This window comes from Oratosquilla oratoria, chromosome 11 (genome assembly GCF_046742065.1).
Source record: "Oratosquilla oratoria isolate Oo_2021 chromosome 11, ASM4674206v1, whole genome shotgun sequence".
Classification (NCBI taxonomy): Eukaryota; Metazoa; Arthropoda; class Malacostraca; order Stomatopoda; family Squillidae; genus Oratosquilla; species Oratosquilla oratoria.
The window spans coordinates 28,933,865-29,222,222 of NC_134787.1; the positions used below are offsets into that span (position 1 = coordinate 28,933,865).

At 40.7% G+C, this 288,358-nt stretch overlaps 4 protein-coding genes and 1 pseudogene across 8 annotated transcripts; 4 read left to right on the top strand and 1 right to left on the bottom strand.

Annotated features, from left to right (window-relative positions):
- Nucleotides 1-19,777: 19,777 nt before the first annotated feature.
- Nucleotides 19,778-79,354, bottom strand: RfC4 (replication factor C subunit RfC4). Of its 3 annotated transcripts, none has more exons than XM_076192540.1 (9): nucleotides 79,267-79,354; nucleotides 79,060-79,174; nucleotides 68,718-68,829; nucleotides 63,283-63,491; nucleotides 60,434-60,590; nucleotides 44,660-44,827; nucleotides 42,448-42,528; nucleotides 32,179-32,292; nucleotides 19,778-20,335 (listed from the first exon to the last, which is right to left on the bottom strand). In XM_076192540.1, exons 1-9 carry the CDS (start codon nucleotides 79,337-79,339, stop codon nucleotides 20,222-20,224), a joined length of 1,143 nt encoding a protein of 380 aa, XP_076048655.1. In that variant the 5' UTR covers nucleotides 79,340-79,354; the 3' UTR covers nucleotides 19,778-20,221. The 3 variants fall into 3 exon arrangements, with proteins under 3 accessions (XP_076048655.1, XP_076048656.1, XP_076048658.1); XM_076192541.1 differs by having other exon boundaries at nucleotides 79,335-79,353; XM_076192543.1 differs by lacking the exon at nucleotides 79,267-79,354 and having other exon boundaries at nucleotides 79,055-79,164.
- Nucleotides 79,339-223,563, top strand: LOC143029698 (E3 ubiquitin-protein ligase TRIM23-like). Of its 3 annotated transcripts, none has more exons than XM_076192537.1 (12): nucleotides 79,339-79,532; nucleotides 101,109-101,268; nucleotides 101,387-101,505; nucleotides 102,154-102,295; nucleotides 123,060-123,193; nucleotides 123,377-123,485; nucleotides 130,002-130,249; nucleotides 149,707-149,880; nucleotides 174,409-174,534; nucleotides 206,863-207,030; nucleotides 207,233-207,430; nucleotides 222,947-223,563. In XM_076192537.1, exons 1-12 carry the CDS (start codon nucleotides 79,434-79,436, stop codon nucleotides 223,127-223,129), a joined length of 1,860 nt encoding a protein of 619 aa, XP_076048652.1. In that variant the 5' UTR covers nucleotides 79,339-79,433; the 3' UTR covers nucleotides 223,130-223,563. The 3 variants fall into 3 exon arrangements, with proteins under 3 accessions (XP_076048652.1, XP_076048654.1, XP_076048653.1); XM_076192538.1 differs by lacking the exon at nucleotides 79,339-79,532 and adding an exon at nucleotides 79,883-80,034; XM_076192539.1 differs by lacking the exon at nucleotides 174,409-174,534 and having other exon boundaries at nucleotides 79,342-79,532.
- Nucleotides 82,470-83,364, top strand: LOC143029472 (uncharacterized). Its single transcript, XM_076192120.1, has 2 exons — nucleotides 82,470-82,493; nucleotides 82,725-83,364. The coding sequence occupies exon 2, from the start codon at nucleotides 82,762-82,764 to the stop codon at nucleotides 83,269-83,271; it is 510 nt and encodes a 169-aa protein (XP_076048235.1). The 5' UTR covers nucleotides 82,470-82,493; nucleotides 82,725-82,761; the 3' UTR covers nucleotides 83,272-83,364.
- Nucleotides 223,564-253,192: 29,629 nt separating the features above from the next.
- On the top strand, nucleotides 253,193-253,839 carry LOC143029998 (uncharacterized; annotated as a pseudogene).
- Nucleotides 253,840-254,739: 900 nt separating this feature from the next.
- Nucleotides 254,740-255,405, top strand: LOC143029999 (uncharacterized). The gene has a single exon (XM_076193208.1). It carries the CDS (start codon nucleotides 254,740-254,742, stop codon nucleotides 255,403-255,405), a length of 666 nt encoding a protein of 221 aa, XP_076049323.1.
- The last annotated feature ends 32,953 nt before the right edge of the window (nucleotides 255,406-288,358 follow it).

Below are 288,358 nucleotides of genomic sequence, written 5' to 3' on the forward strand. Positions count from 1 at the left end.
TGTCATCTGCGTATGCTGTGATGATGGTGTCACTGCGCACCCCTTTTCCCACGTCTGCCAGTAGCAGAGTGAAGAGGAGAGGGGCCACAACAGAGCCTTGTGGGACCCCCATGTCAATTTTTGCTTGGGAGCTGAGTGTTCCTCTCCATCGTACCGCTATGGAACGGTCGGAGAGGAACGTTCTGGTGAAGTTGTAAGCCTCTGGAGAGACCCCGATGGCTTTTAGCTTGCAGAGCAGTTTCGTGTGCTAAACAGTGTCAAAAGCTTTGGCAATATAAAGAAAACATGTGTGTAGGACTCTTCTTTGTTTTTCGGCCCTGCGGACGTGCTCCGAGAGTGGCACGACATGATCGATGATGCTCCTTCTCTTCCTGAAGCCAGCTTGAAGCTTCGGTAGCTCTCCTCTGGTTTCAACATGGTGCTGGAGGCGACTTAGCACAATCCTCTCATATATCTTACCTATATGAGAGGTGAGGGACACGGGCCTATAGTTGGCAATCTGGTTCCTGCGCTTGCCTGCCTTGGGGATGGGGACCACAATAGCGTGCTTCCAGGCCTTCGGCACTACACCCTTCCTCCAGCACTTATTTTATATGGCAAGCAAGGCCTCTTGCAGGGGATGGGGAAGGTGTCTCAGGAGTGGGTAGGTGACGTTGTCGGCACCTGGGGACTTCCTGGTGGCTCTGGTTGCCCGTAGGGCCCAACGTAATTCGAAGAGGGTGAGGTCCGTTTTTCTCCCCGTAGGGGGGGATAGGTCTGCTTGGGCGTCTTGACCTTCGCGGAAGCGACGTTGTGCTTCTGGGAGGCTGGCTGTGGAGCTTGCACTAGCAAACTAGCGTAAGAAGCCCTCTGCTCTTTCTTCGGGGGTGCACAGAACCCTACCGTCAGGGGTAGTAAGGTCTCCGTCGGGGGGATTGTAACGGCTCTTCAGTTCCTTGAACCGCTTCCAGGCTGCAGTGAGATCTTGATGGTCGTCCTTGCTGTTGCTCCAGTAAGCAAGTTTGGCCCTGGCGATGGCCTTCTTGCACTGAGCCTTCGTCTCCTTCATGGCAATGTATGCTTCCTCGGAGTCGTCCGTCATGTAGCGTTGGTAGGCCCGCTTCTTTCTCTCCACGGCTACCTTGCAGTCGTCATTCCACCAGGGGTGACCTCGTCTTCCGCGTACTGCGCTGGTCACGGGGATGGCATGTCGAACTGCCTCGAGCAATGTTTGGGTGAGGAGTGTGTTTAGTTCTTCCACCGAGCTGGTAAGGTCAGGGCAGAAGTTCGTGTCTACTAGGAAGGTTTGATATGCAGTCCAATCTGCCCTTTCCAGTTTGAATTTACCCTGCGGTGGAGGAAGGTGGACAATGGGGGTGAGATGGACGGTGATCTTAATGGGGAGGTGATCAGATGACATTGGGTCATTCAGAGTTGACCAATCTGTGATCCCCGCTAGATTGGAGGACACGAAGGACAGGTCAATGGCGGACTTTCTGTGTACCGGGTTGTCAGGAATCCTGGTGTGACCGCCGTCGTTGAGGAGTACCATATCTGCTTTGTCTAGGTGGGAGACAATTTCTGGGGAGGAATGGGGATAACCATCTTCCCATAAGGCGTCGCGGCGATTGAAATCGCCTACCACTATCCAGTTGTCAGGAAGGGTTCCCAGCCACTCGAAGTGACGAGACGTTTCAGGGTTATAATAGTTCAGGACGTGCACGCTCCGGTCCTCCTCCACTGTGATGGAAGTGACCACATCGTGACCCTCGTCCAGGGAGAAGCCAGGTAGCGACCCGGACTTAGCAGCCAATCCTTGAGAAACATAAGTGGCGACGCGCACCATTCCTAAATCATCAGTCCCTACAAACGGAGGGTAGTGGTATCATGGCAGAGCCGGTAGAAGGTGGGGACGTTTCAGTAAGGACTGTAGTGCAATTATTTCGTATAAGTTGTTTTCGAGGTGTTGCACTAAAAGGTCCCAGGCGGTGTTGATCGCCCGGCAGTTCCACTGCATGATCCTAAGCGCAGCCATCATTTGCAATTTCCAAAATGGTACGCAGGATCACGAATATACCGTCTAATAACTTGAACGCTTGTGGGTTAGAATGGGCCATATTATCTTGCAGGGACTTGACGGTGGACCGAAGGCTCCCGATGGTGCTGGAGAGAGATGTATCTTTGGGTGTGGGGGGGGAGTGCTGAGTGTATTGAGGACTCGCCAACTCTGTGTGTGGAAACTGCTCCCATCTCAGCAGGGGGGACAGCGTCCTCAGGTGAGGTGGATTCAGTGGTGGCCGCTGGGGTGGTGGGTTTGACGCGCTTGGCCTTTCTTTTGCGGTTCTTCTTCCCCTCTGCTACGACAACACCGGGTGTGGCTGAGGAATCTTCTTTTGGTGGAGAGCGTACGTTGGCACTATAGCTCTTACCGACTTCGGGGGGAGATGCAACGTCCAAGGAGTCGGGGGTTGGGGTGGGAAGGCTTAGATTTGCCTCCTTTTTCGGGGGTTTTGGGTTCTTGGGGGGAGCAGCGAAGTCTCTCTCTTTCGCCCATTCATCCTTTAAGTAGGATTCCCAACGTTCCCTGGCGATGACCAGAGCCTCTGCGAAGGGGGTATAGCGCTGGTTTTTCACTTCATGCGCTATTTTCCGGATGGCTACCTCCGGACAGTTGGGGTACGCTGCGGAGTGTTTGCCACAGCAGTTGACGCAGAATAGTTGACTTTCCTTACAGTCTTGCGTGGCGTGACCCTTACCACATCGAACACACCAGGGAGCCTTGCGTCGACAATCCTTCCTGGTATGCCCCAGTATCTGGCACCTGGTGCATCTACGTACGGGGGCGACATAGGGAACCACTTGGTGAAGGGTGTACCCAATTTTCACTGTGGAGGGGAGGATGTTTATTTGGAAGGCTACTCTCACTGACCCGGTTGCAACGCCATCTCTTGTAGTGAGACGCTGGACTGTATCTACGGGTAGTTCCTGGGCCTCTAAGTCTGCCTTGAGAAGTTTCTCTGCATCGTCGTCTATGGGGACACCTTTCACAACTCCCACGACGATGGTTCTGGGTATTCTGGTCGTGATCTTCATGGGTGGGTGCCGGGCTGATTTCAGGGTCGCCGTCCGTAGGAGCTGGCCCTGCTGCTTCTCCGATGTACAGCTTATAAGCCATTCTCCGGATGGTGTTCGGCGGATGCCATCAGCAGGTCCTACTGCATCCTTTACAAGTTGTGCCTATCGCCAGGATCCCAGTTTGAGGAATTGGGAAGGGTCCTCAGTAGGCTTGATGAGGACCGGATATTTTGTGGGGCCCGAGTCGAGGCGGGGCTTCTGGGGACGTTGACGACGGTTGTTGACAACACGCCATTCTCCCTGTCCAGAGGAAGCAGTGATGGTCGCGTACGAATGACGAGCCGGTTCTCTTCCCTCTTCGTCGATGTTGCTGGTAGCGTCCGTAGCTGAGGGGAGGGTAGGGGGCTGGTCGGCTATTGGGCCGTCCGGCTGTGGGTGGTGTTCCATAGGTGGGGAGGATTCTTCTTCCATACTTTGCGGTAGATCCCAGTATGTTTGTGACCTTGCGTCAGAGGCAGCTCCTCGTAGGCGCTTACTGCGGTGGAGGGTGCCCTGGAGTCTGGGTTCTTTATCTTCTTCTTCGCTGGCGGAAAAAATGCTCTTTGTACTCGGGGGTTCTTCCATGGCCGCCATGATACACTCACGATGGCTCGTGGAGGATTTCCACGATGTGACATCCACCGAGAACGCTAAGAGCAAGACGAGTGTGCTGAGTTGAGATACACATGCTTGAGATTAAATAAGAGGAATGGAGGGAACGGGGAAAGAAAGAAGTAGAGGGGGGGAGGAGAGGAGGAGGAGGAGAAGGGGGATTGAATAATGGGAGAGGTTGAGAAGGCTGGCCCAAACGTCCAGGGGCAAATTGCTCACAAATGGTGGTTTACAATTTTGTTGGCCATGGGTATTGGAGGAATTATGTGGGGTGAGATGTTGAACATGCCCCTATTTTGTTCAATAGTGTTCGTTCCTTGAATGAGCGCTGCTTCCAAGCACTTCCTGCGGATCTTGTCGGGTTCTCATATCAGCAGCTCTGCATTCTTCCAGTCCATCAGATGGTTTTCCCTGTTCCTATGTGTCACACATGCATTGGTGGTGACATCATGCCTGACGTCGTAACGGTGTTCACGTATTCATGTATTCAGGTCGCGTGACGTTTCTCCGATGTAAGTTTTATCCATCTGATGGACTGGAAAAATGCAGAGCTGCTGATACGAGAACCCGACAAGATCCGCAGGAAGTGTTTGGAAGCAGCGGTCATTCAAGGAACGAACACTATTGAACAAAATAGGGGCATTTTCAACATCTCACCCCACATAATTCCTCTAAAACCCGTAGCCAACAAAATTTTAAACCACCTTTTGTGAGCAATTTCCCCGTGGACGTTTGGGCCAGCCTTCTCAACATCTCCCAGTATTCATTCCCCCTTCTCCTCCTCTTCCCCTCTCTACTTCTTTCTTTCCCCGTTCCCTCCATTCCTCTTATTTAATCTCAAGCATGTGTATCTCAACTTATATTGAAAAAACTGTAATAAGCGAAACGTCGTACAAATAAAGGCTCCGTCCTCATACGGTGTTTAACTCGTCAGTCTTGTCGACAACTGCTGCTTTCATGAAAAAACAAGTGGGTATACGAGGATGCTGGCATCTACATCTTGATTTTATTTTTAGCTGTAGCTGAATGACCCCCGAATTCTGTGAACTGGTTTGATCATGTTTTCTGTGTTTATTATTACTCAGAGTGAAAGAAAATGAGTAATACTGCAGTGACTTTATATTTCATAACACATGTAGTGTGATACATAGTACATTAGGCATCTCCACCATCAAACCCCACTATGATTTTTACTTGGCACTCCAAACTTTCCTGTTACTCCATCTATTGGCTCATCCCCTACTCTAGTATTGAGATCTCCCAACACTACTACATTAACATTCTTCCCAAGATTCTCTAAGCACTCATTCAAATATATCCAAAAAGCCTCCCTTTACTCTTCATTCTTCTCACCTTTTTGTTTCCAAAATTTTGTCATATTCCTACCCTATTTTACATCTGCTCTCCTCTTTGCCTCCCTTACCTTTTGTTTCCTCTTCGTTTTACTGTACCCTACATATGCTTCCTGACAGAGCTGGGCACCAGTCTGTTAAATGTTAATAAAGTTAAAAATTTCATTAATGGATAAACTTACAAGTTATATATACCAAAGGCTTTTCCCCCTTACAAGGGGGTAACCTAAAAACAAAGGCATAAAATCCACTCCCATCCATTACATCCCCAACATACTCTACTCCCATCCATCTCCTTCCCTCCCTCTTATCTTGGCATTTCCTGGATGATAGGTCATCCCTGCAACTTGCCCACTACCCTGGGTCAGAAGCAGTGTCACAAGACATAGCACATCCACAGCAAGGCCGGTTCATTAAATTGGCAACCCTCCCCCTCTCCATCCCCTCATGCAGAAACGGAGATGAGGAGAAATCCATTTGGGCTGCGTCAATTTATTTCTCACACGTAATCCCTCACCCTCATGTATCACAGCATCATCCATATACACACATTCTCCACTCACCCCTATCTTCTGTCCTCTCCAATACCTCCTAAACAGACATTCCCCTCTTTCCCAATGTCCCTTTTACCTCATCCATCCATCTCATCCTATGCAGTCCCCTCATGTTTACTCTTTCCACCTCTGCCCTCCACACCTCTTTTGTTAGTCTTTCTTCAGTCATTCTTTTCACGTGTCCAAACCATTCCAATGCTCTTTCATCAACCCTATCTCCCAACTCCCTCTTCACCACTGTTCTCCTCCTCACCTCCTCATTTCTCACACTATCCAGCCTAGTAACCCCTATCATATTTCTCAGACACCTCATCTCAAACACATTCAAACTCCTCCTCTCTTATGTTCCATGTTTCTGCCCCATACAGTGCTGTCGGCACAATCACTTCTTCACACAATCTCCTCTTAGCATCCATTCACAAATGTCTATTTCTCATTACACTTTTTAATCCTCCAGGGCATTTACTTGCTTCTCTCAATCTACGTTCTACCTCCACCTCCACTACTTTCCCACAATATTTGCACCCAAGTATCTAAAACTATCCACTTCCTCCAGTCTGCTGCCATTTTCTTCCCTTGTACATCTCATCACCTTACTTTTCCCCACATATATCTTCAACTTCCTTCTTTTGCACACCTTCCCAAACTCTGTCACTAACTTCCTCAATCCCTCCTCTGATCTTGCTACAAGTGCAGTGTCATCAGCAAACAACAACTAGCTTATCTCCCATTTTCTTTAACCATCTCCAATCCCTGACTCACTACCCTTGCATTTACCTCTCACACCACCCCATCCATGTATAAATTGAACAGCCAGGCCAACATAACACATCCCTGATGAAGTCCCACCTTTACCTCGAACTACTCACTCTCTCCATTTCTAATCAAACACAAGCTCTACTACTCTCATAAAAAAAATCTTGACTGCTCTTTAGCTTTCCTCCTATCCCATATGTCTGCAAAACCTCCCATAGTACCTTTCTGTCTACCCTGTCATAAGCCTTTTCCAGATCCATAAAAGCCCAAAATACATCCTTACCTTTTTCTATTGCTTTCTCGCATATCTGTCTTACCACAAAAATCTGAATTACGCAAACCCTATATCTCCTAAACCCACACTGTTCCTCACCAATTACTCCCTCTGTTCCTCTCCTAATCCTCTCAATAAAGACATTCCCATAAACCATCCAAACTACACTTAACAAGCTGATCCCTCTGAAACTACTACATTCACATTTGTTCCCCTTTCCCTTGTAAAGTGGAACTATACAGGCACTCATCCAGTCCTCTGGCACTCTACCCTCTTTTACACAAACATTAAATAACCTCACCAGCCAGTCCACCATCACTGTACCTCCTGTCTTCATACATTCTGCATAGCATCCATCCAACCCAGGTGCTTTACCTGCTCTCATCATCTTAACAACTGCCTTCACTTCATCTTTCCTTATTTCTCCTCCATTTTCTTCATTGCTGTCATTTACTTAGCACTTCCCACTGCAACTACCTTTCCCTCCCTGTCCTCCTTTATGTTTAGAAACTCCCTAAAATACTCTGCCCATTTTCCTCTTACTGCCTCCTCTTCCCTTATCAGCTCTCCATCTGCACCTTTTACCTTTTCTTCTCTACTTGATTTGGCTCCCACTCCTCTCTCAGCTTCTTGTACTCCTCCTTTTCTTTCTCATTTAAGCAGCTCACTCTAAGTACCTCCCTACCTTCTGCCCTTTTCCTCTTTCTCCATCTATCTTCCACTCTCAACTTACCTTCCACCAAAAAATTATCTGATATTCTCCCACTCTCCCCTTGGAATATGTACATCCTTAATTCTTCCTACTATACTCCCAGTTACCACTATATAGTCCATTAATGCTCTATCTACCACCCTTCCATCCACCACCCTCTCCCATGTGTACTTATGCTTGACTTTCTTCTGAAACACTTTATTTGCTATCATCACTTCTCTTTCATGACACATCTCCACCATCAACTCCCCATTACAATTTTTTCCTGGAACTCCACACTTCCCAACCACTCCGTCTATTGGTTTATTTCCTACCCTAGCATTAAGGTCTCTCAATATCACTACATTGACATTTCTCCCTAATCCCTCTATGCACTCATTTAAATCCATCCAAAAAGCCTCCCTTTCCTCTACACTCTTCTCACTACCAGGCCCATATGCACTTACAAAAACCCATATCTCCCTTCCCAGTTTCACCTTCATCCACATCAACCTTAAAGAAACTTCCTTCCGCTCTACTACATGCTTACCTATCTCTTCACTTACTAGTATAGTCACCCCTTCTCTCCCTCATCTTCTCTTCACTCCTGAGAACCTCCCAACTACACTCCCAAACTTATACTGTCCCCTCCCTCTCAACTTAGTTCCACTCAATGCCAACACATCCATCTTTCTTTTCACAAATGTACTGCCTATCTCTTCCCTTTTACTCTCATCTGTACCACATCCACATAGATTAAAAGACCCAAACCTCAGGGTAATAGTTGGAAAGCTTATAGATCCTCTTATGCCTTTAATTATTTTATAAATGTCCCCTTTTGGGCTACAGGGAGAAGGATGCCTAGTCCTAATCCCAGTCCCTTTATTTTCTTTTTTTTATTATTATTTTTTTTTCATTATTTTGCCTCGTATGACTCAAGTGGGAAGACTTGGTGGCAGTATTCTTTTCCCCTGCCACAGGGTTAGGAAATAAATAAATAAATAAATGAATATTCAGAGAAATGGTACAGGACAGTAACAAGGGGTGGGGGAACAGCATAATGGAGGGACAGTCACAGTATCATAATTTCTCTATCACAGACAAAATGATGTGTGGCTCTGGTCCGTAGGGGTGCCCCATATAGGCCCTAAAGTATCAGCTGCATGCTATTTAGCCACAATAACATGAAGCTAATACCCAAGACAAGGTAACTTTTAAGTTAACTTTGAAAATCATTAATGGACTAGTTAAATTCAGATAAATTGGCAATGTAGTAGTATTGGGTGACTTTAATGCTAGGGTAGGAAATAAACCAATAGACAGAGTGGTTGGGAAATGTGGAGTTCCAGGAAAGAATTGTAGTGGAGATTTGATGGTGGAGATGTGTCTAGAGAGTTGGTGATAGCAAATACAGTGTTTAGGAAGAAAGTCAAGCATAAGTACACATGGGGGAGGGTGGTGGATGGAAGAGTGGTAGAGCGTTAATGGACTATGTGGTGGTAGGTAGGAGTATAACAGGAAGAGTTAAGGATGTACATGTTCTAAGGGCAGAGAGTGGGGAATATCAGATCACTTCCTGGTGGAAGGTAAGTTGAGAGTGGAGGATAGATGGAGAAAGAGGAAAAGGAGAAAAGGTAGGGAGGTGCTTAGAGTGAACTGCTGAAATGAGAAAGAAAAGAAGGAGTACAAGAAGAAGCTGAGAGAGGAGTGGGATGGAGTGAAGGATAGAGATGAACTGGGAGTGGAGGAGGAATGGGGATGTTCAAGGAGGGAGTCACAAGGTGTGCAAAGATGGTTTGTAGAACAAGGAGGACAGGAGGAAATAGAGAGAAGGGTAGTGAGTGGTGGGATGAGGAAGCAAAGAGGGTTGTAGAAGAGAAGCAAGTTTTCATAGATTGGTTACAAAATAGGACGAGGGAATCATATGAGAGGTACAAAGAAATGAGAGAAGTAAAGCATAAGATAAAGGAGGCAAAGAGGAGAGCAGATGTGAAATGGGGTAAGAGTATGACAGAAAATTTTGAAAGTAATAAAAAGATGGTTTGGAAAGAAATTAAGAGAGGAAGAGGAGGCGAATCAAGTAGGGAAGAAAAGGTAAAAGGTGCAGATGGAGAGATGATAATGGAAGAGAAGGCAGTAAGAGGATGATGGGCAGAGTATTTTAGGGAGTTGCGAAATGTGGAGGAGGATAGGGTAGGAAAGGTAGTTGAAGTGGGAAGCGCTAAGAAAATTACAGTGATGAGTGAGGAAAATGGAGGAGAAATAAGGAGAGATGAGGTGAAGGCAGTTGTTAAGATGATGAGAGCAGGTAAGGCACCTGGGTTGGATGGGTGTCATAAAGAATGTCTAAAAAAGAGAGATACAGTCATGGTGGACTGGCTGGTGAGGTTATTTAATGTTTGTTTAAGAGGGTAGAGTGCTGAAGGACTAGATGAGTGCCAATATAGTTCCACTTTACAAGAGAAAAGGGGACAAGTGTAAGTGTAGTAGTTTCAGAGGGATCAGTTTGTTGAATGTAGTTGGGAAAGATTATGGGAGGGTCTTGATTGGGAGGATTAGGAGAGGAACAGAGGGAATAATTGGTGAGAAACAGTGTGGGCTTAGGACAGGTAGGGGTTGTGTGGATCAGATTTTTGTGTTATAACAGATATGTGAGAAAGCTTTAGGAAAAGGTAAAGATGTTTTTTGGGCTTTATGGATTTGGAAAAGGCTCATGATAGAGTAGACAGGAAGGCATTGTGGGAGGTATTGCAGGTATATGGGATAGGAGGAAAGCTTTTAAGGGCAGTCAAGAGTTTTTATGAGAGTAGTAGAGCTTGTGTTAGAATCAGAAATGGAAAGAGTGAGTGGTCTGAGGTAAAGGTGGGACTTCACCATGGATGTGTTATGTTACCTTGGCTGTTCAACTTATACATGAATGGGGTTGTGTGAGAGGTAAATGCAAAAGCAGTGGGTTGGGGATTGAAGATGGTTAAAGAAAATGGAGAAAAGTGGGAGATAAGCCAGTTGTTGTTTGCTGATGACACTGCAGTTGTACTCCTCCTTTTCTTTCTCGTTTAAGCAGTTCACTCTAAGCACCTCCCTACCTTCTGTTCTTTTCCTTTTCCTCCATCTATCTTTCACTTCCAAATTACCTTCCAACAAAAAATGATCTGATATTCCCCCACTCTCTCCCTTAGAACATGTAGATCCTTAACTCTTCCTATTATACTCCTGGTTACCACTATATAGTCCATTAACGCTCTATCTACAACCCTTCCATCCACCACCCTCTCCCAAAATAAATAATAATAATACATATACCAACAGTTTTTTCCTCTTATAAGGGAGGTAGCCAAAGTCAAAGGCATAAACCCACTCCCACCCAATTCATCCCCACATATTCCACTCCCATTCACTACCCCCTCCCTCCCCCTTTTCTTGGCTCCTGGATCATGGGTCATCCCTGCATCTAGCCCACTGCTCTAGGTCAGAAGCAATGTAGCAAGACACAGCACATCCGCAGCAAAGCCGCTTCATTTAAATGGCAACCCCCCTCTCCACCTCATCCACAAAAAGATGGGGAGAAATCCCTTCGGGCTGCATCAAAATATCATTCATACTCCTTCACCCCCCATAACCTTCCATGCATCCACACACAACCATTCTCCACTCACCTCTATCTTCTGTCTTCTCCCTTCCTTCCTCAACAGACATTCCAATCTTTCCCAGTGCCCCTTTTACACCATTCATCCATCTCATCCTTAGTCACCCCCTCATCTTCAACTCCTGCTCCACCACTGCCCTGTACACTTCTTTTACTAATCTCCTTCACTCATTCTTTCCATGTGTCCAAATCATCCCAGTACTCTTTCATCAACCCTACCTCCCAATTCCCTTTCCACCCCCACTTTCCTTGTTTCTCACTCTATCCAGCCTAGTAACCCCTACCTTACTTCCCAGGCATTTCATTTCAAACATATTTAAACTCTTCCTTTCTATGTTCCATGTTTCTGCCCCATACAGTGCTGTTGGCACAATCATCCCTTCATACACTCTCCTTTTAGCATCCATTCCCAAATGCTTATTTCTTGTTACACTTTTTAATCCCTGAAGGCATTTACTTGCTTCTCTCAATCTACATTCTTCCTTCACCTCCACTCCTCCCTTTCCTGCCACATTCGCACCCAAGTACCTAAAGCTATCCACTTCCACTGGTCTCTCTCCATTAACACTTCCAGTTTGCTGCCATCCTCTCCCCTTGTACATCAGCAAACAACAACTGGCTTATTTCACACTTTTCTCCATTTTCTCCATCTCCATTCCTCAGCCCATTACCCACCACCCCATCCATGTATAAATTGAACAGCCAAGGCAACATAACACATCCCTGGTGAAGTCTCACCCCCTACCCAAAACCACCACTCTCTCCATTTCTAATTCTAACACAGGTTCTACTACTCCCATAAAATTCTTGAGTGCTCAGTAGCATGAAGCTGATATTTTAGGGTCTATATGGGGTGCCCTTACGGACCAAAGCCACACATCATTTTGTCTGTGATAGAGGAAATCTCTATTCATAGAGAAATGATACTTTATTATACTGCAACTGTCCCTATGTTACGCTATCCCACCAGTCATGATGCTGTCCTCTACCATTTCTCTGAATATTCATTTCCTTTTTTTTGCTGAACCCTGTGATGGGAGATAACAACACAGCCACTGAGTGTTCCCACTTGATACATATAATGCAACAAAAATGGGACAGGGATAGGACTAGGCATCCTTCTCTCTGTAGACCCAACGGGGGCATTCATAAAAAAAAGCAGACATAAGAGGGTCTAGGAGGAACTTTCTGACCAGAACCTTGAGGTTTGGGTTGTTTAATGTGCATGGATGTGATACAGATGAGAGTAAAAGGGAAGAGATAGGCAATATGTTTATGAGAAGATGGATGTGTTGCCACTCAGAGAAACTAAGTTGAAAGAGAGGGGTGAGTTTGAGTTTGTAATTTGGAGGGTGTCAGTAGTGAAGACAGGACAAGGTAGAGAAGGGGTGGCTTTACTAATAAGTGAATAGATAGGTAAAGGTGAGCTGAAGTGGAAGGAGCTTTCTTCAAGGTTAATGTGGATGGTGAAAATGGGAAGGGAGATGCAGGTTTTTGTAAGTGCATATGGGCCTGGTAGTGAGAAGGGAGTAGAGGAAAGAGAGGCTTTCTGGATAGATGAGTACATAGAGGGTTTAGGGAGAAATGTCAATGTAGTGATGTTGGAAAGATCTTAATGCTAGGATAGGAAATGAACCAATAGATGGAGTGGTTGGGAAGTGTGGAGTTCCAGGAAAAATCGTAGTGGAGAGTAAATGGTGGAAAGGTGTTTACAGAGTTGATAATAGCAAATACAGTGTTTAGGAAGAAAGCCAAACCTAAGTACACATAGGAGAGGGTGGTGGATGGAAGGGTGGTAGATAGGGCTTTAATGACTATGTAGTGGTACCCAAGAGAAGAGTAGGAAGAGTTTTGGATGTATATGTTCCAAGGGGAGAGAGTGGGGATATCAGATATTTTTTTGGTGAAAGGATAGATGAAGAAAGAGAAAAAGAACAGAAGGTAGGGAGTTGCTTAGAGTAAACTGTTTAAATGAGAAAGAAAACGAGGAGTACAAGAAGAAGCTGAGTGAGGAATGGGAGGGAGTGAAGGATAGAGTAGAACTAGGTGTGGAGGAGGAATGGGGTTGGTTCAAGGAGGGAGTCATGAGGTGTACAAAGATGGTGTGTGGAACAAAGAGGACGGGAGGATATAAAAGGAATGGTAGGGAGTGGTGGGATGAGGAAGTAAAGAAGGTTATAGAAGAGAAAATACATGCATTCTCAGATTGGTTACAAAATAGGATGAGAAAATCATATAAGAGGTACAAAGAAAAGAGAAGTAAAGCATAAGATAAAGGAGGCAAAGAGGAGAGCAGATGTGAAATGGGGTAAGAGTAGGACAGAAAATTTTGAAAGTAATAAAAAGATGGTTTGGAAAGAAATTAAAAGAGAAAGAGGAGAATCAAGTAGAGAAGAAAAGGGAAAAGGTGCAGATGGGAGGATGATAATGGAAGAGATGGCAATAAGAGGAAGATGGGCAGAGTATTTTAGGGAGTTGCTAAATGTGAAGGGGGATAGGGAGGAAAAGGTAATTGCAATGGAAAGTGCTAAGAAAATGACAGTGTTGAGTGAAGAAAATGGAGGACAAATAAGGAAATCAGTTTTTAAAATAATGAGAGCAGGTAAGACACCTGGGTTGAATGAGTGTCACGTGGAGTGTCTAAAAAAGAGAGATACAGTGATGGTGGACTCGCTGGTGAGGTTGTTTAATGTTTGTTTAAAAGAGGGTAGAGTGCAGGACTGGAGAAGTGCCTGTATAGTTCCACTTTACAAAGGAAAAGGGGACAAGTGTGAGTGTAGTAGTTTCAGAGGGATCAGTGTGTTGAGTGTGCTTGAGATGGCTTATGGGAGGGTTTTGATAGAGGATTAGGAGAGGAACAGAGAGAGTAATTAGTGAGGAACAGTGTGGGTTTAGAACATGTAGGGGTTGCCTGGATCAGATTTTTGTAGTAAGACTGATATTTGAGAAAGTTTTAGGAAAATGTAAGGATGAATTTTGGGTCTTTATGGATTTGGAAAAGGCTTATGACAGGGTAGACAGGAAGGCATTGTGGGAGGTATTTCAGATATATGGGATAGGAGGAAAGCTGTTTAAAGCAGTTAAGAGTTTTTATGATAGTAGAGCTTGTGTTAGAATAAGAAATGGAGAGAGTGAGTGGTTTGAGGTAAAGGTGGGACTTTGTCAGAGATGTGTTATGTTGCCTTGGCTGTTCAGTTTATATAGGGTGGTGCGAGAGGTAAATGCAAGGGTAATGGGCCGAGAACTGGGGATGGTTCAAGAAAATGGAGAAAAGTGGAAGATAAGCCAGTTGTTTGCTGACACCACTGCACCTGCAGCAGAATCAGAGGAGGGATTAAGGAAGCTAGTGACAGTTTGGGCAGGTGTGTGAAAGAAGGAAATTGAAGATAAATGTGGGTAAAAGTAAGATGAGATGTACAAGGGGAGAATATAGCAATAAACTGGAAGTGAGTATTAAGGGAAAAAGACTGGAGGAAGTGGATAGTTTTAGATACTTGGGTGAGAATGTGGTGAGAAAGGGAGGAGTGGAGGTGGAATGTAGATGAAGAGAAGCAAAGCAAATAAATGCCTTGGGGGATTAAAAAGTGTAATGAGAAATAGACATTTGGGAATGGATGATAAGAGATTGTATGAAGAAGTGATTGTGTTGACAGCACTGTATGGGGCAGAAACATGAAACATAAGAGAGGAGTTTGAATGTATTTACCTTATTATATCTTACAGGAAGGGGAGCTATGCTCGTGGTGTTCCATCTTTGTATCTTGCAGTTTTTTCCATGTCTTCTTGTGTTTGTCTTGTCCCAATTTAATAATAAGTCCTCTCTATCAAGGACTTCCATTCCTTTCATGGTTCTGTTGGTGGTCAGTAGGTCACCTCTTTCTCTTCTTGTTCCAAAGTTGGTCATTTCAATTTAGCCCGTTTTTCCTCATATGACAAGTTTGCAAGTGCTGGGGCCATTTTCATGGTTGCTCTCTGAATTATTTCAATTTTCTTTATATTCTTTTTGGTACTGGGTGACCAGTGTCATAGCATACTCAGTCTAGGCCTTATTAGTGTGACTAATATTTTTTCAACCATTTGTCTAAATAGGTAAAAGCCATCTTTATTGATCTTTGCAAGTTGTAGGATTCTCCAACAATTTTGTTTGTTTATCAGAGGACAGGTCATTTGAGATAATTACTCCCAGGTCTTTTTCAATCCCACTTTCTTCACTTAACTTTGTTCCAATTGTATTTTCTCCTAATTTACTTTTTTTTTTTTTTTTTTTTCTGAACTCCATTATGCTACATTTCTTAATACTGAAGTCTGCTTCCCACTTCTGACTCTATTTCTAAACCTTGTTTAGGTCTCTCTGTAGTGATTCACAATCAGTTTGATTTTTACACTTTCCTGAACAATTTAGCATCATCTCCAAAGAAGATCATGTAACATTCCATGCCATTCACATAAATAGCAAATATTATTGGAGCCAATACTGATCCCTGTGGAACTCCACTTATTACTTCCTCCCAACTCGAACACTTTTTCTTCGAGCACTACTCTCATATTTCTACCATGCAGGAAATCCTCCATCCAATTTAGTAGGTTACCTTGTATCCCTCCTATGTTTTCCAGTTTTTTAAATAATTTTTGTGTGTGGTATTTTGTTGAAGGCTTTTTGTAAGTCTAGGAAAGCACAATCAGCCCGTCCATCCCTTTCTTGTATTTGAGATGAGGTGCCTGAGAAGTATGATGGGGGTTACTAGGCTGGAGAAAGTGAGAAATGAGGAGATGAGGACAGCAGGGGTGGAAAGAGAGCTGGGAGATGGGGATGATGAAAGAGTATTGGAATGGTTTGGACACATGGAAAGAATGAGTGAAGAAAGATTAGTAAGACAGGTGTGGAAGGCAGAGGTGGAAGGAGTGAACATGAGGGGGCAACCAAGAATGAGATGGATGGATGGGGTGAAAAGGGGCACTGGGAAAAAGGGGAATGTTTGTTGAGGAAAGGAGAAGACAGGTGATAGCAGTGGAGAATGGTGGTGTATGGATGATGTGATGCAGGGAAGGAAGTAAATGGGGGATGGGAGGGTGAGGGAGTATGTGTGAATATCTTGATGCATCCTGAAGGGAATTCTCCCTGTCCTCTTTTTCTGCATGAGGGGGAAGAGTAGGAGGATCACCAATTAAATGAAGCAGCCTTGCTGTAGATGTGCTGTGTCTTGCTGCACTGTGACTTAGGGTAGTGGGTGAGATGCAGGGATGACCTGTCATCCTGGAGGAGTCAAGATAATAGGGAGGGGGTGAATGGGAGTGGAGTATATGATAGAATGGGTGGGATTGGATTTAATGCCTTTGTTTTTTGAGCTACCTTCCTTGTAAGGGGGCAATAGCCATTGGTATATGTATGCTAAATGAGAAGGAGGACAGGGAGGGAAAGGTAGTTGTAGTGGGAAGTGCTATGAAAATGACAGTGATGAATGAGGAAAATGGAGGAGAAATAAGGAAAGATGAGAAAAAGCAGTTATTAAAATGATAAGAGCAGGTAAGGCTCCTAGGTTGGATGGGTGTAAGTGGAATGTCTAAAAAAGGGAGGTGGAGGACTGGAGGAGTACCTGTATATTTCCACCTTCCAAGGGAAGAGGGGACAAGCATGAGTGTAGTAGTTTCAGAGGGATTAGCTCATTAAGTGTAGTTGGGAAGGCTTATGGGAGGGTTTTGATAGAGGATTAGGAGAGGAACAGAGTAATTGGTGAGGAACAGTGTGGGTTTAGGATAGGTAGGGGTTGTATGGATCAGATTTTTGGAGTAAGGCAGATATGTGAGAAATCTTTAGGAAAAGGTAAGGATGTTTTTTTGGGCCTTTATGGATTTAGAAAAGGCTTATGACGGGTATACAGGAAGGCACTGTGGGAGGTATTCCAGATATATGTGATAGGAGGAAAGATGTTAAGAGCAGTCAAGAGTTATAATGAAAGTAGTAGAGCCTGTGTAAGAATAAGAAATGAGAGAGAGCGAGTGGTTTGAGGTAGGGGTGGGACTTCACCAGGTTGTGTTAAGTTGCCCTGGCTATTCAATTTATACATGGATGGGGTGGTGTGAGAGGTATGCAAGGGTAATGGGCTGGGGATTGGAGATGGTTAAAGAAAATGGAGAAAAGAGGGAGATATGGCAGGTTTTTTTGCTGACAACACTGCGCTTATTGCGGCATCAGAGGAGGGATTAAGGAAGTTAGTGACAGAGCTTGGGAAGGTATGCGAAAGAAGGAAGTTGAAGATAAATGTGGGTAATTGTGAGGTGTTGAGATGTAAAAGGGGAGAATATGACAGCAAATTGGAAGTGAGTATTAAGGAAGACTGGAGAGAGTGGATATCTTTAGATAACTGGGTGCAAATATGGCAGGAAAGGGAGGATTGGAGGTGGAGTTAGAATGTAGAATGAGAAGCAAGTTAATGGCTTGGGGGATTAAAAAGTGTAATGAGAAATAGACATTTGGGAATGGATGCTAAGAGGAGACTGTATGAAGGAGTGTTTGTGCTGACAGCACTATATGGGGCAGAAACATGGATTATAAGAGAAGAGTTTGAATATGTTTGAGATGAAATGCCTGAGGAGTATGGTTGGGGTTACTAGGTTGGATAGTGAGAAACAAGGAGGTGAGGAGGAGAGTGGGGCTGGAGAGGGGGTTGGGAGAAAGGGTTGATGAAAGAGTATTGGTATGGTTTGGACACATGGAAAGAATGATTAGTAAATGAGGTATGGAAGACAGAGGTAAGGAGTGAACATGAGGGGGCAACCAAGAATGAGATGGATGGATGGGGTAAAATGGGCAATAGGAAAGAGGTGAATGTCTGGGGAGGAAAGGTGAAACCAGAAGATAGGGTGAGTGGAGAATGGCTGTGTATGGATTATGTTGTGATGTATGGAAGGGAGTGGGCAGGGGATGGGGTTGAGTAAGTGTGAATGATATTTTGGCACAGCCCGATGGGATTTCTCCCAGTCTTCTCTTTTTCTGCATGAGGGAACAGAGGTGAGGGGGTTGCCGATTAAATGAAGCAGCTTTGCTTTGGATGTGCGATGTCTTTCTACATTGCTTCTGACCCAGGGCAGTGGATGAGATGCACAGATGACCCTTCATCCAGGAGGAGCCAAGATAAGAGGGAGGGAGGGGGGTGAATGGGATGGCTGGGAGTGTATTTTATGCCTTTTTTTTTTTGGCTACCTCCCTTGTATAGGGGAAAAAGCTGTTCGTATATGTATGTACCTCCTGTGATTGGTTAACCCCTTCCATACGGTGCCGCACACGTAGGCGTCATGGACTTAGATCTCGGTGGCAGCAGCCAATGCCAGCCGTGCGACGTGTCGTAATAATACTCGCATCATAAAATATAGTCACCGCTTATATCGATCGTTCTCTCTTCACCCGTGAATTTTGATAACCATAGAAAATGCGATTACAAAAGAATTAGAAAGAATGTCATTATGGAGGGGCGACTACAATAAATATAATCAAGACGCCGATATGGCAGCCTCGCGAATACACTCGCTCCCCATGACGCCTACGTGTGCAGCACCGTATGGAAGGGGTTAAGAGTTGAGACATCATACGGCAAAACATGTTAAGATAGAATCTGATTGGGCCTTGTTCTCGCACAAAACTACCTTCTGTTTTGAATCCATTGGCTGAGTTTTGTTTTGTAACTATGGGGTTTGAAACAGTGTTGTACTGTATATACATTTGGTCACCCCTAGTCTGACATTTTTTGTCATCTCAAGAATTTAAATTTGTTGAAAATGTCAGTGTTACTCAACCTCAACAACAAGAGGTTCAAAATCCAAGGACTACTTCTTTTTTGACTCAAGGAAGAGGATAAGTTGATTTTCAGCTGCAAAGTGTGCCTAACCCAAGTCTGCTTTAACTAAGGGTAACATGTAAAGTCTGAACGATCTCAAAGAGCATATGAAGAGAACCTACACTGCCAAGCTCATACAGTTTTTGGGGAGGGTGAAGGCAGAGTCTTTTCATGGGAAAGCTAGGCTTAGGCTTCCTAAGATTTGAGTAGCTGCACTTTGTCAAGCTCATTTTTACCATCATCTCCCAAGAAAGCATGCCAGCAAACCATTGGGGAGTCTTTCCATGGCTACTGCCAGTGGCATCATGTAACTTCTGTTACATTCTTCTTAAATTAATGGAGTAACGATTATCGAAGTTAACATTTTGATTAACGAATTAATGATGAACTAAGTTAACTTTTTGGTTATTGGTGCCCACCTCTGCTTCCTGAGCCCAACCTTGTAATTAACCCCTTCCATACGGTGCCGCACACGTAGGCGTCATGGGGAGCGAGTGTATTCGCGAGGCTGCCATATCGGCGTCTTGATTATATTTATTGTAGTCGCCCCTCTATAATGACATTCTTTCTAATTCTTTTGTAATCGCATTTTCTATGGTTTCAAAATTTCACGGGTGAAGAGAGAACGATCGATATAAGCGGTGACTATATTTTATGATGCGAGTATTATTACGACACGTCGTACGGCTGGCATTGGCTGCTGCCACCGAGATCTAAGTCCATGACGCCTACGTGTGCGGCACCGTATGGAAGGGGTTAATCCACATGTGCTTACTTCTCATCTAATACCACCTTCACCTCATCAACCTATCTTTCATTACCTTTCCTTCTATTCCCTGATACAGGGGAGTCAATATTCCAATCCATACAAACCCACAAAATCTTTTCAGTGAGTGCTCTGTGCTAAACTGGCAAAAGGAACCGATTAGTTATAGGGTAAAAAAGAAAGAAAGAAAAAAAATCAGTTATATTTTTTGCATGGTTATATTTACTAAATATAAAATGGACTAAAATAATTTTGAATTTTTACAACTGTTTAAATCCAATTGTACCTATCAATAACTTGAGAAAATATTTACTTTCTTTACAATTGAAAATATAAAATGAGCAAGTTCACTTGATATTACAATCCATACAAATATTTTCATAAAGTTACCTTATAATAACATTATGATCATGCAAGTGACTTATGCCTGACATACATATGGGTTTCCATGTCATACATCACATCTCATAATATAAATTCAGACTTATACAATTCAGTCACTCAGTGAAGCACAACATTGAAATATATAAGGTGTGCTGTTTGCCTACATTAACTGTATGCCATAACATAATATATCCAAATGAAGAACATTCTACTATAATGACTCAATGTTTAACTCTATTCAGGTACATCACATTTTATAATTTAAGAAAAAGTTGGCATTTCAAGTGATTTCGCACAAAGGCGTGCAAGAAGACCAGAAAGCTGAAGCAAAGAATTGTTACCCTTGACAAGTTCCAGATGAGTGTAGCCAATTTCCTGAAAAGAGTAATAACATGTTCAAAAATTCAACCTCCCACACTTTTAAATGCAGATTAACAGGAATATGCAACCAAATTTTGTAGTGAAGATACATACATATATACATATACCAAAGGCTTTTTCCCCCTACATGGGGGGTAGCCAAAAAGAAAAAGGCATAGAAACCACTCCCACCCATTCCATTTCCTATATATTCCACTTCCCTCCACCCTCCTTCTTATCTTGGCACCTCCTGGATGACGGGTCATCCCTGCATCCTGTCCACTGCCCTGGGTCAGAAGCAGTGTCGCAAGACACAGCACATCCACAGCAAGGCCGCTTCATTAATTCGGCGACCACCCCCTCTATGTCCCCTCATGCAGATAAAAAGATGGGGAGAAATCCTTTCGGGCTGCATCAATTTATTTCTCATACATACCCCCCACCCACTCCTCCTCATGCATCACAGCATCATCCATACACAACCCTTCTCCATTCACCCCTATCTTCTGTCCTCTCCCATCCTTCCTCAACAGACATTCCTCTCTTTAGTAATGCCCCTTTCACCCCATACATCCATCTCATCCTAGGGTGCCCCCTCATATTCACTCCTTCCACACTTCTTTTACTAATCTTTCTTCACTCATTCTTTTCATGTGTCCAAACCATCCTAATAATCTTTTATCAACCCTATCTCCCAGTTCCTTTTCCACCCTGTCACGTGGGTCACGTGACGAAGCTTGGAGGGCTGTCAGCGCGGACATTTCATCCCCCGCTGACCACGTGGTCTGGCCGAGATGGAGGCTTGCAGTCAGCCCAGTGCACCTGACCGGCCGAAGGAATGTGACCATGAGGTCATACGTCCACCAGTGCTACCAACTATACAGGGTCACTACTGCCGCTACGCGCATGCGCAGATTGCCACCACCCACTCTCCCTCACCCTCCCGGATGTATAAGAGGGAAGGACATGGAGATGAAGGAGATCACGAGGAGGAGATCGTCGGAGCAGGAGACCAAGGAGGACACAGGGGACTCAACGGGAGGAGATCGTCTGAAGAAGGAATCGACGCTCAAGGAGAATTCATCCTTGCGCCTGCACAGCTGAGGAGTGGTGTAGTACTCATTTTGTCTTTATATTTTTTGTACATATTGAATAGGCCGTGCTAGATATCACACAGGTGATATTTCTATTGTATGTGTTAGATAGGATAGTTGTGCTTTGTGTTATCCAATAAAAACACGTGTTGGTGTTGCCTTGGTGTTTTTTCTCTCACGTCCAAATTCTCAATAATACCGAGTGCATATACAAATAAATTTGTACCCCCCTGACACTGGCACCCGAACAGGGACTCGGTTGAGAAAAGGGATATAGAAACACAAGGTGCTGGTCCCCGCAGCTGTTGGATCCAACCCGAGCAGTCGGTAGAGTAGGCCGTAGCTAGCTGTGTGCAGGTCAGGCGTGACACAGGTCGCCCGTAGAGCAGTCAGTGTGTCGAGTTTTCAAGGTAGGGTGAATTGACCCTCTGTTTGTGTCCCGCAGAGCCGAGAAAGGAATTCCAGCCGGGGATCAGGTTGGCGGAACCAGAGAAGTTCCAGATAGGAGAGTGCCTAGTTCCAGCCTAGTGAAGCTGTAGAGTGTCTAGTTTCAGCTAGCGTGAGCTGTAGGCAGTCAGAGGTGTAGGAGTGTAGTTTCAGCTAGCGTGAACTGTAGGCAGCTAGAGCTGTAGAGAAGCGATTAGTTTTCCAGCTAGTAGAGCTGTAGAGAGTGTCTAGTTTCAGCTAGCGTGAGCTGTAGGCAGTCAGAGGTGTAGGAGTGTAGTTTCAGCTAGCGTGAGCTGTAGGCAGTTAGAGCTGTAGAGTGTCTAGTTTCAGCTAACGTGAGCTGTAGGCAGTCTTATTTTCCAGACTTGGAAATTTTTGTAGAACAATTATTGCTGTATTTTTTTGTCCCCAGATCCGGAGGAAGGAGACATTATTTTTTTATATACAGTACAATTACATACACACATGTACAGGCACATTCGACATTGTATGTCATGCCGTATTGGCCACAGTAGCCACAGCAACTCAATGTTGAAAAGGAGTTTTCCCTCAAGGAAAAAAAAAGATCCTGAGGTTTTTCGCTCATACCACAAGATTGAGGTAGCAAGGCTAAATAATTTAGGCACACTTTCAACTCGCAACCCGCGTCACGAGTTGTTTCCGTCATTGGAAGAATGTCACCTGGGTCACGTGACGAAGCTTGGAGGGCTGTCGGCGCAGACGTTTCGTCCCCCGCTGACCACGTGGTCTGGCCAAGATGGAGGCTTGCAGTCAGCCCAGCGCACCTGACCGGCCGAAGGAATGTGACCGTGAGGTCATACGTCCACCAGTGCTACCAACTATACGGGGTCACTACTGCCGCTACGCGCATGCACAGATCGCCACCACCCACTCTCCCTCACCCTCCCGGATGTATAAGAGGGAAGGACATAGAGATGAAGAAGAACACTTTACGGCTGCTCGCCATTAAGGGCAGACACCCCCCCCTCCCCTCCCAGTTCTGCAGAGGGAGGGCACCGCCTGAAGGAGATCATGAGGAGGAGATCGTCGGAGCAGGAGACCAAGGAGGAGACGTGCGCCCGTCCAAGGAAGACACAGGGGACTCATCGGGAGGAGATCATCTGAAGAAGGGATCGACGCTCGAGGAGAATTCATCCTTGCGCCTGCACAGCCGAGGAGTGGTGTAGTACTCATTTTGTATTTATATTTTCTGTACATATTGAGTAGGCCGTGCTAGATATCACACAGGTGATATTTCTATTGTATGTGTTAGATAGGATAGTTGTGCTTTGTGTTATCCAATAAAAACACATGTTGGTATTGCCTTGGTGTTTCTTTTCTCACGTCCAAATTCTCAATAATACCGAGTGCATATACAAATAAATTTGTACCCCCCTGTTCTCCTCCTCACCTCCTCATTTCTCACTCTAGCCTAGTAACCCCTATCATACTTCTCAGACATTTCATCTCAAACACATTCAAACTCCTTCTCTCTTCCTCTCTCATGTTCCATGTTTCTCCCCTGTACAATGCTGTTGGCACAATCACTCCTTTATATAACCTCCTCTTAGCATCCATTCCCAGATGTTGATTTCTCATCACACTTTTCAATCCACCAAGGCATTTACTCGCTTCTCTCAATCTACATTCTACCTCCACCCCCACTCCCTTTCCTGCCACATTTGCACCCAAGTATCTAAAACTATCCACTTCCTCCAGTCTTTCACCCTTAATGCTCACCTCCAGCATGCTGTCACTCTCTCCCCTTGTACATCTCATCACCTTACTTTTACCCACATTTATCTTCAGCTTCCTTCTTTCACACACCTCAAACTCTGTCACTAACTTCCTCATTCCCTCCTCTGATTCTGCTACAAGCGCAGTGTCGTCAGCAAACAACAGCTGGCTCACCTCCCATTTTTCTCCATTTCTTTAACCATCTCCAACCCCTGACCCACTACCCTTGCATTCACCTCTCGCACCACCCCATCCATGTAAAGATTGAACAGCCAGGACGACATAACACATCCCTGACGAAGTCCCACCTTTACCTCAAACCATTCACTCTCTCCATTTCTAATCCTAACACAAGCTCTACTACTCTCGTAAAAACTCTTGACTGCTCTAAACAGCTTTCCTCCTATCCCATATATCTGCAGTACCTCCCACAGTGCCTTCCTGTCTACCCTGTTGTAAGCCTTTTCCACATCCATAAAAGCCAAAAAAACATCCTTACCTTTTCCTATAGCTTTCTCACATATCTTACCACAAAGATCTGATCAACACAACCCCTACCTGTCCTAAACCCACACTGTTCCTCACCAATTACTCCCTCTCTTCCTCTCAATCAAGACTCTCCCATAAGCCTTCCCAACTACACTCAACAAGCTGATCCCTCTGAAACTACTACATTCTCACTTGTCCCCTTTTCCCTTGTAAAGCGGAACTATACGGGCACTCTACCCTCTCTCAAACAAACATTAAATAACCTCACCAGCCAGTCCACCATCACTGTACCTCCTTTCTTCAGACATTTTGCATGGCACCCATCCAACCAAGGTGCCTTACCTGCTCTCATCATCTTAACAGCTGCTTTCACGTCATCATCCTTCCCTATTTCTCCTCCATTTTCCTCACTCATCACTCTCATTTTCTTAGCGCTTCCCACTGCAACTACCTTTCCCTCCCTATCCTCCTTTACATTTAGCAACTCCCTAAAATACTTTGCCCACCTTCCTCTCACTGCCTTCTCTTCCATTATCATCTCTCCATCTGCACCTTTTACCTTTTCTTCTCTACTTGATTCGCCTCCTTTTTCTCTTTTAATTTCCTTCCAAAACATCTTTTTATTGCTTTCAAAATTTTCTGTCCTGCTCTTACCCCATTTCACATCTGCTCTCCTCTTTGCTTCTTTTATCTTATGCTTAGCTTCCCTTCTCTTTACTTTGTACCTCTCATACGATTCCCTCGTCCTAATTTGCAGCCAATCTATGAATGCCTGCTTCTTCTCTTCTACACATTTCTTTGCTTCCTCATCCCACCACTCACTACCCTTCCTTCTTTTTCCTCCCGCCCTCCTTGTTCCACACACCATCTTTGCACACCTTATGACTCCCTCCTTGAACCATCCCCATTCCTCCTCCACTCCTAGTTCTACTCTATCCTTTACTCCCTCCCACTCCTCTTTCAGTTTCTTCTTAAACTCACTCTTCTTTTTTTTCCTCATTTAAGCAGTTCACTCTAAGTACCTCCCTACCTTCTGCCCTTTTCCTCTTTCTCCACCTATTCTCCACTCTCAATTTACCTTCCACCAGAAAATGATGTGATATTCCCCCACTCTCTCCCCTTAGAACATGTACATCCTTAACTCTTCCTACCATACTCCTGGTCATCACTATATAGTCCATCAACGCTCTATCTGCCACCCTTCCATCCACCACCTTCTCCCATCTGTACTTATGCTTGACTTTCTTCTTAAACACTGTATTTGCTATCATCAACTCTCTTTCAAGACACATTTCCACCATCATTTCTCCACTACAATTTTTACCTGGAACTCCATACTTCCCAATCACTCCGTCTATTGGTTCATTTCCTACCCCAGCATTAAGGTCTCCCAATACAACTACATTGATATTTCTCCCTAATCCCTCTATGCACTCATTTTTTTGCATCCGACCTAGATATGGACCAAAAGGTCTCCTGTCGGCATGCTCCGCCTTTGTAATCCCTATCAAGAATTTCCATCCTTTTCATAATTATGTGGATGGGTAGCAAATCACCTCTTTCTCTTATTTGTTCCATACATATACCAAGGCCTTTTCCCCCTTACAAGGGAGGTAGCCAAAAAGGGAAAGGCATAAAATCATTTCCACCCATTCCATCCCTGAATACACTCCACACCCCTCCACCCTCCCTCTTATCTGAGCACCTCCTGGATGACGGGTCATCCCTGCACCTTGTCCACTGCCCTGGGTTAGGAGCAGTGTCGCAAGACACAGCAAATCCACAGCAAGGCCGCTTCATTAAATTGAAGACCCCCCCCTCTCCATCCCCCCCAGTGCATAAAAGGAGAGGATGGGGGAGAAATCCCTTCGGGCTGCGTCAAATTTTGCTCACACATACTACCTCACCCCCCACCCCCCGCCCATTCCACCTCATGCAATCACAACATCATCCATATACAACCATTCTCCATTCACCCCTGTCTTCTGTCCTCTCCCGTCCTTCCTCAACAGACATTCCCCTCTTCCCCAAAGCCCCCTTCACCCCATCCATCCACCTCATTCTAGGATGTCCCCTCATGTTCACTCCCTCCACATCTGCCTTCCATACCTCTTTTACTAGTTTTTCTTCACTCATTCTTTCCATGTGTCCAAACCATCCTAATACTCTTTCATCAACCCTATCTCCCAGCTCCTTTTCCACCCCTGTTCTCCTCCTCACCTCCTCATTTCTCACTCTATCTAGCCTAGTAACCCCCATCATACTTCTCAGACACCTCATCTCAAACACATTCAAACTCCTCTCTTCTTCTCTTATGTTCCATGTTTCTGCCCCATACAGTGCTGTTGGCACAATCACTCCTTCATACAGTCTCCTCTTAGCATCCATTCCCAAATGTCTATTCCTCATTACACTCTTTAATCCACCAAGGCATTTACTCGCTTCTCTCAATCTACATTTTACCTCCACCTTCACTCCACCTTTTCCTGCCACTTTGCACCCAAGTATCTAAAACTATCCACTTCCTCCAGTCGCTCTCCCTATCCCCTTCCATACGGTGCCGCATACGTAGGCGTCATGAGGAGCAAGTGGATACGCGAGGCTGTCATATCGGCGTCTTGATTATATTTATTGTAGTTGCCCCTCCATAATGACATTCTTTCTAAACTGTCTGTAATCACATTTTCTATGGTTATCAAAATTCACGGTTGAAAGAGAGAACGATCGGTGACTATATTTTATGATGCGAGTATTATTACGACACGTCGTACGGCTGGCATCGGCTGCTGCCCGTGAGATTTAAGGCCCGTACTGAAGAGGTTAATGCTCACTTTCAGTCTACTGCCACTTTCACCCCTTGTACATCTCATCACCTTACTTTTACCCACATTTATCTTTAGCTTTCTTCTATCACATACTCTCCCAAACTCTGTCACCAACTTCCTCAATCCCTCCTCCGATTCTGCCACAAGCACAGTGTCATCCGCAAACAACAGCTGGCTCACCTCCCACTTTTCTCCATTCTCTTTAACCATCTCCAATCCCTTGCCCACTACCCTTGCATTTACCTCTCTCACCACCCCATCCATGTAAAGTTGAACAGCCAGGGCGACATAACACATCCTTGACGAAGTCCCACCATTACCTCGAACCACTCACTCTCTCCATTTCCAATCCTGACACAAGCTCTACTACTCTCATAAAAACTCTTGAGAGCTCCCAGAAGCTTTCCTCCTATCCCGTATATCTGCATAACCTCCCACAGTGCCTTTCTGTCTACCCTATCATAGCCTTTTCCAGATCCATAAAAGCCCAAAAAACATCCTTCCCCTTTCCTATAGCTTTCTCACATATTTGTTCCAGGGTTGGCAAATTTAGTTTATCCCCTCTTTGTTAGCACATCAAATTGCAAAGTGTTGGTGCCATCTTACAAAGGATTACAAAGGCGGAGCATGCCGACAGGAGACCTTTTGATCCATATCTAGATCGGATGCGAAAAAAAAACTCATATTAATAATAAAATAATAAATAAAAACTATGATAATGTAAATAACAAATAAAATACATAAATAAATGCACAGGTATAGTTAAATAATAAACAAACAAGTAAATAGTAAATAATAATAAATTGACATATAACTAATAATAAATAAAAATCAGACAGACAAATGATAACAAAACAAAAACAAATAATATAAGATAAATTATAATCATTACAGCATCTTACTTAGGTATTTATCTAAATGATTCTTAAAGCTTTGAACTGAACTACATTGCACTACCTGTGCAGGAAGTTTATTCCATTCATTAACTACACGGTTGGCAAAGTTGTTTCTACCTACTTCCAAATTGAATCTATTTCCGGACAGTTTGAGACCATTGTTTCTTGTCTGATTCTCATTCAATGTAAAAATTTTGTCACTTTTGATGTTGTCAATTCCCTTTAGAATTTTAAAGACCTGTATCAAGTCACCTCTGAGTCTACGCTTTTTTAGGGAAAACAGATTCATATGTTTTAGTCGATTTTCGTTTGTCATTGCTCTTTGAATTCTTTCTAGTTTCTAGGTGTCCATAGTGATCCTACATATTCCAATTTTGGTCTTATCAGTGTAACTAGTATTTTCTTTACCATTCCTTCACCCATGTAGTCAAAGGCTTCTTTCATTGCTCTCAACAAGTTAAAAGTTTCTCTGACTAATTTGTTGACACGTTTGTCTGGTGTCATGTCATTTGAGATAGTTACTCCTAGGTCCCTTTCCAAGTTTACTATTTTACTTCCTACCATTTTATATTGACCCAATATTCTATTTTTGCTTTTTCCAAATTCCATTATACTACATTTCTCAATGTTCAAGTTCACTTCAATCTTCTGACTCCATTTCCAGACTTTGTCCAGGTCTTCTTAAAAAGATTTGCAGTCTTCTTTTATACTTACTCTAATAGTTTTGCATCATCTGCATACAAGTTGATATAACATTCCACACCTTCATATATATGATTTATATAATAGCAAACATTATTGGGGCCAATACAGAGTTCTTGTCTCTAAGTACCACCCTCATTTTTATTCCGTTCAAGAAATCTTTCATCCATTCCAATAATTTTCCTTGTATTCCACCTATTATTTCAATTTTTCTTAGTGGCTTTTTGTGTGGTACTTTGTCAAAAGCCTTTTGTAAGTCCAAGAGAGCACAATCTGCCCATCTGTCTCTTTCTTATATTGTTTCTATTAATCTTGAGTAAAAGCATATTAAGTTTGTAGTACATGATCTTCCACTTCTAAAACCAAATTGTTTTGGATTTAGTATTTTGTTCTCTTTCAAGTGTTTAATCCATTTATTTTTAATAATTTTTTCACATATCTTTGCTACTGTACTTGTAAGGGATACCGATCTATAGTTTTTCTTTGTCTCTTCCTTTGTATATTGGTATAATATTTGCATTTTTTCCGATCTTGTGGTACTTTTCCTTTGCCGATTTAATGAAGCGGCCTTGCTGTGGATGTGCTGTGTCTTGCAACACTGCTTCTGACCCAGGGCAGTGGACAAGATGCAGGGATGACCCATCATCCGGGAGGTGCTAAGATGAGAGGGAGGGTGGAGGGGTGTGGAGTGTATTCAGGGGTGGAATGGGTGGGAGTGATTTTATGCCTTTTCCTTTTTGGCTACCTCCCTTGTAAGGGAGAAAAAGCCTTGGTATATGTATATGTGGTACTTTTCCTTCTTTGAGCGAGAAGTCAATTATCTTGTGTATTTTTTCTGTTAATTCATCTATACATTCTTTCAACAGCCAGTTCGCAATTCCATTGGGCCTGTATGACTTTCTGACGTCAAGGTTCTTTATTTGGTCCCTTATTTCTTTCTGGGGTATTGGCTGCATGTTGTTATGGCAAAGTAGCATGCAGTTGATACTTTAGGGTCTATATGGGGCGCCCCTACGGACCAGAGCCACACATCATTTTGTCTATGATAGAGGAGGACTCTGCTCACAGAGAAATGATGAAACTTTTATTATACTGCTACTGTCCCTCCATTATGCTGTACCCCAACCCCTTGTTGCTGTCCTGTACCATTTCTCTGAATTTCGTTTCCTTGTTTCGCCTACCCTGTGGTGGGGGGAAAAGAATACTGCCATCAAGTATTTCCACATGGATTGTAAGAGGCGAGAAAAACGGGACCGAGATTGGGACCAGGCATCCTCCTCCCTGTAGCCCCACAGGGGACATTCTTAAAAAAAGTAAAGGCATAAGAGGGTTTAGGAGTTTTCCAACCAGCACCCTAAGGTTTGGGTTTTATAATGTGCGTGGATGTGGCACAGATGAGAGTAAAAGGGAAGAGATCGGTAGTATGTTTGTGAGAAGAAAGATGGATGTGTTGGCTTTGAGTGAAACTAAGTTGAGAGGGAAGGGCAAGTGTGAGTTTGGGAGAGTAATTGGGAGGTTCTCAGGAGTGACGAGAGGGCAAGAGAGAAGGGGTGGCTATACTAGTAAGTGAAGAGATAGGTAAACATTTAGTGGAGTGGAAGGAGGTTTCTTTAAGGATAATATGGATGAAGGTGAAACTGGGAAAGGAGATGTGGGTTTTTGTAAGTGCATATGGGCCTGGTAGAGAGAAGAGTGTAGAAGAAAGGGAGGCTTTTTGGATAGATTTAAACAAGTGCATAGAGGGATTAGGGAGGAACGTCAATGTAGTAGTATTGGGAGACCTTAATGCTAGGGTAGGAAATGAACCAATTGACGGAGTGGTTGGGAAATGTGGAGTTCCAGGAAAGAATTGTAGTGGAGAGTTGATGGTGGAGATGTGTATAGAGTTGATGATAGCAAATACAGTGTTTCGGAAGAAAGTCAAGCATAAGCACACATGGGAGAGGGTGGTGGATGGGAAATAGGTGAATCGCCTGTCTGGAGGCACCTGGCTGTGGCCAAACCTTTGTCCATTGTACTTAAGACTGTTAAGGCACATAACACTTATAACAGTTACTGCTGGGAATTGGAGAGAAGTGTGGATTTCAAACCTACAACTAAGTGTTTGCAAGACCAGTATATCACTTCAGTGCGAGTGAAATTCTCGCATGCAGCATCGACTGCCATATGTATGATTCATCACACTACTTACATTATAAAATATAAAGTCACTGCTGTATTACTGGTTCTTTTATTATTATTACTCTAAGTAATAATACATACATACATATACCAAAGGCTCTTTCCCCCTTACATGAGAGGTAGCCAAAAAACAATGGCATAAAAACCACTCCCACCCATTCCATCCCCATCACATTCCACCTCCTTCCACCCCATTCCTTCCCTCTTATCTTGGCACCTCCTGGATGATGGGTCATCCCTGCATCCTGTCCACTGCCCTGGGTCAGAAGCAGTGTTGCAAGACCCCGCACATCCACAGCAAGGCTGCTTCATCAAATCGGTGACCCCCCTCTCCGTCCCCTCATGCAGAATAGAAGACAAGGAAAAATCCTTATGTGCTGCATCAAAATTTTCTCCATTCACCCCTGTCTTCTGTCCTCTCCTCTCCTTCCTCAACAGACATTCCTCTCTTCCCCAAAGCCCCTTTTACCCCACCCATCCATCTCATCCTAGGTCACCCCCTCATGTTCACTCCTTCCATGCTGGTTCCACACTGGTTCGAAAAGTTCTCCTAGACCCTCTTATGCCTTTACTTTTTTTTTTTTTAGGAATGTCCCCTTTGGGTGCTACAAGGAAAAGGATGTCTAGTCTCCCTGTCCCATTTTTTGTTGCCTCATATGACTCAAATGGGAAGACTTGGTAGCAGTATTCTTCTCCCCCATCACAGGGTTAGGCAAAGTAAGTAAATGAATAACTAGAGAAATGGTACAAGACAGTAACAAGGGGTGGGGACACAGCATAATGGAAGGACAGTCACAGCATAATAAAGTATCATCATTTCTCTATGAACAGAGATTTCCTCTATTATAGACAAAATGATGTGTAGCTCTGGTCCATAGGGGTGCCCCATATAGACCCTAAAGTATCAGCTGTATGCTACTTGGCCACAATAACATGCAACCAATATCCCAGACGGGGTAATTTACTGACATAGACAAATAATGTGTTTCTCTATTAAGTAGGGGTACCTCTAAAGTCCCTAAAAGACTGGTTGCATGTTACTATTCTATTTCTTCTGCATGTTAGCATGCAGCCAATACCCCAGTAAGTGATATTTGTTGATACTCCCTTATTGCTGGGGTATCGCTTGTAGCCTTGACCCAGCCATGGGTGTTCACAAAGCAAAGGTTATTTTTATTTTGCATTTACTCCCACAGATATTGCCCAGCCATAGGCACCCACAAAACAGTGGGGCCAAAGCTGTTGGAGGAACCAGGATGTGTTCACATATCAGCAGGCCACAGTTACCTCTGGGGCTTCCCACTGTTCCACAATGCCTTTATGATTTGGTATGATGCCATTAAGCTCTCAATTTCCATATGTAGCCAAAGAGAGGCACTATAATGTCTGTGATGGAGAGGCAGTGCCAGCTTAAATCTAGAAGTCATACAAGCAAGAACTTAAAACTAATACTAACCAAAATAAGTGCTGATGATAAATTATCTTACCTTAATGAATTCCAGTTTCAAAAATTCTACTAAATTATGTCCTTTACATACACGGAAAATGTTGCTGACTATATCTTCTGAAGCATAGCCCAATTTCCATAGATGATACAGAATCTGAAAAATAAAATAAAAATTAATACATATCAAGTAAATACATACATATACCAAAGGCTTTTTCCCCCTTACAAGTGAGGTAGACAAAAAACAAAGGCATAAAGACCACTCCCACCCATTCCATCTCCAACATACTCCACTCCCATCCACACCCCTCCCTCCCTCTTATCTTGGCATCTCCTGGATGATGGGTCATCCTTGCAGGGATGACATACATATACCAAGGGCTTTTTCCCCTTTACATGGGAGGTAGCTAAAATCAAAAACATAAATCCACTCTCACCCATTTCATCCCCACATACTCCACTCCCATTCACCACCCCTCCCTCCCTCTTTTCTTGGCTCCTCCTGGATGACTGGTCATCCCTGCATCTTGCCCACTGCCCTGGGTCAGAAGCAATGCAGCAAGACACAGCACATCCACAGCAAGGCTGCTTCACTTAACTGGCAATCCCCCCTCTCTGTCCCCTCATGCAGAAAAGGAGATGGTGAAAAATCTCTTCAGGCTGCATCAAAATATCGTTCACACATACTCCCATCTGCCACCCACTCCCCTCCATACATCACAGCATCATCCATACACAACCACTCTCCACAGAATGCTGCACCAAGTATTCCCACTTGAATCATAAGAGGCGAGAAAAATGGGAAGGGGATTAGGACTAGGCATCCTTCTCCTTGTAGCCCCACAGGGGACATTCCTAAAAAAAAAAGTAAAGGGATAAGAGGGTCTAGGAGTTTTCCAGCCAGTACCCAAGGTTTGGGTCTTTTAATGTGCATGGATGTAGTACAGATGAGAGTAAAAGGGAAGAGATAGGTAGTATGTTTGTGAGAAGATAGAAATGTTGGCATTGAGTAAAACTAAGTTGAGAAGGAGGGGTAAGTGTGAGTTTGGGAGTGTAGTTGGGAGGTTCTCAGGAGTGAAGAGAGGACGAGGGAGAGAAGGGGTGGCTATACTTGTAAGTAAAGAGATAGGTAAACGTGTAGTGGATTGGAAGGAGGTTTCTTCAAGGTTAATGTGGATAAAGGTGAAACTGGGTAAGGAGATGTGGGTTTTTGTAAGTGCATATGGGCCTGGTGGTGAGAAGAGTGTAGCGAGAGGGACTTGGGAGTTCTGGTGAGTCCGGACCTTAAAACCAGGAAGCAGTGCATTAGTGCCAGAAATAAAGCTAACAGAGCATTAGGTTTCATTGCTAGGATGGTAATGAATAGAAGTGCAGAGGTAATTATTAAACTCTATCTAGCGATAGTTACACCCATCCTTGGTCTCTGTCCTACAGAATGGACATAAATTCACTAGAATCAGTACAGAGAATGGCTAAAATGATACATGAACTCAGAAAGTTGCCTTACGAAGAGAGGCTTAGGCACCTAAACTTACACTCTCTGGAAAGATGCAGACTGTGGGGTGATCTAATAGAAGTGTTCAAGTGGATCAAAGGTTACAACAAGGGTGATGCAAACAAGGTCATCAAATTAAAACAACAGGGCAGGACTTGCAGTAATGGGTATAAACTGGACAAATTTAGATTTAAAAAGGAAATAGGCAAGAATTGGTGGTCAATGAATGGAATAAACTTAGTAACCATGTAGCAAGTGCTGAAACTATCAGTTGTTTTAAAAAACAATTACACAACTTTATTTGTGGGGATGACAGGTGGTGATGGATACAGAGCTGCCTAGTGTAGGCCTTATGGTCTCTTGCAGTCTCCTTTATTCTTAATAAAGGCAGGCTTTTTGGATAGATTTAAATGAGTGCATAGAGCGATTAGGGAGAAACGTCAATGTAGTTGTACTGGGAGACCTTAATGCTAGGGTAGGAAATGAACTAATAGATGATGTGGTTGGGAAATGTGGAGTTCCAGGAAAGAATTGTAGTGGAGAGTTGATGGTGGAGATGTGTCTAGAAAGAGAGTTGATGATAGCAAATACAGTGTTTAGGAAGAAAGTCAAGAATAAGTACACATGGAAGAGGGTGGTGGATGGAAGGGTGGTAGATAGAGCATTAATGGACTATGTAGTGGTAGATAGGAGTATACAGACGCTCCTCAACTTACGTTTTAGTTACGTTCCGAACGGCTGAACGTAAGTTGTTACTGTACTATACATCCGTAAATTCTATTACCATATCTTATAAAACACATACATATACATGTATGTATAAAACACCCCTAAATAATTAATTATACACATAACATTGTAAAATAATAACATTAATTTCAAATAAATTAAATTCAAGCAACATAAATTGAGATGGTGGAGGAGGAGGGGGAGGAGGAGGAGGAGGAGGAGGCAAGGCACGTTCAGTCTGTTGTTTGTGCCATGTAAACAATGGATGCAGCGTCATGCGTAAGTATCGTTTGAACTACAGAGAGCGCGCTAAACTAAAAAATTCACTCAAAACAATTTTTTTTACCATTTTTTTTTACAGTCAGTTCAAACGTAAAATCGAAAAAATGTAAAACGAATGAACGTAAGTAGAGGAGCGTCTGTAATAGGAAGAGTTAACCACTTCACTACGGGCCAAAATCTTGCGGGCAGCATTAGCTGCCAGACGTACGACGTTGCGTCATAATACTCGCATCATAAAAAATAGTCAGCGCTTATATCGATCATTCTCTCTTTCACCCGTGAATTTTGATAACCATAGAAAATTTGATGAAGCCAGTTTAGAGAGTATGTCAGTTACGCAGGGACAACTACAATAAATATAATCAAGACGCCGATATGGCAGCCTCGCGTATCCACTTGCTCCTCATGCCGCCTACGTAGGCGGCACCGTATGGAAGAGGTTAAGGGAGTACATGTTCTAAGGGGAGAGAGTGGGGGAATATCACATCATTTCCTGGTGGAAGGTAAGTTGAGAGTGGGAGATAGATGGAGAAAGAGGAAAAGGACAAAAGGTAGGACGGTGCTTAGAGTGAACTGCTTAAATGAGAAAGAAAAGGAGAAGGAGTACAAGAAGAAGCTGAGAGAGGAGTGGGAGGGAGTGAAGGATAGAGTAGAACAAGGAGTGGAGGAGGAATAGGGATGGTTTAAGGAGTCACAAGGTGTGCAAAGATGATATGTGGAACAAGAAGGACAGGAGGAAATAGAAGGGCACTGAGCGGTGGGATGAGGAAACAAAGAAGGTTGTAGAGGAGAAGCGAGCTTTCACAGATTGGTTACAAAATTGGATGAGGGAGTCATATGAGAGGTACAAAGAAAAGAGAAGAGAAGTAAAGCATATGATAAAGGAGGCAAAGAGGAGAGCAGATGTGAAATGGGGTAAGAGTAGGACAGAAAATTTTGAAAGTAATAAAAAGATGTTTTGGAAAGAAATTAAAAGAGGAAGAGGAGGCAAATCAATTAGAAAAGAAAAGGTAAAAGGTGCAGATGGAGAGATGATAATGGAAGAGAGTAAGAGGATGATGGGCAGAGTATTTTTGGGAGTTGCTAAATGTGAAGGAGGATAGGGAGGGAAAGGTAGTTGAAGTGAGAAGTGGTAAGGAAATGACCGTGATGAGTGAGGAAAATGGAGGCGAAATAAGGAAAGATGAAGTGAAGGCAGTTGTTAAGATGATGAGAGCAGGTAGGGCATCTGGTCTGGATGGATGTCAAGCAGAATGTCTGAAAAAAGGAGATACAGTTATGGTGGACTGGCTGGTGAGGTTATTTAAGATTTGTTTCAGAGAGGGTGATTGGTGGACAACTGGAGGAGTGCCTGTATAGTTCCACTTTACAAGGGAAAAGGAGACAAATGTGAGTAGTAGTTTCGGAGGGATTAGCTTGTTGAGTGTAGTTGGGAAGGCTTATGGGAGGATCTTGACTGAGAGCATTAGGAGAGAGGAACAGAGGGAGTAATTGGTGATGAGCAGTGTGGGTCTAGGACAGGTAGAGGTTGTGGTGATCAGATTTTGAGAGCATTAGAAGAGAGGAACAGAGGGAGTAATTGGTGATGAGCAGTGTGGGTCTAGGACAGGTAGAGGTTGTGTTGATCAGATTTTTGTGGTAAGACAGACATGTGAGGAAGCTTTAGGAAAAGGTAAAGATGTTTTTTGAGCTTTTATACATACATACATATACCAAGGCTTTTTCCCCCTTACTAGGGAGGTAGCCAAAAAGGAAAAGGCATAAAATCATTCCCACCCATTCCATCCCTGAATACACTCCACACCCTCCCTCTCAACTTAGCACCTCCTGAATGACGGGTCATCCCTGCACCCTGTCCACTGCCCTGGGTCAGAAGCAGTGTCGCAAGACACAGCACATCCACAGCAAGGCCGCTTCATTGAATTGGCGAACCCCCCCACCCTCTCCGTCCCCCCATGAATAAAGGAGATGGGGAGAAATCCCTTCGGGCTGCGTCAAAATTTGCTCACAACATCATCCATATACAACCATTCTCCATTCACCCCTGTCTTCTGTCCTCTCCCGTCCTTCCTCAACAGACATTCCCCTCTTCCCCAAAGCCCCCTTCACCCCATCCATCCACCTCATCCTAGGACGTCTCTTCATGTTCACTCCCTCCACATCTGCCTTCCATACCTCTTTTACTAGTCTTTCTTCACTCATTCTTTCCATGTGTCCAAACCATCCTAATACTCTTTCATCAACCCTATCTCCCAACCCCCTTTCCATGTTCTACCTGCCCTCCAGTAACCCCACTCCCACCCACCCAACCACAGCCAGCATCCTTACCCACTCCCAATTTCCCTTTGCCCTTATCCCCGAACAGTACTCCCCTTCCTTTGTCCCCAATCTCTCCTTTCCCCCCCTCTAACCCAGATCTTATATCTTCCCCATTAACACCCCAACCTCAACCCCAAACGGCAACATACAACACATACAGAACACACAACATTAACATATTACAACACAACATTGACGGTATTAACACGAAAAAACATGAGCTCGAACACTTTCTTAAACAACACAACATACACATTGCAATTATACAAGAAACAAAACTAAGACACTCACACAAAGCACCATCATTTCATAATTACACCACCATCAGACAAGACAGGACCGACGGCAATGGCGGTGGACTCATCACCCTGATCCACCACTCCATCTGTTTTGTGGACACAAGTGCCACAACCAAAATTCTGCTCCCTACCACACATAACACTACAGAAATCCAATCCATTTGAATCCGCACAGGCAACAAATCAACACTGACAATAGTTAACATGTACATTCCCCCCCCAATCATCCCCCACAGTTCCAAACACCTTCAGACTTCAATTTAGCCAACTAGCCTCAATCCCCAACCTGATCATGGGTGGTGACTTCAACGCCAAGTCGTCTGCCTGGTATGTCGACAACCCTGACACAGAGGGCTTCATATACAGACTCAGTTTGACTCATTGACTATCATGAACAACACATAATCATACACATATCCCACACCAAGCCCTCTACACTCCCTCCTTTCCTGATATCACCTTCTGCTCCCCCTGCCTAACCCCAACAACATCATGGAGAGTGGTCGGAACCCTTGGTTCTGACCACCTTCCAATCATCATCATATATCTGCAGTACCTCCCACAGTGCCTTCCTGTCTACCCTGTCATAAGCCTTTTCCACATCCATTAAAGTCCAAAAATCATCCTTATCTTTTCCTATAGCTTTCTCACATATCTGTCTTACCACAAAGATCTGAACTACACATCTCCTACCTGTCCTAAAACCACACTGTTCCTCACCAATTACTCCCTCTCTTCCTCTCCTAATCCTCTCAATCAAGACCCTCCCATAAGCCTTCCCAACTACACTCAACAAGCTGATCCCTCTGAAACTACTACACTCACACTTGTCCCCCTTTCCTTTGTAAAGCGGAACTATACAGGCACTCCTCCAATCCTCCGGCACTCTACCCTCTTTTAAACAAACATTAAATAACCTCACCAGCCAGTCCACCATAACTGTACCTCCTTTCTTCAGACATTCTGCATGGCACCCATCCAACCAAGGTGCCTTACCTGCTCTCATCATCTTAACAGCTGCTTCCACTTCATCCTTTCCTATTTCTCCTCCATTTTCCTCACTCATCACTCTCATTTTCTTAGCGTTTCCCACTGCAACCACCTTTCCCTCCCTATCCTTCTTCACATTTAGCAACTCCCTAAAATACTCTGCCCACCTTCCTCTCACTGCCTTCTCTTCCATTATCATCTCTCCATCTGCACCTTTTACCTTTTCTTCTCTACTTGATTCGCCTCTTCCTCTTTTAATTTCCTTCCAAAACATCTTTTTATTACTCTCAAAATTTTCTGTCATACTCTTTCCTCATTTCACATCTGCTCTCCTCTTTGCTTCCTCATCCCACCACTCATTACCCTTCCTTCTATTTCCTCCTGCCCTCCTTGTTCCACACACCATCTTTGCACACCTTATGACTCCCTCCTTGAACCATCCCCATTCCTCCTCCACTCCTAGTTCTACTCTATCCTTTATTCTCTCCCACTCCTCTCTCAACTTCTTATACTCATTTTCCTTTTTTTCCTCATTTAAGCAGTTCACTCTAAGTACCTCCCTACCTTCTGCCCTTTTCCTCTTTCTCCACTCTCAATTTACCTTTCACCAGGAAATGATGTGATATTCCCCCACTCTCTCCCCTTAGAACATGTACATCCTTAACTCTTCCTACCATACTCCTGGTCACCACTATATAGTCCATTAACGCTCTATCTGCCACCCTTCCATCCACCAACCTCTCCCATGTGTACTTATGCTTGACTTTCTTCCAAAACACTGTATGTACAACTTCATAAACCAAACAAGCTCAGGCAGCCAAACCACCAATCAGTAGAGACGACAGACAATGTCACAAGCTTAATGGAACAAGTTAGCAGTGAACTGGTGCACTTGGATTCATGTACATGGTGGGTATTAACATAGCCTACATTGGCAGTGTTCAATCAAATGGCCTTCAAATCTGCAAAGTGATTCTGCCTACAAGTGTTGGAAAGAGATAAGCACATGGTGTAAGTTAATCTATATACCGAGGAAGCAACAAACATTAACTATTCACCTAGCCCTGGAAGGCAAAGCAAGGATTGTACCATCAGAGCTGGAAATGGAAACACTACAAGATGACAGGAATCAGGTTTTGCTACATAAATTCGATTTGTTCCTAGTGTACAAAGGACATCAGCAGTTTGTAGCATTCCTCGAGTTATACAACTTGAGAAGAACTGGTGACAAACGTATTATACATTTACAAAGGAGAGCACGAATTACTGAATTCTGTCATGGTGTTCATACTCTTGGCTTCCTGGACATTTTCTGATATTGAACAACAGCTGGTCATGTTGGCAACAACTGATGTAACCAATAAACATACAAATTCAGCCCCCTAAATAATCTATCTGCTGGTGAAATTATCAATCATGGCAAAATTTTAGTGTCAGTAGAGTGAAAAGCAAACCTGTCTTTAGGGGTGATGGATATGAGAATGAAGAAAGTGTTGGAAGAAGGCCACTTCATGTTAAAGGGTAAGAACAAACTTAGTCTTAGGGTGGGGCAAGATGTGGCTGAGATCAGCCACAGAATCAGCTTCAATATGATGGTAAAGCATCAAGATGCCTGATATGTGACACCTGTTTTTACTGGGCTTGTAATTGTCCAGATGCTTTTGAAAATATTGGAAGAAATGAGATGGAGACAGTGCAATTATTTCTATTCATGGGTTATACTGGTGATAAGAAAGATGGAGATAATTTACAGAGGCTATTGGATGAATCCACAAGATGTGTTGTTCTAGACACAGGGTATTCTAAAACAGTTTATGGGGTGGAATGGCTTAATGACTACATAAGTAAGATTATGTATTACAAACTTCAGACATATACATACATATACCAAAGGCTTTTTCCCCTTACAAGGGAAGTAGCCATAAAATCCACTCCCACACATTCCATCCCCATATACTCCATTACCATCCACCCCTTTATCTTGACTCCTCCTGGATGACAGGTCATCCTGGCATCTCGCCCACTGCCCTGGGTCAGAAGCAGTGTCGCAAGACACAGCACATCCACAGCAAGGCCGCTCCATTTAATCCGCAACCCCTTCTCTGTCCCCTCACGCAAAAAATGGAGATGGGGAGAAATCCCTTTGGGCTGAATCAATTTATTTTTTCACACATACTCCCTCACTGCCCATCCCCCACCCACTCCCCCTCATACATCACAGCATCATCTATACACAACCAGTCTCCATTCACCCCTATCTTCTGTCCTCTCCCATCCTTCCTCAACAGACATTCCCCCTTTTCCCAATGCCCCTTTTACCCAATCCATAAATCTCATCCTTGATCACCCCTCATGTTCACTCTTTCCACCTCTGCCTTCCACACCTCTTTTTTTAATCTTTCTTCACTCCCAACTCCCTTTCCAGCCCCATTCTCCTCCTCACCCCTTTGTTTCTCACTCTATCCATTCTAGTATCCCTATCATACTTCTCAGGCACCTCATCTCAAACACATTCAAACTCCTCCTCTCTTCTGTTCCTTGTTTCTGCCCCATACAGTGCTGTCTGCACAATCACTCCTTCATACAATCTCCTCTTAGCATCCAATCCCAAATGTCTATTTCTCATTACACTTTTAATCCCCCCAAGGCATTTATTGCTTCTCTCAATCTATATTCTATCTCCACCTCCACTCCTCCCTTTACCAGCACATTCACACCCAAGTATCTAAAATTATCCACTTCCTCCAGTCTCTCCCTTAATACTCACTTCCAGTCTGCTACCATGCTGTGGATGTGACATATCTTGCTCCATTGCTTCTGACCTGGGCAGTGGTCAGGAGACAGGGATGAACCTTCATCCACAAGGAGCTGAGAGGGAAACAATGGGTGGTAGATGGGAGTGGGTGCATGCCTTGACTGGCTACCTCCCTTATAAGGGGAAAAGAGGCCCTTGATATTGTCACATATATTCCCATATATGTAAGGCGGGAATAGTTTATTACTTGGATAACGGCGCCTCGCGATTATGTGAGGTGTCAGATTACAGGACGAGTACTGGAGGACGTGTGGGAAGAAAAACCTACTCAATGGAGTATTTGTTCTAGTTTTTGCGTAATACTCAGCCTAGAACGAAACAGAACGTTTTAGTTAATTGACCAATCAGGTTCAATCTCCATAGACGCAATTCCTATGGGCCAATCAGAGGATTTTTGTAGAAAGAACCAGAGCGCTGTGGGCATCAGAAGAGTCAGTTTAGGAGAAGTGTGTGTGCCATGTAGAGGTGTGTCCCCTCGGAAGGGTTTTCGGCTGAAGTAAGTCCTCTGTACTCCCCCTGTATTATTCTTAAGTCATTTTAACTCAGCTAGTGTTTCATGTAGTGTTGGAAATGTCTATGGTAGTGACTTAGACAGTGTTTTCGTTGGTATTAATTAATTAATTTTCTTTCACCCCCGTTAAAAGCTTGCGAACGGGAATCTTCTGTTTTGATACTTATTTACTCATTTGTTTGCCTTGATTGTAATCACTTATGTAAACCTATTAACTTTAATGAATAGTGTAAATGTTATCTGTGCGTTTAATTTTTCTTGATTTCTATGATAGTACAAAATCTAGTGGCAGCCTTGTAATTTCTATTGGAGTTATCCCAAAGACATGGGGTCTTGGGAACTCAGTCACCCATCACTCTTAATGTGTGTTACGAGTCGGAGAGCCTTCTAATTTCTATTTGAGTTATCCCAAAGACATGGGGTCTTGGGAACTCATTTCACATACTCTAAATCTATCGCAAGTCAGATATGTAAGCGAGATTCGTAACAATATACAGATGGAAAAATATATGTATACATCTGTATGTAAAAGTAATAACTCTACAGATTGCATAATGCATAGGAGTGCAGCAGGTACAAAACTGATTGGAGTGAGAGGGTAGTCATGGCCTCCTTTCCAGGCTTGTTGTCGAATTGCAAGATTATGTCACCTTAAAAATAGATGATTCAGCAGAGAGCTGAATTGTAGAGTTGGCTGAGGACTGGCAGACTTTAGTTGGACCCTCCCACACACACTGATAAAGAGAGATAGGGATTGACAAGGAGGAGGAGGGAGGGCAAGAGAGGATGGGAATAAGTGAGGAAATGGGAAGAAGGTACATGATAACTTATGCTCAATACCTACAGTTGGCACATTAAATAGCCCCTACCTTGTAAGCATCATCAAAATCACTCTTGGAGCAATGGTCAATCATTTCTTTTATGAGGAGAGGATGTGGTTCATCACAGACCTAGAAAAATGCATTAAGTAATGAATGTATGCTAGCATGTGGGTGATTCATTTTAAAATATCTGAATCTTATATCATCACATTACTTTTATTATCACTAATACATATATCAAAGGCTTTTTTTCCTCCTTACATTGGAGGTAGAAAAAAATATATATATATATATATAAAATTCTCCCACCCATTCCATCCCTCCCTCTTATCTTGGCTCCTCCTGGATGACGGATCATCCCTGCATCTTGACCACTGACCTAGGTCAGAAGCAGTGTTGCAATCCACAGCAAGGCTGCTTCATTAAATCAGTGATCCCCCTTTGTCCACTAATGCAGAAATGGAGAAGACAGGAAGAAATCCCTTTGGGATGCATCAATTTATTTTTCACACATACTCCCTCACTCCCCATCCGCCATCCACTCCCTTTCATGCATTACAGCATCATCTATACACAACCATTCTCCATTCATTCCTATCTTCTGTCTTCTCCCGTCCTTCAACATACATTCCCCTTTTACTCCATCCATCCATCTCATCCTTGGTCGCCCCCTCATGTTCACTCCTTCCTCTGCGTTCCACACCTCTTTTACTAATCTTTCTTCACTCATTCTTTCCATGTGTCCAAACCATCCTAATACTCTTTCATCAACCCTATCTCCCAACCCCCTTCTCCTCCTCACCTCCTCGTTTCTCACTCTAACCAGCCTAGCAACCCCTATCATACTTCTCAGGCACCTCATCTCAAACACATTCAAACTCCTCCTCTCTCATTTTCCATGTCAGCACAATCACTCCTTCATACAATATCCTCTTAGCATCCATTCCCAAAAGTCTATTTCTCATTACTTTTTTAATCCTCTAAGGCTTTACTTGCCTCTCTCAATTTACATTCTACCTCCACCTCCACTCCTCCCTTTCCCACCACATTCACACCCAAGTATCTAAAACTATCCACTTCCTCCAGTTTCTCTCCCTTAATACTCACTTCCCATCCCCCACCCACTCCCCCTCATGCATCACAGCATCATCTATACACAACCCCTCTCCATTCACCCCTATCTTCTGTCCTCTCCTGTCTTTCCTCCACAGACATTCCTCTCTTTTGTAATGCCCCTTTCACCCCATCCATCTCATCCTAGGACGCCCCCTCATATTCACTCCTTCCACCTCAGCAAACAACAACTGGCTTATCTCCCACTTTTCTCTATTTTCTTTAACCATCTCCAATCCTCAAACCATTTGCATTTACCTCTCATACCACCCCATCCATGTATAATTTGAACATCCAAGGCAACATAACATATCCCTGGCAAAGTCCCAGCTTTACCTCGTACCACTAACTTTCTCCATTTCTGATTCTAACACAGGCTCTACTACTCTCATAAAAACTCTTGACTGCTCTTAACCCCTTCCATACGGTGCCGCACACGTAGGCGTCATGGGGAGCGAGTGTATTCGCGAGGCTGCCATATCGGCGTCTTGATTATATTTATTGTAGTCGCCCCTCCATAATGACATTCTTTCTAATTCTTTTGTAATCACATTTTCTATGGTTATCAAAATTCACGGGTGAAGAGAGAATGATCGATATAAGCGGTGACTATATTTTATGATGCGAGTATTATTACGACACGTCGTACGGCTGGCATTGGCTGCTGCCACCGAGATCTAAGTCCATGACGCCTACGTGTGCGGCACCGTATGGAAGGGGTTAAAAGCTTTCCTCCTCTTCCATATATCTGTGCCTTCCTGTCTTCCGTCATAAGCCTTTTCCAAATCCATAAAGGCCCCCAAAAAATCATTACCTTTTCCTAAAGGTTTCTCACATATCTGTCTTACCACAAAAATCTGATCCATGCAACCCTAACCTGTCCTAAACCCACACTGTTCCTCTCCTAATCCTCTCAATCAAAACCCTCCCATAAGCCTTCACAACTACACTTAACAAACTGATCCCTCTGAAACTACTACACTCACACTTCTCCCCTTTTCTCTTGTAAACTGGAACTATACAGGCACTCCTCCAGTCATCTGGCACTCTACCCTCACCAGCCAGTCCATCATCAATGTATCTCCTTTTTTTTTTTAGACATTCTGTATGACATCCATCCAACCCAGGTGGCTTACACTAATACTACCTTAAATACATTCTCTGATGAAACATGGTTGAACCCATGAGCTGTAGACTGTAGATTATTGAGAGCTTGCCTCATGTCCCCTTGGGCTGTGAATACAATGGCTTCAAGTCCATCTTCAGTATGACTTAAATCTTCCTTTTCACACACTTCAATTACCTTGGCCAAAACCTGCAAATAAACAGCAATGAATGACACTGGTTCGACATCAAACCTACAGTAACATACTGGGAGTAAAAAATGTTTACTAAGGACTAGTAATATATATCACGGAGCCATTAAGAATCATTATAACACTAAACATAAAACTTCCCTTACCTGCCAAAACCTAGAAGGAACAACAATTAGGCCCCCCCGCCCTTTTTTTTTTATTGTTTTGCAGATCTGGCAGTTTTAGTTTTGGCAGATTTGATCCCTCCTCCCCCCCGACACTTAATTTTCACCCCACTCAGAAATTCATAAACCAGTGAAATAAATTCTCACCCAGATTCCAGCCATCTTTTCTACACATGTGCAGATTATAAACAACACAGTTGTGGTTACTAGTTAATAAAAACAAATCGCCAACATGTCCTCCAAAACAAACCTGAATGCCTGGGTTAGCCTTGCTCACATGCTGGGCAATGGCACTTTTTATATTGTGTGCAATTATTTTGTATGGAATATGCCATGGACTGGAATAATTGCCATGAAAGGTCCAAAAGGTTTTGTAGAACATTCATTGACATGTCAATGGAAGCATCTGTCAGAGATTTCTGAAAATATTTGCCATCCTTGGCATTCAATTCTTCTTCTGGGTCTGCCGCCACCACTGACTTTGAGTTTGATTCCATCCTGTCAGTACATTCATCAACTGGCATGATAGAGGACATAAATCAAGCCACCCTGACACAAATGGACATGAAAATGCTAATCAGTGCACTAGTATAATTTAGAAAAGTGCATTCTGATCCTAATCAGGGAAACATCAGATATACCCATGGTCACAGACAATAGCACTGGTGGTGTGGCATCCATTCTTGATGTGCTGATGTCTGCAAACTGAAAATATATCTATCTCCCAGAGGAAAAGTAAGTTTTATTGCCAAAACATATGGCAACAGTAAACCTTGCAACTTACCAAGGTTTTCATGTGCACCCACCCCCATTGCACGTGAAGAGATAGGTAAGCATGTAGTGGAGTGGAAAGAAGTTTCGTAAAGGTTAATGTGGATAAAAGTGAAGTGAAGCTGGTAAGGGAGATGTGGATTTTTGTAAGTGTGTATAGGCTTGGTAGTGAGAAGAGCGTAGAGGAAAGGTAGGCTTTTTGGACGAGTGCATAGAGGGATTAGGGAGAAATATCAATGTAGTTGTATTAGGAGACCTTAATGCTAGGGTAAGAAATGAACCAATAGATGGAGTGATTGGGAAGTATGGAGTTCCAGGAAGAAATGGTCGTGGAGAGTTGATGGTGATGTCTCTCAAGGGTTGATGATAGCAAATACATGTTTAGGAAGAAAGTCAAGCATAAGTACACATGGGAGAGGGTGGTGAATGGAAGGGTAGCAGATAGAGCATTAACAAACTACACAGTAAACCCTCTAAGTCGAAATGCTAGGCGCTGAGGCCTTTCTGACTTATGGAAATTTTTTACTTAAAGAATTCCCCCATCCCACCCCACAAAAAATAACTTACCTGTACCATGTTTTCAGGCAGGAATAAGGTGTAATCCAAGCATAAGGAGGGCCTTTTAGTAGGATACAGAGATGTTAGGGGATTCAAGAGCACTTCTGTTCAAAATGTTCTATCCATAATCATATGTACAGTATTCACAGATATTGTAACTTAAATCACTGTGCAGTACATTAAAATACACTTTATATACACCACTTTGTGTATACAGGCCTTAATCACTACTGTACAGCACTACTGAATTCCATATTACTCCATGTCCGAATCACTGCTGCTGGAAATTACTGCCGGCAGCTCTGAGGAAACACTGCTGAGGATGCCAGATTCACAACAGGTGGAAGGTTGGTGCTCCCTACCTGCCTGTTGAACTGCCCATGGCTTGAAAAAGTCACAGATTGTTTTCTGCTTTAGACTGGCATACTGCCTCTTTATTACAATTGATCTAACATCTCTTGGGATAAGTTTCAAATCCGTCATATGGATTAACTCCTCCACTGCCTCGTCAAGGTGAAAACGAATTTCTGATAACTTCATTTAGGCAGGAATGGCACAATCACCTTCACTTTCATTCTCCTCTGCAGCAGCTGAGGCTTCCTGTGTGGCAATGATGGCCATTTCTTCCTCACTCTGGTGGTGGTAGCCTTGGTCCTGAGAGTCACCCTCAAGCCATTCAATGATATTGTCCTCGGTGACGTCAGGCTCACCACCCTTGTGAGCAGTGTTCACAAAGTCCTCAGGGCCAAAACCAGTAAAATCAACCTCCACATCAGTCCCATGCAGGACTTTGTTCCAGGCATTGCTGAGGGTGGAGGGTTGAAGGCCATTCCAAGCATCAGCCCAGTTGAACACAGCATTGCACAAGTTGTATGCATTAAAATTTGCTAGTGATCTTGACCCCCTACTGTCATGTTCTTGGTCCTGTTCCTCCTCTACCACTACCAAGCACTTTCCTAGCTGCTTGTTGTGGTAGTGCCGCATGGTGGCCTCAGTTACAACCTGGTCCATGGGTTGAATCAGGAAGCTGGTGTTAGGTGGCATAAAAAGCACCTTGATTCTGTTCCCATGGCCTTCCAGCTCATCTTCACTGGGATGTGCTGGAGCATTGTCAAGGAGAAGGGCCTTCACATCTTCCCTGGGGATGCCCAGCTCAGTAACCTGAAAGTGAATGACCGCAGGCACAAAATATTTGTGGAACTACTCTAGGAACAGTTCCCTGGTAAACCAAGCAGTCTTGTTGGCCTTGTAGATAACTGGTAGCTTCTCCATGATGTTTTTGAGGGCACTGAGTTTTTGTGACTTGCCAATCACCTGTGTCTCCCATTGGCATTGGCACAGCACAAGATGGAAAGTCTATCTTTGGCAAGCTTCCTCCCTGCCAGCCTGGGTGTTACTGGGCATGGACTTCCAAAACAGCCCTGTTTCATCGGCATTGTATACCTGTGAGAGTAGCATGTCAGATGTGGTGATTATTCTCTCCAATTTCTTCCTGAATGGCTTCACAGCATCATGGTCAGCAGAAGCACTTTTTCCCACAACTCTTCGGTCAATCAGGCAGAGTTGGCTCCTAAACTTATTAAAGCCAACCATCACTTGCTTTAAAATCATCAATTTTCATGTGTTTGGCCAACCTCCCAGCAGCATTTTGCCGCAGAGGGTTTTTTCATCGTAGTGATTGACGTCACTAGGGGACCCATCGTGGTGGGCCACCTCTTGACGCCGTACACATAGGTTTTTCCCTCACGCTGAAGTGTTGTGTTTAGGTAGGCCGTCGCTGACTTTTTGTTGGCGGGGGAGGGATGTCGCATGAGTGAAAGCAACGTCGATATTGGCGTTACTATTTGTGTGAGCGTTCACGCTAGGTCACGTGCACTCATAGCGTCCCGCGATGGGTCAGCGTAGGTCACGTGCGCTCATAGCGTCCCGCGATGGGTCAGCGTAGGTCACGTGCGCTCATAGCGTCTCGCGATAGGTCAGCGTCGCTCGGACGCGACCTGGAGGTGACTATTTATGTGGCCACGCATGACACGTGACGCGGGTGCTAGCAGCTGATTGGCAGACGTGTTTGGCCGACCGCGTGATGCGCCTAGCCTCGTCTGACAAAGGAGAGATTCTCTCTGACAACGCTAGTAGATGGACGTGAGTCAAGCAGGTGGTGGTTACAGGACAAAGAGTAAGTGTGATATTCTATTTGTGCCGATAGTTCTCTCCCCCATTTGGCCTCCGTCACATTTCATTATCTGTGCTACATAATAAAAGAGCCAACACATTCTATGTGTTTTAGTCAATAGCCTAACCAGTCGGACCACATACCATATATCCACACCTCTAACAGGAACACCAGCAGAACGTTCCTGCTTGTACCACTTAAAAACAGCAGAGTCCAGTGCAATGTGCTTGGCTGGCCCTATTCTTTTCAGTTTTGATTTGGCAGATTTAGGATCCTCCAAGGTTAGGGCATGAGCCCGAATCTTTTCTTTGTTCTTCTTGATGTCGTAGAATGTGCAGGTCTTGACATCAAATTCTGCACATATTAAGCACATGGAGGCACCAGCATCAACCCTAGACAACAATTTCAGCTTATCTTCCAAGATCTGAGTCTTCAGTTTCATCCCCTTTTGTCATGTATGAATCTTGCCTCCACGAGCAGCCATACTTCTCATTTGTTGTTCACTTAACAATGTCTATAAAGTTGCTACACTATCACAAAACACAAGCATGTGAGATGTGAGTGTGGCGGTGACAATAACAACAGTGAAAGTGTCAAGGAGCAGTAGTGGGAACAAGACTGCCCACCAAATTATGATGCAACGCTTCCATACTGACTAGACATGACAATAAGTCAGAATGCTGTCGAGTAAAGGTAATTTTTTCAGACTTATTTCAAACTGATTATTCAAACTGAAATTTTGATTTTTTTTTTTCTCCCATTACAACTTAGAGCCATTAACGACTAAAAGAGTTCTGACTTAAAAGGATTTTACTGTATAGTGGTAACCAGAAGTATAGTAGGAAGAGTTTAGGATGTACATGTTCTAATGGGAGAGAGTGGGGGAATATCAGATCATTTTTTGGTGGAAGGTAAGTTGAGAGTGGAGAATAGGTGGAGAAAGAGGAAATGGGCAGAAGGTAGGGAGGTACTTAACCCCTTCCATACGGTGCCGGACACGTAGGCGTCATGGGGAGCGAGTGTATTCGCGAGGCTGCCATATCGGCGTCTTGATTATATTTATTGTAGTCGCCCCTGTGTTTTTACATTCTCTCAAATGTGCCCTGAATCCCATTCTCTGTGGTATTCAAAATTCGCGGGTGAAAGAGAACGATCGATATAAGCGGTGACTATATTTTATGATGCAAGTATTATTACGACACGTCGTACGGCTGGCATTGGCTGCTGCCACTGAGATCTAAGTCCATGACGCCTACGTGTGCGGCACCGTATGGAAGGGGTTAAAGAATGAACTGCTTAACCCCTTCCATACGGTGCCGCCTACGTAGGCGGCATGAGGAGCAAGTGGATAGGTGAGGCTGCCATATTGGCGTCTTGATTATATTTATTGTAGTTGCCCCTGCATAATGACATACTCTCTAAACTGTCTTCATCACATTTTCTATGGTTATCAAAATTCACGGGTGAAAGAGAGAACGATCGATATAAGCGGTGACTATTTTTTATGATGCGAGTATTATAATGAAACACCGTACGTCTGGCAGCTAATGCTGCCCGCGAAATTTTGGCCCGTAGTGAAGTGGATAAATGAGAAAGAAAAGGAGAAGGAGTATAAGAAAAGGCTAAGAGAGGAGTGGGAGGGAGTGAAGGAGGAATAGGGATGGTTCAAGGAGGGAGTCATAAGGTGTGCAAAGATGGTGTGTGGAACAAGGAGGAGATGAGGAAATAGAAGGAAGGGTAGTGAGTGGTGGGATGAGGAAGTGAAGAAGGGTGTAGAAGAGAAGAAGCAGACTTTCATAGATTGGTTACAAATCAGGACCAGTGAATTGTATGAGGTACAAAGTAAAGAGAAGAGAAGTAAAGCATAAGATAAAGGAAGCCAAGAGGAGAGCAGATGTGAAATGGGGTAAAAGTATGACAAAATTTTGAAAGTAATAAAAGTGTTTGGGAACGAGATTAAAAGAGGAAGAGGAGGCGAATCAAGTAGAGAAGGTAAAAGGTACAGATGGAGAGATGATAATGGAAGAGGCAGTGAGACGAAGGTGGGCAGAGTATTTTAGGGAATTGCTAAATGTGAAGGAGGATGGGGAGGGAAAGGTAGTTGAAATGTGAAGCGCTAAGAAAATGACCATGATGAGTGAGGAAAATGGAGAAGAAATAAGGAAAGATTAAGTGAAAGCATCTGTTAAGATGATGAGAGCAGGTAAGGCACCTAGGTTGGATGGATGCCATGCAGAATGTCTGAAAAAAAGGAGGTACAGTTATGGTGGACTGGCTGGTGAGGTTATTTAATGTTTGTTTAACCACTTCACTCCGGGCCAAAATCTCGCGGGCAGCATTAGCTGCCAGACGAACGATGTTGCGTCATAATACTCGCATCATAAAAAATAGTCACCGCTTATATCGATTGTTCTCTCTTTCACCCGTGAATTTTGATAACCATAGAAAATGTGATGAAGCCCGTTTAGAGAGTATGTCAGTTACGCAGGGACAACTACAATAAATATAATCAAGACGCCGATATGGCAGCCTCGCGTATCCACTTGCTCCTCATGGCGCCTACGTAGGACACCGTATGGAAGAGGTTAAAAGAGAGTAGTGCTGGAGGGCTGGAGGAGTGCCTGTATATTTCCACTTTACAAGGAAAATGGGGACAAGTGTGAGTGTAGTAGTTTCAGAGGGATTAGCTTGTTAAGTGTAGATGGGAAGGCATATGGTATGGTCTTGATTGAGAGGATTAGCAAAGTAATAGAGGTAGTAACTGGAGAGGAACATTGTGGGTTTAGGACAGGTAGGGGTTGTGTAGATCAGATTTTTGTGGTAAGACAGATGTGTGAGAAAGCTATAGCAAAAGGTAATGATTTTTGGGCTTTATGGATCTGGAAAAGGCTTCTGACAGGGTAGACAGGAAGGCATTGTGGGAGGTTTTGCAGATATATGGGATAGGAGGAAAGCTGTTAAGAGCAGTCAAGAGTTTTTACGAGAGCAGTAGAGCTTGTGTTAGGATTAGAAATAGAAAGAGTGGTTTGAGGTAAAGGTGGAACTTTGTTGGGGATGCGTTATGTTGCCGTGGCTGTTCAATTTATACATGGATGGAGTGGTGTGAGAGGTGAATGCTAGAGTAGTGGGTCAGGGATTGGAGATACATATACATATACCAAGGCTTTTTCCCCCTTACTAGGGAGGTAGCCAAAAAGGAAAAGGCATAAAATCATTCCCACCCATTCCATCCCCGAAAACACTCCACACCCCTCCACCCTCCCTCCCATCTTAGCACCTCCTAGGTGACAGGTCATCCCTGCATCCTGTCCACTGCCCTGGGTCAGAAGCAGTGTCGCAAGACACAACACATCCACAGCAAGGCCGCATCATTAAATCGGCGACCCCCCCCCCTCATAAAGGAGAGGACGGGGAGAAATCCCTTCGGGCTGCGTCAAAATTTTGCTCACACACACTACCTCACCCCCCATCCCCCCATCCATTCCACCTCATGCATCACAACATCTTCCCTATACAACCATTCTCCATTCACCCCTGTCTTCTGTCCTCTCCCGTCCTTCCTCAACAGACATTCCCCTCTTCCCCAAAGCCCCCTTCACCCCATCCATCCATCTCATCCTAGGACGTCCCCTCATGTTCACTCCCTCCACATCTGCCTTCCATACCTCTTTTACTAGTCTTTCTTCACTCATTCTTTCCATGTGTCCAAACCATCCAGTAAAGGCAAGGATTGGAGATGGTTAAAGAAAATGGAGAAAAGTGGGAGATGAGCCAGTTGTTGTTTGCTGATGACACTGTGCTTGTAGCAGGATCAGAGGAGGGATTGAGGAAGTTAGTGGCAGAGTTTGGGAAGGTGTGTGAAAGAAGGAAGTTGAAGATAAATGTAGGTAAAAGTAAGATGATGAGATGTACAAGGGGAGAGAGTGGCAGCAGGTTGGAAGTGAGTATCAAGGGAGACTGGAGGAAGTGGATAGTTTTAGAATACTTGGGTGCAAATGTGACAGGAAAGGGAGGAATGGGGGTGGAGGTAGTATGTAGATTTAGAGAAGTGAGTAAATGCATTGGGGGATTAAAGAGTGTAATGAGAAAGAGACATTTGGGAATGGATGCTAAGTGGCGATTGTATGAAGGTGTGGTTAAGCCAACAGCAATGTACGGGGCAGACACATGGAACATAAGTGAAGAAGAGAGAAGGAGTTTGAATGTGTTTGAGATGAAATGCCTGAGAAGTATGATAGGGGTTACTAGATTAGACAGAGTGAGAAATGAGGTGAGGCGGAGAACAGGGGTGGAAAGGGAGTTGGGAGATAGGGTTGATGAAAGAGTATTAGGATGGTTTGGACACATGGAAAGAATGAATGAAGAAAGATAAATAAAAGAGGTGTGGAAGGCAGAGGTGGAAGGAGTGAATATGAGGGGGTGACCTAGGATGAGATGGATGGATGGGTAAAAGGGGCATTGGGAAAGAGGGGAGTGTCTGTTGAGGAAGGATGGGAGAGGATAGAAGATAGGGGTGAATGGAGAAGGGTGGTGTATGGATGATGCTGTGATGTATGAGGGGGAGGGGGTGGGAGATGGGGGGGTTAGGGAGTATGCATGAGAAATAAATTGACATAGCCCGAAGGGATTTCTCCCAGTTTTTTCCTTTTCTGTATGAGGGGATGGAAGGGGGGGGGGGGTCGCCAAATTAATGAAGTGGCCTTGATTTGGATGTGCTGTGTCTTGCAACACTGCTTCTGACCCAGGGCAGTGGACAAGATGCAGGGATGACCCGTCATCCAGGAGGTGCCAAGATAAGAGGGAGGGTAGAGGGGAGTGGAGTATGTAGGGGATGGAATGGGTGGGAGTGGTTTCTATGCCTTTGTCTTTTGGCTACCTCCCATATAAGGGGGAAAAAAGCCTTTGGCATATGTATGTTTATGTTATATGTCTTGTGTTAAAGGGATTTGCAAAACAATAATAAAAGAATGGACTAATAGACAAAGTAAGAGACTCTTGCAGACTAGCATTCCTTGAAGCAATATAGAAAGAACTAAAGCCAACCATGAACATACACAGCACAGACCTGCAGATTCCCCTAAGCCAAATGCACATGTGACCTCCCCTAGTGATTCCTGATGGCCATAGAGCAGCCAGCCAGGAAGACCACATTCTACGACACCAACTATGCAAACAGAAACAAACCATTATACAGCAAGTCCTCCTTATTCGTTATCCGGTAAATTCAGTTATGGTAATTGGTAATTACTACCCTCGGTTCTATTTATGGTAAGAAAAATTCACAGATACAGTATCCGCTCATGTTTTGGAGGTAAAATTAGATATTTTGAAGAGGAAAGAGCAGGGAGAAGGTATATCTGCTATAAGTCAAAACTTGGGTTCGGTATACGGTAATTTCAATTTGCGGTAAGGTTTTCAGGAATGCATATGTACCATATAATGAGGATTCACTGTATAAACATCACACATATACATTCAAAACATTCAGCCAGAAGATGGTCTCCTGAGAAGACTGAAATGTTGCAACCACCTACAGACAGCTTCTCAACACACTAACAGTCCTACATAGTAAACTAGCAAGAAACAGAAGTTTTCAATAAAAAGTTAAACAATGCAGAAACAGCAATATCATTCAATCTTGTCTGTCTACAATATATACATACATATACCAAGGCTTTTTCCCCCTTACAAGGGGGGTAGCCAAAACGAAAAAGGCATAAAATTATTCCCACCCATTCCATCCCTGAATACACTCCACACCCCTCCACCCTCCCTCTTATCTTAGCACCTCCTGAATGACGGGTCATCCCTGCACCTTGTCCACTGCCCTGGGTCAGAAGCAGTGTCGCAAGACACTGCTTCTGACATACACACATTTATATATATATATATATATCAAAAGCTGCTAAGTAGCATGCAGCTGATACTTTAGGGCCTATATGGGGTGCCCCAATGGACCAGAGCCATGCATAATTTTTGTCTGTGGTAGAGGAAATCTCTATAGAGAAATGATGATACTATTATTATACTGCAACTGTCCCTCCATTATACAGTCCCCTCACTCTTGTTACTGTCCTGTACCATTTCTCTGAATATTAATTTTCTCATTTCACCTAACCCTGTAGTATGGGATAAGAATACTGCCACCAAGCCTTTCCACTTGAGTTGTATGAGGCAACAAAATAGGGATGGGGATAGCACTAGGCATCCTTCTCCCTGTAGCCCCAAAGGGGACATTCCTAAAAAAACTTAAAGGCATAAGAGGGTCTGGGACGAGTTTTCCAACCAGTACCCTAAGGTTTGGATCTTTTAATGTGTGTGGATGAAGTACAGATGAGTAAAAGGAAAGAGATACACAGTATGTTTGTGAGAACAAAGATGGACGTGTTGGCTTTGAGTGAAACTAAGCTGAAACGGAGGGGCAAGTGTGAGTTTGGGAATGTAGTTGGGAGGTCCTCAGGAGTGAAGGGGTGGCTATACTAGTAAGTGAAGAGATAGGTAAGTGTGTAGTGGAGTGGAAGGAGGATTCTTCAAGGTTAATGTGGATGAAATAGAAAATGGGAAGGGAGATGTGGGTTTTTGTAAGTGCATATGGGCCTGGTAGTGAAAAGAATGTAGAGGAAAGGGAGGCTTTCTGGATAGATTTAAATTAGTGCATAGAGGGAATAGGGAGAAATGTCTATGTAGTGGTATTGGGAGACCTTAATGCTAGGGTAGGGTAGGGTAGGAAATGAACCTATAGACGGAGTGGTTGGTAAGTGTGGTGTTCCAGGAAAAAATCATAGGAGAGTTGATGGTGGTGTGTCTGGAAAGAGAGTTGATGATAGCAAATACAGTGTTTAGGAAGAAAGTAGAGCATAAATACACATGGGAGAGGGTGGTGGTGGAAGGGTGGTAGACAGAGTTAATGGACTATATAGCAGTAACCAGGAGCATAGTAGGATGAGTTAAGGATGTACATGTTCTAAGGGGAGAGAGTGGGGGTATTGATAATTTTTTTATGGAAGGTAAGGTGAGAGTGGAGGATAGATGGAGAAAATGGAATGGAAAGAAGGAAGGGAGGTAATCAAAGTGAACTGCTTAAATGAGAAAGAAAAGGAGAAGTACAAGAAGCAGAGAGAGGAGTGGGGGGGGGAGTGAAGGATAGAGTAGAATTAGGAGTGGAGAAGAAATGGGGATGGTTCAAGGAGGGAGTCATAAGGCGTGCAAAGACAGTGTGTGGGATAAGGAGGATGGGAGGAAATAGAAGGAAGGGTAGTGAGTGGTGGGATGATGAAGCAAGGAAGTTTATAGAAGAGAAGTGAGCTTTCACAGATTGGTTACAAAATAAGACAAGAGAATCATATGAGAGATACAAAGAAAAGAGAAGTAAAGCATAAGATAAAGGAGGCAAAGAGGAGAGATGTGAAATGGAGTAAGAGTACAAAAAAAATTTGAAAGTAATAAAAAGATGTTTTGGAAAGAAATTAAGAGAGGAAGAGGACAATCAAGTAGAGAAGAAAAGGTAAAAGGTGCAGATGGAGAGATGATAATGGAAGAGAAGACATTAAAAGGATTATGGGCAGAGTATTTTATGAAGTTGCTAAATGTGAAGGAGGATAGGGAGGGAAAGGTAGGTGCAGTGGAAAACACTAAGAAAATGACTGTGATAGATGGAGGAAGAGGAAAAGGACAGAAGGTAGGGAGGTGCTTAGAGCAAACTGCTTAAATGAGAAAGAAGAGGAGTACAAGAGGAAGCTGAAAGAAGAGTGGGAGTGAAGGATGGAATAGAACTAGTAGAGGAAGAATGAGGAGTTTCAAGGAGGGAATCACAAGGTGTGCAAAGATGGTGTGTGGAACAAGGAGGATGAGAGGAAATAGAAGGAAAGTTAATGAGTGGTGGGATGATGAAGCAAAGAAGGTTGTAGAAGAGACAAAACAAGCATTCACAGATTGGTTACAAAATAGGATGACAGAATCATAGGAGAGGTTAAAAAAAAAAAAAAAAAAAGAGTAAAGCATAAGATAATGAAGGCAAAGAGGAGAGCTGATGTGAAATGGGGTAAAAGTATGCCAGAAAATTTGGGAGTAAGAAAAAGATGTTTTGGAAAGAAATTAAGAGAGTAAGAGGAAGTGAATCAAGTAGAAAAAGCAAAAAGTGCAGATGAAGAGATGATAATGCAAGTGGTGGCAGTAGGAGGAAGAGTATTTTAGGGAATTGCTAAATATGAGGGAGGATAAGGGGGAAAGGTAGTTGCAGTGGAAAGCACTAAGAAAATGACAAAGATGAGTGAGGAAAATGGAGGAGAAATAAGGAAAAATGAGGTGAAAGTAGTTATTAAAATGATGAGAGCAGGTAAGGCACCTGGGTTGGATGGGTGTCATGTGGAGATCTAAAACAGAGAGGTAGTGATGGTGAACTGGCTGCTCAATTTGTTTAATGTTTGTCTAAAAGAAGGTAGAGTGCCAGAGGAGTGCCTGTATAGTTCCACTTTACAAGGGAAAGGGGACAAGTGCGAGTGTAGAAGTTTCAGAGGGATCAATTTGTTGAGTGCAGTTGGGAAGGCTTATGGGAGAGTTTTGATTGACAGGATTAGGAGAGGAAAAGAGATTAATTGGTGAGGAACAGTGTGGGTTTAGGATAGATAGAGGTTGCATGGATCAGATTTTTGTGGTAAAGAAGATATGTGAGAAAGCTTTAGGAAAAGGTAAGGATTATTTTTTAGGCCTTTATGGATTTGGAAAAGGCTTATGGCAGGGTAGATAGGAAAGCACTGTGAGAGGTGTTACAAATATATGGGATAGGAGGAAAGTTGTTAAGAGCCGTCAATTATTTTTACGGGAGTAGTAGAGCCTGTGTTAGAAATGGAGAATTAGTGGTCTGAAGTAATAGTGGGACTTTGCAAGGGATGTGTTATGTTCCCTTGGCTGTTGAATTTATACAATTTATACATGGGTGGGGTGATGTGAGAGATAAACGAAAGGGTAATTGGCCAGGGATTGGAGATGATTAAAGAAAATGGGGGAAAATACATGATAAGCTACTTGTTGCTTGCTGACGACATTGCACTTGTAGCAGGATCAGAGGAGGGATTGAGGAAGTTAGTGACAGAGTTTGGGAAGGTGTGTGAAAGAAGGAAGTTCCAGATATAGGTAAAAGGTGATTCGATGTACAAGGGGAGATGACGGCAGCAAATTGGAAGTACTAAGGGAGACTGGAGGAAGTGGATAGTTTAAGATAATTGGGTGCCAATGTGGTAGGAAAGGGAGGAATGGAGGTGGAGGTAGAATGTAGATTGAGAGAATGGAGTAAATGTCTTGGGGGATTAAAATGTGTAATAAGAAATAGACATTTGGGAATGCATACTAAGAGGAGATTGTATGAAGGAGTGATTGTGCCTACAGCACTGTACATACATATACATATAACAAGGCTTTTTCCCCCTTACAAGGGAGGTAGCCAAAAAGAAAGACGTAAAACCATTCCCACCCATTCCATCCTTAAATACACTCCACTCCCCTCTACCCTCCCTCTTCTCTTAGCACCTCCTGGATGATGGGTCATCCCTGCACCTTGTCCACTGCCCTGGGTCAGAGGCAGTGTTGCAAGACACAGCACATCCACAGCAAGGCTGCCTCATTCAATTGGCGACCCCCCTCTCTGTCCCCCCATGCAGAAAAGGAGAAGAGGGGGAGAAATCCCTTTGGGCTGCATCAAATTTTTCTCACACATACTACCTCACCCCCCATCCCCCCACCCATTCCACCTCATGCATCACAACATCATCCATACACAACCATTCTCCATTCACCCATCTTCTGTCCTTCCTTAACAGACATTCCCCTCTTCCCCAAAGCCCCCTTCACCCCATCCATCCATCTCATCCTAGGATGGCCCCCTCATGTTCACTCCCTCCACATCTGCCTTCCATACCTCTTTTACTAGTCTTTCTTCACTCATTCTTTCCATGAGTCCTAACCATCCTAATACTCTTTCATCAACCCTATCTCCCAACTCCCTTACCATCCCTGTTCTCCTCCTCACCTCCTTATTTCTCACTCTATCTAGCCTAGTAACCCCCATCATACATCTCAGACACCTCATCTCAAACACATTCAAACTCCTTCTCTCTTCCTCTCTAATGTTCCATGTTTCTGCCTCATACAGTGCTGTTAGCACAATCACTTCTTCATACAGTCTCCTCTTAGCCTCCATTCCCAAATGTCTATTCCTCATTACACTTTTTAATCCACCAAGGCATTTACTTGCTTCTCTCAATCTACATTCTACCTCCACTCCACCTTAGATATAACCACCTCTGATATGACCGTCGGGGACGTCCAAGGATGAGGTGGATGGATGGGGTGAAGGGGGCTTTGGGGAAGAGGGGAATGTCTGTTGAGGAAGGATGGGAGAGGACAGAAGACGGGTGAATGGAGAATGGTTGTATATGGATGATGTTGTGATTGCATGAGGTGGAATGGGCAGGTGGATGGGAGGTGAGGTAGTATGTGTGAGCAAAATTTGACGCAGCCCGAAGGGATTTCTCCCCGTCCTCTTATTTTATGCAATGGGGGTACGGAGAGGGGGGTCGCCAATTTAATGAAGCGGCCTTGCTGTGGATGTGCTGTGTCTTGCGACACTGCTTCTGACCCAGGGCAGTGGACAAGGTGCAGGGATGACCCGTCATTCAGGAGGTGCTAAGATAAGAGGGAGGGTGGAGGGGTGTGGAGTGTATTCAGGGATGGAATGGGTGGGAATAATTTTATGCCTTTTTCGTTTTGGCTACCCCCCTTGTAAGGGGGAAAAAGCCTTGGTATATGTATGTATGTATGATATAACCACCCAAAAATATAGAGCACCATATTCTACTATGCCCTATACTCACCTTACTTAGACAATCAAATACTTTTGGCAGACTTAGTTAAATTTGACCAACAGAAATGCTCCTCGGTACACAGCAACAACCAACACATTGGCCCATAAATCACTCAAGGTAAAGCTAATGCTGTTGTCTGGAATATGCTGTTTCTGTATGGTCACCGAATCTCATTAAAGACATTGACAGATTGGAAAAAGTACAAAGGAGAGCCACAAAACTGATTCCAAATATAAAAAAAATAAACCATACAAAAATCGACTAAAACATATGAATCTGTTTTCCCTAAAAAAGTGTAGACTCAGAGGTGACTCGATACAGGTATTCAAGATTCTAAAGGGGATTGACAATATCAAAAGTGACAAAATTCTTACACTGAATGAGAATCCGACAAGAAATAATGGTTTCAAACTGTCAGGAAAAAAGATTTAATTTAGAAACAACTTCGCCAGCTGTGTAGTTAATGAATGGAATAAACTTTCTGCAGAGGCAGTGCAATGTAGTTCAGTTTGAAACTTTAAGATTCGTTTAGATAAACATTTAAGCAAGATGTTGTAATGACTGCCATTTATTTTATATTATTTGATTATTTGTTTGTTATTATTTGTCTGTTTATTAAGCTTGATTTCCATTTATCATTATTTATTTGTCAGTTTATTATTATTTACGGTTTACCTGTTTGTTTATCATTTAACTATACCAATGTATTATTTCTTTTATTTATCATTATTTATATTATGATTTTTATTTTATTTTATCTATAAAGCCCTCTGTGAGGGGCACTGTCCTAGCCTTCCGATAGGGGGGAGTTTGTGATGTTAAACCATATAATTTTCTTTATCATTTATATATATTTTTTTCCGCATCCGACCTAGTTATGGACCAAAAGGTCTCCTGTTGGCATGCTCCATCTTTGTAATCCTTTGTGTTCAATGTCTTCTGTGTAATGGTTGCATTGTTCCTTGAGTGATTTGCAGGCCAATATGGTGATGGTTGTTGTCACTATCCTTTGTAGGTGACAGCTATTTGGACAGTGTAGAATGGAATGGAAGTGGGATTGGTATTCCATTAATGGCATACCTGTGCATCTGAAAGTTTGGAGTATCGAAGCATTGCACACCTTGACTGTATTGGTTCAATAATCTTTTCTGATGTATTACATGCCAGTGCAAAGCGGGTTGTATTAGAATAAATTTCCATTGTTCTTCGAAGAGCTTGCTGAGCACCATCCGTCATACTGTAAAAATAATAATAATAAAATCAAATCACAGTAATTAAATTAACAAACTATTTGTGGCTCTCATCTGTTGCAGTGAGCACAGAGACTGCAAGGAGAGGATAGCACTGCTACAAAATGATAAAAGACTTATCAAAGCTTTGCTACTGACACCAAATGGTCACAAAAAACCAACATCCACAAGGAATGTGGCCCTAGGCCAGTATCTGGTCTACAGACCAGGCCAGAGACTAATTCATTTCTCTCTCCCACATACTCCCAACTATCTCCCTTCCCTCTATTCCTTATGTTTCACACAAGGTCAGTAACCCAGCACCTGCCCTCTCACTTCTCCTGCTACTAGCCAGCCACAAAGAAACTAACCCAGGCCCTTAAACTTGTCCCACATGCTCTAAACCCATAAACTATGCACATACATCCATCAAATGCAACACATGCCATTCTTGGTTCATCCTAACAGACAACACTTACCAAAACAGTGCTGGAGCTGTAATCAACATATAACAGCACTAACAAACATATCAAGACAAAAACACACCTGAAACATCTATCTATATCTATATACCAAGGGCCTCTTCCCCTTAATAAGGGAGGTACCCAGTTAAGGCATCCACAAAGTTTGTTTCCTCTCATATTAGCTCCTTGTGGATGAAGGGGCATCCCTGTCTCCTGCCTATTTTCCAGGTAAGAAGCAATGCAGCAAGACACAGCACATCCACAGATGGGCCACTTCACCTACACGGCAAACCTCCTTCCTTGTTCCCTCATGCAGAAAATAGAGGGGACAGGGTGAAATCCCTTTGGGCTACGTCAAAATATCATCCACACACAACCATTCTCCACTCAAACCTATCTCTTGCCTTCTCACAACAGCCAGGGGTATCAGGGGCCCCACCACCCCTTACCATGGTCTGTCTTCCCTGGAGTAAGTGCAGGTGTGGTTAACAACCTTTTCAGAGAAGTTACAAAATGCTAGAGCACATACAGTGTTTTAATAATTACATCTTTTCTACTAAAATGATACTATATTTCACTTGAATGTAATGTACCATGTACAGCATGTGTATGGATGATGCTGTGATGCATGAAAGGGAGTGGGTGGGGGATGGGGGGTGAGGAAGTATGCATGAATAATAATTTGATGCAGCCTGAAAGGATTTCTCCCCATCTTCTCTTTTTCTGCATGAGGGGGCAGAGATTTTCTATTTTATCTTATTTTTTTCTAATTAAACGAAGTGGCCTTGCTGTTTTCTTTTTTTGCTAATTAAATGAAGTGGCCTTGCTGTGGGTGTGCTGTGTCTTGCTACATTGCTTCTAACCCAGGGCAGTGGCGAGATGCAAGGATGATCCATCATCCAGAAGGAGCCAAGATATGGTGGGGGGTGAATGGGAGTGGAATATGTGAAGAGGGAATAGGTGGGAGTGGATTTTGTGCCTTTGTTTTTTGGTATATGTATGTTCAAAGCACATCCCTCCCATATCCAATCCTCCGTTATTCAATCCATCATTCATTAACACAATATTTATGTGTACTGTATAACTTTTATTCCTTCAGGAGAGAAAATTTAGCACTGATGTGGCAAAGTAGGGATGGGAGCAATTTTACCTTGCATATCTAAATACAGGTAAACGTCGACTTACGATGGCCGCGACTTACGATTGTTCGACTTTACGATGACGACGACGACGACGACGATATGATAATTTAACCCCTTCCATACGGTGCCGCACACGTAGGCGTCATGAGGAGCAAGTGGATTCGCGACGCTGCCATATCGGCGTCTTGATTATATTTGTTGTAGTCGCCCCTGTGTTTTTACATTCTCTCAAATGTGCCCTAAATCCCATTCTCTGTGGTTTTCAAAATTCGCGGGTGAAAGAGAGAACGATCGATATAAGCAGTGACTATATTTTATGATGCGAGTATTATTACGTCACGTCGTACGGCTGGCATTGGCTGCTGCCCGCGAGATTTAAGTCCCGTACTTAAAATACATATTATAGTGTTTGAATATGGTAAAAAGGATAAAAATGATTAAATAAACTACTGTACATGTTTAATAGGCTATATTCAGTATCTCTGGTGGTTAATATACAGGTAGGCTAGGTACAGTGACCACGGAACAGAGTGGGGATCGACTTACGATGAGATCGTCTTACGATGGCTCTATCGAAACCTAATGCCATCGTAAGTCGACGTTTACCTGTACAATGAATCCCCTATAAACGAAACTCTAACGTATGAAAATTCATTAAACGGAGAGGAAAAAGGGAGTACAATTTTCTGTATATGAGAGGCATATACTTTGATGGCACAAAAAGAAGTATGAAAATATGATGAAAATATTGTACAGAACCAAGTTTACCACACAAGCGACTATTGTGCCTGTCTCACTTCCAAATGCAAATTATTAACATACAAAAATGTTTAAATTTACATATCCCTATTATATATGGGGGATTTTCTGTACTTACCAAATCTGAACACCGTGGGTCAATTAGTTTAAATATGGGAGGGATTAATGTAAAGAATAATTTGTATTGAAAATCTACAGCTACAAATGAATTCCCTTTGCACATATAAAATTATATTTAAGAGAAGCTTTATAATCAAGTAGTTAAAAATATTTAGGGGGACAATCATTTTTGCATGTGGGTTACTACTAGTCTACTTGAATGGTGATTCACCAACCTGTCTGCTTCATCAAGAATGATAATCTTGTGACGTCCTTTGGGTAGAGTAACTTTCTGCTGGGCAAACATCTTGATTTTATTTCTTACTACATCAATTCCTCTTTCATTAGATGCATTCAATTCCAGCACAGCTTCTTTGAAACTGGGTCCTAACAATGACCGTGCAAGGCATAGAATGGTTGTAGTCTTTCCAACACCTGGGGGGCCCTGTTGAGAGATTTTTTTTTAATTATTTACCATTTCCTGCAAAGTAAGGTGATGGCCAAGTCACATAACACATACAATTCATACATACATATACCAAAGGCTTTTTCCCTCTTATAAGGGAGGTAGCCAAAGTCAAAGGCATAAATCCATTCCCACCCATTTCATCTCCACATACTCCACCCCCATTCACCATCCCTCCCTCCCTCTTTTCTTGGCTCCTCCTGGATAACGGGTCATCCCTGTATCTCAACCATTGCCCTGGGTCAGAAGCAATGCACCAAGACACAGCACATCCACAACAAGGCTGCTTCGTTTAATTGGCAACACCCCCTTCTCCATCCCCTCATGCAGAAAAAGAGAAGATGGGGAGAAATCACTTTGGGCTGCATCAAAATAGTTTTCACACATATTCCCTCACCCTCCCATCCCCCACCCACTCCCTTCCATGTATCACAGCATCATCCATACACAACCATTCTCCACTCACCTCTATCTTCTGTCTTCTCCCTTCCTTCCTCAACAGACATTCCCTGCTTTCCCAATGCCCCTTTTACCTCATCCATCCATCTCATCCTTTGTCACCCCCTCATGTTCACTTCTTCCACATCTGCCTTCCATACCTCATTTACCAATCTATCTTCAGTCATTCTTTCCATGTGTCCAAACCATCCTAATACTCTTTCATCAACCCCATCTCCCAACTCCTGTTCCATCCTCCTCATCTCTATTTCCCACTCTATCCAGCCTAGTGACCTCTACCATACTTCTCAGGTATTTCATCTCAAACACATTTAACCACTTCCATACGGTGACGCCTACGTGGGTGTCATGAGGAGCAAGTGGGTACGCAATGATACCGACGTCGGCGTCTTGATTATATTTATTGTAGTCGTACCTACATAACCTCCATTCCCTCTAAACTGGCTTCATCATATTTTCTATGTTTATCAAAATTCACGGGTGAAAGAGAACGAACGATTGAGCAGTGAATTTATTTTTTATAATGCAATATCGCACGTCGGGCAGCTAATGCTGCCAGACGTGCGATGTGCCCCGGAGTGGTTAATCTCTCCTTCTCTTATGTTCCATGTTTGTCCCATACAGTGCTGTTGCTACAATCACTCCTTCATATAATTTATTAGCATCCATTCCCAAATGTCTATTTCTCATTACGCTTTTTAATCTCCCAAGGCATTTACTTGCTTCTCTCAATCTATATTCTACCTCCACTTCTACTACTCCCTTTGCCACCACATTTGCACCCAAGTATCTAAAGATATCTACTTCCACCAGGCTCTCTCACTTAATACTCACTTCCAATTTGCTACCATCCTCTCTCCTTGTACATCTCATCACCTTAATTTTATCCACATTTATCTTCAACTTCTTTCACACACCTTCTCAAACTCTGTCACTAACTTCCTTAATCCCTCTGATCCTGCTACAAGCAGTGTTGTCATCAAACAACAACTGACTTATCTCCCAGTTTTCTTTATCTCCAATCCCTGACCCATTACCCTTGTGTTTACGTCTTGCGCTACCCCATCCATGTATAAAGTGAACAGCCAAGGCAACATAACACATCCCTGGTGAAGTCCCACCTTTACCTCCACTCTCTCCATTTCTAATTCTAACACAATTCTACATAATAAAAAACCCATTTAATACCATTCCTTTCTCAGCATCTCATGGATAAAAGGTCCATATGCACCTAAAGCTCCCTTCACCTCATCCATCTACCTCATTCTTGGTCTTTCTCCCTGTTCACTCCATCCACTCCTGTTTTCCACATTGTCTTTGTTAGTATCTCCTCATTCATTCTTTGAGGTGGGGTGGAAAATAAGGGTGGAAAGAGAGCAGTTAGATAGAGTACATCAAAGAGTGCTGGGGTAGTTTAACCACATGGAGAACTTGACATGGGAGAGAAAATCTTTACTGCATTCACTGCCTTTGCTTTGCTTTGGGAGATAGGGTTGATGAAAGAGTATTGGGATAGTTTGGACACATGGAAAGAATGAGTGAAGAAAGATTAATAAAAGAGGTGTGGAAGGGAGATGTAGGAGTGAACATGAGGGGGCAACCAAGGATGAGATGGATGGACGAGGTAAAAGGGGCATTGGGAAAGAGGGGAATATCTGCTGAGGAAGGACGGGAGAGGATAGAAGATAAGGGTGAATGGAGAATGGTTGTGTATGGATGATGCTATGATACATGGGAGTAGGTGGAGGATGGGGGGTGAGGGAGTATATGTGAAAAATAATTTGATGGAGCCCAAATGGAATTTCTCCCCATCTTCTCTTTTTCTGCATGAGGGGATGGAGAGGGGGGGTTGCTGATTAAACAAAGTGGCCTTGATGTGGATGTGCTGTGTCTTGCGACACTGCCTCTGACCCAGGGCAGTAGGCGAGATGCAGGGATGACCCATCATCTAGGAGCCAAGATAAGAGGGAGGGAGGGGGGTGAATGGGAGTGGAGTATGTGGGGATGGAATGGGTGGGAGTGGATTTTACGCCTCTGTTTTTTGGCTACCTCCCTTGTAAGGGGGATAAAGCCTTTGTTATATGTATGTATGCATTCACTGCCATCATCGATTAAGTGGAGCAGCCTTGCTGTGGATGTACTGTGTCTTGCTGCATTGCTTCTTACCCAGAGCAGTGGGCAGGACACAGAGATGACCCATCATCCATGAGGAGCTAAGATGAAGGAGAGGCAGGGGTGATGGATAGGAGTGGGATGGGTGGAGATGGGTGCATGCATTTTAACTTGGTTACCTCCCTTATAAGGGAAAGGAAGTCCTTGGTATATAGATAGATTGCCATCTTCTCTCAACTTAAACTATATTTCTAACACCTTCTCACACAGGCAGAGCTGATAACCAGCAACTGCAGGATGTAACACTTCACCCCATACCATACAACACATAATGGAAGACTGCATTATACACAATCATGCACGCAAACAACACAACATATGCTCTATAAAGGATTTGTGGGAAAACCCAGTTTCGGCTATGGCATTCCTTGGGGAGACGGGACTGCTCGGACAGACAGTCTAGGGAACGACGACAACAACAACAACAACCAGCAACTGCTCTCCTTTTACTCTCAGCCTGTGAAAAAGAAACAGCCTCAAACGAGTACAACACAGACAAGTGTCCAAAGTTTCTTCCCAGAGAGATTTATGGTAGGACCCAAGGACAACTGCCATCTGTAGGGCTGCAGGTTTCCTGATAGTGGAACTCATGGCAAAAATGACTATCACATCCATCCCCTTATAAGTCCGATAAATACAAATTCAACATATGCACTTGATGTGCCACAATTCCATGGTGGGGGACTCAAACATTTATTCTGAGTCATCAACTGCCTCTGAAATCTGTTGAATGGGGATCCATTAATCTCTTCCATATGATGATCCCTACGTGGGCGTCATGAGGCGCTAGTGGGTATACGAGGATGCAGGTGTTGGCGTCTTGATTGTATTTATTTTGTAGTGTGGCTGAGTAATCCCTGAATTCTGTGAACTGGCTTGATCACATTTTTTGTGTTTATTATTACTCAGTGAAAGAGAATGAGTAATACAGCAGTGACTACATTTTATCATACAAATATTGTAATGCCCCAATCATTGTACCTCAGGCATCCAATGCTGCATGCGAAAATTTGACTGTATTGAAGAGGCTAAACCTTGGGTTGTGTGTATTATTATTTCTATGTCACCCCCTGCAGTTTAGCTCATATAATATTCTGAACATGAATTTTTATAACTTTGTTCACCCCATAAATCCACCTTTCCCTAGGTCTACTCATTTCTCTCCTTCACACCACCACAAATTTGGGAATCCTTCAAGAGGATACATCACCAACCAGAAGAGGATGAATGGAAAAAATAACGCTCCACCATGGTGTAGTATATTGCAATGTGATATTCATTTGTTCATGTGTAACTTCATACCAGAGAGTGGTGTTTGTCAGGAGGATTGTTTCATATTAAATTTGTGAACATTTTGTTGGTGTTCACTGGCAAACTAAGCCAGGCATTTAGGTAACCATTATTTCTGATAATTCTATGGTAGTTTATTTAGAAGAACCTCTCTGATTACTTTATTTAATGCATTAGCTGTTGAGGAGGATATATTAATGTTATTAACTTTATTAAAAGCTTTATGTTGTGTTTAAGCAATGCTGAATGTATGCATTGTCTCCTTTTCAGGATGTCAAAGAATAAGTTCAATAAAATGTAACAACAAGGTCTCTGGTGACTTCAATTCACCTCACATGGAATCAAAGCTACCCTGTTGCAAGGCAATACGCTATCACTTCATACACAAGGAGGAATTAGCTCCCCTAAAAAATCACTCTATTCTCTTCCTACTAAGCTATCATCTCCACTTTTACTTCTGTTCCCCCACCCACAAAAGGAGGTGAGCACCCCACTGCCTGCCCTCCCATACCTTCTAGCTGGTGACATAAAAATCAAACCAGGACCACATATCCTATGTGCAGAAAGCCTAACAATACCTCACACAAATCTATCAAGTCCCACTGATGAAACATAAGGGTCCACATCACATGCACCACATTTACCAACACAAATCAATGCAAAAAGAGCTGGAGCTGTACGCAACAATCTAATTACATCCCTAAAAACACTAGGTATAATACTTCACATACACTTATAGAAACACTAAATAAGCACAGACTTGTCAGGAGCCTTACCTCTAAACCATGTGTCCATGTTTCTCCACACAATCTCTTCATAATATAACTACAACACTTTTTATGACATTGCTTATAAGCATATGGAGGAGTGGCAGGATGGCTTGAGGTAAGGTAAGGCAAGGTGAGGTAATTCAGGGGAACAGTTTAAACTGTGTCACTGTGTTAATTACCAAATACAATAAATAAAAGTATGGCCTAAGGCTGGGCCCTGGGGATAATCCCCAAATAATCCTCCTCCTTCCTCTCTACAGCCCTGAGAAGCACTGAAGGTGACCAGACGTGTGGAGATACAAGATAGAAAATTTTGCAATTATTAAGGCAGATGTTGGAGTCATGTGATTCATGGAAAAAATTGGGAGAGCCCTCTGTTCAGTAGTGGACTCCAACTGGTTCCATGATTCTCAGATTGATATAAAATTATACAAGTATTGGGTCATTAGCTCTTTCTGAGAACCTCTACTCCATGCACTAACCAATTTCAGAAATTCTTAATAAATATACTTACAGCAATAATGATATTCGGAAGATTGCCATTACGAGAAAACACTCCAAGACGTGCCACTGTTTCTTCATTGCCAACAATTTCCGAGAATGTTGAAGGTCTATACTTTTCAATCCTGATAAAGAAAATATTGTCAAGACTATCTGCCTAGATTACTATATTCATAAATCTTCAACAACTTTATGTAATGGTATATGTAAATACATTACCTCTGGGCTGGGGTCTATCAAGAAAGGTCCTAGGTGGTAGTGTGGTGGTGGTGATGATGATGATGATGATAATAAATATATATATATATATATATATATATATTATAAAAAAAAAGGGGGGGGGGTGGATGTGGCTGCTGCACAGAGGCAAACCCACATATCAGAGAAATGTTAAGGAGTGGGTGACGTGGTCTGGGATACATGGCAAATTTCTCTTTCAGTATTTGGCCAGATATTTATTAATCAATGCCCAAACAACCCTCATCCATGCTTTCTTCATGCAGGCACCACAATTCTATCCCACACAAGGTGACCAGCTTTGTCAGCCACGTAAAGTACCTCTTCTCAACACTTAGAGCAACAAATTGAAAGCTATGAAACAAATAGGTATTATTTTAGTTGCGCACACCTACACGACATATCATTAGAAAATGAAATATCAATTTTGTAAATTATTATACATGAACATAATATGCAATTTCCTTGGTGGAAATAAACAACAAAAAACCTTGCTACAAGCAAATCTATTGATGAACAAAGCTGCTAGGATACAGTCCAGATGCCATGTTGTTTGTCCAGTCCAGCCACTGTCAGTTAGACGATGGCTTTCATGCTGTGGACCAGGTGCTCTCCAACTCCAGGTGATGTTAATAAGCGCTGTTACGAAGAGAACAGGACTTCCTTGAACTTTTTGAAAGAACATGGGGTTCTGCTGTCATATTTTAATTATCCGAGGTACAATAATAATCAGGCCGTCAGCATCTGTGACGATGACAACCTGGATGACCCTTAGAATTTGAGGTACCAAATTACTAAATATAGGTTAGGTTACATAGATTAGGTTAGAACGGATGAATTTATCCTTTCATTTCTTCGACCTCAACATCTATCAAAACAAACATGGCATATCATTATACTGCCACAATTTTGTTAATTAATAAATCAATTTTAGTAACTTTTTTCTTATTAACTTCCACCAAGAAAATCGCATATTACATTGATGTATCATAATTTACAAAATTAATAATTAATTTTCTATTGCAATATCGCATAGGTGTGCACTTCTAAAAATTTATAAATATATAGATACATATTTATTCCCCTGGGAAACATTTTCAAAATTACCATATTAGGTTGGGCTAGATGCAGGTGTGCTACTTTTCATCACAGCCCCCCCCCCCCTTAAACACTTTGGTACAATGATGCCTACATTAACATAATGAGGCATGAGTACACAAGGTCCGAGGATGACATAGTCGGCATCTTGATTATATATTTTCGCACTTGTGAGTTACCCATGGATTCTATGAACTGGTTTGATCACATTTTCTGTTTATTACTCAGAGTAAAAGAAAATAAGTAATACAGCAGTGACTTTATATTTTAAGATATGAGTAGTGTGATGCATATTACATATGTAGGTACACGCAAATCTGCAGGTGATGCCACAATCGCAGATACAAGGTTTACACCACCATCTTTTGTGGTCCATTTGAATAGGCATGCCTCAGTTTGAATGCTTGCAGTGTTCAGTGTATGTGCAGGATTTTTAAATTGTCTTGCTGTTCTTCACACACAAAAAATGCAAATTTGGCTATTAGCCATGGCAAATTAGTTTTCAGTGGAAATCTAAAGATAAGGCACCTATATATGAATATTTTAATGTGATATCCATGTTTTTTTTTAGCCTATTTTCTCCCAGAAATGAACAACCTTAAGACTGCTGGTAATGCGACAGCTGTGCCTTAATGTGGAACATGTAGGCATATTCTCTGATAATTAGTTGTGTTTGCTTACACGACATATCGGAGATACTACTACTACCGGTAGTAGTCGTAGAGGGTGTTGTTCACAAATAATACTTACATTGTTATGGTATGAATTTTAAGATGTTGGACAGGCTATGCTATGCCTATCACATAGCCAGCTATGGCTATGATAGCAAGTATATGAAATAACTATTAATCATATGGTCAATATTCCATGTCATGGACCATGACAAGTCTCAAGACTAGTAGAGGTCGAGACAAGACTTAAATTTTCTTCTGGGTTTCATGATGATAAAAGACATGAGCTGTTGAAATAAGGTCTTAGGATAGTTGCAGTACTGACTGGTTAGTGTACCAAGAGGCAATCTATGGGTAAGGGCTATGGCATCTATATATGCACTTTTTAATGTGATAGTAAAGTTCTTTTAGCTGTGCATACATTACATTAATGGAACATGTTACATGATAAGTGCTAGTAAGAATAGTATAAAAGGAAGGTCCTACATTGTTTTTGACATGCTCAGATGATTTGTTGACCCATAAAAAAACCTTCACATCCCAAATTGCATGTCAATTGGGCCAGGGGTTTGGATTTTATTGATGATTATCTCTAAATTGACAATAGTTGCCATGGCAACATGATAGGTGATAGTAAGAATAGTATAAAAGGAAGGTCCTGCATTGTTTTTGACATGCTCAGATGGTATGTTGACCCATAAAACTTTCACATGCCAAGTTGCATGTCAATTGGTGAAGCAGTTTGGATTTTACTGATGATCATCTCTAAATTGACAACTAATAGTTGCCATGAAAAGGCAAATTTGGTATGATGGGGATGTTCAATTGTTTTTTAAATGTTCAGGTGATTTGTGGACCCATAAAAGCTAAGTATTCAAAATTTCAATAAAATTGGACCAGTAGTTTAGACTTTATGTATATTTCTTTACCAAAATCTTTACAAATTACCGCCCTTAATTCTCACACTTGGGGGTGCATGCGCAATACATAGACTTACATAGTAAGCTAAGCTTTAGGATTAAGTCATAGTCGTTATCGGGGCTGTGGAGTCGGAACACAAAACCTCCGACTCCTTTTCATGTAATTAACTGATTATGGCCTACATATCTTATAAAGCCTATACAACACACATACGCTCCAATCTTGAGTAGGCTTATATCATTATAACTGGTTTATATCAAAGAATAAAGATACAGTCAAACCTCGGTTATCGAACGCTTCTGTTCTCGACCAAATCGGTTTTCGACCAAAAATTTCGAGAATTTTACGTCTCAGAACTCGACCAAATTTCGGCTCTCGAACAAACCGAAAGAAGCCGAGCGTACCCGAACGCGGCTCACTCGCGAGCCGAGAGAACTCGAACGCTAAGGACGCTTCCTCCGTAGCGCATTTGCGATCAAAGTTCATTCCGAGCAGACGTGTTCGTTCTTATTTACGTAAATCTGACTTTTTTTCATCTTTGCATCGTGTATTAGCCCCTAATCATGGGTCCAAAGAAAGCAAGTTCAAGTGGTGAAGAAAAGAGGAAAGTAGTGCGCAAAACTATTGAATTTAAAAAAGAATTAATAGCGAAATATGAATCTGGCGTTCGTGTGTCTGCGTTGGCTAAGGAGTTTGGGATGGCGAAATCGACGATAAGCACCATCCTAAAAAATAAAGACCAGGTTAAAGCAAGTGATGTGGCTAAAAGATCAAGTGTTTTTAGCAAACAAAGGCCACAGGTATTGGAGGAAGTGGAAAAACTTTTGCTGATTTTCGTAAATGAGAAACAGTTAGCAGGTGATACTCTTAGTGAAGATGCAATTTGTGCCAAAGCAAGACAATTGTATGAAGATTTGATAAAAAAAGATCCTAGCATTATTCCGGAAGGGTTTGATAAGCAAGCAGAGGGTGGTTTGAAAAGTTTAAGAAAAGAAGTGGGATACACTTATTTATGGTAAACAGTATACAGTGCAGTTTATGGTGTAAAATAGTAAAAAAAAATTAGAAAAAGTTGTTTTTTAGACTTGGAACGGATTAAAATTATTTACATTGATTATAATGAGAAAAATTGTTTCGGTTTTCGAACAAATCGCTTTTCGAACAGCCTTCTAGAACGGATTATGTTCGAAAACCGAGGTTTGACTGTATATGTTATAGTATGGCTTTCCTATGTTTGACCTCTTCATTAATACTTTATCACTAAAGTAGATATTTTTTGAAAGGATATTGAAGAAAATCCAGTAAAATAAAGATTCTATAATGTACCTCTTGATTTAACTACATACTGGTACTGCTATGCGATTATTGCGATGGACATTACTCTGGTTCTGGAACCCAAGGTTAAAACGAATACTATAAGGTACGTTGAGCACCCCCCCTCCACGCACCTCCACCGTGATGTCATAGGAAATCCAGAGGGGGCGAGAGTGAGAGGTGAAAGAAAATGTAAACTTTAAAGAAAACCATCTGTATGGTAAACTTTAAAATTACACTATGATATTCACATAATACTGAAATTACTCAGTATCACTTTCTTATCCTCAAATTATCAGTATCTGAGATACAACTGCCAGAAAAGTTATAAAAATGTTTTCCATGCTTTCACATTAAGTGGATCATATTAATATGATGAGTTATTAGATGGGAAGACATGTCAATTTCTATGTTGATCAGGTAGATGAGGAAGATATTATACTGCTGATCCACACCAACTAGCTGAATATAAACCCAGTAGTGATGACACATAAAAGCATCATATGGTTTTTATCATATTACATTTTGGATTTATGTGGATTTCCATATCTCCTCAAGCGTGGATCTTATATGTAGACCTTTATCTCTACCAAGCTCAGTTATGTTTTAACCGGATTCTTTAGTCTATTTATTTACAATTGAATGAAAACTTCAGGAAATGTTGCTAATAAATAGTTACTTTCAAAATGACGGCTGCATACACATCCAGATGACCGAGTATTGTGTGTGCCACATAATTCAATCCTTTTTTTTCCAAGTTCTATATCTTTGGGTAGTGAAAAGAAATGTATATTCTTATCACCTTTCAGTCTAACAGAATTGCATTTCTGCACTATACATGTTATTTGTCTGCCTTAGCTGCCCCTTTAATCAGAAGATGGAGCTTCGCTCCACACACTGGTGTGTGAGTGACTGACAGCTCTCGACCCGCGGAACCTCTGCGCAGTGGAGAGGTTTTCTGGTTCTCCCTCACCCCCCTGCTAACTTACCTTATAATATTTGTTTTACCTTGCTGGAACCAATCTTATCGATACGAGTACAATACAAGATACAGCTGAACATGTTTGAAATGTGAAAAATTTTTTCAACTTTAAATATCCTTATTTCAATAATTCAATGTTAAAAAGTATAGAGGGGACAAAGAAGGGGAAAGGAGAGAAGAGATAGTACTATTGCGTTAGTCTACAGTTGAAATCATAATTATCCTACTGTTTGGCAACACAGCAGTGGGAGCAACCATCAAACTGATGGGGTGATGGAAACGACACATATGGAACTTGACAGGAATATTACAGCTCCCGTGACTGTGTCAACAGGTGTAAAATGGAGGTGTTTATCTAATTTATTGAAGTAATACTTTGGATGTTTATCGTTCTATGTATAAATTTGAAAGCCAGCGTTGCACAAGGAAGTTTTGGGGGTTTAGTGGAATGACCACGAAGATAAGACGATGAGATTTATTACATTTTATATATATTTTTTTTATATAATCTACTTATAAGGAGTGTGTACTGCATAACTACAGACTAAACGAAGGCCTTATAAAGTGTAAATTTAACTGGAGTCGGAGTTGGTATATTTTTACCGACTCCAGTGACACTGTAATTGCTTCCGACTCCGACTCCAGTGACTATAATTGCTTCCGACTCCGATTCCAACTCCACAGCCCTGGTTATGTCTACATAGCCTCTGCCTCCTAATTGTTGGCATACCACCTGTTTGTGGTACTACTGCTTCTACTGAGGGTGTCAACAACCGAGTTTCAGGCGTTATACCCTGAATCGGGAGCGTGGGTCTAACCAACCTGCATCCTTAAATAATTGGATTACTGAAACTGAGCCTCAAAAGGATGGATCCTTGGAAACAGGACTGGCACGAAATGGACAACTGATTTGGAAGAATGCTATTAAAATTGCAACACTGAATGTTCTTAGCATGTATAGAGTTGGAAGTGCTAAGGGCATAACAGATAAGCTAGAAAGGTACAGTGTGCAAATAGCAATGATACAGGAGAATAGATGGCCTCAACAAGGAGAAATTGGAATCGGGAAATACATCTTTTATAGTGGGAGACAGGATAACCTGCATGTTGGAGGAGTAGATTTCTGCATACATGAGAAAACTGGAGGAGCTGTCATGTCCTTTACCCCAATAAATGAAAGGATAACAAAGATAAAACTAAAAGGTAGATGATTCAATATTACAATTATTATGGTTCATGCTCCTATGGAAGACAAGGAGGATGAGAAGAAAGATTTATTATATTCTACTTTGCAAGAGGTATATGACAATCTGAGGACATGACATCAGAATGATAATTGGTGACATGAATACAAACTGTAGGCAAAGAATCAGAGACCTTCCATCCAGCGATAGGTAGACGAAGTCTACATACAAACAGCACCGGAAATGGAGCACGATTGGCCTCTTTTGCACTCTCAAATTATATGGTGATTGGTGGCACCCTATTCCAACATAATGATATACACAAACAAACATGGACATCCCCAGATGGAGCCACAAAGAACCAAATAGATCACATACTAATACAAAGGAAACATAAAAGTGCATTATAAGATACACGATCCTACAGGGCAGCAGACTGTGACAATGATTATAATTTGATATTAGGAAAAGTGAAGTCAAAATCATCAACAAAGAAAACCCAACAAAACAGAACAAAATGATACAATGTGAACAGGCTGAAGATACAAGAGGTGCAAGAGGGATATCAGATGGAAATATGAAACCATTTTGATGTGCTACATCTAATTGAAGGTGGGGAGGAAGAGGAAGAGGATATAGACCACACACTAAAGAAAATTGAAGAGGTTGTACAGCTACACAGAAAACTATCGTTAGTAGGGGTGTCGAAACATTCGCTAATGAACATGACCTTATGATACCGAAGGGTTGGTATTTCTGGGATTCGAATTGTTCGAATTCCTTCTGAATGAATATGAATCGAATAATAGTTCCGGAGTTCATATGGATTCACTATGACATGATAATCTTATTTCCGATGGAGACTTCAACTTGTCTCAAATAGTTTCGTTGTTTTGTGTCAAAATGATTAGCGTGATTTACTAACGATAGTTTTCTGTGCAGCTGTACATAAAGCTGCTGAGGAGCAGGTAGGATACATGACACCAGTTAAAAGAAACCATTGGTATGATGAAGAATGTAAGGAGGCATCAAAAGAATGCAGAAGAATTAGAGAAAACCTAATGCAAAAACCCATCAGACTAAAGACTAGCAGAAAGCTTACAAGAGAGTTGGAGGATTGCCAACAGATTATTTAATAATTTAAGACATAAGAAATGGGAGGATCTGGATAGAGAACTAGATGAAATAGAAAATAATAAAGGAGGGTAGAGAGAAAGAACACCATAAAAAGCTGAGAGCTGTAAAGAAAGGTTTTCAAGCTAGAAATTGGATGATTAAAGGACCAGGTGGAGATATGCTATATGGAGAAAATGAAGTCATGGAACAATGGCAGCAATACTTTTATGAGTTGCTAAACAGACCAGACCCGGCTCACCCAATCCAGGCTGCACAAGTAATAGATACAGATTCCATTGAAGAACCAACATTAGCTAAAATAAAGATGGTCATAAAGGAATTAAAAAACGGAAAAGCTCCCGGCTGTGATGAAATACCAGCAGCACTACTAAAAAGAAAATGGGGGGAAAGTGCTGGAAAGAGATTTATAAATTAATCAAAGAAATATGGAATAAGAAAAAATTACCAACAAAATGGCAAAAGGGGGTAATTATTCCAATTTATAAGAAAGGAAGCAAACTAGAGTGTGCCAATTATAGGGGAATAAACGTACTAGGTGTTATAAAGTATACACAAGAATTCTAATGAAGCGGCTTAAACATTACACATAACAGGAGTTGGGGGAATATCAGTGTGGATTTAGGCAAAACAGATTAACTATGGATCATATCTACACAGTCCGCCAACTAATGGAGAAATATTATGAATATGGTAAGACCCTATATCAGGTATTTGTAGATTTCAAACAAGTATATGATAAGTTGAAACACAAATGGCAAAAGCCGACAAGACTGTGAGAATAAACACCGTGTGAGATCGAAACCTTTATTGGTACAACGTTTCGCTTCTTACAGGTTTTTCAATTACAGACATGGCAAACACTCTGAGTATATATAGACCAACGTCGTACCAATAAAGGTTTCGATCTCACACGGTGTTTATTCTCAAAGTATATGATAGTGTGCACAGACCATCAATGTGGCACATAATGGCAGAACTAAATATTCCAGCTAAATTAATATCTCTCATTAAAATGTGCTACAAAGGAAGCAGATGTACAGTAAGTAAAAGTAATTCTTACACTTTGTTACGGTAAAGTCTAGCCAAAAATTCAGAATAGAATAGAGAAAGTTTCAATATACACAGTGGCCTTAGGCAGGGATGTATGCTGTCACCTTTACTACTTAACCTCTTCATTCTGGGGCACATTGCACGTTTGGCAGCATTAGCTGCCCGACGTGCAATGTTGCGTCATAATAATCGCATTATAAAAAATAAAGTCAGTGCTCAATCGTTCATTCTCTTTCACCCGTGTATTTTGATAACCATAGAAAATTGATGAAGCCAGTTTAGAGAGAATGGAAATTACATAAGTACGACTACAATAAATATAATCAAGATGCCGATGTCGGCATCATCGAGTATCCACTTGCTCCTCATGCCGCCTACGTAGGCATCACCATATGGAAGTGGTTAATCTTGCACTGGAGAAAGCAGTCAGGCAGATTACAAACCATCCAGGTGGAGCTAAGTTATCCAATGGTCAGATAAACCACCTCACTTACGCCAATGATATGGATGTGGTGGCCGAGACTGTGGAGGAAATTAACGAGATCTTTTCAGTATTCCAGAGAACAGCAGAATTGACAGGCCTAAAATGCAATGAGAAGAAAACGGAAATTGTGAAACCAAGTAGAAATGGCAATTATACACCAAGAGAAGAGCACATTGGATCACTACGTGTGAAGAAAGTGGATAAGTTCAAGTACCTGAGATCCAGTGCCAGTGAGAGAAATGAAATGGACATAGAAATAAATGAACAAATAGCTGTAGGAAACAGATGTTACTGTGCCCAGGCATCTGTAATGAAGAGTTTGACCATCAACAGAAGAACTAAGATAAGAACATAGAACATTGTAATAAAACCAACAGTCCTGTACAGATGAGAGACATGGACACTGACAAAAGAAAGAGAGAAAAGACTGGAAATTTTTAAAACAATATTCTAAGAATCCTCGGCCCAGTATATGATGAAGAAGAAGGGAAATGGAGACAAAGACATAAAGGAAATTAGAGATCAGACCGGACAGTAGTACATTAAAGATGAAATATGGGGAAGAGCAAGGTGGGCTCGACACTGCGTCCGAATGGAGGTAGACTACCAAGGAAGGTGATGGAAGGAGACCCAGGTACAGATGGATGGAGTAAAGAAGGACGTGGAGAGGGTGGCACCAAGAGAAGACTGGAAAGAATTGGCAGAGGATAGAACCACCTGGAGAGGCACAGTGAAAGCAGTGAAGGGTCGTCCGGCCTGACAACCAACAGAGTACGAGTAAGTAAGAGTTTTCACACTTTGTTACAGTAAAATCTAGCCAAAAATTCGGAATAGAAAAATATTTCAAAAAATCGTATCTCGCTTTTTTCCAAGCTTTTTAAATTTAAAAACTATTTTGTTTCTAATGAAATGGTCTTTCATATGCAATAAGAATTCAAGGGTTAAACCAAATTTGAAAACTTTGTGTTCGTACCTAACATGTCATATCATCATATGGCAGCCGATGCTGCACGCGAGAATTCGTCTACGATAAACAAAACTAAACAAATACTTAAAAATCGTTATTGACGTTACTATTGATTTGCGGGTTTCATTCATGGGGTTCAAAATATCCAGAATCATATGAACTATCCGATGATTTAGATAAGAATTGCATTTGGGAGACTCAAACTATTTGTATTTACCGCAAGAACCCTAACAGGCAAGATAATTAGGCGAGTGCCATAGCAGGCACTTTGTATAAAAAATAGTTTATGTAGGTGATGACCTAACCTTACCATGGTACATGTCCTGACTTGTGTCCCGATGACCCGGCCTGCGATGTCTTGGAGCCACTTGAAGTTTCAACTTCAGTTGTTTCCATGTTTGTAGGGTCCATACTCATGTTTACATCTATTTGGCGGGAAATGTAGGAATATGAAGTGCTTGATGCGTAATTGAAACAATTACAGTATGAATATTATTTAAAATTTTATCTTATCCACCTTTTTTTCTGATCAACTGAAATAAAAGGAAATAATTGCAATATGCAATTGGGAGCCATATGACGTACTGCATTGGCCGACCTTGGAGGCAAATGACGTAAACGTAAAATGTTTACAAAAATCAGCTGATGGTGTGGTGACGCTTCAACTTTTATAAAGCAATTGCAATGGCTGAAGAATCTTTAATGTCATCTGCCATGGCGAGATCACAGTCCTTTCATACATTTAGTTCTCCGCAACCCTCATGTAGTAAAAGAGGCAATAACGTAAGTTGCTTTAAGATGGCACTTTCGATAAAATAACATCACTGTAACTTTGGGGCCCAGTGTTGCATAAAATTTCGTGTTCTGATTTTTACTTCTTTGATGCCACAAATCAGTCGTGTAAAGTAAGAATTATTGCTTGTTTATAGTTCTGTAAAAAAAAAAAAAATTATCCCAGTAATCAAAGGAGATTTGAGGGCATGGTTCAATTTTTGTTTTCGGTGTCGCTTTCTCAATCAATCATCAATGAAGTAGCTAATTTCACCACAATAACCATTGCACACTATACTATTTTCACTCTGCACCTCTATTTTGGCAGAAAGAAGGCACGTAGTAATGTAGACAGTTAATCATGTCAGAGTTAAATGATATCCTCATTAAAAGAATGCAGTGTTGAGTATACCAGGCTGAGGACTGGAGAAGGGTGTCTCACCTGGATATCTCACCTGGATGACCTTTCCTCTGCAGTCGGGCAATAGGCATTATGCAGGGGAAGACTAGAATGGTTAGTACTACCAATGAGAGATTTTACTTACTTAGTTTACTTAGTGAAGTTCTGAGGTCGATCCTCACAGCCGTAGTGTGGAGATAAGTGACCCATTAAACTATTGGCCAGTAAGTCTTGCCAGTGTTGTGTATATTATTATGGAATCCATATTATTAATGAAGATCTCTAAAATTCAAGAATTATGAAAGCACCGATATTTAACATGAAACTCACATTGTCCCCAATAGCTCCTAACCTAATCTAACTTGACCTACTATAACCAATCTATAGAAAAAATGAGTAAATTTCTAGTAGTGCACATACATATATATACCAAGGCTTTTTCCCCCTTTGGGAAGTAGCCAGAAAGAAAAAGGCATAAAATCATTCCCACCCATACCATCCCTAAATATACTCCACTCCCCTCCACCCTCCCTCTTATCTTAGCACCTCCTGGATGATGGGTCATCCCTGCACCTTGCTCACTGCCCTGGGTCAGAGGTAGTGTCGCAAGACACAGCACATCCATAGCAAGGCCGCTTCTTTAAATTGACGACCTCCCCTCTCCGTCCTCCCATACATAAAAGGAGAAGATGGGGAGAAATCCCTTTGGGCTGCGTCAAATTTTGCTCACACATACAACCTCACCCCCCATTCCACCTCATGCATCACAACATCATCCATATACAACAATTCTCCATTCACCCCTGTCATCTGTCCTCTCCCATCCTTCCTCAACAGACATTCCCCTCTTTCCCAAAGCCACCTTCACCCCATCCATCCATCTCATCCTTGGATGTCCCCTCATGTTCACTCCCTCCACATCTGCCTTCCATACCTCTTTTACTAGTCTTTCTTCACTCATTCTTTCCATGTGTCCAAACCATCCTAATACTCTTTCATCAACCCTATCTCCCAACTTCCTTTCCATCGAAAATCCATGTGAACAAGTTGTATAGACACGGTAAAGGAAACATGGACTGGAGGTGAAGCTTTATTCCTGATGTTTCGTCTAACGACTTTCTCAAAGGAATGAGCATACTAGAAACATACAGAGATTATAAACCCGCCTTATGGCTCAAGGGGGTGTGCGAGCGTATAGCGCTGCGTCCTGATTGGCCCGCTGAGACAGCCAATCACAAAGCGCTATATTCGCTGAAGATTTGGCCCAGGTGAAGCTCCCAGCCTTATTGTTGATATTCGGACGAGTGGTGATGTACGCAGCTTCTATAGATTTTCTGATCTTCTTATCCATACCTTCGTGTAGAATCTCGGCTCGGTTCCATTGCGGGAGGTGCCCAGAATCGTCAACATGCACCACCATTGCGTTGGTGAGTCTATGGTGACGGAGGTCGGCCTTATGCTCCCTGATTCTAGTGTTAAGGCCCCTCTTAGTCTCTCCGTAGTATGCTTTATCGCATGATGTGCATGGGATCTTATATACGACGCTGTCTTCTCTCCCCCTCATCTTAGTCCCGCTTTTTATCATGTCACCAATCTTCGTTCCCGATGTTACGGCTGCTTTAACTTCCGTGCTCCTGAGCATTCTAATAATGTCTCCTACCTTCTCAGAGTTAGGAAGCGCCATGTATGATGTTTTTGTGGTGGCGTTGCCTTCTCTTAACCTGCTTGTGTGGATTATTTCTTCCGCTCTTCGTCTTAAGCTCAGGATTAAGCCCTTGGGATAGCCAAGCTTCAAGAAGGCCGCGATGATGTATTCGATTTCCTCCTCCAGGAATTCCTCGCTGCATATCCTGTAGGCACGCAGGAAGAAGCCCATGACTACCCCCTTTTTCGTCCTCTCATTGTGTGCCGACAGGTAGTGTATGAAGTCGTCACGGTTCGTAGGCTTTCTGTAAACCCTGAACAGGAGGCCCTCAGTTGTCTTTATTAATAGGGTATCCAGAAACGGAAGCTTTCCCTCTTCTTCTTCTTCTATAGTGAATTGGATCTGCGGATTCACTCTATTTAATTGACTCCTGACGTCATCCAGGTCTGTCCTGTTCGGAGCGATTATAAGAACATCGTCCACGTACCTGAGCCATATTGCCCTCCTTCCTATGATATGAGAGTAGTGGTCCTTCTCTTGGACCTCCATGAAGAGGCAAGCAGCCACGGCACTCAGAGGTGACCCCATTGCAAGGCCACTGTGTTGAAGAAACTCCTCTCCCTCGAAGGTGAATGAACCAAAGTTTACGCACATGGATACCAGCTTCATGAAGTCTCCCCTGGGCAGCGGCAACTCCTCCTCGTCCATGTTGATGACCACTCTCCACACTGCCTCCAGAGTGCCAACTGTGGGAACTTGTGTGAATAAGGATTTCACATCATAGCTGGCCATTTTCTTGTACCTCATGCTTGTCCCCTTTAATCTGCGTAGCAGGTCCTCTGAATTTCTTAAATGAGATCCACTTATGGATCCCATGGCTTTAGATAGGGGCTTGGCGAAGAGCGGAAGAAATAATCCACACAAGCAGGTTAAGAGCTGATGGCCAGGGGTAGATGCTGCTGTTTGGCCCCCAACTCTTGGGGTTGGGGGGTGGTCCCACGACGTAGACGTTGCATTATACACAATCATACACGCAAACAACACAACATACACTCTATAAAGGATTTGTGGGAAAACCCAGTTTCGGCTGTGGCCTTCCTTGGGGAGACGGGACTGCTCGGACAGACAGTCTAGGGAACGACAACAACAACAACAGCAGGTTAAGAGAAGGCAACGCCACCACAAAAACATCATACATGGCGCTTCCTAACTCTGAGAAGGTAGGAGACATTATTAGAATGCTCAGGAGCACGGAAGTTAAAGCAGCCGTAACATCGGGAACGAAGATTGGTGACATGATAAAAAGCGGGACTAAGATGAGGGGGAGAGAAGACAGCGTCGTATATAAGATCCCATGCACATCATGCAATAAAGCATACTACGGAGAGACTAAGAGGGGCCTTAACACTAGAATCAGGGAGCGTAAGGCCGACCTCCGTCACCATAGACTCACCAACGCAATGGTGGTGCATGTTGACGATTCTGGGCACCTCCCGCAATGGAACCGAGCCGAGATTCTACACGAAGGTATGGATAAGAAGATCAGAAAATCTATAGAAGCTGCGTACATCACTACTTGTCCGAATATCAACAATAAGGCTGGGAGCTTCACCTGGGCCAAATCTTCAGCGAATATAGCGCTTCGTGATTGGCTGTCTCAGCAGGCCAATCAGGACGCAGCGCTATACGCTCGCACACCCCCTTGAGCCATAAGGCGGGTTTATAATCTCTGTATGTTTCTAGTATGCTCATTCCTTTGAGAAAGTCGTTAGACGAAACGTCAGGAATAAAGCTTCACCTCCAGTCCATGTTTCCTTTACCGTGTCTATACAACTTCCTTTCCATCCCTGTTCTTCTCCTCTCCTCCTCATTTCTCACTCTATCCAGCCTAGTAACCCCCATCATACTTCTCAGATACCTCATCTCAAACACATTAAAACTCCTCTCTTCCTCTCTTATGTTCCATGTTTCTGCCCCATACAGTGCTGTTGGCACAATCACTCCTTCATATAGTCTCCTCTTAGCATCCATTCCCAAATGTGTATTCCTCATTACACTTTTTAATCCACCAAGGCATTTACTCGCTTCTCTCAATCTACATTCTACCTCCACCTTCACTCCACCTTTTCCTGCCACATTTGCACCCGAGTATCTAAAATTATCCACTTCCTCCAGTCGCTTTCCCTTAATGCTCACTTCCAGACTACTGCCACTTTCACCCCTTGTGCATAAGAACATAAGAACATAAGAAATAAAGGAGACTGCAAAAGACCATAAGGCCTACACTAGGCAGCTCCGTATCCATCACCACCTGTCATCCCCATCCATAAAGTTGTCTAATCATTTTTTAAAACAACTGATAGTATCAGCGCTTACTACGTGGTTACTAAGTTTATTCCATTCATCGACCACCCTATTTGTAAACCAATTCTTGCCTATTTCCTTCTTAAATCTAAATTTGTCCAGTTTATACCCATTACTGCGAGTCCTGCCCTGTTGTTTTATTATGATGACCTTGTTTGCATCACCCTTGTTATAGCCTTTGATCCACTTGAACACTTCTATTAGATCACCCCGCACTCTGCGTCTTTCCAGAGAGTGTAAGTGTAGGTGCTTAAGCCTCTCTTCGTAAGGCAAATTTCCGAGTCCTTGTATCATTTTGGTCATTCTTCTCTGTACTGATTCTAGTGAATTTATGACCATTCTGTAGGACGGAGACCAAAACTGTACCACATAATCAAGGATGGGTCTAACTATCTTACTTTTACCCACATTTATCTCCAGCTTTCTTCTATTACACACTTTCCCAAACTCTGTCACCAACTTCCTCAATCCCTCCTCCGATCCTGCCACAAGCGCAGTGTTGTCCGCAAACAACAGCTGGCTCACCTCCCACTTTTCTCCATTTTCTTTAACCATCTCTAATCTCTTGACCCACTACCCTTGCATTTACCTCTCACACTACCCCATCCATGTATAAGTTGAACAGCTAGGGCAACATAACGCATCCTTGACGAAGTTCCACCTTTACCTCGAACCGCTCACTCTCTCCATACTACTCTCATAAAAACTCTTGACAGCTCCTAGAAGCTTTCCTCCTATCCCGTATATCCGCAAAACCTCCCACAGTGCCTTTCTGTCTACCCTGTCGTAAGCCTTTTCCAGGTCCATAAAGGCCCAAAAAACATCCTTCCTCTTTCCTATAGCTTTCTCACATATCTGTCTTTCCACAAAAATCTGATCTACACAACCTCTACCTGTCCTAAATCCACACTGTTCCTCACCAATTACTCCCTCTGTTCCTCTCCTAATCCTCTCAATGAAGATCCTCCCATAAGCCTTCCCAACTACACTTAACAAGCTAATCCCAAGAAACTACTACATTCACACTTGTCCCCTTTTCCCTTGTAAAGTGGAACTATACAGGCACTCCTCCAGTCCTCCGGCACTCTACCCTCTCTCCAGCAAACATTAAATAGCCTCACCAACCAGTCCACCATCACTGTACCTCCTTTTTTTAGACACTCTGCATGGCATCCATCCAGACCAGGTGCCTTACCTGCTTTCATCATAACAACTTCCTTCACTTCATCCTTCCTTATTTCTCCTCCATTTTCCTCACTCATCATGGTCATTTTCTTAGCATTTCCCACTACAACTATCTTTCCCTCCCTATCCTCCTTCACATTTAGCAACTCCCTAAAATACTCTGCCCATCTTCCCCTTACTGCCTTCTCTTCCATTATCATCTCTCCATCAGCACCTTTTACCTTTTCTTCTCTACTTGATTCGTCTCCTCTTCCTCTCTTAATTTCTTTTCAAAACATCTTTTTATTACTTTCCAAATTTTCTGTCATTCTCTTACCCCATTTCACATCTGATCTCCTCTTTGCCTCCTTTACCTTTTGCTTTACTTCTCTTTTCTTTCCTTTGTACCTCTCATATGCCTCCCTCGTCCTATTTTGTAACCAATCTGTGAAAGCTCGCTTCTTCTCTTCTACAACCTTCTTTGTTTCCTCATCCCACCATTCACTACCCTTTCTTCTATTTCCTCCTGTCCTTCTTGTTCCACACACCATCTTTGCACACTTTGAATATGTATTTTGTTTATTTATTTTTTCTTTCTTATTTATGAAACTATATCATGGACCACAATACCAACACTTTTATGCTTTGAGAATATGTTGCTCCATAGAGTGATTTAAGGAGGGTAAAAAAATAAAGTGGAGATTAGTCTCCAATCATGAAAGAATCCTGTGTATTTACCTAGTTGTATTTACGTAGTTGAATTATATGGGAAGGGAGCTATGCTTGTGGTGACCAGTCTTTGTATCTCTCAGCATCATGTTTTTTCTTAAAATCTTGAATAGTGTTTGCACACATTGTTTCTTTGCCCAATTTGTTCCAAGTATCTATCACTCTTTGTGGGAAGCTATTTTTTTTTCAGATCTCTTCTGTAATTATCTTTTTTTAGTTTCTTTTCATGTCCTTGTTTTTCCATTGTCCCATTTCAATAAGTCATTCTTATCTAAGATTTCCATTCCCTTCATAATTCTATAGATAGTAAGTCTCCTCTTTCCCTTTGTTCCAGAGTTGGTAATTCTAATTTGGACAGTCTTTGTTCATATGTCATTTTTGAAAGAGTTGGTGCCAGTTTTGTTGTTGCTCTTTGTATTCTTTCTAACTTGTTTATATTCTTTTTGGTACTGGGTGTCCATAGTGTTGCTGCGTACTTGAGTTTTGGTCTTATTAGTGTAGTTAAAAAATGTTTAATCATTTCCTCATCCAAATAGGCAAATGCCACTTCTATTGACCTCAATAATTTATAGGTTTCTCCGACTATTTTATTAATATGCTTATCCGGTGTCATGTCTTTGCTGATCATCACTCCAAGGTCTTTTTCCGAGTTTACTTTTTTGACCTCTTCTTCACCAATTATATAATCTCTTGATATTCTGTTTTTACTTTTTCCAAATTCCATTATACTACATTCTTGATACTGAATTTCACATCCCACTTTTGAGTCCATTTCCAGATCTTGTCCAAGTCTTGTTGTAATGAGTTGCAATCCTCCTCCATTTTTACTTTAGTATTTTTGTGTCGTCTGCAAAGAAATTCATATAACACTCTACTCCTTCGTCCATGTCATTTATGTATATAGTAGACATGATCAGGGCCAGTACTGATCCCTGCGGGGCATCACTTTTCATTTCTTCCCAATTTGAGAATTTGTTTCTAATTACTACTATTATTTTCCTCCCAGTCAGGAAGTCTTTCATCCGTTCCAATAATTTTCCTCTGATGCCACCTATTGATTCTATCTTCCTTATTAGTTTCTTGTGTGGTACCTTATCAAATGCCTTTTGTAGGTCCAGGAAGGCACAGTCTGCCCAACCATCTCTCTCTTGTATTATGTCTATGTTTTGAGTAGAAGCAGATCAAGTTTGTTGTACATGATCTTCCTTGTCTGAATCCAAATTGATTTGGATTCAAGTATAGTTTTTTCTTCCAAATGTTTAACCCATCTATTTTTTGACGACCTTTTCGCAAATTTTTACTACTGTGCTTATCAGGGAGACTGGTCTGTAATTTGATGGGTCTTCCTTGTTTCCTCCTTTATAAATTGGTACAATGTTTGCCTTCTTCCAGTCCTGTGGCCCTTTTCCTTCTTTAAGTGAGAATTTAATTATATTGTATATTTTGTCTGTTAATTCTTCCATGCATTCTTTCAGTATCCAATGTGCAATTCTGTCTGGACCATGTGATTTTCTGACGTCAAAGGTTTTGATTTGGTCGCTGATTTCCTTCTGTGTTGCAATTATTTCTTTCATTGAGGGGGATCTCTCTCTATTTCTTCACAGTTAGGTGAGTTTTCTATTGTGAATACTGATTTGAAGTGGTTGTTCATAATTTCAGCCATTTCCAGTTCTTCTGTATATTCATGTTTACCTTGGCACAGCTTTTCTATTTCTTGTTTGTTCTTCAGTTTGCCATTTACATACCTGTAAAATAGTTTGGGTTCTTCCTTGCATTTTTCTATTATTTTTTTTCATACTTTCTCTTTTCATCTCTGTGTGTTTTTACATACTCATTTCTTAGTTTGATGTACATTACCCATTTGCTTGTTTTCTTGTCTCCTTTCCATTTCTTCCAAGCTTTGTCTCTTTTATCCTTAGCCTCACTACACCTTTTGTTGTACATACATACATATACCAAGGCTTTTTCCCCCTTACTAGGGAGGTAGCCAAAAAGGAAAAGGTATAAAATCATTCCCACCCATTCCATCCCTGAAAACACTCCACACCCCTCCACCCTCCCTCCCATCTTAGCACCTTTTGTTGTACCAGCTTTTTATGTATGTTCTTTCCATTTTTTGTTGTGGTACATATTTATTTACTCCCTCATTGTAAATATCTTTTAGTATATTCCATTTCTCTTCCATCCTTGTTCCTTCATTTAGGAATTTTTCCTAGTTCGCGTTGCGAAAGAATTTTTTGAGTTTCTCAACTTGTTGTACATTAGTCTTCCTATTCTATGTTTATCATTTCTGCTTTGATCCATTTGCTCTTTTAACTCAAATTCTATTAGTACATGATCACTCTTTCCTATCGGAGTTTTGTAATAAATTTTATCGATAATTTCAGGCTCTGTCATAAGTATTAAATCCAGCCTTGATGGTTCTTCACTACCTCTGTATCTGGTATTTTTCCTTATCCATTGAGTCATTGTGTATTCAATGGTCATGTTGAGCAGGAAGTTGCCCCAGAGTTCCTCTCCACCCTTCACTGTCATTTCCTCCCAACATATTTCTTTTGAATTAAAGTCACCCATGAATACTATATTTCCTCTGTCCTTCAGTATATTAGTTAATTCATATATTGTATCTTCTAATATTTTGGAATTATCACTTTCTGCCCAGGACTGTGTTTTTGGGGGCACATACACCACTACAAATTTTCTACTCTTCATATGTTTGCTTTCAACTTGTATCATAATTGATTCTACATTATTTTTTTCTTCAGTTATTTTTGTTACATTTAAACCTTTATGAGTCAAAATTAGTACTCCGCCACCCTGTTTATCCTTTCTGTTCTTTGTTAAGCAGTTGTATAAACCTTGTCCCACAGTGTTGGGTGGTGGAGTACACTTTAATTTAGTTTCCACTATTCCCATTATGTCTGGTTTTCTAAAGCCAGGTAATCATTTAATTCATTCATTCCTGAAATTATTCCATCTATGTTGGTATAAGCTATTTTGAATTTCCTTTCTCCTCGTCTTTTTCTGTCTTCTTTGTTTCCTTTTTCCTTATATACCATTTTCTGTAAGGATGTTACTAAAGTCCCTTAACCACTTTGGTACAAATAAAATTCTCATGTGCACCATTGGCTGCCATATGTATGATGCATCACACTGCTTGCATTTTAAAGTAGCTGCTGTATTACTCTTTCTCTTTTACTCTGAGTAATAATAACTACAGAAAATGCGATCAAACCAGTTCACAGAATCTGGAGGTAACTCATGTACAACTACAGAAAAAAATATATAATCAAGAGGAAATTGTAAATAGATTAGATTGCAATGGTAAAAAACTTTATACACACACACATACATGGCTCTTCCCAAAAAGTAGAATACAAGTATGGCAAAAAATAGAACTGCCACTTCAAGTTTTTCCATCCCTCTTTCCCAGTGTTGCTTTATAGCATCGTACGAGATCACCTTGACCAATCAGCATTCATTGCCATCGTGATGCCATTGTATGATGCTCTAACTGAAACCGACAAAAGCCAATTGTGCTCCAACACCACCATGACGCTGTCATATGAGTACTCCGCCACCCTGTTTATCCTTTCTGTTCTTTGTTAAGCAGTTGTATAAACCTTGTCCCACAGTGTTGGGTGGTGGAGTACACTTTAATTTAGTTTCCACTATTCCCATTATGTCTGGTTTTCTAAAGCCAGGTAATCATTTAATTCATTCATTCCTGAAATTATTCCATCTATGTTGGTATAAGCTATTTTGAATTTCCTTTCTCCTCGTCTTTTTCTGTCTTCTTTGTTTCCTTTTTCCTTATATACCATTTTCTGTAAGGATGTTACTAAAGTCCCTTAACCACTTTGGTACAAATAAAATTCTCATGTGCACCATTGGCTGCCATATGTATGATGCATCACACTGCTTGCATTTTAAAGTAGCTGCTGTATTACTCTTTCTCTTTTACTCTGAGTAATAATAACTACAGAAAATGCGATCAAACCAGTTCACAGAATCTGGAGGTAACTCATGTACAACTACAGAAAAAAATATATAATCAAGATGCTGACACTGGCATCCTCATGTAATCACTCGTGCCTCATGATGTCTATGTAGGTGTCATCGTACTGAAGACAGTGGCAGATCCAGAAAATAATTTTGGGGGATGCTGAACTATGTATGAGTGAGTGGGAAGTGAGCGAAGCGATCAGAATCAGCTGGGGGATTTGAAATGTGAACAATTTTAGAAGCATTTTGAAGCTATTCGCAAAGGTATATTGAGGAAATTGTAAATAGATTAGATTGCAATGGTAAAAAACTTTATACACACACACATACATGGCTCTTCCCAAAAAGTAGAATACAAGTATGGCAAAAAATAGAACTGCCACTTCAAGTTTTTCCATCCCTCTTTCCCAGTGTTGCTTTATAGCATCGTACGAGATCACCTTGACCAATCAGCATTCATTGCCATCGTGATGCCATTGTATGATGCTCTAACTGAAACCGACAAAAGCCAATTGTGCTCCAACACCACCATGACGCTGTCATATGAATACTTACAGGTCTGGTTCGGCCTTTGGACAGTGTCAATGAAATCCAAAATATGTTAGATTTATATTAAAAGGAAGGTTGGTTTAAATAAAAAATTGAGCAAATAGTTCTTTGACAATGGTATGTTAAAGACAATTTTTTTTTTTTTTTTTTTGGGGGGGGGGCCTTTAGCCAACTCCCCCCCTGGATCCGCCAGTGACTGAAGAAGTTAAGTATTGATTGCTTAGAATTTATTAAATCATTCAGTTCGTTCAAGCCTGTTATTAAGCCATCTATATTTGTGTAAGACACTTAATTTTCTGCTACTTCCATCATGTTTTCTGTTTCCCGTACGTTTTTCTCTGCTATGAACCATTTCCTCACTTTCATATCCACTACTCTCCAATAGAATTTCTCTTTGACTCTGTTCTTTTCTTGTTTTTTTCCTTAACTTTCCAATTGGTGTCTTGTATTAGATTTTATCCACACTTTTAGTTTCTGTTGTAAATATTAAATCTAGTTTTGATGGCTCATTGTTATTTCTGTATCTGGTGTTTTCACTGAGTCATTGTATATTCCATGGTCATGTCCAGTAATACATTACCCCAGAAGTCTTCTCCGCCTTTCATTGTCATGTTCTCCCAACAAATTTTTGTGCAATTAAAGTCCCCCATAATTACCAGATTACCCCTGCCCATTAGTATCTCATTTAATGATTGCCTTGTGTCTTCTAGGATTTTCATATGCTCGTTCTCTTTCCAAGCATTCATTTTTTGGGGCACATAAGTCACCACAAACTTTCTACTTTTCTTGTCCTTGTCTTCGACTTTTATCATGATCAGTTCTACATTACCTGATCGCATGATCATCCTTGTCTAAATCTAAATTGCCTTGGATTTAGTACATTGTTTTTTTTTCATATGACTTACCAATCTAATTTTGATAATTCTTTCACAAATTTTAGCTATCATACTTGTAAGAGAGACCGGTCTATAGTTAGTAGGGTCTTCCTTGTTTCCCCCTTTATATATTGGTATATTTGCTCTTTTCCAATCTTCTGGAACTTTTCCTTCTTTCAGTTAACTGTTTATTAGACTATGTATTTTGTCTGTTAGTTCATTCCTGCATTCTCTCAAAATCCAGTTTGCCATTTCATCTGGTCCATGTGATTTTCTGACATTGAGATTACTCAAGTGATTCATTATTTAATTCCTTGTTACTTCCATCTCTTTCATAGGGGGGACTTTCTCCTCCCACTTGACATCTCTATGTTGTATGTACTCCCTCATAAACACTGAATTAAAATGCTTGTTCATAATTTCTGCCATGTCTATTTCCTCTGTGTATTCAACTCCTCCTTGTCATAGTTTCTCTAATTCTTGTTTGTTTTTCAGTTTGTTGTTTACAATCTGTAAAATAGTTTTGGTTGATTTTTACCTTTTTCTATGACATCTTTTTCATATTTTCTCTTTTCTTCTCTGCACACTTGTACATATTGATTTCTATAACCAGTATATATTTTCCATTTTTCAGGTCTTTTGTTTTTCTCCCATTTTATCCAAGCTTTATCCCTTTTGTCTTTTAACTTGCTACATCTTTTGTTGTACCAACACTTTACATATCCTTAAACTTGTCTTTGTCTTGGAGCATACTTTTCCACTCCTTTATAAATTTTTGTCAAAATATTCCATTTCTCTTCTACTGTTGTTTCCTCCTTGTGTATACTTTCCCAGTCTACTTTTCAAAAGAATTCTCTTATTTGATCAAAATTTGTTTTTCCATACATCAATCTTCCCTTTCTATATTGTGTATTTTTTCCATGTATTTTTCCTCATTTAGTTCCAGTTCAACCAATATGTGGTCACTTTTATTACTGGTGTCTTATATTCAATCTTGTCCACTATTTTGGGTTCTGATGTGATTATTAGGTCCAGTCTTGATGGTTCTTCCTCATTTCTATACCTAGTATTCTCTTGTATCCATTGCATCATTGTATGTTCTACAATCATATCAAGTAGTACCTTTCAATTTTGTCTCTACAATTCCCATTATATCTGGTTCTTTTTCCTTCAGGTAATCATTCAGTTCATTCAAGCCTGTTATTAAGCCATCTATATTTGTGTAAGACATTTAATTTTCTGCTACTTCCATAGTGTTTTCTGTTTCCCTTACATTTTTCTCTGGTATGAACCATCTCCTCACTTTCATATCCACTACTCACCAATAGAATTTCTCTTTGACTGATCTTTTCTCATTTTTTTCCTTAGCTTCTAGTCTTTTTGTTTTCTCATCCTCACATTCCTTTTTATTCATCTCTCTTTTTATCCATACCTGTTTGTATAGATAATTTTTAGCTAGTTTCCCTGATTTTGCTAAGATATTCTCTGCTGTCGTTTGTGACCTGAATTTAACCTTAATTGGTCTGGTCTTATCTGCATTGTATTTCCCTAGTCTATATATTTCTTCAATTTCTTTCCCTGTTTCTTGTTCATCCTCTTGAACTACTAATATCTTGTTTACCTTTTCCTTCTCCTCTTTCACTCTTGTAGTCCTATTTAGATTATGCTTCTCTTACATCCCTTATATAGTTAAACATTTCTTTTTATCCAATAAGTCTCTTACTATATTATTCTTCTCCCTCATCACTTTAATAACTGTGTCCTTAGTTTGTTCTTTCACCTGTTGTTTTACTATATTTCTAAATACAACTTTGTTGTTCTCTCGGACTTTTCTCCAACCCTGTACCTCTTTTGCTATGGACTCTTTATTTTCTTTATTCTTCTTCTTTAATTCCTCATTCTCATATTTTACTTCTTTTAACTGTCTTTTTAATTGTTCTATTTCTGTATTTAGGTTTTGGTTTTCCTTCTTTAGTTCTTACAATTTATCAACTCTTTGTGTAATCCATGTAAGTTGACTGAACCTAACCTCCCATTGTTTGCTCATTTTCTCTAGTTTTTCCTCTAGACTTGCTAATTGGGGGAGGTTGTCATCCCCTCCCTTATTAAATCCATAGAAATAATTATCTCCACTTTCTATTGTGTTGTTCTTATCTATATTTCTAATTGTAATGCCTTTACTGATTTGTTCGACTTCACCTGTGTCATCTGCAGACCTTTTGTTTACATTCCTTTTGACGTCCGGGGGAGCCCATTTGTCTCCATTTTCTTCCATTTTCCACAATAATCCCTCCCCTTCTCCTTTTTCTTCCCCTTCCCACTACACAATGAGCTTTCCCCTTCCCTATTAATACAACACAGGTACTCCCACATTGTTGAAATCTATGAATTTTTTTTCTTTCTGAAGTTCCAATCGTCGCCGTTTCTCTGCCAATCGTGTATTTACCTTGTATTTTATGGGAAGGGGAGCTATGCTTGTGGTGCCCCATCTTCATATCTCATTTTATCTAGACTGTTTTTAAATTTGTGTATTTTTTTGCATACATCACATTCTTATCTAACTTGTTCCAAACATCTATTACCCTGTGGGGAAAGCTGTTCTTTTTCAGGTCTCTTCTATAACTGTCTTTCTTGATTTTCTTTCCGTGTCCTCTTGTATGTCTACTATCCCATTTTATTAGATCCTCTCTATCAATAGTTTCTATGCCTTTCATGATTCTATAAATAGTTATCAAGTCTCCTCTCTCTCTTCTTTGCTCCAATGTCTGTAGCTCAAGTTTTGCTAGTCTCTCTTCATATGATAGTTTTGAGAGTGTTGTTGCCAATTTCATAATTGCTCTTTGTATTCTTTCAAGTTTTGTTATAATTTTTTTTGTACTTGGTGACCATGTCGTTGCTGCATACTCCAATCTTGGTCTTATCAAAGTGACTAGTATTTTCTTCACCATTTCTTCATCCAAGTATGTAAATGCCACTTTGATTGTTCCTATTAGATTATAAGTTTCTCCAAAAATTTTGTTTATATGTTTCTCAGGGGACATATTATAATAATGACTCCCAGGTCCTTCTCATTTTTTACTTTTTTAATTTCTTCTTCTCCCAATTTATATGATCCCACTATTCTTTTTTTGCTTCTTCCAAATTCCATTATACTACACTTCTTAGTATTGAACTCCATCTCCCACTTCCTACTCCACTCCCATACTTTATTAAGATCACTCTGTAACGACTCACAATCTTCTTCAGTGTTCACTTTTTTCAACAATTTTGCATCATCCGCAAAGAAGCTCATATAACTTTCAATTCCTTTATCCATATAATTAATATATATAGAAAACATTATTGGGGCCAGGACTTTTCCTTGTGGAACTCCACTTATCACTTCATCCCAATTAGAGTGTCTCTTATCACCACTCTCATTTTTCTTTCATGCAAGAAGTCTTCCATCCACTTCAGCAGTTTGCCCTGTATTCCTCCTGCAGTTTCTAATTTTTTTTAGCAACTTCTTATGTGGCATCTTATCAAAAGCTTTTTTCAGGTCTAGAAATGCACAATCAGCCCATCCATTTCTTTCTTGTGTTACATCTATTAGCCTTGAATAGAAACACATTAAGTTTGTGATGCATGATCGTCCTTGTCTGAATCCAAATTGCCTTGGATTTAGTACGTTATTCTTTTCCAAATGCCTTACCCATCTATTTTTGATAAGTCTTTCACAAATTTTAGCTATCATACTTGTAAGAGAGACTGGTCTATAGTTAGTAGGGTCTACCTTGTTTCCCACTTTATATATAGGTACTATATTTGCCCTTTTCCAATCTTTTGGAACTTTTCCTTCTTTCAATGAACTGTTTATTTATTTTGTCTGTTAGTTCATTCCTGCATTCTCTCAAAATCCAGTTTGCCATTTCATCTGGTCCATGTGATTTTCTGACATTGAGATTACTCAAGTGATTCATTATTTCATTCCTTGATACCTCTCTCTCTTTCATAGGGGGGACTTTCTTCTCCCACTCGATATCTCTAGGTTGTATGTTTTCTCTCGTAAACACCGATTTAAAATGCTTGTTCATAATTTCTGCCATTTCTGTTTCCTCTGTGTATTCAACTCCTCCTTGTCATAGTTTCTCTAATTCTTGTTTGTTTTTCAGGTTGTTTACAAATTTGTATAATAGGTTTGGTTGATTTTTACCTTTTTCTATGACATCTTTTTCATATTTTCTCTTTTCTTCTCTGCACACTTGTACATATTCATTTCTATAACTAGCATATGTTTTCCATTTTTCAGGTCTTTTGTATTTTTTCCATTTTATCCAAGCTTTATCCCTTTTGTCTTTTAACTTGCTACATCTTTTGTTGTACCAACACTTTACATATTCTTTTTCTTGTTTTTGTCTTGGAACATACTTTACCACTCCTTTATAATTTTTTGTCAAAATATTCCATTTCTCTTCTACTGTTGTTTCCTCCTTGTGTATTCTTTCCCAGTCTGCTTTTAAAAAGAATTATCTTATTTTATAAAAAAAAAAAATCATACATCAATCTTCCCTTTCTATATTGTTCATTTTTTCCATGTATTTTTCCTCATTTAGTTCCAGTTCAACCAATATGTGGTCACTTTTAGTTATTGGTGTCCTATATTTAATCTTGTTCACTATTTGGGGTTCTGATGTGATTATTAGGTCCAGTCTCGATGGTTCTTCCTCATTTCTATACCTAGTATTCTCTTGTATCCATTGTGTCATTGTTCTATAATCATATCAAGTAGTACACTTTCCCATAGGTCGTCTCCACCCTTCACTGTCATCTCTTCCCAGCAGATTTGCTTACAATTAAAGTCACCCATTATAACTATTCTTCGTCCATCTTCCATTATCTTATTTAGTGTTATCCTTGTGTCTTCTAACATACTTTTGTGTTCTCTCTCTTCCCACGAAGCCGTTTTAGGAGGCACATAATTTACTACAAACTTCCCGCTCTTCCCATCCTTGTCCTCCACTTCCATCACAATCATCTCTACTCCATTCTTTCCATATGTGACATTCCTCACATTTATATCCTTCTTAGTCAGGAACATAACTCCACCACCTTGTTTTACTTCTCTGTTTCTAATCCAATAATTATATACACCATGTCCTACACTGTCGGGTGGTAATGGACCTTTCAATTTTGTCTCTACAATTCCCATTATGTCCGGTTCTTTTACCTTCAGGTAATCATTCACTTCATTCAAGCCTGTTATTAAGCCATCTATGTTTGTGTAAGACACTTTTAATTTTCTGCTACCTCCATTGTGTTTTCTGTTTCCTTTCTGTTTTTCTCTGCTATGAACCATTTCCTCACTTTCATATTCACTACTCTCCAATAGAATTTCTCTTTTTCTGACTCTGTTCTTTTCTCGTTTTTTTCCTTAGCTTCTAGTCTTTTTGTGTTCTCATCCTCTCCTTCCTCTTTATTTATTTATCTTTTTATCCATACCTGTTTATGTTGATCACTGTGTGCTACTTTCCCTGTTTTTGCTAAGATATTCTCTGCAGTCGTTTGTGACATGAATAACCTTAATAGGTCCAGTCTTATCTGTATTGTATTTCCCTAGTCTATATATTTCTTCTATTCATTTCCCTGTTTCTGGTTCATCTTCTTGAACTACTTCTAATATCTTATTTACTTTTTCCTTTTCCTCCTTTATTCTTGTAGTCCTATTTGGATTATACTTCTCTTCCATCCCTAATATAATTATACATTTCTTTTTATCTGCTAAGTCTCTTACTATATTCTCCTTCTCCCTCATCACTTTAATAACTGTGTCCTTAGTTTGTTCTTTCATCTGCTGTTCCACTATACCTCTAAATTTAATTTTATTGTTCTCTTGTACTTTTTTCCAACCACTTCCTCTTTTGCTATGGACTCTTTATTCTTTTTATTATTCTTTAATTCCTCATTCTCATCCTTTACTTCTCTTAACTGTCTTTTTAATTCTTCTATTTCTTTAGTTAGGTTTTGATTCTCCTTCTTTAGTTCTTCCAGTTTATCAACTCTGGGTAACTAGCATTAATTGGTTAAACCTGACCTGCCATGTTTCGTTCATTTCTTTTAGTTTCTCCTCTAAATTTACTAGTCGGGGGAGGTTGTCATTTCCTCCCTCATTAAATCCATAGAAATAATTATCTTCACCTTCCATTGCACTGCTCTTATCTATATTTCTAATTTTTACATTTTTACTAATCTCTTCGACTTCACCACTGTTGTGTGCCCCTCTCGTGTTGACATGCTGTCTGACCTCCTGGGCCCATTCATCCCCTTCCTCATTTCCTTCCATTTTCCTCAGTAATCCCTCCCCTTCTTTTTCTTCACCTTCCCACTACACCACGAGCTTTCCCCTTTGCTATTAATGCAACACAGGTACTCCCTCATCATTGAGATCCACAAAAATTGTAGATTTTTCCAGAGTCCAAACTTAGTTGTCACTTTGACTGACGTGTGTGTATTTACCTAGTTGTATTGTATGGGAAGGGGAGCTATGCTCGTGGTGTCCTGTCTTCATATCTCATTTTATCTAAACTGTTTTTAAATTCATGTATTGTTTTTGCACACACCACTTTCTCATCTAACTTATTCCAAATGTCTATTACTCTGTGAGGAAAGCTGTTCTTTTTCAGATCTCTTCTATAGCTGTCTTTCTTGATTTTCTTTCCATGTCCTCTTGTATTTCTATCATCCCATTTTATTAGATCCTCTCTATCAATAGTTTCTATGCCTTTCGTGATTCTGTAAATAGTTATAAAATATCCTCTTTCTCTTCTTTGCTCTAATGTTTGTAGCTCAAGTTTTGCTAGTCTCTCTTCATATGATAGTTTTGAGAGTGTTGGTGCCAATGTTGTAATTGCTCTTTGTATTCTTTCAAGTTTTGTTATACATTTTTTTTTGTACTTTGTGACCACATCGTTGCTGCATATTCCAATCTTGGTCTTATCAAAGTGATTAGTATTTTCTTCACCATTTCTTCATCCAGGTATGTAAATGCCACTTTGATTGTTCGTATTAAATTATAAGTTTCTCCAAAAATCTTGTTTATATGTTTCTCATGTGACATATTCATAATAATGACTCCCAGGTCCTTCTCATCTTCTACTTTTTTTTATTCCTTCTTCTCCCAATTTATATGATCCTATTATTCTTTTGCTTTTCCCAAATTCCATTATACTACACTTCTTAGTATTGAACTCCATCTCCCACTTCCTACTCCATTCCCATACTTTATTGAGATCACTTTGTAGTGACTCACAATCTTCTTCAGTGTTCACTTTTTTTTTCAACAGTTTTGCATCATCTGCAAAGAAGCTCATATAACTTTAAATTTCTTCATCCATATAATCAATATATATAGCAAACATTATTGGGGCCAGAACTGTTCCTTGTGGAACACCACTTATTACTTCATCCCAATTTGAGTGTTTGTCTCTTATCACTACTCTCATTTTTCTTTCTTGCAAAAAGTCTTCCATCCATTTAAGCAGTTTGCCCTGTATTCCTCCTGCAGTTTCTAATTTCTTAAGCAACTTCTTATGTGGTACTTTGTCAAAAGCTTTTTTCAGGTCTAGAATTGCACAATCAGCCCATCCATCTCTTTCTTGTATTATATCTATTAGCCTTGAATAGAAACATATTAAATTGGTGACGCATGATCGTCCTTGTCTGAATCCAAATTGTCTTGGATTTAGCACGTTTTTTTTTCTAAATACTTTACCCATCTATTTTTGACAATTCTTTCACAAATTTTTGCTATTGTACTTGTTAGAGAGACTGGTCTATAGTTGGTAGGGTCTTCTTTATTTCCCCCTTTATATGTAGGTACTATATTTGCCCTTTTCCAATCTTTTGGAACTTTTCCTTCTTTCAATGAACTGTTTATTATGCTATGTATTTTGTCTGCCAGTTCATTCCTGCATTCTTTCAAAATCCAGTTTGCTATTTCATCTAGTCCATGCAATTTTCTGACATCAAGATTACTCAAGTGTTTCAATATTTCATTCTTTGTTACTTCTATTTCTTTCATAGGGGGGACTTTCTCTTCCCATTCAATCTCTCCAAGTTGTATGTTCTCCCTTGTAAACACCGATTTTAAATGCTTGTTCATAATTTCTGCTATTTCTATTTCCTCTGTGTATTCAACTCCTTGTTGTAGTTTCTCTAAATCTTGTTTGTTTTTCACTTTGTTATATACAAATCTGTAAAATAGTTTTGGTTGGTCTTTACATTTTTCTATGACATCTTTTTCATATGTCTTTTTTCTTCTCTGCACACTTGTACATATTCATTTCTATAACTAGTATATATTTTCAATTTTTCAGGTCTTTTGACTTTTTTCCATTTTGTCCAAGCTTTATCTCTTTTGTCTTTTAACGCCCTACAATTTTTGTTGTACCAGCACTTTACATATTTTTTTTCTTGTTTTTGTCTTGGGACATACTTTTCCACTCCTTGTGTGTGTATATATATATATATATATATATGTATATGTATATATATATATATATATATATATATATATATATATATATATATATATATATATATATACTATATATATATACATACAGACGCTCCTCAACTTACGTTTTAGTTACGTTCCGGACGGCTGAACATAAGCTGAAAATGAACGTAAGTTGTTACTGTACGTTCTAGTAATGTATGACCGTTCATACTGTACTATGCATCCTTAAATTCTATTACCGTATCTTATAAAACACCCCTAAATAATTAATTATACACATAACATTGTAAAATACAGTAAACATCCACTTATCCGAACTCCAAGGGGGATTAGAAATGTCCGATTAACCGAAATGTTCGGTTAATCCGACTTTGTATAGTTCATTCCTGTAGAGTTTTATGCGGTAATGTCAGCTGCAATATTCGTACCTGTAAACTTAACATACACATGGAAATACTTAAAATAGTTCATAAACATATTCTATAGAGTATAAACAGCCGATCAGGTGTAAACATGGAGTGTGCTGCCACCGTGTGAGCACTTAGTGAAGCTTGCGGGTGGCGCGGGGGTGGCGGAAGAGGCGGCGGGGTGTTTGAATGTTCGGTTGAGATCCAAATACGTTCGGATGAAGCGATGAAAATGTTCGTTTAATGCGATTATTCGGTTAAAACGCGTTCGGATGAGCACGAGTTTACTGTAACATTAATTTCAAATAAATTAAATTCAAGCAACATAAATGGAGATGGTGGAGGAGGAGGCAAGGCACGTTCAGTCTGTTGTTTGTGCCATGTAAACAATGGACGCAGCGTCATGCGCAAGTATCGTTTGAACTATGGAGAGCGTGCTAAACTAAAAAATTCACTCAATTTTTTTTTTTTTTTTTTTACAATTTTTTTTACAGTCAGTTCAAACGTAAAATCGAAAAAACGTAAAACGAATGAACGTAAGTAGAGGAGCGTCTGTATACATATATACTGTATATATATACATATATATATACAAAAATATATATATATTTATATATATATATATATATATATATATATATATATATATAAATATTTCCTACTCCAGTCTGCTGTCTCACCCAACTTGTTCTCTTTCTGTGCATTCCTTTGTTTTGTCTCCATCACCTTTGTCAGTTTACAAATCCCATGCCCATAGATTGTTATTGGCAGAATGCATCGATTATAAACTTTACGTTTTAAAGGTAGAGAGTCTCTCATGATTCTATTATACTAACCAAACATTTCAGGGAATGCTATGAAAGAGGCCTTTGTTCAGAAGTGGACTCAGGATGGCTGACTATATATATGTATATATATATAGTTCATTTTATTATTATTATTTTTTCATCTTCTAGCTGGAATGTAGAGTGTGTGAGGAAGTCTTCAGCTTTGGAGGGGACAAGGTTCCACGTCTTCTGTTTTGTGGACATACACTCTGCCATGCTTGCCTACTGAGACTCCCAATACATGACAACAATATACATTGTCCTTTTGACAGACAACCAACTCCAATAGGTAATGGAATGCCGTATGTTTTAACAGAATCAACTTATGTTGTTTCACTGAATGAAGGAAAATTTCACTCTGACTATTTTAGACCTTATATATTCTCTTACTGCTTAATCTGTTCCAGGTGCCTCTGGTGTTTGGGGCCTCAAGAAAAACTTTGCCCTGCTTGAACTTTTAGAAAGATTATCATTATCGAGATCTGATACCATTTTATCTCCAGAAGTTCTTGGCAAACAGAAACAAGTGAGCAGACTTTTTTGTGGTAATAGTCATTATATAGGATTGTTACAAGGAATAATCAGCAATGTAAATTCCATGAACTTATGAATAATGTTTTATAATTCTGTATATAATCTCTCTACCTCTCTCTTTCTCTCTCTCTACTTCTGTTTCTTTCTCTAATTCTGTCCTCTCTCTCTCTCTCTCTCTCTCTCTCTCTCTCTCTCTCTCTCTCTCTCTCTCTCTCTCTCTCTCTCTCTCTCTCTCTCTCTCTCTCTCTCTCTCTCTCTCTCTCTCTCTCTCTCTCTCTCTCTCTCTCTCTCTCTCTCTCTCCCCTCTCTCTCTCTCTCTCTCTCTCTCTCTCTCTCTCTCTCTCTCTCTCTCTCTCTCTCTCTCTCTCTCTCTCTCTCTCTCTCTCTCTCTCTCTCTCTCTCTCTCTCTCTCTCTCTCTCTCTCTCTCTCTCCTCTCTTTCTCCTCTCTTTCTCTCTTTCTCCTCTCTCTCTCTCTGTCTCTCTCTCTCTCTCTCTCTCTCTATCTCTATCCCTTTCCCTCTTTAATATTCTTTCCCTCTACTTCTGTTGCTCTGAAAATGAATTTGGTTTATTTTTTGTTTCAGTGTGCAAGGATTAATATAATATAGTGATAGCTTTGTATATTAATTTGAATTTTAGCTTGGTGTTTCATGTGATGAAGATGAGGACCATTTAGCAGTTCTTTACTGTACAGTATGTGCATCTCATTTGTGCTTAGAATGCTCAGAGAAGACTCACTCAACGAAGACTCTACACAAGCACAAACGCATCCCACTTTCAGGTTAGTGATGTGAATGTCATATGTATTTGATCATACTCATGAAATTTGATTTTATTTAATTAGATTTGATATGAACACTCTCCTTCCCCCTCTTTCTCTCTCTCCCATACTCTCTCTCTCTCTCTCTTTCTCTGTCTCTCTCATCTTGAGTCTTTCATTTATGAATATATATATATATATATATATATATATATATATATATATATATATATATATATATATATATATATATATATATATATATATAAGTATGTATGTATGTATAAAAGAACCTGGAAACTACAGACCCAAGGTTGGGGCTAATGGTCCATGTGTTGAATGTAGCATATATAAATAAAGGGTCTTTCTAATTACCAACAACTACTGTCAAATCCAATAGTATTAATTATTTTTAGTAAAATGGGCAAGAATAAAATATTTGTGCTAAATCTGATCATATCTGCAAGTTTTAAAACATTTGGCCATATCAATATCAAGATTAAAGATGTGATACACTACTGACAACTCATAGCTCGATGTGAGTTTCAAGACTCCATGTTTGTCATTGCTTTTTGTAGAAGATGAACTAACAGAACTCTGAGGGTGGATTTATCTTGAATGTTGAGTTGTAGGAGTGGGGCTAGGACTAAATATATTGTGTTAAATGAGTACATTTTATTTATTCATTTATTTATTTATTTTTTACCATATATATCTACATGCTTGAAGGTATGTGGCCATGTCAATATCAATAAATTAATGCAGATTTCCAATATGCCCTGGATATGCTGATTTGACTAACAACACAAGCTACAAGGCAGTTCATGGCATCTTGAAGCTCTTATCAAGTTGTTGACTCACATCTTGATTATCTCAATATGGATGCAGCCAAATGCTTTAAAAATTACAGAAATGATAAACTATGGCACAAATAATTGATTTATCCCAATATTAACAAAAACATTTAATATCATCAAAGTTGTTGGCTGTTGCCTGCAATTAATGCAACTACAAATAAACACATAATCATACAACCATGCCCTAAATCTAAGTACAGTATTGATATGATATTACCATTTAAAAGAATGTTCAGTAATGTAACCCTAAGTACATATATGAGCACATGAGATAGTCTAAAACAACTAAAACATTGAAAGCATCTTGTGTTGCCACAATTCTGCAGGAATTTTCATATTTTGGTTGAAATATTTATTTTTCATAATTTGTCCATAGTAACGGAAGTCTATTGCTTCAGTGTCTGTACTTTCTGGGTTCTGTGTATGTATATGTAGATGGAGAGGAGGGGGTCACCGAGTAAATGAAGCAGCCTTGTTGTGGATGTGCTGTGTCTTGCTGCATTGTTTCTGACCCAGGTCGATGGGTGGGATGCAGGGATCACCATCCAGGAGGAGCCAAGATGAGAGGGAGGGAGGCTTGGTGAAGGAGGGGTAGATTGGGTTGGGATAAGATGGATGGGAGTGAAATTATGCCTTTTGACTTTGTCTACCTCCCTTGTAAGGGGGAAAAAGCTCTTGGTATATGTATGTATGTATATATATATATATATATATATATATATATATATATATATATATATATATATATATATATATATATATATATATATATATATATATATACAGTATATAATCAACCAATCAATCAGCCATGCTGAGACCATTAATGAACAAAGGCTTCTTTTATAGCATTCCATGATTCACACAACTGCACCAACCACTGCCACCTCACATCAGCAAACTTCACTATCTTATCTCTCCACCTTCTGGCTGGTCTCCCTCTTCCATGCCTCCCATCTTGAAGCATCCACTCAATGACACATTTGCTTCATTGCTTATCAGTCGATCACACTAACTTACCTGTCCAATTCTGCTTTCTCTCTTTTACTGCCTCTACAACATCACTCTAGTCTGCTCTCTCATCCAATTTACTCTCTTTTGGTCTCTCAGCATTATTCCCATATTCTCTCCTTTCTTCTCTCTACATTCCTTAGCTTCATCTCCATTGCCTTTGTTAGTTTCTGAGTCTCATACTCATAGATTATTGCTAGCAGAACGCATTGATTGTAAACTTTGTGTTTCAAGCATAAAAGTAGAGGGCCTCTCAGGAATTTATTATACCACTTTCCAGCCAATTGTAATATGCCTTTTTATTTCATTATCATGATCTTTGGTCACTTTCACCATCAAGCCTAAATAATTATATTCTTCAACTTCTTCAAGACTCACCATCAGTTATAATCTTTTTACTTTGAACTTTTGTGTTGAACATTACTTTGGTTTTACTCATTCATTTTTAAACTTTGAGACTTTGTTCAGATCACTCAACATATCTTGCAAGTCTTCTGCTCTTTCTGAAATAAGAATAATGTTATCTGCAAATCTTATGTGGTTAAAATATTCACTCATCAATCTTCAAACCTTTCTCTTCTCAACTCAACCTTCTGAAAATCTCTTCCAAGCAAGCTGTAAATAATTTGGGTGAAATTGTATCACCTTGCGGTACCCGTCTTTCGATCTTTATCTTTTTTATATCTTTATGTATCATACTACAGTGGTACTTTTGCATGAGTTTTTTCTAGAACCCTTATGATCTGTTTGTTTACAACCTGCTTGTGTAGCAAGTTTAGTATCGCTGTTTGTTCTACCAAGTCAAAGACTTTCTCGTAATCTACAAAAGCTAAACAAAAAGGTATATGGTACAGGTAAACGTCGACTTACGATGGCCGCGACTTACGATTGTTCGACTTTACGATGACGACGACGACGACGACGATATGATAATTTAACCCCTTCCATACGGTGCCGCACACGTAGGCGTCATGAGGAGCAAGTGGATTCGCGACGCTGCCATATCGGCGTCTTGATTATATTTATTGTAGTCGCCCCTGTGTTTTTACATTCTCTCAAATGTGCCCTAAATCCCATTCTCTGTGGTTTTCAAAATTCGCGGGTGAAAGAGAGAACGATCGATATAAGCGGTGACTATATTTTATGATGCGAGTATTATTACGTCACGTCGTACGGCTGGCATTGGCTGCTGCCCGCGAGATTTAAGTTCCGTACTGAAAATACATATTATAGTGTTTGAATATGGTAAAAAGGATAAAAATAATTAAATAAACTACTGTACATGTTTAATAGGCTATATTCAGTATCTCTGGTGGTTAATATACAGGTAGGCTAGGTACAGTGACCACGGAACAGAGTGGGGATCGACTTATGATGAGATCGTCTTACGATGGCTCTATCGAAACCTAATGCCATCGTAAGTCGACGTTTACCTGTATTCTTCTTTTTATGAAAGTAGCAGTTGCCGACAAGACTGACGAGTTAAACACCATATGAGGACGGAGCCTTTATTTGTACGACATTTCGCTTATTACAGCTTTTTCAAGGACAAGTTGAGATACATATGCTTGAGATTAAATAAGGGGAAAGGAGGGAACGGGGAGAGAAAAGAAGTAGGGGGGAAGGAAGAGGAGGAGGAGAAGAAGGGGGATTGAACACTGGGAAAGGTTGAGAATGCTGGCCCAAACGTCTGCGGGCAAAATGTTCACTTTTTTTTTTTTTTTTTTTTTTTTTTTTTTTTTTTTTTTTTTTTTTTTTTTTTTTTTTTTTTTTTTTTTTTTTTTTTTTTTTTTTTTTTTTTTTTTTTTTTGCCATGGGTAATAGGGGAATTATGTAGGGTGAGATGTTGAACATGCCCCTATTTTGTTTAATAGTGTTCGTTCCTTGAATGATCGCTGCTTCTAAACACTTCCTGTGGATCTTGTCTGGTTCTCGTATCAGCAGCTCTGCGTTCTTCCAGTCCATAAGATGGTTTTCCCTGTTTCTATGTGTCACACATGCATTGGTGGTGACATCGTGCCTGACGTCATAACGGTGTTCACATATTTGTGTATTCAGGTCGCGTGACGTTTCTCCGACGTAAACTTTATCACATCCTGAGCACGGAATACGATAAACACCGGCTTTGGTGCCTGGTGTTTGGTTGTTGTATATTCTCGTCTTCAAGATGTCTTTTATCGTCCTGCTTGTCTGGCGCACTATTTCCAAATTTGTGGTTCTTAAAATACAACCACTCCTCGTTTAACGACGACAATTGGGACCAGCGCCCCGCCGTTAACCGAATTGGTCGTTAAGCGAAAGTGTATACATATACGTACATGTACTGTATGTACAATGTCCAGCAATACATGTATCTTTATTTTCGTGTATTTTCCCTCTTTTATACAGTATATTAAAGCTTTATTTACTGTTTATTTACCGTGGTTAGGTTCCTGAAATTACCGTATATGACCAAATCTGCGTATGCTGACATTCTATATTAAATACCGGGGTATTTTTTTAGTTTCGACCATGGGCGCAATATAGAAATAGAAAATTAATTATTGATTTTGTAAATTAAAATGTATCAACATAATATACAATTTTGTGGGTGGAAATGAAAGTAAAAAAACCTTGCTACAAGCAAATATGCTAATGAACGAAGTCGGTAGCATAGGATCAGGACGCCATCTTGTCGTCTGTCAATTGACGGCCTCGGTACTTCCGACTACTTCGCCAGTTATATTTTCTTGAAGGAATGTTATGGTGCGGAGATACATGCATTCCTTCAAGCTGCAAGAACTTTGTATACCCTGCAAGCTGAGAGAGTGGTTGAAAAGCCCGCCAACGTCTCTCACGACAACGACTACGAGGACGAGCCGGATGACATTTAATTTGCAGGTAATGATTTATTAAACACAGGTTAGTTTAGTTTAGGTTAGACGAATCTATCATCCTTTCATTTCTTCGACGTCGGCATCTATCATAACAAACATGGTGTACCATTCATCCGACATGACTTCGTTACTTTCGAAATCTGTTTTAGCACTTTTTTGTTTTTTATTTCCGCTCACAAAATTGCATATTACGTTGATACATTATAATTTACAAAATTAATAATTAATTTTCTATTGCTATATTGCGCCCATGGTCGAAACTAAAAATTTACCAATACCAGTATATACTGTACTCCAGGTAGTTTTTGCAGCTTGCAGGATGGTAATGTAGACCTAAGCTTCAGAACACTTTACCTCACAGCTAATATCCACCGTACAAGTTCATTTAAAACATCATACAAATTTGCCTCGGCCAACTTGATTATCGTACACGACGTCGTAACTTCAGGAGATTTATGTTAAACGAATATTGGTTTGTCATAAAGCCCGTCGTAACTCTGCGTTGTCGTTAACCGAGTAGGTCGTTAAACGAGGAGTGGTTGTATGTGTCAGGTTGGTGGCAATGTCGCTGGTTGACAACATGAGATGTCTTGTTGTGCTGTCCTGTTGCCTACGACTTTCCCGAATCTTAGCAGCCTGCTGTCTGCAATTATCCAAAAGAAATTCTGGAAATTTTAGTGTTAAAAAGGTCTCTTTGATAAACCTGCACTCTTCTAAGTATTTTGCACTGCATATCCTAAGTGCCCTAAGGAAAAAGCCTATTACTACTCCTCTCTTGGTCCTAATGTCATGGCGGGAGTAGTAATGAATTAGATAATTTTTGTTGGTGGGCTTTCTGTATACTTTGAATTCAAGCTGGTAAATGTTTAACCCCATCAATATGGGCCACATCGCACGTCTGGCAGCATTAGCTGCCAGACGTGCGATGTTGTGTCATAATACTCGCATTATAAAAAATAAAGTCACTGCTCTATTGCTTGTTCTCTTTCACCCGTGAATTTTGATAACCATAGAAAATATGATGAAGCCAGTTTACAGAGTATGGGGGTCATACAGGTACGACTACAATAAATATAATCAAGACACCGACGTCGGCATCCTCGCGTACCCACTTGCTCCTCATGACGCCTACGTAGGCGTCACCATATGGAAGGGGTTAAAGATATGTGTGTCCAAGAAAGGAAGAGAATTGTGGATTTCCTCCTCTAGGGAAAACTGAATGGTGGGCTCTACTTCATTTAATGCCATCGCCGTCTGCAAGCGATGAAGATTGAAATGCCTGGGTGTGACGAGTAAGATATCGTCCACATATCGCAGTCAGGTCTTATGCTCGGGAACAATGTTAGCAAAGAGTCCTGTTTCTAGAAATTCCATAAACAAATTGGCCAGGACTGCACTTAATGGAGAACCCATGGCCATGCCAAATTTCTGGTGGAAGAAGCGGTCCTGGAACTTGAAATAATTAAATTCAACACAAAGTTTTATCAAGTCGACAAAGTGGTTGGGGGGCAGGGGGAAGTCGATTTTCTCCTTCTCGATTCTATCCCTGAGGAGCTGTATTACCTTACCCGAGGGAACACATGTGAAGAAACTTTTCACGTCCAGGCTGGCCAACTTCTTGTTTCGGGCGGAGATATCTTGGATTCTGTCTAGTAGGTCTCCTGAGTGTCTGAGATGTGCTCCACTGATGGTTCCCAAGAGGGGGGACAGATACCTGGCCAATGTACCTGCTAATCTGTGGGGAACACTCCCTATCCCTGATGTTATAGGTCTCATTGGAATATAATTTTTGTGGGTTTTGGGCAGACCATACATCGTAGCTGTGCAACCGGCACCCACAGGAAGAATCAAAACATTGATTTGATCACGAAAAACTACAGATACCAAGACAGAGAATTCATGCAAGGTTACACACAAGGACTACTGACCTTAGCTCTCAGCAAACGTCCCAACCCTACAATACCCAGAAGGTACGTTCGAGCCCTAGCAGAGTTAGCCAAGGATTCTTCCATCAGAATCACCACCGCTGACAAGGGAGGTGGAGTAGTGGTGATGGATAGCTCAGACTATGAGAGGAAGATGGAAGATCTGCTCAGTGATGATAATACATATCGTGAAGTCTCCCAGGCAGAAGTAGACAACGAGATGAAGAACTTCACATACAAGGTAAGAAAATTTCTCAAAAATTCAGATGCAGGTAAAAAGCTCCTTCGCTTATTGCCAAATCTCCCACGCACAGCTACGATGTATGGTCTGCCCAAAACCCACAAAAATAATATTCCAATGAGACAAGGCTGCTTTGTTTATTTGGCAACCCCCCTCTCCATCCCCTCATGCAGAAATAGAAAAGATGGGGAGAAATCCCTTTGGGCTGCATCAAAATATCATTCACACATACTCCCTCATCCCCCCATCCTCCACCCACTCCCTTCCATGTATCACAGCATCATCCATACACAACCATTCTCCACTCACCCCTATCTTCTGTCTTTTACCTTCCTTCCTCAACAGAGTTCCCCTCTTTCTCAATTACCCTTTTACCCCATCCATCCATTTCATCCTTTGTCACCCCCTCATGTTCACTCCTTCCACATCTGCTTTCCACACCTCTTTTACTAATCTTGCTTCACTAATTGTTTCCATATGTCCAAACCATCCCAAAACTCTTTAGTCAACCCTATCTCCCAACTCCCTTTCCACCCCCACTCTCCTCTTCACCTCATTTCTCACTCTATCCAGCCTAGTAACCCCTACCATACTTCTCAGGCATTTCATCTCAAAAACATTTAAACTCTTTCTCTCTTATATTCCATGTTTCTGCCCCATACAGTGATGTCTGCACAATCACCCCTTAATACTATCTCCTCTTAGCATCCATTCCCAAATGTCTTTCTCATTACACTTTTTAACACCCCAAGGCATTTACTTCATTCTCTCTGTTGTTTCAAGAACTGTCTAGTTTCTGCAACCAGGAGTTATTGATAATGGGTGATTTCAATTTTACTGACATTGATTGGATAACCCTTGAACATGGCCATATAGGTAGTTGCTTGATAGATTTTCTCAGCAACAGTTACTTAGTTCAGCATGTAAAAGGGCCCACAAGACATTGAAACTTACTCGATCTATTGATTACTAGCCGTGAAAGCATGATACCCAATGTAGAAGTTGGTTAAACTATCACAAATAGCAATCACAACTTAGATTCAAACAGCTAAAAATTTTTAGAATAGACACTTGTGTATCTAAAATACCCGATTTTAGTAAAGCTCAGTTCATAGGAGTCAGGAGATTTAGCTTACAGATTGGGAGGCAAAATTAATTGAAAGACCTATAGATCAGATATAGGAAATATTTCAAAATATGCTTAAAAAGATTATTCATACTTACATCCTGTTTAAGGACAGACACCTCCCCCCCCCCAATCAGGCTCACCCAAAATGGCTCAACAAAGAAACTGGAAAAAGTATTGCTAAAAAGAGACAGGCTTATAAGAAATACAAGTGCTCAGGTGCACCTAATGACTATCAAAGTTATGTAATAATACAGAGAGATTTAAAAAAGACAATAAAAAAACAAAAATAACAATACAAAATTAATATCGCTGATAAATCCAAAGAGAATCTCAAAGAATTCTATAATTACATTAGAGTATTCAAACAAAGGAATGTGTGATATTTTAACCACTTCCATACGGTGACGCCTACGTAGGCGTCATGAGGAGCAAGTGGGTACGCGATGATGCTGACATCGGCGTCTTGATTATATTTATTGTAGTCATACCTACGTAACCTCCATTCTCTCTAAACTGGCTTCATAATATTTTCTATGGTTATCAAAATTCACAGGTGAAAGAGAATGAACGATTGAGCAGTGACTTTATTTTTTATAATGCGATTATTATGACGCAACATCGCATGTCTGGCAGCTAATGCTGCCAGACGTGCGATGTGCCCCGGAGTGAAGAGGCTAAACAACTATTTTAGCTCAATATTCGTAAATGAAACACCTCAAAGTGAACTCCAAGCTGAAACCTGTGAAAAATCTAGGGTGAACTTACTACGGTAAATATAACAAAAGAAAAAATAAAAAGTGTATAGAGAAACTCAAAGTTAATAAAACACCAGGGCCTGATGGTTGGCATCCAAGAATCTCAAAGGAAATGAAAAATGAGATTGTCATTCTATTAAAAATTATTTTTAAAAAATCCATCTTATCCGGAGATGTCCCAAGAGAATGGAAGCTAGCTAACGTTACTCCAATATTCAAAAAAGGTGACAAAAAGAAACCAGATAACTACAGGCCTCTAAGCTTGACTTCAATCATAGGAAAAATGATGGAAACTATAATCAGAGATGCTGTCGAACATCATTTAGAAAGTAACTGTTTGATAAATGATAGCCATCATGGATTCAGACAGAAACGTTCTTGCGTGAACTTACTGAAATTCTACAACTCAGTCATCTTGAATTATGACAAAAGAAACAATATAGATTCAATATATTTAGTCTTTGCAAAAGCTTTTGATACCGTCCCCCACAAAAGGCTACCTATTAAATTAGCTTCACACGGAGTAAGTGGTAGCCTATTAAATTGGACTAGAAATTGGTTGAATGATTGAAATCAGTTGTTTTAAATGGCAAAACTTCTAGATGGAAAAATATGAGTGGAGTTCTTCAGGGTTCCATTCTTGGGCCACTTTTATTCATAGTATATATAAATTATATAGACCACAGACTAAAATCTATTGTCTCCGAATTCGCTGATGTTACAAAACTGTGCAGAATGGCAAATGATCAAGATCCAACCCTTATAAGGGTTTCTTTCATATCTATAGAACAAAAAATAAAGAAAGAATAGGCCCAATTAAAAATGATGAAAATGTCATGATAGAATTGGAGGAAAAAATGAGTGAGGAGTTTAACAAATATTTTCTCTCGGTGTTTACTAATGAGAGATTAGATAAGGTACCTGACTGCGATCTGATTTTCAGTAGGGATGAAGAAAGTAGATTATCTAATATCAACATTAGTAAAGTAGAAGTAGTCAAGCAGATACAAAATCCCTGGGTCCAGACAAAATTTTTCCAAGAGTGCTTAAGGAGTGTAAATTTGAAATCTGCAACCAGTTAACTGAAATATTTAATAAATCAGTAGACACTGGTTTTGTGCCTACTGCTTGGGGGCAGGTAAATGTTGTTCCTATTTTTAAGAAGGGAGATAAATCGTCTATATGCAACTACAGGCCAGTCAGCTTGACATCAGTTATAGGTAAAATGCTTGAATCAATAATAGTAAATAGACTCAAAGAACACATTGAGAGACATAATTTAATTCGTGATACACAGCATGGTTTCTCCATGGGTAAGTCATGTGTGACTAAGCTTCTATCCTTTTACACTAAAGTATATAAGGCATCAGATAACAATGATAATTACGATGTGCTTTACCTTGACTTTAGCAAAGCGTTCGACAAGGTGCCACACCAGAGACTACTATATTAAATAAAAGCCCATGGCATAGGAGGAAAAGTGTTAGAATGGATTAGAGCTTGGATCAGTAACAGAAAACAGCAGGTCACCATAAATGGAGTAAAATCCAGGTGGGGCACTGTTATTAGTGGGGTTCCCCAGGGGTTGGTTTTGGGTCCCTTGTTGTTCATTATGTACATAAACAATTTAGATGATGGGATAAATAGTAATGTTAGTAAGTTCGTGGAAGTCACTAAAATAGGATGCCTAATTAGGTCAGGAGAAGATGCAGAGATTCTTCAGGATGATCTTAACAAATTGTTCACATGGTCGGTGGAATGGCAAATGTCCTTCAATATCTCTAAGTGTAGTGTGTTAAACATAGGGCTACACAACCCTGAAAATAGATACAGCTTAGATACACACGTTTTTAGAGAAAACTGAGTGCGAGAGAGACTTGGGAGTTCTAGTGAGTTCGGACTTTAAAACCAGGAAACAGTGCATTAGCGCCAGGAATACAGTTAACAGAGCATTAGGTTTCATTGCTAGGACAGTGATGAATAGAAGTGCAGAGGTAATTATCAAACTCTATCTAGCAATAGTTAGACCCATCCTTGATTGTGCGGTACAGTTTTGGTCTCCATCCTATAGAATGGACATAAATTCACTAGAATCAGTACAGAGAAGAATGACTTAAATCATACATGGATTCAGAAATTTGCATATGAGGAGACTCTTAGGCACCTTGACTTTCACTGTCTGGAAGGATGCAGAGTGCAGGGTGATCTAATAGAGGTGTTCAAGTGGATCAAAGGCTTTAACATGGGTGATGCAAACAAGGTCATCATAGTAAAACAACAGGGCAGGACTCACAGTAATGGATTTAAACTGGACAAATTTAGATTTAAGAAGGAAATAGGCAAGAATTTGTTTACTATTAGGGTGGTCAATGAATGGAATAGGCTTAGCAACCATGTAGTGAGCGCTGAAACTATCAGTTGTTTTAAGAAATGCTTAGACAACTTTATGGATGGGGATGATAGGTGGTAATGGATATGGAGCTGCCTTGTGTTGGCCTTATGGTCTCTTGCAATCTCATTCTTATGTTCTTATGTTAATGTTCTTATCACTTAAATCAGTTAGATATTCAAGAAGATTTAGATAAATTACAGCAATGGTCTGAAAAGTGGCTAATGAAATTTAACTGAAGTAAATGCAAGGTTATGCACATATGTAAAAATAACAGTAATTACGATTACAAGTTATTTGGAAATTCGTTAAAAAAATTGGATAGTGAGAAGGATCTTGGGGTAATTATCAGTAATGATCACAAATCATCTAAGCAGTGTATTTCAGCCTCTGAGAAAGCAAATAAGATTCTAGGACTGATTGCATGATCTTCTAACTTCAAAAGTCCATCTCTCATTAACAATTGTTAGTTCGTTCACATTTGGAATATGCTGTTTCTGTATGGTCACCGAATCTCATTAAAGACATTGACATATTGGAAAAAGTACAACAGTGAGCCACAAAACTGATTCCAAATATAAAAAATAAATCATACAAAAATCAACTAAAACATATGAATCTGTTTTCCCCAAAAAAGCATAGACTCAGAGGTGACTTGATACAGGTCTTTAAGATTCTAAAGGGGATTGATAACATCAAAAGTGACAAAATTTTTACACTGAATGAGAATCCGACAAGAAATAATGGTCTCAAACTGTCAGGAAATAGATTTAATTTGGAAGTGGGTAGAAACAACTTTGCCAACCATGTAGTTAATGAATGTAGTTCAGTTCGAAGCTTTAAGATTAGTTTAGATAGACATCTAAGCAAGATGCTGTCATGACTGCCATTTATTTTATATTATTTGTTTATTTATTGTTTATTTGCTTGATTTTCATTTATCATTTATCTGTCAATTTATGATTATTTACCATTTACCAGTTTGTTTATTGTTTAACTATACCTATGCGTTTATTTATTTTATTATTTAAAGAGAATGGAGAATAGGTGGAGAAAGAGAAAAAGGGCAGAGGGTAGGGAGGTACTCAGAGTAAACTACTTAAATGAGAAAGAAAAGGAGGAGTATAAGAAGAAGCTGAGAAAGGAGTGGGAGGTAGTGAAGGATAGAGTAGAACTAGGAGTGGAGGAGGAATGGGGATGGTTCAAGGAGGGAGTCATAAGGTGTACAAAGATGGTGTGTGGAACAAGGAGGATGGGAGGAAATAGAAGGAAGGGTAGTGAGTGGTGGGATGAGGAAGCAAAGAAGTGTGTGGAAGAGAAGAAGCAAGCTTTCATAGATAAATTACAAATTAGGATGAGGGAATCATATGAGAGGTACAAAGTAAAGAGAAAAGAAGTTAAGCATAAGATAAAGAAGGCAGAGAGTAGAGTAGATGTGAAATGGGGTAAGAGTATGACAGAAAATTTTGAAAGTAATAAAAAGATGTTTTGGAAAGAAATTAAAAGAGGAAGAGGAGGAGAAATAAGGAAAGATGAATTGAAAGCAGTTGTTAAGATGATGAGAGCAGGTAAGGCAGCAGGGTTGGATGGATGCCATGCAGAATGTCTGAAAAAAGGAGGTACAGTTATGGTGGACTGGCTGGTGAGGTTATTTAATGTTTGTTTAAGAGAGAGTAGAGTGCCAGAGGACTGCCTGTATAGTTCCACTTTACAAGGGAAAAGGGGACAAGTGTGACTGTAGTAGTTTCAGAGGGATCAGCTTGTTGAGTGTAGCTGGGAAGGCTTATGGGAGGGTCTTGATTGAGAGGATTAGGAGAGGAAGAGAGGGAGTAATTGGTGAGGAACAGTGTGGGTTTAGGACAGGTATGCGTTGTGTAGATCAGATTTTTGTGGTAAGACAGATATGTGAGAAAGCTATTGGAAAAGGTAAGGATGTTTCTTGGCTTTTATGGATCTGGAAAAGGCTTATGACAGAGTAGACAGGAGGGCACTGTAGGAGGTATTGCATATATATATGGGATAGGAGGAAAGCTGTTTAGAGCAGTCAGGAGTTTTTATGAGAGTAGTAGAGCTTGCGTTAGGATTAGAAATGGAGAGAGTGAGTGGTTTGAGGTAGGGGTGGGACTTCGTCAGGGATGTGTTATGTCACCCTGGCTGTTCAATTTACTCATGGATAGGGTGGTGCAAGAGGTGAATGCAAGGGTAGTGGGTTGGGGATTGGAGATGGTTAAGGAAAATGGAGAAAAGTGGGAGATAAGCCAGTCATTGTTTGCTGATGACACTGCACATATAGCAGGATCAGAGGAGGGATTGAGGAAGTTAGTGACAGAGTTTGAGAAGATGTGTGAAAGAAGGAAGCTGAAGATAAATGTGGGCAAAAGTAAGGTGGTGAGATGTACAAGGGGAGAGACTGGCAGCAGGCTGGAAGTGAATATTAAGGGAGAGAGACTGGAGGAAGTGAATAGTTTTAGATACTTGGGTGCAAATGTGGCAGGAGAGGAGTGGGAGTGGAGGTAAAATGTAGATTGAGAGAAGTGGGTAAATGCCTTGGTGGATTAAAAAGTGTAATAAAAAATAGACATTTGGGAATGGATGCTAAGAGGAGATTGTATGAAGGAGTGGTTGTTCCAACAGCACTGTATGGAGAAGAAACATGGAACATAAGAGAGGAAGAGAAAAGTAGTTTGAATGTGTTTGAGATGAAATGTCTGAGAAGTATGATAGGGGTTACCAGGCTAGATAGAGTGAGAAATGAGGAGGTGAGGAGGAGAACAGGGATGGAAAGGGAGTCAGAAGATAGGGTTGATGAAAGAGTATTAGGAAGGTTTGGACACATGGAAAGAATGAGTGAGGAAAGATTAGTAAAAGAGATGTGGAAGGCAGAGGTGGAAGGAGTAAACATGAGGAGGCATCCTAGGAAGAGATGGATGGATGGGGCAAAAGGGGCATTGGGAAAGAGAGGAATGTCTGTTGAGGAAGGACGGGAGAGAACAGAAGATGGGTGAATGGAGAAGGGTTATGTGTGGATAATGCTGTGATGCATGAGGGGGAGTGGGTGGGGGATGCGGGATGAGGAAGTACGTATGAAAAATAGATTGACGCAGCCTGAAGGGATTTCTCTCCGTCTTCTCCTTTTCTGCATGAGGGGATGGAAAGGGGGTCGCCAAATAAATGAAGCAGCCTTACTGTGGATGTGCTGTGTCTTGCGACACTGCTTCTGACCCAGGGTAGTGGACAAGATGCAGGGATGACCCATCATCAAGGAGGTGCCAAGATAAGAGGAAGGGAAGAAAGTAGAGGAAGTGGAGTATGTAGGGGATGGAATGGGTGGGAGTAGTTCCTATGCCTTTTTCTTTTGGCTACCTCCCGTGTAAAGGGGAAAAGCCTTTGGTATATGTATATACTGCCACCAAGTATTTCCACTTGAGTCGTAAAAGGTGACAAAAAAGGGACGGGGGATGGGATTAGGAGTCCTACTACCTGTAGCCCCAAAGGGGGATATTCCTAAAAAAGAAAGTAAAGGCATAAGAGGGTCTGGGAGCTTTCCAACCAGTACCCTAAGGTTTAGGTCTTTTAATGTGCGTGGATGTGGTACAGATAGAGTAAAAGGGAAGAGATAGGCAGTATGTTTGTGAGAAAACAGATGGATGTACTGGCTTTGAGTGAAATTAAAATTAAAGGAAAGGGTAACTGTGAGTTTGGGAGTGTAGCTGGGAGGTATTCAGGAGTGAAGAGGGGACGAGGGAGAGAAGGGGTGGCTATACTAGTAAGTGAAGAGATAAGTAAGCGGGTAGTGGAGTGGAAGGAGGTGTCATCAAGGTTGATGTGGATGAAGGTGAAGCTGGGAAAGATGTGGGTTTTTGTAAGTGTGTATGGGCCTGGTAGTGAAAAGAGCGTAGAGGAAAGGGAGGCTTTTTGGGTAGATATAAATGAGTGCATAGAGGGATTAGGGAGAAATGTCTATGTAGTTGTATTGGGAGACCTAAATGCTAGGGTAGGAAATGAACCAATTGACAGAGTGATTGGGAAGTATGGAGTTCCAGGTAAAAATTGTAGTGGAGAATTGATGGTGGAGATGTGTCTTGAAAGAGAGTTGATGATAGCAAATGCAGTGTTTAGGAAGAAAGTCAAGCATAAGTACTCATGGGAGAGGGTGGTGGATGGAAGGGTGGCAGATAGAGCGTTAATGGACTATATAGTGGTGACCAGGATTATGGTAGGAAGAGTTAAGGATGTACATGTTCTAAGGGGAGAGAGTGGGGGAATATCAGATCATTTCCTGGTGGAAGGTAAATTGAGAGTGGAGAATAGGTGGAGAAAGAGGAAAAGGGCAGAAGGTAGGGAGGTACTTAGAGTGAACTGCTTAAATGAGGAAAAAAAGGAGAATGGGTATAAGAAGAAGTTGAGAGAGGAGTGGGAGAGAGTAAAGGATAGAGTAGAACTAGGAGTAGAGGAGGAATGGGGATGGTTCAAGGAGGGAGTCATAAGGTGTGCAAAGATGGTGTGTGGAACAAGGAGGGCAGGAGGAAATAGAAGGAAGGGTAGTGAGTGGTGGGATGAGGAAGCAAAGAAGGGTGTAAAAGAGAAGAAGCAGGCATTCATAGATTGGCTACAAATTAGGATGAGGGAATCGTATGAGAGGTACAAAGTAATGAAAAAGGAAGTTAAGCATAAGATAAAGGAAGCAAAGAGGAGAGCAGATGTGAAATGGGGAAAGAGTATGACAGAAAATTTTGAAAGTAATAAAAAGATGTTTTGGAAAGAAATTAAAAGAGGAAGAGGAGGCGAATCAAGTAGAGAAGAAAAGGTAAAAGGTGCAGATGGAGAGATGATAATGGAAGAGAAGGCAGTGAAAGGAAGGTGGGCAGAGTATTTTAGGGAGTTGCTAAATGTGAAGGAGGATAGGGAGGGAAAGGTAGTTGCAGTGGGAATTGCTAAGAAAATGAGAGTGATGAGTGAGGAAAATGGAGGAGAAATAGGGAAGGATGAAGTGGAAGCAGCTGTTAAGATGATGAGAGCAGGTAAGGCACCTGGGTTGGATGGATGCCATGCAGAATGTCTGAAGAAAGGAGGTACAGTTATGGTGGACTGGCTGGTGAGGTTATTTAATGTTTGTTTAAGAGAGGGTAGAGTGCCGGAGGACTGGAGGAGTGCCTGTATAGTTCTGCTTTACAAAGGAAAGGGGGACAAGTGTGAGTGTAGTAGTTACAGAGGGATCAGCTTGTTGAGTGTAGTTGGGAAGGCTTATGGGAGGGTCTTGATTGAGAGGATTAGGAGAGGAAGAGAGGGAGTAATTGGTGAGGAACAGTGTGGGTTTAGGACAGGTAGGGGATGTGTAGATCAGATTTTTGTGGTAAGGCAAATATGTGAGAAAGCTATAGGAAAAGGTAAGGATGTTTCTTGGCTTTTATGGATCTGGAAAAGGCTTATGGCAGGGTAGACAGGAAGGCACTGTGTGAGGTACTGCAGATATATGAGATAGGAGGAAAACTGTTAAGAGCAGTCAAGAGTTTGTATGAGAGTAGTAGAGCTTGCGTTAGGATTAGAAATGGAGAGAGTGAATGGTTTGAGGTAAAGGTGGGACTTCATCAAGGATGTGTTATGTCGCCCTGGCTGTTCAATCTTTACATGGATGGGGTGGTGCAAGAGGTGAATGCAAGGGTATTGGGTCAAGGGTTGGAGATGATTAAAGAAAATGGAGAAAAGTGGGAGGTGAGCCAGCTGTTGTTTGCTGATGACACTGCGCTTGTAGCAGGATCAGAGGAGGGATTGAGGAAGTTAGTGACAGAGTTTGAGAAGGTGTGTGAAAGAAGGAAGCTGAAGATAAATGTGGGCAAAAGTAAGGTGATGAGATGTACAAGGGGAGAGAGTGACAGTAGTCTGGAAGTGAGCATTAAGGGTGAGAAACTGGAGGAAGTGGATAGTTTTAGATACTTGGGTGCGAATGTGACAGGAAAGGGAGGAGTGGGGGTGGAGGTAGAATGTAGATTGAGAGAAGTGAGTAAATGCCTTGGTGGATTAAAAAGTGTAATGAGAAATACAGACGCTCCTCAACTTACGTTTTAGTTACGTTCCGAACGGCCGAACGTAAGTTGAAAATGAACGTAAGTTGTTACTGTACTATACATCTGTAAATTCTATTACCGTATCTTATAAAACACCCCTAAATCATTAATTATACACATAACATTGTAAAATAATAACATTAATTTCAAATAAATTAAATTCAAGCAACATAAATTGAGATGGTGGAGGAGGAGGGGGAGGAGGAGGAGGAGGCAAGGCATGTTCAGTTTGTCGTTTGTGCAATGTAAACAATGGACGCAGCGTCATGCGCAAGTATCGTTTGAACTACGGAGAGCGCGCTAAACTAAAAAATTCACTCCATTTTTTTTTTTTTTTTTTTACAATTTTTTTTTTACAGTCAGTTCAAACGTAAAATCGAAAAAACATAAAACGAATGAACGTAAGTAGAGGAGCGTCTGTAGACATCTGGGAATGGATGCTAAGAGGAGGTTATATGAAGGAGTGATTGTGCCAACAGCAATGTACGGGGCAGAAACATGGAACATGAGAGAGGAAGAGAGAAAGAATTTGAATGTGTTTGAGATGAAATACATAAGAAGTATGATAGGGGTTACTAGATTAGATAGAGTGAGAAATGAGGAGGTGAGGAGGAGAACAGGGGTGGAAAGGGAGCTGAGAGATAGGGTTGATGAAAGAGTATTGGAAAGAATGAGTGAAGAAAGATTAGTAAAAGAAGTGTGGAAGGCGGAGGTGGAAGGAGTGAATATGAGGGGGCGTCCTAGGATGAGATGGATGGATGGGGTGAAAGGGACTTTACAAAAGAGAGGAATGTCTGTTGAGGAAGGACAGGAGAGGACAGAAGATAGGGGTGAATGGAGAAGGGTTGTGTATGGATGATGCTGTGATGCATGAGGGGGAGTGGGTGGGGGATGGGGGGTGAGGAAGGATGTATGAAAAAAATTTGATGCAGCCTGAAGGGATTTCTCCCCGTCTTCCCCTTTTATGCATGAGGGGACGGAGAGGGGGGGTTGCCGAATTTATGAGGCGGCCTTGCTGTGGATGTGGTGTGTCTTGCGACACTGCTTCTGACCCAGGGTAGTGGACAGGATGCAGGGATGACCCGTCATCCAGGAGGTGCCAAGATAGGAGGGTGGAGGGGAGTGGAATATATGGGAAATGAAATGGGTGGTAGTGATTTCTATGCCTTTTTCTTTTTGGCTACCCACCCATGTAAGGGGGAAAAAGCCTTTGGTATATGTATGTATGTATGTATTTTTTTTTTTTTTCCGCATCTGACCTAGTTGTGGACCAAAAGGTCTCCTTTCAACATGCTCCACCTTTGTAATCCTTTGTAATTCTTTGTGACTCACTTCTTTTAGTTGATAGGCTGTCTGTTCCACTTAGTGTTGGTTCTCTTCATTGATAAGCTTCTCTCACTTCATTAAATTTTTCTGTGTAGGATAATTAAATTTTAAGGTTTTCCATATCTTTTTTTTTTTCAGTTCAGTTTAATTAAGTCTAATTAAAAATACACAGTGCACTCTCCAAGGTTTTTGTAAGGAATCCCACGAGAGCATGCATACAAGATCCTACATGAGCTTTGCAGTGATGTAATCATTTCCTTAGTCCAATGAACCATTTAGAATTTTCTCTTTGTCCACCCTTTCACTAATCAGATTCTTTGTTTCAAGCCTTGCTGATATTATTTACTTGGAATAATCTTGAGTCTCTGCATAATTCTTAGGTTACAAAGGATTGTCATTTCAGTAATGTATAAATATGTATATTCAAGCTCCTGAACCCAGCAATTTTATTACTTACACAAAGTGGAATCAGGTAGCTTGCTCGGACTCTTATTTACAAACAACCTACCTACACAAAGTGAACTCAGGTAGCTTGCTCAGGCTGTCAGTTACAAACAACCTACCTATAAAATGCAACATCCTGTTTTCTACCCCACTTTCTACCCTCTTTTCTATCAGCCTCTTACACACATCTGTTATCTTCTGCCCTGTTACCTCTCTTAGTTCTACTTTGTCTTCTTTGCCACCTATTTTCTTCTCTTTTGAATATTGGCTCAGTAATCCTTCTATATAACTCTTAAATAAAACAACACTGTATTTTACCTTGTTTGTTGATATTTGCTAGCACTGGTGGATGGCAGAGGAGAAGGAGAAAGCCACTGTTTTGAAAGGGAATCCCCTTCCATAAAAATACTAGGCAACTGAGTCAGGGTTTTTTCCCTTCTATGTACCATTTTAGTGGGTTCCTTTTATGTACACACAAGAACGCAGTCTAAAGTCAATTGTCATTTTCTTTGAAGCAGAAAGTTTTTGGAGGAAAGTAAGGGGACCAAAAAATATGAGTTTAGAAAATATAAATGTAGAAGTGATGGAAGTACTCAATCTTTGGGATCATTGGATGTGACAAAAGCTTCAGGACCTGACGGGATCTCAAACTGCATAGTTAAAGAATGCAAGGAACAACTGGTGGACAAAATTCACAGTCTTATCATATGTTTGCTGAAAGAAGGCATAGTGCCACTTAATTGGAAAAGGGCAAATGTGGTACCAACTCCCATAGATGAAAGTAAGGAGACACCATTGGATTATAGGCTGGTATCTCTGACCAGCCAAGTCAAAAGGCATTTACCCACTTCCACCCATTTCATTCCCACCCATGGGAGTGAAGTGGGTGGGGGTGGGTACATGCCTTTTGACTTGTCTACCTTCCTTGTAAGGGGGAAAAAGCCCTTGGTATGTAGACAGATCAGTGACCAGCACAATAGTGAAATTATGTGAAAGAATTGTGAAAGTTTGATGGACCAAAAATCTTGAAGAGATGAATATTCTGATAGATGCTCAGTTTGGCTTCAGATCTGGAAGGTCATGTGTGTCAAACCTATTAAGCTTTTACACAAGAGTGATTGATGTGCTGCAAGAGAGTTGGGTTGACTGTGGATACCTCAACCTGAAGAAGGGTTTTGATAAAGTACCTCAGAGTAGACTTATGTAGAAATAGGAGCACGTTGGAGGACAGAGGTAAACTACTAGAATGGATCAAAGATTTTTTTGAAGGGAAGATTCACGAGGACAGTAGTAAAGGATAAAATGTCAACATGGAGAACAGTAATGAGCGGAGTTCCACACAGTTCAGTGCTTGCTCCAGTAATGTTTCTTGTCCATGTCAGTGGCATGATGGAAGGTGCAGTAAGATATGCTTATACCATGACTTAGACTAAATTAACCCTCACATAGATACTTGAAACTTCTCTTTCCTTATTCTTAAAACTTTCCCTGTACTGACAATGGGTATGTGAGTCCCATGATATCCAAAAAATGTCATTTGTCTGCGTTGTGAGAAGGGGTGATGAAAGTTGGAGGTATCTGGGAGACAGGTGTCTTGGCCTTTTAGGTAAATAGCAATCGCACCATATGTTGCCTTTAGTTGCCACTGGAATTGGTTTTGATCTATGAAAACTAGGGAACTTCCTTCAGACCACAAAATGTCAATAAGAAAAATGTATAAAAGGGGCCATATAATTTGAGGAGGTTGAATAATTATATTTCTTGCAGATAAACCTCGGGAAAAGCTGAGATGTTCTGATCATTCATCACATCCTGTTGAGTTTGTTTGTTTAGAAGAAGAATGCCACTCTACTCCTTTAATGTGCTTTATATGTAAAGATTACAAACATACTAAACATAAGGTAATTGGTATGATAACTAATTGCAAAACGTAAGTTGTTCTTATGAATTATTTGATACTCAAGAAAAAGTGCCTGTAATAAATGTTTTGAATTTAAACTGTTCAACCTTTTCCCTGATTTTTTTCCTTCCAATTTTGCATAACATGATGATATTTCAGCATATTCCTTTGTCATGTTTTTCAGCATGTGTTACTTGAGCAGGAAGCTGAGAGGATCCGATCAACCATATCAGCTGCATGCCAGCATATCAAAAGAGCTGCACAAGAGCTTACAGAGTCGGCCCACAAATTAGGTAGTGGAAGATCCTCTTCTTGAATGCAAAACATTAGTGATCAAGAGTAGAAAAACCATTTCTTTTTTAATTTGTTTTTTTTTTGGTGATCACACACCTAATGCTTGGTGCATCTATACAGTATATATATATATATATATATATGTATTTTTTTTTCACCTCAGGGTAATGGCTGCTTAGTTATGTGCAGTCAGTAGTTTAGGAATTTTTTGGGGGGCATCCCTTATACAGACCAGGGCCATACATCATTCATCTGTGTTAGATGAAATTATATACTCTTATAGAAATGATGAACTGCTTTTCTATTATTGCTGTCTCTTCTTTCTGCTGCCTCTTTTGATGTATCACTTTCAATTCTCCTTATTTCCTATGCCCCTGTGTTGAAAGGGAGAAGAATACTTTTAAGACTTGGGTGTCTTAGAAGGTAATTAGATGGAATGAAGTGAGGGGGCTAAAAATTCCCCTCTCTGCATTTTCTCCAATAAAGAGAAGGTATAAGAGGGTTTCCGTGACTTGACTTATGATAGGAATAGGGTTACAGAGAGAAGGATACCTAGTCCCATCACTCTGTTCTGTTTTAGCTGCCTTTTATGATGCGAATGGGAAAATTTAGTGGCAGTCTTCTTTCATCCTTGTACCATAGGGGACAGAGGCAAAAATGGAAATATACACAGTAGGCCCTCAACATTTGTGATTTCCACTTTTGCAAGGCTTGCACATTCGTAATTTTCCAGCAGCACAAACATATTTACCAAAATTCACTAGAAAAAATAACAAAGCAGCCTATCACTGCATCACTACCCTCCCTCCCTCATCCCCCTACCATCAGCCTGCCAGTCCGCTAGTCTGCCACCAAAATTCGCGCAAAAAAATGACAAAGCAGCCTATCACCACATCACTACCCTCCCTCCCTTATCCATCCCCACTGTCAGCCTGGCAGTCTGCCCATCTGCCACTCTGTCTCAGTCATTGTCTTGTTTGTCCAGGCAGCAGTTCAGTCAGCTCGAAGTGATTGCTATAACTTTGTGTGCGTTTGTGTGTCCTCCAGTTCACATGTGTGTGTGGTGAACTATGGCTCCCAAGCCATAGTTGACCACACAGACTCATGATGAGTCTACTCCGAAAAGATTAAAGAAAGGGATGAATTTGGAGTAGGTGAAGTTACTAGACAAGTGTAGGTTGGGTTATATGAACAGTTCTGCTGTTGGAAAGCTATTTAATGTAAAACAGATCACAGTGCATTCAATAAAGAAAAATGAGGTGAACATAGTACAGCACTGGCATCTACTGCTCCTTCTGCTAAGCAAGTGTTGCAGGTAAGAAGCAGTGCTATATCTAAGATGGAATCTGTTTTATATGTGTGGATAACAGACCAGAACAAAAAAAGGCAATCCAATTAATAGCAATGCAATTCATGCAAAAGGAAGCATTGTTTGACAGAGTAACATGTGATAAGGCTAGCATGTTTGTGGAGGCTAGCACCAGTGCAGAACCAGACCATCCTGTCACCACCCAGTCTAAATATTTAGCAAGTAAAGGATGGTTTCACAGATTCAAGAGGCAGTTTTCCTTGCACAATTTGAAAATGTGTGGGAAATCAGGTTCGGCAGATCACATTTCGGCAGCTGCATTTCCTGATGCTCTGAAGAAAATTATTGAAGATAAGGGATACAGGCCTGAGCAGGTATGGAATATGGATGAAACAGGCCTCTTTTGGAAGAAGATGCCTGCCAGGACCTTTGTCGCCAAGGAGGAGAAGAGTGTGCCAGGGTTCAAAGCTGCTAAGGACCAATGCACATTAATGCTTTGTGCTAATGCTGCTGGCCACACCATCAAGTCATTAATGCATACAGCGAACATGATCGGGGCCAGTACTGATCCTTGTGGGACACCGCTTTTTACTTCTTCCCAGTTGGAGAATTTTTCTCTAATTACAACTCTCATTTTCCTCCCAATCAGGAAGTCTTTCATCCATTCCAATAATTTTCCTCTGATGCCACCTTTTGACTCTATCTTCTTTATAAGTTTCCTATGTGGTACCTTATCGAATGCCTTTTGCAGGTCCAGAAAAGCACAGTCTGCCCACCCATCTCTCTCTTGTATTATGTCTATTAATCTTGAGTAGAAGCAGATCAAATTTATTATACCTGGAAGAAAAATCTATACTGAATCCAAATCAATTTGGATTCAGACAAGGGAGATTGTGTACAACAAATTTGATCTGCTTCTACTCAAGATTGATAGACATAATACAAGAGAGAGATGGGTGGGCAGACTGTGCTTTTCTGGACCTGCAAAAGGCATTTGATAAGGTACCACATAGGAAACTTATAAAGAAGATAGAGTCAAAAGGTGGCATCAGAGGAAATTATTGGAATGGATGAAAGACTTCCTGATTGGGAGGAAAATGAGAGTTGTAATTAGAGAAAAATTCTCCAACTGGGAAGAAGTAAAAAGCGGTGTCCCACAAGGATCAGTACTGGCCCCGATCATGTTTGCTGTATACATTAATGACATGAATGAAGGTGTGGAGTGCTATATGAATTTCTTTGCAGATGATGCAAAATTACTAAAGAAGGTAAAAACGGAAGAGGACTGCAACTCATTGCAACAAGATCTGGACATGATCTGGAATTGGACTCAAAAGTGGGAAGTAAAGTTTAATATATAGAAATGCAGTATAATGGAATTTGGAAAGAGTAAAAACAGAATATCAAAAGATTACAGAATTGGGGAAGAAAAAGTAAAAAAAGCAAACTCGGAAAAAGATTTTGGAGTGATGATTGGAAAGGACATGAAACCAGATAAGCATATAAATAAAATATTCGGAGAAACCTACAATTTATTGAGGTCAATCAAAGTGGCATTTGCTTATTTGGATGAAGAAATGATAAAGAAAATACTAACTACACTAATAAGACCAAAACTTGAGTACGCAGCATCACTTTGGACACCCAGTATCAAAAAGAATATCAAGAAACTAGAAAGAATACAAAGAGCGACAACCAAACTAGCACCGACTCTTGCCAAACTAACATATGAGCAAAGACTGTCCAAATTGAATCTACCAACTTTGGAACAAAGAAGAGAAAGAGGAGATTTGCTAACTATCTACAGAATAATGAAAGGAATGGAAGTTTTAGGCAGGAAGGACTTGTTAATGTGGGACAAAGGTAAAACAAGAGGACACAGAAAAAAACTGAAAAAGGACAGTTATAGAAAAAACTTGAAAAGGAACAGCTTCCCACACAGAGCGATAAATACATGGAACAAATTAGACAACAAAACAGTATGTGCAAACACTATACAAGATTTTAAGATAAAACCTGATGCGGAGAGATACAAAGACAGGTTACCACAAGCATAGCTCCCTTCCCGTATATTACAACTAGGTAAATACAGGGGATGCTGCTGCTGGCAGAGGTGTTTCCAAGAGTACATGATCCTCTGATAGCACATTAATGACTACTGCAGATGTGACAGCTTCTGTAGGTGGAAGTATAGATGGTGTGACAACTTCAGCAAGTGCATTTAGATATTTGTCAATTCCATCCTCTGCTAGAGAGGAGAGCTGCCAGATCAGCACTGTGGTTTCTCTTCCATATGTGTGTCATACTCAAGCATATTGAGAGTTGGCATGACAATATGACAGATTCTAGAAGTGGCTCACATTTTGATGTGGTCATGGCTCTTTGCAGTATGACTTACTTTTGAGGTAGCAACCGTGAGGGAAGTGCTTGCCCAAAAGCTGCCTTTCTCAAAAATGTAAAGAAGTGCTCACAAGATGTCAGATTGATTGACACATACAGTAGAGACCTAAAGCACAGTGCATCAAGAAGTATGATTTCCCAGTCTTCAACAGGAAACAGATGGTACACCATAGAGTACGATTGTAGTGTTCCACCTGTCTATTGCCACGAGGATTGTATGCTGATGATGAGTAGCTGTTTGCTACTCCTTGATCATGTAGGAATTGCTAATACTTGGCAGAGGTGAATGCCATGCCATGGCATTCTAAAAGCACAGAAGAGGGAAGATAGGCATTCAGTGGTGGTCTCAGCAAATGTGTCTTCTGTGGGAAAAGCAGATACAAACTGGCTGTATTCATCCACCACAGTGAGGTTATAGTGGTTCTTTCTTCATTGAGCTGGCAGATCCCTTAAAATGGATGGAGAGCCTTTCAGATAGGCATGTAGCCTTCATTAGTGATCCATTCTACTTGATGAATAGAGGTACTTCAGAACATGTGAAGCATTTCCTAATAACTGACTTGACATCTTCCATTGAGAAATTTCATTATGGAGTGCTAACTTGAATGTAGGTGTGCCAGTGTGATTCTTGTTTGTCTTGGAAGTGATTTTTTGTTGCATTGATGTCTGCAGTAGTTTGATGAAGTATAGAATTGAGAGATCTATCATGCATTGATTTTTTTCTGAATTTGATTTATTATATGAATGTGTTCTGTGTTGTTGGGGGAGTCAGAACTGAATAAAAACATATAGCAGGCTAAAACAAAATCTGTGAAGTATGCCATGGTGTTGAATATAAATCAGATATTGTAATTTTGTATTATGGTTAGGAGTCACCAAATAGCATCAACACATTTCTCTAGCATATCATATGTCCTCTATGTGAGTTATTGAATGCATAAGTCTTATGCACTATACATATGTTAACAACTTGACCCACTTCAGTACAAATCAAATTCTCACCTGCAGGATCAGCTGATATACGAGGTCTGTTCTAAAAATACGTGGACTGTTTGAGTTGCGCAGCTCCAGTTGGTTCCAGGGGAATCTGCTTGGTGTCGCTAGGTTTGCACAGATCAGCTGATTATGACACCATTTCCCAATTGCAGATATCTTTATTTGTGTATTAGTTATGTGGTTTTTAGTGGAGTGCGATTTTTTTTGTTTGGCGGATTTCAGATTGACGTGAAGGAGCAATGACTTGCTGTGAAATTTCGTGTTAAACATGGAAAATCTGTGACTGAAACTTTTGCCATGCTTAACATGGCTTACAGTGATGTTGCTATGAAGAGTATGGCACGTTTCAAGTGGTATGAGCATTTTAAAGATGGTCAACAGTCCATTGAAGATGATGAGCGTCCTGGATGTCCTTCCACATCAACCGACAACCCACACGCCAACAAAATCAACACCCTGGTGCGGGCAATTTAACATCTGACTGTCAGGGAGCTTTTTGAAGAGTGTGGGATACCAGTTGGATCTTGTTACAAGATTTTGACAAAAAGATTGAAGATTCACTGCGTTGCTGTGAAATTTGTGCCACACCTGATGACGGACGAACAAAAAGCCCATTGCGTCCAAGTTTGTCAGGAACTGCTTGATCATTCAGAAGAAGACAAAAACTTCTTGTCCAGGATCATAGCAGGTGATGAATTGTGGGTTTATGGTTTTGACATTGACACGAAGATTCAATTGTCCCAGTGGATGAGTGAAACATCCCCCAGACCCAAAAAAGCTCACCAAGATCAATCCAAGGTCAAGGTGATGCTGACAGTTTTCTTCGATGCAAAGGGTGCTGTTCATCACAAGTACCTCCCCGAAGGCTCCACAGTGAACCAGACTTACTACACTGAAGTTCTGAACCATCTGAGAGATGCTATCCATTGCAAAAGGCCAGAAATGTGGAGGAGTGGTGACTGGTTTTTCCATCACAACAACGCTTCAGCCCATTCAGCCCTCTGAACTTGTGAGTATTAGGCCAAACACTTGATCACTGTTTTTCCCTCCCCCTACTCACCTGACGTTGCTCCTTGCCATTTTTTCTTGTTCTCCAAACTCAAAAGACCCTTGAAAGGAAGAAGATTTGAGACAATTCCCGAGATTAAGGCAAATGCAACAAAGGAGCTGAAGGACATTACAAAAGAAGCATACCAGAACTGTTTTAACAAGTGGAAACACCATTGGGATAAGTGCGTGCATTGGGGAGGAGAGTACTTTGAAGGGGACCCAGATCTGTAACTTCTAAATAAAGTACATTTTGCTTTATGACGTAAGTCCGCATATTTTTTTTTTTACAGACCTCATATGTACGATTCAACACACTACTCACATAAAATATAAAGTCACTGCTGTATTACTTGTTCTCCTTTACTCTGAGTAATAATAAACACAGAAAACATGATCAAACCAGTTCACAGAATCCAGGAGTAACTCATGTACAACTACAAAAAAATATAAGATGGTGACACCGGCATCCTCATGTACCCACTTGTACCTCATGACAGCTATGCAGGCATCATTATTCCACAGTGGTTGATAACACCTCTGTGGACCAGAGACATGCATCATTCTTTTATGATTGGAAACTGTTTCCACAAAGAATAATGATGATCACTCATTTGCTTCTATCCCATCTCTCTGCTACTTTCCTCAAACCTCACTTTTACCACCTTGATAACTCCACCTTTTCAGTGTGATATTGTCTCTAAGGATAAAAGGATTGGTTTTTAATGATAAAATACAATGTATTGTGTCTTATACTTGGCAGAAAGTGTAGCTAGACAAGTGGAAGGCACATCCCAAGAAGGAGGTTCTGAGAGTCCTACCAGTGATTCCTCAGCAACCAGAGGTACTGCTGAAGAGGCCAGATGTCGTGTCCGTCAATATTTTGCTCAGTTGAGGGACCACCTTGCTCGTCAAGAATCTCAAGCACTTACTGTTTTGGATGCTCACATCAGAGAAAGGCTTTGTTCTGTCAGACAGCAGCAGGAAGATGTCACCACTCTACTGTCCCAGGTTGAGATATTGCATGTTTTTTAATCTTAAGAAAGTTACAGACTAAGGAGGTTGGAGATATAATTAATCTATCAGTTTACCAAGAGCTTTTTCTCCCTTATAAGGGAAGTAGCCAAGTTAAAGGTACATACCTGCTGCTACCCATTCCACTCCCTTCCACCACCCTTTCCTCCCTTTAATCTCAGCTCCTCATGTATGATGGGTCATCCTGGTATCCCACCACTGCCCTGGGTCAGAAGCAGTATAGCAAGACACAGTACATCCACAGCAAGGCAACTTCACTTAATCGGTGACCCTCCCTCTCCGTTCCCTCAAGGAGAAAAATAGCAGATGGGGAGAAATCCCTTTGAACTGTGTCAAAATATTATTCACACAAAATCACCCCCTACACCCCATCCCCTGCCCCTCCCTTCCTTGCATAACATTATCATCTATACACATCCACTCTTCACTCATCCCTACCTCCTGCCTACTCCCTTCCTTCCTCAATAGACTTTCCCCACTTTCTCAATGCCCCCCATCCATCCATCTGCCTTGTCCTCAGTCATCCCCTCAAATTCACTCCCTCTACCTCTGCCACACCTCTTTTACTAATCTTTCTTCACTCATTCTTTCCATGTGTCCAAACCATCCCAATACTCTTTTATCAGCCCTATCTGTCATCTTTTCCACTCCCGCTCTCCTCCTCACCTCCTTCTTTTCACTCTACCCAACCTAGTAACTCCTACCATACTTCTCAGACATTTCATCTCAAAATGTATTCAAGCTTTTCCTCTCTGCCTCTCTTAAATTCCAAGTCTCTGCCCCATACAAAGCTGTTGGCATAATCATCCTTTCATACAATCTCTGCTTTCATTCCCAGATGCCTATTTCTCATGACACTTTTTAATCCCAAAATTAATTACTTGCTTCTCTGAATCTACAATTTATCTCTACCCCCACTCCTCCCTTTCCTGCCACATGTGACCCCAAAAACCTAAAGCTAGCAACTTCTAGCCTCTTTCTTTTAAGACTTACTTCCAACTCACTGCCATCCTCTCCCCTTGTATGTCTCATCACCTTGCTTTTACCCACATTTACCTTCAACTTTCTCCTATCACACACCTTCCCAAACTCTGTCACTAACTTCCTTAATCCCCCCTCTGACCCAGTCACAAGTGTAGTGTCATCAGCAGACAACAACTGGCTCACCTCCCACTTTTATCCATTTTCTTTAACCATCTCCAATCCCTTGCCCACTACCCTCACCTTTACCTCCTGCACCACCCCATCCATGTATAAATTGAACAGCCATGATGACATGACACACCTCTGATGAAGTTCCATCTTTTCCTCAGACCACTCGCTTTCTCCATTTCCAATTCTGACACAGGCTTTACTACTCTCATAAAAACTCTTGACTACCTTTAACAACTTTCTCTCAGTCCCATATATCTGCAAAACCTTCCACACTGCCTTCCTGTCAACCCTGTCATAGGCCTTTTCAAAATCCATTAAAAGCCCAAAAAACATCCTTACCTTTTCCTTTAAGCTTTCTCACTTGATGGAAATCTGTAATGAAGGAGTGAATAAATACATACCAAGACAGAAACAAGAGGTGTACATAAAATGCCGGTTCAACAGAAAATGCAATGAGGCGAAAGATGAAAGAGACAAAACTTGGAAATGATGCAATCAAACATCATTTAGAAAGTAACTGTTTGATAAATGATAGCCACCATGGATTCAGACGGAAACGTTCTTGCGTGACTAACTTACTCGAATTCTACAACACAATCATCTCGAATTATGACAAAAGAAACAGTATAGATTTCAAATATTTAGACTTTGCAAAAGCTTTTGATACCGTCCCCCATGGAAGACTACTTACTAAATTAGCTTCACACGAAATAAGTGGTAGCCTATTAAGTTGGACTAGAAATTGGTTGAATGATTGAAAACAGAGAGTTGTTCTAAATGGCAAAACTTCAAGATGGAAAAATGTTACGTGTGGAGTTTCTCAAAGTTCCGTTCTTGGGCCACTTCTATTCATAGTATATATAAATGATATAGATCATGGACTAAAATCTATTGTCTCCAACTTTGCTGATGATACAAAACTGTGGGGAATGGTAAATAATTACTTAAACCAATTATATATTCAAGAAGATTTAGATAAACTTCAATAATGGTCTGAAAAGTGGCTAATGAAATTTAACACAAGTAAATGCAAGGTTATGCACATAAGTAAAAATAGCAGTAAGTATGATTATAAGGTATTTAGAAATTTGTTAACAAATGTGGATAGTGAAAAGGATCTCGGCATAATTATTAGTAACAATCTCAAATCATCTAAGCAGTGTATTTCAGCCTCTGAGAAAGTAAATAAGATTCTAGGACTGATTGCATGATCTTTTGACTTCAAAAGTCCATCTCTCATTGTCAAGCTATATAAATTGTTATTTCATCCACATTTGGAATATATTGTTTCCATATGGTCACTGAATCTCATTAAAGACATTGACAGATTGGATAAAGTACAATAGTGAGCCACAAAACTGATTCCAAATATCAAAAATAAATCATACAAAAATTGACTCAGAGGTGACTTGATGCAGGTCTTTAACCACTTCCATATGGTGACGCCTATGTAGGCGGCATGAAGAGCAAGTGGGTACTCGATGATGCCGACGTCGCCATCTTGATTATATTTATTGTAGTCGTACCTACGTAATGTCCATTCTCTCTAAACTGGCTTCATCAAATTTCTATGGTTATCAAAATACACGGGTGAAAGAGAACGAACGATTGAGCACTGACTTTATTTTTTATAATGCTATTATTATGACACATCACACATCAGTCAGCTAATGCTGCCAGACGTGCGATGTGCCCTGGTGTGAAGAGGTTAAGATTCTAAAGCAGGGGTTTGCAACCTTTTTTCCCAAAGGGCCACTAGTCACTACTCTGTTGGTATGGAGGGCCACATAACCTTACTATTTCATGTTATTTACCACGATCGAAGACATATGTGAGATTATACTGATAAAGATAGATAAGTAGTTTGTTACTGATTTTATTTAAATTGGGATCACAAAAATAAGAATTGTCCGAAACAAATGTATTTTCCTTACTCTAAATGAGCAAATGAAAGGCAACCATACCTTATTATTATAATGTACAAACATAGATAATTACTTGATATTGGTTAACTGGGATCATTATCATAAGAATGATCAAACACAGACATTTTCCTGACCATTAATTAGTAAATGAAAGGCTACCCTCTCTCTGAGGGCCGCATTAACTTATTTATTTTTAGGAGAAAGGGGCGCAATGAAAGCCTTTGTTGGGCCGCAGATTGCACAGGGCTGTTCTAAAGGGACAATATTTTCACACTGAATGAGAATTCGACAAGAAATAATGGTCACAAACTGTCAGGAAATAGATTTAATTTGGAAATGGGTAGAAACAACTTCGCCGACCATGTAGTTAATGAATGGAATAAACTTACTGTAGAGGCAGTGCAATGTAGTTCAGTTCGAAGCTTTAAGATTCATTTAGATAAACACCGAAGCAAGATGCTCTAATGCCTGTCATTTATTTTATATTATTTGTCTGTTTATTATTATTTGCTTGATTTTCATTTATTATTATGTATCTATCAATTTATTATGTACTATTTACCTGTTTGTTTATTATTTAAATACCTATACATTTACTTATTTATTTTATTTGTTATCATTTATACATACATACATATACCAAGGCTTTTTCCCCCTTCCAAGGGAGGTAGCCAAAAAGGGGAAGGCATAAAAACACTCCCACCCATTTCATCCCTAAATACACTCCACACCCCTCCCACCCTTCCTCTCATCTGAGCACCTCTTGGATGACGGGTCATCCCTGCACCCTGCCCACCGCCCTGGGTCAGAAGCAGTGTCGCAAGACACAGTACATCCACAGCAAGGCCGCTTCATTTAATCGGCGACTCCCCCTCTCCGTCCCCCTTTGCATATAAGGCGAGGACGGGGAGAAATCCCTTCGGGCTGCGTCAAAATTTACTCACACATACTACCCCACCCCCCACCCCCCCGCCCATTCCTCCTCATGCAGTCACAACATCATCCATATACAACCATTCTCCACTCACCTCTGTCTTCCGTCCTCTCCCTTCCTTCCTCAACAGACATTCCCCTCTTCCCCAAAGCCCCCTTCACCCCATCCATCCACCTCATCCTAGGACGTCCCCTCATGTTCACTCCCTCCACATCTGCCTTCCATACCTCTTTTACTAGTCTTTCTTCACTCATTCTTTCCATGTGTCCAAACCATCCTAATATTCTTTCATCAACCCTATCTCCCAAATCCTTTTTCACCCCTGTTCTCCTCCTCACCTCCTCATTTCTCACTCTATCCAGCCTAGTAACCCCCACCATACTTCTCAGACACCTCATCTCAAACACATTCAAACTCCTCTCTTCTTCCCTTATGTTCCACGTTTCTACCCCATACAGTGCTGTTGGCACAATCACTCCTTCATACAGTCTCCTCTTCGCATCCATTCCCAAATGTCTATTCCTCATTACACTCTTTAAACCACCAAGGCATTTACTCGCTTCTCTCAATCTACATTCTACCTCCACCTTCACTCCACCTTTTCCTACTACACTTGCACCCAAGTATCTAAAACTATCCACTTCCTCCAGTCGCTCTCCCTTAATGTTCACTTCCAGTCTACTGCCACTTTCACCCCTTGTACATCTCATCACCTTACTTTTACCCACATTTATCTTTAGCTTTCTTCTATCACATACTCTCCCAAACTCTGCCACCAGCTTCCTCAATCCCTCCTCTGACCCTGCCACAAGCGCAGTGTCGTCTGCAAACAACAGCTGGCTCACCTCCCACTTTTCTCCATTTTCTTTAACCATCTCCAATCCCTGACTCACTACCCTAGCATTCACCTCTCGCACCACCCCATCCATGTATAAGTTGAACAGCCAGGGCGACATAACGCATCCTTGACGAAGTCCCACCTTTACTTCAAACCACTCACTCTCTCCATTTCTAATCCTAACACATGCTCTACTACTCTCAAAAAACTCTTGACAGCTCCCAAAAGCTTTCCTCCTATCCCATAAATCTGCATAACCTCCCACAGTGCCTTTCTGTCTACCCTATCATAAGCCTTTTCCAGATCCATAAAAGCCCAAAAAACATCCTTCCCCTTTCCTATAGCTTTCTCACATATCTGTCTTACCACAAAGATCTGATCTACACAACCTCTACCTGTCCTAAATCCACACTGTTCCTCACCAATTACTCCTGTTCCTCTCCTAATCCTCTCAATTAAGATCCTCCCATAAGCCTTCCCTACTACACTCAACAGGCTAATCCCTCTGAAATTACTACATTCACACTTGTCCCCTTTTCCCTTGTAAAGAGGAACTATACAGGCACTTCTCCAGTCCTCCGGTACTCTACCCTCTCTCCAGCAAACATTAAATAACCTCACCAACCAGTCCACCATCACTGAACCTCCCTTTTTCAGACATTCTGCATGGCATCCATCCAGACCAGGTGCCTTACCTACTTTCATCATCTTTACAACTGCCTTCACCTCATCCTTCCTTATTTCTCCTCCATTCTCCTCACTCATCACTCTCATTTTCTTCGCATTTCCCACTGCAGCTATCTTTCCTTCCCTATCCTCCTTCACATTCAGCAACTCCCTAAAATATTCTGCCCATCTTCCCTTCACTGCCATCTCTTCCATTATCATCTCTCCATCTGTACCTTTTACCTTTTCTTCCCTACTTGATTCGCCTCCTCTTCCTCTCTTAATTTCTTTCCAAAACATCTTTTTATTACTTTCAAAATTTTCTGTCATACTCCTACCCCATTTCACATCTGCTCTCCTCTTTGCCTCCTTTACCTTTTGCTTTACTTCTCTTTTCTTTTCTTTGTACGTCTCATATAACTCCCCTGTCCTCTTTTGTAACCAATCTGTGAATGCTCGCTTCTTCTCTTCTACAACCTTCTTTGTTTCCTCATCCCACCATTCACTACCCTTTCTTCTATTTCCCCCTGTCCTTCTTGTTCCACACACCATCCTTGCACACTTTAAGACTCCCTCCTTGAACCATCCCCATTCCTCCTCCACACCCATCTCTGCTCTATCCTTTACTCCCTCCCACTCCTCCTTCAGCTTCTTTTCGTACTCCTTCTCCTTCTCCTTTTCCTTTTATATTACCCCTGTCTGGGGTATTGGCTGCATGTTATTGTGGCAAAGTAGCATGCAGTTGATACTTTAGGGTCCATATGGGGCGCCCCTACCAACCAGAGCCACACATCATTTTGTCTATGATAGAGGGAAACTCTGTTCATAGAGAAATTATGACACTTTTATACTACGACTGTCCCTCCATTATGCTGTCCCCCAAAGCCTTGTTACTGTCCTGTACAATTTCTCTGAATATTTATTTCCTTTTTCGCCTACCTACCCTGTGGTGGGGAAAAAGAATACTGCCACCAAGTATTTCTACTTGGATCGTAAGAGGAGAGAAAAAAGGGACAGGGATTGGGACCAGGTATCCTTCTCCCTGTAGCTCCACAGGGGACATTCCTAAAAAAAGTAAAGGCATAAGATGGTCTAGGAGTTTTCCGACTAGCACCCTAAGGTTTGGGTCTTTTAATGTGTGTGGATGTGGTACAGATGAGAGTAAAAGGGAAGAGATAGGTAGTATGTTTGTGAGAAGAAAGATGGATGTGTTGGCTTTGAGTGAAACTAAGCTGAAAGGGAAGGGTGAGTGTAAGTTTGGGAGTGTAAGTGGGAGGTTATCAGGAGTGAAGAGAGGGTGAGGGAGGGAAGGGGTGGCTATACTAGTAAGTGAAGAGATAGGTAAACGTGTAGTGGAGTGGAAGGAGGTTTCCTCAAGGCTTTTTCCCCCTTACAAGGGAGGTAGCAAAAAAGGAAAAGGCATAAAATCATTTCCACCCATTCCATCCCTGAATACACTCCACACCCCTCCACCCTCCCTCTCATCTTAGCACCTCCTGGATGACGGGTCATCCCTGCACCTTGTCCACTGCCCTGGGTCAGAAGCAGTGTCGCAAGGCACAGCACATCCACAGCAAGGCCGCTTCATTAAATCGGCGACCCCCCCTCTCCGTCCCCCCATTGCATAAAAGGAGAAGATGGGGAGAAATCCCTTCGGGCTGCGTCAAATTTTGCTCACACATACTACCTCACCCCTCCATCCCCCTGCCCATTCCACCTCATGCAATCACATCATCCATATACAGTACAACCATTCTCCATTCACCCCTGTCTTCTGTCCTCTCCCGTCCTTCCTCAACAGACATTCCCCTCTTCCCCAAAGCCCCCTTCACCCCATCCATCCACCTCATCCTAGGACGTCCCCTCATGTTCACTCCCTCCACATCTGCCTTCCATACCTCTTTTACTAGTCTTTCTTCACTCATTCTTTCCATGTATCCAAACCATCCTAATACTCTTTCATCAACCCTATCTCCCAACCCCCTTTCCACCCCTGTTCTCCTCCTCACCTCCTCATTTCTCACTCTGTCTAGCCTAGTAACCCCCATCATACATCTCAGACACCTCATCTCAAACACATTCAAACTCCTTCTCTCTTCCTCTCTTATGTTCCATGTTTCTGCCCCATACAGTTCTGTTGGCACAATCACTCCTTCATATAGTCTCCTCTTAGCATCCATTCCCAAATGTCTATTCCTCAATACACTCTTCAATCCACCAAGGCATTTACTCGCTTCTCTCAATCTTCATTCTACCTCCACCTTCACTCCACCTTTTCCTGCCACATTTGCACCCAAGTATCTAAAACTATCCACTTCCTCCAGTCGCTCTCCCTTAATACTCACTTCCAGTCTGCTGCCACTTTCACCCCTTGAACATCTCATCACCTTACTTTTACCCACATTTATCTTCAGCTTTCTTCTATCACACACACTCCCAAACTCTGCCACCAACTTCCTCAATCCCTCCTCCGATCCTGCCACAAGCACAGTGGCATCTGCAAACAACAGCTGGCTCACCTCCCACTTTTCTCCATTTTCTTTTACCATCTCCAATCCCTGACCCACTACCCTTGCATTTACCTCTCGCACCACCCCATCCATGTATAAGTTGAACAGCCAGGGCGACATAATGCAAAAGATTGTGGATCATCAGAGAGGGACCTAAACAAGGTTTGGAAATGGAGTTGGAAGTGGGAAGTGGACTTCAACATTAAGAAATGTAGCAATATGCAGTTCAGAAAAATTAAAAAAAGAGTATCAGGAGAATATACAATTGGAAAAAAGGAAGTAAAGAAAGTGGGATCTGAAAAAGATCTGGGATTAATCATCACAAACTGACTTGTCCCCTGATAAATAAATAAACAAAACTGTCAGAGAATCCTATAATTTGCCAAGATCAATGAAAGTGGCTTTTATCTATTTAGATAAAGAAATGGTTAAAAAAATATTAATCACACTAATAAGGCCTAGACTGGAGTACACTGCTACACTATGGTCACCTAGTTCCAAAATGAATATAAAGAAAATTGAAAGAATCCAGAGAGCAACTACAAAAAAGGCCCCAGCACTTTCAAACCTGTCATATAAGGAGAGACTGGCTAAATTGAAATTACAAACTTTGGGACAAAGAAGAGAGAGAGGCAACCTACTGACCATCTACAGAATCATGAAAGTTATGGAAGTCCTTGATAGAGAGGATTTATTAAATTGGGACAAGAAAAACAAAGAGGACATGGAAAAAATATTAAAAAGGATAGTTATAGAAGAGATCTGAAAAAAAAAAAGTTTTCTACACAGAGTGGTGGACATCTGGAACAAACTGGACAAAACAATAGTGTGGGCAAAATCCATACACGAATTTAATAGCAAACTAGACACTGCGAGATACAAAAGTGGGACACCACGAGCATAGCTCCCCTTCCCATAAGATACAACTAGGTAAATACAAAAATCTGATCCACACATCCCCTGCCTTTCCTGAACCCACACCAATTACTCCCTATGTTACCCTCCTAACCCACTCAATTAAAACCCTCCCATAAGCCTTCCCAATTACATTCAACAAACTGATCCCTCTGAAACTACTACACTCATATTTGTCCCCTTTTCCCTTATAAAGCGGAACAATACAGGCACTCCTCCAGTCCTCAGGCACTCTATCTTTTTTGAGATACAAATTAAACAACCTCACTAGCCAGGCCACTATTACTATACCTCCCTTCTTCAGACACTGCATGACACCCTTCTAATCCATGTGACTAATATAAATATAAAAAGACTTCTTAACTTCTCTGAACCTGTCATTCAGGAGGAGCTAAGATGAGAGGAAGGAAAGGGTGGTGGAGGGTAGGGGAATGGGTGGAGTAGGTACATGACTTTGACTTGGTTATCTCCCTTGTAAAGGAGAAAAGGCTCATAGTATATATAGATAGAAATATACATACATATATATAAAAATAGAAATATAAAAAGGTAAATACTTGCAAAGAAAGTAGGGAGGTGGTTCTCAAAGTGTAGATTGTAACAGGTGAGTGTTATATTTATACAGGTTCCTCCTAGTGTTTCAATGGACTCCTACAATTACAAAATAGTTTATTTCAGTTATTAGCCATTCTCAGAGATCTCTCTGTGAAAATGATGAGTTGTTTTTGTTAAATGGATGTGAGGCAGTGGAGGAGGCTGTGTTTGGTATCTAATGTATAGAAAACTGGGAGTTATAAGACTGGTTATTTGCTATTGTGAAAATGGAAAAATAAAACCAGGAATGCAAAGATTATGTATATTTAATGTTTGATATGGCCTCCACAGGCCTTCAGTACAGCTTGAATATGGTTTGGCATGAAATCTAACATTGACTGTACAGGTTATCATTGACTTATGACCTAAGTGACTTATGACTACTCATACTTACGACCACTTTGTCTGAGTTATTATAATGCAGTATAAGATATAGAGGAGAGCAGATGTGAAATGGGTTAAGAGTATGAGAAATTTTTTAAAGTAAGAAAAAGATGTTTTGGAAGGAAATTGAGAGAGGAAGAGGGGGTGAATCAAGTAGAGAAGAAAAGGTAAAAGGTGCAGATGGAGAGATGATAATGTAAGAGATAGCTGTAAGAGGAAGATGGGCAGAGTATTTTAGGGAGTTGTTAATGTGAAGGAGGATAGGGAGGGAAAGGTAGTTGCAGTGGGTAGTGCTAAGAAAATGACAATGATGAATGAGGAAAATGGAGGAGAAATAAGAAGAGATAAGGTAAAAGCAGTTATTAAAATGATGAGAGCAGATAGGCACATGGGTTGCATGGGTGTTATGCGGAGTGGTTTAAAAACAGAGGTACAGTGATGGTAGACTGGCTGAGGAAGTTGTTTAGTGTTTCTCTAAAAGAGAGTAGAGTGCAGGAGGACTGGAGGAGTGCCTGTATGGTTCGACTTTACATGGGAAAAGGGGACAAGTGTGAGTGTAATAATTTCAGAGGGATCAGTTTGTTGAGTGAAATTGGGAAGGCTGATGGGAGGGTTTTGATTGAGAGGATTAGGAGAGGAACAGAGGGAGTAATGGGGGAGAAACAGTGTGAGTTTAGGACAAGTAGGGGTTGCATGGATCAGATTTTTGTGGTAAGGCAGATATGTGAGAAATCTTTAGGATTTTTTTTTTTTTTCTACTTTTTGTAGATTTGGAAAATGTTTATGATAGGGTAGACAGGAAGGCATTATGGGAGGTATTGCAGATATATAGAATAGGAGGAAAGCTGTAAAGAGCAGTCAAGAGTTTTTACAAGAGTAGTTGAGTGTGTGTTAGAATTAGAAATAGAGTGAGTGGTATGAGATAAAAGTGGGACTTCACCAGGATGTATGTTGCCTTGGCTGTTCAATTAATACATAGATGGGGTGGTGCGAGAGGTAAATGCAAGGGTAATGGGCCGTGGATTGGAAATTGTTAAAGAAAATGAAGAAAAATAGATAAGCCAGTTGTTGTTTGCTGATGACACAGTGCTTGTAGCAGGATCAAAGGAGGGATTAAAGGAGTTAGTGAAGGAGTTTGGGAAGGTGTGCAGAAGTGGAAAGTTGAAGATAAAAGTTGGTAAAAGTAAGGTGATGAGATGTACAAAGGGAGAAGATGGCAGCAAATTGGAAGTGATATTAAGGGAGAGAGACTGGAGGAAATGGATAGCTTTAGATACTTGGGTGCAAATGTGGTGGGAAAGGGAAGAGTGGAGTTGGAGGTGGAATGTAAGTTGAGAGAAGCAAGTAAATTCCTTAGGAGATTAAAAAGTAATGAGAAATAGACATTTGGGAATGGATGCTAAGAGGAGATTGTATTTACCTAGTTGTATTATATGGGAAGGGAGCTATGGTTGTGATGACCTGTCTTGGTATCTTTCAGCATCAAGTTTTTTCTTAAAATCTTGAATAGTGTTTGCACACACTGTTTCTTTATCTAAATTATTCCAGGTATCCAGTACTCTATGTGGGAAGCTATTTGTTGTCACATCTCTTTTATAGTTATCCTTTTTTGAGTTTCTTTTCATGTCCTTTTGTTTTTCCATTGTCCCATTTTAGTAAATCATTCCTATCTAGGATTTCCATGCCTTTCATGATTCTATAAATAGTCAGCAGATCTCCTGTTTCTCTTCTTTGTTCCAGAGTTGGTAGTTCCAATTTGGACAATCTTTGTTCGTATGTTAATTTGGAGAGAATTGGTGCCAACTTTGTTGTTGTATTCTTTCTAATTTCTTTGTTCTTTTTATTACTGGGTGACTATAGTGTTGCTGCATACTCCAGTTTTGGTCTTAATAGTGTAACTAATATTTTTTTTAATAATTTCCTCTTCCAAGTAGTCAAATGCCACTTTCATTGACCTTAATAGGTTGAAGATTTCTCCAATTATTTTATTGATATGTTTGTCCAGTGTCATGTCTTTGCTGATTATTACTCCAAGGTCTCTTTCCAAATTCACTTTTTTGACTTCTTCAATTATATAATTTCTTGATATTCTGTTTTTACTTTTTCCAAACTCCATTGTACTACACTTCTTGATATTGAAGTTCACTTTCCACTTTTGAGTCTTATTTCCAGATTTTGTCCAGGTCTAACTGTAATGATTCACAATCCTCCTTTGTTCTTACTTTCTTTAGTGTTTTTGCATCATCTGCAAAGAAATTCATATAACACTCTACTCCTTCAACCATGTCATTTATATATATGGCAAACATGATTGGAGCCAGTACCGAACCTTGTGGGACACCACTTATCATTTCTTCCCAATTCGAGTATTTATCTCTACTACCCTCATTTTTCTTCCAGTCAGGAAATCTTCCATCCATTCCAATAATTTTCCTCTGATGTCACCTATTGATTCTATTTTCCTTATTAGTTTCTTGTGTGGTACCTTATCAAATGCTTTTTGTAGGTCTAGAAAGGCACAGTCTGCCCATCCATCCCTCTCTTGTATTATTTCTATTAGTCTCGAATAGAGGCACATCAGGTTTGTTGTACATGATCTTCCTTGTCTAAATCCAAATTGATTTGGATTCAGTATAGTTTTTTCTTCCAGATGTTTAACCCATCTACTTTTGATAACTTTTTCACATATTTTTGCTATTTTGCTTGTTAGGGAGACTGGTCTGTAGTTGGTTGGATCTACCATGTCCTCCTTTATATATTGGTACAATATTTGCATTTTCCCAGTCCTGTGGTACCTTTCCTTCTGTGAGTAAGTATTTAATTATATTGTACATTTTATCCGTCAACTCCTCTATGCATTCTTTCAGTATCCAATTTGCAATTCCATCTGGACCATGTCATTTTTTGACATCAAGGTTTTTTTATTTGGTTGCTGATTTCCTTCTGTGTTACAGTTATTTCCTTCTTCATTGGGGGGGGGGGTTCTATCTTTCTTTTCCCTCACAGTTAGGTGAGTTCTCAATTGTGAATACCGATTTGAACTGATTGCTCATAATTTCTACCATTTCTAGTTCTGTACATTCATATTTTCCCTGGTGCAGCTTTTCTATTTCTTGTTTATTTTTTAGCTTACTATTTACATACCTGTAAAATAATTTAGGTTGTTCCTTGCATTTTTCTATTATGTCTCTTTTGTAGTTTCTCTTTCCATCTCTGCATATTTTTACATAATTATTTTTTAGTTTGATGTATGTTTGCCATTTCCTCATTTATTTTTTTGTCTTTTATCCATCTTTTCCAGGCTTTGTCTCTCGTATCCTTAGCCTCACTACATTCTTGTTGTACCAGCTCTTTATGTATATTCTTTCTTGCTTTTGTTGTAGTACATATTTGCTCACTCCCTCATTATAAATTTCTTTTAGTATATTCCAGCTCTCTTCCATCCTTGTTTCTTCATTTAGGAATTTTTCCCAGTTTGCATTACAAAAGAATTGTTTAAGTTTCTCAAAATTCGTTTTGTTGTACATTAGTCTTCCTTTTCTATGTTTCTCATTTCTTCTTAAGTCCATTTGCTCTTTTAATTCCAATTTTATTAGTACATGGTCACTCTTTCCTATCAGAGTTTTGTAATCATTTCTGTCCACAATTTCAGGTTCTGACATAAGTATTAAATCCAGTCTCGATGGTACCTCATTGTTTCTGTATCTGGTATTTTTCTGGTATTTTCTGGTATCTTTGTCATATTTAAGTCTTTCCTAGTCAAAAGTAATACTCCCCCACCCTGTTTTTCCTTTCTATTCTTCGTCCAACAGTTGTTTAGACCTTGTCCCACAGTATTTGGTGGTAGAATACTTTTTAATTTAGTTTCTACTATTCCTATTATGTCAAACATATCAATAAAATAGTTAGAGAAACCTTCAACCTATTAAGGTCAATGAAAGTGGCATTTGACTATTTGGATGAGGAAATGATTAAAAAAATATTAGTTACACTAATAAGACCAAAACTGGAGTACGCAGCAACACTATGGACACCCAGTACTAAAAAGAATATAAAGAAATTAGAAAGAATACAAAGAGCAATGACAAAGTTGGCACCAACTCTCTCCAAATTAACATACGAACAAAGACTGTCCAATTTGGAACTACCAACTCTGGAACAAAGAAGAGAAACAGGAGATCTACTGACTAGAATCATGAAAGGAATGGAAATCCTAGATAGAGATGATTTATTAAAATGGGACAATGAAAGAACAAGAGGACATGAAAAGAAACTCAAAAAGGATAATTATAGAAGAGATCTGAAAAAGAATAGCTTCCCACATAGAGTGGTGGATACCTGGAATAGATTAGATAAGGAAACAGTGTGTGCAAACACTATTCAAGATTTTAAGAAAAAACTTGATGCTGAAAGATACAAAGACAGGTCACCACGAGCATAGCTCCCTTCCTGTATAATACAACTAGGTAAATATTTGGATTTGTCCTTTCTGCCTCCCTTAACCACTTCCATACGGTGACACCTACGTAGCCGGCATGAGGAGCAAGTGGGTACTCGATGATGCCGACGTCGCCATCTTGATTATATTTATTGTAGTCGTACCTACGTAATTTCCATTCTCTCTAAACTGGCTTCATCAATTTTCTATGGTTATCAAAATACATGGGTGAAAGAGAACGAACGATTGAGCACTGACTTTAATTTTTTTATGCGATTATTATGACGCAACATCGCACGTTGGTCAGCTAATGCTGCCAGACGTGCGATGTGCCCCGGAGTGAAGAGGTTAAATTCCAAGTCTCTTCCCCATACAATGTCTTAGGCATAATCACCTCATCATACAATCTCCTCTTTGTTTCCATCCCCAGATACCTATTTTTCATGACAATTTTCATTCCCTCAAGGTTTTTACTTGCTTCCCTCATTCTACAGTTTACTTCCACCCACATTCCTCTCTTCCCTGTTATATGTGACCCTAGATACTTGAAACTCTCCATTTTTAACCTCACCCCTTCAACACTTACTTTCAATATACTACCATTATTACCTTACTTTTGACCACATTCACTTTCAACTGCCTCCTTTGTAATACCCTCCAAAACTCTTTTACTATCTAAGATCCTCTGACCCAGTTACAAGTGTAGTGTCATCAGCAAACAGTAACTTGCTCACTTTCCACTTCCCTCCACTCTAACAATCTTCAGTCCTCTGCTCATCACCCACACATTTACTTCCTGTACTACTCCATTTATGTACACATTGAACAGCCATGGTGGCATAACACAACCCTGTGTTGGCCCACCTTCACCTCACTCTACTTACTTTCATAATTTCCAGCCTTAACACAAGCTGTACTACTCACATAAAAACTTTTGTCTGCTCTTACCAGCTTTACCCCTATCCCATATATTTACAATACCACCCATAATCTTTTCCTGTAGACCCTGACACAAGCCTTCTCTGTATCCAGAATGGCCCAAACAACATCCTTACCTTTTGCCAAAACTTCTTACATCTCTGCCTTAATACAAAATTTTTATCTTTATACCCTCTACCTTTCTGAAACCTACACTTTTCTTCACCAATTACTCTCTCTGTTCTTCTCCTAATCCTCTCTAATAATACCCTACCCTAGCTCTCTTCCCGTATAATACAACTAGGTAAATACACCTTATGTCATCTGGCACACTCCCCTCCGTTAGGCACACATTGAATAACCATATTAGCCATACTAGTATAACTGTTCCTCCCTTTGTCTGAATCTGCATGACACCTATCCTACCCAGATCCTTCCCAGCTTTTATAATTTTCAATGCTCTTTATACCCCATATTTCTCAGTAACTGTTATTTTCCTCTCCCAATTCAATTATTTTTCTTGCTTCTCCAGTTGCTACAGTCAGTCTCTGCCTAACCTCCTCCACATTTAACAATTCTCTTTAATACTCTATATATTTACCTAGTTGTATTTACCTAGTTGTAATATACGGGAGGGGAGCTATGCTCGTGGTGACCCGTCTTTGTATCTCTCCGCATCAAGTTTTATCTTAAAATCTTGTATAGTGTTAGCACATACTGTTTTGTTGTCTAATTTGTTCCATGTATTTATCGCTCTGTGTGGGAAACTGTTCCTTTTCAAGTTTTTTCTATAACTATCCTTTTTCAATTTTTTTCCGTGTCTTGTTTTACCGTTGTCCCACATTAATAGGTCGTTCCTGTCTAAAACTTCCATTCCTTTCATTATTCTGTAGATAGTTAGCAAATCTCCTCTTTCTCTTTGTTCCAGAGTTGGTAGGTTCAATTTGGATAGTCTTTGCTCATATGTTAGTTCGGCGAGTGTCGGTGCTAGTTTTGTTGTCGCTCTTTGTAATCTTTCTAGTTTCTTAATATTCTTTTTGGTACTGGGTGTCCAAAGTGATGCTGCGTACTCGAGTTTTGGTCTTATTAGTGTAGTAAGTATTTTCCTGATCATTTCTTCGTCCATATAGGTAAATGCCACTTTGATTGCTCTCAATAAGTTGTAGGTTTCTCCGAACATCTTGTTTATATGCTTATCTGGTTTCATGTCCTTTCCAATCATCACTCCAAGATCTTTTTCATAGTTAGTTTTATTTATTTTTTCTTCCCCAATTCTGTAATCTTTTGATATTCTATTTTTACTCTTTCCAAATTCCATTATGCTGCATTTCCTAATATTGAATTTTACTTCCCATTTTTGAGTCCAATTCCATATTGTGTCCAGATCTTGTTGCAATGAGTTGCAGTCCTCTTCCGTTTTTACCTTAAGTAATTTTGCATCATCTGCAAAAAAATTTATATAGCACTCCACGCCTTCATTCATGTCATTAACGTATACAGCAAACATGATCGGTGCCAGTACTGATCCTTGCGGGACCCCGCTTTTTACTTCTTCCCAGTTGGAGAATTTTTCTCTAATTACAACTCTCATTTTCCTCCCAATCAGAAAGTCTTTCATCCATTCCAATAATTTTCCTCTGATGCCACCTTTTGACTCTATCTTATTTATTAGTTTCCTATGAGGTACCTTATCGAATGCCTTTTGCAGGTCCAGAAAAGCACAGTCTGCCCATCCATCTCTTTCTTCTATTATGTCTACTAATCTTGAGTAAAAGCAAATCAGATTTGTTGTACAGGATCTCCCTTGTCTAAATCCAAATTTATATGGGTTCAGTATAGATTTTTCTTCCAGGTATTTAACCCGTCTGTTTTTTATCACTCTTTCACAAATTTTTGCTATTGTGCTTGTTAGTGAGACCGGTCTGTAGTTATATGGATCTTCCTTATCACCTCCCTTATAAATTGGTACAATGTTTGCTTTTTTCCAGTCCAATGGTACTTTTCCTTCTTTAATTGATGATTTAATTATATCATATATTTTGTCAGTTAATTCTTCCATGCATTCTTTCAGTATCCAGTTTGCTATTCCGTCTGGGCCATGTGATTTTCTGACATCCAGGGTTTTAATTTGATCACTGATTTCTTTTTGTGTTACATTTATTTCTTTCATTGCTGGGGATAATTCTCTCTCTCTAACTTCACTGTTAGGCGATTTTTCTATTGTGAATACTGATCTGAAGTGGTTCATTATTTCAGCCATTTCCAGTTCTTCTGTAAATTCTTTTTTATCTTGGCGCAGTTTTTCTATTTCTTGTTTGTTTTTCAGTTTTCCATTTACATATTTGTAAAATAGTTTGGGTTCTTCTTTACATTTGTCTATTATCTTTTTTTCGTAATTTCTCTTTTCATCTCTGCGTATTTTTACATATTCGTTTCTTAGTTTGATGTATGTTTGCCATTTGCTTTGTTTCTTATCTCTTTTCCATTTTTTCCAAGCTTTGTCCCTTTTTTCCTTTGCTTCACTACATCTTTTGTTGTACCAGTTCTTTATGTATGCCTTTTCCATTTTTTGTTCTGGTACGAATTTGTCCACTCCTTCATTATAAATTTCTTTTAGTATGTTCCATTTTTCTTCTATCCCTGTATCTTCGTTTTGGAATTTTTCCCAGTTTGCATTGCGAAAGAATGGTTTAAGTTTCTCAAAGTTTGTTTTGTTATACATGGGTCTTCCTATTCTATGTTTAACATTTTTGCTTTAGTCTGGTTGTTCTTTCAATTCCATTTCTATTATTACATGGTCACTTTTTCCTATCGGAGTTTTGTAAATAATATTATCGATTATCTCAGGTTCTGTTGTAAGTATTAAGTCCAATATTGAGGGTTCTTCATTTCCTTTATATCTAGTATTTTCTCTAATCCACTGGGTCATTGTGTATTCAATGGTCAAGTCAAGGAGTACATTGCCCCAGTGTTTCTCTCCCCCTTTCACTGTCATATCTTCCCAGCATATTTCTTTTGAATTAAAGTCACCCATAATTACTGTATTTCCTCCATCCTTCAGTGTTTCAATTAGTTCTTCCTTTGTATCATCTAGTAACTCAGCGTGATCCCTCTCTGACCAGGCTTGTGTCTTAGGAGGTACATATACCACTGCAAATTTTCTTTTCTTCATTTTTTTTACCTTCGACTTGTACTATAATTGATTCTACATTATATGTTCCTCCTATTGCGTTTGCTTCTATTAACATGTGTCCATCTGCACCATGTACCATTTCCTCTCCACACCGCCATCCACTACCCTTCCTTCTACCCCCAACCCCCATCCTTGTTGTTCTACATATCTTTGCATACTCTGTCATTTTCTCAGAGGCACCCAAAACAGTCCCTTAAGCATTGGGTGCATATTACCATACAGTCACTACTACATGTTACCATAAATGATGTATAAATATGCATGCATATATAAATACAATTTTTATGTTCACCCTCTTGAATACAATGATGCCTGTTTATGTATCATGAGCCATGAATGGGGTATACAAGGATGCTGCCATCAGCTTCCTGATTATATTTATTTTGTAGTTGAAGCTGAGTGATCCCCTTATTCTGTGAACAGGCTTGAGCACCTTTTCTGTGACATTATATTTATACAGGGTGAAAGAGAACGAGTATAACAGCAGTAACTTTATATTTTGTAATGTGTGTATTGTGATGCATCATCATACATCAGGCAACCTGATGTGTGTGTGAATATTTGACTCATATTGAAGAGGTTAATGTTAATTGCCCATAATTGATTTTTAACTCACATCAGCTTTGAGATCATTCCATTTCAGTCTATAGTTTGATGTTTTGTCTGCTGTTCTATTTAAAGTGATATCTCTATTGCTATGTATTCTCCTCTTTAACTCTTTCACTCTATAGAGTACCCCAGCTGAATAAAACCACCAGCAGCAGCCATAAGAAATGTATAGGTTGTCAGTGACATTGAAAGGACTAATTAAGATATGTTTTATCCTTTTGTTTGCAGGGATTTTTCTTGGCTGAATAAAAGCCTACAGGAGTAGCCAGAACAAATGTATGAATAATATCAGCGAAAGGTTAAAAAAAAAAGTCTTGAAACCCATTTTAATTTTGTCTCATTTTTATTGAATAGATGGTTTCTGTTGTGGTTGATGGGGAAAGAGCAATGCAGCAAGATGATGGTAGGCTCATTGTTGCTGCTCATGACTTGACGGCCAGGATGGCTCATGTGTCTGCACAGGAACAGCAAATTGCTCAGTTGACAGCCTTGGCACCAGATCCAACCATTCCTATTACCTTCACAAAGGTATGTTCAGTGTGTATATTACAAATGTTGAACTTATTTTTATTAGAATTAGATACCTCATTTTTGTTTGAAGAAAGGACTATTTATCACAGGCCTTACAATATTATGAATTTTGTTGCATTGTCCAAATTGCACTAACCACTAGGTATTTTTTGATACCCATAAATTTCATTCTGAGAAAGAGGCTAGAGGAAAGGAATGTTACATATAGCAGTGAATGGAGGAGTTGGGTGGAGATAAACTTTAGAGAGAAGGGAGCAAATAAATATCTTGTGGGAATGAAAAGTGTCATGAGAAATAGTTAATGAGGGATGGACTCAAAGAGAAAACTATATTTACCTATTTGTACCTAGTTGTATCTTATGGGAAGGGAGCTATGCTCGTGGTCTCCCATCTCTATATCTCACCATATCTAATTTGCTCTTAAATTCTTGTATTGTTTTTGCACACACTATTGTTTCATTTAGTATGTTCCATTCATCCACTATTCTGTGGGGAAAGCTGTTTTTTTCATGTCTCTTCTATAACTGTCCTTTTTGAGTTTCTTTCCATGTCCTCTTGTGTTAATCTTATCTCAATTTAGTAAATCGTCTCTATCAAGAATTTCTACACCTTTCATAATTCTGTAGATGGTCAACAAGTCACCTCTTTCTCTTCTTTCTTCCAGAGTTGGTAGTTATAGTTTTGACAATCTTTCTTCATATGACATTTTTGATAGTGTTGGGGCCATCTTCTTTGTTGCTCTCTGGATTTGCTCAATTTTCTTGATATTCTTTTTAGTACTGGGTGACCATAGTGTCGCTGCATACTCCAGTTAGAACCTTATCAGTTTGACTAATATTTTCTTTACCATTTCTTCATCCAAGTAAGTAAAAGCCACTTTTATTGATCTTAACGAGTTATAGGTTTTGCCGACAATTTTGTTTATAAGCTTGTCAGAGGAATATGGTGATGATCACTCCCAGGTCTTTTTCAGATCCCACTTTCGGTACTTCTTTTTCACCAATTTTATGTTGTCTTGATGTCCTATTTTTACTTGCGGCGAAGGTCGAGGTGAGGGTGGTTCGAATCCTGCCACCAGCGAAGTTGAACCAAAGGCATGGTTCATTAAATTCCACGCTACAAAGCCCTCTGTTAGGGGTACCATCCTAGCCTCCCGATAAGGGGGAATGTGTGACGTTAAACCATATCATCATCATCTTTATGTTGAAGTCCACTTACCACTTTTGACTCCATTCACAAGCCCTATTCAGATCTCTCTGTAGTGAGTCACATTCTGTTTCAGTACTCTAACAATTTTACATCATCTGCAAAGAAATTCATGTAACATTCCACACCTTTGTCCATGTCATTCACATAGATAGTGAACATTATTGGTGCCAATACTGATTCTTGTGGAACTCCACTAATTACCTCCTCCCAAGTAAAACTCCTATCTCTGAGCACTATTTTAATTTTTCTTCCAAGCAAAAAGTCGTATCCCTCCAATGGTTTCAAATTTTCTTAAAAAATTTTGTGAGGGACTTTATCAAAAGATTTTTGTAGATCTAGAAATGCACAATCAGCCCATCTATCCCTTTCATGTATTATGTCTAGTAGTCTTTAGTAAAAACCGATCAAATTTGTGGTACATGAACTTCCCTGTCTAAATCCGAATTGTCTTGGATTTAGGATCTTGTTCTCCTCCAGATGTTTTATCTATCTACTTTTTATAGCTTTGTCACATATTTTAGCTACCATGCTTGTGAGGGATACCAGTCTATAATTTGTTGGGTCTAACTATTTCCTCCTTTATAAATTGGTACAATATCAAAATTTTTCCAGTCTTCTGGCATTTATCCTTCTTTGAGTGAGCAACTTATTATGTTATATATTTTGTCTGCTCTTCTTTACATTCTTTTAATATCCAATTTCCTATTCCATCCAGGCTGTGTGATTTCTTGACATCAAGGTTCATTATTTGATCCATTATTTCTTTCCATGTTACTCTTATTTTCCTCATGGGGGAGGATTTCATTTCTCCCTCTTAATCCCAATGTCACATTTTTTATCTTGTGAAAATAAACTTGAAGTGTTTGCTCATAACTTTCCCCATTTTTGTACCTTCTGTGTATTCTGTATTCCTTTGGCATAGTTTCATTATTTCCTGCTTATTTTTTAGTTTACCATTTACATATCTTTGGAATAGTTTGGCCGATCCTTACATTTTTCTATCATGTCTTTTTCATAGTTTCTTTTTTCTTCCCTGTATATTTTTACATATTCATTCCCTATGAAGGGGTGATTCTGCCCATGACAATACAGGAAAGGGACTTGGAATGGAAGGGAGTCAGAAAGAAGAAATTTAAATGTATACATACATATACATATACCAATGGCTTTTTCCCCCTTACAAGGGAGGTAGCCAAAAAACAGGCATAAAATCCACTCCCACCTATTCCATCGCCACAAACTCCACTCCCATTCACCCCCCTCCCTTCCTCTCTTGGAAAGACCACTTCGTTTAATCAGTGATCCCCCCCCCCCATCCCCTAATCCAGAAAAAAAAGAAGATTGGGAGAAATTCCTTCGGGCTGCATAAAAGATATTGTCCAAACATACTCCCCCCTATCCCCCATCCACTCCCATGCACCTCAACAGCATCCATGCACAACCATTCTCCACTCATCCCTGTCCTCTGTCTTCTCCCTTCCTCAACAGACATTCCTCTCTTACCCAGTGCCCCTTTTACCCATCCATCCATGTCATCTTTATTTGCCCCCTCATGTTCACACCTTCCACCTCTGCCTTCCACATCTCTTTTATTAATCTTTCTTCACTCATTGTTTCCATGTGTCCAAACCATCCCAGTACTCTTTCATCAACCCTACCTCCCAACTCCCTCTCCACCCCTGCTCTCCTCCTCACCTCCTTGTTTCTCACTCTAGCCCAGTAACCCCTACCATACTTCTCAGGCATTACATCTCAAACACATTCAAACTCCTTCCTCTATTATGTTACATGTTTCTGCCCAATACAGTGCTGTTGACACAATCACTCTTCATACAATCTCCTCTTAGTATCCATTCCCAAATGTCTATTTCTCATTACACTTTTTGATCCCCTAAGGCATTTACTTGCTTCTCTCAATCTACATTCTACCTCTACCTTCCTTCCTTTTCCACCATATTTGCACCCAAGTATCTAAAGCTATCCACTTCCTCCAGTCTCTCTCCTTTAATACCGTATTTTTCGGACCATAAGGCGCACCCGTAATTTGCTATTCCCCGTCCTTGCATAAGGCGCACCTGACCATAAGGCGCAGCTGGTCTTGTCATCGGATAATCATGCTTATGTGAGTGCATTCAGAAGTGATAATTTTCGTTGTCGAATGAGAAAAATCGTTTGGGATTTAGCAAGATTACAAAAATAAATGATATATTTTTCTATTTTGGTCAGTGAAATCAGACCACCTCCATGGATGGTATGCCCTACCAATACCCCTAAAAAACAACATAAACACGTTACGGGAATTGTAGGGAATAAAACCAGCATTAGCAGTTTTATTCCCGGAATTGTCTATTCACTTAAAAACACAAGATTACAAATGAAGGTAAATTTTTAGTTTCGACCATGGGCGCAATATAGCAATAGAAAATTAATTATTAATTTTGTAAATTGTAATGTATCAACGTAATATGCAATTTTGTGGGCGGAAATAAAAAACAAAAAAAAGTTACTAAAACAGATTTTGTAAGTAACGAAGTCTTGTTGGACGAATGGTACGCCATGTTTGTTATGATAGATGCCGACATCTAACCTAACCTGTGTTTAATAAATCGTTACCTGCAAATTAAATGTCATCCGGCTCGTCCTCGTTGTCGTCGTCGTGAGAGACGTTGGCAGGCTTTTCAACCACTCTCTCAGCTTGCGGGGTATACAGTTCCTATGCTACCGACTTCGTTCATTAGCATATTTGCTTGTACAAGTTGTAGCAAGGTTTATTTTTTTCATTTACGCCCACAAAATTGCATATTACGTTGATAAATTTTTATTTACAAAATTAATAATTAATTTTCTATTGCTATATTGCGCCCATGGTCGAAACTTAAAAAATACCCAAATGACTACAGTCGGATTGGAGCGAGACTAGACCAATGTAAAATGGCTGTCTTTGTTGTAGACGCTATCATGTCATAGCCATGATAGCGTTAATGAATGCAGTGGCATTGACTCGAAAACTGTCGAAGTTTTCGCAATTTTCTTGTCAAGATACATGCATCTTGGTTATAACTTGGTCGTAACTTTTGCTAGGCCTATGCACTGTCGCCGTCGGCAGGCTAGCTACGAAACGTGTGAAAATAGTACGTCACTGTCCGAGGCATTTTTTTGCAATGAAGCCACACATAAGGCGCACCACCGAATTTTGGCCGATTTTAAGGATTTTGCCCGCGCCTTATGGTCCGAAAAATACGGTACTCATTTCTAATTTGCTGCCACATTCTCCCCTTGTATATTTCATCACCTTACTTTTACCCACATTTATCTTCAACTTCCTTCTTTTGCACACCTTCCCAAGCTCCATTACTAACTTCCTTAATCCCTCCTCTAAACATATCACAAGTGCATTGTTGTCAGCAAACAACAACTGGCTTGTCTCCCATTTTTCTCTATTTTCTTTAACCATCTCCAATCCCCAGCCCATTACCCTTGCATTTACCTTTCACACCATCCCATCCATTTATAAATTGAACACCCACTTTTACCTCAAACCTAACACAAGTTCTGCTACTCTTGTAAAAACTCTTGACTGCTCTTAACAGCTTTCCTCCTATCCCATTGAATAGCTATGGTGACATTATGCATCCCTGGTAGTCTCATCTTTACCTCAAACCACTTGCTCTCTCCATTTCTAATTCTAACACAGGCTCTACTACTCTTATAAGAACTTGAATCCTCTTAACAATTCTCCTATCTCTTCTGCAAAACCCCCCACAGTGCCACCTGTCTGCCCTGTCATAAGTCTTTTCCAAATATATACAGGCCCAAAAAAATCCTTTCCTTTTCATAAGGCTTTCTCACATATCTATATTGCCACAAAATTCTAATCCATGGAGCCCCTACCTTTCTTAAACCCACACTATTCCTCACCAGTTACTCCCTCTGTTCCTCTCTTAATCATCTCAATCAAAACCCTCCCATAAGCCATCCCAACCACACTCAACAAATTGATCCCTCTGAAACTATTACACTCACACTTGTCCCCTTTTCCCTTGTAAAGTGGAACTACACAGGCACTCCTCCAGTCCTCCACCACCCTTTTAAACAAACATTAAACAACCTCCCAAGGCAGTCTACCATCACTGTACCTCCCTTTTTTAGACACTCCGCATGATAACCATCCAACCCAGGTGCCTTACCTGCTCTCATAATTTTAATAACTGCTTTCACCTCATCTTTCCTTATTTCTCCTCCATTTTCCTCATTCATCATGGTCATTTTCTTAGTGCTTCCCATTGCAACTACCTTTCCTTCCCTGTCCTCCTTCACATTTAGGAACTCCCTAAAATACTCTGCCTATCTTCTTCTTGCTGTTGTCTCTTCCATTATCATCTCTCCATCTGCACCTTTTACATTTTCTTCATTACTTGATTCACCTCATCTTCCTAATATAATTTCCTTCCAAAACATTTTTTATTACTTTCAAAATTTTCTCTCATACTCATACCCCATTTCACATCTGCTCTCCTCTTTGCCGCCTCCTGTATCTTATGCTTTACGTCTCTTCTCTTTTCTTTGTACCTTTTGCATGATTCTCTCATCCTATTTTGTAACTAATTTAAATGTATTAGAGAAATATAGTGGGGGTAATGAGGATGGATAGAGTAAAAAGTGATAAGGTAGAGCAGAGAGTTGGGGTGGAAAGGGAGCTGGCATGTAGGGTTGATTAAAAAATACTGAGATGACTTGGGTACATTGAAAGAATGATTGAAAGAAGACTAGCAAAAAAGTGTGGAATGCAGAGGTGGATGAAGTGAACATGAGATAAATACAGAAAATGAAATCATTGGATAGGGTGAAGGGGGCCTAAGGTGCAAAGAGGGATGTCTTGAACAGAAAGGTGTGAGTGGGGAATGGTTGTGATTGGATGATAAATTGATGTGTCCTGATGGGATTTATCTTTATCTATTCTAATTACACATGAGGGGATGAGGAGGAAGGGTATGTAATGAAGTAGTGGGGTTAAACTAGCTTTGGGTGTTGGACCCTGCTATGGAGGTGCTGTGCTTTGCTCCATTGCCACTGACCTAGGCAGTGGATGGGGTGCAAAGATGAACCTTCATCCACAAAGAACCAAGATAAAAGGGAAATGGAATTGGTGTGGAATAGGTATGTTATGGGTAGAGGATAGTTGTATGCCTTGGCTGGCTACCTCCCTTATAAATGGTAATAAGCCTTTTGCTATATTTGTGTATTTCAGGGACCTGCTAAATGTGGAGGAGGATAGGGAGGGAGTGGTGCTAATGAAATGACAGTGATGCGTGAGGAAAATGGAGGAGAAATAAGAAAAGATGAAGTGCAAGTAGTTATTAAAGTGATGAGAGCAGATAAGGCACCTGGGTTAGATGGGTGTCATGTGAAATGTTTAAAGAAGGGAGGGTAGAGTGCTGGAGGACTGGAGGAGTGCCTGTATGGTTGAGCTTTACAAGGGAAAAGGGGTCAAATATGAGTGTAGTAGTTTCAGAGGGATCAGTTAGTTGAGCCTAGTTAGGAAGGCTTATGGGAGGGTTTTAATTGAGTGTTAGGAGAGGAACAGAGGGAGTAATTGATGAGGAACAGTGTGTATTTATGAAAGGTAGGGGATGCATGGATCAGATTTTTGTGGTAAGACAGATATGTGAGAAGGCTTTAGGAAAAGGTAATGATAATTTTTGGGTCCGTATGGATTTGAAAAAGGCTTATGACAGGGTAGACAGGAAGCCACTGTGGGAGGTATTGCAGATATATGGAATTGGGGGAAAGCTATTAAGAGCAGTCAAGAGTTTTTACGAAAGTAGTAGAGCCTGTGTTGAAATTACAAATGGAGAAAGTAAGTGGTTTGAGGTAAAAGTGGGACTGCATCAGGAATGTGTCATGTCACCATAGCTGTTCAATTTATACATGGATGGAGTAGTGCAGGAGATAAAGGTGAAGGTAATGGGCAGAGGATTGGAATGGAAAAAAAAAATGGAGAAAAGTGGGAGTTGAGCCAGTCATTGTTTGCTGACAACACTGCAATTGTGACAGGGTCAGAAGGGGGATTAAAGGAGTTGGTGATGGAATTTAGGAAGGTATGTGATAGGAGAATGTCTGAAAAAGGGAGGTTCAGTGATGGTGGACTGGTTGGTGAGGTTATTTTATGTTTGCTGGAGAGAGGGTAGAGTACCGGAGGACTGGAGAAGTGCCTGTATAGTTCCTCTTTACAAGGGAAAAGGGGACAAGTGTGAATGTAGTAGTTTCAGAGGGATTAGCCTGTTAAGTGTAGTAGGGAAGGCTTATGGGAGGATCTTGATTGAGAGGATTAGGAGAGGAACAGAAGGAGTAATTGGTGAGGAACAGTGTGGATTTAGGACAGGTAGAGGTTGTGTAGATCAGATCTTTGTGGTAAGACAGATATGTGAGAAAGCTATAGGAAAGGGGAAGGATGTTTTTTGGGCTTTTATGGATCTGGAAAAGGCTTATGATAGGGTAGACAGAAAGGCACTGTGGGAGGTTATGCAGATTTATGGGATAGGAGGAAAGCTTTTGGGAGCTGTCAAGAGTTTTTATGAGAGTAGTAGAGCTTGTGTCAGGATTAGAAATGGAGAGAGTGAGTGGTTTGAAGTAAAGGTGGGACTTCGTCAAGGATGCGTTATGTCGCCCTGGCTGTTCAACTTATACATGGATGGGGTGGTGCGAGAGGTGAATGCTAGGGTAGTGGGTCAGGGATTGGAGATGGTTAAAGAAAATGGAGAAAAGTGGGAGGTGAGCCAGCTGTTGTTTGCGGACGACACTGTGCTTGTGGCAGGGTCAGAGGAGGGATTGAGGAAGCTGGTGGCAGAGTTTGGGAGAGTATGTGATAGAAGAAAGCTAAAGATAAATGTGGGTAAAAGTAAGGTGATGAGATGTACAAGGGGTGAAAGTGGCAGTAGACTGGAAGTGAACATTAACCCAAATTTGACAGGCCTGAGATGTTGTTGACGCATCTCACTCTCGGACGTCTTATCTACTTAACTTCCGCGCATAGCGGGGTTTCTGTATAAGGCCAGGGCCCTTCAGATTCACGAACATGTATTATTTATTATTATGTGTTGTGATGTGTTCATATGAGAATAAAATTTGTAAGACATCCTAAATTTATGTAAGCTTGAGTTTGGTTGCTTATATTACTAAGAGAAGCTTCAACTACCTTGTTTTTTTTATTTTATTTATGTATATCAGGTTCCATCCTTTACATATATGTTTATGTAATAAAAATAGTGATCACAAAATAATTTTTATTGAATTTACAAAAAGGAAAATAATAAAATTAGAAGCACCACATATATGCGGCAGCCCGTCCTCTGGTCCACTGGTGGTCAGTCTAGAAGACATGTCTGTGTTCTGCGTAGTTATTGAAGCACTTCCCTGGGCAGAAACCTAACTTACACTTGGCACACCAGTAGAAGGAGTCTTTTCTTGTCCCACTTTCTAAGCGACACTGGCGACAGCGTTTTCTTTTCTTGTCTGGGACTTCAGTCAAAAGATGACCTGGTCGTACACCTATAACTCCTGGTCCTGGTGATGGTGAGCGGCATCTGGTGTGATGAGGTTGAATAAGGTCTTCTATCAGCTCCAGCCTGTCATCCAGATGTGATTTGGTGCTTCCAAATGCCCGGTGAATGAGATGAGTGTTCACAATGGCAGTGTCCAGCAGATGAAAAAATAACTTTATGTACCACTTGTTGGTTTTTCGCGGTACAGGGTACGATTGTGCCATTTGATCAGACAAGTCCACTCCTTTCATTCCTAGATTATAATCTAGGATGGCTTGTGGCTTGTGGCGTACCTCTCCCCTCCTGTTGGGTGGAAGGGGTTCCATGTTGTCTCTGTGCATTGTTGAGAGGATGTTTACTCTCCTCTTGTCCATCCAGGATATACATATCATGCCTGTAGCTGTTGACCGTGATGTTATCTCTCCTTTCTTCTTTACTACCATATCTTTTGGCATGAACTTTCTATTCATCCTTACTGTGCCAGCCACATTTGTTCGCCTTGCCTGGAGGTAGTGAAAAAGTTGTGGTGACGAATACCAATTGTCCACATACAAGTCGTATCCTTTGTCCATCATGTCAGCCTTCGTCATCAGATCAACAACTGCCCTCATAGCCACTGGATCATTTCCTGGTTCCTTCCCCATATAGACCTTGAAAGCTATGGTGTAGCCAGCAGCAGGACCATCACTGCAGCACAACTTGTATACCTTCAGACCAAACCGTGACCGCTTTGAGGGATTATACTGGACAGCATGATGTCTGCCACGATATGCCAAGAGACTCTCATCGACTGTCACAATTTTGGGGGATGTATAAACAGTCTTGAAGGTGAAGTCAAACATATCAATGATGTGCCTTAGCTTCCACAACTTGTCATTGTCCTTCTGAGGATCCATATTATTGGAGAAATGCATATTTGATGCAATCATGGAGTATCGGTCCCTACTCATGGTCTCACCAAATATTTCGGAGTGCAGAAGTTTGCTTTTTGACCAGAAGTGCTGTGCATGCGGACGATTCTGCACTCCCATGAGAAGACGGAGACCTATGAAGGCCTTCATCTCAGTCTCGTCCACAGGTGTCCAAGGCTTCGAATGGGCATAGGCTTTGGGTGGGTTCTGGCTGGCATATGTGTTTGTCTCCTCAGCAAATCTTTCCCACATTTCAGGAGGGAATAAAGAGGAAAATACATCAGACACAGTGGAGTATCCATCCAGATCTTCATTCTGTACTCCTGGAGAACCAGAGAAAGCAAATCTCCTTGGTACGTTATTTTTCTTCTTCCACTGGAAACCAGATGTACCTGGTGCATTCCTGTCGTGCTCCTTCCTCACCACATTGGCTAGCGGCTCGTCCGAGTCTATTGATGAATCATGTATATTTACATAATCCAATTCTCCCCATTCTTCATCACTGCCCTCACTTGAGCTGTCCACGTCCTCAGGATCCCAGTCAGAATCGCCTACTTGTTGTTGTGTACCCGAAGTAGAGGGTACAGGTTGTTGTGTACCCGATGGTACAAGTTGTGTTCCACTTGCAGATGGAATGGCACGCCTTTTGGGTGATGGAGCAAGAGGTGCAGGGTCATCTTCGTCAGAGGATGATATACGCAAAGGGCGAGACTTGGAAGTAGGCCTTCTATGACTCGTAGGTCGAGAAGTTGAACGTAGAGAGGTTGAGGGCTGGCGAGGCATGTTAGCAGTTCAGAGGCCTGGCGAGAAACGACTTCAACCGGCTGAGTCTGAGTCTCGCCTTATATATAGCTCTATGGCCAATCATAGATAGCCAAGTGTAACATAATTTATTATCCAATCTCAGATCGTCTTATAAAATAATACATTTCAAATAAACCAATCAGAATGCGCCAATTCGGTGACATCATTCACCCCTCACCTCTATGGCCAATCATAGATAGTGTAACATAATTTATTATCCAATCTCAGATCGTCTTATAAGATAATATATTTCAAATAAACCAATCAGAATGCGCCAATTCGGTGACATCATTCACCCCTCACCTCTATGGCCAATCATAGATAGCCAAGTGTAACATAATTTATTATCCAATCTCAGATCGTCTTATAAAATAATACATTTCAAATAAACCAATCAGAATGCGCCAATTCGGTGACATCATTCACCCCTCACCTCTATGGTCAATCATAGATAGTGTAACATAATTTATTATCCAATCTCAGATCGTCTTATAAGATAATATATTTCAAATAAACCAATCAGAATGCGCCAATTCGGTGACATCATTCACCCCCCTTGAGTAGGGGGGTATTGGAGTAATGAGGCGAAACTAATTATCCCCCCAGTCCCCCTCCCCTCTTACTTCAAATGGTAAACAAAGAACCTCTGGCCTTATAGGATAAAAAGACGCACATATGCTGAGGACCGAGAACAAGAGACAACACCGCATTTGTGCGTTCCCCGTGAATTTGGAACGTGGCTATGTAACGCATATATGCTGACACCCGATATCTTCAGAAATTTGCAAGTACCACATATATGCTGACCCCGAAATCTTGGAACAAAAGTGATTGCCGCACATGTGCGGCACCCGGGCAATTTGGGTTAAGGGAGAGCGACTGGAGGAAGTGGATAGTTTTAGATACTTGGGTGCAAGTGTAGCAGGAAAAGGTGGAGTGAAGGTGGAGGTAGAATGTAGATTGAGAGAAGCGAGTAAATGCCTTGGTGGATTAAAGAGTGTAATGAGGAATAGACATTTGGGAATGGATGCTAAGAGGAGACTGTATGAAGGAGTGATTGTGCCAACAGCACTGTATGGGGCAGAAACGTGGAACATAAGAGAAGAAGAGAGAAGGAGTTTGAATGTGTTTGAGATGAGGTGTCTGAGAAGTATGGTGGGGGTTACTAGGCTGGATAGAGTGAGAAATGAGGAGGTGAGGAGGAGAACAGGGGTGAAAAAGGATTTGGGAGATAGGGTTGATGAAAGAATATTAGGATGGTTTGGACACATGGAAAGAATGAGTGAAGAAAGACTAGTAAAAGAGGTATGGAAGGCAGATGTGGAGGGAGTGAACATGAGGGGACGTCCTAGGATGAGGTGGATGGATGGGGTGAAGGGGGCTTTGGGGAAGAGGGGAATGTCTGTTGAGGAAGGAAGGGAGAGGACGGAAGACAGAGGTGAGTGGAGAATGGTTGTATATGGATGATGTTGTGATTGCATGAGGAGGAATGGGCGGGGGGGTGGGGTAGTATGTGTGAGTAAATTTTGACGCAGCCCGTAGGGATTTCTCCCCGTCCTCTCCTTACATGCAAGGGGGGACGGAGAGGGGGGGTCGCCGATTAAATGAAGCGGCCTTGCTGTGGATGTGCTGTGTCTTGCGACACTGCTTCTGACCCAGGGCGGTGGGCAGGGTGCAGGGATGACCCGTCATCCAGGAGGTGCTCAGATGAGAGGGAGGGTGGGAGGGGTGTGGAGTGTATTTAGGGATGAAATGGGTGGGAGTGTTTTTATGCCTTTCCCTTTTTGGCTACCTCCCTTGGAAGGGGGAAAAAGCCTTGGTATATGTATGTATATGTATGTATGTGATAGGAGAAAGGTGAAAGTAAATGTGGATAAATGTAAGGTGGTAAGATGTACAAGGGGAGAGGATGGCAGCAATTTGGAAGCAAGTCTTAAAGGAGAGAGGCTGGAGGAAGTGAATTGTCTTAGGTACTTAGGGTCATATGTGGCAGGAAAGGGAGGATTGGAGGTGGAGGTAAATTGTAGATTGAGAGAAACAAGTAAATGCCTTGAGGAATTAAAAAGTGTAATGAGAAATAGGTATTTGGAAATGAATGCAAAGAGAAGAATGTGTAAAGGGATGATTGTGCCAACAGCACTGTGTGGGGCAGAGACATAATATTTAAGAGAGGCAGAAAGGAAAAGTTTAAATGTGTTTGAGATGAAATGTCTGAGAAGTATGGTACAAGGTTGGCTAAAGTGAGAAACAAGGAGGTGAGGAGGAGAGTGGGTATGGAAGAAGGGATGGGAGATAGGGTTAATGAAAGAGTTTTGGAGTAGTTTGGACACATGGAAAGAATGAGTGATGAAAGTTTAGTAAAAGAGGTGTGGAAGGCAGAGGTGGATTGAGTGAACACGAGGGGATGACCAAGGATGAGATGGATGTATGGAGTGAAAGGGGCATTGATCAAGAGGGAAATGTCTGTTGAGGAAGGAAGGGAGAAGGCAGGAGATATGGATGAGTGGAGAATGATTGTGTATAGATGATACTGTGATGCAAGGAACAGATGGGTGGGGATTAGGGAGTGGTTATGTGTGAATTATATTTTCACACAGCCCAGCGGGATCTCTCCCTGTCTTCTATTTTTCTGCATGAAGGGATGAAGAGGAGGGGGGTTGCCAATTAAATGAAGTGGCCTTGCTATAGATGTGCTACATCTTGCTGCATTGCTTCTGACCCAGGGTAGTGGTTGGGATACAGGGATAACCTATCATCCATGAGGAGGTAATATGAGAAGGAGGAAAGGGTGATGGATGGGAGTGGAATGAGTGGGAATGAAATAGGTTGGGGTGGGTATATGCCTTTTGACTTTGGCTACCTCCCTAGTAAGTGGAAAAAAGCCCTTGGTATATTGATAGAAGTTTTCCTTCCCATCTGGGGTATTGGATGCATGTTATAGTGAGGTAAAAATCTGCTCACTAGCATGCAGCTGATACTTTGGGTCTGTATGGGGTGCCCCCATGGACCAGACCCACACTTAATTTATTCTGTGTTAGAGGAAATATCTACTTAGAGAAATGATGCTACTTTATTATACTGTGATGACTGTCCCTCCATTATGCTGTCCCCCCCACTCTTAGTACTGTCCCATACCACTTCTCAGAGTATGCATTTCCATTTTCACTGGGGCCTGTGGTAGGGGAGAAAAAGTACTGCCACTGAGTGTTTCCACTTGAGTTGTAAAAGACAACTGATATGGGATGGAGGATAGGACTAGGCATCCTTCTCTCGGTAGCACCAAAAGGGACATTCCTAAAAAAGAAAAGCAAAGGCATAAGAGTGTCTAGGAGTTTTTCTACCAGAACCCTAAGGTTGGGATGAGTTTGAGTTTGGGAGTGTAATGGGTAGGGTGTTGGGAATGAAGAGAGGATGAGGGAGAGGAGTGGCTATACTAGTTAGTGAAGAGATAGGTAATTTTGTGGTGGAATGGAAGTTTCTTCAAGGTTAATGTGAATGAAGGTGAAACTGGAAAGGGAGATGTATTTACCTTGTTGTATTATGCAGGAAGGGAGCTATGCTCCTGGTGACCCGTCTTTGTATCTCTCAGTATCAAGTTTTTTCTTAAAATCTTGAATAGTGTTTGCACGCACTGTTTCTTTGTCTAATTTGTTCCAAGTATCTATCACTATATGTGGGAAGCTATTTTTTTTTTTTTTTTTTTTTTTCCAGATCTCTTCTGTAATTATTATTTTTTTGTTTCTTTTCATGTCCTCTTGTTTTTCCCTTGTCCTATTTCAATAAATTATTCATATCTAAGATTTCCATTCCCTTCATAATTCTATAGGTAGTAGGTCTCCTCTTTCCCTTCTTTGTTCCAGAGTTAGTAATTCTAATTTGGACAGTCTTTGTTCATATGTCATTTTGGAAAGAGTTGGTGCCAGTTTTGTTGCTCTTTTTATTCTTTCTAATTTTTTTATATTCTTTTTGGTACTGGGTGTCCATAGTGTTGCTGTGTACTCGAGTTTTGGTCTTATTAGTGTAGTTAAATTTTTTTTATAATTTCCTCGTCCAAATAGGCAAATGCCGCTTTTATTTACCTCAATAAATTGTAGGTTTCTCCAACTATTTTATTAATATGCTTATCCGGTGTCATGTCTTTGCTGATCATCACTCCAAGGTCTTTTTCCAAGTTTACTTCTTTTACCTCTTCTTCACTAATTTTATCTCGATATTCTGTGTTTGGGTCTTTGTAAGTGCATATGGGCCTGGTAGTAAGAATAATAGAGGAAAGGGAGGCTTTTTGGATAAATTTAATTGAGTGCATAGAGGGTTTAGGGAGAAATGTCAATGTAGTGGTGTTGGGAGATCTTAGTGCTAGAGTAGATGAATCAATAGATGGAGTGGTTGGGAAGTGTGGAGTTTCAGGAAAAAATCATAGTGAAGAGTTGATGGTGGAAATGTTTAGAAAGAGTTGATGATAACTAACACAGTGTTTAGGAAGAAAGTCAAGCATAAGTACACATGGGAGAGGGTGGTGGATAGAATGGTGGTAGATAGGGCTTTAATGGACTATATATTGGTACCCAGGAGAAGAGGAAGAAGAGTTTTGTACATGTTCCTAGGGGAGAAAGTGGGCGAATATCATATAATTTTTTTATAGAAGGTAAGTTGAGAGTGGAGGGTAGATGGAGAAAGAGGAAAAAGACAGAATGTAGGCAGGTGCTTAGAATAAACTGCTTAGATGAAAATGAAAAGGAGAAGGAGTACAAGAAGAAGCTGAGAGAAGAGTGGTAGGAAGTGAAAGTTAGAGTAGAGCTAGGAGTGAAGGAGGAATGGGGGTGTTTCAAGGAGGGAGTCCCAAGGTGCGCAAAGTTGGTGTGTGGAACAAGGAGGATAGGAGGAAATAGAAGGAAGGGAAGTGAGTGGTGGGATGATGAAAAAAAAAGGTTGTAGAAAAGAATAAACGAGCATTCACAGATTGGTTGCAAGATAGGACAAAACATATGAGAGGTACAGATAAAAAAAAAAGAGAGAAGTAAAACATAAGATGAAGGAGGGAAAAAGAAGAGCAGTTGTAAAATGGGGGAAGAGTATGACAGAAATTTTTTAAAGTAATAAAAAGGTGTTTTGGAAGGAAATCAAGAGAGGAACGGGAGATGAATGAAGTAGAGAAGAAAAGATAAAAGGTGCTGATGGAAAGATGATAATAGAAGTGGTGACAGTAAGAGGAAGAATAATTTAGGGAGTTGCTAAATGTGAAGGAGGATACAGTCTCCCTAACAAGCACAGTAGCAAAAATATGTGAAAAGTTGTCAAAAGTAGATTTGTTAAACATCTGGAAGAAAAAACTATACTAAATCCAAATGAATTTGGATTTAGACAAGGAAGATCATGTACAACAAACCTGATGTACTTCTATTCGAGACTGATAGAAATAATACAAGAGAGGGATGGATGGGCAGACTGTGCCTTTCTAGACCTACAAAAAGCATTTGATAAGGTACCACACAAGAAACTAATAAGAAAAATAGAATCAGTAGGTGGTATCAGAGGAAAATTATTAGAATGAATGGAAGACTTCCTGACTAGGAGAAAAATGAAGGTAGTAATTAGAGACAAATACTCAAATTCGGAAGAAATGATAAGTGGTGTCCCACAAGGCTCGGTACTGGCTCCAATCATGTTTGCCATATATATAAATGACATTGATGAAGGAGTAGAGTGTTATATGAATTTCTTTGCAGATGACACAAAAATACTAAAGAAAGTAAGAACAGAGGAGGGTTATGAATCATTACAATCAGACCTGGACAAAATTTGGAAATGGACTCAAAAGTGGGAAGTGAACTTAAATATCAAGAAGTGTGGTATAATGGAGTTTCGAAAAAGTAAAAATAGAATATCAAGAAATTATAAAATTGGTGAAGAAAAAGTTAAAAAAGTGAACTCTGAAAAAGACCTTGGAGTAATAATCAGCAAAGACATGACACCGGACAAACATATCAATAAAATAGTCGGAGAAACCTTCAACCTATTAAGGTCAATGAAAGTGGCATTTGACTATTTGGATGAGGAAATGATTAAAAAAATATTAGTTGTACTAATAAGACCAAAACTGGAGTATGCAGTAACACTATGGACACCCAGTACTAAAAAGAATATAAAGAAATTAGAAAGAAAACAATGACAAAGTTGGCACCAACTCTCTCCAAATTAACATACGAACAAAGATTGTCCAAATTGGAATTACCAATTCTTGAACAAAGAGAAAAAGTAGATCTGCTGACTATTTATAGAATCATGAAAGGAATGGAAATCCTAGATAGGAAAGATTTACTAAAATGGGACAATGGAAAAACAAGGGGACACAAAAAGAAACTCAAAAAGGATAATTATAGAAGAGATCTGAAAAAAAATAGCATCCCACATAGAGTACTGGATACCTGGAATAATTTAGATAAGGAAACAGTGTGTGCAAACACTATTCAAGGTTTTAAGAAAAAACTTGATGCTGAAAGATACAAAGATGGGTCACCACGTGCATTCCCTTCCCGTATAATACAACTAGGTAAGTAAGGTATTCTGTTTCCCCCCCTTAATTATAAACAGCCATTTGCTCCACCACAACTATTAGTTACAAATAAAGGAGACACAGAACCCTCTGTGTTTGTATTCAGCCTCACCCTTAGTACCATGGTTACCATAGTGGCGGCAGTAGTGGTTAGAGGTGTTACACTCTATAAATACACCCATTTTTAACTCAGTGAACATATTTACAAGACCAAATCACACTGTTAGGACCACTCAGTGAATGCAAAAGGAGCACAATTTGGAAAAAATATGTCTAAAAGAAATAATAAACCTCAAGAGAATGGCTATGTTAGTCATCAGTCCAAGGCACTGTTCATTTTGATGGGTAACTCACCACCTGATGAATCGGCAGCCAGCATGTTATGATGTTCAGACTTAGCTCAGTCTCTTGAAAGAGCAGTGGACCCCAGAGGTGAGCAATGCTGACAAGATTGGTGTCATCTAGCAAAAATCAGGGGGCAATGCTGCAATGTCAGCTAGGTTAGCTCGGGGTAAACAACCCAATAATTGGGTCAATTTTAAGGTGGATTTCACTAACTTCTTACCTGCTTCCTTTGATAGTATCAGCAGCTGTTTGGACACTACCATGAGGAAGGATTCTGAGATGCTCAGCTTGTATGCACTGCACTTGGCTGACATGGTAGTGTCATATGTGGTTTACCGGCATGACATGGGAGAGCATGCCATTTATGTTGCCAAAAACAAATTGAAGGCGACCATGCCCAAGCAGTTCACAAGTGTCTTCACTTGTGAGCAGGAGGCTTCCATCCCCAGGGTTCTCCACGCTGCTATAGGCTATACACACCAGCATAACTTACCCATAAAGACTGAATATTCCAGTGATGGGTATTTGGCCTTGACACTATCCTGCCACGAGCAACATCTCACAATCACCCCTTACACCACCAAGCTATTCCATCTCTATGCTGAAAAGGCATACAGATTTTTCCTCGCCTCACCATTCATGAGAGACATAGAGGAAGACATACACTTCTCACAGGGCCAGGGGACACAGAAACACATGGAAATGAAACAGTGGGCTTGGTATCCAAAACAGGTGGTGTCCCTACCACACCCATTGTAGGAAACTAGGCCACTCTACTGAGGCATGCTCAATAGAGTGGCCTAGTTTCCTACAATGGGTGCGATAGGGATGCCACCTGTTTTGGATACCACGCCCACAGTTCCATTTCCATGTGTTTCTGTGTCCCCTGGCCCTGTGAGGAGTGTATGTGTCTTCCCCTATGTCTCTCATGAATGGAGAGGCGAGGCAAAATCTGTATGCCGCAGTGTCTTCATCATGGGACCACCCCCCAACCCCAAGAGTTGGGGGCCAAACAGCAGCAAACATCCCTGGCCACCGGCGCTACGCAGGTGGCACCTATCCCCAGGAGGGCCTTCAGTCACCTGGGCGAGTACCACATGCCTTTCACAACATGCACTGTTACATTTTTTCTGCACTTAGGAGTGTTTTTCCAGCATTCACCCCTCTTCTTCTACTATTAGCCGGAGATGTAGAGGGCAATCCTGGGCCTACCACAACATACACATGCCCAGCATGCTCCAAACCCATCACTTTCAGCAGTCAGACAAAGGGCTCAGTTTAATGTAACATATGCAAAAACTGGGCCCACTTCACTTGTACAACACTTACAAACACAAATGAATACACAAACACTTGGACATATTCTACCTGCCCTCCAGTAACCTCACTGCCATCTGCCCAACCACAGCCTGCACCCTTGCCCACACCCAGTCTCCCCCCGCCCTTGTCCTCAATCAATCTACCCCCACCCTTTGTCCCCAATCACACCTTTCCTTTCCTCTAACCCAGATCCTATACCTTCCCCATACCTCATCTCTACATCAACAACAATCTAATACTACACACAAACACACCGAAAATTCTTGGTGTAACATACAATACATCCATGTCTTTCAAACAACACATCACAAACATAAGATACAAATGCACACCTGGACTTAATGCACTTAAGTCAATCACTGGAACAACATTTGGACAAAACAAAGAAACTAATACAGCAATATACAAACAATGCATACGCTCAGTAATGAATTATGCGAGTCCTGCATGGGCTAATCTCAGTGAGACGCATCACAACACCCTTCAAATCATACAAAACAAAGCCCTAAAAACAATTACAGGCTGCACAAATACAAAACCTACAGACCATTTATACCATGAAACAAAAGTCAAGGACCACCTCGACATGAGAGGCACACAAACGCTTGCCGCAGCCACCACAAACACATCACACCCGCTACACTACATAGCAGAACACCCACACACACCAAGAAACATTAAAACAACACCCAAAGACCTGTATCACACACAGATACTCTCTTCTCTTCCTCCACAACCACCAAATACCAGCCTCCAGAAACATATTCATAATCATATCACTCACCGCTCCATTAACACACTGAAAGACAACACATTGCTGCATGCCAGACCCCCTGATATCCACCCTTCTGAATCCTCTCTCCCATGAAAGGACAGAGTCCACCTGGCCAGACTGTGATGCGGCCACCACCCAGCACTTCTAAGCTACCAGAAGAGGCTGGATGACTGCATTGTGAACAGCTGCCCAGGATGTAACACTTCACCCCATACCATACAACACATAATGGAAGACTGCATTATACACAATCATGCATGCAAACAACACAACATACACTCTATAAAGGATTTGTGGGAAAACCCAGTTTCGGCTGTGGCATTCCTTGGGGAGACGGGACTGCTCGGACAGACAGTCAAGGGAACGACAACAACAACACCCCAACCCCAGAAGGTAACATACAACATATACAGAACACAACATCAACATATTACAACACAACATCAATGGCATCAACACAAAAAAGACATGAACTCAAACACTTCCTCAAACAACACAACATACACATTACCATCATACAAGAAACAAAACTAAGACACTCACACAAAACACCAACATTGCACAACTTCACCACCATCAGACAAGACCGGACTGCTGGCAATGGCGGTGGACTCATCATCCTGGTCCACCAATCCATCTGTTTTGTGGACACAAGTGCCACAACCAAAATCTTCCTACCACAGATAACACCACAGAAATCCAATCTATCCTAATCCATACAGGCAACAAATCAACACTGACAATATTTAATATATACATTCCCCCCCCAATCATCTCCCAAAGTTCCAAACAACTTCAGGCCTCAACTCAATCAACTAGCCACAATCCCAAACCTTATCATGGGTGGAGACTTCAATGCCAAGTAGTTAGCCTGGTGTGTTGACAATTCAGACACAGAGGGCTTGATATGCAGACTCAGCTTGACTCACTGACCATCATGAACAACACACATAATCATACATATATCCCACGCTAAGCCCTCTACACCCCCTCCTCTCCTGATATCACCTTCTGTTCCCCCTGCCTAACCCCAACTACTTCATGGAGAGTGATCAGATCCCTTTGATCTGACCACTTTCCAATCATCATCACCACCAAAACAAGATGCACCCTAGTTGGCCACAGACACACATACACCAATTACAAGAGAGCAAACTGGGAAGCTTTTACTGAAGAGACAGAACAACATTTTGAGATGCATAACAGTACACCAATCACAAACATAAACAATGCTGTATACACTTTTAATACAATCATACAAAACGCAGACAAGAGATATCCCTAGAGGCAACAGAAAATCACACAACCCCAATTTCACACCAGAAATCCAAGGCCTCATCAGACAACGAGATCAACTTAAACACAATACCCCCACACCTATCCCTCAAAACATAGCTGACCAAATACAAACACTAAACACAGATTACCAATAAAATACATGAACAAAAAACACAAAATTGGCTCAAGTTTGTCAATACACTTGACCACAAAGCAAACACCAGTAAATTGTACAAAACATTCAACAGCATTACACTATCCAACAATAACATAACATGCTCTCACGCAACAATAACCACAACAACGGATAAATTACCCTCAAACAGACAGCAAGCAAACATGCTCGTCAATCATTTTGCACAGACAAGCCATCTCACTTCTCACCCTGACAACTGACACACCATTCGATGTAAGAAAGACTTTCCCACAGACTCGGACTATACAGTACACCCTTCATAGACAGTGAGACAAAACACATAATACATAACCTCAAGCACTCATCCGCCTGTGGTCCTGACAACATAAGTAACATCCACCTAAATCATATTGGACCACAAGGTATACATGCACTCACAAACATTGCAAACTACAGCTATTCATGCAACACTATACCCAACATCTGGAAGCATGGGGAAATAATCACAATCCCAAAACCCAATAGAGACCCAACAATCCCAACATCACACTGCCCTATCACACTTCTCTGCACCCCCTCCAAAGTCATTGAATGCCTCATACTTCAGCTCATCACGCCACATATTCCTCTTGCTGAATCACAACAAGGTTTTAGGCCACTACACTCCACAAACACTCTTCTAATAAACCTCACACAAAGAATATTAGATGGCATCAACTCAGATAGGCCCCATCACAGAACACTTCTTATAACATTAGACACTAGTAAAGCTTTTGATGCTATCTCCCGCCACAAACTAACAAAGGAAATATATAACACAGACATGCACAATAGCACCAAAAGATGGCTGGCCAGTTATCTGGCAGGCAGAAATACTTATGTGTCATATAATGGCCAATCATCGCACATCAGAAACATTAAGAATGGAGTACCACAGGGCTCTGTTCTATCCCCCACACTCTTTAATCTATACATGCATGATATACCCACACCAGACACCTCAGAAATACAAATCTCTTCCTATGCAGACAACATAACAATCACATGTACACGTCATAACATAGACAAAGTCACAGAAATAATACAGCTATACTTTGATACACTCAACACATGGTTTATTACAGACTCAAAATAGCCCCATTCAAATCTACAGCAACACTGCTCACCAACTGGACAAAAGAACACAAATACATTCCTCAACTCTATATCAACAACACGCTAATACCACACACACACACACCTTCAAAATTCTTTGTGTAACATAAGATACATCCATGTCATTCAAACACATCACAAACATAAAAAATAGATGCACATCTAGACTCAATGCACTCAAATCAATCACTGGAACAACATTTGGACAAAACAAAGAAACTAATACTACAATATACAAACAATGCATACGCTCAGCGATGAATTATGTGAGTGCAGCATGGGCTCCTAATCTCAGTGAGACACACCTCAATACCCTTCAGACCATACAAAACAAAGCATTAAAAACAATTACAGGCTGCACATATACAGCACCTACAGATCACCTACACTATGAAACAAAAGTCCTCAAAGTCAAAGATCACTTTTATATGAGAGGCACAAAAACACTTGATGGAGCCTCCACAAACACAGCACACCCACTACACTACATAGCAGAACACCCACACTCACCAAGAAATATAAAAAAAAAGACACCCAAATGTCTATATCACACACAAATACTCTCTTCTCTTCCTCCAAAACCACAAAATACCAGCCTCCTGAAACATATTCATAATCACAGCACTCATTGCTCCATTAACACTCTACAAGACAACACATTGTTGCATGCCAGACCCCCTGATATCCATCCTTCTGAATCCTCTCTCCCATGGAAGGATAGAGTCCATCTGGCCAGACTGTGGTGCGGCCACCACCCAGCCCTTCTAAGCTACCAGAAAAGACTGGATGACTGCATTGTGGACAAATGCCCAGGATGTAACACTTCACCCCATATTATTCAACACGTCATGGGAGACTGCACTATACACAATCACGCATGCAAACAACACAACATACACTCCATAAAGGATTTGTGGGAAAACCCCATTTTGGCCGTGGCATTCCTTGGGGAGATGGGACTGCTTGGACAGACAGTCTAGGGAACAACAACAATAACTGAGGCATGCTATTTTCGCCCATGTGGCCAGACAAGCACACCTTGCTATGCCTGTGGCTGTGCAGGTCATGCAAGAAATGGAAGCCAGTCTGGCTTTTTTGACAATGGCCAGTCAAAAAACTTCTCACGCAGAGGGAATCCTGCCTCAAGGTAACTGCCGTGCCTAGAAAACATGTGGAAATTATCCATGTAGATTTTCCCAGCACTTATAGTGCTGGAGGTAGCCTGGCCATGGTGACAGTTCAGTTGTTTGGGTCAAATGCCACCCAGTGAGTTTGCCGCCCTCTCCTCAACATGGGGGCAATGGTATCTCTAATTCATAGGAGTGTCCTGCCCGTTGATGCAGAAGGCTTACAGGTGGGCACCACCAGAATCATAGTGGTGGGTGGTTTGGAGATGCCTAACCTTGATAGATTTACTGTAAGGTTTGGTCTAGTGGGTTTCCAGTTTACACACACATTCTTTGTCATCCCTGCAGAGGGCCTACCCACAAGATTGATTTTAGGCTTTGATTTCCTATCAGCCCACAGGGTGATTTTAACATTTTGTCCTTTAACATTCAAAGATGAAGGCAAGGATATTCCAGTAATCCTTGTAGGGATGAGTGTTTTGGTAACACCAATGCTCACTTTGTGCGACAAGAGACAGTCATCAGGGGATAAGCGAGGCAGTCGCGTTCTCAATTAAAACCATCAAGGCTCAATAGGTACCGGGTTTCTTGGGCAGAACACTAGGATTCCTCTTAGAGAGAGCAGACAAGCTCATTCTCACAGGTCAGGACATCTCGGCATTGTTCATGGCATGTGCATACGCTGAGGGTGCCAGCTTGTTTGGCCAGGGAGTAGTGGAGCTGCACAGAACAGAAAAAGGCCTGGTGCAAAATCCTGTTCCTGAACTTGGGACCTGATGCCCTTGAGATCCAGAAAGACCACGTGGTTGGGGAACTTACCCTCCTAGGGGAGATCATGTTGGTAGACAGCAGGACAGACGTATCAGTGGGAACAATACAGGTGACCAAGAAAGTGAATACATTATGAGGTGATAAGCTACAACAGGAAGTAAGGAAATTTGTCCCCATCCAAAATAGCAAGGAGAGATCTTTTACCACTTTTGTGGTCAAATATGGCAATGTTTTTGCCTTACCAGGGGATCCTCTTACCATGACACCTCACTTTTTCCATGAGATTAGGACCATTGGAACCACATGTATATTGCAAATCTTACCCCATTTCTGAGAAATTCTGAGAGGAAATCTGTGACCTAATTGGAGACATGCTTCATAAGGGGATCATCCACTCATCCCGATCCCCATAATTTTATAATGTTCCTGTCATCCCCATTGTAAAGAAGGACAAAATGATTCAGCTGTCTTGACTTTCAAGTGCTGAACAAAAATGTGGTAGATGATAGGTTCCCACTTCCCCATATTGACTCGATGTTACAGAGTCTTGGCGCCAGCATCATATTTTCCTTATTAGATTTTAAACAAGGGTATCTCCAGATCCCACAGGTGGAGAGCAGCTGCAAGAAAAATGTGTTCTCGACACCTGAGGGTCACTATGAGTTCACATCTCTTCCCTTTGGGTTGAAGGATGCCCCATCATGCTTTCAGCATGTGATGAATCAGGTACTAACAGGGCTATTAGGGATTAACACAGTGGTGTACATGGACGATATTATTGTTCTGGGAACCACTTAGGACGACCATCTCAAGAACCTTGAGGATGTCCTTCAGAGGTTACAGGAGGCAGGCCTCTCTTTGAGGCTAGAGAAGTGTCACTTCTTCCAGAAAGAAGTCACCTACCTAGGGCATGTAATATCCCAGGAAGGGATCAAGCTTCAACCAGAGAAAGTTTGAGCCATCAAGGTTTTCCCATAGCCAGCACATCAGAAAGAACTGCTCTCCTTCCTGGGATTAGCAGGGTGCTATAGGAAATTCATCTCAAATTTTGCCAAGGTTTTACGACCTCTAGTAGATAGGATGAAGGATGACTTAGGAAACACAAGGATTGTGAGCTTGGCCCATGGATATCTTCTCAGGTGCATGGATTTGAGTCCCTCAAAACCCACTTGTCCACCACAGTAGTCCTCCCCTACTCCAATTTTGCAAAACCTTTCTTACTACTGATGCTGGGGCTTCAGCAATGGGGAGCGTGCTTCAATAGGACAAGGGAGGTAGGAGACACCCACTCTCCTATTTCAGTCGCACTGTAAATGAACATGAGAGACGGAATAGTACTGTTGAAAGAGAAGCATTAGCAGTGGTTTACGGTCTCACTGTAAATCACCCTCTAATCATGGATACCCAGTTATTCTATTGAACGATCACAGGCCTTTGGTCTGTCTTCACTGCCAAGGGCACAAACACTTGGATTCTCCGGTGGCAAATGACAATCACTGATTTCAATCTTGAAGTCAATTATATCCTTGGGTGATTAAACATTGTCGCTGATGCACTCTGTAGAATATGGGGAACTGACCACCCTATGGATGCTTTCATAGAATTGGTCATAACCACAGGCCAAGGAAACTCGAACACTGAGGAGGACCCTATCAAATGGGACCAACTAGTGATCCGAACAGAATGAACATGCTGATTGGGGTCAAATAAAGAATTATCTCAAGGGACCCACAACAATAGAGTCCAAGGTTCCCCACTTAAGAGTACCAATCAAGGAGTTTTGACTCCTCCCAGATGGACTTTTATACCAATTGCACACAAATGCATACTAGTTGGAGGAACTTTGCCTGGTAGTCCCTGAAGGAGCAAAGACAGCAGCATTATGTATTGCCCATTGTCATCCAGTGGCAGGTCATGGAGGAGTCCAAGTCACTCTTGAGTGACTGCAAAAGTTTGTCTTTTGGCCAAAGATGTTAGAGGATGTAAAGGCATATGTAAAGAATTGCAAAACTTGCATCACATGCAAGCTCTCATATGATCTCCCAGCTCCACACAGACAGTTTCCTACTGTTACAAGTCTGTTCAAGAGAGTGCACATTGATCTCATAGGACCATTAACCATCACTTTAGATGGTGCAATATACATACTTATAGTGGTCGATGTCCTAACCTGTTTCTTGGTCGCTGTGCCCATAAGTTCCAAAGAAGCACTGATGGTAGCTCGGGTTTTCATCACCCATATACTATCCACATGATTGTTGCTCTAGGAGATGTTGGCCGGGTGCCCAGGCAGTCCAGGCACCCCAGCAAGCAAGCAGGGTCAAGTGGGCTGGAGGTGCCGGTCAGTTAGGTGATGACCACGGCTTGACAAGATACACACCACAAGTGCAGTGTGCCCTTGGCCACAACACTATCAAAACTGTCATATGAAGAAAGATTGTCAAAACTAGAATTACTGACTCTGGAACAAAAAAGAGAAAGAGGTGACTTGTTGACTGTCTACAAAATTATGAGAGGTATAGAAGTCTTTTATAGAGAAGACTTATTAAATTGGGATAAGGGAAACACAAGAGGACATGGAAAGAAACTCAAAAAGGACAGTTATAGAAGAGATCTGAAAAAGAACAGCTTTCCCCACAGAGTGGTGGATATATGGAACATACTAGACAAAACAATAGTGTGTGCAAAAACAATACAAGAATTTAAGAGCAAATTAGATATGGTGAGATACAGAGATGGGACACCATGAGCATGGCTCCCATTCCCATAAGATACAGTTAGGTAAATACAATTACGTAGGTAAAGTAAGGTATTCCATTTCCCCCCTTATTTATAAACAGCCATTTGCTTGGATAGACAGTCTAGGGAACAACAACAACAACTACAACTATTAGTTACAAATAAAGGAGACACAGACCCCTCTGTTTGTATTCAGCCTCACTCTCAGTACCACTGTTACTATAATTTCATCCCCACCCACTCCACTCCCATTCACCACCTCTCCCTCTCTCTCTCCCTCTTTTCTTGGCTCCTCTAGAATGACAGGTCATCCCTGCATCTCGCCCATTGCCCTGGGTCAGAAGCAATGCAGCAAGACACAACACATCCAAAGCAAGGCCGCTTCATTTTATCAGCAACCTCCTTTCTTCTCTTTTTCTCCATGAGGGGATGAGGGGACATAGAGGGGGGTCACCAATTAAATGAAGCTGCCTTGCTTTGGATATGCTGTGTCTTACTGCATAGCTTCTGACCCAGGGCAATGGGCAAGATGCAGGGAAGACTCATCATCCAGGAGGAACCAAGAAAAGAGGGAGGGAGGGGTGATGAATGGGAGTAGAGTGGGTGAAGATGGAATGGGTAGGAGTGGAATTATGCCTTTTGACATTGACTACATCCCATGTAAGGGGGAAAAACCCATTGGTATATGTATGTATATTGGTAGATAGATAGGTGTATAGATAGATTTAGTGTTGAAAATAAATTCAATAGAAAAAATATTTCAAAAAATGTATTCGTCCAAAGAATGATTATTAGCAAATGAAACTACTCGGAAGAAAAAAGGAAAATCATGATAACTTGTGACTTGTATTAGGCTGGGGGGTCAGTGGGGTCAAATGAAATCAAGCCAAGAAGAGTACCATGTGAGGATAAAGACTTCATCCTTGCATGGTGTTTTCTAGATTGAATTGTCAGTAGTTATCTCTCTTTCATCATGCAAGATATTCATTTGACAAATATGTTTCTTTAGTCTGATTTATTTATTTCTATTTTTTTTATCATATATATGTGTATATATATATATATATATATATATATATGTATATATATATGTATGTATGAATATATATATATATATGTATATATATATATATGTATATATATATATATGTATATATATATATGTATATATATATGTATATATTTATATATATATATATGTTTATATTTATATATGTATATATGTATATGTATATATATATACATATATACCTAAATATATATATATGTATATGTATTTACCTAGTTGTATTTACCTAGTTGTATTTTACGGGAAGGGGAGCTATGCTCGTGGGGTCCCGTCTTCATATCTCATTTTATCTAAACTATTTTTAAATTCATGTATTGTTTTTGCACACACCACTTTCTCATCTAACTTGTTCCAACTGTCTATTACTCTGTGAGGAAAGCTGTTCTTTTTCAAATCTCTTCTATAGCTGTCTTTTTTTATTTTCTTTCCGTGTCCTCTTGTATTTCTGTCATCCCATTTTATCAGATTCTCTCTATCAGTAATTTCTATGCCTTTCATGATTCTGTAAATAGCTATCAAATCTCCTCTCTCTCTTCTTTGCTCTAGTGTCTGTAGTTTAAGTTTTTGTAGTCTCTCTTCATATGATAGTTTTGAGAGTGTTGGTGCCAGTTTTGTGATTGCTCTTTGTATTCTTTCAAGTTTTTTTATACATTTTTTTGTACTTGGTGACCATATCGTTGCTGCATATTCCAATCTTGGTCTTATCAGGGTGATTAGGATTTTCCTCACCATTTCTTCATCCAGGTATGTAAATGCCACTTTGATTGTTCTTATTAAATTATAAGTTTCTCCAAAAATCTTATTTATGTTTCTCAGGTGACATATTATTCATAACAATGACTCCCAGGTCCTTCTCATTTTCTACTTTTTTTATTCCTTCTTCTCCCAAATTATATGATCCTGTTATTCTGTTTTTGCTTTTTCCAAATTCCATTATACTACACTTTTTTGTATTGAACTCCATCTCCCACTTCCTACTCCATTCTTGTACTTTATTTAGATCTCTCTGTAGTGATTCACAATCTTCTTCAGTTTTCACTCTTTTCAGTAGTTTTGCATCATCTGCAAAGAAGCTCATATAGCTTTCAATTCCTTCATCCATATCATTAATATATATAGCAAACATTATTGGGGCCAGAACTGTTCCCTGCGGGACACCGCTTATTACTTCATTCCATTTTGAGTGCTGATCTCTTATCACTACTCTCATTTTTCTTTCTTGCAAAAAGTCTTCCATCCAATTTAGCAATTTACCTTGTATTCCTCCTTCATATTCTAATTTCTTAAGCAACTTCTTATGTGGTACTTTGTCAAAAGCTTTTTTTAGGTCTAGAAATGCACAATCAGCCCATCCATCTCTTTCTTGTATTATATCTATTAGCCTTGAATAGAAACATATTAAATTGGTGACGCATGATCGTCCTTGTCTGAATCCAAATTGCCTTGGATTTAGTACGTTGTTTTTTTCCAAGTATTTTACCCATCTACTTTTGATAATTCTTTCACAAATTTTTGCTATTGTACTTGTTAGAGAGACTGGTCTATAGTTGGTAGGTTCTTCTTTATTTCCTCCTTTATATATAGGTACTATATTTGCTTTTTTCCAATCTTCTGGAACTTTTCCTTCTTTTAAGGAACTGCTTATTATGCTATGTATTTTGTCTGCCAGTTCATTCCTGCATTCTTTCAGAATCCAGTTTGCTATTTCATCTGGTCCATGCGATTTTCTGACATCAAAATTACCCAAGTGTGTCAATATTTCATTCTTTGTTACTTCTATTTCTTCCATAGGGGGGACTTTTTCTTTCCACTCAATCTCTTCAGGTTGTATATTTTCCCTTGTAAACACTGATTTAAAATGTTTGTTCATAATTTCTGCCATTTCCATTTCCTCAGTGTATTCAACTCCTCCTTGTCTTAATTTCTCCAAGTCTTGTTTGTTTTTCAGTTTATTGTTTACAAATCTGTAGAATAGTTTTGGTTGATCTTTACACTTTTCTATAACATCTTTTTCATATTTTCTTTTTTCCTCTCTGCACTTTTGTACATATTCATTTCTATAACCAGTATATATTTTCCATTTTTCAGGTCTTCTGTCTTTTTTCCATCTGGTCCAGGCTTTGTCTCTTTTGTCTTTTAACTCCCTACAACTTTTGTTGTACCAGCATTTTACATATTCTTTTTCTTGTTTTTGTCTTGGGACATACTTTTCCACGCCTTTTTTGTAAATTTTTGTCAAAATATTCCATTTCTCTTCCACTGATGTTTCTTCTTTGTATATTTCTTCCCAGTTTTCTTGTTGGAAGAATTCTCTTATTTTATCAAAGTTTGTTTTTTCATACATCATTCTTCCTTTTCTATATTGTTCATTTCTTTTCATATATTTTTCTTCATTAAGTTCCAGTTCAATCAATATGTGGTCACTTTTACCTATTGGTGTTTTATATTCAATCTTGTCCACTATTCTAGGTTCGGATGTAATTATTAAGTCTAGTCTCGATGGTTCTTCTTCATTTCTATACCTAGTGTTCTCTTGTATCCATTGTGTCATTGAATGGTCAGTAATCATCTCAAGTAGAGCATTTCCCCATGAGTCATCACCACTCTTTACTGTCATTTCTTCCCAGCAGATTTCTTTGCAATTAAAGTCGCCCATCATAACTATTCTTCCTCCGTCTTCCATTATTTTAGTTAATGCTATCTTTGTGTCCTCTAACATACTTTTATATTCACTCTCCTCCCATGAGGCTGTTTTCGGAGGCACATAATTGATCACAAATTTTCTGCTCTTCTTATCTCTGTCTTCCACTTCTATCATAATCATCTCTACTGTATTCTTTCCATATATGACACCTTTCACGTTTATATCCTTCTTAGTCAGGAACATAACTCCACCCCCTTGCTTTTTCTCTCTGTTTCTAATCCAATAATTGTATGCATCATGTCCTACACTGTTGGGTGGTAGTGGGCCTTTTAATTTTGTTTCTACAATTCCCATTATGTCCGGTTCTTTTTCTTTCAAATAATCATTCAGCTCATTCAATCCTGTTATTAATCCATCTATATTTGTGTAAGACACTCTTAGTTTTCTGCCACTTCCATTGTGTTCTCTGTTTCCCTTATGTTTTTCTTTTGTATGTCGAACTTCCTTAGTTTCATGTTCACTACTCTCCAATAGAATCTCTCTTTCTCTGACTCCGTTCTGTTCTCGTTTTTTGCCTTAGCTTCCAGTCTTTTCTGCTTTTCTTCCTCTCTTTCCTCTTTATTCATTTCTCTTTTTATCCATATCTTTTTGTATTGTTCACTTGTTGCTAGTTTCCCTGTTTTGGATAAGATATTCTCTGCCGTTGTTTGTGACTTGAATTTAATCTTAATTGGTCTGGTCTTGTCTGTGCTATACTTTCCGAGTCTAAATTTCTCTTCGATTTGTTTCATAATTTCTGGTTCATCTTCCTGAACTGATTCTAGTAATTGGCTTACTTTTTCATTTTCCTCTTTGATTCTTGTGGTTCTATCTGTGTTGTGTTTCTCTTCCATTCCTAATATAATTATACATTTCTTCTTGTCTGCTAAATCCCTTACTATATTCTCCTTTTGTCTCATCACTTTAATAACTGAGTCTTCAGTATGTTCTTTCAATTGCTGTTTGACTATGTCAGTGAATGAAATCTTATTTCCTTCTTGGGTTTTCTTCCAATTTTTACTTTCTTTAGCTATCGTTTCTCTGTTTTCTTTACTATTCTTCTTCAATTCCTCATTCTCCACCTTTACCTCTCTTAACTGTCTTTTTAGGTCTTCTATTTCATCAGTTAAGTTTTTATTCGCCTTTTCCAGTTCTTCCAATCTTTCAACCCTTTGTAAAATGGTGTTCATATGACCTAACCTACTCTCCAAGTCCTCGATCACCTTATCAACCTTCTTCTCTAGTCTTGTCAGTCGGGGGGGGTTTGTGTCCCCCCCACTCTCTTTAAATCCCTTGAAAATATTCTCATCACTTTCTGCTATATTGCTCCTATCTATACCTCTAATCTTCACATTCCTATTAGACATGTCGTCATCATCCAACTCGTCTTGGGGTCGTTTGTCTACCTTTCGGCGGCCCGTCAGGGCCATTTCCTCCACCTCCTCATTACCTTCCATTTCCCCAGCAATCCCTCCCCCTCTCCTCTTTCCTTACTTTCCCACTACCCCACGAGCAATTTCCCCCCACCCTGCAAATACAAAAAGGCACTTCTCTTTGCGTTGGGATCCACAATCTTCACTTTTCTTCAGAACGTTCTTCAAGCCGTCCGTTCGTTGAAAGTGTGTGTGTGTGTGTGTGTGTGTATGTATATATATATATATATATATATTTATATATTTGATATATATATATATATATATTATATATATATATAAATATATATATATATATATATATATATATATATATATATATATATATATATATACATACATATACCAAGGCTTTTTCCCCCTTTCAAGGGAGGTAGCCAAAAAGAAAAAGGCATAAAATCATTCCCACCCATTCCATCCCTAAATACACTCCACTCCCTCTTATCTTAGCACCTCCTGGATGACGGGTCATCCCTGAACCTTGTCCACTGCCCTATGTCAGAGGCAGTGTCGCAGGTCACAGCACATCCACAGCAAGGCTGCTTCATTAAATCGGAGACCCCCCCTTCCCTCTCTGTCCCCCCATGCATAAAAGGAGAAGACGGGAAGAAATCCCTTCGGGCTGCATCAAATTTTGCTCACACGTACTACCTCATCCCCCATCCCCCCACCCATTCCACCTCATGCATCACAACATCATCCATATACAGTACAACCATTCTCCATTCACCCCAGTCTTCTGTCCTCTCCCGTCCTTCCCCAAAGCCCCCTTCACCCCATCCATCCATCTCATTCTAGGATGTCCCCTCATGTTCACTCCTTCCACATCTGCCTTCCATACCTCTTTTACTAGTCTTTCTTCACTCATTCTTTCTATGTGTCCAAACAATCCCAATACTCTTTCATCCACCCTATCTCCCAACTCCCTTTCCACCCCTGTGCTCCTCCTCACCTCCTCATTTCTCACTCTGTCCAGCCCAGTAACCCCAATCGTACTTCTCAGGCACCTCATCTCAAACACATTCAAACTCCTTCTCTCCTCCTTTCTTATGTTCCATGTTTCTGCCCCATACAGTGCTGTCAGCACAATCACTCCTTCATACAATCTCCTCTTAGCATCTATTTCCAAATGTCTATTTCTCATTACACTCTTTAATCCACCAAGGCATTTACTTCTCTCAATCTACATTCTACCTTCACCCCCGTACCTCCCTTTCCTACCACATTCACACTCAAGTATCTCAAAATATCCACTTCCTCCAGACTCTCTCCCTTAATACTCACTTCCAGTCTACTGCCACCTTCATCCCTTGTACATCTCATTACCTTACTTTTACCCACATTTATCTTCAACTTCTTTCACACTCCCAAACTCTGTCACTAACTTCCTCAATCCCTCCTCTGATCCTGCTACGAGCACAGTGTTATCAGCAAACAACAGCTGGCTTATCTCCCACTTTTCTCCATTTTCTTTAACCATCTCCAATCCCTGACCCACCACCCATGCATTTACCTCTCACACCACCCCATCCATGTATAAGTTGAACAGCCAGGGTGACATAACACATCCCTGACAAAGTCCCACCTTTACCTAAAACCACTCTCTGTTTCTAATCTTGACACATGCTCTACTACTCTTGTAAAAACTCTTAACAGCTAAAAACTTTCTTCCTATCCCATATATCTGCATTACCTCCCACAGTGCCTTCCTGTCTACTCTGTCATAAGCCTTTTCCAAATCCATAAAAGCCCCAAAAAACATCCTTACCTTTTCCTATAGCTTTCTCTCATATCTGTCGTGCCACAAAAATCTTATCTACGCAACCTCTAAATGTCCTAAACCCACACTGTTCCTCACCAATTACTCCCTCTCTTCCTCTCCTAATCCTCTCAATCAAGACCCTCCCATTAGCCTTCCCAGCTACACTTAACAAGCTAATCCCTCTGAAACTACTATACTCATGCTTGTCCCCTTTTCCTATGTAAAGTGAAACTATACAGGCACTCTTCCGTTCCTCCAACACTTTACCCTCTCTTAAACAAACATTAAATAACCTCACCAACCAGTCCATCATAACTGTACCTCCTTTTTTCAGACATTCTACATGACATCCATCCAGACGATCAGGTGCTCTCATCATCTTAACAACTGCCTTCACTTCATCCTTCCTTATTTCTCCTCCATTTTCCTCACTCATCACGGTCATTTTCTTAGCACTTCCCACTGCAACTACCTTTCCCTCCCTATCCTCCTTCACATTTAGCAACTCCCTAAAATACTCTGCCCATCTTCCTCTCACTGCCTTCTCTTCCATTATCATCTCTCCATGTGCACCTTTTAGCTTTTTTTCTCTACTTGATTCACCTCCTCTTCCTCTCTTAATTTCTTTCCAAAACATCTTTTTATTACTTTCAAAATTTTCTGTCATTCTCTTACCCCATTTCACATCTTCTCTCCTTTTTGCCTCCTTTATCATATGCTTTACTTCTCTTATCTTTGTACCTCTCATATGTTTCCCACATCCTGTTTTGTAACCAATCTGTGAAAGCTTGCTTCTTCTCTTCTACAACCTTCTTTGCTTCCTCATCCCACTACTCACTACCTTTCCTTCTATTTCCTCCTATCCTTCTTGTTCCACACACCATCTTAGCACACTTTGTGACTCCCTCCTTGAACCATCCCCATTCCTCCTCCACTCCTAGTTCTACTCTATCCTTTACTCCCTCCCACTCCTTTCTCAGCTTCATCTTGTACTACTTCTCCTTTTCTTTCTCATTTAAGCAGTTCACTCTAAGCACCTCCCTACCTTTTGTCCTTTTCCCCTTTCTCCATCTATCCCCCACTCTCAACTTACCTTCCACCAAAAAATGATCTGATATTCCCCCACTCTCTCCCCTTAGAACATGTACATCCTTAACTCTTCCTGTTATACTCCTATCTACCACTACATAGTCCATTAATGCTCTACCACCCTTCCATCCACCACCTTCTCCCATGTGTACTTATGCTTGACTTTCTTTGCAGACACTGTATTTGTTATCATCAACTCTCTAGACACATCTCCATCATCAACTCCCCACTATGATTCTTTCCTGGAACTCCACATTTCCCAACCACTCAGTTTATTGGTTCATTTCCTACCCTAGTATTAAGGTCTCCCAATACCACTACATTAACATTTCTTTCTAATCCCTCTATGCACTCATTTAAATCTATCCAAAAAGCCTCCCTTTCCTCTACACTCTTTTCACTACCAGGCCCATATGCACTTACAAAAACCCACATCTCCTTTCCCAGTTTCACCTTCATCCACATTAACCTTGAAGAAATCTCCTTCCACTCCACTACATGTTTACCTATCTCTTCACTTACTAGTATAGCCACACCTTCTCTCCCTCGCCCTCTCTTCACTCCTGAGAACCTCCCAACTACACTCCCAGACTCACACTCGCCCCTCCCTCTCAACTTAGTTTCACTCAAACCCAAGACATCCATATTTCTTCTCACAAACATACTGCCTATCTCTTTCCTTTTACTCTCATCTATAGTACATCCATGCACATTAAAAGACTGAAACCCTAGGGTACTGGTTGGAAAACTCCTAGACCCTTTTATGCCTTTACTTTTTTTTTTAGAAATGTCCCCTGTGGGGCTACAGGGATAAGGATGCCTAGTCCTAATCCCCATTCTGTTTTTGTCACCTCTTATGATTCAAGTGGGAAGACTTGGTGACAGCATTCTTTTCCCCCACCACAGGGTAGGCAAAAAAAAAGGAAATGAATATTCAGAGAAATGGTACAGGACAGTAACAAGGGGTTGGGGGACAGCATAACGGAGGGGTAGTCGCAATATAATAAAAGTGTCATAATTTCTCTGTGAACAGAATCCTCCTCTATCACAGACAAAATGATGTGTGGCTCTGGTATGTAGGGGCACCCCATATAGACCTTAAAGTATCAACTGCATGCTACTTTGCCACAATAACATGACAGATAAATAATAAAAAATGAAAATCAAGCAAATAATAAACAGAGAAATAATAACAAACAAACAATATAAAATAATCGGCAGTCATTACAGCATCTTGCTTAGATGTTTATCTAAATGAATCTTAAAGCTTCGAACTGAACTAAATTGCACTGCCTCTGCAGGAAGTTTATTCCATTCATTAACTATATGGTTGGCAAAGTTGTTTCTACCCACTTCCAAATTAAATCTATTTCCTGACAGTTTGAGACCATTATTTCTTGTCCGATTCTCATTCAATGTAAAAATTTGGTCACTTTTGATGTTAATCCTCTTTAGAATCTTAAAGACCTGTATCAAGTGACCTCTGAGTCTATGCTTTTTTAGGGAAAACAGATTCATAAGTTTTAGTCGATTATCAGATGATTTATTTTTTATATTTGGAGTCAGTTTTGTGGCTCTCTTTCTGTATCTATAACTTTTCCTATTGCTCCCCTTTCCCTTTGAAAACCTGAAAAAACATTGTTTTCCCACCTTAGACACATCCTCTTTGGTGTCACACCTAGTGGCGATTCTACTCTACTCATATCCAATCCTCTCTTCTTTGGTTCATTAATTCTTTTGTCTTCTTTTCTTTCCTCCATTTTGTGCTATACCCTGTACTATACTATTCCAAACTGGATTTTACACCTTACTGGTCACTCGATTACATAGCCCTCTCATTCCGAAAACAACAAGGTGTCTCCTTGATTTAAGCGACAAAACACTAAGTTGGAGCTCTTTCACTAGACTTCCTTCCTCTCCAACAAGTGTGTGTGTGTAGCCATCAAAATTCTACACAGCTTCTGAAGGAAGCCACTAGTCCACGACTAGAATTGTCAGCCCAAAGCAGTGATTCCTAGCAACGCAATCGCAAGACAAAATTCAGAGCATCACTGCATCAAACTCCAATCAAGTCACAAGAATGTCTAGTACAATGCATTGAAGCGCAGTATCAATTAAGCCCAACACACATACTAAGTACTGGAAGAATTCAGCTAAAAGGCCCCGCCAGAAAGAACAGTTATGGAAGCCATAGATATTAAAATGGCTTTTGACAAGGTCCATAGATACATATTATACAAAAAGATCATTAAGACAGACATACATAACAAAGACAAAAAGTGGTCAACCAGTTTTATAGGAGGGAGACAATGCAGAGTAACTCAAAACAGTGAAATCTCAGGAACAATAAAGGCTATATAATGGAGACCCTCAGGTTATAATAATTTCACCATTACTGTTCAGTCTCTTCAAGAATGACCAACCTTCTCAAGAATCAGAACTAAACATCACTGTTTTCTCATATGCAGATGACCTGACAACAATAACATAGCACAGTAGATACAAAATATAAGCAAAGAAATGCCTAGCCTACTTGAACAAACTGGGAGAATGGATCATCCATAAAATAGTGAAAGATTTACCCCACAAATCAACAGTGGGTGCTCACACCAAACAACCATGAGTAAAAAATAAATAGGTAAATGAATAAATGAATAAATAAATAAATAAATGATAGTAAAATTACATGGCCAAAGCCTTCCATTGATAAAGAAACCTAAAATTCTAGGCCTCTTATTTGATAGTCATATGACTTTCAGTCCATGTGTCAAAGTCTTGACAGCAATAAATAAACAAGAAAACAAACCTATTTAAACCCATCACTACGACTTGGGACGTCAGAAAGGAATTAGAAACCATATACAAGCAATTCATAAGAACCACTATCAATTACACCTTCACAGCATGGTTCCCAACAGTCATCAAGACAAATACAAATAATCTTTCAACTTTACAAAATGGAGTACTGGATGCACAAAACTAACAAACAAACAATAGAAAAGTTGCACCAAGGAAGTCATGAATACACAGAAGAACAAGAAATGGCAGAAGTTATGAGCAACCACTTCAAATCAGTTTTCACAATTGAGAACACACCTAACTGTGAGGGAATAGAGAGACAGAAATCCCCTCCCAATGAAGGAAATAACTGTAACAAAGAAGGAAATCAGCAACCAAATAAAAACCTTGATGTCAGAAAATCGCATGGTCTGGATGGAATTGCAAATTGGATATTGAAGGAATGCGTAGAGGAATTAACAGATAAAATACACACTATGATCAAATGCTCGCTCAAAGAAGGCAAGGTACCACAAGACTGGAAAATTGCAAACATAGAACCAATATATAAAGGAGGAAAAAAGGAAAATCCAACTAACTACAGACTGGTCTCCCTAACAAGCACAGTAGCTAAAATATGTGAAAAAGTGATCAAAAGTAGATGGGTTAAACACCTGGAAGAAAAATCTATACTAAAACCAAGCCAATTTGGATTTAGACAAGGAAGATCATGTACAACAAGCCTAATCTGCTTCTGCTCGAGACTAATAGATATAATAGATGAGAGGAATGGATGGACAGACTGTGCCTATCTAGATCTACAAAAGGCATTTGACAAAGTACCACAAGAAATTAATAAGAAAATTAGAATCAATAGGTGGCATTGCAGGTAAATTATTAGAATGGATGGAAGATTTCCTGACTGGGAGAAAAATGAGAGTAGTAATTAGAGACAAATACTCGAAATGGGAAGAAATGATAAGTGGTGTTCCACAAGGGTCAGTGCTGGCTCCAATCATGTTTGCTATATACATAAATGACATGGATGAAGGAGTTGAATGTTATATGAATTTCTTCGCAGATGACGCAAAAATATTAAAGAAAGTAAGAACAGAAGAGGACTGTGATTCATTACAATCAGACCTGGACAAAATCTGGAAATGGACTCAAAAGTGGGAAGTGAACTTCAATATCAAGAAGTGTAGCATAGTGGAGTTTGGAAAAAGCAAAAACAGAATTTCAAAAAATTAAAAAATTGGTGAAAAATAAAAAAAAAGTGTGCTTGGAAAGGGACCTTGGAGTATTAATCAGCAAAGACATGACACTGGATAAACATATAAATAAAATAGTCGGTGGAACCTACAACCTGTTAAGGCCAATGAAAGTGGCATTGACTACTTGGATGAGGAAATGATTAAAAAAATATTAGTTACATTGATTAGACCAAAGCTTGAATATGCAGTGACAATATGGACACCCAGTACTAAAAAGAATATAAAGAAACTAGAAAGAATACAGAGAGCAACAACAAAGTTGGCACCAGCTCTTTCCAATTTGACATACAAACAAAGATTATCAAAATTGGAACTACCAACACTAGAGCAGAGAAGAGAAAGAGGTGATCTACTGACTATATTTAGAATCATGAATGGAATGGAAATCCGTGACAGGAATGATTTACTAAAAAATGACAATGGAAAAACAAGAGGTCATGAAAAGAAACTCAAAAAGGATGACTATAGAAGAGATCGGAAAAAGAAAATCTTCCCACACAGAGTGCTGGACATGTGGAATAACTTACGGTGGATAAAGAAACTGTGTGTGCAAATACTATTCAATGTTTTAAGAAAAAACTTGATGCTGAAAGATACAAAGATGGGTCACTATGAGCATAGCTCCCTTCCCATGTAATACAGTGAGTCCTTGTTATATGGTACATATGCGTTCCTGAAAATCTTTCCGCAAATTGAAATTACCATATACCGAACCCAAGTTTCGACTTATGGCATACGTACCTTCTCCCTGCTCTTTCCTCTTCAAAATATATAATTTTACCTCCAAAACACGAGCGGATACTATATCTGTGAATTTTTCTTACTGTAAATAGAACTGAGGGTAGTAATTACTAAATACCATAACTGTGAATTTACCGGATAAAGAATTACTGTAAAAGGACTCACTGCAGAACTAGGTAAATACAACTAGGTAAATACTTAGATACCTGTATACAAAAATCAAAATCCTCTCCATAGAACACCACATGAAAATGATGGGAACACAATATTGTGTCAGAATCTTTTAACACCACACACACTTCACACTATATTTCACAAGCACCACGAACAGAAGAGAACAAAAAACCTACTCCAATAGCATATTATTTAAACATTTATGACAATTTACCACCTGTACCACACAAAATATCCACACAAAAACACATACACAACTGGATCATAAAACAAGTCCTTCAAAACAGACCACTTAACTCATAACTCAAACAACAACCCCAGAGATAACCTCACAGGAAAAAAAAACTCCCACAACTGATAAGAACCACACTGGTATGCCTGGGGTCAGGATACCATCCACCATCAAAACCATCAGATCAATAAAAGTGGCATTTGCATACTTGGACGAAGACATGATAAAAAAAATATTGATTACATTGATAAGGCCTAGACTAGAGTATGCGGCAACATTGCGGTCCCCCAGTACCAAAAAGAATATAAAGAATCCAGAGAGCAGCTACAAAAATGGCACCTGCACTTGCAAACCTATCATACGAGGAGAGATTGGGTAAACTGGAGTTACCGACACTGGAGCAAAGAAGAGAGGTGACCTACTGACCATATACAGAAACATGAAAGGCACAGAGATACTTGATAGAGAGGACTTACTTAACTGGGACAAGAGAAACACAAGAGGACATGGAAAGAAAATAATAAAACATAGCTATAGAAGAGAACTGAAGAAAAACAGTTTTCCACATAGAGTTTTGGACACTTGGGACAAACTGGATAATGAAATAGTATGCGCAAAAACCATTCATGAGTTTAAAAGCAAACTAGACACTGCGAGATACAGTGGCGGGACACCACAAGCATAGCTCCCCTTCCTGCAAAATACAACTAGGTAAATACAGAATAGACCTGGCCACAGATTCCAACTACCCTAGATGCAACTACCACACAGAAGACAAAGAACACCTCATACCACAATGCCCCACTATAACAATCTCTTAGTAAAAACATAATATATCCTCCCTTAGTGACTTTGGACCTGCTTTGAGGCTGTTGTCACTTATCTAAAGGCTGTAGGTCTTCTACAAGAGAGATCAGGGGCAATGGATTGACTTTTTTTTTTTTTTTTTTTTTTTTTTTTTTTAAGGTTTATTCAACAAAATAAAATACAATTTATACATACATATATACAATTTTTTTTACAAAATTACTTATTGAAAAGGGAGAGCGGGAAGCAAAGCTTATGGGGAAATGCTCTCCCTTTAAGGAAAGAATTATTTTTATTTTATTTATTTATTTTTGTTACATGTTACATACCTTCCCAAACTCCTTCACTAACTGCCTCAGACTCTCCCTTGACCCAACCACAAGAACATGGTCATCACCTAATAATAACTGGTTCACATCTTACCTCCTTTTACTAACCATCTCTGAACCCCTGCCCATCACCCTCACACGTACTTTCTGTATTTACCTAGTTGTATTATATGGGATGGGAGCTATGCTCGTGCTGACCCGTCTTTGTATCTTTCAGCATCAAGGTTTTTCTTAAAATCTTGAATAGTGTTTGCACACACTGTTTCTTTGTCTAATTTGTTCCAGGTATCTATCACCCTGTGTGGGAAGCTTTTTTTTTTTTTTTTTTTTTTTTTTTTTTTTTTTCTCTCTCTCTCTCTCTCTCTCTCTCTCTCTCTCTCTCTCTCTCTCTCTCTCTCTCTCTCTCTCTCCAGATCTCTTCTGTAATTATCTTTTTTGAGTTTCTTTTTGTGTTCTCTTGGTTTTCCATTGTCCCATTTCAATAAATCATTCTTATCTAAGATTTACATTCCTTTCATAATTCTATAGATAGTAGGTCTCCTCTTTCCCTTCTTTGTTCCAGAGTTGGTAATTCTAATTTGGACAGTCTTTGTTCATATGTCATTTTGGAAAGAGTTGGTGCCAGTTTTGTTGTTGCTCTTTGTATTCTTTCTAATTTTTTTATATTCTTTTTGGTACTGGGTGTCCATAGTGTTGCTGCGTACTCGAGTTTTGGTCTTATTAGTGTAGTTAATTTTTTTTTTTATTATTTCCTCATCCAAATAGACAAATGCCACTTTTATTGACCTCAATAAATTGTAGGTTTCTCCGACTATTTTATTAATATGTTTGTCCGGTGTCATGTCTTTGCTGATCATCACTCCAAGGTCTTTTTCCGAGTTTACTTTTTTTACCTCTTCTTCACCAATTTTATAATCTCTCAATATTCTGTTTTTACTTTTTTCAAATTCCATTATACTACATTTTTTGTTGTTGAATTTCACTTCCCACTTTTGAATCCATTTCCAGATATTGTCCAAGTCTTGTTGTAATGAGTTGGAATCCTTCTCCGTACTTACTTTCTTTAGTATTTTTGTGTCGTCTGTAAAGAAATTCATATAACACTCTACTCCTTCATCCATGTCATTTATGTATATGGCAAACATGATCAGGGCCAGTACTGATCCCTGCAGGACACCACTTTTCATTTCTTCCCAATTTGAGAATTTATCTCTGAATACTTCTCTCATTTTCCTCCCAGTCAGGAAGTCTTTCATCCATTCCAATAATTTTCCTCTGATGCCACCTATTGACTCTATTTTCCTTATTAGTTTCTTGTGTGGTACCTTATCAAATGCCTTTTGTAGGTCCAGAAAGGCACAACTTTCATGTACATATTGAACATTTTTCATGAAAATGGCAGTTGCCGACAAGACTGACGAGTTAAACACCATATGAGGACAGAGCCTTTATTTGTACGACGTTTCGCTTATTACAGCTTTTTCAAGTACTTGAAAAAGCTGTAATAAGTGAAACGTCATATAAATAAAGGCTCCGTCCTCATATGGTGTTTAACTTGTCAATACATTCAACAAAAACCCACTGTGTTGGATAAGAAGAAATGAAATAAAATTAATTCCATATATTTCGATCACGGACTGTGATCCTCTTCAGTGGAATACAGAAAGGTAGAGCAAATGGCATGTCTTATATACAATAAAAATAAGGGACAAGGGTAGGACTCAGGTAGCATCTAGTACTTTGCGGGGCAGGTCACCCGCCTTCACCAACGATGGTAACAATTTGTTGACTGCCCAGGTGGTAATGCAGTCAGGTGACCACTGTCCATATGACATATTAAAATTTGGAAATTTGTTAATCAGGGATGATTCTATTATTTTTCTTTTAAAACTGCATTTTGAATTAAAGATAATCTTTACCTCATTCCAATCCATATGATGGCCTTCCTTGTCTACATGTTGGAAGACAGCGGAATTATGTTGTGCGTATTTAATTGAATTTTTATGTTCTTTCATCCTAGTATATAAATCTCTACCTGTTTGTCCCCAATATACATTGTTACAATCAGAGCAAGGGAGTTTATACACACCTTGATGTATTTCTTCTCTAGGTCTTTGATGTACATTGACTATTTTCTTAAACAAATTATTGGGATAACTAAAAACAATTTTAATATCTTCCTGTGGAAGAAATTGAGAAATGTCATTTAAGGACCTATTATAAGGCAATTTAATACAGTTTTTGTCCCAACTGAAGTTCTTACTGGAATGGGAAGTGGATCCAAAGTAACTAGTTTTGGCTTTACTTAGGGCTCTATTTAGAAACCAATCAGGATACCCTATTCTTTTTAATTGATTCCTGATGGTTGTTATCTCCATTTCCAAATAATGTGGACTACATAGTCTAAGTGCCCTCAGGAAAAGACCTGAGGCAACACTATATTTAATTTTATCAGGATGGTGACTGAAAAAGTGCACATAACTCCCCGTATGTGTGGGCTTTCTGTACACAGTGAAGGACAATTGGTCCTGATGCCGTATTAATAGGATATCTAAAAATGGTAGTCTATTATCCACCTCCCATTCAACTTTGAATTTAATATTAGTGGCTAAGTTGTTTATTTGTTCAAAGAAAGCATCAAAAGATCCCCATTCGTCATCCCAAATATAGTGTTGCCTCAGGTCTTTTCCTGAGGGCACTTAGACTATGTAGTCCACATTATTTGGAAATGGAGATAACAACCATCAGGAATCAATTAAAAAGAATAGGGTATCCTGATTGGTTTCTAAATAGAGCCCTAAGTAAAGCCAAAACTAGTTACTTTGGATCCACTTCCCATTCCAGTAAGAACTTCAGTTGGGACAAAAACTGTATTAAATTGCCTTATAATAGGTCCTTAAATGACATTTCTCAATTTCTTCCACAGGAAGATATTAAAATTGTTTTTAGTTATCCCAATAATTTGTTTAAGAAAATAGTCAATGTACATCAAAGACCTAGAGAAGAAATACATCAAGGTGTGTATAAACTCCCTTGCTCTGATTGTAACAATGTATATTGGGGACAAACAGGTAGAGATTTATATACTAGGATGAAAGAACATAAAAATTCAATTAAATACGCACAACATAATTCCGCTGTCTTCCAACATGGAGGTAAAGATTATCTTTAATTCAAAATGCAGTTTTAAAAGAAAAATAATAGAATCATCCCTGATTAACAAATTTCCAAATTTTGATATGTCATATGGACAGTGGTCACCTGACTGCATTACCACCTGGGCAGTCAACAAATTGTTACCATCGTTGGTGAAGGCGGGTGACCTGCCCCGCAAAGTACTAGATGCTACCTGAGTCCTACCCTTGTCCCTTATTTTTATTGTATATAAGACATGCCATTTGCTCTACCTTTCTGTATTCCACTGAAGAGGATCACAGTCCGTGATCGAAATATATGGAATTAATTTTATTTCATTTCTTCTTATCCAACACAGTGGGTTTTTGTTGAATCTTTACGAATGTGTTACGACATTACTTTATAGTTGTCAATACATATTGAACAGCCATGATGACATTATGCAACATTGGTGCAGCCCCGTCCTTACCTCAGATCATTCACTATTACTAATAGCAACCCTGTACTGGAATCTGTTTTGGAGCACCCATATGGACCAGAGTCATGTATCTATTGTCTATCTTAGAATTAAAATCTCTTCTCATGAGGAATGGTGATATAGATGCCTTTTATGTTGTTCCTTTGAAGCAGTTCTTTACCACATCTATGACTAATTTTTCTGGATCCCCTGTAGTGAGAAAAAAAATGAATTCTACCATTGTGTTTCCCATGCATATTGTAAAAAAGTGACTAAGTGGAATCTGTTGAGAGGACTAGGGATCCTGCATATTGTATTGTCCTCCTACAGTCAGTCAAGGTGTAAGAGGGACTGAGAGGAAGCTTCCAACCAGAACCCTAGTAATTGGGTCATTAAATGTATATGGTTCTATTGCTTATTAATTGCTAGAGTTGTAAGATAATTTTGGGTCATCTCTGCATTTATATGCAATACCCCATTCAAAATTTCTTTCATCCTCCATGCAGATTCTTGTATAGTGTATTAATTTCTAGCTCATATATATATATATATATATATATATATATATATATATATATATATACATATATATGTATATATATATATATATGTATATATATATATATGTATATATATATGTATATATGTATGTATATGTATATATGTATATATATTTATATATATATATATATATATATATATATATATATTGTTCTACTGGTTTTTCTCTCTCTCCATTTTCCCTGAGCCATTCTCCTGCATGTTTTAGCTACCTCACACATGTTATTGAACAAGTTTTGTTTCTGATTCTTCCTCCCACTATTCTTTGCCATGCATTTGTTCATTCCCAAGTTATGAATTTTAAGAAAATATTCCTCTTTCCTCATAGTTCCAGTGCTATTTATAAAATCTCCCCAGCCTGCTTCTTCAAAGAATTTCTTCAAGTTTGAGAAGTTTGCCATCCCAAAACTGAGTCTGCTTTGCCTGTGTGATTCATTCTTTAGCTCTGTATCCCTGTCTACTAGTTGATGTTCAATTGTTACATGGTTACTAATTCCCATAGGGTAAAATTATTTCAGTGAGCCAATGATGTCAGGCTCTTTGGTAAGTAGCATGTCCAACCTTTCATCTGAGTCACTTCCTTTACCCAGTTGGTCATTGTGTTTTCCATTGCTGTATTTAACATGGTAATACCCCAGGGATTTGCCTCACTTGAATACCACTCCTATATGTTGACCTCATTGCAGTTAACCTCTTAACTCCGGGGCACATCGCACGTCGGACAGCTAATGCTGCCAGACGTGCGACGTTGCGTCATAATAATCGCATTATAAAAAATAAAGTCAGTGCTCAATCGTTCGTTCTTTTTCACCCGTGTATTTTGATAACCATAGAAAATTGATGAAGCCAGTTTAGAGAGAATGGAAATTATGTAGGTACGACTACAATAAATATAATCAAGATGCCGACGTCGGCATCATCGAGTACCCACTTGCTCCTCATGCCGCCTACGTAGGCGTCACCGTATGGAAGTGGTTAAGCCTCCCACAATGAATAATTCTTACTTAGGGTTGTTAAGAAGAGATGTGTCCAGCAACACTTCTTGATATTCAACTTCATTCTAAGCTCTTGACATGGGCTCTTATCTTGTCATATATATTGTCACGCTACCACCTCTAACCTTAAAGCAATTGATTAGTAAATAAAGGATCTAGGAGGACAACAACAGATCTTGCCTCATCCCTTAAAGGTGGAGGATATCTGTTTCACTTCCTACTGCACACTTTCCTCTGTATCAAATATATCTTATCCACCCTTTAGTTAGGAAAATTCATCATCCCACATTAATTATCATCATAAATGGAGGGTACAAAAAGATAGTAGGTAATTATATCCATACCTATATTGAATAAGCCTAACAGTACGGAACTAAATGTATACATTTATCATTGCATCTCAATTCAAGTCCATTCTTATCATATGAAGTAATTATTCAATGTCTCCACTGCTACTCAGTTGAGCTACTGCCTCCACATCAACATAGTCATTGTATTACATTCCATGTAACTAAAAGCACCAATTACTATTCATCCATAGATTCTACAAACATGCTCAAATTATATAACCTTCATCTAACCTCTTAACCAGGTTCTGCTCCTATAAACACAGGAAAATTGGATCCTTGCTAATCACTTCAATTCACATCAATCCTCACCAGATATGCAGTCATAACTTACCAGTGACCATTGCTCCTTCGCTCCTGCGTGTTTTCATTATGCGTGTTTTCATTATTATATCCCGTTATTCCTCCCATTTATTCTTTTCCCAACTATTACTTCCCCCAGCAAAGGACTAAGCGTCCACTTCGAATTACATGCAGCAGAGAAGAGACTAGGACAAGGGTCTCATTGTTCTAGGCGTTTGAACTGCCATGACTGTTCCAACAATCTTGGCATCATCTTAACGGTACATTTAATATCGTAAAATACACACCGTACATGGATCATACACCAAAAGCAATTACAATAAGTATTTCTATAAATTCTTACATTACTAGAGCACCGCAGATCTCACAAGCATAGACATATCTCCAGATACATTATATCTAAACACTTTAATATCAGACCGTGAATTCGCGTCTGTATGTAAACAAACCAACACTCCTGGTCCAAGAGCATCACAAAAAATAGAGTAGCACCAGGGGGTGACTATGGTAACACCCTCCCCCTTTAAGACATGAGGCGATCCTTGGATTGACTCATGTTGAAGAAGGAAGACGGGACAGAGTATCCGCCAGGATATTATTCGCTCCCTTTACATGCTGTATTATCAGATTGTAGTCCTGAAGCATTAAACGCCATCGAATCAACCGTTGGTTATCATTCTTCATCTTATGTAAAAATACCAGGGGGTTATGATCAGTAAACACAGAAACAGGATATCCGGACCCTCTCAAGTATATGTCAAAATTACTCAAACTAAGGATCAAGGCTAAAGTCTCCTTCTCAACTGTACTGTAGTTTCTCTGGTAAGGGAGGAATTTCTTTGAAAAGTAGCATATCAGGTGGTCGATATCCTCTTTCTCCTGAACTAAAGTGCCCCCTACTCCAACGTTGCTCGCATCCACATACAATTTGAACGGTCTCTCAAAATCAGGAGTGACAAGTATAGGGTCACTCATTAACATCCTCTTAATAGTCATAAAAGCTTCCTCACAATGTATATCCCACACAAACGTGGTTCCCTTTGACAACAGCCTAGTCAATGGTAAAGCTACTGTGGAAAAATTCCTACAGAATCTCCTATAGTAACCGCTCATGCCTAAGAATCGTAGCAACTCTCTACGGTTCTTAGGAGCGGGACAATCGTTGATACTCTTCACCTTGGCATCAACGGGTTGTATTTCACCTTGGCCTACCATTTACCCTAAGTATTCAACCCTTGCCTTTGCAAAATCACTCTTAGCTAAATTCACTGTCAAGTTGGCATCATTCAGTCTCTGGAAGACATTTGAAATTTGCTCCACATGGTCTTCCCAAGTTTCAGAATATATGACGATATCGTCGATATAGACTGCACACCCATTCACTCCTGCCAATACCTTGTTAATCAATCTTTGGAATGTACTCCCGCTATTCTTCATTCCAAATGGCATCACCCGGTACTGATACAAGCCATCCATTGTCACGAAGGCAGAGATTTCTCTGGCCCTCTCCGTCAAACCTATTTGCCAGTACCCTTTCAACATATCGAGCTTACTGACAAACTTCGACTTTCCCACACAGTCGATACAGTCATCCAACCTTGGTATCGGGTAAGAATCGCTCCTAGTCACTTGGTTCACTTTCCGAAAGTCTGTGCAGAACCTATACGAATCACTACCTGCCTTCTGCACTAACACACACGGGGAACTCCACGCACTGTTACTTTCCTCAATTAACCCATTTTCCAACATATACTGGACTTCCTTCTTCATGATTTCCCTTTTCTGTGGATTCACTCGGTATGGGTGTTGCTTTATCGGCCTGGCATCACCTACATCGACATCATGTTTCATCACGGTACATCTTCTTGGAGTGTCCGAAAATAATGTTCCACACTTATGTATCTCATGGATGATATCATCCCTCCTTTCACCGCTCAGATGATTCAGCTTAGCTTCTAGGTTCTCTAACACAATCGAATTCTCCAAGTTCTTCTCCTCGCACCTGCTGAATTTTTCCTCCTCTCCATCATCCATTTCTTGTTCTGCATTCACTACGCCGCAACTCAACTCATTCATCTCCTCGGACACTTCCGTCTTCTCTTCCCTTCTATGATAAGGTTTGATCATGTTTATGTGGCACAACTGGTTTTTCTTCTGCCTACCAGGAGTGTTGACTATGTAGTTCAGCTCTCCTACTTTCTTCTCAACTGTCCATGGACCACAATATCCTGCCTTCAAGGGATCCCCTTGGATAGGTAATAACACCAAAACTCTGTCACCTGGTTTGAATTCTCTCACTCTCGCCTTCTTGTCATACCACTTCATCTCCTGTTGTGCATTCTTCAGATTCTCTGCGACAAGTTCCCTCGCCTTCATCAATCTACTCTTAACCACTTCACTCCGGACTTAAATCTCGCGGGCAGCAGCCAATGCCAGCCGTACGACGTGTCGTAATAATACTCGCATCATAAAATACTGTATAGTCACCGCTTATATCGATCGTTCTCTCTTTCACCCGCGAATTTTGAAAACCACAGAGAATGGGATTCAGGGCACATTTGAGAGAATGTAAAAACACAGGGGCGACTACAATAAATATAATCAAGACGCCGATATGGCAGCGTCACGAATCCACTTGCTCCTCATGACGCCTACGTAGGCGGCACCGTATGGAAGGGGTTAAATTCTGATACATATGTTAACAAATGCGGGTCATCACTCTTGCCAAGCCACTTCTCTTTCATCATGCTCAAGGGACCTCTCACATCATGGCCGTACACTACTTCGAATGGACTGAATCCAGTCGATTCCTGTACTGCATCTCTGACCGCAAATAAAGCTAGTGGGACTCCCTCATCCCAATCTATACCAAGATCCTCACAGTATACTCTCAGAATGTTCTTAAGAGTTTGGTGGAATCTCTCCAAACTTCCTTGTGATTGTGGATGGTATGCACTTGCTAACTTCTGTTCAATATGCAAGCCCTTCAATATCTTCCTGAACATGCCAGAAGTGAAGTTACTTCCTCTTTCGGATTGTATCACTTCTGGGAGTCCTACCCAAGAGAAATATTTCACCAACTCTCTCACTATATTCTTGGCATGAATACTCCTTAGTGGAATAGCTTCTGGGAATCTCGTGGCTACACACATTATTGTCAGTAAATAGGAATTTCCTCTCCTAGTTCTCGGTAAAGGTCCAACGCAATCTATTATGATTTTGCTGAACGGCTTGCAAAATGCTGGTATGGGCTGCAATGGTGCTCGTGGGATTACTTGATTCGGTTTACCCACTCTCTGACACATGTCGCAAGTTCTACAGAACTCCGCAACATCTCTCTTCAGACTTGGCCAATAGGAATGAGTCAACAGTTTCCCTGCTGTTTTCCTCACTCCTAGATGTCCTGCCAAACTAGACTCATGAGACAAGGCTATCAATGTATGCCTATACTTCTTTGGTACCACTATCTGCCTTTTCATTTCCCAGTGCTCCGTTGCAGGTACACTCGCAGGTCTCCACTTCCTCATCAATACATTGTCGTGAAGATAGAATCCAGTAGAACTATCATCAGACACGCCATTTCTATTTGCTTCTCCAAAGCATTCCTTCAAAGTAGGATCATTGCACTGGGCATCGATAAGTTCCTTCCTGCCAACATTGAAATCAGGGGATATCTCTAATTTCATCTCCACACTTTCATCTTTCACAGGCTTATGTTCCCTTTCCTCATCGAATATATCACCTAGACCCATATCCTCATCGTTAGTTTCCTTATTCCTCATCATGGCTCTGGTCACTACACAAGCTGGATAAATTCTTTGGATACTTCCATTATCCGCACTCTCCTCACTTGCATTTACTTCACCTCCGCTCAGAGATTTCTTATTCCCTGCGACTGGAGTTCCTTCTCCATTTCCACAGTCACTTCGGACCTTCTTCCGAATTCCAATATCCAAGACATCTCCTTCACCTTACACGTCGACATTCCCATCCTTCACATTCCCGAGGGGTTTAGCAATCATTATTGGCTCTGGGACCACCTTATCCCCGTCTAAATCATTGCCTAAAAGCATATCCACGCCATTTATAGGGAGTTCTTCACGGACTCCTACTTTCACCTTGTCACTAACATATCCTGTGTCTATTACTACATAATGCAATGGGGTATTCGTTCCTGCAACCACACCTCTTATTCTAGCCTCTTCACCAGTATATGAACTTTCGGTCCACTCCAGTGTCTCTCTGAGGACTAGGCTTAAGTTCGCTCCAGTATCCCTTAGGATTTTTATTTGCTTCGACCCTCCAGGTAATGATATCGTTCCTTCTGTTATGAACGGTTGGAAACTACCAACAATTGCCTCCTTTCTCTTGGGTTCTACATCCAATCTCACTTGTGGTTTCTCCCATGCCACAGTCAATCCAGCGGATTTGGGCACTTTTCTACACTGATACTGCACATGACCACTCTCTCCATACCCATAGCATTTCACATGTGACCTTTCCTGCCTGTTCACATAACCGTTAAAATTCTGCTGCCTCATAGGGTTATACTGGGGTGGGTTCCTAGGTTTACTCCTTTCTTGATACTGCGGAACATAATGGGGTTGTGATCTCTGGGGATTGTAATGGTCCTGTCTATAATCAAAGTGGCCTACTCTTTGGTCATTCCTTCCATAAGCATGTCCCACATTCCTTGTTCCACCTGGCTTGTGGCTCACTTGCCCTGTACACATCTTCCGCATAACAGTCAATTCATCCGCTAACTTTGCTGCATCCGTTACATTCTTAATCCGATTCCTACAGATTTCATATCTGATATCGGGGTGCATCATCTCTGTAAAGTGCTCCAACAACATCAACTGTTTCACGTCCTCAAAGTCTTCTACTCTCTCCGATTTGCACCACCGTTCGAATCGCATGGTACTCTCCCTGGCCAACTCGCCATATGTCTGTCCATCTGTCTTCTTCATATTTCTGAATTTCCTCCTATATACTTCAGGTGTCATCTCTACTGTCTTGAGCACAGCCTCCTTCACTCTGTGGTATCGAACTGAATCATGTATTGATAAACATGCAAAGGCCTCCCTTGCTTTCCCCGTGAACCTCGCCTGGACCAACCTAGCCCAATCTGTTCTCTCCCATCTTCTGATGGTGGTGATTTTTTCAAATTGGATGAAAAAATCTTCTGCCTCTCCTTCTACAAATTCGGGTAACTGACTAATCCTATCATCTCCTCCGCTTCCTGCGTTTCTTCCTCCTTGTGTACCCAAGACTTCTATCTCTTTCAGTCTTATTTCGTTTTCTATCTCTTTTAGTCTTATTTCCTTCTCTGCTCGGATTTTCTCTATCTCAATTTGCACTCGCCAGTCACATTTATCCGACTCTACATTGCCACTTAGCTGCCCTTCTTCTTTCTCTGACTCATTCCCACTAATTCCGCCAATAACTCCCTTCCTGACCAAGGCTGTCACGATTTGTTTCTGTAAGTCACCCTTGAGAGTGTCTGACACAGTAATGTCATATACCCCCGCTAACTCGTGCAAGTCGTCTACCTTAAGCTGGTACAAATGATGCATATCGGGATTTTTCACAAATTCTTGCACGTCTTTACTCGTAACTATTTGATTTATTTCCACACTTTGTCCATGCACTTCCACTTCGTCACCGTGGTCACTACCCATTTCTACTTGGTCGCTGTACATTGCCATTATAATTGTTTATATTTCACTTTATATTTCACACTTTCACTCGACTAAACTTTTCAACATACCTCTGTCCTTGGGAGTTTTACTCTGGGGTTCCTACATGTGTAATTCTTACTTGCAACTGTCTCTGGCCGATGTTCCTGTGTGTGGGAGAAGCACTGGTTGTGGCTTCCTTGTCTGGTATCAGAAATCCCGGACCTTGGGCCCCCACTTGTCACGCTACCACCTCTAACCTTAAAGCAATTGATTAGTAAATAAAGGATCTAGGAGGACAACAACAGATCTTGCCTCATCCCTTAAAGGTGGAGTGACAATAACGGATATCTGTTTCACTTCCTACTGCACACTTTCCTCTGTATCAAATATATCTTATCCCCCCTTCAGTTAGGAAAATTCATCATCCCACATTAATTATCATCATAAATGGAGGGTACAAAAAGATAGTAGGTAATTATATCCATACCTATATTGAATAAGCCTAACAGTACAGAACTAAATGTATACATTTATCATTGCATCTCAATTCAAGTCCATTCTTATCATATGAGGTAATTATTCAATGTCTCCACTGCTACTCAGTTGAGCTACTGCCTCCACATCAACATAGTCATTGTATTACATTCCATGTAACTAAAAGCACCAATTACTATTCATCCATAGATTCTACAAACATGCTCAAATTATATAACCTTCATCTAACCTCTTAACCAGGTTCTGCTCCTATAAACACAGGAAAATTGGATCCTTGCTAATCACTTCAATTCACATCAATCCTTACCAGATATGCAGTCATAACTTACCAGTGACCATTGCTCCTTCCCTCCTACGTGTTTTCATTATTATATCCCGTTATTCCTCCCATTTATTCTTTTCCCAACTATTACTTCCCCCAGCAAAGGACTAAGCGTCCATTTCGATTTACACGCAGCAGAGAAGAGACTAGGACAAGGGTCTCATTGTTCTAGGCGTTTGAACTGTCATGACTGTTCCAACAATCTTGGCATCCCCCCTAACGATACATTTAATATCGTAAAATACACACCGTACATGGATCATACACCAAAAGCAATTACAATAAGTATTTCTATAAATTCTTACATTACTAGAGCACCGCAGATCTCACAAGCATAGACATATCTCCAGATACATTATATCTAAACACTTTAATATCAGACCGTGAATTCGCGTCTGTATGTAAACAAACCAACACTCCTGGTCCGAGAGCATTACAAAAAATAGAGTAGCACCAGGGGGTGACTATGGTAACAATATCACCATGAGATCTTTTCTATTCTGCAGTATAGTTCTGATTTTTAGGTGGATTGCTTCAGCCTTGTCTTCCTTCAGATTTGCTTCTTCCACCATTATGCCATTTCTCACAATGACCATTACCCCACCACCCATTTTTTCTTCTCTGTCTTTTCTCCATCAGTTGATGAAAAAAATTGGAAGTTTGGTCTTTACTAAGCACAAAATATCAGACTCATTGATCATCAAATAATTATTTATATCCATCATGGCTAATAGTATATAATCTACATTAGCATAGGCTACTTTTAGATTTCTTGCAGTCTTCCCTAAGTTATCTTGCTCTCATATCTTTCTAAGCCATTTCCTCATGCTCTGATTGAGAACTCTGCAGAAAATGTGTTAATTTTCTTTTTCCATTCTCATCTTGTTTTTGTCCTTAACTTCCTTTACAAGTTCCCATACCTTTGCATAATCATCCTCCATTACATTTTTCCTAACCCAAAGGGTTTTAAACATCTTGCTGATTTAAACTTTATTTTCATTGGGTGTGAACCATTTCTCTTATACTGATGTAACCTAAACATATTGTCATTCTGATAAATTTTATTTAAGTAGTTTCCCAAAATCATGGAGGTAGTTTCCCTAGCTTTTTTTTTCTATCTCATGTTTCAGATATACCTTCCATGAAGTAATGTAGTATTATTGCCAGCCAACAATGGCCACATGTCTTATTGACTACATCACTGTTTCCACCATAACATGTTCTCTTTTCTGCTGCTCCATTATCTCATTAAAGTTTACTATATATTTCTTTTGACCAGATAACCACAACCATTGTGATTTTTTTCTTTTAATCCTTGTTTTATTTTACTCTAGCCTCGCTTGCTTATATAGCAGTCAGGGTTTGTCTCAATGTCACTGGCAAAGATATGTGGGAGGACAGAACCTGGTGTATTGATCTTATTTGAAAAAGATATATGTATATATATATATATATATATATATATATATATATATACATACATACATACATACATACATATATGTGTGTTTAGAAAGTTGAAAATTGGGAGAGTGAATGACATTTGGGCCTGTTCCAGGGACCAGGTACTGTGTGAAATCCATGCAGCAGGTTGGAACTTGATCTTGACAATGATGATGTGTCAATGCATCTCACCCCTGCCACTCTCACTGCAGTGGCATCTGCTCTTAGGCTTCACATGTTGATGCCTGGAAAATGTGATAACCCAGTGGGTCAAAGCCACAAGATCAGTAGAAGATGACACACCAGCAAGATTGGATTTACCACATACCAAAGAACCCAATGTAATTAGTTTCTGTAAAGTACATGTGCCCCATAGTAAAAATTAGTACTAAGATTTTAATTGACTGGAAATGTAGAGCTTAAGAGATGAATTACATAGACAAGGCAGATAATCCTTGGGAAAACAAATTATGCAAATTTTAGGAAAATCTGTAAATTAAATTGAAGGAAACTCACAAATACAAGAGAATCAGAAAAAATGGAATTCTTTCTAGATTTGTACAACTCAGTTGTGCAAAGGTGTGGAAAAAAATTGTGCCAAGAGTTAGTGGGAAAGTCTCTATATGCCAAGAGTTTTTTCCTACTTACCAGGGAGGTAGCCAAGTCAAAAGGCATGTACCTACTCCCACCTATTTCACTCCCACCCATTCCACTTCCATCCACCACCCTTTCCTCCTTCTCATCTTAGCTTCTTATGGATGATGGGTCATTCCTGTATCCCACCCTCTGCTCTGGGTCAGAAGCAATGCAGCAACACACAAGGCATTCACAGCAAAGCCATTTCACTTAGCTGGTGACCCCCCTCTCCATCCCCTCATGCAGGAAATAAAGTGGTCCCCAGCCTGGCAGATAATCCATATGAGGAAAGACTAAAAGCACTGGGTCAGCCAAATTTAAAAGATTGAAGAGAAAGAAGTAATATTATTACAGTATTCAGGTCACTAAAGTGGATAGATAGCACAGACAGAAGAGGTCATGGGAGCAAAAGAAGAAAGACCAGATGTCTAAAGGAGGAGAAGAAATACAATTTGCCATATAGATGCATAAATATTTGGAATAACAAAGAAGCTGATATAACCTAAGCTGGAACAAAACATAAATTAAAATCTAAATATGATAATAGGAAATTAGGGATATAAACCAGGTTGGAACTGTATAAGAACTTGAGACTAGGTATGATAAATTGGAGAGTAGGAAAGGGGACCCAGGATACAGGAAAGGAGCAACCCTTGTTGGGTCCCTTCTATCTATAGATAGATAGATAGATAGGAGAAGGGACCCAACAAGGGTTGCTCCCTTCTTGTATACTGCAATTAAGTAAATACAATTTGGTAAATAGTCAGATTACTGAGCAAGCCCTTCAAGGAAGACCACCAAACTTAATATTTCAACAACCCCAATGTTAGCCTCACATAGAAAACCCTCCCACACCTAATAAGAACCACTCTTGCACACCTTGACTCAGGACACATCCAGCATTATGACAATACCAACATAGAATGGGCTTGGCCATGGATTTGAACTGTCCCAGATGTAACCACCTCACAGAAGACACAGAACGTATACTGCAATTCCCCACACTAGCAAACCCCAGACCATAATACAGTGTATCTTCCCTAAGTGACTTATGGTCTTGCCCAAAGTCCGTTGCCAGTTTTCTGAAGGCTGCAGGTTTTCTGCAAGAAAGACCAGGGGCAACGGATTGATTGATCTCATTTCATCAATTGGTTCCTCTCCTCCCTTGTTCATCCTCTCTCATACTACTTATTAAGTTCTCCCATTCTACTTCTACCTTGTCCATTGCTATGTTTTTCCATTCATCTCATTTTTCATGTGTATATTGAGTTCCCTCACCACATAATTTTCCCTCAGTCAGATTTTTTATATAGGTAGTATACACAAGTTTATATTGCTACAGTAAAAGTTATTATGATGATCAATAAATGTTGATGATGGCATAATTGGTATAGGTTTGTTATGAAATTACTGTTTTCTAGGTGGCAGCAGCTCCATCATGATGCAATGGTATCTAGGCCATCCTCACAATATAGGGAAAAGGGTATGTAGATAGAGGGAACAGAGAATTGTGTTACCATTTCATTACAGATTTCTATATTTATTCTGCATTTGCTCTGCTGTTCTAAGGATAACCGCATACACATTGGGGCACGCATTGAGATGCGAGTGGTTACACTTGGCCTAGATGGTGCAGGGAAGACTTCTATTCTTTTCAAGCTCAAGCAGGATGAATTTGTATCAACTATTCCCACAATTGGCTTCAATGTTGAGACTATTGAATATAAAAATTTCAAGGTATGTATACATGATGATTCCTTATTTATAAAGTATCTTTAATGTACAAAATTCCTTATCTGAACATTAGTAATATAGACAATATTATGTTGGTATGATATACAAAGTTTCTGAAATATTAACCTGTGTTTCCATGAAAGTGGCATACCAGGAGATGTGGCTTCTCACCAGATTAATGGAAATTATTAAATATGACAACTAGTTTACAGTGTGGGATGTTGGAGGTCAACCAAAGCTGAGGCCCTTGTGGAAGCATTATTACTTCAATACCCAAGCTGTCATATTTGTTGTGGACTCCACCGATGTAGATCGTCTTCCAGAGGCTCAAGGGGAACTAACCAAATTAATGACAGAAAGGGAGCTCATGGAAGCATCTTTACTGATATTTGCCAACAAAGAAGTAAGAACCTATGCACTTAGATACTTACTGTAGTGTAGGTGTTCTCAACCTTTTTCTAAGTTTACCTACATGTTTCCTGGGTCATTAGGAGAACACCACCTTAATTTTGGAAATGATAAAACAGTCATAAGACTTATTGTAATGGCTGCATTAACTTTGAACTAGCTGTATAGAAGATTCACATATGCAATTTATACAACTCAGATATTTATTATAAATGATAAAATGATGAGAAGTCTTACATCACAAGCAACAGCTCCTTTTCAGATTGCATTTTCTTTTTATTTTACCAGCACTTCCCTACTTGAGGACAGTATTGTACTTCTTAGTCAGACTTAAGCCAACAAAGAGTTGGTGCTAACAAACATGATTTTGATCACTATGAAAGAGTACTGCCAGACCATCAGTGGTGTTTGAAACCAATAGGTTGAGAATCCCTACTGTAGTGATTACCAGCCACCTTGACAATTGAATCATTATATAAAAGCCTCAGTATAGGAATTAGATTAAGTATAGGAAATAAAATATTTGTATGCTGAATGAATAAGGGAAAATTTAAAAGCATTCAAAAGTTTTTACATGAACTTGTGTTATGGTTAGAAATGTTATGAGTGAGTGGTTTGAAGTTAAGGTGGGACTGGACCAGGGATGTGCAGTGTTACCATGGTTGTTCATGTGGATGGGGTAGTACAGGATGTAAATACAAAATGTAACAGGCAAGGTCTTGGAGATGTGGCTGGGTCAGAGAAGAGTCAAAGGTAGCTAGTGACAGAGTTTGGGAGGGTAAGTGAGAGGTGAAAGTTGAAAATAAATTTGGATGGAAGAAAGTTAATGTGATGTACAAGGAAAGAAGTTAGTAGTGAGTTGGAGGTAAGTCTTAAAGGAAAGAGGCTAGAGGGTCACATGTAGCAGAGAATAGAGGAGTGAGGGAGGAGTTAAACTGTAGATTGAGACAAGCAAGTGAATGTCTTTGGGGACTAAAAAGTATCATGAGAAATGGGTATCTATGGATGGACACAAAGAGAAGACTATAGGAAAGGGCGATTCTGGCTACAACACTGTATGGGGCAAAGACTTGGAATTTGAGGGAGGCAGACTGGAGGAATTGAGATGTATTTGAAATTAAGTGTTTGAGATATGGTGTGTTACAAAGACAATATAATGAGAAATGAGGAGGTGAGGCAGAGAGTGGGTGGGTGGGAAGGGAGCTGGCAAATAGGGTTGATGCAAAATTGTTAATGAAGGTGAGTATTGAAATGGACTGTGACTTATTACCAGAGAGATCTGAACAGGGTTTGGGAATGGAGTCAGAAGTGGGAAGTAGAATTCAACATCAAAAAATGTAGTTTGGAGAAAAGTAAAAGGACATCAGGAAGATATAAAATTGGTAAAAAGGAAGTAAAGAAAGAAGGATCTGAAAAAAACCTGGGAGTGATCATTGCAAAAGATATGTCCCCTGACAAACATATAAAAAATTTTTTTTGGCAAAACCTATAACTTACTAAGATAAATAAAAGTGGCTTTTACCTACTTGGATGAAGAAAAGGTAAAGAAAATACTAGTCACAATGACAAGGCCTAACTTGGAGTATGCAGCAATACTATGGTCATCCAATACAAAAAAGAATATAAGGAAGATTGAGAGAATCCAGAGAGCAACTACAAAGATGGCCCCAGAACTAACAAAACTATCATATGAAGAAAGATTGTTAAAATTGGAGTTGCCAACTCTGGAACAGAGAAGAGAAAGAGGTGACTTGTTGACCATCTACAGAATTATGAAAGGCATGGAAGTCCTTGATAGAGAAGACTTATTAAATTGGGATAAGAGAAGCACAAGAGGACATGGAAAGAAGCTTAAAAAGGGCATTTGTAGAAGAGACCTGAAAAAGAACCGTTTTCCCCACAGAGTGGTGGATGTATGGAACAAATTAGATGAAAAAATATACGTACATACATATACCAAGGCTTTTTCCCCCTTACAAGGGGGGTAGCCAAAAAGAAAAAGGCATAAAATCATTCCCACCCATTCCATCCCTGAATACACTCCACACCCCTCCACCCTCCCTCTTATCTTAGCACCTCCTGAATGACGGGTCATCCCTGCACCTTGTCCACTGCCCTGGGTCAGAAGCAGTGTCCCTGTGGTGGGGGAAAACAATACTGCCACCAAGTATTCCCACTTGGATCGTAAGAGGCGAGAAGAAAGGGACGGGGATTGGGACTAGGCATCCTTCTCCTTGTAGCCCCACAGGGGAAATTACAAAAAAAAAAAAAAAAAAAAAAAAAAAAAAAAAAAAAATGAAAAAACAGTGTACAAAAACAATACAAGAATTTAAGAGCAAACTGGATATGGAGAGATACAAAGACAGGACAACATGAGCTTAGCTTCCCTTCCCATAAGATACAACTAGGCAGGGTTGAATCGCTGTTAGGTGTTATCCCCCAAAAAAGCTGTAATATTGAGATGCCACAACAAAACCAAAGGTATGAAGAAGAAAATTTTGGATTTTCAGGGTTTGCGTAAGAAGATGTAAGCAGTGGTGGCTCATAGCTAAAATTAGTTGGGATGCTGCTTCAGAATTTTTTTTAGCCTTTGTTTTGAAATTGTATAAAAGGAAACAAATAGGTATAAAAAGACATTTTATTCAGAAACTTGATAGAATCCTAAAATATTTTTTTTTTTTTTTTTTTCTTTTTTTTTTTCATAATCTAAATTGTTACAGTTTAAGCTTGATCCATTCTCGTTTTAATATGCACAAAAAGATAAATAATTTTCTCATTGATTTCTAGATGACAACTAAGGAAATTTTACTCCACTGAAAGCACTGCAAGTGCATTTAGTCTTTCTGAATTAGTGCTTCTTAGAAAAGTTTTTATTCTTTTCAGTGTTGAAAAGCCGCATTGTGCCGCTGATATAGTCATGGGAATTGTCGAGAAGATTTTTATCAGTTTCATAATTTCACTAAGAACATTGTCTAGATTATTTTCCAAGATAAATTCCAGGAGCTCAATTCATTTGCAATATTCATGAATATCAGACTTACAATAAAATACTTTTAATTCAGTTTCAAGCTTTTTCTGTCAGTCATGGAATATACTTCAGGGGTCAGTACTATTTTATTCTTAAAACTAGTGAAGCATTTCTTGTTAAACAATTTAGCAGCTACTAAGTGTTTAACCCCTTCCATACGGTGCCGCACACGTAGGCGTCATGGACTTAGATCTCAGTGGCAGCAGCCAATACCAGCCGTACGACGTGTCGTAATAATACTCGCATCATAAAATATAGTCACCGCTTATATCGATCGTTCTCTCTTTAACCCGCGAATTTTGAATACCACAGAGAATGGGATTCAGGGCACATTTGAGAGAATATAAAAACACAGGGGCGACTACAATAAATATAATCAAGACGCCGATATGGCAGCCTCGCGAATACACTCGCTCCCCATGACGCCTACGTGTGCGGCACCGTATGGAAGGGGTTAATGGAAGAATATCTGTCTATTTTATTTACACATATACAGTTACACACAAAACATTGGCGTGAATGGAAGGCTAGCAAACAAGCTCTCATTCAGCACTTTTTCAACAATAACACGGAAACACCTAAATTGTATTTACAAAAGAGAAGCAGTTTGTTATAGTGTATTGAACACACACACTAGAGGATAGAAAAGAAGAAAAAAGGAAAAATTGGCCAACGAAGAGAGGATTGGACATGAGCAGAGTCGAGTCACCACTGGGGGTGATACTGAAAAATCTTGTTTGAATGATACCCTAAAGTCAACTCAAAGGTGGGACACCAATACTTTTTCAGGGTTTCCAAGAGAAAGAGGATTATTAGGTAGAGGTTTAGATGTAGAAAGAAACTAGTTATAACAATGTACTAAGAAATCAGGACTTGATGGAGGAATTAATAGATTTGAGTGAAAGTTGATAATAGAGCAATGCACAGAGAGATCAGCTTTCTATGAAAAGCTAATGAAGAGATGAACAGAGAGCTTAATGATTTAAAAAATGAATTGAATATGGTCAGTGATAACGAAGGAATGAAAAATGAAGATAAAACAAAAATAAAGCATTGAAAAAAGAGGTCAAAGAACAAATTCAAGCAGTGACTGAAAAAGTTAGCGAGTCAATTAAGGAGACGGATCTCCTAGAAATAAAAAATCAATGGAAGCTAGAACAAGAAAATTAGAAAATAACATTTAAAGAAATAGTACAACAGCATGTAGAGGAAAATGCTAAAGAAACAGTAATCAAAGAAAAGGAAAATTGGGTAAGATACACAGTGGATAAAAAAAAGTGTATTTTAGTTTATGGTATTAAAAAGAAAAAAAAAAACATTATATACACAAATACCAAAGAGGAAAAGAAGAGAGACATTGCAAAGACAATTTTGAAAGAGGTACAAGAGGAAGGACAGGAATTGGACAAAGAGATTGAAGAAGTGCATAGAATGGGACAGTACTCTAGAGAAAAACCGTACAGGCCACTAAAAATCAAACTAAGGACTCAAATGATAGCTGAAGAAGTACTATCAAAAGTAGCAAAGCTAGTAAATAGTGAAAACTACATAAATGTATGGATAAAAAGAAAATGAGCAATGAGGAAAAAGTGAAAGAACAGACACTTAGAAATGAAGCAAATGAAAAAAATGAGAGAAGAATGGAGGCTGAAAAGAATGAGTTTTTTTTTTTTTTTTTTGGAGAGTACTGGACTGTCATGCCCTAAGCTCAGTTTTTGTGTGTTACATCAAACTCTAAAACAGAGTTTGAGTAATTCATACAATCCAGAGTCTCAAAGAAGAATCGCCCCTTTATAGATACATCCAACACGCCAGGATAAAGAAAGAAGATATACAAAATCACTGAAATATTTATTAACACAACTAGTGAGAATATCTCTTACTTACAAGTACCGACAATGCGCAGAGGTCGAGTGCGGAGGGAGCAGCGTGGGTGACCTCACCCCCTGATTTATACCCCAACCGCACAACACAAGTGCTATTGCCCAATGCCAACTTATCTTAATATACATTTCCTATCCCTATCCACCCAACTCCACACATCCATTACTTCCTTTATTTATGCATGGAGAGGGTTCACAATAATTCCCTAGCTTATACCTTAACCTACAAGACAATGAGGTAGAAAGGAGGGGAGGCACTACTTCGCCTTCTTCTCGATTCACGCGCCCCTTGACCTCAGCTAGCTGGCGGCGTTGGCTTCGTATCACTCCGCCGCTTGCCTACGAGAGCTTTCGCGCGCGTTCCAGGTCAATGGCCTTAGCGGACAAGGAGTCATTGTTCATTCTCACACAAAGGGGTAGCATAACACAGTGTAATTATGCTCAAGGAATAAATATGTCACATCACGAGTATGAACCCAGTGTGATGTGACATACATCCCCCTTCACCAAAAAAAAATGTTCAAACCTGCGAAGCGAGGGTTGAACATTTTGTGTCTGGGCGTGATAGGGCATCAGCGATCATGTTACTCTTCCCTGAAATATGTTTAAGATTTAAATCGTGACCCTGGAGTGCTAGCGCCCACCGAGCCAACCTATCACTCTCACGGGACTGCTCGGACAGACAGTCTAGGGAACGACAACAACCTATCACTCTTAGTCTTCCCTTCTATAATGTACTTAAGAGGATTATGATCACTAAGGACTATTACCTTACCATCTAAAAACACCTGGAATTTCTTTAGCGCTAACACGAGGCTGAGGGCCTCCTTCTCAATTGTGGAATACCTAGTCTGATAATCCTTGAGGACTTGAGACATAAAAGAAATAGGTCGCATGGAACCATCCCTTTCCTGAGCCAACATGGCACCTACAGCCGCTTGGCTTGCATCGCATAAGATGAAAAAGGTCTTGCTATAGTCAGGAGCCACCAAGACGGGACGACTTGAGAGAAGCCTCTTGCACTCATCAATAGCTGCATTTGCGCCTTCATTCCACCTGAAAGGGTTACAAGAGAGCATGCGGGTCAAGGGAGCAGTCACATCAGCGAGGTTTGGACAATACCTTCTATAGTAGTTCACCATACCCAAGAATCTTCGGATCCCCTTCTTCGTCTTTGGGACCTGGAACTCTGCAATGTCCTTCACCTTAGCTTCCACTGGTGAGATGCAATTCTGGCCAACTTGGTGGCCCAAGTACTCGATGGTACTCCTGCCAAAGGAGCTCTTTCAAATTTACGGTGAGATGGGCTTGGGCCAACCTGCCAAGCAACTCCTTTAGCCTGTGAAGGTGATCCTCCCAACTGTCAGAGAAAACTACGATGTCATCTGAGTAAGCCTTGACACCGGGTAACCCCTCAACTATCCAATTGACCAGGCGCTGGAAGGATGCTCCGCTATTCCTCATTCCAAAGGGGGTAACTTTATATTGAAAGTGCCCTTGTGGAGTAACAAATGCGGAGACCTCCGATGCTCTACTTGTAAGGGGGATTTGGTGATATCCCTTCATTAGATCCAGCTTGGACAGGAACCTAGCTGCTGCAACCTCCTCAATGAGGTCATCAATTCGTGGAAGGGGGTAGGGGTCTGCCTTGGTCACAGCATTCAGACGGCGGTAGTCAACACACAATCTCCACTCACCTCCGGGTTTCGGAACCAACACAGCAGGCAAAGCCCAGGGGCTCGTGCTTGGTTCCACCAACCCTTGTTCCATGAGCTGCCTGACTTCCTCCTCCATGATTCGCTTCTTCTGGGGCGACAGTCTATACGGGGCTTGCCTCACGGGTTTCGCTCCATCTTCTAGGACGACGTCGTGGTGTATCGCCTGTGTAACGGTGGGGTATGGGGAAAACACATTGGCATTCTCGCGTAGCAGCGCTCTGACCTCTTCCCGCATTTCTCCCTCTAGTGAGGATAAGGACTTCTCCTCCGCCTCACTAGTGTTTGATCTGTCCAAATCATAGAACAGATTTAGGTTATCAATGTCTGAATCCAGGCTTCCATCATCTCGTCCCATCTCGATTACCCCAATTGCACCCTCTTCTACCATTCCCCTGAACTCTTTAAGGAGGTTAATATGTACTTGTTGGACCCCAGACTTTCTCATTGGATTTATTAAGACATAATTATGGCCCCCTTTCCTTTCAAGTACCTCGAATGGTCCCTCATATTTTGGATGTAATGATGATCTTTGAGGGGATAGTACAAGCACATAATCCCCTGCCTTGAATTCCCTCTTAACAGCTTTCCTATCATAGTATTCCTTATAATTCCCCTGAGCATTTTCAAGGTTCCTTTTGGCTATTTGCCTAATTTTCCTCAGTTTTTCAAAATTTGCACCCACTAAATTAGCGTATTTGACATCTCCCTCTGAAACCCTAGACAAAAGTTGTTCATACAGGGCAGCGAGGGGCTCCCTCGGGGCCCTACCGAACATTAAGTAGAAAGGGGAAAACCCTAGTCCCTCATGCGTGGTTATTCTGGATGCATACAATAAAAGGTCGATACCCTCATCCCAGTCCTTCTCAAATTCCAAGATGAAGGCTCGGATCATGCGTTGAGTAATTCATACAATCCAGAGTCTCAGAGAAGAATCGCCCCTTTATAGATACATCCAACATGCCAGGATAAAGAAAGAAGATATACAAAATCACTGAAATATTTATTAACACAACTAGTGAGAATATCTCTTACTTACAAGTACCGACAATGCGCAGAGGTCGAGTGCGGAGGGAGCAGCGTGGGTGACCTCACCCCCTGATTTATACCCCAACCGCACAACACAAGTGCTATTGCCCAATGCCAACTTATCTTAATATACATTTCCTATCCCTATCCACCCAACTCCACACATCCATTACTTCCTTTATTTATGCATGGAGAGGGTTCACAATAATTCCCTAGCTTATACCTTAACCTACAAGACAATGAGGTAGAAAGGAGGGGAGGCACTACTTCGCCTTCTTCTCGATTCACGCGCCCCTTGACCTCAGCTAGCTGGCGGCGTTGGCTTCGTATCACTCCGCCGCTTGCCTACGAGAGCTTTCGCGCGCGTTCCAGGTCAATGGCCTTAGCGGACAAGGAGTCATTGTTCATTCTCACACAAAGGGGTAGCATAACACGGTGTAATTATGCTCAAGGAATAAATATGTCACATCACGAGTATGAACCCAGTGTGACGTGACAGGACTTGAGGGTAAAAAAGTGGTACGTAAAAAAAAAAAGAAACATAAACCAAAAAAGAGAAGAAAAGAAAAAATTGAAAATAACATCTACTAACATAGATGCATGATTTCAGGACTAAACAAATTAAATGACTATCTGTCAATAGAGAAAACAGACATAATGGGAATTGTGGAGACAAAATTAGAAAGTCCACTACCATTAAATACATAATGGTCTATACGACCATTGGATGAAAAATAGAACAGAGAAACAGGGTGGAGGAGTCATGTTTTTTGACTAAGAAAGGTTTAAATGTGACAAAGATAACAGAAGGAAAAAATAATGTGGAATTGATTATGATTAAAGTTGAAAACAGAAACATGAAAAGTAGAAAATTTATAGTAATATATGTGTCCCCAAAAACACAGTCTTGGACAGATAGTGATCATTCCAAAATACTAGAAGCCACAAAGAGTGTAGGATTCCAAGTCCCATCACTCAGCCCCATATAGCTGCCTTTTTTAAAACAAAGGGAAACATGGTGGCAGAATGTGGGTAAAAGTAAGGTGATAGATGTACAAGAGGAGAGGGTGGCTATGAGTTGAAGGTAAGTCTTAAAGGAGAGGATATGGAGAGTTTTAAGTATTTGGGGTTACTTGAAGCACTGAATGGAAGAATGGGGATGGAAATATGCTTTAGATTGAGGGAAGCAAAGAAATGGGTGAATGAAAAGTTTGTATGAAAGTGGCAGTTGCTGACAAGTCTGTTGAAATAAACACAATGTATTTACCTTGTATTCTACGGGAATGGGAGCTATGCTTGTGGTGTCCTGTCTTTGTATCTCGCAACATCTAGTTTGTTCTTAAATTCATGTATGGTATTTGCATACACTATTGTTTCATCCAAGTTGTTCCAGACATCTACTGCTCTGTGGAAAGCTGTTTTTTCAGATTTCTTCTATAACTGTCCTTTTTGAGTTTTTTTTTTTTCATGTCCCCCCCTTTTTTTCTATCGCAATTTAATAAGTCTTCTCTATCAAGGACTTCCATGCTTTTCATAATTATAGAAATGGCCAGCAAATCACCCCTTTCTCTTCTTTGTTCCAGTGTTGGTAATTCCAGTTTAGACAATCTTTGCTCATATATCACTTTTCAAAGTGTTGGGGCCATCTTTGTCATTGCTCTTTGGATTCTTTCTATTTTCCTTATATTCTTTTTGCACTGGGTCTCCATAGTATTGCTGCATATTCCAGTCTTGGTCTTATCAGTGTGATTAGTATTTTCTTTACCATTTCCTCATCCAAGTAATTAAAAGCCACCTTTATTGATTTTAACAAATTGTAGGTTTCTCCAACTATTTTCTTTGTCTGTTTGTCTGAGGACATGTCTTTGGTGATGACTACTAGGTCCTTTTTGGAACCAACTTTCTTTACTTCCTCTGCACCAATTTTATATTGTCCTGATGTTCTTTTTTCTACCTTTTCCAAATTCCATTATACAACATTTCTTAATGTTGAAGTTCACTTCCCACTTTTGACTCCATTCCCAGACCTTGTTCAGATCTCTCAGTAGCAATTCATAGTCTTTTTCCATACTTTAGTAGTTTTGCGTCATCTGCAAAGAAGTTCATGTAACATTCAACACCTTAATCCATGTAATTTACATATATAGCAAACATTATTGGAGCCATTACTGATCCCTGTGGGACACCACTCATCATTTCTTCCCAAGTAGAATACTTATCTCTACATCACTCTCATTTTTCTTCCATGCAAGAAATCCTCCATCCATTTCAATAGTTTTCCTTGTATACCTCCAGTTTCAAGTTTTCTTAATAATTTTTTGTGTGTTACTGTATCAAATGCCTTTTGTAAGTCCAGGAAAGCACAGTCTGCCCATCTGTCCCTTTCTTGTATTATCCCTATTAACCTTGAATAGAAACAGATCAAATTTGTGGCACATGATCTTTCTTATCTAAATCTGAATTGTCTCGGATTTAGTATATTATTCTCCAGATGTTTTGTCCATATTTTTTTTTTTAGAATTTTCTCACAAATTTTGGCTATTATACTTGTAAGGGAGACTGGTCTATAGTTTGTTGGGTCTTCCTTGTTTCCCCCTTTTTATATTGGTACAATATTGGCATTTCTCCAGTCTTCTGTTATTTTCCCTCTTTGAGTGACCAATCTTATCTTGTATATTTTGTCCATTAGTTCAACTCCTGTAACTTGGTTAACTTTCAAGGTCACAACAATAAAAAATTTACTGCCAGAGTGTGAATAACACACAAGAAGGCCTCATGTTGGGTGCCATTTTTTTTTTTTAACACCTCAGTAGGAGTTGACTAACATTGTTAAATGCAAATGTACACATTTAACTTACTCTGACAGCTTTACTGGCCTATGAGGGTTTTGCATAATTTACTTGTATATTTGTGTGGGTACTTCTGTATTGCGCTAAGCATATTAATGTCAGTAGAGGAAGGGCCTAATCAAACAAATTTAAAGGAATTTTTAACTATTTAACATAATCAGTCACATTAATAACAATAATAATATAAAAAATGCAAACACAATTAAAGAAATAATTGTGACACAGAAAGAAATAAGGGACCAAATGATAAATCTTGATGTCAGAAAATTGCATGGCCCAGACGGAATTGCAAATTGGATACTAAAAGAATGTATAGATGAACTAACAGACAAAATATATAATATAATAGATTGCTCACTGAAAGAAGGAAAGGTTACTGCAAGATTGGAAAAATGCCAATATTGTGCCAATATATAAAGGGGGAAATAAGGAAGACCCAACAAACTGTAGACCAGTCTCCCAAGCACAATAGCTAGAATATGTGAAAAAGTTATCAAAAGTTGATGGACAAAACATCTGGAAGAAAACAATACACTGAATCCAAAACAATTTGATTTTAGACAAGGAAAATCATGTGCCACAAATTTTATTTGTTTTTATTCAAGGTTAATAGATATAATGCAAGAAAGGGACGGATGGGCAGATTGTGCTTTTCTGGATTTACAAAAGGCATTTGGTAAAGCACCATACAAAAAGCTATTAAGAAAACTCAAAACAATAGGTGTACAAGGAAAATTATTGAAATGGATGGAAGATTTCTTGCATGGGAGAAAAATGAAGGTGGTACTTAGAGATAAAAACTTGACTTGGGAAGAAATGATAAGTGGAATCACACAAGGTTCAGTATTAGCTCCAATAATGTTTGCTACATATAAATGACATGGATGAAGGTGTAGAATGTTATATGAACTTCTTTGCAGATGACATAAAACTACTAAAGTACAGAAAAAGACTGAATCACTATAGAGAGACCTGGACAAAGTCTGGAAATGGAGCCAAAAGTGGGAAGTAAACTTCAACATCAAGAAATGTAGTGTAATAAAGTTTGGAAAAAGTAAAAAAAGAATATCTGGACAATATAAAATTGGTACAAAGGAAGTAAAAATAGCTTTGAAAAGGAGTAATTATTAACAAAGACATGTCACCAGACAAGCATATAAAAAAAAAAATAGTCGGAGAAACCTACAATTTACTAAGATTAATAAAGGTGGCTTTAATTACTTGGATAAAGTAATGGTAAAAAGAATTATTAGTCACACTTATAAGACCAAGATTGGAGTATGCTGTGACACTATGGACACCCAGCAGAAAAAAAAAAAAAAAAAAATGGCCCCAACACTTTCAAAATTGACATACAAAGATTGTCTAAGCTGGAACTACCAACCCTGGAACAAAAAAGATAAAGGGGAGATCTATTGGCCATTTACAGGTTCATGAAAGTCATGGAAGCCCTTGACAGAGAAGTTTTATTAAAGTAGGATAAAAGAAAAACAAGAGGACATGAAAAGAAACTCAAAAAGGATAGTTATAGAAGATATCTGAAAAAAATAGTTTTCCACAGAGTGGTGGATGTCTGGAACAAATTGGATAAAACAATAGTGTGTGCAAAAACCATACAAGAATTTAAGAACAAACTAGATGCTGAGAAATACAAAGATGGGTCACTATGAGCATAGGTCCCCTTCCCATATAATACAACTAGGTAAATGTTAAGGCCAAAGTTGGAGTATGCAGCGACACTATGGTCACCCAGTACTAAAAAGAATATAAGGAAAATTGAGAGAATCCAGAGAACAACTATGAAGATGGCCCCAACACTATCTAAACTGTCAAATGAAGACAGATTGTCAAAGCTAGTATTACCAACTCTGGAAAAAAAAAAAGAGAGAGTGAGAGAAAGAGGTGCCTTGTTGACCATCTACAGAATTATGAGAGGTATAGAAGTCTTTGACAGAGAAAACTTACAAAATTGGGATAAGAAAAACACAAGAGGACATGGAAGGAAGCTCAAAAAGGACAGTTATAGAAGAGACCTAAAAAAAAAAACAGCTTTCCCCACAGAGTGGTGGATGTATGGAACATACTACCACTACGATCAATAAGTAATGAGAAAATGTCAGGAGAGACACTATTTTCATAAGCTTACAAAACTGTGTCTCCTTCAAAGTAATTGCCTCTCGCATCTACACACTTCTGCATGTGTCTCTCCCAATCCTGGAAGACCTCCTCAAAGTCCTTTTTCAGTAGTCCTTTCAGGTAACTTTCCCATGTCTCTTTCAGCTCCTCTGTTAACTGGAATCTGGTTCCCCTGAGGCTGTCTTTCATGCATGGGAACTGGAAGAAGTCACAAGGGGCTAGGTCAGGGTTGTAGGGTGGGTGTTGTACCACTTTCATTCCCCTGTCGGCCATCCAGGTGGTCACCAGTGTTGACTTGTGGCATGGGGCATTGTCCTGGTGGAACCACCACTGACCACTCCTCCACTGCTGAGGCCTCTTATTCCTCATTTCCCTGAACCTTTTCAGAATGGTAAGGTAATATTCTTTATTGACAGACTGAGCAATCCATTCAACATGAATGAGCCCCTGGGAGTCAAAGAAAGCAATGACCATGGCTATTCTTGTGACCTGCTCATCTTTGCCTTTTTGGGTCTGGGGGAGGTCATGTGCTTCCACTGAGCACCCTGATGTTTGCTCTCAGGGTCATAGGTGAACACCCAACTCTTGTCGCAAGTCACTACCTTATTCAGGAAACCTGAATCAGCCTCTATCATTTCGAGAATGTCAGTGCAACATTACACATGAAACTGCCTCTGGTCGTTGGAGAGGATCTTTGGCACGAAGTTGGCACAGACTTTGTAGAGGTTCAGATCTTCAGTCAGAACTGTCTCTACTGTACCAGTACTAATACCAACAGCTTCACATATCCTCACAGATATTCGATGGTCTTGCATCACTAACCTTTGCACTTCCTCAATGTTTTCCTCCTTGCATGCACTTTTCAGTGCTCCAGATCTGGGTTCATCCTCAACCTGTTCATCTCCTTCAGAAACTCTGTTAAACCACTGATAGAAACTTGCTTGGATCATCTGTTCATCCCCATAGGCCTCCTTTAACAATCCATAAGCTTCATGTTTGGTTTTCTTAACCCCTTCCATACGGTGCCGCACACGTAGGCGTCATGGGGAGCGAGTGTATTCGCGAGGCTGCCATATCGGCGTCTTGATTATATTTATTGTAGTCGCCCCTGTGTTTTTATATTCTCTCAAATGTGCCCTGAATCCCATTGTCTGTGGTATTCAAAATTCGCGGGTGAAAGAGAGAACGATCGATATAAGCGGTGACTATATTTTATGATGCGAGTATTATTACGACACGTCGTACGGCTGGCATTGGCTGCTGCCACTGAGATCTAAGTCCATGACGCCTATGTGTGCGGCACCGTATGGAAGGGGTTAATTTTAACACAAAATTTGATGGCATAACATTGCTCCATGTTTACCTGCATCTTGACAAGTGTTCACAGATCGGCAAACCGAATCAGACTGGTTCCACCATGTTCACTGCTGCACTCAGACCTACAAATATAGAAAGTTGCCAGTTTGTCATTTTATAGAATATAATGTGTACTTCACCATGAAGTAGTATTTTTATCAAATCATATTTAATGTCTCGACTGACATTTTCTCATTACTTATTGAACATACTTCATAGATGAAACAAAAGTGTGTGCAAAAACAATGCAAGAATTTAGGAGCAAATTTGATATGGCGACATACAGTGATGGGACACCACAAGCGTAGCTCCCCTTTCCGTAAGATACAACTAGGTAAATTCATAACTAATTAAATGATCTTGTAATGAATTTGAATTCTGGTGTCACTTGACTGCTTAGGACAGCAGAATCTCACTAGTGGGGCAACAGTAATTGGGCACTTTACTATGTCTCCAACAAGGCACTTGACTCTAAATCATAATGTTCACAATAATCACAACTTGTTATAGAATACATTTAGTCACAACTCTAGGAAATATAATTGTTGTGAAAGTCAGTGCTTCACAGGCCCCTTCCAGCTGTGAGTACTTATTATACTTTGATTTAGTACCAGTGATGCTTAACACTGGATGGAGGAGGGGGGTTCACTTGTAAAGCCAGACAATGAGGTGAAGCAATTGGTCCAGTTTTGCAGTTCTTAGTTGGCCAAATGTTTCCACTCCAGGCTCACCCAGATGATTTGATTCAGAACGAACTCGTGGTGGTGATATAGTGATATGCTGGCTAGGATGTGTTCCAGCCCCAGCAGTTTCAACTTCTTCCAGCTTTTTGTGTCAACTGATTCATGTGGTTCTTCTCTCCTCCTCCATCCCTTGTGCTTCAGAGTTTTGAAGTTTCTGAGTTTGAAGCATCAGAGTTTTGAGCTTCAAAATCCACAAATCAATAATACTTTTCCAATGCACTCTCTCTCTCTCTCCAACTGTAACTAATTAATCAATTAATCAACTGTTTATCAATTATACATATATATATATATATATATATATATATATATATATATATATATATATATATATATATACACATACATACATGCATAATTCCATTGCAATATCTGCCAAAAGAAATTGTGAGTCACAAGTCACCTGTGACAGTAGTCAAAGAAGTGATACAGGACAGTTTTAAGAGGGAACAGCATAATGGAGGGATAGTCACAGCACAAAAGTGGTATAATTCCTGTAGGAGATAAGATTTTACTCAAATATAGACAAAATTATGTGTGGCTCTAGTCCATAGGGGCACCACAAAACAGTCCCTAAAGCAATAGCTGGATGCTACTGTGCAGTTGATAGTTCACAACAGTGTACAGTCAATACCCCAGTATGGGGATTGTTTCTAAAGAACTTAAAAAATTGAGGTATCCAAATTACACAAGGTATACTGGAGACAAGGAGTATTTAATAACATTAGAACAGAAGAATCTTTAGAAAAAGAAAATTCCTTTTCCTTTCTAGGGCTGTGGAGGTGCTCTAGGTGTGACAGAATTGACAGAAGGCCTTGGAGTACATAAGCTGTGCCTAGGTCGATCATGGCATATTCAACCCTGTGATGCACAATCTGGATCAGGACTTCATCAAGGACTGGACTGGTTGGCACGGCAACTTGTACCATCAGATGTACTCAGTTCAACTGAATAATGATGTATATTTTATTTGTAATGGTCATTCTTTTTGTCTATCAGTAAAAATGTATTTGCACTTTCCAATGTTTTAAGTTGAAATTTTGCAAAGATATATTAGTATTTCCTGTATTTCAAAAAGTAAAAATCATTGCATTAGGAAGCAAAAACCTCAGTTAACAAATGAATTTTAGATTTCATTTGTATGAAACAACTACATTTTCTTCAGAAGTGTAGAATGCATATGTATGTAATTAGATTCATGCTAGAAATTGACCCAAAATATTTCAGTTTTTCTGGGTTTACTCATATTTTCTAGTCCTAATGTTTATACAGCTTTGATGTTGAAATATAAGTTTCTTTTTCATTGTCAATGGAGCTTGTAGGTGATATATATTTTCATTGTATACATTTTATAAAATCTAATGGTAATGAAAATCTAAGTGGTATGTTTGTCATTAGTTTGATATTCCAGTTCATCAGTGGAGGCAAATTCTGTATAAAAAAAAAAAAAAAAAAATTGCAGCACTCCAAGAAGTATTGATTTTATTCTATAAGACTGGATTATTGTTTCAAGATTTATAGATGATTGAAGAACACTTGATTTTGATGCACAGTTTAAAGTAATGACAAACTTTTTAGAAATGTGCTTATTATGTTCTAAAAACCTTGTTTTAACTATATATTCAAGAAAACTCATGAGAATTTTTTGCATTTTGGGCTTTCTGGGCATTTTATCAATATGGCCTTAGATGCAGAGGGATTACATTCATATCTCTTGCTGAGAGGGTTCCTGCCCAGACAAGATAATGTCAAGTATGCATGGGCATGAAACTGATATCTTTCAACTGAAGGCTGTATTAAAAATCTTTGAAAGATATCCAGCCCCCCAAGATCCAATTGCAGCCTTGGATGTGGCCCTCCCACATCATGACTCAGCAAACGCTTCCATGCCTTTGTATAACCATGTGTTAAACTGAAACACTTTTACATGGGACTTCCTGCCACTGGCCTAGGAAGTTTCCCTGGAGTATCAGCAAGCCTTGATAGTGAAACAACTGTTGACAATTCATAATTTGTTTTATAATTATTATTGCATGTTTTTTTTTATTGAATTTCATGATTGATTAGAAATTGGTTTTTATTTCAGTTTATGTATTTTTAAGATTTTACATTAATTTTCCTAAGGAAAATGTATATGTTTTGAATATTGGGAGTGCTGTTTCTTCATATTCATATTGAGTATGATACCATGGATAAAGATTCCTATTCATGTTTGTTATCTAGTCATGAAAGCTTTAGATCAAACTGGTATTCTTGAGAATCGGTATTTTAGTCTTATGTCCTAATTTCCTGTATCCTTGTATTAAACCTGGATGTCATAACTGGAATTTGAAATTATTCTGTCATTGTTTAAGCAGTACTGACATGGTTAATATTGTTAGTGTGTTTTTGGCACTAAAGAATTTTGCTGTCATACATGCTGTATCATATTATTGGAACCCTTATAAAAATATTTTATCAAACATACATATTTCTTTCTTTTTTCATATGTTTTCTTGTGAAAGTTTACTAGAATCACATGGTGAGTTTATTGGTAATCACACTCATAATTAATTGTGGCTAATGCATGAAAGAAATATATATATACCTTTTATTTCATCACATGGTGTTTAGAGAATGTGACAGGAGGAGACTGTTACTATGTTTTTTGAAAAGTTTATTGGTTTTTTATATGTTGGACATGTGTATGGGCCTGATTGGTGTTTATATTTCAAACTATCAGAAGGTGTGGGATGGTAGGCACCAGGGTACTGACTTCCTTATGTGAAAAAGAATTAGGAATAAAAGAAGGGGAGATGTGATAAGGTAAATAGAGCAAATTTTTGGAGAAGTGTTTGTTGAAGATATTGCATATATTGCATTATATATATTATTGCATATTGCATACATTGTTCTTTTGGTGATGGTATTTTTCCTTGGTTTGTTCCAATTGTTTCATGGCTTGGTGGAGAGATTAATTTTGAGTTATTGATAGTTTTTGTTTTTCTCCACATTTTTTCCTATTATAACTATTTTTTCAAGTTTTCTTTCCTCTTATCTATCAGTATTGTGGTGTCTTTGTTTAATTGTTGTAGTTGTCCTTTTTCTTATTCAATTATATATATATTTTTTTTTGTCTTGTTTATTTCTCTTTTTTCAGGATGGCCATCTTGTGTGTAATTTGGGTTGAATTTTTTTCCTTCACTTCTTGGAATGTATGTATCTTTTGCTTGATCTCTGAATGGTCATTCTTATTTAATTTACTACTCTGTCTATAGATGAGAACTGCTCTGTATCAAAGGTCAGTAATTTTTTTTTCTATATTCTCTGTTTATGAATATTTTTTTGTACATATACATACATACATATACCAAGGCTTTTTCCCCCTTACAAGGGAGGTAGCCAAAAAGGAAAAGGCATAAAATTATTCCCACCCATTCCATCCCTGAATACACTCCACACCCCTCCACCCTCCCTCTTATCTTAGCACCTCCTGGATGACGGGTCATCCCTGCACCTTGTCCACTGCCCTGGGTCAGAAGCAGTGTTGCAAGACACAGCACATCCACAGCAAGGCCGCTTCATTAAATCGGCGACCTCCCCTCTCCGTCCTCCCATACATAAAAGGAGAAGATGGGGAGAAATCCCTTTGGGCTGCGTCAAATTTTGCTCACACATACAACCTCACCCCCCATTCCACCTCATGCATCACAACATCATCCATATACAACCATTCTCCATTCACCCCTGTCTTCTGTCCTCTCCCGTCCTTCCTCAACAGACATTCCCCTCTTCCCCAAAGCCCCCTTCACCCCATCCATCCACCTCATCCTAGGACGTCCCCTCATGTTCACTCCCTCCACATCTGCCTTCCATACCTCTTTTACTAGTCTTTCTTCACTCATTCTTTCCATGTGTCCAAACCATCCTAATACTCTTTCATCAACCCTATCTCCCAACTCCCTTTCCACCCGTTCTCCTCCTCACCTCCTCATTTCTCACTCTATCTAGCCTAGTAACCCCCATCATACTTCTCAGACACCTCATCTCAAACACATTAAAACTCTTTCTCTCTTCCTCTCTTATGTTCCATGTTTCTGCCCCATACAGTGCTGTTGGCACAATCACTCCTTCATTCAGTCTCCTCTTAGCATCCATTCCCAAATGTCTATTCCTAATTACGCTCTTCAATCCACCAAGGCATTTACTCGCTTCTCTCAATCTACATTCTACCTCCACCTTCACTTCACCTTTTCCTGCCACATTTGCACCCAAGTATCTAAAACTATCCACTTTCTCCAGTCGCTCTCCCTTAATGCTCACTTCCAGTCTACTGCCACTTTCACCCCTTGTACATATCACCTTACTTTTACCCACATTTATCTTTAGCTTTCTTCTATCACATACTCTCCCAAACTCTGTCACCAACTTCCTCAGTCCCTCCTCCGATCCTGCCACAAGCGCAGTGTCGTCACCAAACAACAGCTGGCTCACCTCCCACTTTTCTCCATTTTCTTTAACCATCTCCAATCCCTGACCCACTACCCTTGCATTTACCTCTCGCACTACCCCATCCATGTATAAGTTGAACAGCCACGACATAACACATCCTTGATGAAGTCCCACCTTACCTCGAACCACTCACTCTCTCCATTTCTAATCCTGACACAAGCTCTATTACTCTCATAAAAACTCTTGACAGCTCCTAGAAGCTTTCCTCCTATCCCATATATCTGCATAACCTCCCACAGTGCCTTTCTCTCTACCCTATCATAAGCCTTTTCCAGATCCATAAAAGCCCAAAAAACATCCTTCCCCTTTCCTATAGCTTTCTCACATATTTGTCTTACCACAAAGATTTGATCTACACAACCTCTACCCGTCCTAAATCCACACTGTTCCTCACCAATTACTCCCTCTGTTCCTCTCCTAATCCTCTCAATCAAGATCCTCCCATAAGCCTTCCCAACTACACTTAACAAGCTAATCCCTCTGAAACTACTACATTCACACTTGTCCCCTTTTCCCTTGTAAAGTGGAACCATACAGGCACTCCTCCAGTCCTCCGGCACTCTACCTTCTCTCCAGCAAACATTAGATAACCTCACCAGCCAGTCCACCATCACTGTACCTCCTTTTTTTAGACATTCTGCGTGGCATCCATCCAGACCAGGTGCCTTACCTGCTTTCATCATCTTAACAACTGCCTTCACTTCATCCTTCCTTATTTCTCCTCCATTTTCCTCACTCATCATGGTCATTTTCTTAGCATTTCCCACTGCAACTATCTTTCCCTCCCTATCCTCCTTCACATTTAGCAACTCCCTAAAATATTCTGCCCATCTTCCCCTTACTGCCTTCTCTTCCATTATCATCTCTCCATCTGCACCTTTTACCTTTTCTTCTCTACTTGATTCACCTCCTCTTCCTCACTTAATTTCCTTCCAAAACATCTTTTTATTACTTTCAAAATTTTCTGTCAAACTCTTACCCCACTTCACATCTGCTCTCCTCTTTGCCTCCTTTACCTTTTGCTTTACTTCTCTTTTCTTTTCTTTGTACCTCTCATATTACTCCCTCGTTCTATTTTGTAACCAATCTGTGAAATCTCGCTTCTTCTCTTCTACAACCTTCTTTGTTTCCTCATCCACCATTCACTACCCTTTCTTCTATTTCCTCCTGTCCTTCTTGTTCCACACACCATCCTTGCACACTTTGTGACTCCCTCCTTGAACCATCCCCATTCCTCCTCCACACCTAGCTCTACTCTATCCTTCACTCTCTCCCACTCCTCCTTCAGCTTCTTCTTGTACTCCTCCTTTTCCTTTTCATTTAAAGAGTTCACTCTAAGCACCTCCCTACCTTTTGTCCCTTTCCTCTTTCTCCATCTATCCTCCACTCTCAACTTACCTTCCACCAAAAAATTATCTGATATTCCCCCACCCTCTCCCCTTAGCACATGTACATTCTTAACTCTTCCTATCATAGTCCTATTTATCAATACATAATCCATCAATGCTCTATCTACCACCCTTCCATCCACCACCCTCTCCCATGTGTACTTATGCTTGACTTTCTTCCAAAACACTGTATTTGCTATCATCAACTCTCTAGACACATTTCCACCATCAACTCTCCACTACGATTCTTTCCTGGAACTCCACATTTCCCAACCACTCCAACAAGTGGACCATTTCCTATCATACATTTAAGGTATCCCAGTACTATTACATTGACATTTCTCCCTAAATCCTCTATGCACTCATTTAAATCTATCCAAAAGGCCTCCCTTTCTTCTACACACTTCTCACTGCCAGGCCCATATGCACTTACAAAGACCCACATCTCCTTTCCCAGTTTCACCTTCATCCACATTATCCTTGAGGAAACCTCCTTCCACTCCACTACACGTTTACCTATCTCTTCACTTACTAGAATAGCCACCCCTTCCCTCCCTCGTCCTCTCTTCACTCCTGATAACCTCCCACTTACACTCCCAAACTTACACTCACCCTTCCCTTTCAACTTAGTTTCACTCAAAGCCGACACATCCATCTTTCTTCTCACAAACATACTACCTATCTCTTCCTTTTTACTCTCATCTGTACCACATCCATGCACATTAAAAGACCCAAACCTTAGGGTGCTGGTCAGAAAACTCCCAGACCCTCTTATGCCTTTACTTTTTCGTTTAGGAATGTCCCCTGTGGAGCTACAAGGAGAAGGATGCCTAGTCCCAATCCCCGTCCCTTTCTTCTCGCCTCTTACGATCCAAGTGGAAATACTTGGTGGCAGTATTCTTTTCCCCCACCACAGGGAATTCCCCCACAGCAGAAAATGAATACTCAGAGAAATGGTACAGGACAGCAGCAAGGGGTTGGGGGGACAGCATAACGGAGGGACAGTCGTAGTATAAAAGTGTCATCATTTCTCTATGAAGAGTTTTCCTCTATCATAGACAAAATGATGTGTGGCTCTGGTCCGTAGGGGCACCCCATATAGACCCTAAAGTATCAGCTGCATGCTACTTTGCCACAATAACAAGCAGCCAATACCCCAGACGGGTACATACATATACCAAAGGTATACCTCCCTTACAAGGGAGGTAGCCAAAAAACAAAGGCATAAAATCCACTACCACCCATACCATCCCCACATACTCCACTCCCTCCCACCCCCCTCCCTCTTATCTTGGCTCCTTCTGGATGATGGGTCATCCCTGCATCTCACCTACTACCCTGGGTCAGAAGCAGTGTCGCAAGACACAGTATATCCACAGCAAGGCTGCTTCATTTAATTGGTGACCCCCCTCTCCATCCCCTCGTGCAGAAATGGAGATGGGGAGAAATCCCTTCATACATACATACATATACCAAGGCTCTTTCCCCCTTACAAGGGAGGTAGCCAAAAAGGGAAAGGCATAAAATCATTTCCACCCATTCCATCCCTGAATACACTCCACACCCCTCCACCCTCCCTCTTATCTTAGCACCTCCTGGATGACGGGTCATCCCTGCACCTTGTCCACTGCCCTGGGTCAGAAGCAGTGTCGCAAGACACAGCACATCCACAGCAAGGCCACTTCATTAAATCGGCAACCCCCCCTCTCCGTCCCGCCATTGCATAAAAGGAGAGGACGGGGAGAAATCCCTTCGGGCTGCATCAACTTTTGCTCACACATACTACCTCACCCTCACCCCCCCGCCCATTCCACCTCATGCAATCACAACATCATCCATATACAACCATTCTCCATTCACCCCTTCTGTCCTCTCCCGTCCTTCCTCAACAGACATTCCCCTCTTCCCCAAAGCCCCCTTCACCCCAACCATCCACCTCATCCTAGGACGTCCCCTCATGTTCACTCCCCCCACATCTGCCTTCCATACCTCTTTTACTAGTCTTTCTTCACTCATTCTTTCCATGTGTCCAAACCATCCTAATACTCTTTTATCAACCCTATCTCCCAGCTCCTTTTTCACCCCTGTTCTCCTCCTCACCTCCTCATTTCTCACTCTATCTAGCCTAGTAACCCCATCATACTTCTCAGACACCTCATCTCAAACACATTCAAACTCCTTCTCTCTTCTTCTCTTATGTTCCATGTTTCTGCCCCATACAGTGCTGTTGGCACAATCACTCCTTCATACAGTCTCCTCTTAGCATCCATTCCCAAATGTGTATTCCTCATTACACTTTAATCCACCAAGGCATTTACTCGCTTCTCTCAATCTACATTCTACCTCCACCTTCACTCCACCTTTTCCTGCCACATTTGCACCCAAGTATCTAAAACTATCCACTTCCTCCAGTCGCTCTCCCTTAATGCTCACTTCCAGTCTACTGCCATTTTCCCCCCTTGTACATCTCATCGCCTTACTTTTACCCACATTTAGCTTTAGCTTTCTTCTATCACATACTCTCCCAAACTCTGCCACCAACTTCCTCAATCCCTCCTCCGATCCTGCCACAAGCGCATTGTCGTCCGCAAACAACAGCTGGCTCACCTTCAAGCTGCGTCAATTTATTTTCACACTCCCTTCCATGCATCACAGCATCCATACACATCCATTCTCCATTCGCTCCTATCTTCTGTCTTCTCCATTCCTGTCTCAACAGACATTCCTCTGTTTCCCAATGCCCCTTTTACCCCATCCATCTATCTCATCCTTGGTAGCCCCCTCATATTCACTCCTTCTACCTCTGCCTTCCACACCTCTTTTACTAATCTTTCTTCACTCATTCTTTCCATGTGTCCAAACCATCCTAATACTCTTTCATCAACCCTATGAGTATCTCCCAACTCCCTCTCCACCCCTGTTCTCCACCTCACCTCCTTGTTTCTCGTTCTATCCAGCCTAGTAACCCCTATTCTTCTTCTCAGACACCTCATCTCAAACACATTCAGACTCCTCTTCCTCTCTTGTGTTCCATGTTTCTGCCCCATACAGTGCTGTTGGCACAATCACTCCTTCATACAATCTCCTCTTAGCATCTGTTTCCAATGTCTATTTCTCATTACACTTTTTAATCCCCCAAGGCATTTACTTGCTTCTCTCAATCTACATTGTACCTCCACCCCCACTCCTCCCTTTCCTGCCACATTCGCACCCAAGTATCTAAAAATATACTCTTCCTCCAGTCTCTCTTCCTTAATACTCACTTCCAGTCTGCTGCCACTTTCTCCACTTGTACATCTCATCACCTTACTTTTACCCACATTTATCTTCAACTTCCTTCTTTTGCACACCTTCCCAAACTGTCACTAACTTCCTCAGTACCTCCTCTGACCCAGCCAAAAGCGCAGTGTCATCAGCAACCAACAATTGGCTTATCTCCTACTTTTCTCCATTTTCTGTAACCGTCTTCAATTCCCAACCCATTACCCTTGCATCTACCTCTCGCACCACCCCATCCATGTATAAATTGAACAGCCAAAGTGACATAACACCTCCCTGATGAAGTCCCACCTTTACCTCAAATCATTCACTCTCTCCATTTCTGATTCTAACACAAGCTCTACTATGCTTGTAAAAACTCTTGACTGCTCTTAACAGCTTTCCTCCTATCCCACATATCTGCAATACCTCCCACAGTGCCTTCCTATCTACCCTGTCATAAGCCTTTTCCAAATCCATAAAGGCCCAAAAAACATCCTTACCTTTTCCTATAGCTTTCTCACATATCTGTCTAACCACAAAAATATGATCCATGCAACCCCTACCTGTCCTAAATCCACATGTGCCTCACCAATTACTCCCTCTCTTCCTCTCCTAATCCTCTCAATCAAAACCTTCCCACAACCCTTCCCAACTACACTTAACAAACTGATCCCTCTGAAACTACTACAGTCACACTTGTCCCCTTTTCCCTCGTAAAGTGGAACTATACAGGCACTCCTTCCTTTGTATGTAGGTTGTATTTTTTCTAGTTCTAGTGATCTAAGAGGAGGTCACATATTATTCAGATGATACAGAGGGACTACATTCATATCTCCTGCTTAGTGTTCCTACCTATATAAGATAATGCCATGTTCACATGGGCATGAAACTGATCTTTTTTGACTGAAGTTTTTTTTTTTTTTTTTTTTTAAGAATCTTTGAAGGACGTCCAGCACCCCAGAATAAGATTGCAGCCTTGGATGTAGCCCTCCCACATTATGACTCACCAAACTCTTCTATGCCTTTGTACAACCATATGTTAAAACACTGACCTTCATTGAAAGGTTTGCTGTATACACTGGTGGTGAAATTTTGTCTGCTTTGTGTTACGAGGATATCTAGGAAGGGCATTGTATTTACCTAGTTGTATTTTACAGGAAGGGAGCTATGCTCGTGGTGACCCATCTTTGTATCTCTCAGCATCAAGTTTTTTCTTCTTGAATAGTGTTTGCACACACTGTTTTTTTGTCCAATTTGTTCCAAGTATCTATCACTCTGTGTGAGAAGCTTTTTTTTTTTTTTTCAGATCTCTTCTGTAATTATCTTTTTTTAAGTTCTTTTCATGTCCTCTTGCTGTTCCATTGTCCCATTTCAATAAGTCATTCTTATCTAAGATTTCCATTCCCTTCATGATTCTATAGATAGTAAGTCTTCTCTTTCCCTTCTTTGTTTGGTGGTGCAATTAAGTTCTGTGGCTTCTTGCTGTCTTAGTTGGAGGGTTTCCACTTGTTTTCTTTCACTTTTATTAAGATGTCATCACTATATCTACAGTATATCACAGGTTTCTCCATACTTTGGAATACCATCAACTTACATACATATACCTAGGCTTTTTCCCCCTTACAAGGGAGGTAGCCAAAAAGAAAAAGGCATAAAATCATTCCCACCCATTCCATCCCTGAATACACTCCACACCCCTCTACCCTCCCTCTTATCTTAGCACCTCCCGGATGACGGGTCATCCCTGCACCTTGTCCACTGCCCTGGGTCAGAAGCAGTGTTGCAAGACACAGCACATCCACAGCAAGGCCGCTTCATTAAATCGGTGACCCCCCCTCTCTGTCCCTCCATGCATAAAAGGAGAAGACGGGGAGAAATCCCTTCAGGCTGCATCAACTTGGGAGTACAAATTACCTTAGGGGGCAAATGAAGGTGACTTTGCTTGTGCAGCACATCACTAACTGTTTCAGGATATTCTCAGGGATCTTCAACATAGGGGTGTTGTTGTTCCTATATATTTTGTCACAAAATATGTGGTTCTGTTTATGAAGATTTGTTTGAGTAAGGATTCTGTCTCCAATGATGCAGTTAATTCATTTGCATTATTGTATTTTAAGAAGTGTAGGAAAGCACTCACAGAGGTGAAATTGTAGGTAGATGGTATGTATGGCTTGAGCAGGACACAGTATTTTACCAAGAAGGTAAGTTAAAGTGGGAATTTGTGTGATTATAGGCCATAATTTGTTTCTTGGTTGGTGTATCTAATATGCTACACAAGTGAGGCCCCCTTCTCTTACTGGCAAGGTAATTTGGTGGTGTTGCAATGGGCTCTCCCTTGGGTACGCTTTTTGCATATTCCTTCATGGAAAATATAAAGAACCAGATATTACATAGTATGGCAAAACCTGAAATATACTGCAGATATAGTGATGACATCTTCATAAAAGTGTAAGAAAACAAGGAAGTGGAAACCCTCCATCTAAGACTGCAAGAAGCCATAGGATTTAATTTTATCACTGAACACGGTGTGGACAAGACCCTTCCTAGATGTCCTAGTTACAAAAAGTGGACAAAATTTCACCACCAGTGTATACACCAGATCTTCCAATGGAGGTCAGTGCCTTAATGGAAGTAGTGAGTGCCCTGATTGATATAAACAGTCTACCATTGGGGCTTATGTCTGTAGAGTTCTAAAGCACTGTGATACCTGGTCAAAAGTACACCAAGAATTAGAATGTGCAGCCCAGGTCCTAATCAATAATGGTAGTAACTAGTAACTATGACTATAATGGACAAGTGGTATACCAATTCTAACTGAGAACATATCAGGGAAGTAATAAAACTCTATGACAAATCTCACTTTTCATCAGCTTACAAGGACAATGAGGCCATAAAAAACATCATCAATAGAAAAAACTTGTAGATGAAAATGACGTGGTCAAATTAATTATTTATTACAAAAGCAGGAAAACATCCCATTTGCTTTTCCAAAGTAACCCCAATCAGGAAGAGTTAGCTGAAAAACTATGCCATATACATATACAAATGCACCAGAGGGAACTGTGAAACCTTTCTCTCCAGTGTATATTGGCATGATGACTGTGAATCTGCAATCTAGACTGGCTGGACACCAGTGCACAAGAGCTCCTAAAATTTAGCCATGCAATGACATCACACGCATACCACATAATGTGCCAAGCAGTGGTGGATCCAGAATCAAAATATAGATGATGTTTTGTGGAGGCTAACCTGAATTTTGTAAATATAGATGATGTTTGGGGGGGTAACCTGAATTTTGTAAATATAGATGATGCTTTTAAACAGATGTACTATGTACCATGAATACAATGATTTTGAATATAAATTGAAGTATATGTTCTCACTTGATTTAGTTTCAAAATATTGGGTAAAAGTAATACTTAATCTTACATATGTAAAGATTTTCCCTCAATAATGTGTTGAATATCCTTCCTATTATTCTCACTGAAGTGTTTTATTAAATGCTGGAAAAAAAAATTCTGCCACATACCAGTGTACACGAGGCAGGTTTCTCGACCTCTGCAATGAGGTAATGAAAGAAATTTGGTGGAGGGCTTCAGAGTGCCCCCCCCTTGATCCACCACTGCTGCCAAGAACTGGAAAATAACACTAAAATTTTGGAAACATTGATGGACCCAAGGTTAAAGATAATCAAAGCCCTTTACCTGAAAGATTGCAATCCGAGCCTGAATGCACAAGCATTCAATTTATTTGCACCATTCAACATGAGGACACAGGGTAGCCCAGAAGCCTGAGAAAGTGGAAATTTAATATTAATTGATGAGCATTTTCCAGATTACTAGTGAACTCCCCCTGTTACAGCTTAATTGATGGTTAAAGTACTGCCCATCAGTGACATCAGTATCACTTCCTGAAGAAGGCTTAGTTGAGCCAAAATCTGGATGCAAGATGATGAATGCCTATGGACAAGTTCTACAGAATTTAGACCCTCAACTACAGTGAATAGACACATTATTTTTCATGAAAAAGAATTATAGTTCATTCATGACATTTGGTCTACAGCATGTTTTTGACTTCACTAATGATAATGCTGTTCAAACTTTTATTTATCTGTCTGTTGAGGAAGGACAGTAGAAGACAGAAGATAGGGGTGAGTTGAGAATGGTTGTATATGGACAATGCTGTGATGCATGGTAGGGAGTGGGTGGGGGGATGGGGGTTAGGGAGTGGTTATATGTGAATGATATTTTGACACAGCCTAAAGGGATTTCTTCCTCTCTTCTCTTTTTCTGCATGAGGGGATGGAGAAGGGTTGTTGCCAATTAAATGAAACAGCCTTACTGTGGATGTGCTGTGTTTTGCTGCATTGCTGTAAGGCCAGGACTTATTATTTTTATTTATTTGGCTTTTTCTAGAAGAATATACACGTGTAGTGCCAAAATGGAACTGTATTGCTTCTGACCCAGGGCAGTGGTGGAGATGCAGGGATGACCTGTCATCCAGGAGGAGCCAAGAAAAGAGGGAGAGAGGGGTGGTGAATGGGAGTAGAGTGGATGGGGATGAAATGGATGGGAATGGAATTATGCCTTTTGACTTCAGCTACATTCCATGTAAAGGGGGAAAAGGCTTTTGGTATATGTATGTATGTATATATATATATATATATATATATATATATATATATATATATATATACATATACAGTCGAACCTCGAAAGCCCGGACCTCGAATGCCCGGACCCTCGTATGACTGGTCGAATTGAACAAAGGGCGGACTTTTCAAACAAAGTTCCCTATTTGTCCGGTAGGTGGCAGCGATGGCCGTACACATGTACTCAAACCCGGCCCAGTCAAGCCGCCACCAGGGCTGCTGTTTCGTAGAATTTTGTACCAAAATGTAGTAAAATAGCGGCATGTGGCAACTGCACAAGGACATGAGGAAAAATTTTCTACATAGCGGGCTGTTAAAAACATTAAAAAACTCAAACTTTTGTTTAAAATCATAGAACTAGTTATCAAATAATAAATGGTACATCAAAATATGACTTTTATTGGTAATTGTGTTATTCATAAAATATTATACCCCAAAAGATACTTTTTTACGGTGTAGAAAAAAATTCTAAGCTAAAGTTTCAGCTTTCTTTTAGCACCATGGCTGCCGTTTCATAGAATTTTGTACCAAAACTTAGTAAAATAGCGGCATGTGGCAACTGCACAAGGACATGAGAATTTTTTTCTACATATCAGCGGGCTGTTAAAAACATTCAAAAACTAAAACTTTTGTTTAAAAACCATAGAACTAGTTATCAAATAATAAATGGTACATCAAAATATGACTTTCATTGGTAATTGTGTTACTTATAAAATATCATACCCCAAAAGATACGTTTTTACGGTGTAGAAAAAATTCTAGGCTAAAGTTTCAGCTTTATTTTAGTGATAATGATAAAAAAAATTATATCTTACTGAATATGTTAGGGTATGGGGGCCTTATATACATTCAAGAATAAAAAAACAAACTAGAACCAACATTTTGTCAAAGTTTGACAAGTATATCCTGCTATGAAAGTCTGCACACTCCTGAGAAAAATGTATGCCCCGGTATGGCAACACTCCCCTTCTACACGGAAGTGTAGAAAACGTGGCAACCCTGGCCGCCGCCACTGTCCCGCGTGCATACCTTCTGATATTTACAATGTACGTAATAAAAAAATACAGTACAGTACACTGTATGTACAGTACATTTACATGCCTGTATTACAGTTATTATTACAGAATTAGTATTATTACAGTATTGTTATTATTACAGTGTTAGATTATTATTTTTATGTGTTTCTATGCCATATCCTACATTACCTATACGTATACCGCTATGAAAATCTACGGGTGCTAGGGTGACATTTTCGATTACCGGACTTTTTGCATGACCGGACAGCCCTTCCCCCCAATTAGTCCGGGCTTTCGAGGTTCGACTGTATATATATATATATATATATATATATATAATATATATATATACCAAGGCTTTTTTTCCCTTACAAGGGAGGTAGCCAAAAAGGAAAAGGCATAAAATCATTCCCACCCATTCCATTATAAATATATATATATATATATAATATATATATATATATATGATACACTTAACATCAGAAAACAGGTGCATGATGGTCACTTTAGAATGAATTTAAACAATTATAAAAGTAATCAAATTTATTTATTTATCTATTTATTTCCTACAATGAATTTTCTATGATAAATATGCAATTGACTTCAAAATTAATCAAGTACCAATTCTAATAATAAATATACAATTGATTCCTAAGTTAACAAACACCAGTCATTGAAGCCATACACAAAGGTAAATTAGTTGTTGTAGTGACGCAGCCACAGGCGGTCACACACTTCCCATAGTTGGCAAGAGGTGAATATGAGCTAGCCAATCAGGAGCCAGCAAATGGTTCTCGAGCGGCTAGCGACCTCTCTTGCCAACTACGCTGAGCCGCGAGCGACCCTTAAATAGGGCAGCGGCGGCCAATCAGGGTAGAATAGTAGTAGCCACGGCAGCAGCAACAACATCTCGTCCAGTCTTGTAGCAGTCCCATCGAGCCTCGCCGTCATCAGCCGCCACCGCCTCTGACGTTAGGCTCACCGTCCAGCTACGACTGATCAGATCCACTAAGCAGTGGCTATTACTTGTGGTTGTTTTACCAAAGAGATTAGAATAAGAGACCAAAGTGAATTTCATTTTCCCTGGCTTGTTCGAACCATACCACTACAAATTGGTGACCCCGGTGAAGGACAACCAGGATTATGGAAAACTCACAAGTGAAACTTCCCAGTTTCTCCCGTGACTTGGAGAGCTGGCTACTTCACACAGAAGCCTATTTAGCCACTCAAGGTGACGTTCCGGACCACCAAGCCTTCGGCGCGTACATCGCCGCTCTACCAACGGACGTCATCGCCCTTGTCCGTAACGCCGTCTCTTCTCCTCCGGAAGAAGGCAAGTGTGCCGCCCTCAAGACTGCCTTACGGAAGCTATGCGCCAGGCCTGACGACCAGCTCTACCGAGATATCCAGCAGAGCGAACTTGGCGACACCACCCCCTCACAGCTATACACCCGTATGGCCAACCTCAACACCCGGGCAAAGGTGTCATTGCCCAAGGAACTCCTCCGCTCCATTCACCTCTCCAAGATGCCGGACGCCCTCCACTTACACCTGGAAGCTCTAGCCGGCGACAAGGACGACGAACAATACTGCGAAATAGCAGATAGGTTGTTCCAGCGACATACCTCGGTACACAAACCAGTGCATAGTGTTCGTGCAAAGTGTAGTGACAACCCAGGTGTTACTGACCATAGTGCTGTGAGTGAAAACATTCCCATGTCATATAGTGCCAGTGACCAAAGTATGCAGCATCTACGGCAGGAAGTCGCCGACATGAAGACCTTGCTCAACCAGTTGCTTGCCGAGAGGGGAACCCCCCCTCAACCACCACCTAGCCCCGCTCCACGACAGGATACTGCCTCCTGTTGGTATCATACCCGCTTCGGAGCCAAGGCGCTCAGATGCACACAACCATGCAGCTGGTCGCGGGGAAACGCCAAACGCGGGGGTCGGTAAGCACTCCTACCCCCGCTAACCATACTCACACCCTCCTCTCAGTGCGTGATCGCCACTCTGGCCTATCTTTCCTGGTAGACACGGGCTCAGCCGTCAGCATCATACCCCCGACGGAAGAACCCAACCACGGTACACGGTGGCCATCCTACGACCTGCTTGCAGCCAACGGTACGCCCATTGCAACGTACGGCAGCCACCACAGCGTCCTGGACCTCCACGATGTCAAGTTCCCTTGGACATTCGTCATAGCAGCGGTCCAGCACCCCATTCTTGGCTACGACTTCCTCCAGCATTACAATATGGTAGTTAGCGCCAAGGATAACTGCTTGTACCACGGCACGACAAGCATACCGGGAACCACCACTAACGCCAAATCCCACCAGATATCGTCCCTCCAGTCCGCTGGCGATTATGTACGCATCCTGCAGGAGTTTTCCCAGCTAACATCGCCAGACAAGACCAACACCACCACCACCCCTCACAACATCATGCACCACATCCAGACATCTGGACCGCCAGTATACAGCAAGCCTCGACGACTTTCCCCAGAGAAGTTGGCCGCTGCCAAACAGGAGTTCCAAGAACTCCTAGACCAGGACATCATCCAACCATCGGAGAGTGCTTGGGCATCACCACCCCACATGGTTCCCAAGCCACCCCCACCGCCCAACCAATGGCGGGCTTGCGGTGACTACCGTCAACTTAACCGCATCACGAAGCCCGACCGCTACCCCATCCCTCACGCTCAAGACTTCCACTTCAAGCTTCACGGGAAGCAGGTCTTCTCCAAAATTGACCTGGTCAGGGCGTTTCATCAAATCCCTGTAGCGCCGGAAGACGTCCAGAAGACAGCCATAGCCACTCCGTTCGGCCTCTTTGAGTGGAAGATGATGGCCTTTGGCCTCCGGAATGCCGCCCAGACGTTCCAGAGGTTCATAGACCATGCCCTCAGAGACTTCGACTTCATCACCGTTTACATCGACGACATCCTCGTAGCCTCCGATACCCACGACCAACACCGCCAACACCTCCGCCTCCTCTTCCGCCGCCTCCAATATTATGGCCTCCGGGTACATCCGTCCAAGTGTCTCCTCGGAGTTTCATCTCTCGACTTCCTCGGACACCGCATCTCAACAGCAGGTCTGTATCCTCTCCCTCAGAAAGTAGACACAGTCCAAGATTTCCCACAGCCAACAACCATCAAGATGCTCCGACGATTCCTAGGAATCGTCAATTATTACCACAGATTCATCCCCAACGCAGCTGCAAAAAATCGCTCCCTTGAACGACCTCACCAAGAACCATTCCAAGCGGTCGCTCAAACCTGTGAGATGGTCTTCCGAAGCGACCCAGGCATTCGGGCAAGCCAAGGCGGCAATCGCTGAAGCCGCCCGCTTGTCCTACCCAGTAGCTCACGCACCCACATTCCTTACCACTGATGTCTCCTCCACAGCAATTGGCGCCGTCCTCCAACAGAAGATCAACGGCCAGCTCCAGCCTATCGCCTTTTTCTCCAAACGTCTGGACCCTCCTCAAATTCGTTACAGCGCCTTTGACAGGGAACTGCTAGCCATAGTCTCGGCTGTCAAGCACTTCCTTTACTTCCTGGAAGGCCGGCCTTTCGTTATCCTTACAGACCACAAGCCACTCGCCCATGCCCTAGACAGAGTCTCCGACCATCACTCCCCAAGAGTCTCCCGGCAGCTGTCCTTCCTCTCCCAATTTGATACTCGCATTGAATACATCAAGGGAGAGGATAACCAGGTAGCCGACGCCTTGTCTAGAATCACCTCCAGCATCCTCCCTAACCACAACATAGACTACGCACGCATCGCCGCATCTCAGAACAACGACGGTGAACTCCGCCTCCTACGTATGCACGACACCTCATCCCTACAGCTAAGACAGCTTCCCAACAACCCCGTACCATTGTGGTGTGACATCTCCACAGGCAAACCCCGTCCGTACATCCCCGCCTGTCACCGTAAGGACGTCTTCTCCTCCTTCCATGACCACAGTCATCCGGGCATCCGCGCGACACAACGCCTCATCACGAATCGAGTCGTCTGGCCAGGCATCAACAAGGATGTCAGACAATGGACCCAGACCTGCCTCCCCTGCCAGACGGCCAAGGTTACGCGCCACGTCCACGCACCACTCCAGCGTTTTCCTGCACCAACGGCACGTTTCCAGTCAGTTCATGTGGACATTGTGGGGCCCCTTCCGCCTTCTCGCGGCATGCGTTACCTCCTTACGTGTATCGACAGATACACCAGGTGGCCAGAAGCGATCCCCCTTCCGGATATATCCGCCGAGACGACCGCCCGTGCTTTCCTCTCTGGATGGGTATCCAGATTCGGCGCACCTCACATCATTGTCACCGATAGGGGCCCCCAGTTCGAATCTGACCTATGGTCCAGCCTCCTCAAGTTCCTTGGCACCAAACGTAACCGGACCACCGCTTATCACCCCCAAGCCAATGGACTCGTGGAACGGTTCCACCGCCAACTGAAGGAGTCGCTGAAGGCACAACCCTCATGCGACTGGGTCGACGCCCTTCCCCTGGTGCTTCTCACGATTCGCGTCACACCTAAGGTCGACAATGACATTTCCCCATCGCAGCTACTTTACGCTGAGAACCTTCGCCTCCCTGGGGAAATTGCCACGCCTGCCGTCGGCGATCCGGATCGTCACGCCCTCCTCCAACTCATCAAGGACACATTCGCCAACACCCGTCCAACACCCCCTCGTCCACCACAACCACAGCCGGAGCACCTTCCCCCGGCCCTGTCAACAAGTGACTACGTGATCGTCAGGAAAGACTCCACACGAGCTCCTCTTCAGCGCCCATACGACGGCCCCTTCCGAGTCCTCAGCAGATCACCAAAGTACTTCGTGATCAACCGAGGTGCCAAACCGGATAGCGTCACCATCGACAGGCTCAAGCCGGCCCATCTCCCCATCAATCCCCCTACCAAACCTCCAGGGCCACTACAATACTTCTTACAACATGGTCCTAACCCCATCCTCACCACCGAACCAAGTCATTCCTCACCCCCCGAAACACTCTCCCTTCCAAACCAACACTCCCCTCCTGCCCCTGACTCTTCACCATACACAGATCACACGCACACGACAGCGAACCCTTCTCCTTCTCCCACCCCGCAACCACATCCTTCTACAACTGTTCCCGGCACCCCGCAAGATCCTCCCCACCCTACGCCCCCACTCTACCATGCAATGCAACAATTCTCATCCAACCTTATGTCTCCACAGCTCCATACTCAACCGACCCCACCTCGCCAGGCATCTGACTTCGACCACACCACCCTGCATTCGAGCCCCCCTCCATCAAGGCCCTCCTCGCCAGACATGCCCCCTGATCCCTGATGGAATGACCACACGTTTTGGGCGAGTGATACGAAGGCCACACCGATTCAACCACGTCGCGCGCGTCGCTCCCTATCTCCCTCGACGCCCGCTCTCGAAGAGAGGGGGAGTGGTGTAGTGACGCAGCCACAGGCGGTCACACACTTCCCATAGTTGGCAAGAGGTGAATATGAGCTAGCCAATCAGGAGCCAGCAAATGGTTCTCGAGCGGCTAGCGACCTCTCTTGCCAACTACGCTGAGCCGCGAGCGACCCTTAAATAGGGCAGCGGCGGCCAATCAGGGCAGGGCACATCACATCCCCAGCATCGCTTCTGAAGAGATAAGACTGATTCTTGGAGAGCATCCTCGCGTGCATGCTTATCTCCCCGTCTGCGCTCTGTATGCCGTCTATCACCCTAGACTCTAGCTCTGATAGACGTGCTACACCCTATCAAATCCGAAAGTACTGCTACCCGAGAAAATTCCCTCTTCCCGTGGAATCTCGCTCTGGCAGGATTATGCCCCATAATAACTCTCCCTGCACGATCAGCGTGGCCCGTGTGGTTTATTAAAATCGCTTTTACGGCGGGAGAGGGGGGAACCACCGACAAGAAGAATAGCCCGGTCCTCGCACACCCTCGTGCACCCGAGCCTCGTTTTCCGATTGACTGCTTGCTAGATAGACAGGATAAGACACCGTACCAACGCGCTATAACTCGCCCCGTAGATTACGACTTTTTTTTTTTTTCCGCGAGTTGTTGAGGATCGATAGGACACACACATATATATTTACGATTAGGATTATTTTTTTTCTCGTTCTCAGTGCCGCCATGGCGGACACTGAGTCATGGACCTGCGTGTCCAAGAAGCGTCGCTGCGCTCCGAGTTCGCCAGCTCCATTGAGTAGCGAAGCTACCGTAGTGATGGCCCCAGCTAACACTAAGGGTGGCAAGCTCCCCACGTTCAAGGTCGTACCCTCGGCTGGATACGACACTGCGTTTGAAGTGGTGAGAGCACTGGAGAAGGGCCCTCTCCGCGGTCAGCTCTTGTCCCTTCGACCCGTCGGCGATGGTAGCGTGCTTCTGCTACCTAGCAGCTATGACGTTGTCGAGGAGTTGGACAGGACCAAGACGCTCAATGGTAAGCCGTTGAACTTAGAGCGGCTAAACCCTGAAGACCGGAAGCATCGTCTCGTGGTACACGATTACCACACCTCTTTCGATATGGATGTCATTGAGGACCATCCACAGGTAATCGTGGCCACGAGAATGCGCCGGTGGGACAAGACGCCGACACGTCAGGTTCTTATAACTATTAGAGGCGAACCGTTTGATACTATTGACCTGGGTTGGTATGGCAGGCATGATGTACGAACGTACATCCCTGATCCTCTCCGCTGTTTTAAATGTCAGCGCTACGGTCATCACCAGGCGAGGTGCACTGCTAAGCAGCACAGGTGCGGAATTTGTAGCATGCCTCATGCCACGGAGACTTGTCTCGACAAGTTCAAAGCTGGCACTGAGACTGTTCCAAAGTGTCCGAACTGTGGGAAGAAGCATCACGCCTGGAATACCGGGTGCGCAGTGCGTCAAATGCAGGCCATTGCCTCAAAGGAGAGGACAGAGAAACAGCAGGACTTCATACCTGCCCCCCCAGGAACATTTGTATGGGGCAGCAGGAAACAGTCTCCTGCCACTGCACCACCACCACCTACACACAGTGCTCCTGATATGAACAATCAGGCGCACTTCCCAACATTGAAGACAGCTCCCACACAGACACAACCAGCTCCCAAAAAGGCCGCTCCCACCTCCAAACCTGCACCCATCTCCAAATCCACACCTGCCTCTAATCCCAACCCTAAATCTAAAGCCAAACCCACACACCCCGTACCAACCCCACGAGCACAGGACCGACGGTCCTCTCCACCTGAATATCCGTCCGATGTCATCCCCCTCAAAGAGGATGACATCGAGCTGATAGTGACTGGCGTTGTTGCTGCTGTCGCCACGACTTATGGCGATGATGACACCAGCAAGATGCTGGAGCTGGTGAACAGGTCCGTAAAGAATGTGCTCAAGCTCCTAAAAGAGAAGAGGAATCCAAGGCGAAAGGAGAGGACTCCCTCCCCCTCTACCTCCTCCTCCCCTGCCTCCTCCCCTGCCTCTTCCACCACTTCTTCCTCTTCCTCAACCTCCTCCCCTTCCACCTCCCCCAAGCCTGACACACCCGCCTTCACCATTGGGAAAGACACGCCCACTACATCTAAGACCAGGAGAGTGTCTTCTGCTAGGCCCCAACGTCAAATTGCATTGAGGCTTGAAGACTCCTCTTTTGATGAGGAAGAAAAGGCACCCACTGTTTCAAAGTCGCAACCCATCTTGTCCTCTAACCGGGGAGAGCAAGATGAGACCGTCATGGAAACTGACAGGGAAGAACATCGCCCTGTTCAATAATCACTTGAGGTTGCTACAGTGGAACCTTAACGGGTTCCGCAGTAAAAGTTCGTATCTCCTTGCGCTTGCGCAAGAGCATGATTACGATATCATGCTTCTCCAAGAGACATTGGTGAGCGACGAGGTGCGATTTCCGGGATATCGCATCTTTTCCCTCCCTCGTTCACTCACTGCTAGAGGGTGCATGATCTTAGTCAAATCATCCATCCCCTGCAGTGAAATCACGGACCCTGTATCATGTGGAGATGGTGTAGAAGTTCTTGCGGTTCGACTCCATCGGGCCCATGAAACGTACACCATCTACAACATATACAGGGGCCTGAGAGCAGAACTGGACCTTGGAGAAGTGTGTACTCTTGCTGCGGACAGGCTCCTCATCATAGGAGGGGACTTCAACGCCCACCATGAAATTTAAATGTCGTCCCAAGGGCCCAATGTCGCTGGGCGCCACTTAAATTCAGTATTAGACGAATGCCCTGACATTGCGTTGTTGAATGATGGAAATCCGACGCACGTGCAAGGTGGACGACTTGATCTGACCTTGGCGACGGCCACTCTCCTTCCTAGGGTAACCTGGGAGGTGCATCCTATTGTCACTAGCGATCACTTTGGTGTCTCTGTGCACATACGGGATTCACCACCCATACCAGCTGTATTACCTGTTCCCAGGTGGAAGACAGCTTCGGCAAACTGGCCAGTGTTTGAGAAGTCTGTTGAAGAATGGGCAGCGTCCTACGTTCCACCACAGGACGTGGAAACGTTGGAAGCTGACTTTTCTGCAGCCATTCAGGTGGCTGCCAACAGAGCCATCCCAAAGACTCGCCAGTCCCCCAGAGAACATAAGAACAGCTGGTATTATACCCCCGAGGTGAGAGAGGCCAACCATCGGGTGAACATGCTTAGGCGTGTTTTCCGACGGCGCCGAACTCAGACTAATTTGGCCAACTTGCGCGCTGCAGTACATGACGCTCACGTCATAGCTGCAGATGCCAGAAGAGCTAAATTTCTTGAATGGTGTGAGGGCTTTACTGCTCACACCTCCCTAGCAGAGCTGTGGTCTAAGCTCCGTAGGGCTACTGGCAGGACTCAACCACGACGCACTCATCATGCCCCTGATGCTGAGGCGAAGCGGCTGGTGCAGGAGTTTGTCTCTCGCTCCAACAGCACCTCACTCCCGCAGTGTGTTCAAGACACATTGCAGGACCTCCAAGGAGTGAGGCGCCAAGGTGTTGAGGACATGGTGAGTCGGTCGGATGATACTGACGCTAGCTTTACGCTTCAGGAGCTACGGGTCACACACAAGACCAGCTCAGACACGGCACCTGGAGAGGACCTCATCACCTATTCCATGCTGGTCCACCTTGGACCAGCGGGTGACGAGGCACTTCTAAGGGTGATAAACGCGTCTTGGAGGACTGGCAAGCTACCAACAGCCTGGAAGACGGCAATCATAACGCCAATTCCAAAGCCAAAGGAACCTAGTGCTTACCGCCCCATCAGCCTGACAAGCTGCATGGGCAAGACAGCAGAGAGGATGGTGCTAAACAGGCTGCTGTGGAAACTGGGCCCATTGCATGAGCATATCCATGCTTACTGCAAAGGCACTGGTACAGGAAACAGTATAGCAACACTCCTCAATGCTGTCAGTGGAACACCGTCCATTGTGGTCTTTTTGGATTTGGAAAAGGCGTTTGAGCTGGCCAGTCCACTTGTGATATTAGACACCCTTGCTCGCAAGGGCGTAAAAGGCAAGCTGCTTTCTTGGATTGCTGACTATCTCAGTCACCGGTCTGCGAAAGTACGCTTTCAAGGTCACATATCAGAGGCCAGAATGTTGGAGAATGGCACTCCACAGGGGGGGGGGGGTCCTCAGCCCCACTCTGTTCAATGTGCTCGTCTCCAACATTCTGGAACTACCTCTACCACAGGGGTGCAAGGTCATCTGCTATGCAGATGACATTGCGCTCTTAATTACTGGGAAACGGCAGTGCTTCAACAGGGCCCAACGCTGTTTAAGCACTGTGGCGACGGAATGTAGCAGGTTGGGGTTAAAGATCTCCCCTACAAAGTCGAAAGCTATGGCACTGAGACTCAGGATAGAGGGGAAGCACCTCACCATCCAGGACCTTAGGCTGGACTGGGTTCACCAGTATCAGTACCTGGGGGTCTGGATTGATGAGAGGCTCACCTTTCAGAGGGAACTTACCTATCTCAAGGAGAGACTGAAGGCAAGAACCACAGTTATGAGAGCAATGACGGGGAAGGCACTCGGTGCCACGCATCGGGTCCTTCGCACATTCTATGTGCACGCAGTCCGCAGTCTGGTGGACTACGCTGCCCCAGCTCTCATAAATGTGGCGACTGCCAAACTTGAAGACCTGGAGCCTTGCCAAAATGCCGCAGCAAGGATTATCCTAGGAGCTCAACCTTGGACTAAGATCGTTAACCTCCGAATGGAGGCTTCGTTGCCTTCATTAACATCACGGGTCAGAAGGCTGGAGGTCGACTTTCTTGCCAAGTTGGTCCAGAGCCCCAGGATAACTGAGCTGAGTCAGAGCCTTGTGACAGCTCTGGGACGGTTGGGTACTTTTATCCACTCCGATACCTGGCTGGCACAGGCGGCAGGGATCCTGGACTCCTTCAAGCTCACCAGCACTCTCCTTGAGAAAAGTAGGGACTCTCCACATCCAGAGTTCAAGCCCCCACCACCATGGCTGTCGATACCTGCAACTTTCGTTGTCACAAAGCTTCCCAATAAGAAGAAGTTATGTGACCAGGAGAAAGTACGAGCGCAGGCCCTACAAGGCGTCCGCGCACTGTCGAGACCTGGAACGGCGGTCTATTACACGGATGGCTCCGTAGACCCCAACAGGCCTCGCAGTGCGGGAGCTGCTTTTGTGACGGATGGTTTGACCTACGGCAGGAGAGTATCTGATCATGCGTCCACTCTCCAAGCTGAGGCCATAGCGGTCCAAGGAGCGTTAGAGCATGCTCTAATATCTCGAGCTGGTCCTGTGGTGATCCACACGGATTCACAGTCCTTGCTAGGCAGTTTAGAATCGATACAGCCCAGCGACAATGTACGCCTACTGACCTCCATCCTAGCACTCCTGCTGAAGCTGCATCAGCAAGGCAGGAGTGTTACGCTCAACTGGGTGCCAAGCCACGTAGGCGTCCCAGGTAATGAGTTAGCCGACGCCGCAGCAGAAGCGGCGCGCAAAAGACCTGAAGTCGATGTTGTCGTCCCTCTCAGCAGAAATCAGTTGCGTCTACGCACCAGGGCTCTTAACCAGGTACAACGGTTCCTCGAGCACAGACTGGAGGCAGAGGTGTCAGAGAGGGCGAGGTGGTACAGGGCAGTCACAGACTACGAGCCCCTTGTACTTCCTCGCTCCACACCTAGAAAAGTGGAAACTCTGCTTTTCCGTCTGCGGCTGGAGGAACGTTGTTTCTGGGAAATCAAGACTAATTCCACACCTGAAGAGAGAAGATGCCGCCATTGCAGCCACCCCGAAGCCACCCTGAACCACTACCTCAAGCATTGCCCCGCAACTGCTTTTCTGAGGAGAGGGCCTCCGACAACATCTGAGGGTCTTGTGCGCCGCCTATGCAGCCACTTAAGTCAGTTTGAACTGCGTCGGCTGGTGGAGTGTCAGCCCCCCCTTTAAAATATTATATATACATGTCTCTTTTGGAAGGGTGAATTCATAGCGATGTGCATACGTATATTGCATACGTATGCACATCTAATGTATGTATGAGTGTGTGTGACCAAGGCCACACACGCTCATACATTGAATCACCCCCCCCCCTTTAATTTCAATATATATATGCTTATTGTCAGGAAGGGTGTATTCATGGTGATGTGCATACGCATATTGCATGCGTGTGCACATCCAATGTATGTATGAGTGTGTGTGGCCAAGGTCACACACACTCATACATCGGATCACTCCCCTCCCCTTTTCTTATATTATATTCACGAAGATGTCACCACTTACCATCCAATTCAGCTATAGTGAGAAGGGTGCATTCACGGAGATGTGCATGCGCATTCTGATGCGTGTGCACATCTTGTGAATGTATGAGTGTGTGTGGCTGGGCCCACACACACTCGTATGCACAATCACCCACCAAACGGGCTCACACCCAAAGCCCGTGGGAGCCTTAACTCCCAAATTAAACACACACACCAATCAGGGCAGAATAGTAGTAGCCACGGCAGCAGCAACAACATCTCGTCCAGTCTTGTAGCAGTCCCATCGAGCCTCGCCGTCATCAGCCGCCACCGCCTCTGACGTTAGGCTCACCGTCCAGCTACGACTGATCAGATCCACTAAACAGTGGCTATTACTTGTGGTTGTTTTACCAAAGAGATTAGAATAAGAGACCAAAGTGAATTTCATTTTCCCTGGCTTGTTCGAACCAAACCACTACATTGTCAGTTGAAAGATTAATTAGTTGTCAACTATATTTAATTTTTTGTGAAGTCAGATACAAAGAAAGTTTTTTTTTTTTTTAAGTTGTCTTATCACTGATTGTCTTAAAGGAGTCATTTCATTGGTGATCATCTAATTGGTAATTTTATATCAGCAAATCACAATTCTGCTGAGGGTTCGCAAACATATAACATATGCTTCGCCCAGCTGGTCTGACAGTTGCTTACGCGCTGCCGTTCCGAACGGTCGTTAAGACTGGTTACTCTGTCGCACGTAGATTTCAACCGTTCCCTGCTTACTAGTGCTTGACCTGGCATTCGAGTGTTTACGACGCTCAATTTGCAATATTATATAAGCGTTTATGACGCTCAATTTGCAATACAATATAAGCGTTTACGACGCTCAATTTGCAATATAATATTAGCGTTTACGACGCTCAATTTGCAATATAATATAAGCGTTTACGACGCTCAATTTGCAATTAATATAAGCGTTTACGACGCTCAATTTGCAATACAATATAAGCGTTTACGACGCTCAATTTACATAATATAAGCGTTTACGACGCTCAATTTGCAATATAATATAAGCGTTTACGACGCTCAATTTGCAATATAATAGCGTTTACGACGCTCAATTTGCAATACAATATAAGCGTTTACGACGCTCATTTTATCATCTGATAAGCGTTTACGACGATCTCATTTTGAGTTTTAACGAAGCTCACTAAATTATGAGGTAATTACGACAACGTGCATACGACTCCGTCGGTCACAACCGCTATGTCGTCCAAGGTCTAAGTAAACAGGTCTAACCGCTGGAGCAGTTCAGCGCAGCTTCTGACGTCATTTGGATGCGTCCATTTTCTCTTTGTGATACACTGAAGAAAACTGTGAAACGCCAAGGAAGACAGGAACTATAATATTTTATATATTATATATATATATTATATATCATATATATTATATATTCATATATATAGACAGGAACTATAATATTTTATATATATTTATATATATATTTTATATAATATTTGTCAGAATATAACTAATTGCGTGGAGCAGTGCGAGCGAAGGCGACGTCATTTTTGAACGACGGACCAGCGTTGCCGGAATACCACACCTGTCTTTTCCACACGTTTTCTTTGATCGAAAACTGAACAGTGACTAAGCTATTCTATGTTTGTGATTGACGGAATTTCTATCGGCTTAACGGGCACACACAACAATGTGGAATAGGAGTATTGCCACCAACAGAGTTCTGTAAACATTAGATGAGAAAGAAAACACATAAATAATACATAGAGGGATCGGTGACACACACAAAGGAAAGTTTTCTGCAATATCACCACAAAGTAGCTCCAACACTATGCCTCCAATGATTTAAAGAAATTCGCAGGGAAAGCTATAAATATAGACTTTATATTATAAGCAGGTGACGTAATAATACATGAAACAATACACACTTAATTTCTGATGGTGGAATCACAAGTGGACATACACAAGTCACAAATCAACAAACATTATACACACAACATATTTATACTCAAAGTATTAGAACATACTTTTTGAGGGATGAAAATGTACGCATATATCTATACTATAAAGTACAAGAACATATACTTTCTCATAGAGAGAGAGAGAGAGAGAGAGAGAGAGAGAGAGAGAGAGAGAGAGAGAGAGAGAGAGAGAGAGAGAGAGAGAGAGAGAGAATGCAATTACATGGTTAATGTATGGAGTTTATCATTAACTGAGATGGCTTAAAGCTCACACAAGTACCTTTCTCCCTGACAGCCTCTGACACTAAAATTAGTGCATCCTGTTCCTAGTCTTTGTTTTCATTAATGACAACTTTGAGAATAGTCTCTCAGCATCAGCATTTAAAGTTGGTAGGGACACGACCTGCATTATAAAGGAACACAGATACTGAAAATGATGTGTGCCATCGTCGTCTGTTACTTTCCCTAGTTTTTCATAGAACTCTAAAATATTACAGTCGGGTACCAAGTCTTGCGGCAAAGTTACGGAATCTAGGTTCCTCCATTCATTGTCTAGAATTTGGACATCAAAATCGTAAATGCGAGGTACTGCTTGAACTAAATTTGTGAGAGAAGGTAGGGCTGTTCTTGTGTTTATATCTAAAACATTTTTTGGTGATAGAAATGAACATAGGCGGAAAAGTTCATCTTCATTAATTCAACTAAGTGGTCAGCTGTACTGAATGGAAGGTTATGCTCGGCGATGAAGCATGCGAGTAGAATGGTCGCTAATACCACCCCTCTACGAGGACGGGGGGGATCCCCCTGCTGGACATCGTGTTGTTATACTGCTCCTTTTCAGCTGAATAACTGGACCTCACAAACTTACACCTTGACCATGTTACCTTCCTCTGCTAAGCACCCTTCTCTTGTATTATTACAATTTTACGACTGTTAGTGTAAATAGGTTTTTAATGGAAATTTTGGTTATCAGCAATCCATCTTACGTATAACATCCTTCTCTTGTATTATTACAATTTTACGACTGTTAGTGTAAATAGGTTTTTAATGGAAATTTTGGTTATCAGCAATCCATCTTACGTATAACATCCTTCTCTTGTATCATTGCAATTTTACGACTTAGGTTATAGATATAGGTATTTAATGGAAAGTTGGGTTATCAGCAATCCATTTTACGTATAACACCCTTCTCTTGTATCATTGCAATTTTACGACTTAGTTTATAGATATAGGTATTTAATGGAAAGTTGGGTTATCAGCAATCCATTTTACGTATAACACCCTTCTCTTGTATCATTGCAATTTTACGACTGTTAGTTTATAGATATAGGTATTTAATGGAAAATTGGGTTATCAGCAATCCATTTTACGTATAACATTAACTAAACATAACTTTGCATACAATAAGCTAGAGGCCCCAAAGCAGATAGAAAATGTGGAAATATTTTTCCACACTGTGTAGAAATCCGTCCACATTATCCACGCCAGTTGCCAACTCTCGCTAGATTCCGTCACCATGAGCGATATTTCCACGAAACGGCAACGCTGTAGGACCCTCTAACCCCACTTTGAAAAGCCAGGTGACGTTCACGGGCCCGCTGCGCCAACTCCCTCGAAATTCGGTCGGAAGTGGTTAGACCTTATATTCTTAGATCTTGATGTCGTCTTCCGACGAAACGCATACCCATACGACACTCAATTTGCAATATAATATAAGCGTTTACGACGCTCAATTTGCAATATAATATAAGCGTTTACGACGCTCAATTTGCAATACAATATAAGCGTTTACGACGCTCATTTTATCATCTAATAAGCGTTTACGACGCTCATTTTATCATCTAATAAGCGTTTACGACGCTCATTTTATCATCTAATAAGCGTTTACGACGCTCTTATTATGAGTTTTAACGAAACTCACTAAATTATCAGGTAAATACGACAACGTGCATACGACTCCGTCGGTCACAACCGCTATGTCGTCTTCCGACGAAACCCATACCCATACAAGCAGGAAGTCGGGCGCCTCCTCTCACGGAGGAGAAACAAACCAACATACTCACAAATACAAGCATAAATCAAGCAGGTCAAGCAACAGTACTTCCCATCGGGATAGAAATACTCGCGTTGGCGCTACGCATCGAAGTCTAGAAGACATGGCAACCGCCCCTCCCCCACCCCCCGACAGTCCACGTCACGTACTGCTTTCCAAGTACATGACGACTCCTCAGCCCCTTGGCACACAGTACTGCAAGCCATCGCTGAACTGAAGAGTGATATGGATCAACTAAAAGCGGAGAGGCGGCAAGATGTTTCGCAGAGACCGGAAACCCACAACGATGCCAGACCGGGCACTAGTTCAACCAGGAAGGAAGCAGGGCCTGTTACGGCTTACGCCCTCTCCAGGTAACTTTTCGGTTTTTATCTCCGACGGAAGCAGCAGTGAAGAAGGTGAGTTGCATGAAGATTTCCCCATTGGCAGTATTTTGATGCAGTCCTCTAAGGCTTTCGGCCCAGTTGACGAAGTCTCCGGAGATGTTGCCAAACATGTGGCAGACATGGTCAATCAAATATTTGACCACGGCATGAGGGAGGACACCTATAAAGAAATTGCGGAGGACGAGAGTACCAAGAGGCCCGGTAATTGCCCTGCTCTCTCCCCAGTTGAGTGCAATATGCAAATTTTGGAGGCGCTGAAACAGGACGCTAAAAAAGCAGACTTACGCATGAAGGAAGTCAACAAAGATATAACTAAGGCAGCTTCCATCATCATCAAGTCACTTTCGGTGCTTGACAAAGTGGCCCAGGTGCTCTGGCACTGTTAGGTCATGCCAACTACCGTAACAACTTGGTTCGCCGTTTTAACATCAAACGGGAAATAAATCAAAAGTACTCACACCTATGCTCAGACAAAGTGCCCATGTCACGCTTTCTGTTTGGGGATGACCTCTCGCAATCCGCAAGACAAATCAAAGAGGCGGAAAAACTCGAAAGCAAAATCACAGCCAAATCCCCCTTTCCATCCTGGAAGCCAGGCGCATGGAAGTTTGGAAGTGGGAAGACAAGAACCCAGTTTAAAGGACACACAATATTTCAACCCTATGGACAGCGGAGGCTAGGACATAGGGCCTTGGATTAAAAAAATTCCAAAGGCAAGGGACGCAGCACTCCCCGACAATAAACCAGGCAAGTACCAACTTTGTGGCAGGTTCTGTTCACAGATTTGTGCATGAGTGGCAAAAAATCACTAGTGATACATATATTCTAGACATAGTCAAACATTGTCACCTGAATATTAATGTCAATATCGGTTACCTGTGTTTTGAGAATGTGGAATATAACTTTAGCCTGGCGGAACAAAAAATTAAACAACCACATTCCCTATATCCATTTCAAAATGGAGAACTTTGAACAAGCTATCAGACTGATAAATGAAGGGGACTATATGGCATCTGTGGATCTTATACATGCCTACTACTGTATTAGAATTGCGGAAGAACAGCAAAAATTCCTTTGCTTTCAGTGGTATGGCAAAGCTTATCAGTTCACCTGTCTCCCAAATGGAATTTCAGAAGGACCCAGACTTTCTACCAAACTCATGAAACCTATCTTTGCTACTTTAAGAGAAAAAGGCTTTACCATCACCAGCTTTATTGATGACACTCTTATGAGCAGTGCTTCTCTTTCTGGATGCTATGATTGCATTAATTCTACCATTGAATTACTCACGAAAATGGGCCTTTGTATTAACGTTGCAAAATCTGTGCTAGAACCCACTAAAAGTATCGAATACCTTGGCAATGTCATTGACTCGGACAAAATGATTGTTACGTTACCAATACATAGGAAAGAAAGAATTCTACTTGGATGTAAACACCTAATAGCTAAGACTAGTGACAAAATCAGAGAAGTAGCCAGGGTGATCGGGCTTCTAGTTGCTGCCTTCCCAGCTGTGGAACTTGGAAAGTTACACTATCATCACCTTGAATCGGCAAAGGTTACAGCATTGTGAAGGAGTTATGGGAACTTTGAGGATAAAATGTTGATCACCGATGAAATGAAAACGGACCTGACTTGGTGGATCAAACATGTTGAGACCCAACATAGGCGAATAATTCACCCAACTCCTGAAATTGTCTTATACTCAGATGCTTCAGACTTAGGTTGGGGTGGCTGCATAAATCATCAGTCAGTCAATGGAAGATGGATGTCAGAGGAAAAGAAGCTTCACATTAATACCCGGGAACTCATAGCTGTGCTCCTTACATTAAAATCTCTTGCAAATGAGGTCAGAGGAAAGCACATCAAAGTTTTCTGTGACAACACTACAGCAGTTAACTACATCAATGAAACGGGAGGCACTAAGTCGGTAGCATGTAACAATGTCTCCTCTGATATTTGGAACTGGTGTCTAAACAATGATGCCTGGATCACATGTTCCTACATTCCTGGGAGTGATAATACTTTGGCTGATACAGCATCCAGGAACTTCAATGACAGACATGAATGGAAGTTTGATGAGAAATGTTTTAAGAAATTAAGCATCATTTTTGGCACACCCAACATTGATCTATTTGCATCTAGGTTGAACGAACAAGAGCCTCAGTTTTGCTCCTGGAGGCCAGACCCAGAATCAAATTATTGTGATGCATTCAACCTTAATTGGGCAACATTAGGTCTCATCTACATTTTCCCCCCTTTCTGATCGCTAGATGCCTGCAGAAGTTAAGAGAAGAAGGGGCCAGAGGTTGGATGATAGTTCCATTTTGGACATCACAGCCCTGGATGGGAGCACTACTCAGGCTGCTCGTTGAAGATCCAAGAATCATAATGAGGAGAAAGAAAGTGCTGGTGTGGCCCCTGTCGACGGAAGAACGTCCCATCATGTCCCATACCAGATTGATGGCCTGTCTACTTTCTGGAAAGCCTGCGAGAATGAGGCATATCTGAAAAAGGTACGGACCTTATCTTGGCATCATGGAAACCCGGAACTAGCAAACAATACAGATCACATATCAACAGGTGGGCACAATTTTGTCATAGACGGGACATCAATCCCACTACTCTCATTGTAACTGACGTCATAAACTTCTTAACAGAAACTTTCCACAGAGGTGTGGGTTACAACAGTAGTAACACGGCGAGGGGGGCCCTATCCTCGCTGGGGATAGTTGTGGACGGATGCAGGGCAGGCAACCATCCCCTAGTAATCAGGTTAATGAGGGGAGTTTTCAACCTGAGGCCTTCAATGCCTAGATATAAGGACACCTGGGATGTACCTGTATTAACAAAACTGAAACAGTTGGAACCCTTACAGTCTCTCCCACTGAAAGAACTTACACTCAAACTAGTAATGCTGATGGCACTTACACAAGCTGCCAGAGTTCAGACCCTACACTTACTAGTACTCAAGAATATAAGCATAAAGGAAGAAGCTATTGCAGTCTGGTTAGGGGACAACATTAAACAATGTCACCCTGGATTTAACATTCAGTCTGTGAAGTTCTTTCCCTACACTAAGGAGGAAAGTTTGTGTGAGTGTGCATGACTTTGCGCACATATCTGGAAAAAACAGAACACCTCCAAGACGAGACAGGGAAGAAGGATGGAAGACTCCTCATAAGCTTCATCAAACCGCACAAGCCGGTATCAAGAGACACAATTGCAAGATGGATCAAGCATGTACTTACTATCTCTGGAATTGACTCTACCAAATACACAGCGAACAGTGTCCGCTCGGCTGCTGCCTCTCAAGCTAGATCCATGTCCGTACCTATACGCCACATCATGTCCAAAGCTGGATGGTCAAGAGAATCGACCTTTGCCAAACACTACAACAAGGAAATTGTACAGGAGGGAGACCCATTCCAAGATGCAGCACTGGATTAGCTTGGGCACACTAAATTTGAAATGGAAGAATTATGGAACGGCCCCAACTTCACCTGCCTAAGAACTTCTGAGGCACGACACCCACATGTCTTCAAAATCTCATATGTTTGCGAACCCTCAGCAGAATTGTGATTTGCTGATATAAAATTACTGAAGTACATGAGACTTACCATAGGTTAGTTGAGATGTGCTTCTGGTTTTATGAAGCAAATCAATTCTGCTAAAGGGTAAGCATTCATATGCCCTCCTCTCCTCCCCTTATACATAACCAACTGGGAATCTCTCCATTACAAAATAATAAAGTTCCAGGTTATCATGTGGGTGCTCGTATTATTCAAAGACTGTCGGACCAGCTGGGCGAAGCATATCTCATATGAATGCTTTCCCTTCAGCAGAATTGATTTGCTTCATAAAACCAGAAGCACATCTCAACTAACCTACGGTAAGTCTCATGTACTTCAGTAATTGTCTCATCAGTTGTAAACAATTTGACTAATCAGAAAATACAAGAAGAGTTGGGTGTTTATAATCAACTAATGCCATGCCAGACTTACGGTACCTAGAATGATCTTAAATAATAAAGAAACTTTGTAAATGATCTACTGACTTCTGTGAATTTTGAGACACTACAATTGAACTATAAAAAAAATACATCTATGGGGATAATCATAATTCACTTATTTACAAATATTTCAGAAAGTTGTATGACATTATAGGACAAATGTTGATCTAATGGAACTCTATTTTACGGAAACTTGTATATATATTCTGGCAATATTCATGTTTTCCGCCAATTCACAGAAACTAAGCCCAACCAGTCTACTTACTGGAGTGGCCACTACCATCTTTGTAGTGCTGCCAGTCTGTTTTCAGTTTTAAAACTGTGTTAGCATTCCATTGCAGTGATTCCCAGGATTTGATACTTTTTTGTGATACAGTACCAACAACTCAGCTTGACATGAGCTTTGAGAGGCCATGTTTGTTTTTGTTTGTTGTAGAAGATGAACTAACATTAGTCTGAGGTTAGACCTATCTTGAATGTTGAGTAGGACTAGGACTAAATACATTGTCTTATGTACATACATACATTCATATACCAAGGCTTTTTCCCCCTTACAAGGGAGGTAGCCAAAAAGGAAAAGGCATAAAATTATTCTTACCCATTCCATCCCTGAATACACTCCACACCCCTCCACCCTCCATCTTATCTTAGCACCTCCTGGATGACGGGTCATCCCTGCACCTTGTCCACTGCCCTGGGTCAGAAGCAGTGTCACAAGACACAGCACATCCATAGCAAGGCCACTTCATTAAATCGGCGACCCCCCCCCTCTCCGTCCCCCCATGCATAAAAGGAGAAGACGGGGAGAAATCCCTTCGGGCTGCATCAAATTTTGCTCACACATACTAACTCACTCCCCCATCCCCCTGCCCATTTCACCTCATGCATCACAACATCATTCATATACAACCATTATCCATTCACCCCTGTCTTCTGTCCTCTCCCGTCCTTCCTCAACAGACATTCCCCTCTTCCCCAAAGCCCCCCTCACCCCATCCATCCACCTCATCCTAGGACGTCCCCTCATGTTCACTCCCTCCACATCTGCCATCCATACCTCTTTTACTAGTCTTTCTTCACTCATTCTTTCCATGTGTCCAAACCATCCTAATACTCTTTCATCAACCCTATCTCCCAACTCCCTTTCCACCCCTGTTCTCCTCCTTACCTCCTCATTTCTCACTCTATCTAGCCTAGTAACCCCCATCATACTTCTCAGACACCTCATCTCAAACACATTCAAACTCCTTCTCTCTTCCTCTCTTATGTTCCATGTTTCTGCCCCATACAGTGCTGTTGGCACAATCACTCCTTCATACAGTCTCCTCTTAGCATCCATTCCCAAATGTCTATTCCTCATTACACTTTTTAACCCACCAAGGCATTTACTCGCCTCTCTCAATCTACATTCTATCTCCACCTCCACTCCACCTTTTCCTTGTCTTATGTAAATACATTTTAAACTTACTGAAAAAAACCCTGAGCTACGAGGCAGTTCTGTTACTATAGTCAATCATATTCTTTTTTCTTTTCTTCTTTCTTTTTAAGTTAATGTTGTCATATTTTATCATATCTGCAAGATTGAAAGCATGTGGCCAGGTCAATACAGAGTTATTGATTAATATTTCCAATATGTCCTGGATATACTGTAATGAACTCACCCAAGCCATACAATTGTCCAGCAAAAAAAACAGGGACTTAGCTTGGGGAAAATGACGGAAGAGAAGCAATAAAACAAAGAAGCTTACAAACAACCTAGAAATGGCTATACAGAAATCTTCAGAGAGGAAGAGATTAATTTTGAAAGGGCTCTTGTAGATAAATGTGAAGATAAACCAAAACTCTTTTACAGGTTTATCGATGGTAAATTGAAGTAATCAAGCTAATAGTGGGTGATGAGGTCTTTGAAGAGGTCTCAGTTCAGGCAGAAATGATGAATAAAAGTTTCTGATCTGTCTTCTCAAAGTCGAGCAGTTCCTTAGAGGAAAGTAAGAGGAGCAAGAATTCAGATTTGGAAGATATAGATGTAGAAGTGAGGGAAGTGCTCAATCTTTTGGGGTCACTGGATGTGACAAGAGCATCAGAACCTGACAAGATCTTAAACTGGATATCTAAAGAATGTTGGGAACAACTGGTGGATGAAATTCACAATCAGCCAACCTGAGTCCACTGCTGAACAAAAGCCTCTTCCATTGTATTCCATGATTCACACAACTGCACCAACCTCTGTCACATCACCCCTGCAAATTTCTCTATCTTGTCTCTCCAGCTGTCTGTTCTCCTTCTTCCATGCTTCCCATCTTGCAGCATCCACTCAGTAACACATTTGTTCCATTGCTCTTCAGTCATTCATGCTAATTTACCTGCCCAATTCAACTTCCTCTCTTTTACTGCCTCCACAATATCTTTCACTTCAGTCTGCTCTGTCACCCAATTTTTTCTGTCTCTCAACATTATTCCCACCATTGATCTCTCCATTCTCCTTTACAGCCCCGACATTCACGTGGAGTGGAGCATGCATGGTCGTACACAACCTGACGCTTCTCTACCAGTGCGACCCTGCTTGACCCGACCTAACGTGACCCATTGCAATTATCTTATTATGCACCATGGGTCACTAACTACCCACGTGGTATATATAGCGGCTTCTGCCACATGTAAAATCAGTTCACTCAGTTCACTCAGATCACTTATACCTTACAATAAAGGAGACGAACTCACCCAAAACCACTTTCTCTTCATCAACAATAGCATCGCTACACTGGTGACCCCGGAGTGACCACCCTGGACCCGTCTCCCATTGCTGCCACCCCCACCACCGCTCCATCTCTCCCAACAGCCATGGGGGAACATTAAACCAAGCACAGCATACGTCGAGATGCTGTCCATCGCCCATCCATGGACCCATCTCCCGTTTCTGCCGCCCCCACCACCACTCCATCTCTCCCAACGGCCACAGGGGAACATTAAACTAAGCACAGCATACGTCGAGATGCTGTCCATCGCCCACTTCCTACCCACAGCCGTCAGATGTGACTCCTGCGCCCCCTAGTGCCAGTCCGATCGGTCCTTCACAATGTTAATGATGAAATAATCACCGTAGCAGCAGCGCCAGCCTACTGGCACCAACAACAGATGCTGGACCACTGCAATCTGATGCACTGCAGATCTGCATCTAACCTCTGGGAGTCGCCATGACTCCTGGAGCTTCATCCTGGCAAACATCAGGACACCTCTCCTCGATGCTGACTTTCCCATTCATTACAGGTTACTGGTCAACATCACCAACATCCATCTGGTCTACGCAATAGCTCCTGCCTCAACTGCCCTCCAAACCGCACCGTCATCTACGCTAGACATCTCACGCCCGATACTCACCGCAGCCTTCTGGGGCAACCTCATTATGTCTCCAGCAGAGATGGTTCATCTCAACTCCACTGTAGACCGCATCGCAACCAACCACGGCTACAGCCATCAACGCTAAACATTCCTATCGCCTGACGCTCACCACAGCCATCTGGGGCAACCTCAACATGTCCCCAGTGGAGATGACCAGTGGCCATCCTCTTGCATGCAGAATGCCCTCTTAACCCAAGGCAAATTTAAGAGGGGAGTATTGTATAGCCACAACAGTCACGTGGCATGGAGTGTGCATGGTCACACACGACCTGACGCTTCTCTGCCAGTGCGACCCAGCTTCACCCGACCTAACCTAACCCAGTGCAATTATCTAATTACGCACCACCGGTGACTAACTACCCACGCGGTATATATAGCGGTTTCTGCCGCATGTAAAATCAGTTCACCCAGTTCACTCAGGTCACTTGTACCTTACAATAAAGGAGACGAAGTCACCCAAAACCACTTTCTCTTCACCAACAATAGCATCGCTACACTCCTCTGTGCATTCCTTAGCTTTGTCTCTATCGCCTTCATCACTTTCCAAGTCTCACACCCATAAATAATTGCTGGCATGATGCATCAATTGTAAATTTTACATTTCAAACATAAAGGTAGAGAGCCTCTCAGGATTTTATTATACTTACCAAACATTTTCCAAACAATTGTAGTATACCTTTTTATTTCATTATCATGATCTTTTGTCACTTTCACCATCTGGCCTAAATATACCCTTCAACATCTTCAAGACTCTCACCATCAATTATATTCTCTTTATTTTAAACTTTCATGTTGAACATTACTTTGGTTTTACTCTTATTCATTTTCAGACCTACTTTGAGACTTTCCTTGTTCAGATCACAGTATATCTTGCAAGTCTTCTGTTCTTTCTGAAATAAGAATAATGTTATCTGGAAATCTTAGGTGGTTAAAGTATTCGCCATTAATTTCAAACATTTCTCTTCCCAACTCAACCTTCTGAAAATCTCTTCCACATGCATAAATACATACATACATACATACATACATATACCAAGGCTTTTTCCCCCGTACAAGGGAGGGAACCGAAAAGGAAAAGGCATAAAATCATTTCCACCCATTCCATCCCTGAATACACTCCACACCCCTCCACCCTCCATCTTATCTTAGCACCTCCTGGATGATGGGTCATCCCTGCACCTTGTTCACTGCCCTGACTTAGAAGCAGTGTCGTAAGACACAACACATCCACAGCAAGGCTGCTTCATTAAATCGGCGATCCCCCCTCTCCGTCCACCCCATTGCCTGAAAGGAGAAGACGGGGAGAAATCCCTTTGGGCTGCGTCAAATTTTGCTCGCACATACTACCTCACCCCCCATCCCCCCACCCATTCGACCTCATGCATCACAACATCATTCATATACAACCATTATCCATTCACCCGTCTTCTGTCCTCTCCCGTCCTTCCTCAACAGACATTCCCCTCTTCCCCAAAGCCCCCTTCACCCCATCCATCCACCTCATCCTAGAACGTCCCCTCATGTTCACTCCCTCCACATCTGCCTTCCATACCTCTTTTACTAGTCTTTCTTCACTCATTCTTTCCATGTGTCCAAACCATCCTAATATTCTCTCATCAACCCTATCTCCCAGCTCCTTTTCCACCACTGTTCTCCTCCTCACCTCCTCATTTCTCACACTATCTAGTCTAGTAACCCCCATCATACTTCTCAGACACCTCATCTCAAACACATTCAAACTCCTCTCTTCTTCTCTTATGTTCCATGTTTCTGCCCCATACAGTGCTGTTGGCACAATCACTCCTTCATACAGTCTCCTCTTAGCATCCATTCCCAAATGTCTATTCCTCATTACACTCTTTAATCCACCAAGGCATTTACTTGCATCTCTCAATCTACATTCTACCTCCACCTTCACTCCACCTTTTCATGCCACATTTGCACTCTATGGTGGGGGAAAAGAATATTTCTACCAAGTATTCCCACTTGGATCGTAAGAGGCGAGAAGAAAGGAATGGGGATTGGGACTAGGCATCCTTCTCCTTGTAGCCCCACAGGGGACATTCCTAAATGAAAATCTCTTCCAAGTAAGCCATAAATAATTTGGGTGAAATTGTATTGCCTTGCTGTACTCCTTTCTGGATCTTTATTTATTTATTTTTTTTTGTAGTCAAATTAAAGCAGACCCTTTCACTTAAATCTTTTCTAGAATCCTTACAATCTGTTCATTTGTACCCTGCTTCTGTAGCAAATTTAGTACAGTCAAACCTCGAAAGCCCGGACCCCGAATGCCCGGACCGTCGTATGACTGGTCAAAATGAACAAAGGGCGGACTTTTCAAGCAAAGTTCCCTATTTGTCCGGTAGGCGGCAGTGACGGCCATACACGTGTACTCAAACCCGGCCCAGGGCTGCCGTTTCGTAGAATTTTGTACCAAAATGTAGTAAAATAGCGGCATGTGGCAACTGCACAAGGACATGAGGAAATTTTTTCTACATATCAGCGGGCTGTTAAAAACATTAAAAAATTCAAACTTTTGTTTAAAAATCATAGAACTAGTTATCAAATAATAAATGGTACTTCAAAGTATGACTTTCATTGGTAGTTGTGTTACTTATAAAATATTATACCCCAAAAGATACGTTTTTACGGTGTAGAAAAAATTCTAGGCTAAAGTTTCAGCTTTATTTTAGCGATAATAATAATAAAAAAAAAATTATATCTTACTGAATATGTTAGGGTACGGGGGCCTTATATACATTCAAGAATAAAAAAAACAAAAAAAAAAACTAGAACCAACATTTTGTCAAAGTTTGACAAGTATATCTTGCTATGAAAGTCTGCACACTCCCGAGAAAAATGTATGCCCCGGTATGGCAACACTCCCATTCTACACGGAAGTGTAGAAAACGCGGCAACCCTGGCCGCCACCACTGTCCCGCGTACATACCTTCCGATATTTACAGTGTACGTAATAAAAATACAGTACAGTACACTGTATGTACAGTACATTTACATGCCTGTATTACAGTTATTATTACAGAATTATTAGTATTATAGTATTATTATTACAGTATTGTTATTATTACAGTTAGATTATTATTCTTATGTGTTTCTATGCCATATCATACATTACCTATACGTATACAGCTACGAAAATCTACGGGTGTTAGGGCGATATTTTCGATGACCGGACTTTTTGCATGACCGGACCACCCTTCCCCCCAATTAGTCCGGGCTTTCAAGGTTCGACTGTATTACTATTTGTCATACGGAGTCAAAGGCCTTCTCGTAATACAGTATACAAAAGCTAAACAAAGAGGTATATTGTATACTATCGTTTTCTCGGTTAGTGGATTCATCACCTGCAAATGATCTAGAGTTGAATATCTGCCTCTAAAATCAGCCTCCCCTCTTGGTTTCCACAAAAAACTTGACTTAGTCTTAGTCTTCCAAGTAAGCCATAAATAAGTTGGGTGAAATTGTATTGCCTTGCTGTACTCCTTTCTGGATTTTTTTTTTTTTTTTTTTTTATGTAGTCAAATTAAAGTACAGTACACCCTTTCACTTAAATCTTTTCTAGAATCCTTACAATCTGTTCATTTGTACCCTGCTTGTGTAGCAAATTTAGTATTGCTATTTGCCATACGGAGTCAAAGGCCTTCTCGTAATATACAAAAGCTAAACAAAGGTAGTATATTGTATAATATCGTTTTCTCGGTTAGTTGATTCATCACCTGCAAATTATCTAGAGTTGAATATCTGCTTCTAAAATCAGCCTCCCCTCTTGGTTTCCACAAAAAACTTGACTTAGTCTACTTGTAAGGATCTTGGAGAATACAGAGGGACCTGGAAACTACAGACACTGAAGCAACAGACTTCAGTAATTATGGACAAATTCTGGAGAATATAGATTTCTAATGAAATATGAATATTCATGTGGAAATGTAGCAACACTGAATGCTTTCAGGACTTTTAGTTGTTTTAGTCTGCCCCACACACTCATATATGCACTTAGGGCTACATTACTGAATATTTGTTTAATAATAATAGTATTATATTAATACTGTACCAAGATTTAGGGCATGGGTGTATGATTATATGTTTATTTGCAGTTGTACTAATTACTGAAAACTCTGTTAATATTGGTATAAATAAATCATTTGTGCCATAATTCAGCGTTTCTGTAATTTTTAAAGCATTTGGCCACATCCATATTGAGATAATTAAGATGTGATACACTACTGACAACTTGGCATGAGCTTCAGACACCACGAACTGCCTCATAGTTCATGTTGTCAGTCAAGTCAGCATATCCAGGGCATATCTGAAATCATAAGTAATGTAGTGATATGTAGCCACATGCTTTCAAACTTGCAGAGATGATAAAATATGGTAATATATATATATATGTATTTATATATATATACATATATATACATATATATATATATATATATAAATATATATATATATAATGTAAAGACAGACAAATATGGAGGTGAGGTGGCAAAATGAAACGTTAAGGCTAGAGTATAGAGCTTTATTCAGAACCAGATGTTTTGACCTCTTGGGCATTCCTCACTGGACTGAATACAGAATAAGAATCAAAATCCATCAGCAGCTTACATGGTAATCTGACAACCATGCGTGACCTCATCCTGGTCACGTTGTCACCCCACACTCGCCGACCGCCAGTTGTGCAGACGTTTGAGTCCAGGACATAAACCCCTTACGAGAATTTGTGGTTTTCTCGGTGGCAATGTGTGCCACCTCCAAAGCTTTCCTTTTCTTTTTTCCCATTTTCCTATGTAGAACGTGGGCTTCCTTCCAGTTTGGCAAATGATTTTCTTCATCGATATGAACTACTAGGGCATTTGATGTTCTGTGATGTTTCACATCCCTCTTGTGTTCTTCTAATCTTCTGTCCATGCCGCGTCCTGTCTCACCGATATAAACTTTCTCACAACCTGTACAAGGAATTCTGTAAACAACACTTTTATCTTCTTGCGAATTTTCTATATTTCTGGTAAACTCACCAATTCTCTTCCCCGCTGATGTTACTAAATTTATTCTGGTGTTCTTTAAAAAATTACTAATTAATGGTGAATATCTAGAGTTAGGAACTGAAATAAATATTTTGTCCTTGCTGGTACTGTTATCTGTAGATGTTGTGCTCCTTTTCATAATTTTGATGGCTTTGTGTTTTAATTTTATAAGAAAGCCCAAAGGATATGCTAATTCTTGGAAGGTTTTAAAGATATGGTTAAGCTCATCCTGTAAAATTAAAACAGTGCTGTCGGCACAATCACTCCTTCATACAATCTCCTCTTAGTATCCATTCCCAAATGTCTATTTCTCATTACACTTTTTAATCCACCAAGGCATTTACTCGCTTCTCTCAATGTACATTCTACATCCACCCCCACTCCTCCCTTTCCTGCCACATTTGCACCCAAATATCTAAAACTATCCACCTCCTCCAGCCTCTCTCCCTTAATACTCACTTCCAGTCTGCTGGCACTTCCTCCACTTGTACATCTCATCACCTCACTTTTACCCACATTTATCTTCAACTTCCTTCTTTCACACACCTTCCTAAACTCTGTCACTAACTTCCTCAATCCCTCCTCTGATCCTACTACAAGCGCAGTGTCGTCAGGGAACAACAACTGTCTTATCTTCCACTTTTCTCCATTTTCTTTAACCATCTCCGATTCCCGACCCAATACTCTTGCATTTACCTTGCGCACCACCCTATTCATGTATAAATTGAACAGCCAAGGCGACATAACACATCCCTGACAAAGTCACACCTTTACCTTAAACCGCTCATATATATATATATATATATATATATATATATTTATATATATATATATATATATATATATATATATATATATATATAAAAGAAAAAAGTGAATATGATGAGAGTTAATCATAGTAACAGAACTGACGTGTAGCTCAGTTTTTTTTTTTTTTTTTTTTTTTTTTTTTTTTTTGTAAGATTAAAATGTACTCATACAAGATGTTGTATTTAGTCCTAGTCATACTCCTGCTACTCAGCATTCAAGATAGGTCCATCCTCAGATTTCTCTTTAGTTTGTTTTCCACGTCAAACAAAAACAAATGTGGCATCTTGAAGTTTGCATCAAGCTTTGAGTTGTTGGTAGTGTACCACATCTTGAATCTCGAGACTGATGCAGCCAAATGCTTTACCTTGCAGAAATGATAAAATATAGTGCAAATTATTTATTTATGCCAATATTAACTAAAAACAATGAATACCATCAAAGTTAGTAGTTGTTGGTAATTAGTATGACCCTTTATTCATATACATTACATTCAAGACAAGGAACCTATAGACAAATGCCTTTAACGGGCCAGTAGTCCCACCCCCATTTAGTTTGTAGTTTCCAGGTTCTGTATATACATTTGATAGCAAGTGAATCAGTTGGTAGTTACCAAGGTCTTTCTGATCTTTTTTATGAGGCAAAAACTCTAGAGCATTGTACCAGGATTCAGGAATACTTTCTTGATGTAAACACTGGGTGTACAACTGAGCTAGTCTACAATGAACTTTTTTTCCTGCATCTTTCACAAAATCTATCAATAATTTCTGTTTGGTGTCCTAGTTTCATATTTCTTAGAGCAAACTCTACTTCCTCCTCCATAACTTCTGGTACACCACTAACTACAGCTGAGTTTTAGCATAGGTCATATAGGCGGACCCAGAGCGCCACCACCTGGAAAGGGCACCCATGAGAGCAAAATAATCACGAATATGTACTAATTAATTGATTAAACATTTTCTGCAACATGGTGATATTAGTTTGTGAACTTTGCCACTACCAAATAAAATTGATTGAGCTTATATAAGTGCTATTATAAATTTATAATTATATATATGCATATGCATACATGGTGTATATGTTGGGAAGGTGGGGAAGGGAGCAGACAGAGGGGACACCAAATTCTGATCTCACCAATAGTGCGAAGTACTTGTAGCTAGAACCAGCCCTGCTACATGTATCTACAGATGAATTTACTGACTCAACTACAGTCTTTGAGGAGTAAAGCTCTTAGTAAAATATTTCTACTCTTTTCACCACTGTCTCTGCAATTAATGATCTCTCCATTTCCATCTTTCAAACATATCATTTACTGTCTTCAAAAAAACTGTGCTCAGCCCTTTAATACTTTTACCTTTCCAAATATTTTCCTTTGTTTTATTCATGTTTCTCTTCCTTTTCTCTGATCTCTGTCTTTTGTTAATAAACTTTAGTTCTATTCTATTTTGTCTATATTGCTTTTAATCTGCATAGTCCTTCTTTTAATTAGGTCATTTGTAGCTTTGCAGTATTTGTTTTCTCTAATATTTTTTGTACTTCCTACTTTCTCTGCTGATTCCTTAATGAAATTCACTAAATTCAGATTCATACCTTCAACAGTGTCCTCATTATTTCTTACAGTTGTGAATCCGTTTTTTATTTCTAACTGAAATTCTTTCTTATTATCCTTAACTTAAACATAACATTGCTATCACTCTTGCTCTCATCTTCTAATATGAAATCTACTTAATTTTTTGTTGTTCCATATGGAATTTTTCAGGTCCATTTATGATCTACACACTTTTGGAAGAAAATGTTTATTATTCTCATGTTGTTCTCTGCAAAATTGACCCACATCTTGCCTGTCATTTCACTTACCTACTCCAAACTTCCCAATGCATGACTCATCTTCCACCTTCTTCCCCACTTGAGCATGAAAGTCACCTATTACTAATGTGTATTTATTTTTTCTTGATCCATTACCTGACAAATCATCACAGGACTCAATTTCATTGTCTAAATTCTGTGAAGTTGGTGCATAAACCTTATTTTTAACCTAATCACAATCCAAGCTATCCTGTCTGATAAACTACTGAACTTCACTATATTACCAGCAACCTCTTAGTTTATCAAGAATCCTACTCCACTAAATCTTTCTTTTTCCTTGCCTCTATAATATAACAGGTGGTGACTATCTCATAACTGTATCAGTTTTTCTTCCACTCTTCACACTTCATTCAATCCCATGATACCTCACTTGATAGTCTAGTTCTTCCATTAAAATCTCCAGCCTGTGGTCTTACAAGAGATTTTAATTTCTAACTGAAATTACTTCTTGTTATTTTTAACCTTTGCAAGGCTTATTTCCTTTTTTAAAGCTATTTTATTTTTCTTGGCTCTGAATTTTAATTTGGTTGTGCAACCTGCCATTTTATGGGCACTACCTATATTTACTTTTATTATGGTAACATTGTTAACACACTTGCTTCAATCTCCTAATATGAAGTCTCCATTCTTTGTTGTTCCATTTGGACTTCTCCAGGTCCATTTATGACCTACACAGTTTTGGAAGAAAGTGTTCATTATTTTCATATATCTCTGCAAAATTGACCAACATCTTGCCTCTGTCATTTCTCTCACCTACTCTAAACTTCCCAGTGCACTACTCATTTCCCATCTTTCCTATTTTAGCATTAAAGCCACCTATTACCAATAAATGTGGGTAAAAGTAAGGTGATGAGATGTACAAGGGGTGAAAGTGGCAGTAGACTGGAAGTGAGCATTAAGGGAGAGCGACTGGAGGAAGTGGATAGTTTTAGATACATGGGTGTAAATGTGGCACAAAAAGGTGGAGTGAAGGTGGAGGTAGAATGTAGATTGAGAGAAGCGAGTAAATGCCTTGGTGGTTTAAAGAGTGTAATGAGGAATAGACATTTGGGAATGGATGCGAAGAGGAGACTGTATGAAGGAGTGATTGTGCCAACAGCACTGTATGGGGCAGAAACGTGGAACATAAGAGAAGAAGAGAGAAGGAGTTTGAATGTGTTTGAGATGAGGTGTCTGAGAAGTATGGTGGGGGTTACTAGGCTGGATAGAGTGAGAAATGAGGAGGTGAGGAGGAGAACAGGGGTAAAAAAGGATTTGGGAGATAGGGTTGATGAAAGAATATTAGGATGGTTTGGACACATGGAAAGAATGAGTGAAGAAAGACTAGCAAAAGAGGTATGGAAGGCAGATGTGGAGGGAGTGAACATGAGGGGACGTCCTAGGATGAGGTGGATGGATGGGGTGAAGGGGGCTTTGGGGAAGAGGGGAATGTCTGTTGAGGAAGGAAGGGAGAGGACGGAAGACAGAGGTGAGTGGAGAATGGTTGTATATGGATGATGTTGTGACTGCATGAGGAGGAATGGGCGGGGGGGTGGGGGGTGAGGTAGTATGTGTGAGTAAATTTTGACGCAGCCCGAAGGGATTTCTCCCCGTCCTCGCCTTATGGGGGCGGAGAGGGGGGGTCGCCGATTAAATGAAGCGGCCTTGCTGTGGATGTACTGTGTCTTGCGACACTGCTTCTGACCCAGGGCGGTGGGCAGGGTGCAGGGATGACCCGTCATCCAGGAGGTGCTCAGATGAGAGGAAGGGTGGGAGGGGTGTGGAGGGTATTTAGGGATGAAATGGGTGGGAGTGTTTTTATGCCTTTCCCTTTTTGGCTACCTCCCTTGGAAGGGGGAAAAAGCCTTGGTATATGTATGTATGTATGTATGTATAATAAAAAGTGTAGCGATGCTAAAGACAGAAGAGACAAAGCTTGGAAAAGATGGAAAAAGAGACAAAAAAGAGACTAAATGGCATACATCAAACTGAGAAATGAATAGGTAGACATACAAAGAGAGGAAAAAAGGAACTATGAAAAAGATATGATAGCAAAATGCAAAGATCAACCTAAGCTATTTTACAGATATGTAAATGACAAACTAAAAGACAAACACGAAATAGTGAAACTGTGTGAAGGAAATCAAGAATGCACATGTAGAAATGGCTGAAGTAATGACTAGATACTTTAAGTCTATATTTACAATTGAAAGCTCACAATAATGGTGACACAGAAACTTGAAAGAATACAAAGAGCAATTACAAAATTGGCACCAACACTCTCAAAACTATCATATGAAGAGAGACTAGCAAAACTTGAGCTACAGACACTAGAGCAAAGAAGAGAGAGAGGAGATTTGATAGCTATTTACAGAATCATGAAAGGCATAGAAATTATTGATAGAGAGGATCTAATAAAATGGGATGATAGAAATACAAGAGGACACAGAAAGAAAATCAAGAAAGACAGCTATAGAAGAGATCTGAAAAAGAACAGCTTTCCTCACAGAGTAATAGAGAGTTGGAACAAGTTAGATGAGAAAGTAGTGTGTGCAAAAACAATACATGAATTTAAAAATAGTTTAGATAAAATGAGATATGAAGACGGGACACCACAAGCATAGCTCCCCTTCCCGTAAAATACAACTAGGTAAATACAGGAAGAAATAAGGGACCAAATAAGGAAACTCAATGTCAGAAAGTTACATGGGCCAGACGGAATACTGAAATGTATATTAAAAGAATGCATAGACGAACTCACAGATAAAATATAAAAGATAATTGACTTCTCACTCAAAGAAGGAAAAGTACCACAATACTGGGAAAATGCTAATATTGTACCAATATATAAGGGAGGAAATAAAGAAAATCCAACAAATTATAGACTGGTATCCCTTACAAGCACAATTGCAAAAATATGTGATAGAGTTATCAAAAATAAATGGACTAAACACTTGGACGAAAACAAAATATTAAACTTCAACCAATTTGGATTTAGAAGTAGATCATGTACTACAAACTTAATATGCTTTTACTCAAGAATGCTAGATATAATACAAGAAAGAGATGGCTGGGCAGATTGTGCCTTTCTGGACCCACAAAAGGCTTTTGACAAAGTACCACACAAAACACTACTAAGAAAAATTTCAACAATAGGTGGAATACAAGGAAAATTATTAGAATGGATGAAAAACTTCTTGGAAGGAAGAAAAATTAGTGATACTTTGAGAAAAGAACTCAAAATGGGTAAACATGATAAGTGGAGTACCCCAAGGCTCTGTGTTGGCTCAGATAATGTTTGCTATTTATATAAATGGCATGGATGAAGGAATTGAATGCTATATAAACTTCTTTGCAGATGATGTGAAACTATTGAAGAGAGTGAGTAATGAAGGGATTGCAAATCTTTTCAGGGAGATCTGGACAAAGTCTGGAATTGGAGTAAATAGAACGAAGTGAATTTCAACATTAAAAAATGTAGTATAATGGAATTTGGAAAAAGCAAGAATAGAATATCTGGTCAATACAGAATTGGAACAAAAGAAGTTACAAAAGTAAACCCAGAAAAAGACCTAGGAGTAATCATTTCAGATGACATGACACCAGACAAACGTGTAAACAAAATAGTTGGAGAAACCTACAATTTAAGATCAATGAAAGTGGCCTTTGACTACATGGATGAGGAAATGGTGAAGAAAATACTAGTTACACTGATAAGACCAAAATTAGAGTATGCAGCATCACTATGGACACCCAGTACAAAAAAAAAAACATAAACTAGAAAAAATACAAAGAGCACTAACAAAGATGGCACCAACACTCAGCATGTTGACATACAAACAAAGATTGGACAAACTAAACTTATTAACTCTGGAGCAAAGAAGAGAAAGAGGTGATTTGATAACCATCTATAGAATTATGAAAGGGATGGAAATCCTTGACAGGGATGATCTATATAAATGGGACAGAAGAAATATAAGGGGACACAAGAAGAAACTTAAGGAGGACAGTTACAGAAGAGATCTGAAAAAGAATAGCTTTCCACACAGAGTGATAGATATCTGGAACAAACTGAATGAGGAAACAGTGAGTGCTAAAACTATACACAACTTTAATAAAGAACTTGATGCAGAAAGGTGTAACTGCAGGTCTCTAAAAGCATAGCTCTTCTCCCGCAAAATACAACTAGGTAAAATCCAGATGCAACTGATGAGACTGAAAATATGTTTAGGTGAGGTCAGTGGTAATGGCCAACATAAAAAAATAGATAAATAAAAATAGATAAAAAAAAAAATATGAAGATAAAATAAAAGCAAGCCATAGGAAATGAATTGCAGTAGAACCTCAGTTCTTGAATGTCTCAAGTCATATAAAATTGTTATTGACCAAAAGTTCCCTTTGTTCGCCTGTAGTTAACCAAAATATTGGTTTTTGGCCAACTCAAACAGAATAAAGCTGAAAATGGGGTGAAATTCAAGGTTTTGTGGACAAAATATCATTAAACCTGTATCCAGCAGATCAGCAAACTTGTTTCAGTCCTCAATCAAATTGACTGTGAAATACTTTTCTAGAACTGTGGTTGAGAGCCAAGGTTCTTGGAAGTAACAGGAACACAATTCTACTCCAAAACCCTAAGCACAACCAACAGAATGCAACAACAACAAAAAACTACACCAGCAGCAGAATGCTCAAACATTTACATCATTCTACCACTCAAAACATACACACAGAAACACGTATTAAAAAAGAAGAAAAAAACATAGACCTCTGAAAATAAAACTAAGAACACAAATGATAGTAATTGAAGCCAATGATCAGAATGAGAAGAGAACAGAGATGGAAAAAAAAAGAGTTTTTTTGGAGAGTGCTGGACTTAAGACTGAAAAAATGGTACATAAAAAAAAAAAAAAAAAAAAAATTGAAACTTGAACCAAAAAAGAAAATGAAATACAAGTGGCATACACAAATATTGTTGGTATGATCTCTGGAATCAATGAACTAAATGACTATCTAGAAACAGAAAAACCTGATATCATGGGCATAGTAGAGACAAAATTCAAAGGACTGCTATCAACAAGCACAGTGGGACATGGTCTATATAACCACAGGGCAAAAAATAGAACAGACAAGTAAGGAGGAGGTGTCATGATATTGACCTAAAAAGTTTTAAATGTGACAAAGATTATTAAAGGGCAAGGCAATGTAGAAGTAATTATGATTAAAATTGCAAACAAAAAGATGAAATGCAGAAAATTTGTAGCAGTGTATGTACCACCAAAAACCCATGTGTGGTCAGACAGCAAACATTCTAAATTACTGGAAGAAACAATGAATGTGCTAAACAAGTTACTGAAAGAGGGTGGAAACATAGTAATCATGGGCAATTTCAATGCAAAAGACATAATTTGGGAAGCAATGGTGGTTAAAGGGTGAGATGAACTTTAGAGCAACATTCTACTGGATATGACCATCGAATACACCCTAATGTAATACATACATACATATACCAAAGGCTTTTTCCCCCTTACATGGGGGGTAGTCAAAAAGAAAAAGGCATAGAAACAACTCCCACCCATTTCATTTCCCATATATTCCACTCCCCTCCACACTCCTCCCTCCCTCCTATCATGGCACCTCCTGGATGACGGGTCATCCCTGCATCCTGTCCACTACCCTGGGTCAGAAGCAGTGTCGCAAGACACAGCACATCCACAGCAAGGCCACTTCATAAATTCGGCGACCCCCCCTCTCTATACCTTCATGCAGGAAAGGAGAAGACGGGGAGAAATCCCTTCGGGCTGCGTCAAATTTTCTCTCATACATACTTCCTCACCCCCCATCCCCAACCCACTCCCCCTCATGCATCACAGCCTCATTTATACACAACCCTTCTCCATTCACCCCTATCTTCTGTCCTCTCCCATCCTTCCTCTACAGACATTCCTCTCTTTTGTAAAGCCCCTTTCACCCCATCCATCCATCTCATCCTAGGATGCCCCCTCATATTCACTCCTTCCACCTCCGCCTTCCACACTTCTTTTACTAATCTTTCTTCACTCATTCTTTCCATATGTCCAAACCATCCTAATACTCTTTCATCAACCCTATCTCCCAGCTCCCTTTCCACCCCTGTTCTCCTCCTCACCTCCTCATTTCTCACTCTGTCTAGCCTAGTAACCCCTATCATACTTCTCAGACATTTCATCTCAAACACATTCAAACTCCTCTCTTCCTCTCTCATGTTCCATGTTTCTGCCCCGTACATTGCTGTTGGCACAATCACTCCTTCATATAACCTCCTCTTAGCATCCATTCCCAGATATCTATTTTTCATTACACTTTTTAATCCACCAAGGCATTTACTCGCTTCTCTCAATCTACATTTTACCTCCACCCCCACTCCTCCCTTTCTTGTCACATTCACACCCAAGTATCTAAAATTATCTACTTCCTCCAGTTTCTCACCCTTAAGGGGGTATGCGACACCTGGGGGGGTGAATTTGGTCAAGATATGGCATTTTTCAAAACTGTGTTCAAAATGTTCGTATACCACTTAGAAATAAATCCCGACAAATAATTTTCCAGCCGCGCGCAATTTAAAGGTCCTGGGTGAGGATTAAAGGGACAGATTTAAAGGCGCAACCCACACTAGAAGGAGGCGTGCCACTTAGGACCTTCAGGCGCAGCGAATAACGTTGAAATTTGATTGAATTTACACTCGCCCAGTGTATCAACGGCCAATACGATTGTGGAGGGGAAGGGAGGAAGGTGGAGGGAGAATATTTCGCCAACTTTGTGCGAAACTAAGCGTTAGTTACCGGCTAGCTCTGAAAAGGGAAGTACGCATGTCTCATGAGCTCTCATTGCAATCTATTACTTTAGCTAGTACATATTACTCTTTAGTACAGTCATCATGGGTAGCAAAAAGAACAAAAGAACATCACAATGACAAAAAACAGCAGTTAAAGATGGCAAGCAGTCAAAGACGACTAAAGATCTCACCACCTCTTACTCCACCACCGCCCTCACCTGCACCTCTGTGACGGTGACAGAGGTAAAGGACAACATTAGACTAAACAATTCAAAGAGGAAGATTAAATCCAAAGAAGAAAGCAAGAGGAAAAAGATCAAGGCTATACAGGAAGAAGAAAGAAGAAGGGACATCATATGATGCTGGAGGGGGTGCCCTACCAACATAGATTGGCGAGGGGAATCTGATGAGGAAAGAGAAGGCGCCCACTACTGGAAAATAAACCTCTTTCCAATGATTTAGATACCCTGAAGACCCCCAGCAGAGAGGTTTCATATGAAGAAACCGCCAAAGGTGCAAAAAAGCAAATTATATGATGTTGTCGTCTGTGCGTCGTCACTACTGTGACATAATTATACTTTAGTTTTTCAGTATTTAAAGTACTTATAATTAAAATATGTTGATAATTTTTACTGTACTTACTTATTATATAATAAGAATTAAGCCATGAAAAAATCAGTCAAATTGGTGAAACTATAAGCAAGTTACAGATATATTCATATTTCAAGTTGCCATATCTCCGTTCGATATTTTTCTACTTTTTTTTAATCATAAAAAATCTAATATACATTAGATTTAGATGAAACTTACAGGGAATATTACTTTTAGTAACTGCTAGGGCCGATCGTTCGAATATTTTGAATAGGATGAAAGAGTTCGGAGTAATAATGGAAACAAGAGCAAAAAAATTGTATTTTTCACTATTTTTGCCAGCCATTAAAATTGAAATGCCTGTATGCAAAAGTATAAAGGAAATTGTTCAATTACTCAATGACCGGCCCTAGGTGTGCCTACTGACTAATCATAGCCAAAATATAAAACAAATTGGTCCACGTATTATGGTGCTGTGCACTTTTAAATGTCGCTACTGGTATACGTATATGTGTACATGTGTACATGTGTACATACATCATTCTGCTTCACCTAAAATGTAGGCAATATGGATACCTATTTACCTGAGAAGTTTCAGCTCTTTACTCTAAATATTTTAGAAAATGACCTCCAGGTGTCGCATACCCCCTTAATGCTCACATCCAGCCTACTGTCACTCTCTCCCCTTGTACATCTCATCACCTTACTTTTGCCCACATTTATCTTCAGCTTCCTTCTTTCACACACCTTCTCAAACTCTGCCACTAACTTCCTCAATATCTCCTATGATCCTTCTACAAGTGCATTGTCATCAGCAAACAACAGCTGGCTCACCTCCCACTTTTCTCCATTTTCTTTAATCATCTCGAACCCCTGACCCACTACCCTTGCATTCACCTCTCGCACCACCCCATCCATGTAAAGATTGAACAGCCAGGACGACATAACACACCCCTGACGAAGTCCCACCTTCACCTCAAACCATTCACTCTCTCCATTTCTAATCCTAACGCAAGCTCTACTACTCTCATAAAAACTCTTGACAGCTCTTAACAGCTTTCCTCCTATCCCATATATCTGCAGTACCTCCCACAGTGCCTTCCTGTCTACCCTGTCGTAAGCCTTTTCCAGATCCATAAAAGCCCAAAAAACATCCTTATCTTTTTCTATAGCTTTCTCACATATCTGTCTTCGCACAAAAATCTGATCTACACATCCCCTATCTGTCTTAAAACCACACTGTTCCTCACCAATTACTCCCTCTATTCCTCTCCTAATCCTCTCAATCAAGACCCTCCCATAAGCCTTCCCAACTACACTCAACAAGCTGATCCCTCTGTAACTACTACACTCACCCTTGTCCCCCTTTCCTTTGTAAAGCAGAACTATACTCCTCCAGTCCTCCAGCACTCTACCCTCTCTTAAACAAACATTAAATAACCTCACCAGCCAGTCCACCATAACTGTACCTCCTTTCTTCAGACATTCTGCATGGCATCCATCCAACCCAGGTGCCTTACCTGCTCTCATCATCTTAACAGCTGCTTTCACTTCATCCTTCCCTATTTCTCCATTTTCCTCACTCATCACTCTCATTTTCTTAGCACTTCCCACTGCAACTACCTTTCCCTCCCTATCCTCCTTCACATTTAGCAACTCCCTAAAATACTCTGCCCACCTTCCTCGCACTGCCTAGATATAGAAACAATGATGAACCATTGAAACTAGACAACTTAATATTAACTTCTGAACCAGATATTGTGAACAAAATAGTGTATAAATCACCAATTGGAAAGTGTGACTATATTCTAATAGAGTTTGAATTAAAAGAACAGAACAATGTAGATAGGAATGATAAACATAGAGAAGGAAGATTTATGTACAACAAAATGGATTTTGTAAAACTAAGAAAAAAATTCCAAAACACAAATTGAGATAAATTTTCTAAAGAGGAAACAAAGATGGAAGACAAATGGAACATATCCAAAGAAAAGTACAAAGAAGGAATTAATAAATATGTACAAAAAAAAGAAAAAAGAGATTTATATAAAATGTTGGTTCAACAAAAGGTGTAGTGAGGCTAGAGCCAGGAGAGACAAAGTCTGGAAAAAATGAAAAAACAAAAACAAAAAAAAAAACATCTAAATGGCAAACATATATAAAACTTTGGAATGAATATGTGAATATATGCAGGAAAGAAAAAAGAGAATATGAAAGGGATATCTTAGACAAATGTAAGGGTCAACCTAAACTCTTTTACAGATATATAAATGACAAACTAAAGGATAAGCATGAAATAGTGAAACTGCGTGAAAGAAATAAAGAATATATAGATGGCAGAAGTTATGATCAGACATTTCAGGTCTGTGTTTACAATTGAGAGCTCACAATCTTGGGAAGATGGACAACAAGAAAGATCACCCATGATGAAAGAAATTAAGATAACACAAAAAGAAATGAGAAACCAAATAAAAAGCTTAGATGTCAGAAAATCACACAGACCAGATGGAATTGCAAATTGGATACTGAAAGAATGTATAGATGAACTGACAGACAAACTCAAAGAGGGGAAGGTACCACAAGATTGGAAAGATGGAAACAGTACCAATATATAAAGGAGGAAATAGGGAAGATCCTACAAACTTCAGACTAGTATCCCTGACAAGCACAGTAGCAAAAATATGGGAAAAGGTTATCAGGAACAAATGGACCAAACACTTGGAAGATAACAAAATAATAAACCCCAAACAATTTGGTTTTAGAAGTGGAAGATTGTGCACCACAAATATAATCTGCTTTTACTCGAGATTAATTGAGATAATACAAGAAAGGGATGGATGGGCAGATTGTGCCTTCTTGGATTTGCAGAAAGCATTTGACAAAGTACCACACAAAAAATTGATAAGTAAAATTGAAAAAATAGGAGGAATTCAAGACAAACTGTTGGAATGGGTGAAAGATTTCTTAACTGGGAGAAAAATGAGAGTGGTACTTAGAGACAAAAATTCAAAAAGGGAAGATGTGAAAAGTGGAGTCCCACAAGGCTCTGTTTTGGCTCCTTTAATGTTTGCCATATACATAAATGATATGGATGAAGGAGTAAATTGTTACATGAACTTTTTTGCTGACAATGCCAAATTACTCGAGAGAGGAAGAACAGAAGAAGATTGCAGATCGCTGCAAGATGACCTGGATAAAATGTGGGAATGGAGCCGGAGATATGAGATGAACTTCAACATAAAAAAATGTAGCATAATGGAATTTAGAAAAGGTAAAAATAGAGTTTCAGGACAATATAAGATTGGAAACAAAGAAGTCAAAAAAGTAAACTCAGAGAGGGACCTAGCAGTAATCATCTCAAGTGACTTGACACCTGACAAATATGTAAATAAATTATTTGGAGACACTTACAACTTATTAAGATCAATGAAAGTGGCCTTCGATTACATAGATGAGGAGATGGTTAAAAAATAATTATTACATTGATAAGACTGAAATTAGAATATGCTGTGTCAATGTGGACACCTAGCACAAAAAAGAACATAAGAAAATTAGAAAGAATCTAAAGAGCAGCAACAAAAGTGGCACTCACACTGTCAAATCTGACATATGAATAAAGATTGGAGAAATTACAGTTGTCAACACTAGAACAGAGAAGGGAAAGAGTCAATTTGTGGACCATTTTCAGAATTATGAAGGGGATGGAAGTTCTCGATAGAGACGACCTATTAATGTGGGACAGAAGAGAAACAAGAGGACACGAAAAGAAACTAAATAGAGTTACAGAAGAGACCTGAAAAAAAAATAGCTTCCCATATAGAGTGATCGATGTCTGGAACAAACTGAACAGAGAAACAGTAAATGCCAGAACTATACACAATTTTAAGAACAAACTGGACATGGAGAGATATGAAAATGGGTCACTACGAGCATAGCTCTCATCCTGTAAAACATAACTAGGTAATACATTTACACCCAGATAACTAATCAAGCCCTTCATGAAAGAAGACCTACTCATTACTACAACATGAACCCCCAGATATAAGTCCCACAGAGAAAACCCTTCCACATCAAACAAAAATCACACTAGCACAACTACACTCTGGACACCATTCATCATTTAAGACAATACCAACACAGAATAGACTATGCGACAGACTCAAAAGTGTACCAGAAGTAACCACCACACAGAAGGTACATAACACCTCATATTACTATGTTGCACACTAGAAATGAACAGACAACAAAATATATTTTCTCTGAGTGACTTATGGTCTACAGTGCTTGTCACAGCATTATGCTGGGTGAGAGCCCCAGCATAATGCAGTGATGAAAAACAATGGCCTACCATATAGGAGGGTCTTTTTCCGTCATGGCATTATGCTGGGTACCAGCTGTTAGCATGATGTCACTGCCTCCCAACAAACACCATATACTGACTCTGCCCGTGTGGCTGCCATGGTGAGAGGAAGTGTTGCGCCTTTGTTCTATCACTTGCCCCAGCTTTTGTCTAGGTTTCCCTTGGTTTCTGGGCTATACCTTGGTGACTATGGGTAAAAAGTTGTGTTAATGCCTGTAATTATAGCTCAGATCATAGGGCTTCACAAAGCTGGGCTCCAGATAAGAGAAATATTGGCAAATGTTGGTGTGAGTGAGGAATCTGTGAGAAACTGGGTGAGGCGTTTCAAGGCCAATGGTGGTATCAAGTTACCATCTGCTAAACCTTAGCCTGGCCCCTCGAAGAAGACATCTGTATGTACTTTGATTGTCCTTAAAAAGCAGCTAGAGAGTACACCTACCATAACTGCTAGAGAACTGAAAGAAAACATCTATGTCTGCTTTCTGAGGTGTCCATAAGAACTGTCAACAGGTGGGTGGGTGAGCTGGGATACAGTAGCCACTGGCAGGTAAAGAAATCCATCCTTACCAAGCAGCAGAAGAAATGTAGGCTGGATTTTGCACTTAAATATCATAATTGGACTCCTCAATAGTGGTTTGACGTACTTTGGAGTGACGAAGCCACCTTCACCATCACCTATAACTGTGGTGGACATGTGTACCGGGCCAGAGGTAACAACCCACCAGACCCACGGTGCACCTGTGGGACCATCAAACACCTAGACTTGCTCATAGTTTGGGGGTGTTTCACTGCCCAGAGTGTTGGTGAACTCATAGTGCTCCCCAAAAACAAGTATATGAACCAATATAACTATCTGGAGGTGTTGGATTTACCTAGTTGTATTCTATGGGAAGGGAGCTATGCTTGTGGTGATCCTTCTTTGTATCTTTCAGTATCAAGTTTTTCTTAAAATCTTGAATAGTGTTTGCACACACTGTTTCTTTATCTAAGTTATTCCAGATATCCAGCACTCTGTGGGAAGCTATTATTTTTCAGATCTCTTCTATAGTTATCCTTTTTGAGTTTCTTTTTGTGTCCTCTTGTTTTTCCATTGTCACTTTTTAGTAAATCATTACTATCAAGGATTTCCATTTCTTTCATAGTAGATCACATCTTTCTCTTCTCTGCTCCAGTGTTGGTAGTTCCAATTTGGATAACCTTTGTTCATATGTTAATTTGGAAAGAGCTGGTGCCAACTTTGTTGTTGCTCTCTGTATTCTTTCTAATTTCTTTATATTCTTTTTAGTACTGGGTGTCTGATTATTACTCCAAGGTCTCTTTTCGAGTTTACTATTTCTAGTTCTTCACCAATTTTATATATTTATATATTCTGTTATTACTTTTTCCAAACTCCATTATACTACATTTCTTGATATTTCTTTAGTATTTTTGCGTTATCTGCAAAGAAATTCATATAACACTCCACTCCTTCATCCATATGTGACAATTTACCTGATGCATTTGACAAGTGTAGGGTTACAGTATTTATGCAGGATGGCACACCATGTCACACTGCCAAATCTGTAGTTGGGTGGCAAGACTGTGATGTGAGCTTTGATGATTGGTCAGGCAGTTCCCCTGACCTGAACCCCATTGAAAACCTGTGGTCAGTAGTGAAGTTTAATGGGCAAAGATATTAGTTCTATTCCACGGCCAGAGTCTGCTATATGTGAGGCATGGATTAATATACCTCCCCAGACCCTCAGGAATTTGTATGAGAGTCTTCCTAAATGGCTGAGGGATGTGGTGAAGCATGAGGAAGGCAGCACCAAGTACCTCAGCAAGTGTGCAAATATGTTTTTATGGTATGTGTTTGTGTTTTGGTAAGTGTGTGTGGGGCGGCCAGCATAATGCCATGACAAGCACTATAAACTGGAGGCTTTTGCTGGATTCTTGGAGGCTGCGAGTCTTCTGTATGAGAGACCTCGGGTGATGGATTGATTGATCTTGGAAGTTTGCAGGAAAAGAAAAGAATAGAAATACTTGGATTAGAAAAGATACAAATAAAGGGAACTTGTTAAGAAAGAAAGTGTATGTGTGGGCTGCCAGCATAATGCTATGACAAGCACTATAAACTGGAGGCTTTTGCTGGATTCTTGGAGTCCGCAACCTCCGCAAGTCTTCTGCATGAGAGACCTAGAGTGATGGATTGATTGATCTTGGAAGTTTGCAGGAAAAGAAAAGAATAGAAACATATGGATTAGAAAAGATACAAGTAAAGGGAACTTGTTAAGAAAGCTAAGACCAAAAATTATGAGGATAGAAGAAAAACCATAGTTTATTTGGAGAGTTCTCAATCAGAATTAGTTAAAGGTTCAAAAAGAGACAGGAAGACAATATGTCACAGGAAATAATGCAAGAAAACTAAAAGTAGCCTATGCTAATGTAGATTGTTTACTATCAGCTAGGAGATAGATGAGCCTGAAATTTTATGCTCAATAGAGATCAAGCTCTCAAAAAATGTTGATCAACAGATGTGAAATAATGGATATGAGATCTCAATAGAAAAGAGACAGAGAAGATAAAATATGTGGTGGGTTAATGGTTGTGAGAAATGGCAAGGCTGAAGCAACCCGCCTGAAAATTAGGACTAAAGAGCTGAATAGTAGAGACCTCATGGTGGCAATGATAAGAGTTTGGGATGAAGCAAAGTATCAAAAACTGTTGGACACAACTCCTTAAAAAAATTCTGTACAGAATGAAATTACATTCCTTGTGGGATACTTAAAGCACAATAATGTTATCTGGGAGTGGTGCAAGAAAGTGGCAAGGCAGATTCCTGGGATAATGTCCTATTAAATATAGCAATGCAGAACACATTGACCTAATTGATAAAGGAAGCAACTCGGTAAGTGGGATGACATTTCAATGAGGTTGCACCTGCTGTTTACCAAAGGACCAGACATCACTGGCTCTTTGAAATACCTTTGTCTCATCAGAAAATTGTAGCATTATAGGTGTGTACGGTAGTTAGTCTTCATACAAACAGTGAGTTATGAATATTGTTTTGTTTGTCATGCATAAACTACTCAAATATTCCATTACTTACACAGATATCCTTGTAATTACAAGAAGCAATCACAAATATTCCAGAATGTCACTACACTAGGATCTCAAAACTCAACAGGGTTATGGCATTTTTCATGGCATTAAAATATGATTTTTCATTACCTGAATTAACTCTATCTTAGTAGACAAATTGTGCACTAATATGAAAGGTATTCACATTAAAAAAAAAAAAAAAATTCAATACCTCAAAAACCATCCCAACCCTATCATATTTTGAGACCCCAGTGTACTGGATATGAATACCCATGCATCATGATGAAACAACAGTCCTTTATATCCTACTGTTGCATATAATAGTCTGGACTGTATGCCATTGTTACTTGTCACAGTAGATACTCGTATATATATATAACATGTTCAAAAGTATCCATTGAATCCATTCTTGGAAATCAGCGGCAGCATGTGTATAGGTACTGCAGAACTGCAGCACCCCCTATTTTCACTCAATGTTATCAATAACAATCAATGTAATTTTGTTTTGTACTTGTTACTATACTTGTTATACTTTTTATAAATTTATACTTTATAACCTGCACAATATATAATCCTTAACCATATGAGCCAAATTCTCATGTGCAGCATCAGATGCCTGATGTATGATGATTCAATAATGCATCACAATACACATGTTACAAGATATAAAGTTACTGCTAATTTACTTATTCTCTTTCATTCTGAGTAATAATAAACACAGAAAATGCAATTAAGCCAATTCACAGAATTTGGGGGTCACTTACCTACAACTACAAAATAAATATAATCAGGATGCCAATACCAGCATCCTGGCATATCCACTTGCACCTCGTGACCCTATGTAGGCATCATCATATGGAAGATTGATTGATTGATTTATATTAAAATAGAGATGACGTTTCAACAGCAAAGGTCATTGACATCATATGAATAAATATATACTACTTTATATCACCATAGTAATGTGTATTCATTTATGGATATTACATATTTACCTAGTTGTATTTTACGAGAAGGGGAGCTATGCTCGTGGTGTCCCGTCTTCATATCTTATTTTATCTAAACTATTTTTAAATTCATGTATTGTTTTTGCACACACCACTTTCTCATCTAACTTGTTCCAACTGTCTATTACTCATACATATACATATGTACATATATATATACACATACACACACACATATATATATATATATACATATTTTTAACATATATACTATCACATTCATGCTAGTATATTATGTGTATATTTTAAAATTCATTATAGAGGTTGACTTCTTTAAGAAAATTGAACAAGTTATTTGGGTTGCAGTCTTTACCAATTATTTTCTCTAAAGTATAAATCCCTTCAGAGTTTTTATTTTCAGATAGAAACTTGTCTCTGTTTTCTCCCAAAGTTGGGCATTCAGCCAGCAAATGCTTCACGGTTTTGGGGACCAGACAATCATTACAGAAGGGTGGTGGCTTATTTTCCATCAGGAAACCATGAGTTAGACGTGTGTGACCTTTTTCTGAGATGGCACAACAACGTCTTTTCCCTTCGAATTTTGGAATTGTATTTCCATGGGAACAAGGTGGGAGCAATCTCTCTCATTTTATTATGTTCTTCCAGTTTCCATAAAAATTGCCAGTTACGAACTGTTGCTGTTTTAATGTGGGGTAGATAGTCTCCACTAGGCAGAGCACAATCTTTTGGTGTTAGGGTTAAGGCAGCAAACTTGGCGACTTCATCAGCTTTCTCGTTTCCTAAAATTCCCACGTGGGCAGGGACCCAACAGAATATCATTTCTTTATGTCTTCTGTTAGCTATAACTAGCCACTCTAAAATTTCTATCACTAGGGGGTGGACAGGATTAAACACTTCTAGTGCTTGTAGGGCACTTTGAGAATCACTTAAGATTACAAATTTTTCTCCTTCCAAAGGGATGATGCACTTTATTGCACTTAAAATAGCATGAAGTTCTGCTGTAAAAATAGAACTGGCTTCAGGCAAAGCCCCGTATCGATAAAGGTCCTTAAAAATTACTCCAAAGCCAGTGCCAGCATCAGATTTGGAGCCATCTGTAAAAACTTTGTTGAACCCTTTATGTTCTTCAACATGATTTAAAAATTCTGTACGGATGACATCATCAGGAAGATAATTTTTGTTACACATGGGAATCTGGCAATATTCCACTTTGATTAACCTCCATGGTGGTACTGCTGAGTATTTATGAGGAAGGACTTTGCACTGGTTGATTTCATGATCTACTAAAGATTTTACTCTAAAGCCAAAGGGTTTTATTGATTTGGGGTGGCTTGCATAATATCTGTGGAATTTGGTATTAAAAATTTCTTTGTAAGAAAGAGAAGCTGGGAGTCTCTGAGTTCGCAACCAGTAACGAAGCATGGAATTTTCTATACACATCTGCAATGGGAATTCTCTTGCATCCACTAATAAACTGTTTATTGGGGAAGACCTGAAGGCTCCAGTGGCATATCTGATTCCTGTATGGTGTATAGGATTCAAGATTTCAAGTCTTGACTTTGTTGTTGAGGAATAGACTTCGCAGCCATAAAGTAGTTTGGGTAGCACTAAAGCTTTGTGGAGTTGAAGTAGGTGTGTACAATCTGCTCCCCAATTGGTATGACTTATGACCTTTAATATTTCCAAAGCTTTGAGACACTTGTTCTTGAGGTTTTTTAAATGTGACTCCCAAGTTAATTTTCTATAAAAAATTAGACCTAAAACTCGGACTTCTTCAACACAAGATATTCTATGATCTTTCAAGAATATATCTGGATCTGGGTGGACATTGCGGACTCGACAAAAATGCATGACTGAGGTTTTCAATGTGGAAAATCTAAAGCCATGTCTTTCTGCCCATGATATTATTTTATCCAAGGTCAGCTGTATTTTTCTTTCTGCTACTGCCATTTTAGATGCTGCAAAGGAAATTGACAAGTCATCTATGAAGAGTGTATGCATTATATCTTCTGGTATTACTGAGGCTATGTCATTTATAGCTAATGCGAACAGAGTGACACTGAGTACGCTTCCTTGTGGTACTACTCCTTCTTGGATATTTAGTTCCGAAAATGTTGTCCCTATTTTAACCTTAAAATTACGATTTGATAAAAATGACTTTACAAAGAGTGGTAGTTCTCCTCGGAGATCACAGTTGTGTAGAGCCCTCAGAATGCCATACCTCCAGGTGGTATCATATGCTTTTTCCAAGTCAAAAAAGACAGTAATTAAATGCTGATTGGAAGCAAACGCCTCACATATAGTAGCTTCCAGACGAATAAGAACATCTGTGGTGGAGTGCATTTAAACCACACTGAGTAGGGGAGAGGTATCCTTGCGTTTCCAAATACCACATCAATCTTTCATTCACCATCTTTTCTATAAGTTTCGAGATGCAAGATATTAGTGCAATAGGTCTATAATTTATTGGAAACTTACTTTCTTTTCCTGGTTTGAGAAAGGGTAGTACAACTGGAGTTTTCCATAATGTTGGGTATGTGTTTTCTTTCTAAGTTCTGTTGATAAGTCCCAATAAGAAGAGTTTTAGGTCTTTTGATGAATTTTTCAACATTGAGTATGAAATGTCATCAGGTCCTGGAGCAGATTCTTTGCATTTCGACAGTGCTGATTGGAGTTCTTTCATTGTAAAAGGTAAATTATATGATTCTATTTTGGATGCCTTGAAATCAATGTGCAATTTCTCCTTTCTCTTACGGTCTTCAAAATATGGTGAATTAACATTTGTTTGAGACATTTTTGTAAAATGTTCTCCAAAAATTTCACATACAGACTGATGGTCAGAAAAAAGGTCCCCATTGACTTGCAACAGTGGTGAGGGGTGAGGGTTAAATTTTCCAGCTATTTTTCTCACTTTGTTCCAAATTAGTGATAATGGAGTTTTCCAAGTTATGGTTGGCAAGAATATTTTCCAAGATTCTCGTCTTGCTTTCTTTACTTGATATCGGAAGTGGGCCCAGGCTTTCTTATATGATACTAAATAGTTCATATATCTATGTTGTTTGTATCTTGTGTAGGCAGCTCTCATGGCCTTGTGAGCTATGGCACAAGCCATATTCCACCATGGGACTGGCATGCGGTGAAATCTGCCAGTTGTGCGAGGGATAGCAAATGAGGCTGCTCTCAAAATAATATGTATTAAATTTAGAGCGTCTTCTACAGATGGGTAGTCATTGACGCTTTTGCAGTCAAGAACCGTGAGCTTTTCAAAATGCACCCAATCTGCTTTTTCCAGACACCACCGTGGTGATCTTGGTGCTGGTATACTATCATTGATGTTAATAATGATTGGAAAATGGTCGCTAGTGTGACATTCTTCGGTTACTTCCCAATTGAAGCCTAGGTAGCAATTGGTACTGCATATAGATAGGTCGATTCTTGAATAGGAACCATTTTTGAATGTGAAAATGAGTTGGTTCTCCTGTGTTTAGGATAGATATATTTTCTTTTTCGACAAAAGTTGCTATCATTTTGCCTTTTCTGTTTGAGGTTTCATCACCCCACATTACATGTTTGCTATTGAAGTCCCCTAAAATGAGGAAGGGAGAAGGAAGTTGCTGAATTAAGTTATTTAAATCTCTTTCATTCACATCTATTCCAGGAGGCAAATATAATGACGCTATTGTATATTTCTTTTTCAAGTATATTTGGACAGCTGTTGCTTGTAAAGTTGTTTGAAGGGTTATAGGAGTGTGTGTCACATCATGCCTAACCAATATGGCACACCCACCATGATGCCCTTTGACTGGATCATAATCAGTTTGGTAGCCAGTATATTCTTTGGGGCAGGGTAGCCTACTATCCCCTATCATAGTTTCCTGAAGAGCCACGCAAATTGGGGAATGATCATGTAGTAATAATATGAGCTCCTCATATTTTGCATGGAGCCCTTGGCAGTTCCATTGTATTAGAGCTGGGAATTCTATGGTTTAGATTTAAGAGATCTTTTTCCCAGTGGTTTCTGTGTACTATACTTGGAAATGTTTGGGTGTTTTGGGTCAATGTCTTTTATTTTTATCTTTATTTTTTTGTCTGAGGGGTTGTTTGATTTGGTATTATCTAAAGAGGCATCTGGTGGTAACTTTTTTCCATCATTTTTGGAGACAGTGGTCTTTTCAATGTTTGGCAAACAAGGTTTTTTTTTTTATAATTTTTGGTCTAGCTCCTTGGTTATGCATTTCCTCTTTCTCTAGTGTTAGAACAATAGTTGAAGTTCCACATTCTTTTGAAGAGTAATCTG

Coding starts and splice junctions, on each gene's coding strand:
- RfC4 (XM_076192540.1), bottom strand. CDS start 79,339: ATGCAGTACGTCATATGGCTCCCAATTGCATATTGCAATTATTTCCTT. Junction 44,828..60,433: donor CCAAACTTTCAGATGCACAG/GTATGCCATTAA, acceptor GTTTATTTGCAG/GTTTTGGCCAAGGTAATTGA. Junction 42,529..44,659: donor CATCAGAGAATGTATTTAAG/GTAGTATTAGTG, acceptor GCATTTTTCTAG/GTCTGTGATGAACCACATCC.
- LOC143029472 (XM_076192120.1), top strand. CDS start 82,762: ATGGCGCTTCCTAACTCTGAGAAGGTAGGAGACATTATTAGAATGCTC.
- LOC143029698 (XM_076192537.1), top strand. CDS start 79,434: ATGGCTGAAGAATCTTTAATGTCATCTGCCATGGCGAGATCACAGTCC. Junction 130,250..149,706: donor TCACCACTCTACTGTCCCAG/GTTGAGATATTG, acceptor TTTATTGAATAG/ATGGTTTCTGTTGTGGTTGA. Junction 207,031..207,232: donor TTGAATATAAAAATTTCAAG/GTATGTATACAT, acceptor TATGACAACTAG/TTTACAGTGTGGGATGTTGG.
- LOC143029999 (XM_076193208.1), top strand. CDS start 254,740: ATGTTGATCACCGATGAAATGAAAACGGACCTGACTTGGTGGATCAAA.